This window comes from Molothrus aeneus, chromosome 8, assembly GCF_037042795.1.
Source record: "Molothrus aeneus isolate 106 chromosome 8, BPBGC_Maene_1.0, whole genome shotgun sequence".
NCBI classification, from domain to species: Eukaryota; Metazoa; Chordata; class Aves; order Passeriformes; family Icteridae; genus Molothrus; species Molothrus aeneus.
Window position 1 is genome coordinate 8,207,471 of NC_089653.1, and position 202,083 is coordinate 8,409,553.

At 47.4% G+C, this 202,083-nt stretch overlaps 6 protein-coding genes across 12 annotated transcripts; 2 read left to right on the plus strand and 4 right to left on the minus strand.

The window, feature by feature from the left end:
- Window positions 1–5,891: 5,891 nt before the first annotated feature.
- Window positions 5,892–16,888, plus strand: CUEDC2 (CUE domain containing 2). Of its 3 annotated transcripts, none has more exons than XM_066554664.1 (10): window positions 5,892–6,000; window positions 6,800–6,929; window positions 9,927–10,018; window positions 10,788–10,931; window positions 11,255–11,316; window positions 12,746–12,882; window positions 13,716–13,886; window positions 14,215–14,276; window positions 15,936–15,996; window positions 16,369–16,888. In XM_066554664.1, exons 3-10 carry the CDS (start codon window positions 9,945–9,947, stop codon window positions 16,513–16,515), a joined length of 858 nt encoding a protein of 285 aa, XP_066410761.1. In that variant the 5' UTR covers window positions 5,892–6,000; window positions 6,800–6,929; window positions 9,927–9,944; the 3' UTR covers window positions 16,516–16,888. The 3 variants fall into 3 exon arrangements, with proteins under 3 accessions (XP_066410761.1, XP_066410763.1, XP_066410762.1); XM_066554666.1 differs by having other exon boundaries at window positions 12,746–12,879; XM_066554665.1 differs by lacking the exon at window positions 5,892–6,000 and adding an exon at window positions 6,289–6,620.
- FBXL15 (F-box and leucine rich repeat protein 15) lies at window positions 15,220–22,117 on the minus strand. Of its 3 annotated transcripts, none has more exons than XM_066554661.1 (4): window positions 22,037–22,117; window positions 19,728–19,978; window positions 18,500–19,002; window positions 15,220–18,125 (listed from the first exon to the last, which is right to left on the minus strand). In XM_066554661.1, the coding sequence occupies exons 2-4, from the start codon at window positions 19,908–19,910 to the stop codon at window positions 17,936–17,938; spliced, it is 876 nt and encodes a 291-aa protein (XP_066410758.1). In that variant the 5' UTR covers window positions 19,911–19,978; window positions 22,037–22,117; the 3' UTR covers window positions 15,220–17,935. The 3 variants fall into 3 exon arrangements, with proteins under 3 accessions (XP_066410758.1, XP_066410757.1, XP_066410760.1); XM_066554660.1 differs by lacking the exon at window positions 22,037–22,117 and adding an exon at window positions 20,810–20,885; XM_066554663.1 differs by lacking the exon at window positions 22,037–22,117 and adding an exon at window positions 20,295–20,639.
- On the plus strand, window positions 21,714–65,351 carry PSD (pleckstrin and Sec7 domain containing). Of its 2 annotated transcripts, XM_066554652.1 has the most exons (18): window positions 21,714–21,747; window positions 23,005–23,126; window positions 32,288–33,179; window positions 33,259–33,361; window positions 33,978–34,446; window positions 39,053–39,496; window positions 46,018–46,212; window positions 46,726–46,806; window positions 47,902–48,014; window positions 48,832–48,890; window positions 49,440–49,529; window positions 59,005–59,048; window positions 60,257–60,435; window positions 61,193–61,263; window positions 61,820–61,977; window positions 62,301–62,445; window positions 63,060–63,203; window positions 63,458–65,351. In XM_066554652.1, the coding sequence occupies exons 3-18, from the start codon at window positions 32,412–32,414 to the stop codon at window positions 63,695–63,697; spliced, it is 3,303 nt and encodes a 1,100-aa protein (XP_066410749.1). In that variant the 5' UTR covers window positions 21,714–21,747; window positions 23,005–23,126; window positions 32,288–32,411; the 3' UTR covers window positions 63,698–65,351. The 2 variants fall into 2 exon arrangements, with proteins under 2 accessions (XP_066410749.1, XP_066410750.1); XM_066554653.1 differs by lacking the exons at window positions 21,714–21,747; window positions 23,005–23,126 and adding an exon at window positions 29,269–29,349.
- Window positions 65,352–65,523: 172 nt separating this feature from the next.
- On the minus strand, window positions 65,524–73,356 carry NFKB2 (nuclear factor kappa B subunit 2). The gene is made up of 23 exons (XM_066554654.1): window positions 73,235–73,356; window positions 72,182–72,226; window positions 71,768–71,846; window positions 71,255–71,295; window positions 71,057–71,155; window positions 70,661–70,812; window positions 69,954–70,060; window positions 69,649–69,807; window positions 69,457–69,561; window positions 69,228–69,313; window positions 68,964–69,102; window positions 68,766–68,885; window positions 68,485–68,670; window positions 68,191–68,332; window positions 67,939–68,053; window positions 67,530–67,737; window positions 67,271–67,440; window positions 67,014–67,116; window positions 66,671–66,900; window positions 66,408–66,477; window positions 66,119–66,291; window positions 65,926–66,037; window positions 65,524–65,829 (listed from the first exon to the last, which is right to left on the minus strand). The coding sequence occupies exons 1-23, from the start codon at window positions 73,277–73,279 to the stop codon at window positions 65,714–65,716; spliced, it is 2,802 nt and encodes a 933-aa protein (XP_066410751.1). The 5' UTR covers window positions 73,280–73,356; the 3' UTR covers window positions 65,524–65,713.
- Window positions 73,357–76,515: 3,159 nt separating this feature from the next.
- Window positions 76,516–85,513, minus strand: TMEM150A (transmembrane protein 150A). Its single transcript, XM_066554667.1, has 7 exons — window positions 85,362–85,513; window positions 83,520–83,567; window positions 81,348–81,419; window positions 81,155–81,222; window positions 80,907–81,034; window positions 79,868–80,045; window positions 76,516–78,092 (listed from the first exon to the last, which is right to left on the minus strand). The coding sequence occupies exons 1-7, from the start codon at window positions 85,439–85,441 to the stop codon at window positions 77,848–77,850; spliced, it is 819 nt and encodes a 272-aa protein (XP_066410764.1). The 5' UTR covers window positions 85,442–85,513; the 3' UTR covers window positions 76,516–77,847.
- A 3,529-nt stretch (window positions 85,514–89,042) lies between these two features.
- Window positions 89,043–187,530, minus strand: GBF1 (golgi brefeldin A resistant guanine nucleotide exchange factor 1). Of its 2 annotated transcripts, XM_066554650.1 has the most exons (41): window positions 187,420–187,530; window positions 181,881–181,986; window positions 180,518–180,584; window positions 131,865–131,996; window positions 126,712–126,830; window positions 125,986–126,094; window positions 125,564–125,624; window positions 123,793–123,847; window positions 120,900–120,935; window positions 117,051–117,186; window positions 115,567–115,796; window positions 114,887–115,055; window positions 114,499–114,710; window positions 113,764–113,862; window positions 113,175–113,369; window positions 112,670–112,856; window positions 112,049–112,186; window positions 111,421–111,509; window positions 108,287–108,489; window positions 107,750–107,873; window positions 107,328–107,453; window positions 106,654–106,736; window positions 104,176–104,412; window positions 103,170–103,263; window positions 100,425–100,601; window positions 99,889–99,953; window positions 99,664–99,787; window positions 99,013–99,084; window positions 98,048–98,142; window positions 97,450–97,603; window positions 97,007–97,229; window positions 95,585–95,748; window positions 95,026–95,272; window positions 94,443–94,642; window positions 93,362–93,512; window positions 92,883–93,013; window positions 92,431–92,532; window positions 91,754–91,867; window positions 91,341–91,518; window positions 91,004–91,141; window positions 89,043–90,686 (listed from the first exon to the last, which is right to left on the minus strand). In XM_066554650.1, exons 1-41 carry the CDS (start codon window positions 187,425–187,427, stop codon window positions 90,400–90,402), a joined length of 5,637 nt encoding a protein of 1,878 aa, XP_066410747.1. In that variant the 5' UTR covers window positions 187,428–187,530; the 3' UTR covers window positions 89,043–90,399. The 2 variants fall into 2 exon arrangements, with proteins under 2 accessions (XP_066410747.1, XP_066410748.1); XM_066554651.1 differs by lacking the exon at window positions 120,900–120,935 and having other exon boundaries at window positions 187,420–187,529.
- Window positions 187,531–202,083: the final 14,553 nt, after the last annotated feature.

Consider the following 202,083-nt stretch of genomic DNA (forward strand, 5'->3'; position numbering starts at 1 on the left):
AGAAACTGAATGCACTTCCAGAGAGTATTTTCCATATATCAGAAATAACAGCTATCAGAATTTTAAAAACCACAAATTATCGGGAGCTCTTGAGGGAGCTCCTGAAGGCAGCATCCTATTTATTATTATTATTGTTATTATTATTATTTTTACTACATGACCTACTCAAGTATAATTTTATGGTGTATAACTTAATCAGAATGCTCTGCAGGCAGGTACATTATCCCAGCTGAATATGTTTCCTATTTTCAGTTTGCCTGAGATGAAGTAGCTGGATATGTTAAAGAAAAGCTACATAACTGTATAAGAAGTGTGTAGCCTTTTCATATGTTTCTCAGTAGCAGACCTCCAAGTGCTTTAAGAAAAAAAGTCACAAGTTGCTTGCCTTACTCTGTCCATCTGTGAAGTGAGGATAATACCTAAAGACAGCGGAAGGTGGGGATCAAAGACCGTGTCCTGAGCTTTTTCCAGCACTGAAATAGTTAGATTTTTTCCCATTACATCTGAACAAAAGAAACACATCAGAATAAAAGAAATTAGAGATAGCAGTAAGACAGAGTGCTTAAATAGTTTTCTGATCCTCTCCTTATTTTAGTTCTGCTAACTGCAAAAGTCAGGCATTTATTATGTAAATTCAGAGACATGTTCAAATATAGCTAGTTACGTAGCATAATTTTCCAGTTCTTACAATTCCTCTAAATTAGGAAAAGCTTTCACACTTGAATTCTGGCTGAATTAGCTGCTACAAAAAATAGAAGACAAAAATTACTTTCACATATGAATGCAACAGAAGAACAGACCCTGTCAATACTTTTGTCGATAATATGCATGACAAAATAACAAGCCTCCAATAAATTAAATTTCAAACAGTTTGGCCTTAACCTGTTAAACTGTCCAATATCTACTTTGGCAGATGGCTGAGAAGTATTATGGGTGAGAAAGTTCTTCTTGGCAGCAGGGCCTGCATTCACTGGCAAAGTGCAAGAAATCACAGCAGTATTGATGCTGTAAATGTCAGTTTCTTCAGAATGACACAACATCCTTTGGTAGCAGACTGTTGATCAAGGCTAGAGATAAATACTGAGAAAGCCCTTTATCACACTTGCCAAGAAAAGAAGTGAGCATTGTGAGGGCTGTACACAATGACTAAGGCCCAGCCTACTATGGAGCCCTAACTGGCAGCACCTACAAGAAGCTGGGAAGAGCAGCCCATCATAGAGCACATGGTGTTCACGAGATCTGCACAGCACAGCATCTCCAAATACTTGGTGGCCTAAAAGCCCCTCCCAGCCATGAGACCATCTGACTCTGTCAGCTGGAAAGTTATTTGCTGTAATACCACCCACTTTAGAGTTACATCACCATCCTATAAAAGAGCACCAATAGCCTTTTGCAGATGAAAAGCCTCTTCAGTGCTCCTCAGTATCATCTTCTTACTGCTCCTTTAGAGTTGACCAAACTGGAGCAGCTCCAGACACCCCAGCCTGTTACAGACTACCTTTGCTCAGTGTATTATAATCTGAGACTGAAAAAAACCCTTTGTTCACAGATTATTTTATTATTTCACATCCTAAAAAATGCCCCTAAGTAACACACTTTCAACTGGGTAGTCAGTGAACACAAATTCCTGGTTCTGTTTTCTGGTTCTCATAAAAGACTCATACTGAGACTTTTGGAAATACATTTCATCGCTCTGTGCTCCAGCCTACTGTATATAAAACTGTACAAAGCGCAATGAGTTCCGTGACAGAAAGATGACAAATTATTCATTTACTTATTATTCACTTACTTCACTGTTTATTTTTAGGCAAATTGCTCATTTCGCTGTCACAAAAAAATATTCTTCATACCTGCAAGCTAACTAAGTCACAATACAGGAATTAAACAGATTCATTTGTCATACACAACCACAGAATTGTCTCTTATTTGACTACAAGACCTTTGTAACTATGACAAGATGTACACGAGAGGAGGCAAAGAGTGACAAAAAAACCAAGGAAATATTCACGTAGAACTCCATGTTACCAAGAAAGTGTAAAGACTAATAGGCTCTAATAAACCCAACTGTGACCTAGCGATGCCGATTACTCTACCTGTCAGACTCTGAAATGGCAACATGGGTTTTCCCAGGATCAACCGAAGGAAACAGCTCCTGGAGTGCCAAAGTAAGCGCGTTCGCAATGGACCGAAGGAGCAGCGCGCTCGGGAGCGCGGAAGCAGCGCTCGGGAGGAACGCCTGGCGTTCCGCGGCGCGGCCGGCAGAGGGCGCCAGGCCCCCCGCCCCGGAGAGCCGCGCTGCCCGAGCTCCGGGACGCCGCGGCTGGAAAACCGGGACATCCCGCGGCTGCAGCGGGAAATGCGGGAGCCGGGGGCGCCTTCAAAAGGGCGCTCGCAAGTTGTTTAAAGTTTTGTAGAGCTCTGAGTTTGAATACTCATTGCTACTTAAAAAAAAAAAAAAAGGGACTACTCAAAATACCCTTTCTCTAAATTGCAAAAATGGATGTCTGTAGAGGACTGAAGATAAACCACAATTAAAATGCAGTTTGGGATAGTATAAATAAAAGCACTGGACAAAACTTAAAGCTGTGTACTGATATTCTAGGCTTAGCAGCAGGAAAGGATTTTAAGCAGTCTGAAGGACACATGAATGTATGACAAGATTAACTGAAAGCAAAGGGAAATAAAGCCTAAATATCAGGAAACACATCCCAGTAAAGCGTGCCTTGCTTCAGATTAAGCCCCATCACCAGAGCCTTTCAAAGCTAGAGTATACAAAAACAGCATAATACCCATTGTAGGGAACCCTGTCTGCACTAAGCAGGGGGCAAAACCAGGTGGAAGAGGTACTGTTTTTTTCTCTAATTTCAAGTCAAATATAAAGAGAAGCACATGTAAAAGTAAAATTTCTCACATACAAGAATCATTCACCCACACATTATAATGTTACAGAACAAACACATTTTGGGTGGTATCCCCGACCATAGTGGGGAGCTGATCTTTAAGGTCCCTTCTAACCCAAACTATTCTATGATTTCAAGTACATTATACCACAAGGAGTTAATAAAAGGCTGGGGAAGGAGGAATTTTCCTCTGGCTTGATTCAACACACTCGGATTATTCATCACATTTGTGAAGGAATATGAATCCTATCAAATAATTAGATGGTGTGTTAACCTTTCTGGTTTGCAACAGCCTGTGACTGACAAGTAGAAGGGTTCTCCAAGAACAATTTCCTCTGCTGTTGTTTCTTTCTGCCTGGACTCTCAATGAAGGGTGTATTTTGTGTACTTGTGTAGGGAATCCCTGTGGAGGTTTTGTTGAGCTTTAGGTCAAACCTCTGGGAATTTAACTTAAAATTGGGGAGCTATTAAATGCCATATTTTTTCTGGTATCTATTACCAGTACTAGAAGACCAGTCCTCTTCCATTACTGTAATTTAAACAATCCCACTCTCTTACATCAGTTTGGTTTAGAATGAGGTGGGAAGGTGAAATATCAAATTGCAAAAAAGTACACTAAAAGAAGCCACTACCTCCTAGTACTCAATGTACACAACTAAGAAGTTTAAATAGTTATAGGAGAATCTCAGTGGTATTGTAACTTAGATTTTCTAAGACCTCTGCTTTAAAGTCCAGTGGGGTTTTCTCCTCCCATCATAGTCCCAGCTGATGGTCACCTTCAAAGCCTTGGTTGTAGAAAAAAAACAACAAACAGCGGTCTAGTCTGTTGGTGTTCTGAAATCTGTGATACGAAAATCATAGGATTTGTAAAATTTTTTAATTGTCCGAACTGACAATATCTGAGAACTCTCAAAATTTCTTGTGAGCCTCAAGGTTTCCAAGCAAGCCAAGGAAACTACAAAGCAGACTGGGGCTAAACAAATCTAACACAAATCCTTATATTCTGCTGATGAAAAGGATGCCATGAACTACCTGGAAAACACTGGTAGAACCTCTTAACATAACATAGGTTAGGAAGGTCTGTTCTAATTCAATTAAGAGTTGGTGAGGGAAGTTAGATCAAACAGGGTAACTGCAATTGTTTGTCATAGCTTTAAAAATTGTTCATTTCTAAGGGCTTCTCCTGGTTTAGGGTGAATTTGGGAGGAAACTTTTGAATGGGATCCCTCTAGAAAACAGATTCAAGCAGCCCCTCTTGGTCACCAGTACAGGAAAGATTTCCTTGGAGAAAAGTGGAACTGTTTATTTAACAAGCCAAGTACTTACAAACATTAAAAAATAATAATATTAAACAATGGAATTTCTCCTTGTTCTGAAGAGAGGCAAATTCAGAGTTCTTTTTGTGGGGTGTAGCTCGGCTCGCTCAGTCTCTTATCGGTCCCTCCTGCGTTGGAAAAGGCAGTCCTGGGCCCTGGTGGGCCACAGTCTGAGCTCCTGGTGCTTTTCTGGGTTTTCAGTCCAAGCAAGGCTGATCAGTTCCAAGAAAAAGAAAAGCCACTGTCCAGGGAGCTTCTCTGCCTCAGCTAGCTTAAAAAAATTTAACTAGAAGCAAAGGAGAGCTCTCTCCTGCTGTCTGTGCGGCAGACAACACAGTCCATGAGAAAGAATGCAGGGGAGAAAGTGCAGTTTCTGCAAACAAACTGCACGCTTCTTCTCCTCCCCTTCACTTTCAGAACCAGTTTTAAAGGCACAAAACTTATTTCTGGGCTAAACAGACAAATGGGGATAAAATTCAGCATCATAAAGTCACCCCAGGACTGGACTTTACATATGCTACTTAATTTTCTTCAAAAATTCTCCTTCCACTTCACTGATGAAGCCTGTTCCAGAAGCAGCTTCACTCTCAGCATGTTCTTCACACAACGGGTCACACAATTTGAAACCTAGAAATAGTAGGCTTGGTAGAAGATTTCAAACTGTTCACCAAACTAAGGCAAAAACACAGATAGAAGGAAAGATAATAGAGCGTAGTTGATTACTTCTGGTTAAAGTGTGGATAAATGCAGCTAAAAACAGTCAAAAGCAGAAGAAATTAAAAGCAGTGGATACTTTTACAATGAAGTATATTCATACAGTGTCAGTGGATGAATGTACGTACATTTCAAGAGAAATAAACAATGGAAACAGACTCTGCTCTTAGTAACACTGGAGTGAGTGAGATGTTCCCTACTCAGATGGCATTACTCTGGATTTTTTTTTTCTTAATAATTGCCAAAGGCAGAAACAGGCTCATTCGCTGGGTATTTAGAAACACATGACTGAGGAGCATGAGTCGGACAACAACTATGCCTTGCTGCTTTAGGGTTTTTCTGAAGAAGCACCTGGCATAACAGAGCTATTTCTCCAAAGGTGCTCCAGGGAGCACTGCCTTGTCAGACCAGGCAGAGCAGCGAGCAGCTCACCTGACTGGAGCAGGATGGGGACAGGAGCTGAGCGGGATGGGACAGGAGCGCGGCTCTTTCCCTGCTCGCTGGCTGCACTCGCCCGTCCCCCCATCCCGCTCTGCTCCTGTCCCCATCCCGCTCTGCCCTAGGCACACAGCAATCCTGCAGACTGGCAGAATGGATGATTATTCAGCAGCTCGTCGAGCTTGGGTGTGCTGCGTGAGTCTTTAGCCAGGAGACTGCACGGGGCGGCAGCTTGGGAAGCATCCCGCGACGGAGCTCTGGCTGACCGAATGGCTGGGCAGCCTGGCCCAGACACCCGAAAGCGTGTTACTCTCAGCAGGAAACGCGTTTCTGGCACTTGGCAGCGAGGAGAGCTCCGGGCACCCTTTCCCGGGGTGGCTCCGCCAAGCGCCCCCATCCCTCCCGCCGCGCCGCGCCTGCCCGGGCCGCTGCCCACAGCAAAGATGGCGGCGCGGGGAGCGGCAGCGCGCAGCCGCCCTGCCCGGCCCGGCCCGGCCCGGCCCCGCCCCGCCCTGCCGGGCCGCGCGCGCCTCAGCGGCTGGCGGCTGGCGTGGCCACGTGACGCGTTCAAGCGCGCCGCGCGGGCCCCGCGCGCAGGGAGGACGGCGCGGCGGGGGCGCGCGGGCGATCAGGTGACCGCTAACCCCCGGCGGCGGCGGCGCGCGCCCGTTACCGCCCCGCCCGCGGGGACACGGGATGTGGGACACGGGATATGGGATAGGGGACGCGGGATACGGGACTGGGGACCCGGGACACAGCGTCGGGGAGCCCGGGAGTGGGGCTCTCCGGGGTCCGCAGCACGGGGGGCGGGAGACGGGCCAGGGGGCCGGGCAGGGTAAGGCGCAGCCTCCGGGGTGCGGGGACCGACCCACGGTGCGGGCGGCGCGGCGGGGGGACCCGGCCCGTGCCCCGCGTGTTCTGGACACTCTGCGGCCTCGCTGTCAGCCCCCGGCAGGGAGTGTGGCCCGCCGGTGGCGGGCAGCAGCCCGAGCGCGCTGAAAGCCGCCCGGCCCGTGTCGCCGCTCCCGCCTGGGGCTCCGGCCGGGGCCACCAGCACAGCAGAACACCGGTGCTCGCTCTCCGGTGTGTCTCCTCGAAGCCTCGAGAGACAACTCCTGCTCGGCCGTGGCGATGAGGCCAGCAGTGCCTTTGCAGTATGTTGGTGATGTGCAGGGACCACTGCTGGCCTTGCTGCATGAACCGTGGATGTTGGAAAACATTGCAGCGTCGCAGTGAATTTGAAGGGTGACAGGTATACCGTTCTCACAGCCGTTATCCTTTCACAAAGTACATTTTATGCCAAAGAATAAAGCTGCACCCTCTGCGTTAGGGGAAATGGTCACAAGTGATATAAAGCATAAAGACACCAGTATACAGAATTATTCTCTTGTGCTCCTGCTTCAGCTAATTCAGCTTTCCTTTCCCATAAAGGGGTTCCCTCATTCATGGCTTGAGCCTGGCAGTCATAGGATGGACTGTCAACTCCTCTGCAGGCACTGAAGTGACTTCACAAACAGTGGCCGTGAGCCGAAGACCTCGCACAGGTGACACGTCTGTTCCGGTAAGGGCCCTGTCTCAACAGAATATCCAAGTGCAGCTTTCCAGTGTAGATCTAGAGGGGAGGGCAGAGCCTGGCCACTGGCATTATTATCTTCTATCACTGTAGTTTACTGGGACTAAGCTATGAACAAAAGTCTTATGTTAATTTTAGAGCATTAAGCAGTTAATTGTGTTAACACTCACAGTGACTTCAGTCTGCTTTCCCATAGCAGCCACACTGTGAAAGCACTTTCAGGGACTTCTTTAGCAAGAAAAACAAAAAATAGAAGCACTGAAATTGTTTGTAAACTGTCATTTAGCCTGCTTTCTTTTAAGCCAGCAAAGTTTGAGTTAAATAGTTCAGTGGAGTATAGCCACAGCTCATTTTCTGTCCTGCACGTGTGTTTTCAGAAGTTCGCTCTGGGCCTGTATGTCACAAGCTGCACTGAGGGGGCCTTATATCCCAGAGCAATGCACTTCCCCAAGCACAGACACACCAAGCAGCATAAGACATGCTCTGTGCTTTTTCAGAAAAAAAACTCAGAGCTCAGTGAACCATCCCTGTCCCATTATTCACTCACTGACACTTGAGCTAAATGAACCTTCTCAGATCAGATTTACATAAACTTGCTCTAACCTGTTCTGAGAAACATCCAAGGATACAACACCCACCTCCTTCCACTTGAAGATACCTCTAGTCATCGGTAGGCAAATTTATGATCCCATAAAAGTTGATATACAGTTCCTTAGTTCAGAAACATTCTGCTAAATTGCTTGAGTCTGTCTTGTTAGTAAAAAGTCCAAGGGTCTCAGTCATTCCCATTCCATCACATTGACCATTTGAGAATGATTACTGAAGTTGGAGTTGAAAGAGCCTTCCAAAACAATCTAGCTGTATGCAAACAGTTCTTGCCTTTTTTTTTTTTTTTTTTGAGGAAGACAGATTCATACCAACTTTTCTTCAATATACCATAAGTACCTATTTCATACACCACAAGAGCAATGGTACTTTTAGAGGGATATTATTTCTACATTTGTTTTACAAAAAGCCCCACCAAGCCACCAAAATAAATTTGACGTTAACATGTTGGGAAGGAGAATACAAGGGGATGGAGATTGTTGAGATTGCTAGGTTCTCAGGACTGAAATAGGGTAGGAAACTGGCCAAAGCATCTAATACAGAAAATGAATAATTTTCACATTCACCATTTGAGAACTGATTCCACTTTTCTCTGCCTGAGGTTATGTGATTCAAATAAGCACTGCTGGCATTTCAAACTAAGCCTGACTTAATGAGATGACATACAGTGCTCCACTGCTCACTCCTTGATAAAAAAACCCAGTGTTTAAAGACTGGGGTTTGTCAGAAAATGACAGGAATTTCCAGGAGCTGAAGCTCTCATGTTCTGACAGGGCAAAACTGTAAGGCTGTGAGCAGAGCAATAGGAGTATCATTTCATCATATGCTTTTAAAAATAGATTCTGTGCAACATGTTACACAGAACCCATATTGCAACAAGAAATGCAGAAGGAGTTTCACAAATTTATTTGAATCAGTGAGAACTAGTGAAGTGATCTTAAAACCCACATTGCAATTATGACTGGAAGTTTAGAAGTATGGTAACATCTTTTCAGGAAACCTGAGCTCTCAGGAGAGTGATTTCTCTTGCCTTTGGGTTGTAGATAATTTTGTGCATTGTAAATCACACACAAAACTGAGCACATAGGATAAGCTCTCCTAGTGAATCTCCCCCTTAACTATTGCAGGTCATCACTAGAAGAAGTGTAGCATTTGAAAGTTTAATGCAGAAGGAGTTTTGATGTCCCGAGTTATGTAATTCTAAATTTGGCTGAGTGTCACGGGGTGGTTTTGTTTATATGCTGCTAACTCTGGAAGACTCCTCTAGTTTGGAAATGCCAAACCTTTCTGATTCCCATGGGACACCAGAATTGTCTGTTTAGTAAGCTATATGACTGTTCTATGAGTTCTGTGTCAAACAGGCCTGGCCAGGTCCTAGTGTAGTTGAAATGAGAGAGCTGCACTGATGGGAGCATGATGACCCTTGGAACCTCTCTGGCCAATGACCACATCAGTTTCTCTAAATGCAAGGCTGGTTTCCTTCCTGGGAAGAACTTGGTGCTTATACCAAGAATTTGTCCACCCAGCAGCTCTGTAGACCCCAAGGGGAAGGAATGGTTAAGAAACAGCTTTTTTCCACCCTGTTCAGTCCAGGCTCAGTACTGATAGCCAAAGCAGGGCTGTGGGCAGCCCCCTTCTGCCACTGCTTCTGCAGGAGCTCTGTGATTCTTAGAACTCCCCTGAGTTTTGGGTTATCAAGTGCCCCTTGTTGCAGCTGCATCAGCTCTAGAATGGCTCATTTACTGAGCACAACAACGGGCTCCTGTTTGGGCAGGATTCCATTGGCAGTCCATGCCTGACCTGGAGACCTTTGATATTTTGGCTGGCAGACTACTTGTCTGTGCCCTGCTTGGTATTTCCCTGTAAAATATACTCTAGGATGTCCTTTCTTTAGGAGACATTACCCTTCCTCCCACTCATTCCTGAGTCAAGTCCAAGCATCACTGCCTATGCTCTTGGCTGGAAGGTCCACCCCTTTCTGCAGGGAGTGTACAAGCCTGCTCCCTGTTTCTTCCTCACTGGACAGCACAGTCTTCCAGCTCAGAAGGAGTCCCTGGTTCCTGCAGCTGGACACATCTGCATTTCCAGCTTTGCTTCCCAGAGGGGACTTGTTAAATGTACGGTACAGCTGCATACTGACAGCATCAAGACAGTCAGGAGAGGCCTAAGATATTGGGCTCCTTTTTCCAGTGGATCCTCATACTGCAGTTTTTTATGGCTATCTTTGCCTGCTGTTACCCAGAGAAGATAAGACTTTGGAGAAGTTTGTGAATTGTTCTCATGGGAAGAGCACAGTTGCCTATACCATACCTGCATTTTGATCTTGATATTTTTATTTTATTAAAATTACACAGAGTTTTTCCTTCTTTTTTTTTAAAGGAAAAGGCTTAGAGAGATATGGAGATTGAAAGAATCATTCAAGACACACTGACACGCTTCATCCAGTCCCACATCCCTGGAGCAGATCTCAGGTATGTTGAGATAGGCAGTTCCAGTATCGTTGCTCCTGCATTGTCACTCTGTGCATTATACTGAATTCTGTAGTTTTCCTGTATTTTGTGTTGCTCCCTCTTAAGCCAGATCCAGGATGTAGGTAATTTGCATAGGCTCTGATGGGAATGCTGGAATAACTATAGTTTAGCATTGCAATCTAGCAATGGCATTTCTTTGATGAGCAAGATGATTAATTTCCTGTCCAGTAATACCCATTAGGATATGGGATTTCCTTCATTCCACAGTGCTCCTAAATGGCTTTCTGAGCAGGATCATCTCTGTCAGGCCTCTCCCTGTATGCTGAGATACAGCCACCTTGAGGCTGGAACACAGCAGCAAGCGTGTTCCTGACACCAGCATGGAGAGCAGCAAGCAGAGAACACTGTATCCCACAGAAAGTGTAACTCACCTGAAATACCAGTCAATAGAGAACAGCCAAGGTCTTGAACACCTGGAATATTTTGGTTAGCTCAGCTGAAGCAACCACAGGAGCACAGCCTCTGGAACACACTGGGACTTTCATTCAGTGCTGCCCAGGCAGTAGGAACACATGCACTATTTATCTGTTAATGCTTCCCTCTCAACCGCTGACCACCTGCTACTTGGCCTTAGGGGTGGTATCTCCTCATACAGTCACATAGGTCCTGCTGCTCTATTAGAAAGACACAAGGTTAGGCAGAATGGGGATGGAGAGAAAGGAAAAAATGGGCCTGCTGACCTTGCTGTCTGTGTTCTCTTTGTCTCCAGTGGGATGGATGATGTTTTCTTCTCTTACATCACGGGTGTCCTGGAAGAGCTGGGCTCACCAGAATCCCCTGAAGAGACTTTTGACATGGACACCTTTGTGGAAATGATGGAGGCATATATCCCTGGTTTTGCAGAAATCCACAGGTATGCGATTGTTACTGGTTTGTATGTGTATGCCATGCATCAAGGGCCTAGCCCCAAGACCCCCAGTACTACAAATTCTTTTGTTATATCCAGTTGAAAATGTATTAGTACTAAACCTGAGCCATCATGATAAGTCACTCTTTGCCTGAATACACAGATGCTAATCCTAGTATAGTTTGCAAGTAGGTCCTTGGTAATCTGAAATACCAGTTGATTTTACTGGGCTTCCCATCAAGCTTTGTCTTTCTATAAAATGGTAGCCAAGTAGGAGAGGCTAGTGCTTTTATTCTTCATGCTTATTATACAGCTTCTGTCTCTTGCAGTGGGGATGTTTGTGAAATGATGTTCTCCCTCTCAGAAAGGCTTTGTGAAGCTCGCAACAAAGGTGAGTTACACAAACAATGTCAGCACAAGATCTGTAGTTTTAGCCTTAATATTTGGAGTTGAACAATGTCACAGAAAAAGTACAAACTTGTTTGCCACAGTTAGGAACTTATAAGGTGGCCCAAATTGATTGACAGGTTTGGGGGTTTTTTTTCCAACAGTCAGGTTTTTCACATTAACAAATGGGAGATGGTAGGTTGGAGTCATATGGAATACTGTCCAAGACATACTGAAGTGAAAAACACTTGATCAATTCTCCAAATACCTCTATTGAGATCAAAGCCAGAGTAATAAGAAAGAACTAACTAATTCAGGGCTGCTTGTTGAAATTCTGCTGTAAGTTAATTCTGAAAGAGGATTTCTGCCTGCCTCTGATAGCCATCTGCCTAAGTGGCACTACCACTGGGCAGCCTTTATCAGGTACATCATCAAATAGGGTATCCAGCTGAGTGCATGGATACAACATCTAACTTTGAGCATCCTCAAAGCTCACTTCCTGTTCATCCATGAACCCTGGCACAGATGCAAAATCAGTGATGTGCTCTGACCTGCACTCTGCAGGACTGCAGAAGACTACGCTGTGACAATGGCCCTTTCTAACCTCAGCATTCACAGGCCAGCTGGATTGCTGTATCAATTAACTCCATGGGTACTTTCCACTAAGGAACAGACAGGTTGCAGTGCCTGGATATCAAATCTTTCAGGACATAACCAGTCTGAGTTTTGCTGGTCTAGCAACATCACTGCTGCCTTGCCAGTAGGCTACACAATGTAGAATAGACAGTCCTGTCTTTTATCTTTCTTACTGCTTTCTTGAACTTGACAAAATCTTCTGCTCTGCTCCCCTGCATCCTACCCTTTGAGGATTCTGATGTAGCCAGAGTGTGGAAGGAAAGCACCATTCCAGTCTTAGGACAGAACAAAAGTGAAATGGTTCTTCCTACAGTGGGAAAAAGAGCCTGTAAAAAAAGAAATCCATCCAGAGTAACCTGATCACAGGATGTGCTGGCTTGCATGCAGCCTGAGGACTACCATAGTGTATTCCCAAGTTTAAAATCAAAACTACACCTTAGTTCAAAGAGCAAATACCAGGGAATTCTTAGAAATAGAAGTATCCACAACCAAAGCACTAGTGGACTGAGAATTGAAAAGTATAATTGAATTTGCAAGCAGCCCGTGCCCTTTACAGCCTGGAAATGCAGAACTCGGGCACTCCAGCATGTGCTAGCACTGGCTTCCTGCAGATCAGTGGGAGCAGAGCTGCAGCTATCCCTGCTAAGGGCAGGAGAAACAGTAGTGCTTCCAAGTATTGTCACTTAAGAAGAGATTTGCTTTGGCACACAATGCACTAGCAATCTAATGCCAACAGAAAGCACAGAGCTCTAGCCTTAGTGGGACTGTTCCTCAGGAGATATCACTGTGTCTTTAAGAAAAACTTGGCCAAAAGGCTGTGGAAAGCAGGAGTGAAGCGTCCTCTGAAGATCTCACCAAGGGCCAGGAGGCTGGAGCTGGAGCCTGCAACGGGGAAAGACTGTGCACTGTAACAGACGGAGCCGGGGCCCAGGTAGGAGTACCCCGCAGAGGAGCAGGAACACGGGACAGGCACACAGCACTAGGCTACCAGCACCACCTGAGGGCATTTTCCAGCTCTGGACAGCATAGGCTGTGACACAGCATCACTTCTGTCCATGATCTTCTCCATTGTATGGCCTGAGCAAGACTGTCAGAAAATTATGTGCTGACAGACTGTGAGCCAATGCTCTGGCTCATCCTTTTCAGTGGCTGGAAAGCGTAAGCAAGAGCAATGGCTGAGAGAGCCTGTCCCAGTGCCTTCAGAAATCCCACAGCAGCTACAGGTACTGCAGTACCTTCTACATCAACCCCAGCTTCCTCCCCCACACCCTGCTTGCTGTTTCTCCAGTACTGATCTATTCCTGCTCTGCAGTACAAGCATTCTGTGTCCACAGCGTTCTAGAAAATGCTGCTATGGTGATGCCTTCTGATGTAGCATCAGGTCAGTGTTTAGCAGGCCCTTTCCTTTCTAATCAAAGTACATATAACTTCACAAGGTGGGCAGGAGTCAGGCATTCGCACCACAGGGTCCAGGAAGCTCACTCACTCTTAAGCATGGCCACACAGATGAGTCAGGTTACAGGAGCCATGCTTTAAAGCAAGGTGAAATACAGAGGGAGGAGATCAAAGGAGAGAGAGAGGAGTTGGTCTTTCCAAAGATACAGTCCCCTGTTAGCTTCAGGAATCAGATTTAGTAATGGTGGTAAGGAGAGAGAGCTTTCAGCAAAAGGCAAGCTGAATTTCCTGACTATGAAAAAACAGAGGCCCTTTTCAGTAGCCCTCTCCTCACTGCATCCCCAACTTACCACTGTCTCTTTCTCCAACTAGGAAGGTGCTGACTTGAAGGATGGGGTGGAGCTGCTCCTGGAGATGTTCCCAGCCTGTACTGTGAACCAGGCAGAGAAGGCTCTCGCCATGACCTTGGGGAACTTGGAAGAGGCAGTGCAGTTAATTGTGGAGGAGAAGGTGGAAATAGGCCCAGCAGGTGCGAGTGTGAAGGTACTGTACTCTGACCAGGGTGGCAGTGGGCCAAGGAGCAGGGCAGAACTCAGGGACATACAGGTGCCACAGCTGTCTGCTACAAGCAGAAATTTTGACTGCAGAAACTTTATGCACAATAAGCCAGGAGGATCATGCAGAGCAACAGCTCCTTTCCCTCCCCTGGCTCTCCTAGTATAGGCTGTGCCCACCAAGGCAGGACCCCAGTGGAGCTGTGGCTGGCACCCCTTTCCCCCTGGAGTGCTCCACCAGCAGCTGGTTTCACTGAGCTAGCAGGTAAGCTGTATGCCCTGTTGTGCTATTCACACACCAACTTGTCTCCTCCCAGGAACTGGCACGGCCTCGCAGAGCACCCAACCACGAGGAGCTAAAACAGGTCATCCTACAGAAGTAAGTACCCAGCAGCAAAGAACCCCTTGTTTTGCTCCAAATCAATGAAGAGGTAGCAGTTTGGGGAACAGTGTGGTCTATAAAGAACTAGGGGTGGGTATTGGCTGAACACATCTAAGCACAAATACAATCATCAGCTGGGAAGAAGGAAAAAAAAATGAAAAAACCAACTAACCAAACACATACACACAAAAAACCCAAAAACCCAAACAAACAACCCACAAAACCTAAACAACAGAACAGGTTTGGTTTCTTTTAGAGCTCTGGCACAGAAACACATGACCTGTACCAGCTGGGTCACAGCACTGGCTGCGTGCAAGGTTTCAGCCTCCTATAGATGCAGTGTAAGTCACAGTGCTGTTAGCTGAGGTCCTGGTTAAAGGTTCAAGGCACAAACATCATGCTGCAGCTCAGGTAACAAACACATGGTGACCTGTAGAACTACAGTAACTCATTCATACCTCCATTCTTGGAGACAGTCCAAACAAGGTTAAAGATACCTTCAAGAGACTGCCTATACAACAGCACTGGGAAGATTGAATCTCAACTGCTGAAGGTGTGAATTCAATGCATTTAAAGAAACCTCTCTGAAGTCCTATGGACTTCTTGGGAATGAAAGTTTACCTATATTCATTTCTAAAAGCATTCAAACAGAATTCTCAATGGGAGAACCCACACTGTGGTTTCATCTCTCTGCTTTAAGATCACATCTTTCATGAGTATCCTCATGCAGGCATACAGCTTCCACACGTCTATCCAGCCACATCTTTTCCACTTTACATTCTCCCCAGGGACAAAATAAACAGTCGATAGGCTAGGAAAGATAAAGCAAGGCAGAACAGCATCCAGGCAGAAGTAGTAATCCTTGTCCTTGCCCATCTCCTGTGCAGGCTCATTTCAGAGGGACAGGCAAGGGAAAAAAAACCACCAGCTTCTTGTTATGTTTCTGAGAACTTCACTTTAATGACATTTTGGCAACATCCTGTACTTTAAACATCACTCAAGCACAGGTACAGAAAGCAGATGGCCATAGCTGAAGATACACAAGAGTAACTATACTAACTACTGAGGGAGAAGTCATGGTCACCTGTGCTAAACCAGCACCAAAATCTCAGAGTAGCAACTCAGCAGTACAGCAAGCAAATGCTTGGACCCTGATGTTTCAATTACATAGGAAATGAGGTGATGCTTTTATCAAGTTGCTTCCAGCACAGACCTGTTTCACAGTCAAGTAGTAGGAGGAGTGTGAAAGGAACACCATCATTCAGGGCAAAAGCAGACAGATTGGTCCTGTAATCTCACCTATGTCTCATTTGGCTGCCATCACTAGCACTGAGAAGGAACAAAGCTGCCCTGATGGCAGAACACAGCAGACCTCAGTACCTCTCTCAGTTCTGCAGTGGCTGTCAGCATTCTCAACCACCTGAGTTTTCAATACCCTTCACATACAGCTAAGGATGCCACTCCAGGAGAATCCCGCTAGATTCTCACCAGAAGGGTGACATACTTCCTGCCCATTTCACCCAGAGGGGAACACGTTTTCCTAGCTGCAGTCTAGGCAAGTAGGACACAAACCAGCCAGGGGAGAAGGGACATAGGCTGTGAGTAGCCCCCAGTAATGTATGTTAGAGTGTTCACTGAATGCTTCTTGTGTTTCAGATACATGATGGTGGATAGTGCAGACGATCAGAAAACACATCGGCCAGCTCCACCCAAAGAGGTAAGCAGGCCCAGCTCACCAGCAGTTTAAATGTCCCAAAGGTTAAAATAAAACCAGGCTGCAAGTCCAAAAAAACAACAGGGCAGGCCAAAGGCAGGTCTGTTCATAGAACCTGTCAGTCAAAGAGGGAAGATTAGCTCAGCTAAGGTGCTGCAGGAAATGCCAGTTCTTACCTTTTCTGACTACCATGGCTCTTGCTCCCTCCCATCAGATAGCACCCTTCCCAGTTTTGGCCAAGATTCCCAACACAGACAATGGTAAAGCAGCCCACCCAGTCACCTCCCATAGTGCAGCTCTGCTTTTGCTTGCCCCCTCCATTTCTCTAGCAGTGTGGCTGTCCATCCACTTGGTGTTGATATCTTTCCTCTCCAGGCTCCCAAGAAGTTGATCCGCTATATTGATAACCAGGTGGTGAGCACAAAAGGAGAGAGGTACAAAGACATCAAGAAGCCTGAGAGTGAGGAGATGAAGAGAACCTACATCAGCCTAAAACCAGCCAGGAAGTATAAATTCCACTGACAGCCAGGTCCTCCTGCTCTTCAACCTTCCACCTCACTGCCAGGCATGGCAGGATGGATGTGTGGTGCTAGGAATGAGGTCGACTTCACCTGCTACTAACTTGAACTAACCTGGAAACCAGGACACTGCTTTCAGTTTCCTCAACTAACCTGGCTGAGCAGACTTCTCTCCTTGTGTAGCTATCCCTCTGCCCCCCCGGGCACACTGCAGTGGCTCTCCAGGACCTGGGCATTCTCTGCTATTCCTTGCATGGGACATTTTTAGATCTGAGATGTGGCATGTGCTTTTGCAGCAACCTTTTTAACAAGTCTTTGTGCACTGTTGCTTTGAGTGCCAGTATTAATAAAGATGATGTGAGTTGGTGTGTAGTTCAGCCAGAGCGTGCACATGCTTTAAAACACTGCCTCCAAAGACAGGAGCAGGGTCATCCTCTCTTCCTCTAATTACTCTCTTCATCACGTTCTCAAGATGCAGCTGCTGTTTGATTAATTGCCTAGCGGATTAAAGGGCTTAGGCTCAACTCCAGCACTAGGCTCCCCCTGCCAACACAATCTGCAGCTCTCTCCATAAACTCCAGCTGATAGCAGAGTCAGTGCTCCTGCCATTTCTCACCACTGTTGAGAGCCAAAGCTCCAGCCACACAACTGGGAGCAAAATACAGTAGCAGGCCTGAGCACTACTAAAATATTAAGTCAGATGCTGGAAGAAACAAATGGCAATGACCAACTGCTTTCAGTGACAGCACAGCTAGGTTTGGCATTTTTCTGTCAATCAAACTGCCATTTGGAGCACAATTCCCACCTTGTTCCAGCCTAAACCAGCACACTAGGCCTGGGCAGACACACTGCCTGTACTGGGGCCATGCTAGTCCTTTGGTGCCAGGCTAGCCAGTGGCTGTGGGCTGGAGCTTAGGCTCACTGCCCTCCTCCCAGAGCCCAGAGGGGCCTGCCCTCTCCCAAGAGGAGGGTTGGTAGCTATTCTTTCTGCTCCAGCTGGTCTGCTTTGTTCCACAGCTCTGCTGGCATGCCCTGCACACCTACCCCAGGGGACAATCCCCCATCAAATACTCCCCTGCTTTCTGGACAGCCGCTGCTTAAAGATTTAAAATACAACAAATAATAAGTCCTATCTATCAGTTGGCCTGACCAAGCACCTGTTCAGCACCATGGTGTTCCTGCAAATCACTCGCTCTTTCCACGCCACTGCAGAGGGAGTTACTTTCTCCAGAGGCACCAATGAAGTCCACTTATGAGCACTCAGTGGCTGCTACACAGCCCCAGAGGAAAGAGTGAGCTCCACTTAGGCCAGCCTCACCAATGGGACTGACCTCTCCCTCTGCATGTCCCTACAGCAGCCAGTTCCGGCATCCTTCTGGGATCCCAGCATTGTGTCAGTCCCCCCCTCCCCAGCAGCAGCAGTTCTAGATCTGAAGGTTGATGAAAGGGGCGAAGCCAACCACATCCTGCAGCAGAACGAGAGCCCTCTGCAGTGGAGGCTCCACATCCAGCTCCACCCCACGGCTCCGGAGGATGCTCAAGCTGGACTCAGCCACGTTGTGGCAATGCTTGACCTTCAGCGAGCGCAACTTGGGACAGTACTCAGCCAGGACCCTGCCAAGAAAGACAACATAGGCAAGTTGCAAGTCAGGACTCCTAAGTGCACCACTCACACTCCTCTTTACTCCCAGCAGCCTAGCGCTCATGACTGTGCCACACATGCACCATACTTTGGGGACAGCACCATGGTGGTATGAGATAAAGTCAAGGGACATCCGGATCCCAGACCTATCCTCCATGATATGCTGGGAAATTTGCTGTCAATAGCACACAGTGCTTCCCCTGAAGGGCCTGCTAGTGGCTTCTCTCTCAGACTAAGCTCTCACTGCTTTCAGCATGAAGAAACATGACTTTACTCTCTGGTTCTCTCCCTCTCCCCATCCCAGACACCTGCCATCCCCACTCTGGCCCCCCATGTTGCATAGTACCTGATGGAGTCATTCTTGACTCGTAGACACCCCGTGAGGTCCAAGTGCTCCAGCTCTGGGCAGCACTTGGCAGTCTCCTCAACTGCCACGTCGCCCACATTGGCATTGACAGCCAGTGACAGAGACTTGAGCCTGCCACACTTCTGCACCAGGTAGCAGATGGCCTCGTCCTTCAGCTGGCGACAGGCCGTCAGGTCCACAGCCTCCAGGGCCTTGCAGTGGTCAGCCAAGCTGCGCAGAGACAGGCTGTCCACCCACTCACAGTGAGCCAGGGAGAGCTGGCGCAGCTGGGGGCAGCTCAGCGAGATGGCCACCAGCGCATGGCGGCTGAGCTGGGCGCAGCCCTTCAGCTGGATCTGGTGCAGGTGGTGGTTCTGCCCAATGACTGGGAGCAGCTCCCGGTCCGTCAGCCACTCGGAGCAGTTCTGGAGTGCCAGCTGCTGCAGAACTTCATTGTCCTTCAAAAGGTTAACAAAAGCGGCCCGAGGGATGGCAGGTCCGATCTGCGTGGGGAACCCAGGAAGAATGAGGCATCCCCCCAGGGTTTCAGATAAGCCTGGTCCCCACCAAATACTCTCTCCCCTCCTCTCTTCTTCTGTGACAATAGTGACCAAAGCCATCCCCTGTCCTCATCCCAAGGCAAACTCTACCATCAGACTGCTCACTTCATGCCAATGCTACTGCCACAAGCTAGACGATACCCTGGTTTCTCCATCCCACATTATCACTCCTGCATTTATATCCTCATGATGAGCTCCACACCTCCGCTCTCCAAATATCCCTTTGCTAGACCACTCTGTGTCCTCACAGAATAGCAGCTACTCCAGTCTGTCCCAGGCAGTGGCTCCCAGGAGTAGCACCAACTTTCCCTAAAGACCAAGCAGAGTTATCTCCCATCAGACCCAACCTACTGCACAACTTTCGTGAGGACATGCCACTCCAAAACTCCAAACTGCCAGCCAGTGCCCCATAATGGCCTGGGTGGAGTTTCCAAGCTTACTCCTCCCAGGGCCTCTTACTCAAGACACTGGCATTGCTGGGCCCTGAATCACTGCCTCTCCTTCCTAAGCCCATCTGTCCAGTTTGACACCTGAACTATTAACCCAAGCTTCTGAGCAGAAACTACCCTCCTTGCCTACCCTTTCTTTTCCCCACATAGATGCTCTCCTGTTAGTTCCAGAGCAGTAGGACATCTGTGTCCTCCCCCAGCCTCAGAGCCATCCAATACCTGGCTTGAGTCAAAGCAGCGCATGTTGGCCAGGTACAGCTGGATGAGAGACTGGAATGACTTGCTGACCCTCTGCAAGCTCAGGAGTTGTTGCAGTGGCAGATGACAGAGGATATGTGGAACCAAGATGTCTTCCCAGGGCAGGTCCAGGAGGCATCCCCTGGTCGGGGTCACGCTCATCATCAGACACCAGAGAGCCAGGCTACTGCAGGAGCCAGGCAAGATCAGCTCACACCTACTGCCGGGTGCCTCTAGAACAGCCAAAAAGAAAGACTCAGACTCGGCGACGATTCCCTCAATCAGCCCACAGGGAACAGCCCCTTGGCAAGCAACCAGCAGGGCACGTGCCTGCTGCCTGCATCACCACCTCCCCAGCCTGGGACGTTCACTGCTCAGGCATCCGAGTCTACCTGCCCATAGTGCCCTCCAGGAGAGCTTGGGTGGGGCTTTCCACCAGCTGCTGAAGAAGGCCCCGTCCCTCAGCGAAGCAGCAAGAAGCTGCTGCAGCGTTACCGCAGCAGTCGCACAGTAGCTGTGCCCAGCATTCGTGTCCGAGCATCGCTCTACCTGTCAGCCAGTCCCCGCATCCAGTGCCGGGCCACTCGGGCACCCTGCCAGGGGGAGAGACCGCTTGCTCCTTCCCGCGGGAGAAACAAGGCTCCGGGCTCTCCGCAGGGAGCCTCCCTCCGAGGAGCGGACGTTCACCGTCGCCGCGAAGATGAGGCCTCGGGCCGCGAAGGGAAGGAGCAGAGGGGTCCCGGCAGCCCAAAGCCCACCGAGCTGCGGCTGGAGGCCGCGGTTACACTCGGCCCCAGCACAGTCCGTACTTGGGGGGGGGTCCTCACCCGAGGCCATTCCCGTCCCGCCGTCCCAAGGGGCCTCGCTCGGCCCGAGCCGCCCCCGGGCAGCCCCGCCACCGCAGCGGGGCGGCAGCCGGGACCAGGAGACCGTCCCGCTGCCCGCCGCCGCAGCGCCCAGCCCAGCCCAGCCCAGCCCAGCCCAGCCTTGCTTTGCTTTGCTTTGCCTTGCTTTGCCTTGCCTTGTAATGCCTTGTAATGCCCTGCCCTGCCTTTCCCCGGTACCTGCCGCCCCGGCGGGGCTCTCCCGGCCGCTCCATCCGGCGCCGCACCCGCCCTGGACACCGGCGGCCGCCCGTGACGTCACGGCGGCGGGCGGAAGTGCGCGCGCCCCGCCACCCCACCTTCGGCCCCGCCCCTGGCCGCGCCCCGGCGGCGGAGCGCGCTACCGGGAGCGGAGTGAGGCAGCGGACCGCGGCGGGGAGTGCCGGGCGGCACAGTGGGCCACGGTAGCCACAGGTCCCACTGGTGTCGCAGCGACTCCTGCAGGCTGCTCCCAGCGGCGCGGCGCGCACACCGGCTCTGGTGGCCCAGCTCACGGGGCGCAGCCGCTCCCCCGCGCACAGCGCCTGTCCCAGTTCCTCAGTTATCCCAGATCGCTAGGCACACCAGATCCCCATGGACCCCGTTCCCCGGCGCACTCCGGTGGCTGCAGCCCCGCAGCTACCCCGGCTCCCCAGAGCACACCGCCTGTCCCAGTTCCTCGATTATCCCGTTTCCCCAGCACACGCGAGATCCCAGCGCACACCAGCCGCTTCAGTTCCCCACGGCCTCAATTCCCCGGCGCACACCGGTTGCTCAGCCCCGCAGCTGCCCAGGTTCCCGGGCGCACACCGGCTGCCGCCGTTCCCCACGGCCCCGGTTCCCCGGCGCACACCGACTGCCCCCATTCCCCACGGCTCCGGTTCCCCGGCGCACACCGGCTGCCCCCCTTCCCCACGGCTCCGGTTCCCGGCGCACACCGGCTGCCCCCATTCCCCACGGCTCCGGTTCCCGGCGCACACCGGCTGCCCCCATTCCCCACGGCTCCGGTTCCCGGCGCACACCGGCTGCCCCCATTCCCGCTCCCAGCGCACGCCCCAGCCCCGGCGAGCGGCCGCGCATGCGCAGCGCGGCGCCGCTGTCCGTTCAGCACTACGCGGAGCCGGGACCCGCTGCTGCCGGTGAGCGACGGCCCCGCCAGATCCCCCGGCCACCGGCCCGGCTCCGCGGCTCTTCCAGCGGGCTGTGCCGCCCTTTCCCGCCCGCAGCAGCGGACGGATCCCCGGGAAAGGCTAATCCCAGAAGCTCGCAGTTCTCATAACACTCCCGACCGGCAGCCACTGGGCCCCGCTCCTCCGCCGGTACCGGGCTGTCCCCGCCCCGGGGCTGCCCGCGGCCCGCCGCTCCCAGCCCGCATCCTCGCACACTGCCAACCGGCTCCTCGCGCTCCGGTCCCTGCCGGTGCCCCACCTGCCTCCGCAGCCCCGGGCACAGGGTGGGGTCCCCCCCTTTGCCCGCAGCCCCCGCGGAGAAGCGGCCTGGGCTCCTGCCCGCGCAGTTGCCATAACGACCCCGTAGGAACGGACGCAGCTCCTTCCTCCCCGCTGTCGGTTTGGAGCGGGCACCGGCGGGCACCCGGTCTGCGTTGGTGCGGCACTCGCACACCACATCTCCGTTATCCCAGATAACACCTCCGAGCCGGCACAGATCCTTGGACTCCATCTCTGTCTCGGGACTGAGACCTGCTGACTTGTGCAGCATCGAGCTGCTGATTACTGCGGGCATAGAAACTATAAATAAATCCACCTGGCAAAAGAGTAGGGCCCACAGACAGTAAACAAATCCCAAATCCCTGGTCCCAAGTTTCCTGGAAAGCAATGATCTGTCTGTGCACCCTGCTCTGCTCATTTCCTCGAAACATAGAAGCTGGTTTGTGGAAAGGTCTTCTTTCCTCTGGGGGAAACTACCCACCCTGTCTGCCCCAGGACACATAGCACCTGCTCCTCGAGGATTCCAGTGGCTCTGTGAGTTAGCACAGTGCCACATTTCTCATTTAAAGGACAAGTGATGCAGGGTTTTAAATTTTCTGTTGTAGTTAAGAATGCCCTTGGCCATGTCCTGGGACAGCTCTTTCTTTCCCTGTGGTGATAGCACTCTGTTCTTGGCTTCCCGCTGTGAAATGGAAAAGTGCCACCTGGCAGAGTCCAATGTATGGAATCACTGGGCCTATGGGCAGGAGTGGTAGAAGTTGGACATGAGGCTGGTTGGGGCCACTAAGGTTTATAAGTTCCCCAAGGGCCTGAGAGCTCTTGGCCTGTGAGGGGTTTGGCTGGTTTGTCGGCTACAGCTATTGAGATGTATATGTGAGGTACTAGGAATTATGGATACTTTCCAGCTGTGAAATGTTCATATTGGTCTGGGTTTTTTTTTGTCCACAGGCTGTTTGCAGATGCAGAAAGAGCATCAGAGACTGTTAGTGTATCGTAGAGGTGTGTGCTGAGACACAGCTTTACACCATCAGGATGTTCAGTGAACTCAGCAACCCAGGTCTACACCAATGGTAAGGATCCCAAACCAGTACTGGTTTTGTGCTCATGTCTATCGAGTTTTCCTGCATGCAGAACAGTGGTGAAATGGCTGTACAGCACTGCAGTACAGGGCTTGGGAGGTGTTATCCACTGTAGCTGTGCAGGGAAGGGACAGCTCTAAGCAGACAAGCTTGAAGAACCAGAGATTTGCTCTGTTCTGCTCAATCAAGATTTGCAGCAAGCTTCTGGCTTTCTGTTGGAATATATTCTGCCAAAGTTGGGTCTGCATTTCTCTTGAGAGGCGTCTGTAAGTCTCCTTTTTAAGCTTCAGTTGGATACCCATTTTTAGTTGATTCGTAATACCTCAAACAGGTCTGCCAGAATAGCTTTCTGAGTTGGACCTGGTGAATGTTGGGCTATGACACCTGCAGTTCTTGCAGGACAGCTGGAGGAGTGTATTGCACAGGTACCTTCAGCACGCAGGGGACGCTGTTCAGCCTTCTGGCATTCCTGTTATCCCAGTGGCCACCGATGTCCTGTGGGGGAAAGCAGGGCTACTGTGTCAGGCCACGAGCTGATCCATAGTATTGAACGACCAAGCTGAGCACCAGGGGGAGGAAGCAGATTAGCTCACAACAACTGCTGCTGCTACAGCTTTCGGGTATATTGCATGGAAACATACGGTGCTGACAGCTTGCAGAGCCAGGGCATGGTATCTTTAACCTCATGAACATCCCCTGAAGTGAACAGAGACTTCAGCCAGCTCGACTGCTTCAAGGTGGTGCTGATGCACAGCTATACTTCTGAAGAGTCTTGAGAAGCAGTTTGGTCATCACTTCACCCTTTAGGAAGTGGAGATGAGATTTAGGAAATTGGGCCCTGAAGGAGGTGAAGTTTTGTGGTTAGAAGAGCTAGCCTCAAGCCAGGAACACAAGGGATTTTTTCCCAGAGATGCTCCTGATTTTTTAGCTGTAAGGGGCAAGTCTCCTCCACTTACGCCTTTTGGCTTTTTGCTTGTATTGAAAATTCAGCTATTTCCATGTCAGATGTGTATTCAGATATTGGCTGGGTTTCTGTAAGCCTGCTGGGGTTTCCAGAAGCTAGTGCTGTCCAAGGGTACAACTTATTTTTAGGAGATCAATATGATGCCAAGCCAACATTATCCCAATGTTCTAGGATCTGTCACCCCGTGTGATGGCTTGGCACCTTGCTGGCTAAACATCTTTAGCCTTGCAAAGACTTTGGGGCCATTTTCTTTACAGTTTTCTACTAGTCTTAAGTGGGAGAAGAAACTTGTCAAGATCTTGTCAAGGACACCAGTAACTCTGCAGTATTCACTCCTCTTAGATGTGAGAGCTAGGTGAATGCAGTACCACAAAAATTCAGTAAAGCCCCTCAACACGGTTTGTTTTTTTGGACTCTCATCAGGTTCTTTCAAAGGATCTGGCTCCATCTTTTCTCTGGCTGCAGGATAAGTCTGACAGCCCCCATCACTCTCAGGGTTGGAGTGGACCACAGCTGGACTTCTTGGTTACATGGGAGAAGGTATTGAGCTCATAGGGTTAGCTCTGCTGTCAGTCAGTGCTGAGATTGCACAGTGTAACCAGACGCCATTTCTAAGTTGGTAAAACAAGAACACATGGTGACTTCTGTTCAACTCTTCCCTGTACATGCCACCTTCCTACTTCTTATTCAGAAAATAATTTGACTATACAGTCAGGACTAAAAAAAAAATAAATAAAAATAAGTAAGGCAAGACCAAGTTCTGCAAGTCAAGGTTGAAAGAGGATTATGCATAGGAAGCTCCCAGCTAAACAGAAATACAAGACTGTTTTGCAGCATCCCACTCATGAATCCCCTGCATTCAATTGCTCAGTGTGTCCTTTGAATTTGCCTCCACACATTTTCATGACAGCCATTTTGCTCAGTTTTCTGGCTATATTTGTAATTACTCCTCTATAGCTGACCTTCAAGGCCTTTTACACAATCCTGGATGTGACTGTGTTCTTCCTGTTCTGGGTCAGACTGTGTGCCTTGGGCTTACTGTCTCTTGTCTGCATAAAATACTCTGTATTCATTGCTCTCATTTCCCTTTACACCCTTCCACCTTTCCCCATGTGAATCTTGAGTCTGAAGGTATGGGGAAGGGATCACATCTCATTGCTGCATACATTAGCTGGAGAACAGTCTGAAGATCTGTGCTGCAGCACAAGCCTGTCCTGGGAGGCTACACCGGCGTTCGGGTGATTTGGGCTGTTTCAGACTAAATTTGTCTCTTTGGTGCAGTGACTCACCATGGTGAGGCAGGTCTGGTGAATGACCTGCTGGCACCCAGGAAGCTCTGTCTTCACTGGAGAGCTCACCCTGCCACTCAGAAATCCCTTGCTTTCCTTCAAGACCATCTTTGCCTGAGCATCTTTTTACCAAGAGATACTCCCACACAATTGTTCCCCTAACTGCTGTGTAGGGAGATTATTTATGGCTCAAGCTGTGCTGAGGCCCCACCTCCCACATCCCAGGACAGGTTTTATCATGCTGTCATTTCTGCCTTCATCTTGACAGAGCAATGCTGGTGCAGGAGGAAGCCTGCTCCCTGTGCGGGTGCTGCCTGGGGCTGGGACGGAGTCTGAGACGATTTTTGTAACAGCAGGTGTGCCTGGGGCATTACAGAAATATGTCGTTACAGCTCATTCTGAGGCCCAGCATACAGTGTTTGCTACAGCCTCTCTACAACTCCACTCTTCCAAGCCCCTGTTCCTCCTGCAAGAGGGAGCAGCACAAGACAGGGAGCTGGGACACTGGGTAGGGCACTGGCAGATGGGCAGGCAGCAGCCATCCCTCATGTAGAGTCTGCATGGGCTCTTCTCTCTGGTAAGACATTTTGCAGTCTGTATCCTCTTCTAGAATGTCTTTTGTCCTGAAAAATCCCACCACGGTCCCACATGAGTGTCCCATGCAGGGGAGCTGCCAAGAGGCACAGGACAGTACAGGTTTGCTCTCCCCTGTTCCAGGTCTGGGTGGGAGGGGCTTCAGGAAGGATCTCCAGCACTGTCTTTTTGCCCTGACAAAGCCACAGAACAGCATTTGTACAGGACTATCCAAGGGAGGGTGTTTTCACCATTTATCTTTAACCACAAGTCTAGTGCAATACAGATAAGTGCATCAACCCATTAAAGACTTGGCTTGTGCTGCAATGGCTTTTGTAATATATGACTAGGATGTGGTTGGGTGTTGGCACTGGAGGTAGAAGGCATTAATTAGAGGCATGTAGTTATGGTTAGGCCCTGAGGGAACACATGCAACTTAATTGGTTGCCCTGGAGCCCTCAAAGCGGAGGGGAGTTCAGCTTCCCTTGCTTTCACTGGGACTCATCACCTGTGTGGCTGGAGCTGCTATTTCCACAATGCTTCCAGTCAGTTGGGTTGAGAAGAGCCCATGTGCTGATGGAGTGACTGTCTCCCTTTGCAGGCCTACTCTGTGCCCTGAGGCTACAGTACAGCCCCAGTGATTTTGACAGCTATGAGGCAGAATATGCCCTTACACCCTTTGCAATGCCTTTAGCTCAAAGCACACCAGAGAGGAAATGGCTCTGACAGCTGCCCTAGGCTCAGAGAAGCAGCCCTGGGGTGCAGTGCAGCACCTTTCTAGAGACTGATCCAGGTGCCTTAGGGCAAGCTGAGCATGAGCATCTCCTGGAGCCAGCTGCGGGAAAGGGCTCCTGTCTAACCCCTCTTCACCCAAATTTCATCCAGATCTGTACAGTTGTTTGGACATTATGACATGTCAGGTTGATCTCTTCCAAGGTGGGAGTTCATCGTTGTGCTGCCCTGATGATATCCAGACCTTTCTGCCTTTGGGAGGGAAAACTCTATTGCAGACTTATGAAGATGACGAAGGACAGTGCTGGCAATATTTAGAAAACCCCTGGAAGCTCCCTTTTGCAGGACCTGGGAGCTGAAAGGGATGACATGGAGTTGAGTGGACTCTAATACAGGAAGGACATGGTACCTGCAGGCAAGGACTGGAGGTTCTGAAGTACCCAAGTGATAGTAAAGAGGGTTCCCAGTGCACTGCACTCCTAGCTCTCTAGCTAAGCCCACTGGATTGGAGCTGGGAGTGTGGGGAACATCTTGTCCCCTTCTGTCATCTGCCAGAGGGGTTTTCTGCTCCTCCTGTCCTGCATCAGCTGGGGAGGGATTCACAGCAGGAGGGATCAGGAGAGCCAGGGCTAAATCCTGAAAAATCCTGATCCAGGTGAGGCTTATGTCAGTGCTGGCCAGACCCATGTATGTGGACACATCTTTCATGAGTTTTAGGGCTGTGGGAAGGTGAGTGGGATATGGAGCAGGACACTGCAGGGAGAGCAAGAGCTACAGCATCGGCAGGGAAAACACATCCTCTGGCCAGAAATGTGTTTTCTGTGAATGATCTGGATCTCCAGTCAGGGTGTCAGGAAAAGACCTCTCTTCTGCAGCTCTCAGCAGGGCTGTCTGCAGGTGCTGGGAAGGCACAGACATGCTTTGTCCTGGTATGGACACACTGGGGAATCTCTGAGCTCTTCCACTTGGTTAAATTTGTCACTCTGGCTGTGGCTTAGAGAAAAGCCTTCCCCCTCCCTGCCCTTCTGCCATCAAGAAGCTGCTGAAGGAATCAGGTCGTTGATCCATCAGCAGTGAGGCCCCTAATTAGCCCAGCTTCTTGGAGTCTGCCAGAAAAGCTGGCTGTGTCTAAGGCAGCTGAGTCCCACAGTCCTCAGTGGGGGCGAGAGGCCCCTCACAGGCAGGAGCCTGGAGAGGGAAGGAGAAAATGGCAGCACTTTGATGCATTAAATATGAGGAAAGCCTACCCTGCCTGATGCTTTTTCTCCATGCCTGGGAGGGCAGAAGGAGACACACTTTCTGGGTGGCTGTGGGGGCAGGTGAGCTTGGAATTGGACTTGCTGCCAGCCTGGAAAGCAGCAAGGAGAGGCAGCTCTTCCCAAATTGTCTTGTAGATACGATGCACACATGAAGCCCCAGCTCCCCTGGGCTTCTTGTCTCACACACATTTAATAATGATTGCTGGGCTGGGTAATAAAGTGCTGTTTAATAGCAAATCGATCTGGCAACCTCTGAGGGCACAAAGTGCTGGCTGCCAGTCCAAGTGGCTGCCACAAGCAGACCCAGTGCACTGGCAGCACAGGGTCCTGAAAGCCCTGCCACAGCCCCCCTCACCTTGGTACCCAGCTGTGCCATATGACCTCTGCTCACACATGCCACTGGTGCCAGTGGAGTCCCTGTGCCAAGGCAGGAGACACAGGATAGGTGATTTTCGCCCCTTGTATCTAGAAGTGGTTTCCTGAGATTCGTGCTGCATTTACCATCCCTGGGGTGCCTAGTGACACTGTGATATCAAGTTTCTGGTGGCCTGAGACACCTTGGCACCCCTGGCTGTAGTGTGCTTCAGGTGATGACCTTTGGTGACATAAGTCCCTGCCACAGAACCTGTGCTCTGGGGCAAGGACTCGCTGATGTTGGTTGGTAGCCTGGACCATATAGCAGCTTTTGTCTTCTCATCCTTGTGGTTCTTAAGCCATGGTGGGGCACGGGGGAGCCTGTACCCTTTGGCATAGGGCACAAGGCACAGGCCGTGAATGCTCACGCATGCCACGTGCCAGTGGCAGGCTGTTCATATTGATGTGCACGCTGCTGAACGGAGAAATGGGCACCAGGACACGGGGACGTGAGTGGCGTGGCGTTGGAACAGGCACACCGGCATCCGGGGTCGCGCTGCCCGTGCATGAGACCCGGTTGGCACTGGCACGGGGGTGTGCACACCGGAACCTGAGCGTGTGGAGGATGCTACACGGGTGGGGGACCCGCCGGCCTGCCCCCACACGGGGACAGGCACCCCGGTGTGAATCCGGCCGCTCCTCGTGTGCGGTGCCACCGAGTGGGGCGGGGCCTGGCGCCCGGGGGGAGTTTCCCATTGGCTGCCGTGGCTGTCAGCGGGGCGGAGTGACAGCCCCGGGCCGGGATTAGCGCGGCAGGGAGCGGCGGGTTGCGGCCGGTGGCACCGTGCGGCACCGTATCGTACCGAACTGCACTGTACTGTCTCGTACTGTACCGCGGCGCGCCCGACGGGCCGGGCCGGGCCGAGCCGAGCCGAGCCGAGCCGAGCTGAGCCGAGCCGAGCCGAGCCGCGCCGAGCCGAGCCGTGCCGGCAGCAGCGCGGAGGAGCGGCGCGGAGGATGCGGTGGCGGCGGCGGCACTGCCGGTGAGACGTGGGGAGCGGGGCGGGGCGCGGCGGGGACCGGAGGCCGAAACGGGGCGTCTGGGGAGCGGGGAAAGTTGCAGCAGTTGTTGCAGAGACCGGGGCGTCTCTGCGCCCTCCCGGCGGCGGTGACCGGCGGGCGGCGGCGCGAGGCTGCGGTGGCATCCGAGGGGGGCCGAGACCCGCTCCGGCCCCCGTGTGCCGGTGCGGCGGGAAGGGCGCCAGGCCGATGCCCAGGCATGGGGAGATCGCGGCGGGCAGCTCCGCCAGCCCCCCTGGCCGGGGGTGCTCCCTCTTCATCCGGATGGATGTCACATCCACTCAGGGCTGATCCCGCCAAACGGGAGGTGCCGGGCGAGGGAAGCCGGGCAGGGGGGCCGGGGAGTGAAGAGCATGTTCAGCCTCAGCTCCAAGGTGGGGACACGTCTCCTGCCTGGACAACACAGCTGAAAGAGGTCACCTGTTTGCACCACAGCCTCAGGGCCTCCCGACATCCTGCTTCGGTCACCAGTTCATCCCCTCAAACTGCTCTGTGTCCCTCCGGAGGGCAGACTCATCTCCCAGGGGCCCCAGCCCCCTCAGGTAGCCCGGCAGCCACAGCCTGGTTTCCCCCATCCCCTGCCATGGGTTCCATGTCCAGCAGACAAATACGGCCCATCGTGTGAATTTAACCCCCAGCCCTAAGGCACCTCTTGCCTCTCTCCCATCGCTGTGCCGTTCTTCACCCAATCTCTTCTCATCCTCCCCCAGTTCCTACGCCTTGTCCCCGCACACCCGCGGCGTGGGCGTGTGCTTCCCCCACAGTGTAAGCAGTGCCTGCTGTCTGCTGCCTTCGCTCCGCATCGCCCCATTCCGCCAGGCAAGCGCTTGCATGGGGAGCAGCCGGCCCCTGTTGCACTGGGTACGGCTCAAAACAACGGCCAGGAAGCATCCCTGGACATTCCTTTGGCCCTTAAGAAGGGACAGCCAGGAGGAATAGGTTTCTTGTGAGATGTTTTCTTGAACCAATTTAATCCCCCAATGATGTGCAGCCCCTGGCTATCACATTGCAGCTCCGGAGTTTTTCTCTTTGAATGTGTGCCCAGGGTTGCCCAGGCAGACACCCTGTGAGATTTTCTTTGCAGAACTTCTCCTGCCTTTAGGCAGCAGGACCAGCAACGCTTTCTCCAGCCCACCAGTGCTTTACAGCTCAACCCATTCATCACAGTGATTTAAGGAGCATCCTTTTGATTCACAATTGAAATCAGCAACCAGGAAGCTGTAGCTCATTCATTCTATCATTGGTTTTTCATCTCAGTTGCATTTGTGCTTTTTACCTTTCATTATTAAAGAAAAGCTCACTTCACTGCAGGGTATAGCCATCCAGCTTTGGTGGGTCAAAGGCAGGCATGGCCTTTACTCTAAATTTGATAATTCTGTTTTGATAACCAGGAGGACATTCTGCTTATCCCTTTTATCCTAGAAATAACTCACATATTTTGAGATAGGTTGGTTTTTGTAGATTTGTTATGTTACAGAGAAAACAAACTATTCCTAGAGATAAGATTTTTCCTTGGCATATGTCTTAGTCTGCATTGAGATAAAAAGTAGCATTTCATTTGCAATATATAAACCCCACATCTTTATTATTTAGCAGTTAACTTCAGCAACCTTGAATGTGAACAACAACCATAACAACAACAACCATAACATGAGAAAAATATTGTAAAAATAGTACACAATAAATTAATCAGGAGAATAAAATTTTCAGTGAGTGAATTAGAGATTGCTGTTGCTCAGCAGGACAGATTGTTTCATCAGTGTGATAGTGCAGATAAATGGGTGCCTACCCCACAGGTGTGGTTTGGGTTATTTCATTAATAGTTTTGTCTGTGCATCTCTGGAGCCTAAACACTTGAAAATTCAGCCCTACATTCTTTAGGAATTTAATCCTGTCTGGTTTGATCTCAGAAACAGGGAGAAGAAAATCATGCTTTCCTGTTTGCAGCTGGCATATGGTTTCTCACTTTCAAATGATGAAAGTGAGGGACTCAGTATCTTGGCATCTGTCAGAAGGCACAAGCAGCCAAGGCAGAATCTTCTCTGCACATTAGGAATTCGAAGAAACTCAGGGAAGAATAAGTACAAGTTTTATCTCCACTGGGAGAAAAAAAAATGTCAGCAGTCCTGCCAGTGGGGTTGATGGGGGCTCTGGGTCCCGCCTTTCCCTGCAGCCACCCCCCTGCTGCTGTGGGGTGGCTGGTCTCATGTCTGGGTGTACGGTCTCTGGGCAGAGACAGGCAGGTGAGTGAGCTGTGTGCAGGGCAGGCTTGCTGTGTTCCCCCAGGCTGGGATTGTTTGTTACCACTGCTTTTTAAATTTACTGGTGTTGGCAGCTCTGTCTGCGCCATCAGTTGTGACTGTGACATGTGTTAGTGTGACACAGTTTAAACCCAGGCTGACCTCCAAAGACAGAGGCTCCTTGCCCTTGCTGCTCATATTAAACTCCTTGAGCAAGTATAAATGGAGGATGTCTCAGCGATGCAGTAGATACTTTTTCCCCCCTTACTTTAGTAGGCTGTAGGCTGTGAGTAGTAAATATATTCAGCCTAAAGCAGAATGAATGAAATCCATTTTATAGTGCATTCTGTCACAGTGTCTGGGGTACGGGACTGTGGGGAAAGTGCCTGAGCATCCTGGCACCCTGGGGAGAATGCAAACACTCTGGGTGCCCAGCGGCAAAGCAAAGGGCTGCCAGCATCCCTGCAGTGGTACTGGTGTGATACCCTTGATGAACCTTGCCTGCTTCTTGCAGCAGGAAGGGATTTACTGGGGGCTGTCTCACCTGGTGCATATCTTTCTTCTGCCATGAGGACAGGGCACCTTTGGCCTGTCCTCCCCATGGCCCCAGACTCTTTTCTGTTCTTTCCCTTCCCTAACCAGCCCCTTGCCCTTGTTTCAGAGCTGCCTGACGATGCATCGCCTCTTGTCTCAGACATCTCAGGGGTGCTGGGAACCTGCCTTGCTGTGCCTGTGCCACCCTGCTGGGCTCCGGACTTGACACCTCTGTGCCCTCTTCTGGCAGGATGGCCCAAGCAGGGGCACCTGTCCGCTTCCACCCCGAGGACAGCTGCACTGCCTCCCCCCCGCCCTTTGCCCACAGGGTGAACCGTAGGCCCTGGCTGGCGGGGGGAAGCCCCGAGGCTGGGCGGTGCAGCCCCCCGCCCTGCCTCAGCCCCAGCCTCAATGCCGGCCGCCTCCACCTGCTGCGCAAGGGCCTGGCGCCCGATGCCCGCCGCTGCCCGCTCGGCCTCTACAACAGCACCGGCTCCTTGGCCCGCAGGCCGGCTGAGGCGGCGCCCTTTGGCAGCGGGAGCTGCCCGGGCACGGGCCGACTGACTGCCCCCTGCACCCCACGGTGGGGCCGGCCCAGCCCGGCTGCCACCCCTCTGGGCAGCCGCAGTCCGCCAGCCCCAGAGGGACACAGCTCCGTGGTCACTTTCCGCTTCATTGAGAAGGCCAGTGTGCGGACACTGGGCTGCCCGACAACCCCCCATCTCCGCTGGGAGAATGGCCCCTACAGCCTCAGCCGCAGCCTGGAGCTCGGTGGGGACGTGGGATCCCTCCAGCCCCAGCCCCTGCCTCAGGAGCGGCTCCTGCAGACGCTGAAGCTGGAGGCCTCTGCGTCTGACCCGCTTCTGGCCGGGGGCAGGACTCCAGGGGGGCCACGTCCCTGTGGGAAGGAGTTCTGTGCCCTTGACACCAGCTGCCTCTGCCGATCCCTGACCAATGGGCTGCCAGAGGAGTTCCCCACCTTCGCCAGGAGTCCCCTGAAGCCAGAGCCCCGACATCAGGTAGGTACCGGGGTCTCCCACACTGGGCATGGCTCTGCCCTAGGGATGCATTGTCCACTCATTGCTCTCCTCTCTGCAGGGCAGCGCCGGACTGTATCCCCGGCAGAGCTCTGCCCATGCCCAGCGCATTGCCAAGGCCAAGTGGGAATTCTTCTATGGCTCCTCAGATACCCCAAAGACAGGTAAGAAGTTGCAGGTGAATGCCATTGGGTGGGCTCACCTCTCCTTTTAAGTCTGTATTGTTGGCAGGACAGTGCCCAACAAAGAGCTGAGATTTCCCCCAAGATTGGCCAGCCTATGTCCTCCTGGGGTCAGATGATGTGTGTACCAACCTCCTTGCAAAGTCCTCTGTGGCCATGCAAAAGAGGTGCCAAAGAGCCCCTGTCTCTGGCTGCCTCTGCAGAAGAGCTTTTGGGTTTAGATGGGGTCTCAGTGCTGGCTGGAGATGCACTAGCACTGACAGCCTGTCTCTGCCTCTCACACTCTTTCTCCTTCTGCCACCTCTTCACTGTTTCCCTGCGTCCCTCACCAATCTAGAGTCACTATTCCTGGAGGTGTTCAAGAAACAACTGGAACGGCACTTAGTGCTATGGTTTTGTTGACATGGTGGTGTTTGGTCAAAGGTTGGGTTTGATGATCTTGGAGGTCTTTTCCAAGCTTAATAATTCCACGACATGTGACCACACTCTCCGTGGGGTATGTGTGTGTGTGTGTGTGTGTGTGATGCTGCAGGAGCAGCTCCTCAGAGCTCCCCATTGCAGCTCCCCACAGCTCTGAATGCTTGGGCCTTCCTTGCAGGCTCCTCTGCCCCTGACTCCGCTCCCCTGGCTGAGCTCCCCCAGAAGTCTGTCTCCCCACTGCCAGCCAAGCCACCAGAGCTGGTACCTGAGCACAGCCTGAGCCATGTGGAGGTGGAGATAGAAGTGTCTCCTTTGAGCAGCCAGAAGCCTGGCTCCTGTGAAACTGGGATTATAAGGAGGACAGTGAAGTACTCTGAAACAGACCTGGACACTGTGCCACTGAGGTGCTATCGTGAAACCAACATCGATGATATCCTGGCTGAGAAGGAGGAGGTGGATTCAGCAATTGAGAGCCAGAAGGACAGTGAGAGCAACCCAAGTTTTGTGGGCACGCCAGGCAGGAGGAACAGCACACCAGAGGAGCCACCTGCTCCAGGTACCGGCTGCTCCAAGGACGGGCTGCAAGACAGGGACGTGGATGAGGACGATGAGGTCTTTGAGGTGATGAGGAAGGAAAACAGGGAAAGGTGAGGCTCTGTGTGCAAAGGCAAAAAGCTCCTGTCACCCTCGTTATTGTACCCTGCATGGCAAAACAAGCTCTGCTGAAGTGTCTGTGCCAAAATCCCAGTAGCAACATGCCGGCTGTGTGTGAGGGTGGGATGGGGTCCTGGATCACACCCCAGGGATTGGTGCTGCCCTCACTGCCCTGTGGAAGAGTAAGCCAGCACAGGGGATCCAGCTCTGGGTGCTGTGCCACGGGCCTCACTCACCCGGGGTGAGCCCTGCAGCTCAGGTTGCTCACCTGAGCCAAGGCTTCCTAGCGTGAGTCCTGCCAGGTCAATTACATCCTGCCATGGTGCTGCCAGGTGTTGGGTGACAGTGTCAGGACACCAGATGACAGGTCATATCCTAGAACTACTCTGGGCTGCCAGGTGCTGCTGGGCTGTCCTTCTCCCCACAGATGTGCTTCAGTAGCGGGAGTAGTTCCATTTGCTCAGCCTCATTAAGTGTTTGCCATTTTCAGAAAAGTGCAGGGGATATGTTGGGGTCAAAAAAGCATTTTGTTGCCTTCTGTGTCATTTTTTACATGTGTGGCAAAACACCCTGTGCTGGGAGGCTGATGGAGTGGGTGGCATGAAGATTATCATTCAGCTGCCTATCCATGGACAACAAGTGTGCTCCCAGCTGCTGTCTGCACCATGCCAGACATTGGCAATGAGCACATATGGGAGATGGCATTCTTTGACCACGAGAAGTGATGGGCATCATCAGGTCCAGAGCACTGTGTGACAGCCACCTGAAGGGGAAAGGCCCTGTGCAGGAATGTTCTGACATGTGCATTGTCAAATGAGTCAATTGAGTGAGGTGAGGAGGTTCAGCATCATCAGCAAATGCTCCATAGGAGTAGGGACAGGTCTCATCTGGGAAGCAGAAAACTAGCGTGATGCCTGGAATGCCACGTGGCAGCATGAGCTCACCTAGCTGTGCAGAAGGTAGGTGGGGAGCATTTAGGTGGAAGTAAAGGAAAAGGGAGGTTTTGATGTCAGCAGAAGTTAAAAATAATTAAATATATACATTAATAATACATTAATACAGAAATGCCCCTGCACTGGGAAGGAAAAGAATGAAAGTGCTGAGCTAACAAGGAGGGAAGGTGTGTATCTCAAGGGGAGCTGAACTCCTGTGAGTTTGTCCAGCCCTTGCATCTCTGTTGGAGGGGACAAATACATGCCAGCGACTCTGTCCTCAAAAATTTGGGTTCTAGAGAAAAGCTGAAAATAAGCCATTTGTAATGTGGGGGTTTTTTTCCAAATGGATGTTTGAGTGAGGTGTAAAGTTATTGCAAGTTCTTCAGTTTGCTGTAACAGTTTTTTTGCAGTGTTATTTTGTTTCCAAATATCTTTGAGGCCACTGTGAGTTTTATGAGCTGTAAGCCTAGATCAGTTTTTTTGTCCTCTGAGACACCCTACTGTAGCTCCCCAGCCAGTGCTGAAAGCTTGGATGTGTCCTTAAACAACCACTGTTTCTCCTAAAAGATTGTGCTGCCAGTATAGTTACCAATGTGTGTATGGGAGTGTCATGTTCATTTGGCACAGCTTCTTTGTAGACCAATTGTTTTTTCCCCTACAGTCCCCTGAATGTTCCCCTGCTAAGTGCAGACCCTGTAGACAGTGTCTTGAAAATCACAAGGCTCAAACTGGAAGCTTGTTCAGTCCCTGCAACACAGCCCTGGGTTTTTGCTTACACACTGTTTTGAGCTCTGCAGCTGCAGTCCTTATCCCTGTTTACCAGTCACCAGTATTGATGTTTTCTTCTTCAAGCTTTCTGCTTTGCCTGCTCACAGGAGGGGTGAAGTTGGGGGGATGAAGAAGCCACCCTGGCTTCCTGGACCTGGCACAATTCTGCTGCTGCAGGAGCTGCCGAACCCCACGCCTGTCCTGGTTGCTGGGAAGGACCAGCCTTACAAAACCACTGAAGTGCTTTTTGATGCTGATTTTCAGCTTTTAGACATGTACATCCCTTTGAAAATCTAGCTTGGTACTACCCTTTGGCTTGGTACTACCCTTTGGCTTGGTACTACTTTGTTGTGCTTCATGTTCTGGCCAAAGTTCAGAATCTTCTTTTGTGATTTAACCTCTCAAAGTAAGAGAGCATGCTAACAGCAAAAAAAAAAAAAAAAAAAAAAAAAATCTACTCCAAACAACATATGAAAAGTGAAAAGTGATAGAAGAAATGTTGTCTTCTTCCAGCAAATCTGCTTCCTGAATATATTCAGAGTTATGTCTACTGACTCTAATGACTAGCCTAAGCCTTTACTGTCTTTGTTCCTATTAGTCCAAGAGAGCTGAGACCTGTCAGTGAAAGCAGGCTCAATTCCCTTCCTCCCTGAGCATCAGCAGACATGCTGGCTAAGCTATAGGAAGAGCCTGCTTTGGCCCTCAGCATGGGTGCCTTGGGCTGATAAGAGAGAAGAGGCTTTGCTAGGGAATGCTCTCCTCCCCTGAGGGCTGATGGGAGGCAGTGATGCCTTTTCTCCCTGCAAGCCTTGCCTAGAAAAGCCCTTAGATATGCTGCTTGGGAAGCCTTTCCAGAGCCTCTGTGCTTGCTGCTTGTTGGCAAGAAAATAGCCACAGGGCAAGCCTGGTTGGGGATTAGAAAAATGGTTATGGTCTCAATTTCATCAAATGCTTAAGCATGTGCTTAACCTGCATCAAGCCTCTGATGTGTTGTCTGAGAGCCCAGAGTGGTCACAGAGGCACAGCTCGGGGTGATGCTCCTGGATGGAGCACCAGGCTCAGGCTGCAGAGGGGATGCTCAGGGTGATGCTGGCAGGGCCTGTCAATGAGCAGGGGAGGTGCCTGCAGCTCTTGTGGGTGAGCAGGGGACAGCATGATGGCGTGAGGTGGCAGGGGAATGTGGACAGTCAGGGGAGACTGCAGTGCCTGTGGTCAGTGCCTGTGCCTAAGCATGGGACAGAGCAAGGACACTGAGCCCGAAGAGCAGGCTACTGCCATGCTGGAGGAGTAGTGCAAAGGAGCCTGGGGGGACTGCAAGGAGCTGCTGTGGCTTGGTGGCAATATGCTTGATCACAAAAGTCAGCCCACCTACCTCTCCTGGAAACAAGATACTTTCCAATCTGCTGGTATTGTCCTCCCTGGCACAGTTTTCGCCCTGCTCATGCTGTTTAACAGCATTAGCTTGGTTTAGTCGCATGGGGCTGGGCAGGAAGGATGGAGAATGCACATTTGCATCTGTAAAGCACATCTGCAGATATTAAAGAGGTCTCTTCTGCCTTGTCCTCACCAAAAACCACTTCAGAAGTGGCTGCTCCTGGGGCTCCTACAGGAATTATAAGTGTCACATGGTGCTGCACAGCCAGGGAAACACTGGTGGATGGGTAAGATCAGGCTGCACCCTGCCTTTCTTACCTGAGTCTGGCTTCACTGCACTCCCCTTGAAGCCAGCTGGCACTCTGAGGGAGTCAAGCTGCCAGCTCTTGGTCTACTGAAGTAATTGGGGTGAGATTTTTGAGTGGCATGTGAAGGCTAATGAATGGAAATAATTTGGTGTGTGTGTTACAGCAACGCATCTTCTGATCCCTCTGTAGGAAGCTGTTTTTTCATAACAAATGTTATGACAGGCTGGAGCAGTTCCTCTCCTTTAATCAGACGAGAGAGTGGCATAAGAAGTGCTTTTCTGCTGCTTTAATAAAATGATAGCAGCTTATGAATAAAGTAGGCTTTTAGGGCTGTGTTTGTGCCTGTACTGCTGAAGCACTAATGTTCCCTGGGTTGGAAACATCCGTGTTGTCACGGGCTTAGGCAGGTGGGCAGGCTGTACTTCACCTCATTTACAGGGCAAAACACTCAGGGCTCCAGGGTTTAGAAACTTCTGTGTTAGGCTGGACCTAGATCAGCACTGGAGACAGGCTGGACCTTTCTGTGGGGCTGATCCCTGACAAGATGATGAGCTAGGACCAATCATGGCCTCCAGGGCATGGGTGACCTCAGATCCCCAACCCCAGAGATGGGTGTGAGGCTCCCTGTGTGCTGCTGGGGAAACCTGGAGCTCACTGGGACTCAACATCACCTTGTGGAAGCAGCCAGCAGACCTTGCAGGTGAGTGTTGGTCATGCTCTGAGCACAGTACTCGGTAACCACAGTGCAGTGTTCATGGAGGAAGGTGTCATGCTGTCCTGAGCAGCTTCAGGAGGAGCCTTCTTGGTAATAAAAGGTTCATGAAAGCTCATGAAAAATTCAGCCACTTCCAGATTTGGTTGGAAATGGAGCTGAACCACATCCTGCTTCTAGTACTTGAGCCCTTTATTGGATCTTAGCTCAAGTCAAGTGATTGGGAGCAGTAGCCATCTCATAAGCTTCTTATGAGGATGAGCCATGAAAGGAACAAAAGTCTGTGGTGCATTAAAGGAGAAGCATATGTCTGGAGGGAGGCCAGCCCAGTCCTGCTTCCCATGGTGTCTTGGGCAGGCAAGGAATTTGCTTGGTGGTCTACAGATGTCCAGAAGAGATTTCTACCCTTCTCAGTTTCCTTCTGAAGCAGTGTGTGGGCTTTTGTTTTGGGGTTTTGATCCCTTGCTCTTCAATGATCAGTTCTCACTTTCTTTCCCTCTAGGATCATGGACCGAGACACACAGGGTATGCTCAAGTCTCCGGTACCCTTCCTTCTAGGGCACAGCCTCTCCAAGGATGGCATGGACTCTTTCAGCAAACATTTTGAGACCATCATGGAGTCCCATCGAGCCAAGGGCACATCTTACACCAGCCTGGACTCCATTGACATCCTTTCTTCCCCAGCCCGTACCCATGGGACCTTTTTCACTTTTGACCTCCCAACCCTCACCCCAGAAATACAGGGAAAAATCCGAGACAGCGCCAAGGTGATCGAGGAGAGCTTTGCTCCTCTGGCTCACTTAGAGCCAGACTCTGGGACCAGTTCAGCCACAGATGCCCCCTGGACAGAGAGGGAGGAGGAACAGGGGAGACGAAGGAAGGGCACTCGGCACAGCCCTTGCCACTCAGAAGACAGCTTTGGCACTCCCTTGGCCTCCAACACGAGGTGAGTGACCAAAGTTGCTTGCTGTCCAGCTGGGCCATTAAGGCTTGATGTGGAATCTGATGCTGTGAGGTCTGGTTTGCAGCCAGAGCCTAACTCATGTTGCTGGGGAAGGGTCAGGACTGCATGTGCTAGAGTTTCTAGGCAGTGGCTGATCAGGCCAGTGATCACCATGGTATTGTGGTAGGTGTGTTGATGGGAGCACAACTCCTTTTTCCATCTTTACCAGCTTTGTAGGTACTGGAGGACTGTGAGATTTTCTTCAGCCAATCAAGCAGGGAATGCCAGAACTTCAATCCTGTGGGTTTAGGCCTGCATGTGCTGCTCTGTGGCTGTCCTCCTTGTGGCCCCACAAGCTTTGCTGCTCACTGTTGCAATAGTTGGGATTGGGATCCGGGTTGGAGACAGCCTGTGATTGGGATCCTTGCAGCCTGTGACTTCCCACCTCCCTCAGTGGCAGGAATGGCCAATCAGTGATGCCCTGCATTGCTGGGGAGATGTGGTGTCCCCCACAGCCAGTGGCCTTGGGTCATACAGCCTTGTTGCTTATGCCAAGGCTCTGGTGTACCTCAGCACATAATAGTTGAGACCATGCTTTTATCTTGACCTTGTATGTGGGAAGTATGTCTAAGTGCAGACCTACAAAGGCCTCCCCTGGGATGCCTGCACCTACTCCAGAAGGCTTAGTTGAAAGGGATGGAGCAGAGACTGAACCCCCTCCCTGCCCTGCCCACAGTGGGACACCCAACAGTGACATCTCCAGCACAGGTTCTGTGAGTAGTTTATCACCTGATTTGGGCAGGAGGTGAAAGTGTGCAGGTCCCTTGCTCTCACCGGGCAGAGGTGCAGTTAAAGCAGGTTGTCCCTGTGGCTATGACAGATCTCTGCAGAGCATGTGTGGAGGCAGAGCTCCCCAGGGCTAGGGAGCCCTTTGGACCCAGGGAAGCCAGCCAGGGATGGATGCAGTGCTGGCAGGATGGTGGGGCAGAAGCTTGGGCAGCCTGGGAGATTACAGGGACATTACTTCAGTAGCAACAGCCAGAGTTCTGCAGCTGCAGGTCCAAATTGCAGGACTTGGCCATCTGCTGGTGCAAGCAGGTGTCCAGAGGGTCACTTGGCTTGCCCAGTCCTGTACAGGTAGGCACTGTGGGCTGTGGGGCGTCAGCCCCGGCGGAATGTAAATGGGCAACCTGCATCTCTCCGGGGTTGCAAGACCCCTGAAATCCAGCTGCCCAGCTTCCCTGCAATCCCACTCTTCTGGAGCCAGCCTTGGCCTCGAGCACAGTCGTGCCAGTCCCTGAGGTTTGTCCGCGGAGGGAAGAGACGTGACTCACCCCCCGAGCGAGGCAGGTTCTGCTGGGAGCTCATCGGGGCTTGCCTGCGGTGGGACAGAGAAGGGTAGGCGGGCGAGGCAACATCAAAGGTGAGGCTGCAAACCGAGGTGAAAATGGCCAGACAGCGGGGCGAGGGCAGCACGCCGGGAGCCTCGCTAGAGGGAGAGCTCAGCCCTGGAGCCGCGGCGGTGTGGGAGGAGCGGGGAGCCCGCGGCGCTGGCAGCCGCCCCGGGCGGAGGATGCGCCGGGAGTCAGAGCCGCGTCCCTGCCGGAGCGCGGCTGCTGGCGTGTGCTGGAGCACGGGGCCCGCCGGCCAGCTCCGCTGCCTCTCTTTATAAGGCTCCTTTTGTTACTGCAGCGGTCGGGGAGCCGCTGCCCCTCCCGTCCCGGGGCCAGCGCAGGTCTCTCGGCTGACCTGAGCTCCAAGGTAGCACTGGGCAAACTGGTGAGGATCCCGTGAACGGCTGTGCCCAGTGGGGTGGATTCAGGGTGTGATGCAGGAGATTGAGGCTGCGAGCTGAGCAGAGCAAGGTGGACCTTGAGGAAAGGATGAAGATAGGGTAAGGGAGGTATGGGATGATAGCACAGTAGGGAAACAAGGCTGGAGTGCAGGATGAAGAGGTCTCCCCACAGGCATGGGCACAACAAGAAATAAAGGACAAGCCTGGGGGGAATTTTCCCCTATGCAAGCTATGTTAAGCCATGAAGAGCAGCAGAAGCCAGGACACAGAACAAATCAGCCCACCACGGCATAAAAGACAGTGGATCCCAGGGATGGCAGGTCTGCCTGCAGAGGCATGAGCAGCAGCACATACCTGTGGGATGCAGCCCTGTGTGTCAGGTATTAATTCCAGCTCTCAGATCTGACTCAGAGCCGCTAGGCTGGTCTTGGCCTGAGGGTCCAAGGCACCCAGGTTCTCCTGTGCTGACTCTATGGCATCTGTGTCTTTGAAGGAGAAGACCACCCTTCCTCCAGCAGGTGAGTAACTGGACATTTAAGGCTCTTGGCTCACACCAGAAATTGTTTGGTGGGATTTTAGTGTCAGTCCCTGTCCTCTACAGGAGCAGTTGTGTCCCTCACAAGAAGAGCTGGTGGGATGGGGTGATGGAAGACAAATAGACATCTCCAGAGAATGCTGGTGCTGCAGGGGAGGTTCTGGAAGTCTGCAAAGAAACAAGACTGAGGAGGGGCACAGCTGCCCAAAGTTCAGTCCTATCTGGTTCTGTCAGCAGTAACACTGGTGGATGCTGCTGTGGCTGGGTGATTGTTGGACTCCAGAGCTGCCAGAAAGCACAACCAGCCGTGCCTGTGGTTGGAGGCTGGTCTAGCTGACCTTCAAGTGTCCTCCCAGCCCTAACTTCAATTCTGTGAGGAATGAACTGGCCCAGATTTTTGCTGTCATAAATCAAAGTCGTTCCACTGAGACCGATGGAGGGAGCTGCATTTATTTAGCTCAGCCAAAGATCCGGTCTGGTACATTCTTAGCAGCAACATTAGGCAGGCTTGGTTTGCTTGGCAGAGGCAATCTAGCTATGCACATGGCTTCCCCTTCCAGAACTGAGGGGAGTGCTGCTTTGCCCCATGCACCTGTCCCTTGTGGATCTGCACCAGGCTCCTTACCATGGTTTATGATGAAACCAGCCTCATGTGGGGAGCAAGAGGTACTTGAATTGTGTTTAAAGGTCTGGAGTTTCCTGCAGCAGGTGTCTTGCCTGGAACTGTGTCAGGACAGTCCTGGACAGCCCAGGACCTCAGCTGAGCACGCCCCAGCTCCTGGGGAACAGGTTGTTGCTGTAGGAAGGGTCCCACCATGCAGACGTGTCTCTGCTGGCATCTGGGAGGTGGAGGTCAGCCCCTTGGGCCTTCTTGCAGCTCCACATCCTGGAGAGAAGATTTGCTCCTGGTTGCTGGAAAACCAAGTGAATATGGTGCCAAGTAAGCTTGGTGGATGGTGACAAGGTGGAGAGCATGTCAGGACTCCTGCAGTGACACACTGCATTGCAGCCAGGGAAAGTGCTGTGGTCTCTGCTTCTGGGCTCCAGGCAGCCGGCTAGAGGAGGAATATTGGGGTGACATGATGATCCAGCTACAGAAAATGAGTGTTTGGCCCTGAGAAGGAACATTTGGGCCCTGGAAAACCATCTGACCTGGGAGAAGCAATGTGCTTGGTATGGTGGCCCTGAGCAGGACCATGATTCTGCAGCAGCTTTCCAGGGCAGGGAGCACAAGTCCTTCTGCTGAGTTGGGGTGGGAAGTGGTCAGTGAAGAGCCTCTGTGTCAGGGTGAGCCCTGAGCCCTGTGCTGGATGACATGTCTTCCTTGCAGAGACCCCCAGATGTGCCTCACTGCAGCACTCTGGGCTCTAGGAAATGCCTCTGACAGGGGGACCTGTGCTCCCAATGACATGAGTGGTGCAGCAGGGAGAGGCATGAGCTAGCACTGTGTCTGCACAGGAGTGACTTATTTCATGTACACCAAGGATACTTGCACAGTATCAAGTTTGATCTTTATTCCTTAAGTGTGTATTTAATGTAAAAAATATTATCTCAGTGTTTCTTCAAGCCAAACTAAAATGTCACTTTACTAAACATACCAAAAAACCCTTACCCTGAGACCTGCAATTAGCTCATTGGTGAGAAAATTAGCATAACCTCAATTATCTCAGACATGGACACATCTCTTGCTCTGCTCTCCATTTGCTTGAGAATTGGGCTCTTGTTTTTCTGTCTTTAAGCTGCATGTTCTCCAAGCCAGTTGTGGCATTGAGTGGTGGCAGACAGGTACCACAAAGGGGGCATACTGAGCCTACAGAGGCTGACTGTCCATATTTAACTGCATGAGAGTGGCTTGAGTGCTAGAATAAAACCCATTTCACCGCATGGTTGAATAGAGCCTCATCCTGAGAGCAAGGTTATGCTTTGCTGTAAAACCAAATCAGTGCTGGAACTTGGTGAGGGAGGGAGCAGCAAATTTCACTGGTAGAGCTACTTTGAGACTCAAGGTTTGAGATCCCTGCATGCCCATTGCAAGAAGCAAGGCAGGAATTGTAGTCACAGGTTGGGACCCTGCAGGGATATACAGGTATTGAAGGACAAGAGAAGTTTTATAAGTGGCCCCACATCTGGATGCTCAGCACTAGGTAGGAAAGCTAAGGACAATAGAGTAGGAAGAGAGGTCATGGGGGGAGATTTGGAGCTCTAGGTTTTTCCCTGGATGCTCCAGGAACTGGCCATGTGAGGGAGGGCAACCTCTCATCTATCCTAGGCAGGATAGATGAGACCCAGAAGGATATCAGGAGTGTTAGGGATGGTGCAAAGATTTAAAGTATTTTGAGAGGGTGACTGAGCAGCAACTTGCTCTGGAGATGCAGCTGGACCACGGAGAGTGTTAGAGGGTCGCTTTGCATTTTGTACCTGGAAGAGCACCCTTGGAACTTCTGGGCAGCAAAGGGGACAGTGCCTGTGCCCTTGTGATAACAGATAAAGATTTTAGCAAAAAAATGCACCCACCATGGCTGGTGGGTGCCAGCTGCTGGGATGGACTAATGTCCTCTGCCTCTGGGAATCAAAGAGCATGTGACCTCTGTCCTTGGTTGAGGCCACAGTGACTGCTGCCACACAAGGATCTGAAATGGGGCCCAGGTGTGTGCCCAGCAGCACCCAGCCTGTTCTGCTGTCAGGCACCCCTCAGAGCAGCTTTGACCATGCCAAACAGTGAGGGCACAGTCAGGCACCAGGGCCCATGCCAGCAGCACCTTTGGATGTGGCTGTTTTGGGATGAGAAGGGCTTTTAGGCAGGTAGGAGATTTGCCCACAGGATGGGGTGTACTCATAATGCAGACAGGGATGCTGGAAGCTGCCTGCCCAGCTACCCAGAGCTGGTGGATTCAGACCTGGTGAGCTCAGGGTGATCTTGTGACCACTCTTGTGGCTGCTTCCACCAGGGTGCACTGGAGTGATGGATAGTCTCCCTGGGGAGGACTGGAGCCAAGTGGGCACAAATCTGCCTTGGCCACCCATCCAGGTCTTACCACAGTCACCCCCTGGCACCACTGAGTTCAGCTGTGGTACGAGCAAAGCACATCTCTCCAAGGACTTGCACCAGGGAAGTGTCTGACCCACAGGTTTGAGTGCAGAGCAGCTTCTCCTGCTGCATGCTGGCTGGGGGTGGCAGGAAGGTGGAGAGGATGGCCCCTGAGAGCCCCCCGAGGCATGAGGCAGCCTGCCAGTGTTGTGCAGGGCTCCCCTGGGACAGGCAGTGCTGAGCAGGAGGAGGCTGGTCCTTCTTGAAAAAAGCAGAGCCTCAAGAAGATTGGCCTGGGTAATAGGCTCAGGAGAGCAGGCCTCTTAAAACGCAATTAGAGACTTTTAAAAATAAATCAGACTGGAACATTGTAAGGGCTGCCAGAAAATTTGGGCGAGGTCAGAGTTGCTTAACATTTGTTGTTGATTAGATTCAACCAGCTTTTGGTCGGGATAACTTCTGCGCAGCTGAGTCAGATTGCTTTGGGTGCCAAGCCAAGAGTGTCTCCTAACATGGCCATTTAAGGCGTGGTGGGCTGAGAGCTGATGGGCAGCCTGGGGAAGACTGCACTTCACTGTGAGCTGGGAGGCCAGGGGGGTTTTCTTTTGTTCTCTGCCTCATCTCTGACATCTGTGTAATGCTTTGAAATCAGTGGGTAGGCAAAGGTGAATGAAGGAATTGGAGTTGTCTTGTCTTGGATAGAAACTGCACTTGAGAGCAGCACGAGGAGTTTGTCCAGATTAAAAAATGAGTACAGAGCTGTAGGACAGCATGTGATGTTGCGCATGTTTCTGCTCCAAGTCTCTGCTACAGCTGAGCTTGGCAGAGCCTAAGCCCACACATACAGTTTCACAAGTTCAAAGTGGGGGGCTTTGGAGTAGTGTCCTTTCCTTCCACATTTAGTATGAATGTTGGTTTGAGTGCCTTGGTCCAGTCAGTCACTGGTGCTGTCCCATCACTCCCCCCCTCCTCCCAAACCTGCATTCCTACACCTTCCCTATCTCCCTTAGCTGACCTCAGAGTGTCTCTGACCAGTGCAGTCATCCTGGCTCTCAGCAGTGAGTAGCTAGTCCCCAAAGCAGGGTGAGGAGCATGCATTTCCTGAGAAGCTGAACAAGGGGGGGATCTGTAGGCAGGCTGACGTGGAGTGTCCCTTCCCATTGCAGCGAGCGCCCCCAGAGCCAGCTGGTTTCAGACTCGGAGTCAGAGATGGACAGCGTGGAGCAGCTGGCCCTGGGCAGCACAGACACCCTTTCCAATGGACACAAGGCTGACCTGGAGGCTGCCAAACGCCTGGCCAAGAGGCTCTACAACTTGGATGGCTTTAAAAAAGCAGATGTGGCTCGCCACCTGGGGAAGAAGTACGTGTGGGTATTTGGAAGGAATGTTCCATTGTGCAAGGAGCTCACTTGCACCCACAGTGCACCTGCAGCTGCTGGCCTTGTGGGGCACCAGGCTGGCAAGGAACTGCTGGCAGGACCACAAAACCCACTCCTCATGACTGGTACATTTGCACCAGGTGTTCCCTCTAAAGGTCTTAATACCTAGGAGACATCCAGATTTTCGTGCCTTCCTACCATGACTGCATCTTGGATGCTTCAGTAAGGTGTTGGGGCATGGGGATGGCTAGCTGACCTCTCGGGGCCCTTCCCTCTGCAGCTTCTCCATTTTCTCTTACATGCCCAGTATTCCCAGAGAATTTGTGGGTGACTTCTCTGAGTTCCATGGGAGCATGGGGTGTCTCTGTCCCTAGCACACTTCTTGCAACCCTGGGGAGCTCCCAGCCTCCTGGAACCCACCCAACCCCTGTGTGCCTTTGGCAGTCCCCACAGCTTGGTCAATTCCATTCTCACCCTCCCCCTTTTCTATTTCAGCAACGAGTTCAGCAGGATGGTGGCAGGGGAATATCTGAAGTTCTTCGTGTTCACAGGGATGAGTCTGGATCAGGCTCTCAGGTCAGAGCTGAGTGTGTGTGTGTATATGTGTGCGTGTGGTGGCCACCAGAGTGGGGTGCCAAAAGACTGTGCCCTCTGCAGCTCTGCAAACACACAGAGATCTGCACAGGAGCAAGCAGACCCCTTGACTGCCACCTGGAGATCCTCTTACCTCTTAAATAGGAGAGGGTGATTTCCAAAATGGTCTCTCCGCCATGCAACCAAGAAAAAACTCCTGGTCTTAACTCAATGGTCAGTGCAGTTAAATGGCAGTTCAGTTCACCTAGAATTGACTTTCCAGGTCTTGAACTCAAATCCTTCTGTTGTTACACCTACCTCTAATAAAGCCTCTGATTGGCCTTATCATAAAGCAGAGCAGTAGGGCTCAGGAGCTCAGTCCCTGAGGAGGGACCGGGTGCCCGAAGCTCGCTCACTCATGCCAACGCCATGGGGCTGCCATCTAGCAAGCATGGTGATTATCAGCTCTATGGTGATTGCAAGCTCTCAGGATTTCAGCTTTGCTTGCTAGGTAGTGGTGCCCCGGGCTTGAGGCTGCAGCAGACGGAGAGAGAGGAGAAGGAGAAGGCGCAGGCTGTTCCACGGAGATGGCTTTGTTTGGGGAGGTCCGTGAAGGGTCTCTGCTCTTCTTCTTCCCCACTAATGGGGTACAGTATGCTTCTTTTATAGGGTTGGAAAGGATCCAAGCTTGACCAATGGTAAGGGGTTAACATGACATTGCCTTATAGGGTTACAGAGATAGGTTAAGGGTGGAGGACAGGGAAACAGGAATTTTCTTTTGCTATTTCAGCATTCCTATTGTTCATATTCTCCATGGTGCTTTTCCCAAACTTATGGGGTTAACTACATACCTCCTTTCCCAGTGTAGCTCCTGGTTGTAGGTCTCTGTGATGTGCCAGCAGGATATGGTGCTGTGGACTTGCAGGAGAGTCCCACAGTGGGTTTGGAGGGAGGGAAGGAAGGTTGTACAAAACAGGGCTTCATCCAGCATACGGGAAGGTCTCAAAACCAGAAAGCACAGCTCCATTCCTGCACAGGGTGAGTTGAAGAAACTGCAATGGGCTTCATGTGTGACCAACCCTGCTCCTGCTTTTTCAGGTCCTTTCTGAAAGAGCTTGCCTTGATGGGAGAGACACAAGAGCGAGAGCGAGTGCTGGCTCATTTTTCCCAGCGCTACTACGAGTGTAATCCCAATGCCATCTCTTCAGAAGGTAAGAAACTGCATGTCTGTGGGGAGTGTGTGTCTGTGTGTGCATGTGTGTGAGTTTCAGAGGAGCTTATGTGTTTGTCAGCTCAGTGAATCTGCTCAAACTGAAACTAGAGAGCAGGCAGAGAGCCTATACTGATGCCTTAGAAGACAGTCCCAGTATGTCATCTCCCTCAAATGACAGATGCTTCAGATTTTTTTTTTTAAGCCTGGTCTGGTTGGATGATGCATAATTAGGGCTCAACCCATTCTTAATTTTGACCTTGAGCGAATTAGCACAAGAGACACACTTAGCACACTCCTCACCAAATAGACCCCAGCTCTCAGACCCTCAGCTCAGGGAATATCTAAGTGAGGAACCTAGCCTAGCATTTCAGGAGCACAGACACCTGCTTTGTTCTATTTCATGTCTTTGCACCACTTCTGTGTGGGTTCACACAGAATGGGCCTGCTCTGGGCTGGCTCTGGCACTGGTGAGGTTTGGGCTGCCTGGCTGGCAGAGGCTGTGTGAGTCCTACCTTGCCATGCTAGGAGCTCTGCAGGATTAGCTACAGCATCACGGCCTGGCTATAGGCGCAGCAGGCTTGGAAGGGAATTTGTATGCTCAGGTTTGGAACCAGCAGCCTCTTACCTATTTACCTGCAGGCTGTCAGCTCTGCAGTGACTGCTGTGTCCCCTTGTGTCCAGGGTGGGAGGAGGGGGCTCAGCACTGTCTTGGAGGCTCAGAGACCCCATAGCTTTCCTAAGATGCTGAGGCACTGGAGCACCAGCTGCAGGGCTGGGCTCGGGGCTCTAATTTCTGTCCTGTGCTTGTGCTGCAGACGGAGCCCACACCCTCACGTGTGCCCTGATGCTGCTAAACACAGATCTGCATGGACACGTAAGTCACCACGGCCACTGTTCCAGTCTGTCCCCTGTCTGTCCTCACCACCCTGAAACTGTAGGTGCTCAGGGAAGGGTGAGAACAGTGCCACACGAGCAGGAAGCATGGCACCTGGGCCCATAAGAGCTTGTCACCCCTAATGTGTTTGGTGAGGAGAGGTGAGAAAGGCTAAATTAGAGGAGGGGCTAATGAAGGTGAGAGCGGGGCTTTGAAAGAGACTGGCTGAGCTGAAAGATGTAGTGGTGGAACAAGGACAGAAAAGAAAACTGAACAGGAAAAGAAGGTGGGAACAAGACTCCAAAATCAGCTGCCTTTGGGAGCAGGGAGCACACAATTTTGAAAGAGGAGGCTATTTAAAACTCCTGGAGTCTCTGCAAAGCCAGCAGCTTTCCTGTACCTGGAAGCAGCCTTGCAGAGACCGGGCTGGTCCCTCACCCCTCTGCAGAGATTGGTGTGTTTGTTCCGGGGCTGTGGGACCTGCTTCAGCCAGCAGTGACCTCTGTCCCAAAGGAAATCCTGATGTTTCTCTCCCCCTGACTCCCCCAGAACATTGGGAAGAGAATGTCCTGCTCCGACTTCATTGGCAACTTGGAGGGACTCAATGGAGGCACTGATTTCCCCAAGGAGCTGCTCAAGGTAAATTTGGTTGTTCTCCATGGCTGGCCAAGCAACAGGAGCAGAAGTGAGAGCTTTGGGCTGGATCACATGGAGGGCTACCTGAGATGCTATGAATGCAAGATGCATTTACATGCAAGAACAGTGATGATCCCTGAGTCTGCAGTTGTGCTTCTGCCTTGCTGAGGGGAACATGGGCTGCTCCATTCCCCCAGCAGCACACTGGAGCTTTGCCTGGGGTTCTGATTCCCTCATTGCTCTTGTTGTGCCTGTTTGCAGTCAAAGGAGCACACATGGGGAAGCTTACTAGGGCTGGTTTGCCCAGCTGCAGCCAGAGGCTTCCTGCCATCAGTCCTGTGGTACGCAGCCCTTTCTGACTCCCTGAAACACTGGAGCCCAAAACTTTGGCCAGGCCCTGGGACTGGAGCCACCTCTGGGGCAGAGGTGACACGGGCAAGGCATCGCAATGGGGAGAGTGGGCTGGAGGTTAAAAGCTCGGAGCTGGGAACTCACCACACTGGTGGGACTGGGGGACTCCTGCCTTCTCCCTGCCTGACCCAGTTCCTAGAGGGTGGGTTAGGGAGAGCAGCGTTCAGCAAGCACCTCTGGCCTTGCACTGCTGTGCTTCTGTGGCATTGCCTGCACGCAGGAGGATTTTCTGAGCTGCTGTCTCCCTGTCTCAGACCCTGGGAATAGGCTTAGCTCCCATGGGATCTGCCGGGCAGAAACTGCCGCTGTTGGTGAAGCGCTGCAGTTGGCAAATACTCATGATGTGGAAGATGGGTTCCCACAGGGTGCTGGAGCCACAACGGGGGGGAGGTGGTTGATGAAAAAAGGCAACAGAGGATGAAAAGCTGAGCTCCCTTTTCAGCCTTTGTGGGTCTATTCCTGGTTGTGTCGCTCACCCCATCATTAAGGGGTTACCAGCAGTTCTCAATAGGGCTGTCCTCCCTCTCAACCCACACTTCGCCAGTAAAAGGAGTTACTCAGGAAAAATTCTCCTCTAATTTTAAACCCAGCTCCAGAAAAGGCTTTAAGCACACAAAATGGATGGAAACCTATGAAATGTGAACCCTGGCCCTTCAGTGCTGCTACACCTTGGAGTATCTAAGCTCCACAGACTTCTTGGTGTGCCCCCTTTGCATCCCTCACTGCCCCATGGTTGGGTGCCCACACTTGAGGCATTGCCCTATTAAACTCAGCCCCTCAGAACACCAGCAGTTCAAACACATGAGATGAAGTTACCACATCAGCTCCCAGACAGAGGGAGATAGGCCAGCGAGGTAGTGCCATGAAGCTACAGGCTTTCCCTCACAGGCAGGGGCCAAGACCTTGGCTAGGTGTAAGGAGGTGGAGGAAGGCTGCAGCGCTGCAGCACAGCCCTGCACAGCTCAGCCCAGCAGCTGGGAGGCTGCTCTGCTAAAAATGGCCTGTTCCCTCTGCAGCTGCGGTGCTTCCCACCGCCGCGTTCCAGCCGCCTCTGTACAGGAGCCATGCTGGGGAGGGGGAGTGGAAGACACTGTGAGGAACTCAGGCAGGGCAGGCTGCAGCTCTTCTGAAGCACCTGAAGCGCCGCTCCACTTTGGAAACCCCCTGCCCATGCAAGGGGGAATAGGTTTCTGGGGCAGGTGAGATGGAGAAAGTGGCTTGAGCTGGGAGAAGAACTGGCAAGGGGATCTTGGGCAGCCTCAGCCAGCTCATCCAGAGAAGACACTCTTTCCCTTCTGCCCACTGCTTTTGGCTGCTTGATGCTTTGTGGTCCCTGCACAGGGAAACAAATGGGGAAAGGCTCTCCTGCTGCTGTGTCAGCCTGCATTGGCCCTGTTACCCCGAGCAGGATGCTTCCTCCTTGGCAGACCTGGCGGGCTGTGCCTGGGGACTGAGGCTCCTGTGCAAGCGTGCTGCACAGCTGGCTGGCTAATTTTAGCATTCCAGGAGCACATGCGTTTCCTAAGGGTAAGGGGAGGGGAAGGCAGGCTTCACAGGAGCTTCCCAAAGCTGTAGGGCAGGTCTTGGGCAGCTCCAGCACCACAGAAGAAAGGTCCTGGGGCTCTTCTGAGCCTGCCTGGGTAGATTGCACAGGCTGCTACCCCATGGACTTCAGAGCTGGAGGGCTGGAGGTGGCTCTCACCCAAAGCACTCACTACCAGGGAACTGGGGCAGCAGGGCAGGACCTAGGTGCCTGCAGGGGCACAAGGCCACCATCCCCTGTGCCTCTGAGGACAGCATCAGGAATAGACCCACAGGGAGCCAGAGCACTCCCCTCATCTCTGGCTGCAGGGAGTCCCAAGATAAACGCAGCATGATGCCTGAGAGCATGTGGCAGCTTGAGTCAGACAAGAACTTTATCTGCTACTAGATAATACATGTAAACAGTCCCATTTTTATGCAGAAGCAATGAAAACACTTGAAGAGCTTTCATAGCTGAGCATCACATCCCCCTCACTGCCAGTGCCTCACTATGCCCTGCACAGCACTGCTGCTGGAACTAAGGCAGTGCTGCCTTACCAGTAGTGCTGCTGGAAACCCTTTGTCTCTGAAAGCTCCCCTGGAGAACTATAGTCTGCAGGCAGGGCTGCCCAGCTCTCCAGCTGAGATGTCCCCCTGATCAGGCATGGAGCCATGCCAGGTATAAGAACCCCTGTAATGCTGTGCCCAAAGATGCCCACACCTGCAGGCTTGGGCCTGAACTCCTGTGGCCATATGACAGCAGCTGCCCATACAACAAGGAAGGAGGTGGAAGCAGGACATCCTGGAGCTGGTGATATTTTGTTTAGCTCTTGAGATGTTGCTTTTCTCTTGACGGTGCGATTCCAGCCCAGGCCCCCTGGGATTTCACTCACCATTGCTGATTGTCTGTTACATTTCAGATGTGGATTTGACCTTTATGTGATTGATCACTTTGTGAAGCCTTAGCTCGCCCCCATCATCTTTACTCTTTTAGCTTAATCTTGTTCTACACTGGCTGGCAGAAACAACAGTAGGGCCAAATTGGGCCCCATTTCTCACCAGCACTGCTTAGCAATTGCAGAAGTGAGCCAAATCTGTGCTGCCTGCCAGCCTAGGAGCCCAGAGCACGTCACAGATGTTAATGAATTAAGCCTGACAATGCAGTCGGGTCCTCGGGGGAGGAAGGTAGGATGGGCCCCCACCTTCCAGCTTGGAGGCACAACAGCAGGGCTCAGACGCTCAGAGTGCTGGGTAAGTGATTAGCAATGTGGGAAGAAAGCCCTAGCTCCCACCTCTCAGCTATAATCACAGGAACGCTTGCTCAGTCTAATCCCCTGGGCTATTTTTTTTTTTTTTTTTTTTGCCTGTTTCCCTTGGGAACAATGGGCTGCCCTGCCTCTGTCTCCCATGGCTCCCCCGGGCTTCAGGGGCAGCCCAGTACATCTAATGTGCCAGACATACATGCCCCTTCCCTCACAAGTTGTGTCAAATGATCACTATGCCAAACAGTTAGGACAGAGCGGAAAATTTCCCCTCTCCACTGGCTGCATCTCCTGCTCAGTCAAGCCTTACTAAATTACGTATCGATCCTTGTGCTTTCTGCAAGGATGGCCAGCTCTCTGCTTCTTCACAGGAGCAACTGCCTGAAGCATCTTTGTCCTGCCCATAACCAGCTGGGTGACTGTAGATACTGCTGTTTCCTGCCGACCTGGGAGGGACAGGCAAGAAGCTTAAGTGTGGGGTGGGCACTGTAGATGGAAAGTCTGAGCACATCTCCACTGGGCCCATCTCCTAAAGGTTTTGTAGGTCCCTGGTGTGGGCTGAGCTGCAGCAGCAGCTCTGAAGCCTGCCCAGCCGGAACCGAGTGGAGGTGCCACCTGGCCCCTGGAACCCCGGAGTTACCACCGCGGTCCCACCAGGAAGGCACAGCCACCTGCTCCCGCTCTCCGCGGAAAGGAGGCAGGGACGGCGAGGCGGTGCACCGGAGGCAGCCCGGGCAACTCGTGCGGCATCACCGTTAGGGATACAGTCCCCCGGGCGGGATGCCCACCGCCGGGCCGCCATTGGCTGCGGCGGGCGGGGCGGGGCGGCCCCGCCTCTGCCGGGAGCCGCCGCTGAGCCCGGCCCGGCCCGGCCCGGCCCCGCTTCAACAGGCGGCGGCGGCGGCGGCAGAGCGGCCGCGGCAGGCAGGGCAGGGCACGGCAGGGCAGGGCAGGGCCGCCGGGCTCCGCGCCGGGCACCCCGCCGCCCCCCCGCCGCCGCCGGCAGGATGATCGGCGTCAACAGCATCAACAGCAGCGCGGGGCGCATGCGGTCCCGCTCCATGTGCTCGGTGCGCTACGGGCGCAACTACCGCGGCGTGGAGACCTTCTGCTACGGCTGGCCCCAGCGCTCCCGCACCCTCAAGCCGGTGCTCTACACCGACCTGGTGGTCAGCCGCATCCAGAGCCGCCGTAAGAAGAAGCCGGTAAGCGGCGGGTCGGGGGAGCGGGAAGCGCCGCGGGGGGATGCTCAGCGCCCGGCGCCCCGGCGGCGATATGGGCGGGTGAACATGCCCGGACAGTCGCCGTCCCGCCCGCTGCAAGAGCCTCAGCCCTGGTACGGATGTAGCGAACAGCAGCCCCATCTCCGTCTCCTGCCTGCTTTCTGCGGAGCCGGGTCTCCACCATGCCCCCTCTGCCCGAGGGTCCCCGTCCCCAAGCCTGGATTTCTCCCCCCTGCCATCCCACCCCGATCACGGGAGTGGCGGGAGCGCGGCAAGACCTGGGTGACATTGCGCCGCTTACAGTGGTCTGGCAGCAGTGCCTGCTCGAAAACATCGCTGCGAGAGGAATCCAGGACAGAGCGGTACCGCTGGGACCTGCCCTACGGCTTAGCATAAGTGACAGGCTCTGCGGGCTCTCTGCCAAGGGCTGCTCTGCGCCGTGCCCTGGCCAGCCCAGCCAGGGCAGACTGGCACCCACCTGAGCGTCAGGGAGAGCCGCAAGGCAAGGCGGAGGGGTAACGCCGCAGCCCCGGCTCCCAGCCGAGCAGAGTTTGAGAGGAAGGAGTGGCTGGACAAAAAAGGGCTTTTTACTGCCAGGAGCTTGCTCGCTGGGAGCCGTCATCCGTTTGGAGGTGTTAGGCTGGTGCGCATCGGTCCTCGGTGGGAAGAAGCGAACAGGCTGTTTCTGGGCGGGTCGTGCCTCGGTCGGGTGCCTGCCTCGGGTGTAGTAGCGGGAGAAGAACGTTCACCAGCCCCCTCCTCGCAGGCAGGCTGGGGCAGAGCAGTCAGAGTTACCCCAGAGCTACTCGGGCTGCCCCGGTGGCCAAAAGCAGCCCGGCGGGGCCATCGGGGCCGTGCCAAGCCGCGGTGCTGTCATAGCGCAGTACGGTCTGGGGGCAGCATTAAGTTGTGACGCACTCGGATGGAAACATGCAGTTGGGAGACGCTCGGTCGCTGCTTCCCGCGCTGTGGGGCTGCTCTGGGAAGGAAGGGTCTGCTGTCCTGAGGGTGATAGTTGCCTGGGCAAGGAGTGGCTTAAATATTTTGAAAGAGGCTGATGCAGCTTACAATGTTACTGAGTCAAAAGTGTGGGGCCGGGATGGGTAGCTGTCATCTGCTGCCACCCATGACTGCAGCAGGGTGGAAGGTGATGCACAGGACATTTGTCCCCGTGACAGCCCCTTCTACGGGAAAAAAAGTCTGTCCCCAAGTCAGTCTGCTCTGTGTGCACACAGGAGCCCCTCTGCAGCAGAGAGGGGGCAGGGAGGAACGTGATGGTGTATGCAGTAGGGCTGGTATGTGCCAGGTGATGAGTTGTTCTTGAGCATGGGTTGTGCATGCTGTGGAGGGGTGGGGTGGGGTGGGGGGGACCTGTCAAGATGAATTAGAGACCCAGCATAGGTACAGTTCTGTCGGACATACAGCTCTGATCTGACCCTACTGTTTGGATCAGTGCAGCTGGGACATCTGCATGCCTGGGGGACCTCACAGAGCTTTGTGGCTGGGTGTAGCAAAGATATTTTGCTAAGATAAAGTTGGAGACAGCCAGCAATTGAGCTTTCATATTTAAATGCTCTCAGTCAGAGAGAGAGGTAGAATGGCTGCAGGAAGGGTGCTTGGTGGCTGTGAAGTCTGTCTTGAATGTCGTGAACCCCTGGCTGGTCACAGGGCTGACAAAGAGGAAGGGGAGTCTTGATACGCACCTTGCTGCATGAAGAGCTGAGCACTGTGTTTAGCAGAGGAACTAGCAGACTGGAAAGGGGATGTATCCATAGGAGTTATAATGCAAAAAGAAGCACCCCAGAAAGGGTTAAAACCCTCATCTGGATGCTGAAATTCCTGCCTCAACCTTCATTTGTTACTTGAGTGCTGGGCTAAGCCCTCAGTGCAGCCCCATGCCAAAGTTGTGTTCAGGCCAGCTTGTTGCTCAGCTCCACAGACCATTGCTGGATCTTGCCTCTGATCTGGTCTGATCTGAGCTGAGGAGCTGAAGGTGGATGTCTTCTCCCTACCCTGCTTACATAGGCTGTCCCCAGCATGGCTGGGCTAGAACATCAGAGCCACCTGCCTCTTGCCAGTGCAGCCCCTCAACTGTCCTTGAGACATTCGGTAGAGCAGGACACACAGACAGCCTCTCAGCCTGCTTTTGGGGGGGAAAGCACCAAAGAAAGATGTTGATTCAGTTAGAAATCCCACTGGGACAGTACATTCCTGGTCTAGGGCAGAGCTGGCTGATTGGCCTGGCATGCTGCAACAGTGAGCTCATAACCCAGCGATGGCAAAAAACCCCAAACCATGCTTGGGGTCATCATCTAAAGTGGCATGTGGCCAGTGCCCAGCTTTCTCTTGGGGAGTACTTGCAAGCTCAGAGATGCCAAAGAGTTGCTGTACTTTCAGCCCAAGGGAAATAAACCCATGGAGCAAAGAGAGTCTGGAGAGAGGGACCTGCTGAGTGATGAATCTGTGGTCTCTGCTGACGTGGTTGTGAGTTGGGCTTCAGGAACCTGTGTCACCTACGCTTCCCCAGCAGAAACAATCTATGCACCAGAGTTTTGTGGGCTGATGGGCAGTGGCTCTGCTGCAGGACCAGAGCAGCAGGGTGGGCTTTGTGGCTGGAATGCATCTCCTCAGCTAGGACTTGGGCTGAGTCCACCAGCTTTGTACCTGAGATTGGTTTTGGTTGGGGCTGGTGTTTAGCCAAGCAAAATTTTGGCAGGTTTTAAGTGTAGATGTAAAGCTTCATGATGTCTTCTCAATTGCACAGTTTTCCTGTTTGCCTCTCACTGTCCCCTTGCACGGGAGTGTTGAGCAGCCCCTGCTTCCCATCTCTGAGGTGGTACTTGGCAGCTCCTGCTGGTAATGTGCTTGGGGGGATGCTCTCGGGGCTTGTAGCAGGGCAGCTGGAGCCTTTTGAAGCCATAAGGCAGTTCAGCCTTTGAAGTGTTCAGCCAGAGTCCCAGGGCCCAGGTTTTTGTAACACAGTATTCTGCCAGGCTGTTATCCAGCACTGTGCCATCCCAAATTACTCCTCGAGCATCTTCTATTGGCTCATTCATTCATCAGCAGCAATCCCTCTGCAAGCCCTGCACGGGGCTGAGGTCTTCTCCAGCCCTCCAAAATCCCTGCTCAGCTGGCTCATATCTCCCTTCCTTGGGGCAGGGAGCTGACACTTCTATGTATCACTAATGAGCCAGATGGAAGCCAAGCCACGTGTGCCATTCTGCCTGCTCTTTCTGAGGTGCTTTTCTGCTGTTTCCAGTGCCCACTACTCTGTGCCATTTTTTTTAATCTCCTTTTCGTGCCTGTTGGTTCTCAGTATTTTTCAGCTGCATCCCTGGCAGTAAGATCCCTTCTGTTTCCCATAGTGACTCCTTATTATCTACGTTGCTCTGAGATCCTGCTTATCCCCTTGCTCTGCTCCCAGATTATGTTCTGCAGGGCTTTGGATTGCTTTTTTCCTCACAGATTCTTCTCTGAGTCTCTTTGCTCCACTGGCTGCCTTGCTGCCAGCCCACTGGTTGGTACCTCCTGCTCACAAGTTAGCATCCTGCCCCTCTGGCACTGGGACTGCATGAATGGGTCTGGGATCAAATCTTCTCTCAGGCTCTGGGGCCATTACCTCTTTATGGGTCTCCTGTCTTCCCAGGAGAGAACTGAACCCTACTTTCTGCCTGCTAGATTGAGACGATGCTTTCCTCCTCTGAGAAACAAGCTGGTGCTATGCCAGCATTTCCCAACGGGAAAGTGTGTAAGGAGCTGGGTTCCTGCTCCATCCTGGCTGCTGCACCTCCTGGGAGTGATGGATGTCCCTACCCCAGACACCACTGGGGCCTGTCTGTTGGCCAGCATTCCCGGGCCCCTGCATGCCTCCAGCTGCACTTTCTCAGCCACCAGCAAGATTTCTCAGCAGCAGTCTCCGGCCCAGTGATGGATGTTGACAGCTGCATGAACAGCCTGTGCGAAACTCGATTATTTTCCTTCAAGGATGATGCCTTCCAGCTTTTGCTTTGAAGGCCTCTGTGAGCTCTGTATTGAAACCCTCTCTGGAGCCTCCCTGACTGCAGAGCTGTGCTGAGCACTGCTGGCTTGCACCCAGCCCAAACTGGACAAACACTTGGGAGTGGGGCCCTGGAGTATCCTGCTGCAGGCAGGCTTAGCTTGTTCCTGTGCAGCAATACAGACAGCTGACCCTGCCTTGCTCAGATGGGTGTTGTTTGGGTCTCCGAAGAGGGAGAAGCGTTTGGAAGTGCTGGGGAGGGAGTAGAGGCAGGCCACAGCCACTCCAAGCTCCTGCCTTGACCAGCCAAGAGGACAAGGTCCTCTGAGGGCCTTGTGAAGGACAGCATGCTAAGGTCTCTGCCAGTGCAGGGCCAGCAGTGCTGAAGTCTCTCACAAAGTGTGCTCCTGTAGCAGCAGTGCATTGCCAGGGAGTGCTGGGTGCTTCCATGAGCTGGTCTCTGCCAGCCCAGGGTGGGTGGCTGACTGCAGTGTAGTTGTTGGCTGTGGTCTCTTGTGGCATGCAGCTTCTGGAGGCCCTGGAGCTTCTGGAGGCCCTGGAGCAGGCTGAGGTTCCACTGAGCGGGGTAAAGGCATGCACTAATGAAGTCTGTCCCAAAAGCTTGGCTCTACTTGGGCTCAGGCCTCCTAAAGGATGTCATTTTTACCAGGCTGGAACACCTTGGAATAAATAGGAAGAAACAGCTCTCCCAAGCACTTGGGAATGTTAGGTATGTCTCACTATTATGCTGCTAACACTGTGGTACTGTCACGGGTAGGTAGAGACAAAGGGTAGGAGAGGCCAAAATGCCAGGGCTTTCCCCAGCATTTCTTTGGGGTGGGGGGGTTTGCAGATCCTGTGGTGCCCAGGATGAGGTGTCTGTAACCTTAAATGAAGGTCAACTGGCTAGCCTAGCCGGGACAGATCTGCACTGGAACAAACTGACATGGGGTTACTTTAACCTCCAGAGTCCCTGAGCCAGTCTGGCGTGCCTCCTCTGTTCCCTGGAGCAGACCCCCAGCCTGGCACCCCTGTCCTGCTGACCCCCACTCTTCTCTCTGCAGGCTCTCTACGGCTCCATCAAGAATGAGAAGCTGCAGTGGGCCATGTAAGTACCTCTGCAGGGGATGCTGCTGCGTGGCACTGGGTGGGCAGGGAATCCACCTAACCCCAGAGGCTGCACACACCATGATGCTGCAAGGCAGCTGCCCCTGTGAGGATGAGGGAAGGAGAGGGAGCTTAGGATGGGCTGGGGTGCAGCCAAGGTACCCCTGGCTGCCCTCAGCACTGCCATGGGGCCCCTTCTCCAGCGTGCTGGGAGAAAGCCACCTGAGGTTGGCTTCTTGCAGCTTCGGCCTGGGTTTGTGCCTTGGTGCCAGAGTGGGAACAGACAGGCTCTGGAGGTGCTGTGGCTGTGCCAGGGCCCCACAGGGTGCCTGCACCCTCGCCCACAGCTGCCATCTCCAGCAGCAGGAGCGGCAGCGCCTGCGCTGCAGGGATTAATCAGCCCGGTGCTACCCAGTGCTGAGCGATGCACTCGACCGCTGCCATGGCGACGCCGGCAGATGCTGAGGGGTTTAATTAGCAGCGAGCGGCTGAGGGAGTGGGGAGGCAGCAGCTCTGGGCTCCCACATCTTCCTGCGGACGGGGGAGTGGCACCGGTGCAGCCATAGTGAGGGCCTGTGACCCGGGGGAGCGGGCTGCCTACACCCTGCCCACACCTGATCCTGCCCTTGGATGGCACTGCCCAAGGCCTTCCTGCTGGTCTCCCTGCACCCCTTTGCCTCTGGCTCTGGGCCCTCTAGTCTGGCTGCCACCCTTAAAACGTGGGGAACAGAGCCTGGGTCTCTCCTTGCGGGGGCAATCCATTCTATACCCTCCTTCCTACCAGCTGGAGACCTGTGAGCCTGTATGCCATGGGCTGGGGTGCTGTGGTAGTGCCAAGCCTTGGGGTATTGCTCCTGCATCACTCCTGGCTCATCAGCCTGGCTGGCCTCTGTTGCACTCTTGCCCAAAAAAAGGCTTCTCACTCGCTGGGGCAGGCAGGGGTCCCACCCTGAATCAGCAACAAAAGCCCAATGCCTTGTCTTTCAAGGGACCAGGCAGCACCTCAGCTATCTAGAGAGACAGGGGCACACGGGCATGGCTAGGTTTGGGATGCTCACCAGTGCTGATGGAAGACTGCTCATCCTGGCCTGCTGCTGCTGGCTTCCCTTTCAGAAGCCAGGCCTAAAAGTGGCACTGACCAGGGGGGAACTTGGTATTTGTTGTCCCCAGAAAGGTAACAAACTTTCCCCACCCAAATCTGATTGGCAGAGATGAAGAGGAGCTGAGAAAGTCCCTCTCAGAGCTGGCAGATCCCAACCCAAAGTCCATCAAGCGCATCAGCAGCTGCAGTAACCCCTTTCTGGACTTTTCCCAGGACGCCAGCATTGCCACTTACAAGCACGGGCTGTTAGTCCGCAAGATCCACGCTGATCCTGACTGCAAGAAAAGTAGGTGCCTGGAGAGCCCATGGGGGCCCTTGGGGCAAGAGGGTACCAGTGAACTCCAGAACTGAATGGGAAGCAGGGTGGGAGTCACTATGTCATGTCCATGTGTAGCTTTATGCCAGCCTCCAGCATCAGTGCCCTGTCTGTCTGGCTGTGCCAGGCATAATTCAGCCCTCAGGATGGGGAGCTGGAAAGCCTCTCCCTGCTCACAGCACAGGGAAAGGGGCAGGCAGGGTGGTGGGGTGGGGTCTCTGGGGGTTGCAACCCTGCCACAGGATTGTGTGGATGAAGGGAAGTGTCCTGTGGTGTGATAGACAAGGCACACAGCAGGCTGCAGCTGGTTGGGCATTGCCAGGCATGTTCACTGTATTCCCCATAAAATCCCTCATAAGCCCTGGCCATCTAATGCTGCCTAGAAGTGATTAGATGCAGCTGCCCTTCAAAGCCAGCATTACCTGGCAGGCAGCACTGCCTTGTCCCCTTGCCCGAGCACGGAGGCAGTGGTGGAGCTGAGCGCAAGCAGCGAGACGGGAGCACAGCGCTGGCCCCGGGAGGCAGCGGGGCCCCCCTGCCAGCAGCACCATCTGCCAGCCACGTGCTGCACGGGCTCAGGTGCGCAGAGACAGCCCTGGCGTGCTGCCCGTCCCGGGGGTGGGTGACGTGCGTCGTGGCAGGGCTGGCTGGAGGAGGGTGGGGGGTGGCTTTTCCCCCCTGCTCAATTCTGACACTGATGTCTGAGCTGCTCTCTCCTCCCTGGCAGCACCCCGAGGGAAGCGCGGCTGGAAGCCCTTCCACGCCATCCTGAAGGGAATGATTCTCTACCTGCAGAAGGTAGGCAGCATGCCACCCACACCAGGGACAGGGATTGTCCCCCGTCCAGAGAGACAGCAGTGAGAGAGGACCTGCAGCACACAGCATTGCAAAGCCTTGCCTAAGCAGACTCGGCACCCTCTATGCCTGAGCTGTTGCTTGGGGACCTGGTGGCACCCCCGTTTCCAGGGTGCTTGGGTACAGCTTGGGCAGTGAAAGGTGCTGCTAACTGAGAGCGCTGCATGCAGGGGGCTTGGCTGGGAGGAGAAGGGCACCAGGGTCTTTCCCCTGAGTGGAGGGTTGGGCTGCACATCCAGTTCCCTGCAAGCACACACGTGGGGAACTGGGGGCAGTGGGGAACAGCTCCCCGTGCTGTTGCCAAGCCAATGTGCCTGGGTTGTGTAGCTTCTCTCCAGGGGTGTAGCATGAGCTGGAAGCAGAATCTGCAGCTGCCTGGTGAATGGTGATCTCCAAGCCCTGCCACAGCCAGAACTAGTCTGCAGTTCCTGAAACCTCAGAGCTGACTCATGGTGGGGTGCATCCCTGAGCTGGCTCTGAAACACCCCATGATTTGCAGGAGGAGTATAAGCCAGGGAAGGCACTGGCAGAAGAGGAACTGAAGAATGCTATTAGCATCCACCATTCGCTTGCCACACGGGCATCTGACTACAGCAAGCGACCCAATGTCTTCTACCTCAGGACAGCTGACTGGAGGGTCTTCCTTTTCCAAGCACAGTGAGTCCTTCAGGATCCCTGGCTGGGCCCCACGCTGGGGCACAGGAGCTCCCCTGACTTGAGTCTAGGGTGGGATAGGGCTTAGGGCCACCTTGTTCTCTCCTGTCCTGGCCCTTTCTGGAAGGAGAGGGACCTGGTGTCAGTGCTGAGCTTTGCCCAGCTCCTCTTTTTCCTCCGCTGCTGAGCTCAGGTTGGCTGTGGGTAGAGTCCCAGGTGCCATGGCTGGCCAGGGCCAGGCCTGGGGGACTCAGACCTTGTCTGTGGAGCAGATCCCTCTGTCTTTGACGGAGATAGCCCATGTATATTTTGGCCTTTTTTCTCAGGAACCCCGAACAGATGCACTCTTGGATCACGCGCATCAATGTGGTGGCAGCCATGTTCTCTGCTCCCCCCTTCCCTGCAGCCATTGGCTCCCAGAAGAAGTTCAGCCGCCCGCTGCTTCCCAGCTCCTGCACCAGGCTGTCTCAGGTGGGCCACAGTCTGTCTGTCTCTGGGGGCAATGTTGAGCCTGGGACAGAGCCCCGGATCTGCCAGTGGCACATTCCCCTGTGGGGGGATCTGTGTGGCGCCGTGCACCCAGCTGCCTCCCCAGTGAGGTGAAGGGCCAAGGGGGAGACAGAGAAGAGGGGTACCGAGACTGGGGGCAGACAGTGAGGTCTTGTTCCTTGCAGTGGGGCTGGAGTCAGGTGATGGCCAGACCATGGAGGAGAAAGTGGTCCCACATCACGGCTTGCAAGGTCCTGCCAGGGACCTTGAAAGGCAACTGACTGGGGGGATTAGCTGGCACTCGTTCATACCAGGGCAGTTATTCATAGAGCAGAAAGGATTTAAAAAAAACACCAGCCTAGTTTCAGAGGGATTAAATTCTGCTTTAAGACTGCAGTCAGCCCCCCTATGAGGTGAGAGCAGATTGCCCCTAAGAGCCTGTGATTTTGCCTGTCATTAAAAAAAAAAATCCAGCCCAGCAGCAGCAGCTGAGATCCTGGCTGCTTCTAGAAGGGGAAAAGCCTGTTCTGTCCCTGGCCATCTCACACTACCAGGGGGACAGAGCAGGGCACTGACATGGTGCCACCCTTCCCCAGGAGGAGCAGGTGAAGAACCATGAGACCAAGTTCAAGACAATGTCAGCAGAGCTGCTGGAGCATCGTTCCTCACTGCCTGAGAAGAAGGTGAAAGGCAAGGAATATGAGGAGCTAAAGCAGAAGGAAGAGTACCTGGAATTTGAGGTAAGCTGGAAGATGTCCCTCTCTGCCCTCAGGCCCTCTGCCCCTACCTGTTTGGCCATCCTCAGTGATGGGACCAACCCATCCCATCAGCTGAATTACACTGCCATTGCCATGGTCTAGGACCATGAGTATTCCTCTGCCCCGGGATGCTGGCTGGGTTGGAGGGACCATGAGCATCCCTCCCTGCAGGGATGCTGGCCATAGGACAGTACCCAGCTTGCCAACCTCTGTCTCTGCTGCACTGTGCTCCTCAGAAATCCCGCTATGGCACCTATGCCATGCTGCTGCGGGCCAAGCTGAAGGCTGGCTCCGAGGACCTGGCAGCATTTGAGTCCACCCTCTTTGACACAGTGGGTGGGGAGGACGATGGCCTGAAAAAGTCCCGCTCCAGCCCCTCACTCAACGCAGAGCCCTCCAGCACGACCACCAAGGTGAAGCGCAACGTCTCAGAGCGCAGTGGCCGCCAGCCCCCTGGCCACCCCCACAAGTCCTAAGTGTGGGGTGTCAGCTGCCTGCACTGCAGCTCTGTTCCTGTTCCCCCGGCACGGGGGTGGAGGCCGTGTGCCTGCCGAGACCCTGCATGTGTCCGTCTGTCCGCTGCACGAGCTGGAGGGGGCGACAGCCCTTCTGCAGCCGCCAGCACCAGCCATGCAGGGCCATGGCCCCTCCACCGGAGACAGTGGCAGAGCAGGATGGTCCCCAGTCCTTGCCTGCAGGAGCTGCCTGGCCCCTTCAGACTTGTTCCTGCCCCTCCTTGTCCTGCACTTGGCTGCAGGACCTACTCTTGCTGCCCTGGGGAGAGGGAGCAACTGAAACCTACCCGCTGGGCTCAATTCTTCAATGGCTTAAAAAAAAAAAAGACAAACGCAGCAAAACAAAGCCAGCGGCTGCTTCTCCAGCTCCATTGTGCCATGGGGGTAGATGGGAGGGGGCAAGCCCTAGATTGTCCCCTCTCCTAGGGCTGGTGGCCAGGGAAGCCAGGGCAACAGTACCTGGTCACCTGGTCACCTCAGTCACCTCTGCACCCTCCCCGCTTTCTTACAACTTTTGAACAGTTTTTGTGATACAGTTTTGCACTTTTTAGTACCAGATCAAGCTGACCACAAGGAAGGTTTTTTTTTGGGGGGCTACTTTTGATGCTTTTTGGGAACTGTTTAAAAAAAACAAAACCACAAACCCAGCCATATCTTGTAGGCAGCGCACTCTGAGGGAAAGAGGTTTTTAAAAGGACTCAGGGGGCTATCCAGCTCCCCACGCCCTCGCCCTACAGCAAGCTGAGCGTGGGCTACTGTGTGTACTGCTGCTGCCTGCTCCCCAGCTCCACTTCAGCACCAGCAACCCTTTGGGGAGACAGCCCTGTGGCTGCCAGTTCCAAGGAGGCAGCCTTGAGATGGCAGCACCCATTGTTGCACGTGTGGCTGCATGGGAGGCTGATGCACGGGTGCTTCATGACCCCCATTTTCCACCACCCACTGCTGGCAGCTTGGACCGGCCCTGTTTGCAGAGGCTGGGTGTGAGCATTGTACCCAGGGCACAGTGGGCAGCAGTGTTTAGGTACTTGCTGTGGAGTGGTGACCCCTGGAGCCAGGGTTGATATGGGGGGTACACCTGCCCTATGGGTCCAGTACAGGCTGGAGCCAGCTTCTCTTCCCATCTCTTTTCCAATGCATGACTGGGGCCTCAGAGGCTACCAGCAAAGCCTGGTCTGTAGTGCTGCAGTTCTCATGCTGCAGCAGCACTGGTGCAGCCCTGTCCTCAGCAACAGGCCCCTTCTTTGCCAAGGTGAGGGGCAGGCTGGGGCAGCCCTCACCACTCCAGAGTGGGATGAAGGATGCTTGTCTAGAGCAAGGTGCAAGTGATGGAGCACAGCTGCAGGATTGTCCAAAAAGGGGTCCAGGCACACTGAAGGGCTGTGACCAGGGGCTGGCACACACGCAGTTCTCAGCCACCTGGGACCTGGCTGGTTTCAGCACTGACTTTGCGAATGTGTCAAAACTTTTTATTCTGCTCTTTTGAGTCTATTGCAAAAAAAAAAAAAAAAATTTAAAAAAAATCCACCCTTGCCCCAGGTGGCTTGGGGGGTGGTGGGGAAAAAAAACCTTTGTACAGCTTCTTCTCTCAGTTACTGAAGTAAAACTCGCTCTTCAATTCTTGGTTGCGCTGTTTTTCTTCCCCATGGCTGGGGACAGCCCCAGCACCAAGGGATGCTGAGGAGGGGCTGGCAGCTGTCTCCTCACTGCCAGACTTCAGACCCAGGTAGGGTTCAGGGGGGTTAGCACCCAGCTCACTGCTGGGGCTGGAGAGAGGGAGGGCAAAGAACTCCAATGGAACTTGTGTCCTTTTATTCAGAAGAAAAAAACATTAAATAAGAGCAGAGAGGGGCAGGAGCCAGCTGCATCCCATCCCCCTGAGTCCAGGCAGCCGGACCCCTAGTCGAGAAGGCACTTGTGTGGGTAAGGCAGAGGGCAGTGCAGCTCCCTGTGTGGTCATGGGGGCTGCTGGATGGTTCCTCAGTGCACCTGTGGCTGCTGGCTGGGGGGCAGCTCACCCCCCGGCTTCAGGGCTAGTGTGGGCGCCTGCTCCTCCTCCACCGACTCACTGCCGTAGGCACTGTCTTCCTTCAGCTCTGCAAAGCAATCCCCAGGTGCTCTTAGTGATGGGGCAACAGGAGGGGCAGCAGAGACTTCCCCTGTCCACCAGCCCCACCCCTCACTCTCTGTACCTGTGCTTTGCAGCTTCTCCAGTGCCTCGGTTTTGTGGAGCATCCTCACAGCATTGTGGAGCCCCATGGAGTCCAGGGCCTCCAGCAGTCCCCCCAGGCTGCCACCTGCCAGCTGCAGAGCAGAGAGAGAGCACTGAGTAGGGCTGATGGCCAGACAGGCAGGGGGACAGAGGCACCCCACCCAGGCACTGACCTCGTAGCTGCGCAGGAGGCTGGCACTGGGCGAGGGTGTGTCCTTGTAGGTCTCCACGAGGCTGCACAGCCCCAGGCGCTTGGCCAGCTCAATCCAGTCTGACCCACTGCAGTCCCGGTTCAGCAGCTGCTCCAGCCCCTGCAGTGCCTCACTGTCCAGTGACAGGACCTTCCCTGTGTGAAAGAGGTGCCCCCATTACAGGCTGCCCATCCTTGCTGCTGGGAGGGTGTTACCTTGCCTAGGTGTGGTGCTTCTGAGTCAGGGGGTGGGGCACAGAGGGGCTGCTCACCTGGCTGGGGGGCAGTGGGCAGTTCTGCCTTGGGCCCCTGCTGGGAGGCCTGCAGCAGGATCTCCCGCACCTGCAGACAGACATGGATGTCAATCTTCCAAAGCACTGCCCAGATCCCCCATTGCCCCCTCACACCTTGGATCTCTGCAGGACATGGAGGAGTACAGGCATCCTCACAGGAGCATCTCCTGGAACTCTGCTCCATCCATGCCGTGGCCTGCACAGAAACTTTCCCAGAGAGTTTGTCCCGCTGTGCCACACACCTTCTGGCTCCGAGTCAGGTCCAGGGACGTGTGGCAGCGGCGCTGCCTGTGCCCTGCCTGCCAGTGCCCCTGTGTGGAGAGCTTGGAGCTGGTGCTGTGCTCTGAAGCCAGGGCTGGCTCCCCCAGATCCATGGCCAACTCCTGCTCCTCAGGGTCAGTGTCTGCGTCGCTACTGGCCTCTGACGAGGATAGGCTCATGGGCTCATCATTCTCACACAGAACATCTGCCCCTGTCGGGAAAGGTTGGCATGAGCCAGGCCCACAGGTCTGACCTTGTGCCTGGCACCACCCAGTACAGGCAGCCAGAGCTATGGAGAGGGAAAGAGGAAGGGCAGTGCCTTACCAGCTTTAAGGAGCAGTTTGGTGAGGGTGGGAGAGCCCAGGCCAGCAGCCAAGTGCAGGGGGGTGTTCCCGGCAAAATCCCGGCTGTTGATGTCTGCTCCCAGCTAAGAAAGGTGTGAGACCATGAGGATGGGCTGCCTGGGCACTGCTCCTCCTACACCCCAAGGCCACAGGGGAGCCCCCACTTCTGCCAGGAGCCTGTAGGAGGCTGCACCCCAACCCTGTCCCACAGCCACCACTACACCAGCCACTCCATACCTTCTTCACCAGGTGGGTGGCCATGTTCAGGTTCTCCATCTCCACAGCCAGGTGCAGTGGGGTCCTCCCACTTTGCCTCTCCACTGCATTCACATCTGCTCCTGTCCTGACCAGCAGGTCCAGGCAAGCCAAACTCTTTTCCTTCACAGCCAAATGCACAGGCAGGAGGCCTGCAAGATGGGGATAGGCTCAGCAGCCTTCTGGCCAAGCCCATGATGGCACACCGGGGTTCTGCCCATCACCCCTGAGCCACACTCACCACGGAAACTGGGCAGGTGGAGCAGATAAGGGGTAGCTGAGCCCACGTGAGCCAGCAGTGTCCTCAGCACCTCTTCATTGCCAGTCTGGAGAGCCAGGTGCAGCAGGGAATTGCCATAGCGGTCCAGCAAGGTTGGGTCGGCGCGGGCTTGCAGCAGGAGCTGGACCACTTGGGGCTGCTTGGTGATGACTGCCAGATGCAGTGGCGTCTGCAGGACAGCAGCACATCCTCAGCAGCGCTCACAAGAGGAGCCAAGTCCTGCACCACCATTCTCTCCAGTAGCTGCAACTTGTTCAGATCTGCAGCCTCCCCTTAGCAGGAGCAGCTACAGGAGCCCCCAGGGTTGGAAAATAGGAGTGAGGAACTACTCCCAGGTAGAGGAGAACTGGCTGCTTTGAAAAACATGTACCTGTTGCAGGTTATTGGAGATGTTGATGATCTGCTGGCTGGGGATGCTAACAATGATGTCGATCAGCTGCTTGATCACAGATGTCTGTTCATGGATGATAGCGAGGTGCAAGGGCCTGTAGAGAGAGTGGGATGGCCCCTAGCTCAGCTCCATGCTTCTCCAGGTACTCCCTGCTGCCCTCAGAGCCCCCATAACAGCTCTGACAGACAACAAGACCACCATGCTCTCCCTTCAAACCCCTTGTGTGCTCACGTGTCTCCGTTCTCATCCTGTGACGCGGCCAGGTGCCTCTGGACTGCCAGCAGCATGCGGGGGTCGGCGGTGACCGAGTAGTCGAGCAGGGCATGGGCATTGCGACGGGCTAATGCCAGCATCCACAGCTGGCACAGCTGGGCTGGGGGGCAAAGCAGGATGTCACTCACCTCCAGGGCAGCAGCCCCATCCACCTGGTATGGAGAGCAGTAAACAACCCCAAAAGGTCCCCCATCCATGCCTCCCCTCCTGTGCAATGTGCCCCAGCCCTCCCTCAAGCTCAGCTCCTCCTACCGTGCTTCTGCAGCTCCTTGCAGTACGTGCTCTCTTCTGCAGGTGCCTGCCTGTCACTGTCAGGCCCCTCTGCCTCAGGGCCCTTCATCTGCACACCCCCCTGGTAGCTCCCCACTGAGTGGGTGCCGGGCGAGTAGATGCTGTTGTAGGTCAGCCCAGAGGAGTATGGGAAGCTGAGGTTCCCACCTGTGGGGCAAGGCAGAGGATGGGTGAGCAGAAGGGGCCCCCAGGCCAGACCTCAGCCATCTGAGAGAGGAGGAGGAAGAGGCATTGCCACTCACCTCCTCCAGAGCCAAAGCCCCCGGCCCCCCCACCGGCCCCCCCCATGTGCGAGCCACCGCCAAAGTGCTGAGGAAACTGAGGCAGGACTTTCTTGCGCTTCCTCTCCACTTCTTCCTTATCTGTGGGGAGAGAGGGGCAGTAGGGTGAGAGGCAGCCCCAGCAGCAGGGGACATGCAGCCTGCCTGGGTGGTGCTCACCTTCCACCACTGGGTAGTAGGTGAACTGCTTGGAGTCACTCACGTCGCCTCCCCGCTTCCGCTTCAGCTGCAGGAAGACGGTGACAGGACGGTCGATCTTGGGCTTGTGGTAGGGGGGTGTGCGGAAGACGATGGCATACTGTGGGCAGGACATGATGGACATGAGGTTCTGCTCATCCCTGAAACTGGGGACAGGGCTGCCTCACCCCACAAGGCAGTCATCTGCCTTGAAGCAGAGCAGGACACTCCCCACCTCCCCTGTACCTGCTTGTGCACATCTGTAGGAGAAAAGTCCCCGAAGGCCTGCCAGCCGTTCTCATCATCCTCGTAGAAACGCACCTCAATGTCATCTGGGGAGAGAAGTGGCACTGGCATCACCTGTCTCCTTGCCCCAAACAGGCTCCAAGGACAAAGACTCCTGACCACCCAGGAGCCCCGGATCTCTCCTGCTACAGCCCCTCCAGGTGGTTTCAAATTAAGAGAATGGCCTTACCTTTCTGAACTTTATCACACAGCAAGTAGACTTCGTCTCCTCCCCGCACGGAGCCTGCTGTCTTATCCATCCGTGAGATCTTCAGGTTGGAAGCTCCGGGGGACTCTGCACATCAAGAGGCATTGGGAGTCTTGTGCAGAAGTCCTTACCCCCTCCTGCCCCATCCCCTTCCTGGACTGGCCCCACACTCACTGCTGTCATGGATGGGATCTGAGATGACAGGCTGGAGAGCCAACGTGAAGTTGCCACTGCTGTCACGGAGGTAGGCGGTGAAGCGCAACCGCACAATGCTCAGGTCCATCACCTTCTTCAGCTCCTTGGCCTCCAGCTCGATCTCACGCAGCTCCACTTCTGCCAGGGCAGGGGGACAAACTGTCAGGCTATATGGGGGGACAGTGCTCCAGGTCCCCTTCCTACCCCCCAAGCCCCACGCTAAGCCCAGCCCCAGTTGTCAGCCCATGGTGCCAAGGCCCACTGAGTCCCCAGGCTGCCCTCACCTGTCAGCAGACGGCTCCTGTTACGCATCTTCTGCTGCTTCAGCTTTTCCTTCATGATCTCCATCATATTCTTCTTGGTGACATGGAGCACACCCAGGTTGCTGAACCTGGAGAAAAGGGAACCTGCTGGGATCTGGGAGCATCAGGAGCAGCAAGCCCAAAGGGGCACATACTCCTGCAGCTGGGAAGGTCCTGAGCACAGAGTGGTGCCACTCAGACAGCAGGGAATCAGCATGTGTACAGCCAAAGAGGAGCAACTGCAGAGGAGAGAAAAGGAGTCCCAGAGAGTCTGGGCTCCCACAGGTGACAAGTCCAGAGGGCTGTCAAAGACAAGGACCAGGAGGACTGACGGCCAGAGGGATGCAAATGGTATGAGCTGAGCCAGAGATGGATATGTAAGAGCAACTGCAGCAGTGGCAGAATAACCCTGTGACTCAGGCTGACTTCAAAAGTCATCTGCAAAGCTGGGGAGCTGCAACCTCAAGGACAGAAGCTCAAAATAAGCAGCATATGTCAAAACCGAGAGACAGGCAAAATGCTCAGGGGACAGAGTTGTAACAATGAACTACACATTGCCTGACCTCATCCAGCAAACCCAGCTCCAGAGTGCACTAACCCCTGTCTTCTCCCCATCTCAAAAGCTGCAGGCAGCACCCACAGCCACCTCACATAGCCAAGAGGCCGCCTTGGCTCCTCCTTGCACATACTGAGCAGTCATGTCCTTGGGTCCCACGATCGTGACACAGTTGCCGGCCTCGTTGCACTGCTTGCCCACCAGACTGTGGGCATGTACACGGGGAGGGTCACTGTGCGTCACCAGGTCTACCTCGATCCGGGCCATCCCTGTGTAGTTACAGATCTGCAGGGAAGAAGGAGATGGGGGTCAGGTACAATAAGCCAGGAGCCTGAAGGATTCTCTACAAATCCCTGTTATCCCTCCCCATGGCCACAGCCCTTCCTCTGTAGCTCTCCCATCTCTCCAGCACCAGGACACACACAAGAGCTTATTATAAATTTCCTGTCCTCCCTTCAAGACTCCCTCGTGATGCTCAAGCACTACTGGCTGAGGACACTGCTCCGTCCCCTCCCATGGCAGCGCTCACCTTGACAGTGGGATAGGTCTTGCGCCCCTTCTCGCTGGATGCTCCCGGCAGCCCCCCATGGGAAGGGCCCTCGCAGCCGTACCGAAATCGGAAACCCCGCTGTGGAGGCAGAGAGTGGGTTAGCCAAGGGTGGCCAAAGCCTGATGCCATGAGAGCATGAGACAGTTACACCTGTCTTTAGCTGGGTGACATCCTTACCTGCTTTGGCTGCTCAATAATGACAAGGTAGGGACCTTCCACTGGAGGAGAGAAAGGAAAGGTACCAATGAGAAATAAGGGATAGCCAAAGTGCATGTTCTCACTAAGGATGCTAGAGATACAGGGACAGCACTGAAGGTGATGTGACCCCTGTCTGTCCCATGGGGGTCCTCAGAGCCCCCAAACCCTGTGCTGTCAGAGCCCAGCTGAGAACAGCAGTCAGAGTAGCAGGAAGAGGAGGGAAGGGCCAGAGGATGCTCTGCCACTTGGGAAACAGAGACCCCCAGGAGGTCACAGCCCAACCTGGCAGTCCCTGGTAGACTGAGCAGTAGGGACAGATGGAAGAAGCCCCATCCTGGTGTCACGAGTCAGGGATTTCCAGCCAGCCCACAGTGGGGCCAGTAAGGACAAAGCCTGTGGTGCTTCTGGCAACTTAAAGGTGTGAGTCAACCTGCTGGGAAACTCCACTGCAGCTGGGGACCCCTGGAAGGGTGCAACCAGAGGGGCCCTTACCTGTCTCCATCAGCGGCTCCTTCTGCTCCATCATGTGGGAGCCAAAACTGAAGTCATCATAGTCAATCCCATCCAGGCACTAGGTGACGGGAGGGAAGGGGAGTGTGATGAGTGTGTTGGGCTGGAATCCCCCAGCTACCCTGGGCGGGCGATGGCAGTTTGGGACGGCACCCCGTTCGGGCAGGCACAGATACCTGTCCCTCCCCGGGAAGAGCGGAGGGCAGGTGCAGACCCCTCAGTGCCCACCCCTGGAGGCTGACACAGACCCTCCCGCCTCCCACCCCGGAAGCAGGCACGGACCCCCACCTCCCACCCCACCCGTGGGGTCGGGCACTGCCCCGTGCCCAGCTCCGGGGCCGGGACCAGGCAGGACACCCGCCCGGACCGCTCCGATCCGATCCGTGCCGCACTCACGGGCTGGAACTGCTCGTCCATGTCGGCGCGGGGCCGGCCGCCGGCCTGCGGGGAGAGGGGGGGGTTGAGCGGGGAGCGGGGCTGCAGGAAGGCACCGCCGCTCCGGAAAGTCCCTAGAAACCCCGCCGAGCCGGGAAATGACGGGACCGCGCGTCACCGCCCCGCCCCGCCCGCCGCGGCCGGGACACGGCCCGGGCCGGCCCGGGGCACGGCGCGGGGGCCGCGGGACGCGAGGGTCGGCCGGCACGGCCCGGAGCGCGGCTCTGCTCGGCCCGGCCGCTCCTGCGCCCGCCGGCGACCGCTCGGGGCAGCAGGACGGGCTGTCCCCTCCTCGCCTGGGAATTTCGGACTCGGAGCCCCGGGCGGGCTGGAAATCCCGGAGCACTCCCGCCCGCCTCCCCCGGGCGTTCTCGCTCGGGCGCTGCCTGGCAGCTCCGGGGCGCCAGATGTGCCGTGTTTTCCCCTCGGGACTACGGAGGGATTTGCCCCACGCCGTCCCCGGCCGCCTGTCCCGCTACGGGTGCCAGTAACGCCGCGCTGCCATGAGCCCTTCCCCAGCCAGACCTGCAGTGCAGCATGGCCGCAGAAACCCCTGGGTTCCCCAAGATCCCCACCCCACGTCATCCATCCTGCACAGGGATGTGTCTCCCACACCAGGATGTCGTCTCCAAGCCCCTATGGACTCAAACAGGAATCGCCCCGAAGTGCTGTCCCCGAGCCCACTGGCTCCCCCCTGGACAAGGGAGTCTCTCCAGTACTCTGCAGAGTCAGCAGCCCCTTGCCAGGCACCCAAAGCGGTGCTTTCCCTCTCCCCCGTTTCAACTTACACAGCAGCCCCTGCATCCTTACCCCGGAGGTGGCCAGAGAGAGGCATTCGCTATCCGTATTCCCATTGCCTCCTTCCCACTGGCTTCAGAGTGGAAGGGGCAGCCCCAGAGCTCCCTGTGGGAGCATCTCCTACCACCCCAGCACGCAGCACTGGATGCTTCCCACCGACCCCAGCAAGGCACTGCCAGCAGCAGAGGCCCACAACGCACACACCCTCCTACTCACCGAGGAGGAAGAGGTTGGTCTCAGCAACCCGTTCAGCCCCAGCATGGCCACAGGGACTGCCAGTACCACACACAGGAGTTCCGCTGGGGCCAAGGTCTGCCTGACCACACAAAACCACCGGCGACTTCTAGCAAAGGGGCAGGATCAGGGGAGAGCCTACGGGCACGCTCCGCATTTCTTCTCACTAACCAATGAAAAGAAAAAAAAAATCCCATATCTGACTCCACAATACCCTCATACTATGAATTTCTGAATCAGTCGTTGCTGCAGGTCTCACTCAGGGGATTTTGAGTGTGTGGGAGAAGAGGGGAAGGAAGGGGACTGTTCAATCCGTGCGTGACTCATATTCTTCAGAAGCTGAACAGAGCCTTTTCAAGGAGATTTTTCAGCCACTCAAGTCTTCCAAAGGGACTGTCCTGTGACCTCAAGCCTGAGGTTTTTCCCGGTTGGCCTGCCACCTAAGCACAGAGATGCATCCCAGGCAACTGTGCAGCCTGAGACGTGGGGTCTGTGGGACCTGCAAGTGCAAGGGAGGGTGCAAGGAGAAGGTAGAGATCCAGTACTGAAAAATGAGGTGGGGACCTTCCTCCTGTCATTCTGCAGGGGCTTCTAAAGGCCTAGGAACATGGACACAACCCCCTGGTGGTCTGTGGGAAGCAGCACAGACTGCCTGCTGTTCGGATCCCATTGATCACCCCACCTGGACAGCTTCAGCCTGCCACCACCAGTCACCCACCCCATCTGCTGGGCACCAATCTTCCAGAGAGGTGAACAAAGAGACAAACAATCTTCCTCAGTGGGCTGGGAACAGCCACCTACCCTACCCACTGAGCCTGGTGGGAGAGCCCAGGCCTGAAGCTGCTGGATAAGAGCAGACTGTGCCCTGGAATAGCACAACTCCCCTTCTCCAGTGGCATCAGCTCCATCTCCTCTTGAGGGGTTTTCACAGCTCACTCACTGCTGCCCAGGACACTTCCACTTGTTGCAGCAAACAGCATGACTAAAGAACATCACGAACTTCTACCTGTGTCTCCCCATCCCACACAGCTCTGGCTCTCTCTGGAGGTTGCCAGCCATATCCCTGCATCCTTGTGCAGTGTTTGCTGGAGGAAGCCCACCTTGCTTGCTGAGCAGAGATGGTGTCACCCCCTGCTTCCTTGTTCCTGGAAAAGCAACCTCAGGCAACCTCAGAGCTGCTCTCCAGGTGAAGTCCTGCCTCCTGTGCCAAGCAGCATGCCTTCCTGGCCTCCAGGACTGGGGTTTCCCCTAGGAGTGTAGCATACGCAGCTTTTATCCCCCACACATGCCAGAAAGGAATGCATCTCTCCTTTCTCCATCAGTAGCATTCCCTGCTCTGTCTTCCCAACACATCTGCCCCTGGATCATGGGCTTGAACTGCAGACCCCATTTACTTGGCTAATTCCTCCCCATCTTCACACACTCCTAGGGTTCAGGCAGGATTCTCTGGGCATTGCTGGGAATGGGGGAAAAGAGCAGCAATCCAGCTGCAAGGCAGTGCCCAGAGCAGCATCAGCTCCCTGCCCTGGAGTGCAGCACTGCCACAGCACCCTTGCCAGATGGCACAGCCTCCCTGTGCCAGCCAGAGTGCTTCAATTAAGGGCTAGCCTTTGGCAAACAGTGCGAGTTAAAGCCAATCTTCCATGCCTGCAGCTCCTTGAACATGACCTAGTAATGCAGGTGCTATTTTCTTTCATCCCATGACAGTCGGCTGACTTGCAGAGCTGATGCCCTGCAGGCAGGAGGGAAACACACGTCAGCCTATCTGAGGCAGGAGTGTTTAGTAGCCATGGGAAAGGGTGCTCCAGAAATGCAGGAGGCAGCGCAAGCACAGCCCTGGTCTGAACTGTGCTGGTGTACAGCTGACATGTTCCAGCCACTCAGCTGACTGCTCCCCTAACATACTCTTCCCTTTGCATTTTGATTTTCCTTGGGTCTGCTAACACCTGCAAACAACAGCCCTAAATACTTGGCCTTGCTTTCTGCAGAAATCCTGTGCTCTTCTCCATCCCTGGAGTCCCAGCAGCTACTGGCAAGAGGCTGCTGAGTCTCTCTCATATTGCATTCACAGTGACTTTGCTCTGAGATCCTTCCTGGAAACCAAGTCCTTGACCAGCAAGCATGGCAAAGAGAAATCCCCTCTTCCTGAAAGCTTTCTAAGCCTTCTTCTCCTGACAGCCTGCCTCTGACCACTGAAGCCATTTGTGTATCTCTTCATAAAATGCCTTTACTCCCATTGTGGCTATCAAGTTGGTTTTGGCAAACCCCAGCTACCCACTGATCTTCTGGTTTTCTCCTCTGAGGGCCTGTAAATCAGCTCCTCTGCTGCTATGAACGATTAACCCAGCTGTATGCCCTTAGAGAAGCCCTGCCCGTGTCAGCCCGGCGTTCGCTGTCTGTCACTCTCTCCAGTTTCCACTCTGCCCACAGTTTCACCACCGTGTTGGTGCTCACAGCTCCATTGGGGCTATGGCTTGCCGAGCCTGCGGGCACGAACCTGATTCCCCTCGGAGCGGGCAGCAGGCCAGCCCTGCTCCAGCGCAGGAGGGCTCAGGACATAAGAGGGAGAGCTGCAGGATGGGGAAGAACCCAATGGCAACATAGAAAATAGGGAACTTCCCACCGGCAGGGAAAAGGGTGTAACCGCCAGCGCTGGGACTGGCTGTCTCCTCTCCCCTCCAAGAGAACAAATGTCTCTCCAACCTGGATCTTCCCAACACCCCCACCCCAGCTGGCCGCATGGCCGGCCAGAGGCAACCCGGGACCGGCTGGAGCGAGAGAGAGCCCAGGACCCTTCCGCTGGGACGGGCAGCCCAAGCACAGGAATGTTAAGCCTCGGGACCGCTCAGCTCCCTTTCCCTGGGAGCCGTTCTCCCGCTGGCGCGAGTAGCCCTGCCCGCCGCTGCTCGGGCGCGGCCCCCCGGCAGCCCCAGGACCCGCACCCGCTTACCTTCATCCCCGCCGCAGGCCGGCCGCCGCGCCCCGGCCGCGGTACCGGGAAAGTCCCGACCCGGCTCCGCCTCCCGGGGCTTCCCGGACCCGGCTCCGCCCGGCGGAGACAGCGGGAGGGCGGGCCCGGGGACCCCCGAAGGGACGGGCAACTCCAGGCTGCTGCATCCCGGCGACATCGCCTATCCGTGGCACTCGGGTCAGGGAACCGAGCCCCGGGCTCTTGGCTGTCCCCCGAGGGGAGGGACAGGACCCTTCACCCCATTCCCAAGGCCAGCTTGCTACTCCAGCGGGGAAGGACCGTCTGCCTCACCCATGGATGATTTTCACTTTTATTATTGTAAATTCACTGTTGTCTTTATATATACTTTTTAAAAAATATATTAGATACAAAAGTCAGAAAGGCTCCTCTTTGAACTACATATACTGGTGGATTTACAGGCCGGTTTGGAAAAAGTGGGCAAATAGGAAAGCCCAACTTGATCAATGCGCGCAGCAGCAGCAGTAAATGCCCCTCTCCAGGGATAAGGGGACTATATATATATATATATATGTATGTGTATATATATATATATTTGTAGATCTATGCATACACACACATGCACGCACACACAGCACTCACACCCCTCGACACCTCAGCCCCCTGCCCAGGACATGCCAAGGAAGCTGCGGCTGAACGGGATGAGCTCCCGCCAGGCAGGCATTTGGGAGTCCCAGAAGAATGGGGCACACACTTCCTCTGGTCCTACAGAAGTGCTTCACCTTTACATGGCTGCACTCCCTGGGACAGCTTGGGCTGGCAGCAGCACAGAGCAGAAGTCCCCTGGCCAGCAGGCACAGTGCCTGCAGGACATCCCCTGTATGATGGTAAATTTGAAGACTCATTTCCCAAACTAGCTGGAAGCAGGGAAATGCTGTGACCAGGGAGGTGAAACCTGCCTCAGCAATTCTCAAAGCTGAAAAAATGCAGGAAAAGCCATTGACTGATGGCATAGAAGGCCCTGAGCAGTGAGAGCCCTGGCACGGGGCAGGGGGGTCAGCACAGTCCAGCTGGGGCTGCTGGTGCCATCCTGCAACAGAGTGAGACACCACCCCCACCTGGGAAGGCAGGAGGGAGAGACCCCCTGCTGCCATCCTCACTGGGGTTGCAAACAGACTGGCAGTGCAGTCACTTCCCAAGGGAAAAGGCACTCTGTGGTTTTGGCTCCTCTGACAGTCACAGTAGCCAGATGGAAGGCTTGCTTACCCCTATGGAGGTGGGAAGAACACAGATCTCGTCCCCTTCCAGCTCACCACGTCCCTTACAGGAGGAAGCTTCAGTATGATTGCCTTCAGCAGCCTGACTCAGACCAGGCTACCCCAGAGGCTCAGGGGCAGATTCTGGCTCTGCTGATACCAGGATGGCATCCCCACATCCCAGCAGTGACCCCAAACCCTGTGGGCAGGGAGGGGACAGCAGCTGCCAGAGGAGCACTGGACACAGCTCCTGCTGTGAGGGTGGAGGCCCACACGCACACACACACAAAAACACATAAACACACACACACACAAACACACAGCAGCGGGGTTTTCAGAAATATTCAAGGTGGGGAGTCACTGGCAGAGCCCAATTTGGGGTCTCCACTCTGGGCTGCCTCCTGTGGGGGTCAGGCCATAGCCAGGCCCTCCACGTGGCTGTGGATGTGGGCCGTACTGGACAGGCTGCTCTCGCCTTTGTAACTTTTGGGGGCCCGGCTGGCTTTCAGCAGGACCAGGAAGGTGTCTGTGGAGATGGCCCCAAACTCAAAGGTGAATGTGCCATAGAAAACCAGGACATCAATGATGAATATCCACTCACACAAGGCAGCCACGTGCTGTAGCACAAAGCTCTCCTGGATGAAGAACACGCCACCTGAGGGTATCCCAGTCAAGGATAGTACAGTGAACCCCATCTACCCCATGGAGAGCCATGTCCCACTGTTACTGCATACTGGGGTGGACGTGAGTACCCATCCTCTGCAGGATGGCTACACCACCACCACTCCTAACACTGAGAAACCCCCATATGCTTCTCCCAGCACCAGAAGGGCCCTGGCACAGGTGAAGCGGTGGCACACATGCCCAAACCAGCCTTGATAAATCACTGATGCCAGGCTGGGATTATCTGAAGAGGCCAGGGCAGGATGAGCTCAGGCTACAGGTCTCAGTGCAAGCCAGGTGCCCAGATGCTCAACTTCCCCACACTCCTTGTCTCTTCCTAAAGCCAGGCTGGTGTTCTCCATCCTCTCATAGGATGCAGTCAAAGATGATTAAAACTCAACCTTTGAAACATGGTTTGGACTGTTGCATCCCAGTCCTGCAGCACCTCCTGTCCTTCTGTGCTGCAGGCTGGCCCATCCCAGAGACGGGGCCTGCTCCCACTCCTCTAGATCCTACCACCACCAGAATTTTCTTATCCTTCTCTCGTCCCCACCAAAAATCTCCAGGGAAACCTACTGCAAGAGCTACTGCGGGTGAGGGGAGGAGGTACATTTCCCAGCCCTCAAGGCAAAGCCTCCAGCAGTACCATCTCTTCTGCAAGTGAGACCAAGATCTGGGAGAGCTGCAGAAGCAGGGACCTGACCTGTACAGTGCAGAGCCCTCTGCTCACTCCTCCCATCCCAGAAAAGATCCTAGCCCTCTCCCCACACTGTCCACACCACAGCTCACTGCTTGCCCACTGCCAGTCCCAGAGCTTAGAGAGCAGAATGGCCACAGCAGATGGGCCCCACTCCTGTCTTCCTTGTCCTTACATGCCCTTCCTGTCCCTCCCAGCTGGCATGGCCCTGCAGCAGTCCTGCCTCTCCCAGCTCCCAGCCTGCCTGCCTGCTGTGATGACAGAGCAGGACCCTCTGATATGTGACAGGCCTGCCAGCACTGCCAGGCTCCTCTTGTGCGGCTCATCTCAGCCAGACCCCAGCCAGCTTCTTTGGGATCCATAGACACTGCATGCTTTTTCCCCTTCCTGCCCAATAACCACTACCTTGTTTCCCAATTTATCCCCAACCTCAGTCCCAAATAAGCTCCTCACTCCCCAGCCACACACTTGGGACCATTCTTTGAGCTCCAGCCCACCTGATGCCATGACCTCCCTCCCTGGTAAAGTGTTTGCAGACCCCGTTACTTGCTCACCAAACCCTTCCTTGTCCCATGGGCAGGTTGGCTGGCAAGTGCCCAGAAGTTCTGGCTGGCAGAGGTGCTGCCATGCGCCCACCTGGCACCTTCACACAGTGCTTTTGTACTCAGCTTTGGTCAGAGAGGTAACCCAGATGGACTTTGCATTGCCAAGGGCTCAAAATACCTTTGTCCCATTAAAAAAGCCCAACAATTAACCGGACCTGAGTGGTGTGTGACTGGAGCCTGCAGCGGTGGCTGGGCTGCAGCAGCCAGGGCACGGCTGGTTTGGGGCATGCCAGCACCCCAAGAGACAACCACCAGCATCCCTTCCCCCCCTCAGCCCTGGTACTGCTGCTCCTCTAGCCTGCACCTGCAGGGAGCTGCACACCCTCAGTGCCCTGCCCAGCTCCTCTCCTGGCACTGTGTCTCATTGCCAGACCAAAGGATAGAGAATTTGGGGCATATACCCCACTGTGAGGACCACCTTTCACCAGCCAATTCCCAATGTTCTTCCCACACCTTTCAGGATACTGAAGACAAGGGTGAAGAAGGCCACGGTGGTGAGGATGCTACGCAAGTGGCCGGTCCAGTACTGCCCTCGGGTTTTAGCCATGCGGTAGGTGAGGATGGACTGCAGGAGCAGGAACAGCATGCTGGTGGGAAAGGCCACCCCCGCCCCAATGTAGTGTAGCACCTTGGCGTGATCCACCTGTGGGGAAGAAAACTCAGTGCCAACTCCCTGGGACACTGCCTATCACAGCATGACTCTGCTCCAGGAGTTGTATTCCTGCCCAGGAAGGGGTGCAGACAGTGCTGGGAGCAGGTCCAGGCAGCTCACCCTGTGCCTGACTCCTGGCTGAAGAGCAGACTTGGATCCACCATCTACTGCTGGGATCTCAAAGAGCTCTGTTTCTTTTATCTATGGGCCAGCAGCCCTGCTGTGCCCAGGGGCAGGGGCTGCCCTCTGCCCTGAGCAACATCAGGGACTGCCTGCACCCCTCCCGAGGGTCACAGCCCAGCGCCGCTCACCACGGCTGGGCCACAAGGGGGATCGGGGCCTGCAGAGCTCCTCCCGGGGCTGGTGTGGGCAGCAGCCTCCTGCCAAGGGGAGGGACTGGCTGCCGGGAGGCCGGGGCCTGGCAGAGCAGGCAGGGGCTGAGCACCGCCGTGCGCTGCCAAGCTGGGCCCGCTCCGCTCCCCGTGAGCACAGGCTCTGCTCCGACAGCTTCCTGGCATCACCCCCTGGGCAGGATCAGGAGCAGCCTGAACAGCATGTCCCTGCCCCTACACACATCCATGGAGAGGACAGACAGTGCAGAAGGGGCTCAGGTAAGGGTTTAATGAAACCCAGCAGCTTAATCTGCACTTGAACTATGAATACACAAAGAGGACACCCAGTACCCTGGGAAGCATGGCACTGACTCAGGGGAAGGGAAGGATTGCATGCATGGGACGCTGAAGCAAACCAACGACCCCAGACCCTACCCTGCTGAGCACAGCCATTGCCCCGCCCCAGCCAAGGCCCTCTCCTGCCCTGCTAGCCCAGGGGCTCCGAGAGGAGATTCCTTACCTGAAAGTTGCCCACCATGGTGAGGCCAGCAGCGCAGACCCAGCCAGTGGCCAGCCCCAGGGTGTTGAGGAGGGACGGCCCCAGGCGCTCCAGGAGGTGGGCATAGCGCAGCAGGCCCACCAGGATGACTGCAGGAGGAAAGCCCTGTCACACACCACTGTCTGCAGCCCCCTCATCCACTGCTGCCCCATGCCGGGGGGTGCAGGGCAGCCTCTCCGAGCCCTGCTTCCCCAGCAGCAGGCACTTACCCATGAAGGAGCCCAGGCTGCAGATGAGGCTGAAGAAGCAGCTCTCGGGAGGCAGGGTGCCACACTTGCTGTGGGGATAAACAAGACCCACAGAGCACTCAGACAGGGGGCACTGGGGTGTGTGCTTGGCTCACTTCTGGGTTGCCCTGGAGGGGTCTCAGAGCAGCTCTGCCCCCATGCTGAGGCTGCTCACCTGACGAGGGGGATGTGATCCAGCGTGCAGCAGGAGCTAGGGCCGTCCATGTCACAGGACTGGTTGTAACTCCTGCCAGCAGCAAAGGAACAGGGTTAGGAGAGCCCAGACGCTGCCCAGGACGCTCCTGTCTCCTGCCCTGCAAGGGCAGCCGAGTTGCTCCGCAGTGAGTTCAGCCTAAACCCAGGGATGTGCCAACAACCTCCAGGGAGTGACCCACTGCCCAACAGGCAGAATCGTGCCTGTGTTTCCACAGCCTGTTCCCTACCTGCTGGCTCTGCTGCTCACCCAGAGCCGCCTTCTGTGAGGGAGAGGCCGTGGCAGGGCAGAGGCTGTGCGGGCCGGGGTGTGGGCTCAGGGGGTTCTGGCAGCCCCACACCCAGACAGGAGCAGGAGCACCCACCTGCCAGACCCCACATATTCCCGGCATGGAAGCACCAGTGAAGCCGGGCACGCAGCCATTGACAGCTCCAGGTTTGCGGGGGATGGGTTGGAATGCTGAGCTGTGTGGGGAATGGCCTCCACAGCCACAGGCACCCCCCGGGGCAGTGCCACCGCACCTGGGAGGGTGGCAGGGAGGGAGCTGGGAGGCACTGCCTGAGGGACAGCATGACCAGAGCCAGCCCCAGGCTGCCCTGAAGCCAGGCACACCACAGTGCGCTGGGAGCACCTCCTGCACCTACAGAGCCCATGAGTCCAGCACCCCGAGCTCTTATCAGCCCTTCGTGTACCACAGCTGCTGCCTGCAACCCTAACCAAATTCCCACCATGGGGTTCATGTGCCCTCAGCCTCACAGCTCTCCCAGGAGCTGGCACACACTGGAGTGGGGTTTTGTGTGTCTCTTTGCTGCAGCATCACCCAGGCATTCAGCACCTCCACCTGGCATGGCCTAGTGGAACCCTGCTCACACCACAGGCAGTGAGTGCAAAGTTCTCGGCCCCAAAGGGCCTCTTCAGGCACCCCGAGTCCCACGTGGTAGGGGGACTGAGGGGGGACAGCACTGTGGGGGGAGCTGTGGGGGGACAGTGCTGCCCTGTCCCTCACCCACGCTGGCCATCTACCACCTCCAGCAATGCAGCAAGCACATGGTTAAAAAAGCCTTTTTGGAAAGGGCTGGGCTGAGCTCTGATGTTTTTTCAGTCTCCTCAGTTTACTGGTGGCTTTGTTTTCCAACCACTAAACCCAGGCGAGGCGTGGAGCCCCACGGCCTCCTCAAAGGCTGCTCTTGGGGCTGTGTTTGGTTTGGGAGGTTTTTTTTATTATTATTTTGTTTAAAGCAAGCAGCCCCAGGCCGGGAAGCATTATTCGTCATTAAGGGCTGGCTGTGCTGCAGAGACAACCCGACACACACATTCTTCCCAGGGCAGAATCAGCCATCAGGCAGGAAATGGCAGCAGGTTTTTTTTTTCACTTCTTCAAACACTCCAGCAACAATTAAACTAACATGGATCTTTCTGGGCAGATTTTTAAGGTGACGCTACAAGCCAAAAACCCTGCAGAAGGAGTTGCCAAGAGACCAAACAGTGTTTCTTTTCCCAGCCCTTGTCTCTTCCACGCCTCATCCCCCATCTGGGGGTGTTGCAGGCAGTTCTGTCCATGGGGTGTCTGGGTGCTGCAGGACCATCCCATCCCCCTGGCACTGCCAGATTTAGCCTCAAGCAAGCAAGTCACAACCTTTTCCATGGAGACACACAGCCCTCTGTAATTCCCTGACCACTTATTTTCATACTTTCTCCATGCTGTGTTTTTTGAAAGGCCTCCTTCTCCCCTGCCTGGTTTGCAGTGAGGCTGGACTGTTCAGCAGAGTAGCTGTTACCACACAGAGCCTGAGCAGGGGAGGGAGGGCAGCCCAGCCCTGACTGCAGCTCTACCCCAAGCTGTTCTGCTCCCAAAAGCCACTGGGCTGGGCAGGAGGTATGTGCCCTGTGGCATTTGCACCCCATCACCACCATGTCTGCTGGGGAAGAAGGCAGCTCTGTGCCCCTTTAATGCTCCCACCATCCCCAACCCCCCTTCAGCACAGTCATGGTGCAGGGAGTGCCTCATATACCCAGTTGTCTAGCACAGCTTGGCATACTTTAAGTGGGACAGGTATGGAGGGACTTGGTATTATGAGGTCTTTAATCAAGCCAGGATGTGCCAAAAAGCCCCTGCTTCCCTGCAGGCCTTACCAGTTGTGGACAGGGCAGATGTGGTTGTTGGACAGTGCCATGGCATATCTGGAGGAGAGACAACAACAGGGTTACCACAGCCACCCGCCTCCCTGCACCCCCTTTCCCTGCCAGCACCCAGAGCAGCCCCAGGGACAAGCTGCCAGAGCAGAGGACACAGGCCCTCAGTGCCTGCCAGGGCCAGCACTCATCCTGCGGCACCTCCCAGCTTTACAAAGCAAGAAAAAGAAAAACAAGTGCATAAGCACATGCTCCACAGAACTCCCACTGCTGGGACCAGGTTCCCCTGCCTTGTACCCGCAATCCCTGCTGAGAGCCACCTCCTGCTCCAGTTCAGTGCAGCTGCTTCCGTGGGCCTCTTCTCCATTGTTCTGCTGTGCTCCACGGGCTCTGGGGGACTGCTCTGTCACACAGCCTCCCTGGCATGCCCCTGCCATCAGGGCTCTTCACCGGCCTACAGCTGTGCCAGGTGATACCCAATGGTGCTGGCCCTGCCGTGCTTCCCCCAGCCCCTGGCTGGCAGCAATGAGCTAAAGGAAGTCTGGAAAAGTAGCCAGTGCACTGGGAGAGCATCGTGGGGAGAGCAGCTCCATCAAGCATGCCACTGTGAAGTCACCCTTGTGCCTTAGTCAGTGTAACAGGGGGTTCATGACATGCATCCTGCTCCACTCCAAGGGCTCTCAGCCCCATGGCCCCCACCCCAGCCATCCAGGAGTCCTCCTGCCCAGCAACCACAGCAGTGGGCAGCACCCTGTTGTTCAAATCACTGGCGGTTGTGAACAGCTCAGGTTAAAAATAGGACCCAACACCAGTATGAAAACTCCTCTCCTGCCCGAGCTGGCCGTGTAAGAGCTGAGCTGCAAAAGGATGACCCCAGAACAGAGGCAAAGAGCAGGACAGGTGGGGGAAACCAAGGAACAGCATTCCCAGCCACCAAGGAGCAGACCCCTCACCGAGCCATCTCCCAGCACAGGTCTCCAAAAGAGCCACTCCCAGGGTAGCTCAGGCTGTGAGGATCATGAGCAGCAACTCCCACCTGTGCTGCTTTGGTCTGGAGGGCCATCTGCCCCCCAGGGTCACTCACGGGAGACAGCCCATGCTTTGCAAGGTGTCCGAGGGAAAAACTTGCAGCATAAGTTCCTAGCACCAGGAACAATCGGCTTTGTTGTGAAGACCTGCATGCATGTGGGGTGCATTTGCTCCATCCCATACGCCAGGAAGTCCCACTACCTGTATTGAATCTCTTGATGCCTTTGAGAAAAGTCCTTCATCCACTGCTTACCTGTGTTAAGGCCTGAGAAATGGACTGCTGGAGTGGACTAGTACTGTTCACCCAAGTGACACAGCCTCTACTCCTAGCACAAGGCCCGTCCATCCGTCCGTCCATCCATCCATCCATCCATCCATCCATCCATCCATCCATCCATCCATCCATCCATCCATCCATCCATCCATCACATGGGATGGGTGCCCACACACGGACCGCAGCCCTGGCGCTGCAGTACCTGGGCTGGTGGCGTGGCTCCCAATGCCGTCCCCGGGCCACTTGAGCGCTCAGGCCGGGACGGGGGCGCGCGATTCCGCAGGGCGTCAGGGATTTAAGGATGGGGAGGCACTTGCCAGCGCTGCTGCAGGGACGCGGGGACCACGCAGGGCGGCTGTGGGAGCCCCTGAGTGTCCAGAAGTCTCCCCGCAATCTCCAGCCCGCTGCATCCCACCTCGCAGCATCCCACCCTAAAGCATCCTCCAGCCCCCGGCCCTCAGTCATCCCGCAGCATCCGGCCCGGGCCCCGGCCCCAACGCCCGTGTGTGGGGGGCTGGCGGCGACCCCGCGGCACTCACACGATCCACATGCCGGTGATGGTGAAGGCAGGCAGCGTGACGGGCAGGATCCCCCAGGCCGGCATCCTGGGGCCTGGCATGCCCCGCCGGGCTATGGGCGAGCGGGGCCGCCGGGCCGCCGCCGGGCCGCGCTCCCCATGGGTGACGGGGCCGGGGCCGGGGCCGGGCTGGCGGGCGGAGCGGGTCCGGCCGTGCGGAGCGGCGCCGGGACAGCCCAGGCCGGCCCCGCCCCGGGGCAGCGCGGGTCCCGCTCGGCGGCAGGGCCGAGCCCGCCCCGTCCGGCGGCAGCGGGGAGCGGGACGGGCCGGCGCGGCCCCGGCGCCACGTGGCGCCCGCGCTGCCGGCCGGGGGAGCAGGTCGGTGCTGGGGAGGGCAGCCGGGAGCAGCACGGCACGGAGCCGGGCTCCGCGGGGCGGGCGGCCCCACAGCGCGCTCGGCTGAGCCGCAGCGAGGGACAGGCTCCCCTAGAGAGCAGGGGAGGGCAGGCACAGCTCAGCGGCGAACGCTCCTCCCGGGAGCTGGGGACCCGAACAGCTTTGGCCAAGGCTGACTCGGGCATCGACAGCCGGCTGCAGGGCTGGGGGCCTCACCCCCCTCAGCTCCAGGTGATGCTGTCCCTCCCCGAACGCTTTAGTTCACTCTTCTTCCATGGGGCTCAGCATTCCGTCCTGAGGACAAGGCTCTGTTTGTATGCCAGGAGTGACTGTCCTTGTGCCCTCACTAAATGGCTGCAGCCGCACTGCCAGCCAGTGCCTGCACACACTCCCGACCCGGTTACCCTGACCTCTCCAGACACTTTCTACAACTAGGGATTAAGTTTAGCAGCCAACCCTGCTGCCCGGAGAAATTTCCATTTTTCTCACACAGAAAACGTGAGGAAAGGAAGCACAACTTCCCCTGGCAGAGGAGCAGGGCTGTGGTAAGGCCACGGGCGTTCCATTTCCCTACTGGGAACTCAGCAAGAACTTGCCCTCTTGGCCCCTGGCTGCTTGTGGGGATATGCTTTCAAGTCCCAACACATCCTCCATCGCCAAGCGGTGTGCACACCCCTTGAGAACGGAGCATTTGGTGCTCATACTTCTGCAGAGAGGAGCTGACCGAGGACAGCTCTGACCCTGGCCGGTGTGGGAGAGGAGCGCTGGCTGCCCACCACCTCTCCCGGGCCAGGGTGCTGGTTACACAACCGCGGGAGCAGTACTGCACACTGGGACTTGTAGTCTTGGGGGATCTCATCGTCCCCTGCATTGACTCGTGCCCCAAGCAGCTTCCTCACGGGCCCAGGGTCTCTCCTCGCTGTTCAGCCCATCAGTTCGGGATAAGAGCTGCACTCCAGAGCTTTGCTCCCGAGCCGGCTGTGTTCCCAAAGCTGCCCCGTGCATTCCTGTCCGCCCGCCGGGAGCAGGCCTGGCCCTCCCTCTCCCGGCAGCCTCCACACCTCACGGACAGTGGGAACCGTGCCCGCTGTGCGGGGCTGCCGCCTCCGGCAGCCTTGGCAGCGCTCGGATCGCTCCGGGGCCACAGGCGAGAAGTACAAGCCCCGCCGGGCTGCCTTCTGCACAGCTGGGCCGAAAATGCCAGGCACAGTGGCTTCAGAACACATCACCCTCTGTAACAGGCATAAATTTTTCCAGAGGAGTTCAACAGCTGGCATTTATAGGGCTGAGAATAACTTCTAAAAAAGCCAGTTCACAGTTGATATGTCCTGGAAATCTTTCTTACAGACCTTTTGAGTATGCTCAGACCCAGTTTTTAAATTGAAATTAAAAGCAGCAGTGCTTCTGTTTCACAAGTTTCAGTGCCAAATGTATGTTTTATAGTCAGGGCTTATCATTCCATAGGACTTCTCACACAAGTAAACTTCATACCAATGAGGAAAACACCAGCTCCACAGTAAAGTGTTCTACAATCACATGCTAAATCCCAGTACATATTTCTATTCTGTTTTAGCAGTAGAAGTCATTGATGCAAATGGGAACAGAAGAGGCAGGTAAAACCAACACACAGTGATGTCTGTTCAGCCTCCTCTGGAAAATACTTAGTCAGACCCTGAGTAAAAATGAGAAAGAAGTCCAAGACTAGAAAAAAGTATATGCTAGGACAAATCCAAAGGGTACTGTTGTAAACACCACTCCTCACCAGCAGCCATTAGTAGTATGACTGACTTTTATGCAATTTAACTTACAAATAGAGTTCAAGAGATGTACTGATTAACATATCAGGCAGCACATGCTCCCTGACAGTTGATTCTGATTTCCTTTCACTTCAGTACTTTCCCTGATTTTTTTTTTCTCTGTAACATTAAACTTCACTCTTGCAAAATCCAAACAACATCCAAAAAGTTCTTTTTCTGGTTTTCCAGTCCATTCTTATTTACAGCCTAGTGAAAACTGTTTAAAGTGCAATTCTGTCTTTCCAGTCCACATTCCTTCCATTCTAGTCCCACTTCCTGCAGTTCTCTCAGGTGGCATTTGCTTTGCACCATAATTGTCTGAGTTGAGACGTAATGCTCTCAGTAGAAGCTGGGTTTGCAAACTCAGCATGTGGTAAAACACAGCATGTGCCCAAAACAACTATCGGAAGGCAACTGGCAAAATGGAGCTTTGCTATCAGCTGACACCACCCCAAAAAGTCAGAGGACCACCTGGGCCTGGGGATCAAAAGCGGCAGTCCTGACATCAAGGCACTTGACAAAGAGTTAATAATCTAAAGCTTTCAACAAGCAGAAAAACAGAGCTGCAAATAGAAGTGAAGGCTCAGAAAGACACGGCAGAGATACAGAAGCACTCCATGAGCAGCACAAGGACTCAAATGCATTAATGAAAACATCTGAGGGCTGGAAAGACATAATCTAGAGGCAGTGGAGGGTGAGGAAGAGAGCTGCAGCAGCAAAAATATTCCAGGAATGGTACAAATGGGGTTAGGGAACCAGGATTTATTACCAGGACTTTTCTAGTATGCACATTACTCTTCCATTATGCAATATTCAGACCTTTTTTCATGCAATTTAAACAAACTCCTAAGTTTTTACCCACTTACCAAGTCTGTAAGAGTCTCTTGGAATAGAGAAGGCACTGGTGCTTCACACAGCTCTGAGGACACTGTGGCACTGCGTGGATCTTGCCATGAAACAAAGTAGAAAATACCAGGAAGGAAGTGTAGTTGTTCAAATCCATGGCAAGCACTAGCCCTGGAAGAGGCCAGCATCTCTCAAACCCTCTCCAACTATGAGTCTTGTCCATGGAAACAAGGATTTCTTCTTCATCAGAGAATCACCAGTGTCAGCTGAGCTGTCACCAAGGTCTATGTTCTGGCACCATGACCAGATGAGTAGAGCACCTGCTCTTCAGTCCTCATCTCTGCTCCCAGTCCTGGTGGTACATGAGCATACACCAATGTAATACCAGAAATGTTACAGCCCATGTGAAACTATTGCCACCTGAAAGAGCCAATCTCACTATTACAGCTCTGCTTTGTCCATGATGGGAACCATTCCTGATTAGACCCTTGATGGCTAACCTCCATTGCAGCCCCCCACCCCAAGCTGACAAGTCCCCCTGTGCTCCCTGCAGACAGAGCACTGGTGTATGAAGCCAGGGCCCAACACCTTCACAAGCAAACTCCCCTTTTCCCAAGGCTCCGAGCCAAAGTTGGATGACAGAAAAGGAGTGCAACACCAGAACAGTCACTTACAGGATGTATTTATTACACTGTAAAAAGTCCATTGGATTTTAGCCATTTACTCGGTATGTACACTGGTTGTATTCCCACACCAACTGCAGGTTCCTCTCCTTACAGGATACACTGAGTTGGAGTCCCATCCATGCCCCTCCCAGTCACCAGGGGAATTTCCAAGATTGAAATTACTGAGAATTTAGCCAACTAGTTGAGGGAGGAGGAGGAGGATGAGCAATGCAGCACTTGCCAGGCAGCCAGCTCTGCTCTGGACATGAGCGGGGAAAGAGCGGGATATGTCCTTGCGGCAAGATGGAAGCACAAGAATCACTGCCAGGGCCTCAGCTGCAGGGGCCTTCTGGGGGTAGAAGGACATGGGATCCCAACAAGAAGATGCAGAAGGATGCGTTCTCTTCAGAGCTTTCAAGAGAAACCACTGCAGACCTGCTGAGCATCTGTCAGCAGGTGCCACAGATCTCCACATCTGTAGGTGAAGGGGATGTTCTTCTTTCTCCTAAGGAAGGGGCTGGTCACCCAGAGACCAATGTGTAGCGAGTGGCACAAAACACATGATTGCCCCACAAGTGCTGTGTGAGACACAGCCATTGTGCTCTGCTCTCAGCATTTCCTTCTCATCTATACAGCTAGGCAGAGCCTTCTGGATTTGTCTTCAACCAGAAAGCCTGATTACATTTACAGGAGCAGGGATGAAAGCCCCTATCAGACTCGCCTGCTACTTAATCTCTATTTGGCTTGGGGATTGCTGTCATCCGTGTTGCAGGAAGGAAAGCATGTACCAGCAGGCAAGAAGTCCTACGCAGCAATCTGAGAGCTGCACTGTAAGCAATCCACATTTCTAATAAAATACTCTACCTGCTGAACCCAGGCGTGCTTAGATCCCAAACAAAGCAGTACAACCAGAAGAGTCAGCAGGAAAGCTAGGGAATGGCTGGGGAATTGCCCAGGGACTGGACTGAATAATCTTGAGAGGCAGTCCTGTACTGCAGCCCCTCTCTGGTGTGACATCAACAAGTTTTCCCTCTTTACCAGATGAACTGGTGGCAGCTTGGTCTCCCAGGCTGCTGGGCACAGGCATTGCCTGGCCCCTGAGATTGCACAGGCAGGAAGGAGACTGGGCAGTGGAATTGGGCACTTCTCCATGGAGACAGGGATTTTTGGGCAGATTTTTAGGTGATGCCACAAGAAGGGAGCAGGATGGGACATGCTCCAGAGGACTGTGGAAACAGCCCTTCTGCTCAGGTTAGCATCATCTTTTAAAACAGACATGCCCACTACCAGACAACATTTGGCCAGCATCCTCCACCCACAGAGCCTCCTCAGCAGACAGTTCTCCAACATCCTCCAACTAATTGACTTCAGAGCTTGTCATAGGGTCAGTGGGCCGTGGAGTAGCTAAGAGGGGAACAGGAGAGGTGGCTTCAATTAGGGCTGGGTTGAGAATGATTGGAAGAGTCATAGGTGGCACCCCAACCTGCAGAGGAGAGGCAAGAGGCTGCAGGATGAGCGGTGGCTGTGCTGTCGTAGGAGGTATGTCTGTAACGGGGCTTGACTTCGTTGAAGCTGATGCTGGGAAGGAAGGAGAGGCAGAGGTGCTGATGGTGGGTGAGGCAGGTGCAGTGGCTCTCTCAGACTCTGGAAGAAGGAACAGACAAAATAGATCCTTACACAGCTCCTGACAAAGCCACCTATTAGCTCAAAACTAAGCAGGGCTAAAAATCAACTCGGGGGCCTTTTCAGACTTGCCCCTTCATAAAAGGCCCTGAAGAGCAGGGGTCAATCATAGGCATTCTGCCCACCCCAACAGCCTCAGCAACAACTTATCCAGACGGAAGGACAACATTTCACAACACTATAGGCCTGGTCACCAGACATCATGCTAAAGCAAGGAAAAGCAGATCTATGTCACCATGCTGGGAAAGTTATTCCAGAAAAAAGAAAACAGGACTCACCACTGACACCCAGTTCACATGGCTTCTCCAAAGGAGCCACATGGGTGGATGGTCTCACATCCCCTACAGGAGAAGGGGGCACTGCAGACACTATTGTTTTCTGATGCTGCTGCTCCACTGGTATGTTGGGGACAGGGTCTAGGAAGACAAAACATGCAGTGAGACCACACACCAGTTTACTCACTCCTTTCACCATCCCTCAATTTGCCCTTGTGCCAAGTTCCCACAGCCTCCTACAACTCATTTCATCAGCATCCAGGCACTCTGGCAGCTGGGTACTGGACAAGGTGCAAGTAGTGCTCCAAAACCTGTGTTAAGGTTTCCCAGCCTCTGGTACCTTGGATGACTGTCTGTTTGAAGAGCTCATCCCGCAGCCGAGGTAAGAAACAGTCAATGCGCTCCCAGGTGATCTCCCAGAGATCTGAGTATCCTGTCCGTGAGTCGGCACTGTGGAATATTCCAGCCGTATCCATTACGAGCAGCATATTCTTCAGAGACTCTGGAATGGCCTCCAGCTATAATCAGAGACAGGACAAAGAATGGACAGGTAGCAATGAACCAAAGCTCAAAACAGCCAATGGGCTGCCTTGGAAACTGTGGCCAGGGCAAGAAACCATGGAACAAAATGGTTTGGAAAGGAATAAAAAGTTTAAAAAACCCCAAAACCCACACCAAATTGAAACACTTTCCAAGTTTAGAAGGTTAAAATGTGATAAATGGTTGTCCAAAGGACTGCATCCAGAACCTTACCAGTAAGTCACTGGAGCCAGCATGCATGTATTTGTCCATAAAATCCAGGATTGTGAGCCACAGGGCAGCAAAGGTGGTCAGTGAGAGCAGTGGGGAGAGATGCTGTAGGAATACCTGGGAAAAAACACAACTACTGTCAACAAGCAGTATAGGGGCTGCCGCTCACTGACAAGCCAGTCTCACAAATCTGGATTCCCCCTCCTTGTGGCAGGCTGGGAACATGCACAGGACTGCCCTGAGGATGCCATAGGCCTCCACTCTTCTGAGCTGTGTATGTGAAGGAGTGGATCTTGTCTCCTTTGTGGAAGGCCACTGCAGTCTGCATCACCCTGTCTTCTAGCCCTTCCAGACCTCTGCCTCAGGTCACAACTATGTGATGTGCATAGTTTGTGATGTGCATCATTTCACCTCAAGAACAGACTGTCTTCAACTAATGTTGAGTGAAATCCTTCTCTCTATCATAAAGTCACAAACCTCTTCCTGACAACTTTTCCAAGGACTAGAATCATGGAGACAGTTCTGGAAAGAAGGCATGTCCCAGCAGCTGAAGCTGGTGGAGAAGCCCAGCACTGAATAGTAAAACTAGCAACCCTGAGAAGTGAACACAGCAAACAGTTTTGTTTTCTTGAGGAACACAGTTTCCCCTAAGCTTCCCTAGGCAGCAGAGGTGTGCTCACCTTAGAGAGTAGTGTTGAGGCTCTCATCCTAGTTTCTTCCATCCCACCAACATCAGCTGGGCTGATGTTCTCAAGTAGCTTGGTTAGCAGAGGAAACAGCACCTGTTGGATCCAACACATGTATATTTCAGAGCTGAAAAATGATCGATGAAATTTTAACAGACAGCTTTACAGAAAGGCACTGGCTCTAGACTGGTGGCTTCTAGGCAGAGGACATGACGGTGGCAATGAGATGTGTGTGAACGGATTCACTTCAATACTCCAAAAGGCCCCGTCAGAAGCCTAAGCAGAGAGGAACTTTTCACAGGACCAGAACAGGAAGCATCTTGTCTGTTGCAGTGAACAAGCTTCTCAAGAAGACAGTGCTGAAGTAGGACAATTCTCCTGCACAGAGCTTTACTCCTCATGACAACGCTGCCCTGCTCACATGCCCATGCCAGGCAGGTGGTTACCTTGTTGAAGCAGGACTCCCATTCCAGAGCATCCAGGGCCTGCAGGTCATGTACCAGGAGGGCCCGCTGCAAGTAAGTGAGTGCTTGCATTCGGATCTGGCGTCGGGCATCACAGCACAGCCAGGCAATACCTGCAAGAGAGGGATTCAGGGCAAAGCCCACAGGGAGAGTGTCACATCCCTACTTCCTCAGTCTAGAGTAAAACGTCTAGTGAAGATCAAAAACTCTCTGTGGAATAAAAAGGATCATACTTGTTCCAGGCCACAGACTGACAATCTACTACCAGATGCAGAAACATGCTGGCAGCTAAATCATCCTAAAGATGTTTCTCCAAATCTGATCCAAGTTCTTTTTCAATTAAAACAGACCCTAAAAACAACCTATGCCTGCTTTCTGCAGTTAGTTCTTGGCTCCTCAACTTTCCTGCCATTACTTTGGAAGAGTGTCTGCTCACTCTCATCACCAGGGGATGGCTTTACCCTGTAGCAAAGGACACCAGCAGTTGGACCACAGTGTTCGGGAATCCGCTGTGATTTTCCTGGCTGCTGTCTCCAGGTGTCGCTGCTCCTCTGCCCAGGAGCTATAGATGCCAGCAGCTCGTGTGTGCAACGTGTGCATGAGGTCCAGGAGCTGCAAGTACACAGCACAGTAAGAAACACACAGGACTTTAAATTTTCAAGCAACTCTGATCTCTGCTGTTCTCCAAACAAGGCTAAAAGGCTCAAGCTACTAGAGCATGCTTTATGTATATACACAACCACACACAGTTTTAGAGATGGTGTCAGGCCCTGCTGTCTGTGTCCTCTCTACATGGTCAAGTGCCAGGTATCTTCAACAAGATTTATGTCAGTTCAGCAGCCACATCAATCCCATCTTTGAGGAACACCATTCAGTCCTGTCTAAAGGAAGAATGGGCTCTTTCCTGGCACAGAGCATTGACTTTCCCAGGCAGAGGGATAAACCCATTGATTCACCTGTGCAGTCTACAAGAACTCTGCAACTTTTTTCCTTAAAAAAAGGTATGTGAAGCACATGCAAAGTTCCCTTGCCTGTATGGGCATATGACAGCACTTTAGTCAGTTTACTACTGAACTGAGACCCAACATCCTGGCAGTCAGCAGGCCTATGCCTTCACACCTTTGAAGTACCAGCTGGGGAGAAATGACTCCCTTAGCCCAGTCCTCTGTGCTTGAAATTCCAGAGCCTCAGCCCCTTTCTTCAAGCTCAGATGCCCTGTCAGACTCCTTGCTAATCCTACAGGAACCTCATGTCTCCAAATGACCTTAATCCATCTTACCTACTACAGTGACTCACAGCTTCAGACCTCCTCCTTGCTTTTCAGAGGACCTCTCTCTCCACTGCTAGTCTGCTTTTGCCAGTACAAATTGCAGCCTTCCTCTTTCACTGAAGAACCACATATTGCCCCCATAGACACTCTCTGCCATCCAGTGCCCAGTTATCCAGGATGCAGCCTTCCCTTTCCCCACAAAGAATTCCAGTGATTACCTAGCCAGGCCCTAAGAATGGGAAAGGAGAGGAGGAAATCCTTGCTATACTTACGTCCTGACTAACCTGTAAAGACACAGTGTGGTAGCTGGCAGGGATGCTCTCGTCCTCGTCCTCATCACTGTGTGTGTGCGCCTGGTGCTGGCTCAAGACCCGGGATCGCCGTGTGGAGCTGTCTTTGGGCTTTTTTTTTAACCGACTGGATTTACTGTCATACCTGTGGCTCTTCCCCCTCTTTTCCTGGGACTTGTAGCCTAGAGCATAAAAGGCAACAACATTCCGTATACAACAGTCCACTACAAAATGTTCTGCTTTTCAACACACAGGGCAGCCACCTTTTGATATCCCCAGCAAAGGGTCCTGTCCTCTGAGATGACCACTACCTGCTTGAAGTGCCCCATAGGAACAACTTCCTGCAAGAGCTGATACTGCTGTCTCCACATCAACTCCAGACCTCCCCTCCATCCCAGGGAGGGGGATAAGAATAAAGTCCCTGCTGCTAGGAGACAGCACACTTTTCTCCTGGTAGACCATTTTCTTTGGGTTGGGGACTCATTTCATGACAGTATACTTCACACTGCTTGCCAACTGGCCACCCCAAGCTGAATCCTGGTTGACAAGTGAAGGGCCATCTTACCCCCATTCAGGCTGGCCTCCACGAAGATACGTATTGTTTTGACACAGAGTTCAAAGTTCTCAGGTGTAACATGGGCAGCATCTCGCACGATGAAGGACAGGGACTCCACACATTTCATGAGAGACTTTGTGTCATGTGGGCCCAAATCCAGCCCCACCGTCAAGCTGTACTGGTTGACGAGAGGTGATGGACCCAGCCTGCTGAGCCCAGCAGTGGATCTGGAGTTGTCGATGTCATCTTTCCCCACCTACAGGTCACAGCAAGCAGGTAAGCAGGAGAGGGTAGCATAACGAGAAGCATCTCATGCTCACACTGAAAGGGCCTTTCTTCAGAAAGGCCCCCAGGTAATGTTTCTGTATGGTCCATTCCCCTTTCTTCCTCATTTGCCTCAAAGCTTTCTCTTTTCCATCTGTGTCTCTCCCTATCCTGCCTTTACATTATAAGCTCATCTTAACTCTCTTTTCTACAGTCTTATTCTTTCTCTCACTACCACACCCTCTGCTCACAACCACGGTAGAAGTAGTCCTCTTTGGTCACCAGAAGCCCACTGGCTACTCACCACTAGCCAGCCACTGTTCATGACGTCCACATCCGTGACGGAGCGATGCATCTTGCCTGGCTTCCCGTGGTCTGTGTACACCTCGGAGTCAGAGGTGTAGCCACGGTCCAGGCTCGTGTCACTTGGGTGATAGGAGGAGGACACCTCGCTGTCTGATTGAGCACCTTTAAGACAAAAGACATGGGGTTTAGATCAAAGCCAAATCAAGAACTTGCAAGAGTAGCTGTGGATAAGGGAGTAGCAATCCAGATCAGCATCGACCAGAAACCACAAGTGGTTATTAGTATGTTCTACACCCGTCAGATCTACCTGCCCTGACATTTAGGATAACCTTAAATTTCACACGTCTCAAGAGAGAAGTCCTTGCAAGGGACAAATTTAAGTTACTGATATGTTATTTAGAAGTAAAAACTTGTTCTCTCCATTGCTCAACACCATCTAGAAACTCATCAGCAGATAGACAGACTTTCTGTGAACAGAGGGCACCAAACATTTTCAGGAGGTAGAGAATTAATGTTTTGACTTGTGCCAAGTCAAGCAGTTTGCTCTATCAAAGACAGAAGCGGTAAAAAAAAGAAAAAAAAAAAGGAAAAAATAAAGGAGAGAGAAGAGGAGACAGCTCTGCATTAATCCAGGGAGCAAAGTCCATAAGTATTTTTAAAAATCATACTTCTCCCATCTGTCTAGCACAAAGCATCAGGACCTATTAAAGAAGTTCTAGAAAAGCAAAGAGAAAAAAAAAAAAAATAAAAAAAACTTCTAGAAAATTCCTTTATTGCTCTTTGCTTTAGAAGTCTGAAGACATCACCTTTAAATATCCTGACAGCTGGCTAAAGCAAAACGGAACAATTTGCTGAAAAGACCTCCTTTCTAACACAGTCAAGAGAACTGAGAAATACTGCATTGGTCTTGTGGGAATGGTTCTGGCGACTATTAATGCAAATGGATCTGGAAATACAATTTTAAAGAGCAACTCGTTTTATGAGAACCTTAAAAAATGGACAGAAAAGAGTCGGTCCCACAAAAGAAGCAAATATGACAGGAACAGCAGCTGGGTTTACATTACATGCCCAGATAAGAGATTACGGTACCCAAGGCACCAAACCACAACCAGCAGAAAATGCTCCTTAGGTAGAGCAAAGACCTCCTACAGCTGCCAGAACTGATATCAGTTTTCCTCCCACCACCCCCCAGGGACTAGCACCTGGATTGCTGCTCACTGAGTAGGAGGAGATGGCAGAATAGGGACAGGAACAGACCATGAGGAGTGAACAGCAGGTGCTGGTCTTTAATCTTGCTAATGTAGTTTAATATCAGCTTTGTTTTCTTGCAGTCCCCTTTGCTAATTGAAAAGCTTGAGGAAGCAGCTGCTTATCTGGCAGGCAGGCATCAGATTTCCTAGCAAAAGCTGGCCTGTCTTACCTGTGTCATTATCTGCCCTTGCTGTAACCTGCAGGGCTGCGGGTGGCTTCACCCCCGACCCGATGCACTCCAGGAGGGTGAAGAGCGTGTACCAGTCATCCCCAGAGTGAATGTTGGCAGCATTGGTCTTCAGGAGTTCATGGAGGCCATAGGCAACCTCATGGCTAACTCTGGACAGCACATTTGGCTTCATCATTAGTAAGATACGTAATGAGAGGAGAACCTGGCCACAGAAGGAGACAAGAATAACAGACCCTATTACTTACACTCCATTCTCTAACAATGTACTCCTTCATCTATTAGAGCTAGTTACAATTGCTGTTTGTTGTTACCTGCACCACGAACAGGTTAAATATGGGTCCATCCAACAGCAACTGGTTTCCTGTGTCACAGGGTACAAAACCCCACAAAACCCCAGTAACTGCCTTTCAAAAATCCCTTACCTGTGCACTGATCTCATCTCGACGGAGCAGTCGAATGGCCAGCCTCAGCAGCCCCACCACTGCCCTCTCCACCAAGAAGCAGAACTCCATTGCATGGATACAGAGGTGATAAAGGTGGTCTCGGACAGTTTGCCAGACACAGGTCACACGGTCCCTAGCCACAACAAGGAGGAGGGAAAGGGTAGAATGAAAGGACATGAGACAAGCAGGATCCAGCAACCCCTCCCACAACTCCAGACAATCCACCATTTCTTAACTTCAACAAAAATTCCAGGTGAGAGGTACAAGAACAGACACATTGAAACAACAAAATGATCAAACTTCTTACTCATTACTTGCAAAGCAATCAGGTGGGAGAATTCTCCCTCTGGAGTTTAGTTTATATTCTCCAAATTTCAGGATATCAAGCACTAATTCATGAGCTAATAGCCTTTCTATTTGCACATGCTACAGTGGAATTGTTAAGTCCTGAAATTACAGCCACATGCTGCTTCAGCTGGTGAATCACATACATAAGGAATTCATTCCCTGGACCCAGGCAGCAGCTGCAGTAAAGCAGGGACATTACAGTGAATGTGCATTTATTTCAAGGTCATACCTATTCTCTAGAACAATCCGCAGAAGCATCTCCAAGCAGAAGGCTGCATCTTCTTCATCATATGTCTCCTCATCAGGAGTCACAGAGATCAGAGCCTGGAATAGCCATGGTATTTTTATGAATCACAAGCTCCCAAAAATGGGGAACCAACAGAATGCTTTGAGTCTGGCCAAAACTGTACTCCACTGCCTAGTGAGGTCACGCATAGTCAAAGGCAATGGATAAAGGTCAAGTTAAATTGATCGGAAAAATTAATTTTTTTTCTGATGCAAAATGCAATATGAACTTGAAAGATGTTAAACTCTGACAAAGTGTCTCAGATGAAGAGGAACTGATATCCAGCAGTTTCTTGCTAATAAATATGTGAAGTACAGAAAAAGCAGTACCTGAGAATGACTACAAATACTGGAGTTATGTTCTCAAGCCATCGGCTTGTATATGAAGGGAGAATTCCTGACAATCAGAGTAGGAGCACAGTGTTCCCCCAGAACTGAGATGACACTCCCCCAGGGAGATTGATCTTCTGTAGCCCAAAGGCTAATGTGTCCAGCCTTATTATATCTCCCACAGCAGGCAGGTACCATACTACTTAGGGACACACTGTCAAATATTTCTGTAGAGCTCTTGCCTCTAGAGTGGCCTTTTCGAATTCTCTCATTAGGTACACAGCACATTTGAAAATCTTTAAGCTTTGGCACAGAACTACAAATACTTGCCAAGAGTTCTCAAGGCTCTTAGAATGCATTCCACAATTTAATGTTTTCTTCTACTGCCAGAGCAATTTGTGTCTGCCAGGACAGAAGCAACTTTTAACAGGTGAACTAAAAGCTAGGTTCACATCCCAAATAGTTCCAAGACCTCCTCTGAGGACAGAGGAGTTAAGTGAGTACACAGCACATATCCACTATTATGCATAGCACATTTGTTCCACTGCCACCCAGTCCCTTGCCCAATATCTCTCTCACCTTCATGAGCTCCTGGAGGGATTCAAGTTGGAGAAATTTGCTTTCTGTGATCAACTTCTCAGGATCACATTGCTGCAAAATACAGAAAAGACAACTGTGCATCTGGGGGTTGTGGAAGGCATACAAACAGATCTTCCAGAAACACATCATGTTCACAGGAAAGACACAGATTGTTGTTATTATCTGGAGGAAAACTCCTTCCAACTAGTTTGCTCTTTAACATCAGTTACTTTTAACAGACCTCATCTGTGCTAGACAGATTTTATCAGATGACTCCTCTGGCCACACAGTGGTCAAACCCCAGGTTCAGATTTTGTCGGCACCATATACCTTTACACTGTCTTGGAAAAGATTAGTTGTTTGAGAATTCATTAACTTCTCTTTAAATATAGGACTGTGATGCCCAGGGTTAGATCCCAGCCTGAGGAATCATTCCTGTTTTGATGTGTTAGTACCTTTGTGCACAGCAGCACAAAAGACCATTTAGCTGTCAATCCAGATATGCTCTTTTGTAGATTCTTTCAGTTTTTAAGTCTCCTGTTACCTGCAATACTGCCAAGCAGCATACATATTTATACTTCTGTTGCCTGTTACCCACATAGTACTGTCACCAAGAAAAAAAACCAGATTCTTCTACAGCCTATAGGTTACCTTTATGCATTCCAAAGCTGCTCGCTTTGCCTCCTGTGTTTCCGTAGATGGCCCTCTCATACCAGATTGCTCTGTCCCACTGAGGGTGAGCCAGCTAACAAAACTCAGTACTGTTGATTCACCACTGCAATTCAGAAGACACCAGCATCAGTAAGTAAACAAGAAATCATATTATTTTCCAACCTTGGTACAAAAAAGACTGCCTGGGACATCTATGCCACTCACCGGTTGGATGGTGTCTCCTCACGCTGAAGATAGATTTTGCCATTAGGATCCACAAAGTCTTCAACCTGGAACATAGACCAGGACATGCATATGACCTCCCCAACCCCATTATATTTCTCTTAGTGATGAAACACAATACCAAACAGCCCATACAAGTGCAGTCAAACCCAGCTCTTCACCACACTATCCTGTCAGTAAAGTGCCACTCGCATCTGGTAACACCAATGCAGGGCTCTAGCACTTCATGCCTATATGCATGTCCCTCTTCTGCACAACATTCAAAATCTGTTCAAGTAAAATAAATGCTGGCATTCCTCAAATCTAACAAGAAATAAAATGAGAAAAAAAGAAACAAGCTACAAAAGAAGCTGCACACAACTTGAACACTAAACCCTTCACAGGCTTCCAAGTTCTGTACATTACCAAAAGCTAGGCCTTTGCAAGAGAGCTCTCTTACTTTTGGAACTGGCTCTATGAAAAGCCAGCTTCCCACTCTCCTAGCTCTTCAGTTATCCAGCCAGCCAGCTAATTATTACCTCCACCATGGCCTTGGGCAGCAGCTCTGCTCGGAAAAGCTGTAGCATGGCCTCCATGATGTTCTTCCAGCCCTCTCGCAGAATGTCACCATGGCGATGGGCCAAGTGAAACACTGTCTTTGCTGCAATATGGGCCTTGGGATTACTTCCAAAAACAGTGGGCAGGTTCTCAATAGACTGCAGGAAAGAAGAGGCGGTGGCAATCAGTCAGAAAGAGATGTTTTCTTTTCAACAGAAATTAGGGCAGATGCTTCAGAACTGGTTATGGGAAAGATAACAATTCTCTGTATGATGCTTGGATAACTCCTCAGCTCACATTCGCTTTGCACATAAACAAGGACAAGGTAGCTTACCAGATACAATATAAATCACCGAACAACCTAGTTATAAACTCCCCAAGAATGACAACTCAGAACATTTTGAAAGTGCTTGCTGAAAACCCACTAATTCATCCTGCTACAGGAACTCAGCTCGAGATCAAAGTCTTCTACAAAAAGTACCACATCTCCTCTGGAAGCAGCAATTACTCTGCTGTGCTGTTAGAGAAGAAAACTGTGGCCAAAACCATTACTGACTTGCAAAATTACTCCTACCACTACCTAACAGCAAGATTCAAAGTAATTCAATCCTAACGGGGAGTCTCTGCCAATGATTGCTGTATCTCAAATCCCCATAACTTGTTCAATGCACACACAGCTTTTCAAAATACAGAAAGCCTGCTAAGTCATTGAAACCAACCATACACTGCCAGAGCAAAGAATAAACCAGCTACCATGTCAGCTAATACCAAACAGTGTAACATGCTCCATGATTCTGCAGTTACTTAAAATCATTGCAATCTTCCTTTTGAGAAAAGATGGGCTTTACCATTCTCTTGTTTACGTGGACAAAATCCATACTTATCTCCTCACCAAGAATGGAAGAGAAGACAAGGGACTGAAGGAGTCAGTGTATCCTATCTCAGATTTGAAGTTCAGAAAAACTCTCTTGCTTCAGCCAAACTGATGGAAAAACTGGTATCAAAATGTGTCTTTGATTTAGAAGCAAACTCCATTAGATGTGCCAATCTGAAATCTGGCAGAAATGTAACAACCAATTTGGGTTTTTTCCATCGTTGCTATGGGGAAACTACATGAATACATGCATCTCTGCGGTGTCAGGGTGCAAACAGCAATATGCCTGATTTTGCTCTCTGGCAAGAAACCACATCACTGAAAACCACACACACAGGTTTTGCTACTATTTACATACTGAGTCAGTATGAGTCTTAATTATGGATCAGGAAGTGGGGCACTCATTCTTCCTAATCACTTAAAGACCTTCCATGTTCCTTTCCATTTCCTTTCTTTCAATCAAAGTGGCCATGCATAGCAACCGCAGTGCATGGAGAGGATGCCTGCTTTGACTCTTCAGTCCTCTGAAGATGGCTCTTCCTTCTCTCCTTCCTCCAGACTCTTAAATATTTGTTCAGTTATCCTACTGTCTCCAAGCCTTACAGGAATTTAGGACAGCAGAAAGTAGTCTATGTAATTAGAATCTGGCCAAAGATAAGAACTCAGCCTTCTTCAAATCCAGAAGTTCCTGATTCTATGTCATCATCAAAAGACATGCTTACTTGATTAACTCAGACCTCAGACTGCTCAAGATTCCAGTCTCTCAACTAGATGGGATACAGCTGGCAATAGCTGGTGCATCTGAGGGCTTGGCCTAGTCTAGTTGCTTCTGCTGTGTAAATCTGTTTCATGGCAGACATTCTTCTGCTTGGGTTACCTATTGGTAGTCTCAAGGTCTGGTGTGCCTGAGGATGATCAAATACTGCATCTTTACTATTGTGAGCTGTGCAGAAAGAGGGAATCTAAAGCAAACCCTCTGCTTGGGATTTCTTTGTCTTTTAAAAAATTCACCTGTCTTGGCCTTTTTACTCCAATGTTTTCAGTCTTGAATTATCTCGTTTCCTTTTCCTATATGTGTGGCAATTCTGTTCTGCTCACTGTGGGTCTTGCACTGATTCTTGAGAGCAATACTGTGAGATCCTTTGGGAGTTCTGACCCTTTACAGGAATTGCTGTCAACTACTCCTTAGCAGACAGCATGGTCTGCCCCACACTGTCTATTAAACACTGGGGAAAAACAGGTGGATATTGTAACACACAAATAAATGAGAGCAATAAAGCTTACACTAACCACAGCACCTTGAATTTATTCTCATGGTACACCCCAAAGGAAGAGTCTTCAGGGCTTGCCAAATGTGGGGTTAACAGCTGATCTGATTACCACAGTTCACACCCCAACTAACAATTGAAAGCATTTGTCTTCTAACTCCTTTATGCTTATGCTGTGCATCTACATAGCTCCTACACTTTGGAAGTACATCTCACAAAACAGTCCCCCCCGGCACTGCATAAACCCTGTCATTGAAAAGTCAATATCTGAAATGTATGAACTTGCCTGGGATCACAGGTAGACCTAAGTCTCTTCAGGTCAAATAGGTGAATAAAACATCAAGGCATTCTGCTCTGCACAAACTGATACTTGTGAGTAAAAGAAAATTTGCATATTTGAACCTGGCCTATGGAAGTCCCACTTCACTACACATTTCCCATTACTTCCTCCAGAAAACTCTGGGCAGGGGCTGATAGATACCTACAGATACAATAATTAAAATAAGCAAATATTGCTGCTTAACAGAGGAAGAGAGCTCCAGTGCAGTAGTAGTCATGCTTTTTTCTCCTCTTTGCCAACTTACCTCACTGCTGAGAGCTGTAAACTTGCAGAGAGAAATTATGAGATTGTCAAACACATCACTAAGGCCATAATGAGCAGAAATCATTGCACATTTCCTGGGGAAAAAAGAAAACAGAAAATAATGTACTAAGTCAGCACAGACAAGTCTGTCTACAGGACAGCAAATCTGAGACCCTCTCTGTTGACATTTTAGACCTTCCTCTCCACCCATTCATAATGAATGCTTATGTATAGAAGTCCACTATTATTGCTTAAATAAGCTCAATCCTTTTCCATAGATACTGATACTTGTCTATGCTGATGCAAGAATCAATTTAAAGTGAGTCTAAACAGACAGCCCACTTGCACCTGAGCATTATATCCAACCTCCTGTCCTAACATAAGAGAGTTGCTGAGATTGGTGGTTGTGTTGAAGTCCAGTTTCCAAGATATCATGGCTACAGCAGTGTATTGACAAAGCATTACAACTATGCTTAAAGCATCCTTTGGTCTGATCTAAGCATGACCAACGATCATTCCAATATAGTTGCTCACAGATCACAAGTTTTTGAGTACTGGTCATCTTGGAAGGAAAAAAGAATTCCCACATCCCATTCAGCCACAGCTATGGGATCATACAGTAGAAAGGTTTTGTTCCTACACGGAGATTTTGTCAGCATCACTGTGCCAGTTGAGTGACTTCTCCCCCTCACTTCTAAACAGCCTAGCTGTGTCAGTAGGTCCTTTAAATGTAACCAGGTTGGAGTTTAAAAAGATGTACCCCTGGGCACTTTAATTTATTATAACACAGCAGTCAAGCTAAACACTGACTGGCAAGTCAGAGAGGCCAAAATGTGATGAACTGACACAAATGACAGAACACTAGACGATCACAGGTCATAAAAAAGTGCTTTTCAATTGCTAGAAAAAGCAACATTTGATTTTCACTGTGATGTCTCTCCAGCAGATAAACAGGAGCCAATGGTCCCACTTTTACTCTTTTGGGTCTTTATGAAGGTAAGAGTCACCTGAAACCAGAGATAGCCTTCTGGATTATTGTTTCCTCTAAGCTCTTGTCAAAAACATAAGAAAGTGCTGCAATGGTGGGCCCCCATGTCATGGTGAACAGGTCATGGTCATAGCTTCCAGGAGGCACGTGGAGAAATATTCCCTCGTCAGTGGCACCACGATGCAGCAGGACATTCCAGATATAGTTTTCCTTCACCAGACCCGTTTGCTCTTCTGGCATCACTATCTCATCATTCCTACAAGGGAGGAAAGCAGAAAGATTGAATTTTTCATTCTGAGCCAAACCTAACATTTACACAGTGTCTTTCATTACGTAGTCCCAGGGCTAAGCAATACCTATTCTGGAATGATTTTGCCAGCTCCTGAAATACTCTGTTTTCCTAGGCCTCCCTGCTTTGCCTGCCCTTCCTAGATATCCTGAATATAAAGTCTAGTGGGTCTCAGAATCACACAGCAGCAACTGTGCAAGGTCAGTATTGAAGAAGCAGGTACCTACTGCTACAAGTGCAAAACACACCACATACTGCCATTAAATGATGGGAAATTCAGGACAGCACAGTGGCAAAGCTTCAACCTCCATCCAACTCTCACTCTGTTAGAGTGCTCTCTTTGTATCATTATTCCCAGTTAAAATGAAATAGTTACATTGCTGCAGTCACCAGTAGACAAGAGTATCTTTGCATAAGAATAATGGAAATATTCATATTTTGCCAAAATGAAATATTAGAAAGGAAAGTAGTATAAAATTAAAAATTAAACAAGAAATCAAAAGTAAGATGGGGGATTTATAACCAGGATACCACAGCTCCTTACTCTAACTAGGATGAAGCTATACAGTAATAAAACAAATATGATTAATGCCAAATACTGTTTGCAATCCTAGACTAAAAAACCTAAAGCAGAAATACATATTCTCTAGACTTGGTTATCAATGCACAAGAGAAAATCCACTGCAAATGACCAACTAAGTGAACAAGAGTCTCAAAGCCACTAAGAATAGCAGATTACAGCCAATCTGAAGAGTTCTTTCTGCAACAACCAAAAAATAACATACTTCAATTGCCAAAGAGGCAATTTTCATGTGCTAACAACAACTATAAAACTGCTCCTGATTTATGCATGAGAAATAAGCTCTTCTCAGCTTCAGGTGCTGGCATATTTTGACAAGAGCTGTTATTACTGAGATAATATAGGGAAGTAAGTTTGCAGTAAACAGTGCATTATTTCTAAAATTTCATATATGATTGAAATTACCAGAAACAAGTGAATGAGTTTACTTGGAAAGTTTCAGGAAATGAAAATGTGGTCAAAACTGAAATGGTAAGACCCTAAAGAGATCGCACACTACTTCATACAGATGGCAGTGTTATTTTTTTCCCCTAATAATACAAATAAATATTCCTCAGTCTCAACTATGACACTGAGGCCATCTGAGATGGAGCAATACTAAAATGATACATCAATTATTCCAATCATAGAACATACTGGAAAAGCTGAAATATATGGTGAAGGGGGTATAAAGGGAAACAGACTGGGATAGAGGCACTGGGTAACAAACGTGTATATGCTCAGTGTACTATTCAAAACATTAAGAACATCCTCAGGAGAGAGAGGCCAATCAAAATTAGAGCTCTGTTTGAAAGGTAGAGCTATGTCTTGAAGAATTTCCAGATATTCAGTAGAGGCATCACCCCACCTTCCTGGAGAAGGCTCAAAAGGGAGGGTCAGCCCAGGCACACTGCCCTGCTTCCAGCACCAGCTACTGCCTGCTCCTGCAGATGGAAATCAGCTGAGACTCAATCACATCCTGTCTCCTCAAAGATGTAATCCTCTCAGCTTCAAATTAGCTGGGCCTGGATTTATCAGTTTACTGATTTTTGAGCTATTATTAAAGCTTCCCAGCCAAAGCCAGCTTGTGTACTAAAGGGCCTCAGCCACCAGGAACTCTCTTCAAATACTGCTCTGTGTGCCAAGAGCTTCAGGGGTAGCAGAAGAGGCTGGTGCAGAGAGCAGCCTCATATGAAGACCTCAAAAGCAGAATATGTTAAACAGAGACATGGACACATTGTGTCAGGGCACAAGTGCTGCCCTGGGGATGAGATTATCTCTTGAACCACATAAAAAAGTTCTAAAAACCTCTAAAGGTCTGATCTAGAGAACAGAGCTTTCTTATATAAAGCATTTCACATGTGCTGGTCTTGCTCAGCCATTATTTCCCATATTCATAGAAGTAACATATTTTTTAAATTTATTTTAAGATCTGGATTAAACTACCATGGCAAAAATCCAAGATACAAATCCATGTGTAATTGCTGTGACAAGCTTGTTTACCACAACCCCACAAAGAGCTGGAATTTGGTCTGAGCCAAACAGGCACATGACTGGTGAGTCTCTCTCCATACTCTCCAGGTATCTCACTGCCCCAACAACTCTGCTTTGCTCTCTGAATACATGGAGATGGGCAGGTTGAGTCTTACTTGATGGCATGATACATGTCTTCCAGGATGTCCTGTTCAAAGTCTTTGCCTCCATTCACACCTTTCAGGTTCTTCCGAAACTCCTGAAAAAAGTTACACCAGTATTAATTCCTGGTATCTTCAACTTTAACTGTTTGGCTAGGATCAGTACTCCACTTGTTTTTCACTGGGCCAGGAGATTTTCCTGCATTCTTCAACATGCAGACTCAAAATTCAAAGGTCAATTGCTATTCTTAGTGGGAGTAGTGTGCAGCATCTCCTGTCTATGCTCACAAGGAAAGAACAGAGACACAACACGTGCTTAGCTGAGGCTGGGCATCAGAATGGCAGGCCTGTACCACTGCACTGGCGCTCACATGACTTGAGCTCCGTAGAAGCCCACAGCAGTAGAACAATATTCTCTATGTTGCTACGTCTGAGGATACAGATTGCTCACAGAAACACAAGCCTCTTGAAGAATTTGCTAAGTTTTCTGGGAAGCTCCTATTTCTTCAGGCTCTCTCTTGCCTACAGCTGCTCTCTTATATTTTACTCAGCTGTAGCGCTGCACTCCAGCTTACTGTGTACATGAGTGAAGGAGGCCAAAGAAAAGAGACAATGCCACTGAGATAAAAAGAGGTACTACACTGTTTTCAAAACCAGAGAAGACAGATGCCTGCACTGGCAACACCCACCTCCAGAGTCATTGGGACATTCTGCTTGCGGACATTGTGGTTGTGCTGATCAGTGTTCAGCATAATAACTGCATAGGCCAGGGCAAAGCAGGCATCACTGTTAGCAAACGGAGACCCGTTTGATTTCTGAAAGGTAAATATATGCACAAATGAATCCTACAGGAACAGTGATAGCAGTGACTAAAACAGCCATTTTCCTAACCACAGTACTGAATCATCTCTGGGACAAACAAAAATCCCAGGTTCTGGCTCCAGCTTCTAAAAAGCAGCCCAGGAATCTATTTACCCCTGCCAGCTCCTACGAAACAACAGCTGCTGCTTGCAGAGCAGTTATATAGGCCATTTGATCTGACATGTCCACCATGGCAAGCAGATGGACAAGAAAGCTCAAAACTGTGTTCCTTCTGCCACCAAGTACACACCCTCCAATGTTCTGTGAAGGCTTCTAACAGTCTCTGAATTACAGGTGCCTCTCCTGGTAATCTAAAGGCCTCTAGATAAAGTCGTAAAGCTTCATCCAGCCTTAAACCTTGGAAGCTGAAAGTCCTGCAAAAACAATGAAATGCAATGAGAAGCTGAAAAAGGATAGGAAAGGTAAGATAAACTTAATAACTACAATCTTGTTTGCTTAGACAGTAGAGAGGAGGGTGAGGAGAGAAGAAAAGAAATATACCATGAACAGCCAAAAACAATAAAGGAGAGTCAACAATCTTACAAGTGATTATGCAATTGTCTCTCCAGTCTTCACAGAAACTGGCCCAGCTGAAAGGCACTTGAATATCATACATATTTAAGGTGTTAACATATGCAAGAGACACACAGAATTAAGGGATGGCAGTACAGAGAGAAGCAAGTGATAGAAGTCCAATGCCTCCAGGAACTACTATTCTACTGCTTTTTTTATTATTAAACTGTTAACTTTCACTTTCCTGACTGAAGAGATTCAGAAGCACACTCACCCCACAAAGCTTTCCAGCAAGTCTATGTTCTTACGGTCACTCACAAATTCCCCAATCATCTTCTTGTCCAGGCGAGGATTTTCCCGTAACCACCTGGCCACTTCATTGTTGTCAATGGGGGTGGCAAGAAGGTTTTTCTCCTGCAGAAACTGTATCCCTTTCTTTGGTTTTTGGTTAAACTGCTCTGTGCCGGTTATCAGGAGCTGCAGGAGACATTCTGATAATTACAGCTTGAAGTGCATTTCTTATTTTAGATCGTTCTTGGCATTTGAACCAAAAACAAAACAGAAGAAAAATCAGCCTTAGCATGATCAAGTTTACTGTACTGTGTAATCCAGGAAAAAGGCTAAAGAAGGACAGAAAACCTGCATTCATCACAAGGTTTTACCATCAAATAGTACTGGACAGAGTAAGCATGAGCTGCCATCTCCGAAAAGCTTTAACGTCTAACCAAGCAATAAGCTCTGCTGCTTCAAATGCCTCACCTGCTCTCATTTGTAAACACAGCAGATAAACCCCAGACACGTGGCAAGATCAGCCCTACCCAGTTACAACAGCAGCACTGCTCTATTGTCCTCTCCTGTCCCTTTGGCTCCAGGTTCTCATAACTACCTCACCACTAGGAGTCAGGCAGCAAGAATCCTCAGCACTTATTCAACATGTGGCAGAGATGGTCCCAGGAACATCTGGTATTCCAACCTGACAAGGTTATTTGTGGGTGGGAAGAGCAGATACATATTTGGTTCTGAAAGGAAGTCACCTAATCTGCCCTCCTAGGAAACTAGATTGTACCATAGTCACAATGTAATAAAACAACTAAGAAAGGGTTAACTGAATGTTCTTGGTGCTGTTCAGAAAAACCAAAAGCACAAACAATGGTATGAACTTTACTAAGGAACCAGAATAAATGTCAGTTCCCTGTTAGCTCCTATCATGATCAGACTGCTAGCAATGACCTAGTGAACTAAATTCGTGACCATCATGATTACTACCTCCCCTGGGTTTCTCAGTACCTCAGAAGCCACCAGCCCTCTGGTCTCTGCTTCCCCTGCCTGTGTGAGCATCCTCAAAAATGCAATGAAACACAGACTCTGAAATAGCATGGAATGCACAAAGACCCAGTGAGGCCATAATGAAAGAATAACCATGCACTGCCCTGGTCTAACAGGCCTGAAGGGACTGTATAACACTGGCAGCATTTCTATTCAGCTGTAAATCCTGAAACCCAAGACCAGGGTTATTCTATGGACTGGTTGAGTCCAGAGACTTCTTAAAACCACTTGAAAGGAGAACAGACTGCTGGCAATTTGCAGTGCATTTACAATCATGTCACTCTTGTGTTTCTGAGCTTCTGGTCATCACCTTTGGAAACATCAAAGAAAGCTTTCTGTTTGATGCACAATTTAATTTCTGCTTTTATTTAGCTTTTTTCTTCCAACTGTGGTAATGTTTAGTACTTCAGAGGTTAAAGGAGGTAGAACATGCTGGTGCAAGGTCAGCATCAATATCACTAAAGCTGAGTGTTTGGTGTGCCCTGTGTATGTGCTTAGGATGAAACCACTAGGAGATTTACAGTCAGAGAACAATTTTCCCTAGGCAAACTTGGAGATTTATGAACATCTTCCTGCCCCCTACTCTTGATTTCTTCTAAACTTGTTTTCCAGCAGAGCAAAGCCAGAGTATTACCAAAGGTTTTCAGTTAGAACAGAGGAAGCACTATGCAAGCTCCCTTCTCAACAATGGACTTTCACAGAGTCCATCAAGCGAAGTTGCTATGAAAGCAAGATTTAAGGCAAAATTCAGTGCTTCCTTTGAATACTGCGCTGATAATCACTTCCCTCCACTGTCCCTGTGGCTGGGGAAACCAGTTACCATTACCCCACTGCAGCATTGTGCTGCAAGTAAAGAAAAATATTTCCAAGTACTGCAGTAAACTTGCTAGAGAGAAACCAATGCTTTAAATTACACTCAGATCCAGATACTGCCAGAGTGGATCACAAAGCACAGATTAGTATGACAGCAGAAGAAAGGGATGTATTGTATTTTCTTCTATTTCTGATTAAGTTAAACAAATATGACCACCAATCCCTTATAAAAATCTAAAATAAAACCACCTATGCTGGAGAGAGAAGCCAGAAGCCTTTTAGTCAGATACAAATAAAAAAACCTCTCTCTTTTACCACCAGTGAATACTTCAAAGACATTAATTTCTTTTCTACTATATCATCTCCTTACCCACAACTAGTACGGCCACTCAGGTTTCATCCAGAACATGCATTATTTTCATACTGAAATTTAGTAAACTCTCACACCTGAAATGAACCTACTTCATGCATAAGTTGTGCAAAGAGAACAAAATATTCAAGAACATATATGAATAAAAAAAAACCTCAAGAAATGCACCACAAAAAAACCTGAACAGTCCCATGTAACCCCTGGGGACTTAAGATATATTCATCCAGTGTCTCTGGAGGTGAAAGAGCAGGCCAGTACCAGGTATTTGACACAGGACAGCAGATAAATACAAAGCCATTAGCATGGAGTACCTTTATCAACACTAGGCCTAGACTGGACCCACTAAGGGAATGGAAAAGTTGTATAAAGTTTAGACTATAACTTGGATTAATGAGTTTCAAGGAAACAGACTATGAAAACAAAGAATGACTTTACCACAATCAAAACAATCTTTTTGGTCATCCTTCTGACAAAGCAAACATAGGAATTACCAAATCAGAACAGCAGACCAGTTAATTTTTACTACAGGCCTCTTGGCACGCTCCCAATTTACATCTTTGATAAGAGTAGTGAAGCTGCCCTTTTTGATCAAAGTACCTGATTATCTCCATATAATAAAAACTATATCCAGAGGCTTTCCCACCCAGAAATCAGACGGACCTAGCTTACAAACTGTGCCACAAAATTTCCCAACAACTCCTGCAACCTTCAGCACAACTAAACCAGAACAGGTAATAATCATTGCTGTCTCTACAGTGTGCTGGATTTTCAGTGGCTGACTCTTTAATTCTGATCAGCAGAACTCAACATTTCTGAGGTATGACCAGTCACGCAAAGTTCACGTGGGATGGGAAATCAGAACACTCAAAGATCCACCTGTAGTCTATTTCAAACCATACCTTCTTTTTGTTCTTAATCTGCATAAGTTCCTGAGGACTTGGAAGGATACAAGAAAATCGAGTAGGTTTCCTGGGGATACTCTTCTCAGCTAGAATGACAAAGCATCAATACAGTCAAATCTATCCCCAGAGTAGCACCCAGGCATGAGAGTGTCCCATAATAACTTTCAGTCAGGGAGCCTTTGCTGCAATATGCTGTCCTGCAAATGGCAGTCACACTTCAATTTAATTACTACATTCTTCCCACCCACATTTTCTTCAGCATAATTGCATAGTAGCTTCTTGCCCCAGACAATTTCACACAGCCACGAGATTTAATTTTCTAGCTATTTTGGCTAACTACATTCCTGAATCCCTGGAGAGCCCCTATCTTCCTTCAAAACTCTGAGCACTGCTATGAATTCACACCCTTTTGACCCAAAGTGACCCATCAGATCTAACGCCTCCCAGAAGACATGCAACACCTAGCTGGCATAAACAGCACACATATAATAAACATACATTCACCATATACCTCCTTCCAAGTCTGAGCACAATAGCTACAATGGTCCACACTAGAGCAGGACCTGTCAGCAAATGTCAGGACCATTCTAGGATACAGACCCCCAGGGTACTGCCAAGGCTTTACCTGCTTCACTTCCTCCTTCCAGCTCCATGCAGCTCTCCTTCATCTGGTCAGCCATAAGGCACCCACTGGTGGGAGGACATGCCCCAGCTGCCTCTGAGACTGCACTGGAAGATTTTCCCTCACTGAATACCCTCTCATCTGTAGAAGTTAAAACAAACAAATAAGCAAGCAAACAAACAAAACCCACAAAAAAATCCCGAACCAAACATCCACACAGAAACAAACCCATAAGCCAAGGAAAAAAGCTATCAACAGAGAAATAATGAGCTGATCACTCTGAACTGAACATGTGCTTATTCAAAGGAAGGAACCTTCTAGTAACCATGACTTTGCAGTATCCTCAGTATTTTGTGTACATGAATTCCAATCCATGCCCTCATTCTGGTGTGATTGCCAGTCTTGACATGGCCTTTATATAAAGTTTTGTGAAAGACAAATTTTAATATCTGCAAATTTTACAAATAGCAAGGTTATTAACATTGGTGTGTAGTTATAAAATGTGTGACAGGAAGACTGAAAACATGCATTTAAGGAGTTTACTATGTCAGCAACCAAAATGAGATCTCCAAGTTTAGCACAAGACTAAGCTTAATATTAAAATATCAAAGAAAGGGTTCTTACTGTTACTTGTTTCTTTGGTGCTGTTGATGGTTTCTGGGCTGGGTTTGACAACTTCCTTCTCTTGTTGATGTATGTTACTCAGCACTTTGGCCTGGCAATGTGCCTCAGTGCTATCTATCACTGTCAGCAATGCTTCCAGAGACAGCAGATGGACAGTATACAGCTGTCCAGAAACTGGAAAGGCATTCTGGGAAATAACATGTAAGTATTAGTCAACTTTCACGTCTCTCTCACCATAACAGGGCAAGTAAGTTTTCCCCCACAACTTGGGGAAGGTAAAAAACTAGAACAGAACACTCTAAGCTGTCTAGCTTGTATTTAATAGCTTATTTGCTCCGATATTATTAAAGCATCATGACTACTCTTTTTCTCTTTTGATCCCCAATGTTCAGTGCCCTTCCTCATCTCTCCAGCGCACTCCCCCTGGACCCTTTGAGCGCTCCCACTGTTCAGTTGTGCCCTGAGTCACCGGCTGCCCCTCCCTGCCCCTGCCCGGGTTCAGCACCTTGGAGAGCAGCTTGGTGAGCTCCTCGAACAGGTTGGCACAGTAGTAGTCGCAGTCATAGTTAATGTACAGCTCAGTCACAAAGCTGGGAATCCTCCAGAGCTGAACAATGGCGTCCAAAGCCATCTCCTTCATTTCATAGGGCATCTTTGGGTTTTCCACAGCGATTATTTCCATCAGCTTCTTGATATACATCTGGCAGAAACACAGGGCAGCTCAGTTTAAGGAAAGAAAAAAAAGCAGGACAGTGAATAGCTTTGAGGACTGCAGAGGGAGATTTAAGCTTCACCTTCCCCCATAACATTCCATCTTTAATGATGGCTCATTCTGAAGGAGGCTGTAAAAAGGTTTCAAGTTCTACTGGATCTACAGTTCTAAAAAACCAGTCTGAAGGCAGGCAGCACAGTACACCAGTCTCCAAGAGATTTGATTTTCCAACAGAAAAAGGCCTACACAGCCTACCCATAACACTGAGTCATTTATACAAACATAATTTGACACTTAGACTCTATTTTACTGTTCAGATGTATGCATTTAACTGAAGGCCAGCAAACTATTATGAGGCACCCAGTGATATCAAAAAACTCACCTCCAGCTGGAATTTCAGATGCTCTCTCATGCTCTCAAAGAGAAGAAAGCACACCCTGAGGGAGGCTGCATACAGATTGAGCCGTTCAACACTCAGTAGCTGAACAAGAATTACAAAGGCAAGTCATTATGTGCTATAGGTAGCAGTACTAGGGCAGTGCAGGCATCACTTTCAACCAGCAAAGCTTCACACATTGCCCCCATATCAATGACATTTTAAAAAACAATCCCTTGTTCAACCTCCTGGTCCCCCTTTTTCTAGTGAGGATGAATATACTTAATTCTCATCTGTGTGTGGTAACATTTTACCTACTACAACTTGGCTCTTTTGTCAAGTCCAGAGACTCTTAGTGGTGAAGGAACTTGGGAGAAGACCTGCCTCTGAGATTAATAGCTTGGTATCCCCCAAAAGTTCTGCCTACTACTAAGCTGATAACTTGCATCCATAATTGCCACAAAACTAGTTATGTCAAAACACAGTGTTATCCCACAGTAACAGTTCATTCAAATCACACTCATCCTTCTTGGCCCTGGTCTGCAGAAAAAGAAAACAGCACGACAACCTCTCTGGCTTTGCAACCATGTGGTGCAATTCAGAACTCTCATTGCAGTGCAGGAGAGAGCTTGTTTGCAGACCTGCCAAAGCTCATCACACTAAATTTCAATACACTCTCTGATGGACATTCCTATCTGACTCCCCAGTGCCATGTTCCATGCGAGCACAAGCCAGACTCACTTGAAACAGGTGCCGGCACAGCTCCTCCTTCACAAGCCCCAGCAGGGACTGGCAGTTTGCGATGGGTGCAGACTCCAGGGCCACGGTCAGCAGCTGCAGCCCCATGTGGATCATCACCTCGGAGTTGTGGCGGTCATGGGGGTTGGTGAGTGAGATGAGGAAGCGGAACAGTTCTCTGATACATGGCAACCCATATGGGACCAGAGCTGCTCCTGAAGAAAAAGGAGAGATTAGCAATCTAAATTTGCTTTTTGCGGTGCCTAGCAAGTGTTAAAAATTTAATTGTTACAGACCCACTAAGGAACAGGAGCTTATCAGCCTCTTAGCAGGAAGTGAAATAGAACAGTGGAAATGAAGCAGGGCTTCAGCAGCACTGCCCGCCTCTCACCTTCTTTTTGGGAAGACTGAGTAAAACGCACTCCCCGGGGATTTACATAGTCCATGTCGTGAACTGAGGCAGAGTCAGAATGTTCTGCTACAGATGTGCACTCCTCTAGGACCTCAGGGATAGACTCGACAGAAGCTGACTGGACCTTCTCCTCCCTCAGACTTTCGTTCTTCATTGAAATGCCATTTGAGAACGAAAGAAGCAAAAGAAGAGTTAAGCACTAGACAAGTGAAAAAAAGGTCTCATTTATTTGCAGGTAATCTGTAACTATTAAAACAACACAGGCCACTAATGGAAGAGTTCCATAAAAACAAAATTTAAGAGAAAAGAGAGCCTCTACCTAAGCTGCAATCCTCTTTATCCTTCCACTTACATCAAGTTCTTATCTGCTTTATATAACTCTGGGTTGTGAGACTAAGGACTTTACCTCAAAAATACTCCCATAACCTATCAGTTCTTACTCCCTCTGAGGTAAAAAATTTTGCTCATTTTTTTAAAATGCTACACAACTTCAGCACACTACTTTTGTTTAAGCCTTCCTAGCATTTTTACCATTCAAAATCTCTGCAGCTCTGAAAGGTCCTCTGTGGCTCTATGATCCTTTCAATAGCATTACTGTTGTGGGGAGAAGTGATCATGCTGGTAGTTGGAACTTTTCTTTGCAAATTATATTCATGTACCTGGAGTTCAGGCTGATTTTGATTTTCAGTGACTTTGGCCTCATTTGAAGGTGTTCCTGCATTAAGTCCCAAAGAAGCAACTTGGTCCAAATCTGTCAGGTCTTCCTTGGATGTTGTCTGTGAGGACAACTCTAATCCACTGTCTGTAACAGGGCTGACCGCTGATGAAACGTTTTCTGAGCTCCCAGAAGAGCTGGGAGAAGGCCCATCTATGAAAGCAACTCCGCTTGCTGATGAGAAACAGAAGCAAAATGATTCGTATTGCTCTGTCCCTCAACACAAATTCATACATTAAACATAGCAACAACAAATTCTCTCATTGCTACTTCATAAATTCAACAAATACAATACTACAAATAATCTCAGCAGCACACTAATGTGAGAACATAGATAAACTAAGACATCTCTTGCTAGGTATTAATGAATTAGATAGATGAACATTGGAGATACTAGCAGTTCTCCAAATTTAACACAATAGTTCAGGTCTAACTGACTCAGCAAATTAGCTAACATATACTTAGATAAAGGGTGCAGAGCATTTACATAAGAAGGAATCTGAAAAGTCTAAAAGGTATACTTTACTCTTTAATACAATGATGCAATCACTTTAAATACTTGCATCAAGAATCAATCATTCCTTCAGAGCAAGAATTTTGACTTGATTCTAAAGCAGGACCGATATCTTTAATTCTTTCTAAACAAATGAAGTTGCATTACAATTCAAATGGATCTGAAATACGAGCAGTGAAGAATTTCTACCAAATTCTGTCTCTAAATATGAGACAGTGCTCCAAGAATCTAAGTATTCCTTATGGAATCACAGAATCAATTAGGTTAGAAAAGACCTCTGAGATCATCGAGTCCAACCTATGACCCACCACCACCACCATGTCAGCTAAACCATGGCACATGTTTAGTGCCACATCCAGTCTTTCCATAAACTTCTCCAGGTGACTGCATCACCTCCCTGGGCAATCCATTTCAATGTTTAATCACCCCTTCTATGAAGAAATTCTTCCTTATGTCCAAGCTAAGCCTCCCCTGGAGCAGCTTAGGACGATGCCCCCTTGTGCTGTCACTAGTTGCCCTTGGCTCTCCTCTTGTCAGTGTTCCTGTTCTCAGTCTCTTCTATCTGCTGCATCCTTCAACTCCTCTGCACCACATGGCTGTCCTTAATCTCAGCCACTTCTCCAGGTGTCCATTTTGTTTTGTCCAAACTACCCCTATGAGGCATGCTGAAGGCACAGAAATGCTGTTAAGCTACATGCAGGGCCATGCCTTTCTCATCAATATATATTCCATTTCCTGAAAACTCTTTCTCCTGGACCTGAAAAGCTATGATATGTTTTATTGCTACAGTAACTGAGAACTATTATGAAAAGAATTAATGCAAAATAATATATTAGGAGAAATTAAATAAAGATAGATTCAAAAAAGCTCTAGCATGGATGCTGTCTGGTCTCTTGAAAAAGATTTCAACTTACCTGTAGTATTAGTAGCATTGCCTGCTGATGGCTCTGTCCCAGGAGAGACCTTAGTTACGTGTCGAGTAGGTCTAGGTGATCTCTTCTGCTTTTTCCATTTTGATGATTCACTCATTCCTCCAGCTCTCATTTTCAACTGAAAACCAATAATCATTAATATCAGTGCTGCAAAACCACATAGCATAATGGATTACACAAGCCAACTCACAAAGGCTACCTCAAAAACTTCAAAGTCTGGCAGTACCACTTAAATATATTACATAAATTAATCAGCCCCTCAAAATCATGTAAACTACCCCTTGACTCCCCACACATTAGCCAACACTCCACACCTAAATCAAGGGACAATTAACTCAGTGACTCTGCTATAATATATACTTAACAGTTCAATTATCACAACACCCCCTATTCCCTATCAATACCTCCCAACTTTAAATTAGGAAAAAGAATTCTCTTAGACCTACACATTTCACACATCTCTGCTTTTACCAAAGCTCCTAGACTTCCAAAGGGTATCAATTAAAGTATCTAAGTAAGCATTAGTCAAGTTTGACATGAAGCTAAAATGTCACCATCTATATATCAAGCTGGAAATGCAGCATAAGCATGCTGCAGCTCTGTCACTGACCTCTTGCCTCAATTCACTCTTCATCTTCGTAGCAATGCCATGCTCACATTCCTCCGTGCTCACTATTAACAAGTATTTCTAACACTTCACTTGCTACTGGTGCATGCTACACTGCAAATACTACCTTAGCAATTTAGAAAAAAACCTTTCTCCTTTCATCTGCCTTCTGTCATTACTTCTCTTCTAAACCTAACCTTAACTCTTGATATCTTTGTTGACCAAGATTCTTCTTCTAGTTTGTACACAGAACTTTGATTGGGAAAAGAAGAACAAAACCAGGAGCAGGGCAGACTGTGCAGCACTTGCTGCACAGCACTGCTATTTCAGGCATGCAGAAATGCTCTAGAACTCCAGAAAAACAGTATGATATTTACTCACATGGCAAATGGCCCTGGCCAGCATGAAAACCAGTTCCTTATGACATAAGTTTCCTCCAAGTGCAGGATTGCATGTACTCTTGCATTTAGTAGCTGCAGGCAGCTTTTCTGATGCTGCCACCTCCTCAGTCTGAGTGCAAATTAAGCACTGAACAGGTATCTTGCATGTTGTGGAAACCATTCAGCAAGTTTCAGTACCAGGCCCTATTCAGTATTCCTCTTTGTAAATTTATGACAGTTATTTTATTCTGGGCTAAAATATTCCTTTTTTCTTATATCTCTAGCATCAGATTTAGCTTATGTAGAAGACAGCTATAATCTTTAGTCTCTTCCTTTTTCTGCAACTTAACTCCGTCCAGCTACTACTACTCTTAAGAGCCAATAGATCTTCTAGGTTCCACTACTGTTCTTCCTTCTCTTTCCATTTTCCAGGTAGAATTCTAACTCCCTGTATATGGCCTCAGCCTGTATTTCTTCCCATTTAAACAAAGCTTGTCAAAATGTTATATCCCACTGCAGTAAACCATTTGTGTAACTTTTCTTCATCCCACAAGTTTTATTTGTTTGATGACTAATCCCTAGGTTTTAGCTATGCTACAGTTTCCTTGAGTGTGCTGATTAATAGGTTCAGAATTACTTTGCTCCTTGTTATTTCTTTCAAAGATTGCAGCAAGAATCTTCTAAATCACAGCTTCTGGCAAATACTTATATGACAAGCACACAGCTAAAACCAAATTTTGCAGATGTCAAAATGTTTTACAATGCTTATGGATCACAAACCTTTCATATCAAAATTATCAGCTTTCTCACCTTTCCTATTTATTCCTGCTTCATAGGGCTATATAAAATATGTCTCATTTTTTATTCTTGCCAATTTCTAAAATCTGAGCCTTAAATACCACCACCTGCAATTATTAAAGGCTTAAGCTACAAATTAGACCATATAGTTTTATCTACCAGCTATTATAGAAACAGCTGTATTTTTTTTCTCATTTTTCAGTAACTTATACAGTAACATCTGAAGACTAGTGGTTCATTGTACCAAACTACTTTCATTAGGAAGGAAATCTGGAAGCATTATGTGTTAAACCAAAAAAAGTCTGTTTCACACAATTTCAAAACAGACATTGCTTCTAGCTACTAAAGCCAGTTATCATTATTTGCCAGGTTAAAAGTTACTTGCAGCAGGATGCAAAATTGAATCAGCAAAACGGAGCTGAGATTACTGATACAGGCTAAGCATGTACCACTCCTGAGAAACACCTAACATTTGAAACATTCTATCAGACAATGCAACTTCACAACTTAATTACTGTTTCTAATCTCCCCTTTCATACAACACCAAATACCACCTCAATTCAACACTAGCCCTTTCAAAAAGCATTTTTCCTCAGACACAAAATCTACCCTCTGTGATTGTCCTGTGTTCCGTTTTAACTTCCAAGGTTGCATCTCGAGGGCCGTAAGATACAGGCCCATCTGTAATCATTCAATGAACCTGTGCCATCTTTTAGAGACTGAGTCACAACAGCTTCACATGGATGGGAAACAGTGTAGTCAGGCAAGCAAGAAGACTTACTTATCTTTAAAGATTCCAAAACATTTAATCAGACTATAAATCATTTAGACCAGAAGCTAAGTTTATTTGACCTTTTTAGGTGTTTTTTTTTTGTTATGGTGTTTTTTGGTATTTTGGTTGGTGTGGTTTTTTGTGGGTTTCATTTTTTGTGGTTTTTGTTTTTTGGTTTTTTTGTTTGTTTGTTTGTTTGTTTGGTTTTTTGGGTTTTTTTTTGCAGGGAATAGAGGGATGGGTGGGGTGAGATGAGATTACCCAGCAGATCTTTTTCATCTCATACCATCCAATCTTCACATTCTACAAAAACAGGCATCCTTTTATTAGAATTACCTAGAAGGACTACATAGGACTATTTCCAATATAATTATGCCCTCCCTCCTTTATATTTTGCTATCTCCTTTTGCTTCAATGCAGAAAATTATTGCACAGCTTTAAAAATTTGCAGAAGCGAACAGAAAAGCTTAATAAAAACATTTCACCAGTGTCAGGAGGCTAAATGCTGTTTTAACAAACAAACACTGACTTTGGGAATTCTAAAACAATACATGTATCAAAGGACAGCAAAGTAACATCATTCCTTCTGGATTTTCTTTGAATTAAAAGGTAACAATCTCACATCTCTTTGCTTTTAATGTTAAATGTAAAAACACTTGTACAGTTTGCCTTTAACTAAAGGAACTATTTCTAAATTTTGTTTTTACCTTCAATTCCAAGACATTTCCCAGTTTCTCTAGAAAGCTTCATGGTATGTTAACACACTGATATTTTAAACCTAACATTGCCTTTTTGATTAAATGTAGCAGTTGAATCGCATTTAATAGACCATCAACATATCCTGAATTTTACAAATTATCTAAAAACTCTCATTCCCTCTTCCATGCTCAGTGATATTAGAGTAACATTAGTTTTCTAATTATCAACATCCTTGAGACTACATTAAGCTTGTTTTTTTTTTGACAGTAAAAACCATTTGGTGTTGGTATTTAAAAAATATTCTTTAGAAATGAGAGAGGGAGCTCAGAGGTACTGTTTGTTCATCTTGGAATTCTGTACAGATTCAATTACATTTTTCTGTGTTACCTTTGAATAAAGAAATGTCCTTAAAATTACAGAAGAAAAAAAATACAAGACTCCAAATGGTTCCTTTGATAGATGAGGTTTTAGAAATAAAACCCTAGCTAAGTTTTAGGAAGGTGAAGAAAAATGTAAGACTACAAGATTCTTTTTAAAGGGTCCATGAGATCTCATTTTTCTACAAGCCACCTTACCTGTACTCGTTTGTTTTTCCATAAGATACTGTAAGCCTCAAGAGAAAAGGGCAGGGGCCAATGATTAGTAATTAAAGTGATTACACTAAAACATGAGCTCATTCTAATGCAGCATGGAACTGGTCAGCACACCAAGTAGCGTTCAAGACACAGAAGCATGCAGAGAGAACGCAGTCCACGGTCCGAGTCCTGGAGACACCAAGGCAATCCAGTCATCTCATTTTCGTACCTGCCTGTACTGCAACAACTAATGAAGGTTATTTGGTGAATGCATTTATGCATCTTAGGCAACTATGAACAAAAGCCACCCCAAAAATCTGTGAAGATTGAGATTTATGTTCCTCCTCACTCCCACAGCAGAACCCAATGTTTACCTAGAATGCTTTCTACTGCAAAGGGAAACATTTCTTAGTCTTTTTTTTTCTGTGTAACTCTGCATAAATCTGCAAGTCTTGAGCCTTTCAAACTATCCCATTCATATAACTATTTTTGTCTTAGACACAGGACAAGACTGGCATTTCTAAATGTTCTGTTCAGCTCTGTCTGGACTAAGTAACATTAATAGAAGACAAAAATTAAAGCTACATTAAGTTTATGAACCAACATGGAAAACTGAGAACTGTTCTAAGTTAGTTTTTCAGGGCTACTATGCTTGATCCAAACCAAATCATCTGCATGCCTACAGTATTTCTTAGAAGTATTTTCTAGGGGAATTAGCAGGGACTAACACATTTTGTAAATCAGTTTGGCCCCACTGATCCCCCATTAGCATATACTGTGCTGGACACATATTTTCAGTAGAAACATGAACAAAAGATGTTGAAAATACACAGCAATCTCCTTCAAAAAAACTTCAGAAAGCATTGAACTCTGTGGCCCTGTACCAAGTAACAAAGCTCAGAGATTCACCTGGACTAAAAAAATGTTAAGGCATGCTGGGTCAAAAGACTCCTCAGGTATATGGAGGAGCTATGTCTATAATTAAGATCAACAGGCAAGACACACAACACTTCAGAGACAAATCTACACTTTTTAAGTTTCCTTTTTTCAAGTTTTCACAGTGAAGTCTTACCCAGGCCCTCCCACTCCCTTCCTCCAGAGGATGCTGTGATGGTGTCTGAGGTGGCACTCACCAAGACAGTGAATGCTGCAGTAAAACAAGGGTCTCTGCCTCCCAAGCCTGCCCCATCTGCAGCCACAACACTGCAAAGCAACCACGGCATGCACTGTCTCCAAAAGCCATGCTGTGTCAAATGAGTGGAGGGAGATTTGCTGCACACAACATAACTATTCTCTGGGGTGGTGTTTACAAGAGAAGGAAGAGGGGAGTAATGTAAGAGGAGAGAAGGGAGAGAGCAACCTTCAGGTTCTTAAAGATCAATACCCTCTCTAACTGGTTCAGGGCTTTGGGCTGTTCCCCACTACTTAGCTCCAGTTTGTTGAGGAGACCTGAAGAAATCTGTGAAAGATAGGCAAATGCATGGTTTAAACAAAGCAAAATAAACCCAAAGAGAAGAATAACCTGGCAGAGAGCAAGGCTGCAGGGCACACTCCTGGCATGCACAGCAAAGAGACAGTACAGGGTAACTGCACAGAGCAGACACAAGACAGAGCATCTCTTAACCGAGATGAGAGCAGCCATCACTTGGGAAGGGCAGCCTTCCTCAATTCAGTCACCCTCCCTTCACACCTGTACACAGACCAACAAAGCCTGGCTCCTGCAGGACATGAGCTTGATCTCTTTTAGCTTTCTGTGCACCAGCCTACCATCATCACAAACCCTGTGACTTCTCCACAGCAAGGGAAACAAGCACTCATTGGTTTACCATACAAGAAGTAAAGCCCTAAGCCTTATTAGGTTTCAGACTCCTACAACCAAGCATTCAGTCTCTCAAAACAGTTCTATAATGGCTCTGAAATGTATGCTTACCCTATGCTGTCCCTTTTCTCAACCTCCCAAAATGCAAACAGAGTGGAAGCTATAAACTGTATATTCAGTGTTAAGTTGAAAGGTGGTTATTTCTTCTCTAGCACTTTTGCCCATCCTGTTGCTCTCAACAGCAGAATCAGACAAACTTTATTGACATTCTTCATATGGAATATAAAGAATATAGAAGTATATATGGAGTTCTTCAATAGGTCCTCTCCTCAATAAGAAATTACTACATTAATAATCATATAAGGTCACATAATGTTATTTGAAATACAGATTCCAGCTACTAAAAACCTCACTGTATTTATCAAGATGATAGTGTTAAACAAATCCAGAACTTCTACCCTCAGAAAACTGTACATTTAGGAAAAGGGAGATAAAGAAAAATCTACTTTGATTTAGCTGCTAATAGAGATGGCACTGATCATGTGAACTAAGGCGCTCACCACAGAATGCTGTCCCTTCTATAAGTCACCAAAGCCTTTTCTACAAAAGCCAATTTCATGCTTTCATGCTGTTTCACCAGCCTCAAAAAGTTTCCCTCCCATACAGGAGGAACTGGACAAAAATATATCCCAAGAGCTCAGTATTGGACCTGTAGTGAATGAAGAATGGTTAAAAGAAGCTGGAGAGAGAGCAGAAGACAGCAGATAACCAGACAATGACACCATGAGGTCCCAGAACTTGCTGGGGTTTTCTAGCCCACAGCATTGATGGCTGTTCCCAGAATCCAGACTGTCTCACTTAGGCAGCAGTATCATTAAAAAGACTTGTCACTGGACTAACTGGACTTAATCCCATAGAATTAATGAACCTATGTCCATTTATGCAGTTAAACATGCTCTTTCAGTGAACTGGGACTTGTGGAAACGAAGAAATACAAGTGTGAAAGCAAACAAAATAGAAATGAGCGCAAGCCAAAGACAGGAGCAGAACAGTCAACACAGTGCTGGGTCTTACCTTCTTCATGTTCGTTCCCATGTAGCTTTTAGGCTCTTCTTTAAACTGAGGCAACCTGAAATACAAAGAGCAAGCCAAAATACATAAGCTTATATGGATTAACAAGAAGGGGAAAGAAACAGGCTGGTCTTTCCAGTTATGCTGCAGATACTAACTCCCACAGGTTTACCACAGGTATACGAGCCTCTTTGTGAAGAAACCCTTATGAGGTTTTCTTCACAAAGAGAGAGACTCTACTAATTTCTTTTCCTGCCAAAATCTGCCAAGGGAAAGAACTCACACAAGTATAGATGAGAGGTGCTTTGCACACTATTACTGCTAATGGCTGTTTTTCTATATTGATTTTCCTGCCATGTAAAGACCATTTATTTTCCTTCAGTGTATGTTTTCAGCAGTGGACTATTTACATTTGTTCAAAACAGGTTTCTGTGATGCTGCTAGAAACCACTGCTGAATCAGTGTCATCCACACCAGGACTCTTGCAGTGTACATGTTATTTATTACTAGTCATGGCAATTCTTCTCTTTGAATTTGTAGAAACCCCAGCAGTTATCCTCAGCATCATATAAACACAACTGTGGAGGGCAGCAGATGTACATTAAGCTGAATCTTTGGAGATAAGCAGTTCTCATCTCAGAATGAGGTAGGCTGCTCTCACCTGTGCTACCAAACGACAGCACGTACAGCTCTACAATTCCACACACCCTGCTCTCTCTTCTTTACTGTTTCTTTACTACAGTTCTGTCTTTACTTGATGAGGATGTAAAAGTCTTAAGAGCACAGCCTTGGCTGTTTCATTTTCGGGAAAGCAAGATGGCCAAATCACCCTTGCAGTTGCTGCCTCTGCTTTGCAACTCTATCCCAATGTCCACAGGCACAGATGGTGATGGTGTCTCTGAGCCTTATCAAGAAGGACAGAGGAGACGATTACAGAGTAAGTAATGAAAAAGCACCGAGTAAAATTGCATTTGGAGAAAAAGTAATGTGGTTTCTGCTCTTTGAAGAGACTGATTCTGCCTTTGCCCAACATTCATCTAGTGCACGATGCAGGACCCACAGAGGAGAAGAAAACTGAGATCTCATTGGAACTGTGTGACAATGGGAAAAAAAATATGATGCAACTGTGTTTCATAAGCTGTCAGTTTCACCAAAATATTTTTCTACTAAAAGTATATATGTACCTGTAAAAATTTCCTTTTTACAATACCCAGAGAAAGTCTACGATTACTTCACTATTTGGAGAAACAGTTTTGAAGTTAATGAACTTACTTGAGTTTTAAAGAAGTCATCTTAATTACCTGAAGGGTGCTGAAAAGGGAAGAACATTTGTCCAAGACACATGATTTCAAGTGTTTTAAATGTTCTTTGATGTGTGAGGTCAAAGCTCTCAGCTAAAAATCAGTGTGTGGGTATTCAACACCATTTTTGTTCTCTCTGCTAAAGAGAGCTATATTTTTTTAGAGCACCTTTTTTCCAGTGAAGTTTGCATTCTCTGTCCTGAAACTGGTTCTCTATCCTAAAGCTCTTCATTACTTGGCTGTCCATCTCTCCTCAAAGGACACCTTAAACCAGGCAACCATCCCTACCTCTGTCTCCCTGCAGTCTGACAGGGTTGGCCCTAGAGAAAAGTGCCAAATCCTTCATCCCCTTCCACCTCTAAATAATGACCATTTTGGATGATTTTTCTGAGGGCCCTTAAGTGGAAGTGTGGAATCTTTCTGTCCTTAGAGGGCCATCTCGGCAATGCTGAGGCAAACACAAGCAGGTTTACCTTGTGAAGAGCAGCTGCACCATGTCGACCAGAGTGTGCTCTGCAGATTTTCTCAATAACTCTGCGAAGACAAAAACAAATAACACAGGTGTCATTACTCAGTGTGATATTATCAAGAGGCTTCTTCAAGCAGACTCCCCTCCGAGTCTTGTTTACAGAGATTACGGCAAATTTATTAAAACCAGCTCCAACCCGGCGTTACTGCAAACGGTCGCGGCATCACACGGTGGCGCTACACAGCTGGGGAACACAGCAGCCCAAACTCGTACAGCGAACACCCAACAAATCTTCCATGAAGTTGTAGAAAGACACAATAATATAAAGCTCAGCAGCTTTCCATGGATGCATGCTCTACAACAGAACTAGTTAATGCTGAGGAAACCTGATCAGTTTCTTGATGGCAGAAGGATGAGCAAACCTACCACTGAGCCTCATTTCGAAGCATATGCGGAAGCAGGACTGCATGATCTCACACACTGACTCATTGGTGAGGTGGGCTCCCACTGGGGTGAGCAGCAACGTCCTCAACACCTGCGAAGAACAGCACCCACATGTACCACTCTGCAATGATACTTGCATGCATTCCCAAGAGGAGGCTGGTTTCCTCAAGAAAGACTGTCATGCGCAGAAAACCTAAGGAGGCTTCTCCTGGAGTAATTTCAAACTGAACACTGTGCTCAAGAAGCCAATTATGAGACAAGAATGATCTGACCCACTTCTAAAAGGGGTCTGATACACTGCATGCTACCCAATATTTAAATTCAGGAGCTAGTTATCTGCTCAGAAGTACACAGACCAAAAACGTATACAGTCCATAGTTTTGACTCTACAAAAAACTTTTCTCAAAAATAAGTCTGAGAGCTCCATATTCTTAATTAACTCCCCCAACACAGACCATGCAGAAGGTAGGATTACCAACACTACCACATTATCAAGCCCATAATTTTAAAATAATTTATTTTAGGCTTTTAACTATTTTCATTTGGAAAGCTTTTACTACAGGTATTAGCCATTTGTTTAAAAATAAAGTCTGTCACTAAGCTCCTGCAGAGTCAAAACATTGCTTCCTCCTCTTCATCTCTATGTAACAGGATATGTTCCACAACAGGCAGCAACCATTATGGTAATTACCATTTCTCTCATCTTACCTGTAGGATTTTCATCAAGACAACCTCATCGCTTGCATGATCTGTGCCTACAAATCGAGCATGGGTGACAGCATCTGCCATGTTCTCCATCCCCTCTGCTGTGCCCTCATGGCTGGGATCTGAGTAACAGAGTAAGAGATGTGTCACAGAACAGCCATCTACAGTCTACCACCTCTGTGGGGAGACATCTACATAGAGATATTGTGTATTCAGCTTTCTCAATTTATGTGACTTGCACTGAGCTGACCTGACAAGAACATAACTCACCTCCCATTAATAGAAAGGCTTTATAACTAGGAGCTTTCAGAAAGATGTATCAAGAATCTACTTACATTTGCAAAAAAAAAATATAACTTAACAAAGAAAATAATTACGATTCTGTTGTTACCGGTTCTCTATGTTTTAGAAGTTAACTTCTAAGACTGTGTCCTGTTCCCTACAATACAGCACAATCAGCTATTAAATGCATTCAGGTTCTCCTTGGGAATAAAGAAAAAATAGCTCTTAAATATAGGGGACCTAAAATTTACTCTCATGAGAAGAAAATGCCAAACAGGTTCCACTAAATTGAGAAGGGAAAATTGTCTCTTGTTCTACATCCCTCTCAAGGAACGAGAGCTGGGAAGGAACAGACCAGCAGCTTTCCCCAGAGAAAACAGCAGACAGACACAATCACAGTTTAGATATCAGAATTGCAGGCCTCCCACTCCAATCATTCATCAAGGCTCCTTCTCTCCATTTCAGTCTTTTGCAGCTACAAACAATGGTGCAGTTGAGAGAATGTTTAGGATGAGATTGTTGCCAGTAACTGTATCTCATGCTACATTACAGTGGCTTCAGAAAAGCTGCCTCTGGCTTTGATTTCATTCTCACTTAGACAATACGGCACTGGGCAAGAATCTTGATACCCTTCTACCTAAACAGTCATTAGGAAAGAAAGGAGACAACCTAAACATTGCTTAATACCTCATTAATTGGCAATGGGGCCTCCTGAAGTCCAGCAACAATGATGCTGACAGAGGAACCAAGCAAGACCTTTTAAGCTTTGCAGAGAAGCTTTGCAGATTCCCTCTTTGACTCCAGTAACATTCACATCTAGGAAGGACTATAAGCCCTTGGTGTCAAAGAAACCTGCCCTTATTGTGGTCCAGAGACAGCAGCCCTCTACCATACTCCTATCCTGAGTGGCTGCAGGGTAAGAAATTTCTCATAGTTGCATAAAAGTGAAATGGCACCAGTGTACTTTAGAATCACATAAATCAGCATAGGAGCAGCACTTTGCCATTGCCATCTCTTACACACACCTTTAAAGAACAGAGCTGGTTTACTTTTGACATTGTTCACACACACAGAGAAATCTTGCACAGTTTAGAGTGAGTTCCTCTCCTAGTTTGCCAAACAAACTTCACTGAGCTTTTAAGAAGGCTGTTCTAAAACCAATCGGTCACTTTTCACTCAGTTTAGCAGCAGCACACAACAGGATACAAAACTACAAAACTGGAAGCATTAGGTAAGAGGTCTGGCTGTCAAAAGCAGTCCTCTGCACACCTTCAATAATGGCTTATAATCCAGCGAGAAGCTACTACTCTTCTACCAGAGGCAATAAAATCAGTCATAGGTTGGTGAGTCATGCACTCTTATTCATGGAGGTAATAGCATAGATCACCAAAGGTGATGTAGGCTCATTCTGAATTGTCTTAATTAAATTAGGCAAAGACCAGTGGTGTTACAATGCCAGCACCTACATGAGCATTACTGTTAACCAACCTCAACAACCACAGTGGAAAGCAGCCCAGTGGCAATCAAGACGAAAAAGCAACTTGCTGCAGAAAAGTCTCCCACAGGCAGCACACAGAGATTTCACTTCATTGTCACCTTTTCCAGGAGATGTGAGTTACTCTGGTCTTAGAGATCTATTTAATCATAGTTATGGATAAACAGTCTGTGTGAAAAGAAAATGCAAGCAAGTTGTGCACATGCTTCTTTAACAGATCTGTGAGTACTGCTTCGCTGTTCTAGCCCCTACCTTCAACACCTCTCTCCCAGCACACATCACGCCTGACTACTTCAGTTCTGGCTCCCTGGAACAGCACTACAAATTCAGGTCAATTTATAAAGCCTCTTGAGTTCAATTAAAAGCACAGATACTTCTACTTTGCAGAAACAATATACAGACAAAAATCTTTGTTCCCTTGTGAGAAAACAGTACAGAAAGATGTATCGATGCCTGCTCAGAATCACTAACAAGAAGTTTGAGCGAGCAACAATAACAGTTTGAAAATTGCCATCTACAATGCAAAGATCTAGACACCCCATCTAGATACACACAATTCATACCAGGTGCAGTCTTACAACAGGTGGGCAAAGGAACAAAGAGAAATCAGAAAATCCAGGCTCTGAACCAGAGGGAATTCAGGAAAGCCAGAAGCCTGCTCAGTAACACCTTTAATAGAACTAAAATAAATCACCAAGGAGACAGAAAAGGTGGAGGGGAGAACAAGCCTTAAACTACTTAAACAGCAAGTCCTCTCGCTGGAAGCTGAGCAACAGCTACTTCCTTACAGATATATAGTTTCCAGGAACATCAGGGAAAACTAACTTTAGAAATGGAGTCAAAAGCTGCTGTGGACAATAAAAAGAGCACATACTTTTTCTGAGAGAAATAGAGAAAAACCTAATTCTGAAATTTAGCCACTAGTCTTCCTATAGCTAAGGTTTAAGCTCATCCAGCAGGCTGACAGCTCACTAGCTACTGCAAAACTGCTGAGCAAGGAAATAACTAATCTGAGGGATACAAATCAATAGGAGTTTAGTATTACCACACAGTTTTCTAGTACTTTAAAAGTTATTGTGTAATTTATCAACTAAAACTCTTGTAGAAGAAGTACTTAGAGCAGAAGATAATCACTGTAATGCTAACTATTCCTGCTAAAATACACACATGGTGAATATCGAGTAATTTTATCTAACTAAGCTGTGATTGCACACTATATCATTAGTGAATTTGTAATTCAAACTACCAGAGATCAGAAGTCTTAAACTCTACTCAGGAATTATTCTTTTCTAACTGGTTTTAAAACATACCCCTGAGAAATACTGGCCTAAAAAGGAGACAGATAACCACCTGACATGTGAAAGAATAAAAAACCAATAAGACTGCACAAGGATTAGCAATGAAATACTTTGAAAATGGGAAAAGAAAGCCATTTAAACAAAGATATTTATCAGAGGATTTTGGCCCTTTCACTGCACCCTGGTTTTCAACCCAGTGTGAACAGCAAAAACCAGCCACTCAGAGAACAGACATTGCTACTGTCACTTTTTAAAGAAGTGCTGGCTTCACCTGTCATTATGCAGCCTCAAAACACACTATAATATCTGCCACACTGCAATTTGCCTACCATGGTTATGCCAGCTTTCTTCTCTCTTGCTCTGTATAGTTTGAGACAGATTTGTACATTAAGAACAGTTTTAAGCATTTCCTATGTTTAGGCAAGCAGTCTTTAGACTACTTTTAGTCTCATATTACAAAAAGAAATTATAATACCAAAAAGCTTTTATTTAACAATACAACCTAGCCAGATGTTCAGCCAGCACCACTAATCCCAGCCTAACTGGTATCTGGAGCAGCACAAAGGACAAGGCTGCTCTGAATGTCACCTGAAGCAACAACGAAGGTCTTGGATTACAGGTTCTGCCCCAGAAAAAAAGCCAGGCAGAGAGTCTTCCACTGCCTACTACCAAGACACACAATCACCAACAGGTACAAGGATGCACTCTTGTTGGAGTGACCCAATTAATATTCTAAACAACAGGTAGCTAGAGAAAGGCTATAAATTCTAAACTCCATTTTTTCCTGTTTCTGCCTCAAATCAAGCATTTGTAGCCAGCTGCCTGTGCAGACATTGCCTGGACATGTGATATAGGTCATAAAAGCCCAGAAGAAGAATCCATCCCTAACTGTAATGCTGAAAGTCATATATTTTGCATTATTGCTTAATTCTTCAGGGGGACAGGTTTTACAGGCTTATTTTTAAAAATTTCTTTATTGTCCTAGAAACTTCTGTCATTATTGCATCATTCTAGTTATATTATTGTACTTAATTATATCAAACACTACTCACTAACTGAAGTCTTCAGGCACTAGATTTTCATCCAACACCTCAATCTTTTTTCCTGCAAGTCTCTATTTTTGCTCATTTTAGTATTGTGTCTTTCCTGCAAAAGTGATTTGCATGGACATAAAGCCCCTTTCTTTCCCTAACTACCTTCAGCCTATCTCTAAAGAACTAAATATTTAAAACAACCAAAAATTCAAAGCGTTCCCTTACAATGTAAAGGAGAAAAAGAACTGAGAGATCTGAACTCAGGGGGAAGAAAGATTAATAAAATTATTTTCCTTAAGTGAGACTATATATAAACAAACACGGATAACAGGTTTTGCAATTCACAGAGGTATGATCACAAAGTACTAACAGAACTTACAGAGAAAAATCGAGTACCACTAACAACAGGGTGACACATTGATGGCAGACAGAAAGTCAGCTAATGAGTTACAAGCCAGCTGAGCCACGGGAACTGACCACATGCACATTATTAGTCCTTCACAGATACAAAGAAAAATGTGCAAATTTGAAAGTTTGATCAGCAGCAATACAATCTCTGCCATGACAATTGTGGAAAGTGAAGAGTACTGGCACACCACTGGACAAGGTCTGGGACCGGGCAAAAAATCATCCTCACTCTAGAGCAGAAATATTAGTCCACAAAACTAAATAAATCCTACGTGTTTCTACATGTTACAATATTGTAATCTAAACTGGTATTCTTCCCTCCCTAGCCCTTTTGCTTGGAGGGCATTAAAAAGCAGCTGGTGACCAGCATAGTCCTGCAGCAGGCCCTAAGCACACACAGCAGTCAGGGCAGAGCAGAGGCTTTGGCTCTGTCTCCAGACACAGCTGTAGGACCATGAAAGATCAGCCAGTAAGATATTAAGAAACTGCAGATGCTGATTTCCCCAGTGTTAATGACAATTTTCTTATTTCCCTAATCTCCATATTAAGACTGCAAGCATGTATCCTGGCCAAAGACACAGCTCACAGAGATGCATTTGGCTGGCATTTTGGTAAATCCCCCCAAGTCACATAACATACCTATTAGTGCATATGAGAGGAACTTATTCACAGAGGTGAGTGCCAACCCAGTTATGGGGCCTGTAGTGTCTTCAGAACGGATTACTTCCAGAAAAGGCCGAAGAAAGACATTCGGTTCAATTTCAGATAGCTCTGTAAAATAAAAATAATTTTAAAAAGACAATTAGACTTGATTTATTAGGATTCATTTTCTCTTTAAGAATATACATTTTTCATCTCCGAGGGAAAAAAGCCTGCTCTAGGTTAGTTTCAGAAGGCTGGTGGGAAGGTCACACGCACAAAACACACACATAGGTATATGTGTATATTTTAAATGCAATGCTTTGTAAAGTTCACTTTCTTGCAATCTTCAAAACAGCTTTCTGGAGCCTTCTAAAATCTGATTGTAGGAACACTCTGTAAACGCCACAGAGGCCACTGCTGCCTAAATTTATGCTTTAACTCATTGGCAGATGTAGCTTCATTTTCCTATTACTCTTGGAACTGTGTGAAGCCTTGAACTCTATAGACTCTGTCCCACCTTCTGCCACCCCTGTAACATCCTACTACAGATAAAACTCCACACTAATCACATGCAAAGTACAAATGTACAACCAGGTTCATTGGACCTCTTGCAGCTCCTTGCCTGAATACAAACTGCATTTCTACAATACTAAATGTTTGCTTGGCAAAGACAGGAAAACCTCACAAGATACCCTAACTTAAAAACTCTTCTGTCTTGCTCTCAAAATAACTGTATAAGCCTCTCAACCAAACAATTAAAAAGGGCACTCCTCTACTTGCTTTTTGGCCAGCAAGGACCCACTCTAAAGTTGCAGTACAAGAAGGCACTGAGCTATTGAGCTGGAGAAAAAACAACTAACAAGCTTCCTGAACTTTCCAAGATGATCAAGAGACGCTTTGGGAATGGAAAAGAAATACAGAAGAGAATAACCAGAACTAGGAAAATTGACCAAGAAAAACAAACAAAAAACCAAAACAAAACAAAAACCAAGCCCAACCAAATAAAGCAGAAGGAATCAAGATAAGAGGAGCCCTGAGGGGGATTTAGGAGAAAAAGCATTAAAAACAGGTGAAGGCAACCACAGGACAGCTAGTACATAGGCACAGAGGAATGCATTAGAAGTAACTGGAATAATTTGAGACTGGAAATATTTAAGTACAACACTTGGCTCAACTTGCTGAAACATACTTTTTATTCCTAATAAAAGTTAACAAGTCTAATGGCTAATAGTGTCACAGGATCAGTGGCATTTATACCCTTAATAAAATAATCAAATATTGAACTTATCTGAAATATGAGCTTCTTTGAGGCAGGGAGAAAAAAAGACTGCAATTCCTGAATCCTTCAACAAGCTGCTGCTTTTCTCTCTACCAATTTTCTAGCAAGAGACATTTCTCAGTGTTTTAACTAGAAAACACAGGATGGTTCTCTACTTAAGTAACCAGTTTCAGCTCTGGGGGAAAAAAACAACCAAACAAAAAACCCATCTGAAAACCCACCAAACCTGCAAGCATGACTTCAGCCAAGGGTATTACAAGAGGAAACACTGAATAACTATCCACAAAGAGAACAAAATTTCACAAGGGACTCCTTAAAGCAGCCTTCCTTTGAAATCTACTCAAAGCCAGAAAAAAATTATATTAAAACATTACTTAGAATTAAATGAAGAGCCTGGTCTACTTTGGGAACCAGCTGGAAAGCACTTCCTATTCTTTTCACACAGGTCCTTTCAACAAAATTTCAGAGAAGCAAGTGAAGAACAGCATCAGCACAACACTCAGTAATGCTCAGCTAGCTTAAAGCAGCGCATGGAAATGGAGAAGATGGGAAAGAGTATCTTAAGTAATGTATCAAAAAGCCAACTCTTCAGGCTGGCAATTTTAATGAGGACACAATTCCTCTGAGACCACAGTGCTTTCCTTCATTCTTCCCATGGATTATTTGCACTTAGACACACATGTCTATAATGATATTTAATCAACTAATTCATGTTTAAGCACCTAACTCCCATTTCAGCACTCCCATCCAGCCATTCTGGCACTTCAGCAAACAAACTGCATCAGACCTCTGGTGTCCCTTTTCTCCTGAAGTGCAGGAGCAGGTCCCTCTCGGACGAGTTTTCTTATTGTTAGCACACTGTTGGCACATTCCTGATCTAAAACGCTCACATAAGCTGCTTTCTCTGGCAATTCAACTCTTCACTCCTGAATGACTCTTATCAGGATCGGCTATGTGTTCCGAATCAGAGTAAATGAACAAGAAAAAATTGTTTATGACAAGTTATTTCAACATCATTTGTCCCGAGGACAGGCAACTGCAACCCAAGCCACATGACCTGGGCTCCTCTTATGCAGCAGCTGTTGGCCTTTGATGCCCAGCCTTCAGAAAGGCTGTCTGAGCTGTATCCCACGCACCTCTCCAGCGAGGCGAGCCCAGACAACAGCAATGCTTTGAGCATGCAGCACTATGCTCCCTGCTTGCAAACTGAGCTGCACAATGAACAGACATTCTCTTTTCTTAAGGTGAGAGAAAGACCAAGGTAACGCTGTAACAGAAGAGAAATCCAGCTTTCTGGACTCTTGCCTTGGGGCTCAATCAGTTCATGCCACAGAAAATTGAAGTCTCAGCAAGTGCTTCCTGGGTCATCCTCAAAACCACTTTCTGCAAACACTGCCATTCTGGCCTACGTGACATGCTCTTTATTCTCAGTTCGCTCAACAAACACCAAAAACATTTTGTCCTTTCACTCAAAGGATGAGAAGCCCCTGCAATCTGGATCAGCAAGTCAGACTGAATATGTCCCAAGAAAAAAGGACAAAATGGTACTTGCCTTTTAAAACCATCCTAAAGTACGGTGTGGTCACACTTTCTGGATTTTCATAAACATTTTAACTGCTGAAATAAGTATTGGCTTAATTTCAGCTAGGTCAAAATGCAGGATTGCTGGGAAATGAGAAGTTATTTTGAGTTAGTCCTGTGATTATCAGCTGTTTAATTTAGAAGTTAACAAATCTAGCAAACAGGATTATAGTAACTTGTTCCTCTAAAAATCTTCAGAGCTTGAATTTGCTTTACACAGAGTCCCTAGGTAACAGGCACAGAACAGTATATGCATACTGGTTGTAGGTGCCCCAGCAAAACTGCAACTACAGCAGCTCTACAGGTGATAAACAGAGGAGGAACATGTTTTTCACCACTCCAAAAACAAATTCTCCAGACTGACTGGAACACATGCCACTCTGCACCTGAGCTAAAAGACACACCCTGACTTCTAGCTAGCAAATTTACTCCAACTCTGACATTTAACCCCAGACAATAACAGCCAATTAATGCTGGATGACAAGTACAAAAAAGCTACGTTATAAATGAACCACACTCATTTGTTCCTGAGTGTATGTTCTGCTCCACACAGCCCTGGTACAGGCAGTGTTTCAAGTGAAAAGAATCCTCTACCATCTCTCCCCTACAATGGGGTCTTAGTTGCTCTCATTTTGTTTTTCTTGCAATATCTAGACCAGCCCTTGCAACACAGGGCAGTTGGTAGCACATTTGTAGATATTTTCTGATCTGAAAGGAGAACAGATTGCCACCTATACAGTCTGTATAGTGCAGCTAGTGTTATGAGAGAAAGCTCTAGTTTTCCTTCCTGAAAATAATGCCAATGTCCACTAAACTTCATAAACAAGTGGTCATCAAAAGCCACCGAATATTCTCTCCAGGTTCCCCACAGTATCATTGTCTTATCCTAATCTAAGCTCTTAATAGATAAAGAAAACAGGATTCTGCCAGCTAAGGAGAAGCTGAGGAGCCAGAAGCTTACATCCTAGTTTCTAAAACACATAAATACCGTGGGGATTGTGCAACACAGTATACATACCGTAGGGATGTGTGGAAGCAAGCTTTGTGCATCTCTGAAACCAATACTTCATTATAATAAATGGTAACAAAAGCTTTGCAAACAATAAACATAAACACAGTCTGAAAATCAAGGATATTCCAGCCAATGAAGGAGAAGTATGAATTAACTACAATCCTTTTCTACGGATGTCTGTAAAATATACTCTTCAAAGCTAATGCCCTGTGAATTAAAGTGGTCATTCAGGGGCCCCAACCCACCAAACCAAGAGAGAAACAGTGCCATTCACAGCCACACATGAATGCAAAGCTGGAATTACAAATGCAGTTTGACAAGGGGAACCCAGAGATGTCAAGCCTGTTCTGTTTGCCTAATTTCATTACAATGGCACAAATGCTTTCATTTGTCACACTCCAGCTTCGTGTGTTTATCTCCCTTTCATTAAACATGACTTTAACAAATGATTGTTCCACAGTGCCAAGATCTCAAGCACCCCTCAGAACTGAGATTTTTATTTTGGGGAAGCATGACATAATGCACACTGAGCATTTGACTCTTCACATCCTTTAGTTAGGGCAACATAAACTCAACTAAAACACTGTCTTCTATGGAATTACTTATTATATTTCCCTACCAGTGAAGCAGAAGCACTGACAATACCACCAGTGTGTGCCATTAGTTATAAGGAGTTTCATCTGATGCTGTGCTTCAAATTCAGCTGCTCTGACTGACCATTAAAATTTCCTGGGCATTTTTTCATAAGCAGGAACTTGCTAAAGTATCTTCAGCCAAAACTTCACTGTAAACTCCAGCTGTGTCTCCACTGTTCCCGAAGTACTTTTCACCCAGCAGTAGTACTCTGTTCTAGAGTGGTATTACAAGCACAAGCTACTCACTTCAATCACAAGGAAAGCAAATGCCATCAGCAGAAGTATGGAACTACACAGGAGGCAAAGTTCCACGGTTTCTATTTGGATGGACTTAAAAGTACAGACATGAGTACTTGCTCCACCTTGAATTTCTAACACCAGTCATGAAGACTGCTGAGTGTCTAGATATGACGTCATTTCAAAAGCTGAAGCTGTTTAATTCTGTTTTTATTTCTTAGCACTGAGGAGATAGCAGAGACAAATATCTTGACAAACTTTTTTCTGAGCTATGGTTGACACATACTGGTCAGAGGTTGCAATCAAAAGACTGCTTCAAAATAAGAACAGCTCTTAAAGTGAGCTGAGGGGTAATTTAGCACAGTAAGGTTGAAGGTCATCAGGAGCAGACCTTGCTTCAAATCCTAGACTATTTCCTCCCATCCCATGACCTGAACAACTCTAAGAAGACATGACTAATTCTGATGAAAGGCAAAAAATCAAGTAACTATATAGTAAAAGCCTCCCATCTCCAAACTGCTCTCTCATGAGTGTATCTTTTGCCAGTGTGAAGAGTAATAAGGGTAATTTCAATGCTAATCCATCCTTGTTTTCATGAAACCCTTTCTCCTACTTCATAGTAGAGGATAAGCATTAGAGCACCACTTGATTTTGCCAGCCCATTTCACAGTAAGATTATTTACATATGTTAGAAATAAGCAAATTCAGAACTGCTTGAATACTTTTTTATCTCCCTTACAGGAAGGCTGATTGAGGGAAAGGAGATAGGGTAATACAGCTGATCTAAGCCTCTGTTAGGTTTTGGAATATACCACTAGTTTTGTGGCTTTTACAAACAGACAAAAGCTCTAAACTGTTAATGATAATTGTAATGGCACTTAATTCTACTCCAGAAAACTGAACTCCCCAATGACACTACAAAAACTGACTTGAGATTTTACCCATTCTTGAAGCATTTTTCTCCCATGGGTGGAAGTTACTTAGCCTGAAGCTCAGTAAGCTAAACTGCTTAAAAGTTTCACAGGTAACTGAAACTTAACATCCACTTAAAAACTCCAGCAAAACAAAACCATCCCATTAAAAAAAGGCAAATAAAATGAAGGCAAGCTTCACTTTTTGTCTGTTCAGAACCAGATGAAACTGTTTCAAAAGATTCTTGCAGAAAATCACCATACCTATGACAACAGCCAGTTTTTGTGACAGACCTGCACCAGGTCTGAAGTTCAGAACCCACACGCACTCCTCCAAGCCAATGACACTACACTCAACTCAAATGAAATTACTAAACTAAAATAAACCAAATCAAAAAGCAGCCATCCCATGACAAATTCATCTGCCCTTGACCAAATGCTGATAGTTATTGATCTTGCTGCAGTTGTGAATTAGAGCCAGGTTTCCCAAGGTTCCCTCCTAATACGGGGAAGAGAGCGTGGCCAGTCTAACAAGACAGACCAGGCTAAATGAAACCTGTGGGGAATTGCCCACTGCCAAGTCCAAAGGATGGACTTAGCTGCTCATCTTACTGACAGTACAAGTTTGATGTATGTCAAGTTTAAGCACTCTTTCTCCTCTCTAAAAGAAATTGGTACATGTTGAATAAAGAGCAATTAGATTGTGACACTCTACAGAACTCAATTCAGTCACTGGACTTGCTTCACTATGATATTTTACACATCTTGCACAGTACCAGGCCCAAGCTAAGTAGGCAATTTAAAAGCCCAGGAGAAATTAAAACTCCTTCCCTGGTATTTTAAAGCACAGTAATTCTCCACAGCTTTGTGTGTCTACCACACTATGAATAGAGCTCTCATTGCAAATTCACCGTGTTGTGAAAAGGAAAACTTCACTATTTCTAGGAGGCTGGAGAAAAAGATTACAGTTTTATCATCAATTAGCTGTCTGGATGTTACTCCATTCTGTTTACCCTTTCCTCAAGGGAGGCCAATGAGTGCCAAGGGGAAAAATTAAAAGGAAATTGAAGAACAACAAATCCCAAACAAGCCAAGACATTTCTTGTGTTGCCAGAGAATCAAAAATGCATCAGTGAGACAGACAAAATCCAAGAATAAAATGAAGAAAAGCCTGATGACCCAAGAGGAAAGAATCTTTTAATGACAAAAATCTCTCTCAAAGGTTCAATGTACCTTGCTGTTATGATTTACACAAATTCTTCTATTCAACCTGAACTAATCTAGGAGACATTGTGCTTTGCCATATTAACCAAAAACTCCCAGGTGCTCCTGGCAAAATACAATCGCCCAGAGCTCAGGAGCCCACACACCAGGTGACCACAGAACAAAATGGGAGACTTGAGGAAAGCAGAATGCAAAACATCACAGGGATATTAGTTTTCAACCTAGAGGAGTGGAACAGAAGCAAAAGGAAGAAGAGTCCAGCCTGCTGGCAGTCAACACAACCATTACCTTAAGACATACAAACAGTAAAAATAAAAACATTAAGCAACCTTCCCCCGCCACCCCAGCAATAATTGAAGCAATCAGTAATCCTTGCACACATGCATGTGCCAAAATTTTGATGCTACATGCATTAAACAGCACCTTGATTCCTATAATAATGACAACAAGTGAGCATCATGTTCTTCCAAATGGACTAGGGAAAGAAATTAATTTCTGCATACTGCAATGTGCTAGAGCAAACTACTGATACAAGGTTCTGATGATACATGAAAAGAAACAAAATCCTGAGTTTTAACACTTTTGACTTTTTTGGTTAGTTTTTGCATCTGAAGAGATCTGTGAATGGTATTCAACTTCAGTGATCACAAAGTAGGATGTATCTTAAGACAGGCATCATGGAAACAATATTATATCAATCCCCAACTCCATTAAATACATTTTTTTTCATGCTCTGGAATAATTTATCTGCTGTAAAACAATAAAATGTCTGTGAAGAATCAAAATGGCCTAAAATCCACGTAAAGAAATAGAATACAGGTTACAGTCTCTAAGAAAGTGTCAAACTGATCTATTTTAGTCTATTGCTAACATTTTTGAACTAGTACATGCCCATGACAGAAGAAACCACTTCTGAGTGGCTCAGAAGTTCAGCTGAGTGATCCTGATAAAGGCCATCAGTGACTCCATGTTGCCCAGCAGGACTGATGTAAAAGCGACAGCGCAAACTTTAACTCCTTCAGACAAACAGGGCTGCTGGCTCAAGCCAGCCCCCAGCTCCTCACTCCCTCTCTTGTCCCCGAGGGCACAACACAGCCTGGCTCTCCAACTGGAATACACAACACACACTGAACAGGTCACCACACACAACCCTGCTTTAACCACTCAACCCTTGCATTTCTGCTGCCATGACCTCTGGGATGGAACCATTATACTCCAACAGCACTTATTCCCAAAACTCAGTAAAAAAGCCAAAGACAGAAGAATTTCCTTTTGATTTTCAATCCTAGACCTACAGAATTTGCTCTGACAGGATGTAAGCACATACATAAATAAACTGACCATCAAGGGGCAGCAAGGCCCTTGATCACAGACAGGCAAATCAGTCTCCTCAGCCTCTCCCACTCATCTCCCCTTCATGCCCTTGGGCAAGTCACTTCATCTCTGCTTCAACTCCTCATATGAAAAGGGAACATATTTGGCCTTAAGTGCTGTGCCATAGGATTACCTGGAAATATTATCAAAAAACCCAGCAATACCAGTCCAATAAAAGCTTCTCACCCTATCCTTCCAAAATCAAAAGTTAATTAAGACTCTTAGTTAAAACAGTTATTTTTCAAGTTAATATTTAAGTTAGGGAAATATGATATGCACTGTATAACACAAGTTGAAGTCAAAATTATATTTACAGTTTATCACACAGAAGAACAGCAGCTGAGCTTATAAAATATCAAGGAGATTCACAATGCAAACTGGAGAAAAAACTCTGCAGCACTTAGCCACTCACTTTTGGGTGTCAGTGTTAAAGAACTTGATTTTAAAAAAAGCTACCTCATTTTCAGAAGAGCTAAGCAATGAGGGGAAGAAAATATATATCTTTTTCAAAAGAGTAGCAGTTAAACTGCTAGTAAATTCTCACGGCCTTGTCAGAATGAAATCACTTGACACACAACAGCATTTTCAGCTTTGAGAGCACTGCTCAAAAGCAAAAAGTGACTCTAGGTAACAGTAGGAGTTTAAGGGCCCTTCCAAAAACTTGGGATGAAATCCCAAAGCCCTGGGAGAGCAAGGCGAGCACCTGTTTTCCTGAACAGTCGATTTTTTTATGCTGCATACTTTACACAGAAGCTGCATTATTCTGGAGAAGCTGCATTCCAGCCAAAAGTGCACAGTTAATGTTTTTTGCAGCCCCCAGCTTCCAGTGATGGATGACCATTTTATAATGAAATACTTTATGCTCAATCAACTTACAAATAACGGATGTTTTATCACACTGAATTAAAAAGAATGTTTTTAACAAAAAAAAAAAAAGGAAAAAAAAGAAACAAAAAAGAAAGCAAGCAGCAGGAGTGGATCAGTGATAAGCAGAGGGAAAAGTTATTCCTCTTAAGAGTGGGTAAAAATATCCAGATAATGGTTCACTTTAACTTTTTAATGGCTCTCCAATAACATGTGGAAATGATGCACAAGGTAGTATTTGCCCTGAAAACACCTACACATAAGCTCTGTTCCAGACTATTGAGACATCAGACTTTTTGGCTTCTACAAAAATTATTTGATTGCATAACATCTCAATTAGGTTTCCAAAAACCTAAGGCTAATAAATAAGCACTGTTTGAAGATAAACCTTTTAAAATACTCTAATCTCTCATGCTCACTCAGCATCACCAAACTCATTTCTAGTGGGAACACAGGGCTTTCCCCTCCTGCACTCCCACTGTCAATGCTCAGCAATAACCAGAGAAGTAAATGCCCTGTACTCAAAAGGCTACTGCAATTTCTAAATCAAGTTTTAGAATCAAACATTCAAACTCAACTGATAATCATGAGTCAGTGTCATACTGTTACACCACAAATGTTACTGTTTTTACACACTACAAGTCAAGAAACCCCAGACCTGCAGGGCCATATGTGAATCAACACAAGTTCTTTAAAATGCCAGCAGCAGAAGCATTCCTTGTCCCTTTTCTCCCAAATAGCATATGAAAAAGTCTCTAAGCTAGTCCAAACATGCCAAATCACATGAGAATGGAAAGACAACCTTATACTTTTAAGAAAAAAGAATCTCTTCTAATAGGAATAAATTAATGCAAGAGTGCAGAATAATAATGGGGGACACCAATTAGGTATTGGAAAGATTTTTTCTAAAGAAGGGTGCTCAAACACCAGAACAGTTTGCTCAGAGAAGGTGTAGAAGCTCTATCCCTGGAAACAGTGAGAATTCAGCAGGCTTTAACCCCACACACAATCTCACAAGCTGGTCCTGCATTCAGCAGGGTATCAGAGCAGATGAATTCCAGAGGTCTCTTCCTATTTAAACTATTTAAATTCTGACTTGTGCTTACCAGGAACAAAAAGTCCCCTCTGTAATTGTACATGTAGGCTCCCTAATATCCACTGAGTGAAGAGAGTTTCCCTCCCCAGATCTTCTATTGGTTAGCAGCAGCAATCAATAAATACCAAGCAGAAGCTCACTCCAGAACTATGTCTAGAAAACATTCTTGATTTTCTAAACCAGTTTTTCAAGCAGAAGCTGCAAACTCAGGCCTGTAACTGAACTGGAAAAAGCAAACCAAAACAAAACACAAACAGAAAACCACCAAAACCACCAAACCAAACCCTCCATAGTTTACCAAATTTGGAAACTTTAAGAAAACTAGCAGAAATAGAGCATGTTCTTCCTGTGGTCTCTTAAAAAAAACATTACATCTGCTGCAGATATTAATGTTAACAAAAAACCAGCACCTTGGCCCAGAGTCATGACATCAGATCTAAAACAAGTATCATTGCAACCACCTGAAGCTCCACTAAACTCAGACTTAATTTATGGCATTTTCACATAACTATTTGAAGAAATGCAAATATTAATCAGTCAGAGATTTTAATCACAAAATCAATTCTCCTCCCTTTCCCATTCCTCAGCTGAAGGCTGGCACTCAATGAACCAGACCAAAGGGAGAATAGTTCCAGCACCTGCTTCAGCTTTTAAGTTTCCAATTTAAACTGCTGTGATCTGGCAGCAGGCAGTCTGGAGATGTCATTTTGCTGCTCTGTGAACGACTGAATCTCAGCACAAAAAGAATCCAAATAGAGAAATGAGTGAAGAGAGCAGCAGCAGGCAAAGGAAGCCACAACATAACTTAATCTGGCCAGGGAGAAGGAGCAGCTGAACACAACGCGCTGCAAATACCGCGTCCTCTATGAGCCAGCACCGTGTTCCCGTCTGCCTCCTGACGGGCACTGCGGGCACTGCTGAGCACGCAGCATCTCCACACTTGTGACAACAGTCCTTCAAACAATGGGGGAAAATATGACTCAGCACTGATGTTGATTTGGGATCACGTTATTACTAGACATTACAGACTATGGTTGTTTACCACAGTAACACTTTAAAATTTACTGTAAATTTAAATTTACCGTGGTTGTTTACCATAGTAACATTTTTAAATTTCTAGATTTAAAATCTAGAAATATATATATTCCTGCTGAAAGAAAGTTTCCCTTCTTTTACAGAGGGACACACATAGATAACTCGAAATATAATTCCAAATATGCTTTTCTAGTGCACAGAAAGAATGTCAAACACATTTCTTCCTCACTATAACAGGCTTCAGGAAGTGGTAACAATATACCTGCAACCAGATTCCTTCCACAAAGAGGAAATGCTCTCACTCTTAGCATATCTGCTTGAAAAAAAAAAAAAAAGAAAAAAGACAAAAATAAAGAAAAAGAAAAAAAAAAAGGCACTCCCTTTAGTCCTGGTCAACACAGCATCTGTACCACTTCCTTTAAAAATCCAATTTAAGCCTATGAGTTAGAATAGCAAAACTCCTAAAATGAATGCAGTTTACTGGGGTCAGAACCTTTACAACAGCATGGCAGCACTCACACTAGGTAAGCAGCACCTTAAGACTGATGGCAACAATGTAATTTCAGTTTAGTTTTGTCATAGCATAGGACAAAAACTGAGGGGTGCAATAATACAGTTGTTTCAATTGTTTTAAAGAAACTAAAAAAACCCAAAATCGAATCTCCTATACACATTCCATGAACACCCAGTTTTAATTTTATTCCCTTCCCCAATAGAAGCACTGAGAACTAATTCTTTTTCCAGCTTTCAAGGCTTCCTTGATCACAGAAACTGCTCCCTATAATCTCCCAAAAGCTGGAGAAGCAGAAAGAAGAGTGGAGAAAGGGTTAACCCACAGCTGGGAGAAAGTTTCCCCGGAAAATTAGAACACATGCTGTGGCTGTGACTAAATTTCACACTGGTTCTGTTGAGTACAAACATCCACAACTGTGTGCATTTGAGAGAGTAGGAGAAAATGAAATGCTCCTTATATATCAGCTTCACCTGCTAGGTTCCTTCAAATGGATAATGACATACTCAAGGGACCAGTAGAATCCCTCAGACTCACTTCACATTTCAAGCAGAGAAGAGGCACTGGGGGAAATGGAAGGAAATAGTCCTTCCCTTTCCTGCTCCCACATATTTTGGAACATACTGGAGAGCCAAAGCTATAATCTGACAGAGATAATTCTGCTGTTTAAGACTAGATGTTTCAGCATGGAAATCACCTGAGTTGACACTTAAGACATCTGTGCCATCCAAGTGCATAAAAAGAGGAACTGTTCAGAGCAAACAGGGAAGAGTATGTGCACTTTAAAGATCATCTGATTATGTTTTAAACAAACAGGCAGCACTTGTCTGATCAGACAAATACAAAGTGGAGATTAAGAATTACTAAAACAACCAGCTTAGAACCACAGAGAGGTTTGGATTAGAAGAGCTCCCTGCAGGTCACCTACTACAACCAGCATTCAACGACTGCTCTGGAGCTCTAACGGGTTGCTTCAAGGCCTTGTTCAGTCAAACTGTAAAAATCTCCATGGATGGAGATTCCAATCTCTCTTCCCATGTCCCAGTAATTAACTCTGTCTTAACATTTTCCTCCCAAGTACAACTGGAATAATCCATATTCATGGCAATGGATCTCTGGCCCATGTAAGTGGCTCTGCCTTTTTTGTTATCCTCCTTTAGGTAGAAGAAGACCACTATTAGGTCCCACTCACCAAAGACTGTTTTATTACAGAATGGCAGTAAATGAAAAAAAGAAATTAAAAAAAATGAAATGAAAATGGAAAAAAAAAGTATCTTCACTGAGTTGAGAGATCTCAAGAGGGGTTATCAATACAAAAAGGCACAGAGCTAGCACTTAAACCTATTATCCCTAGATAATTAATAAATAGCAATAGATTAAATATAGAAAAACACTTCTTTCTCCTCAAAACATTTTTTCACCAAACTACACAAGGAGAAGCAGAAAGCTGGCAGACAAAATATCTAGAGAGGGAAGGAGACATGATTACTCCAAGATACTCAACACTCTGCCGGGTAGGGACAGAAAACTTCTGCTCTGCCCTTTTCTATCAGGCATTCATATTTAAAAAGGTGGAAAGTAGGGAAGACTTGGATGAACTATACTTGTCTTTATCTGGTTTACTGCCTTTATTTCCTAAATGCCTGCAAAGATCTGTTCAAAGATATAAAGACTGTTTTGTAGCCATACCTCCTTGACAGGAACTAGCAAATGCAGCAAATTTACTGTAGATTACAGTAAATCACTCACTATCCATTTCACTGCATAAACTAACTTAAAAGCTTAGAAGACTCTCAAAGCGAGGTATTCATCACTTGCTCTCACCATGACTTTGTAAAAAATGTCCCATCTGACTATTTAAACAAAACAAAAATTTGTATTTTTAGATTTCTTTTTAATTCTAAATACTTTTATTCAAAACACTACACATCATTCAGTAACTGAATTTAGAGGCATTTATTTGCTTTAGAAAGTCATTGGTGAGGAGCATTTACAAAATATCAGACCCTTTACACTTTACTTGTTACTATACAAATTAATGTATGACTGCATTCTGACAGGATTCAGCTGAGTTACACCTGCTGTAACTGTACTAACAGTCACTAAGCCATGCTGTTACTCCTTGAATAGTCAATGCTCTTTTTCACACACAAAAAACCCCAATTCTTCTTCCTTGCTGTATTCTAAATAACTCTTGCAGCCACTGAACAAACATCAGTATATACAAATGTGAACTATTTCAATAGTAAGTAGTGAGGATAAAGTAAAGTACTTTTCACAGACAAACAAAAATAACTGCAGCCTATTTAAATTGGAAATTTCTGAGTTAGGCAACTAACTCAAAAATAATCTGACTAGTGTATGAACAACCAGCAGGTAAACTAACAGAAAAACCTCCCTGCCTCCCCATTAGGCTTTTTAGAAGCAAGAACTATATCTTGTTCTGCTCTACATTAAAATTTTAATTTCTAGTAAGTCCTAGCAGTTTCTTAGCTTTCTAGTATGTTTTCAGAGTAACAATCAACTCAGCAACCCAGAAGACATGGGACTTATAGGAGGATCCACACATCCTCTGACAGCCCGGAATTTCACCATCTTTAAAACAAATCTGCTCTGTCCTTTTACAGCCACTGTTGAACTGTAGCAGTGCTAGGGAGGGGTCTTGAGATGTGGGTACCTCATAGTCACAGAGGAAAAAAAATCAATATTACTATCACTCAGTAAAATCCAAAATCTAGATAAAATAACATTTTTTGATAAATCATTAACAGGACAACAACTATTTTGACAATTTTATCATTTTGTATCAGACAATGTTATTTCAGAACCAATGACAACCTATAACTAAAACCCCCAAATGTAAAAGATCAAAACATACATTTCAGCAAGATTCATATTTAGCATACTTTGAATTTCCTTAGCTACAACCAGATTTATTCCATCAGAAATTGTATATGGTCTCTGAAGAGTTAGTGCATGACCTTGCATCCCTTATGAGAAGTCACAGCTGTATTCCCACATTGACTGATAAAGACAACTGAACAGGCAAGCAGAGTCCCGTCCCCTCTTTGAAATAGGCCAGACATTTAAACTCATCTCACTAAAAAATTATTTGCTACTATCATAATTAAACATTTCTGGCTTTCTATTACATGGTTCAAAACAAAACGAATCACACTTAAAACATCAGACAAGCTCATACTCGGATCCCAACTAACAAAAGGTAAGAAAAAAACTATGAGGTGCCCTATGTCCTCTTTTAAAGGCTAACAACCTAGCAACACAGATCTCAGTCTGGTCTGAATCAGGTTACATCTCAATGAAAATTCAAATTCAAAACCAGAAGTCTTCCAAATAGAGCAGAAATTACAAGTACAGATTAAAAAAAAAAAAAAAAGGTAAGAGTATGTAAGAGTTGTGGAAACAGCACAGCTGGTTTAAAAAGGTTCAGTTAATAAAGCTCAGGAGGAGGAAGAAGCAAAAAAAATCTTAGAAAAACTACAGTTAACATGAGCAATGTATCAGACTTGTACTTGGAACAACAGGCTGGCTCACACTTGGTCAATAGTATCTATCCTCTTGCACAGAACAACTCATCTCTTCAACACTAGTGTGATCCTAAATAGGATCTTCCAAATCTCTGCCTAGGTAAGCATTTCAGCTTGAAATGCAACATTCTGTTCTTACTAATATTGAGGAAGTTGGTAGGACAAACTGCAAGTCCTCCCTCCACAGAGATAATTCCTCTTCAGTTCAAGTAGCCTTCAAACATAAAACTTCGTTTCTTTTTCTGAAAATTTAGGTGAAAAATAAAATATACTAATAAATAATTTCTGAATTTGTGACAGGTACAGCTCAGCAAGCTCTGCCCCTCACAATTGTCCCTACCTCTCCTGCCTGTAGCTCTGGTTTAAAAAAATCTGCCCTTCAGCACCACATTCTGGAAAGGATAATCTGGCCACAACCAAGTTTACTCCCCAACCTGTTCAGAGCTACCGGTTCAGTCATACTGAATCTGTGTTTTAATCCTTTCTCCATGACTGAGCTAGTGAAAGCATCTCAAAAGAAGCAATCTCAAGAAAAGCTCCCTATTTTGTGGCTTTAACTAAAAAGATTTGAAGTGCAAAGAGCAAATGATAGGCATAAAGAGCTTAAAATCTTTGCATACAGATTTTAATCTTTCCTTGCCAGCTCTTACATGGCTAATTCAGCTCACACAAAGGTTTCTTAGACGATAAGCAAAGAAACTTGTGCTGCTCACAGTGCAGTGTTTTGTAGCCTGTCAGCTTTAATAGTCACTGTTTGGACTGAACTTAAATAATTTCCTAAACTCTCACAATCTTCTACCTCCAGCATCTAGAAATGGATCAACTTTACCTTTGATCTCTCTTCCCTACCATGTCAGACCGGGTATGTCACCAGGGCTGAGGTCAGGAAGTCATCCCTTCAGAGCTATATACACAGACATGACTTACCCAGACCACTGTTTTCTGCTCAGTTGCTTTAAACAATCCTTTCTTAATCAAAACCAGTAAATAGCCCATCAAAAACAATTCCACAGAGACCTCTATCATGCCCATAAGGAAAAAAGACCAGCTATTTTTCCAAACTGTTGCAAGAGAAGCCTCTGTTATTTTGAAATAGCAGGTTAATGCTCATTAGCTTAGTACTAATTAACTGTCTTCCTATTCTATACCTTGAATGTTTGCAGAGGGAATGTTAACTGGAGCCCTGCATTGAGAGGACCAGGCAGACAATGAAGACAATCTGCTGTCTCCTCAGAGGACAGCAAGGAAACTGAGCGGTTTCTGCTGCTGAGTGCAGCATATAAATGTATTCGTGTTTCCCCCATTCTACCAATTCTATTTTTTAAGCCTCATTCCAGCTGCGGTTACCTCTTGGCACATGCTGTGTCCAGCCAGAAAAATCATTACTACTAATCCAAAAAAGGTAAACTCCACTGAACCGTGTGATAAGTATCCCTTGCACTCCTGTTTCTTCCTAGGCTGTCCTGCAATTGTGTCCCAATCTGCCAGCATTAACACAGATACACAGAGGTATTTATTTGATGCCTATTCCACCACGCTGTATTCACACTAAATCCTCCATGTGTATTTAATAAATCACACTAGTTAGGTGGGCAGGATTAGTTCCAAGTCACCTAATGACTATATCATGAGCTGCAGTATTAAAGGGATTAATATTAATCTTAGCCATTTCAATTCACTGCGAGAGGCCAGTGCCCGCTCCAACAGAAGCCGCAGCAGGCAGCACAAGAAATTCTAAACAAGAGCATGAAGATTAATGAGGGCTTCCTCATTCTGCCTGTGAGTCTTCTCTACCAGGATACAGGGCAGCGAATCCCCAGCAAAGACAGGCTCATAAATAAACACACAACACCACAAATACTTCGAGCAGCTGAGCCCAGCACAGAGTTGTTTTCACTTGCTATCTGCTTCTCCTGTAACCCACACCTCCAAGCACACTCAGGAATTTGAAAGGCTTGCACAGCAGCCAATTTGTTTTCTTTCACTTAAAAGCACACACCTCATTACTCATAATAAATTACTCGTTTTAAAAGAGCTTGTGGAACTAACGACTAAAATGAGCTGTGTTAAGAGAGGTTGTGAGCAGAAGGGGAATTTGAAAGGATAACTCACTGCACCGAGGTTAAAAAGGATGTCAGACTCCAACAGATTTGACTGCTTTATTCTTGGCAAGAATAATCATTACAAGCAGAAAGAGTTGTTAAAAATGGAGAGAAAGCCCTTCTCTAAAGCATTCATGTTAAACTAAAGCATAAAAATGGACTGATACAAACTGATTTTCTGACAAAGTGCTGCACTCCATAGCACCAGCAAAAACCCCATGTAAGGGTCCTGGCCTTGACTTCACTGATATTAAAGAATATAAACCCCAATCCTTGGCATAAAATTCCAGAAGTTCAGTTTTAGTCTACTGCAGATTTAGATGCAGTTAAGTGTTGAAAAAGGATCAGCCTTTTACAGCTCACAGTTAATTCAGAGCACCACAGAACAAGTAAGAGTCAGTGAAACAGCTGCAGTCTGGAGACTAGTTGGTAAAAACATCAGATGAAAAAGGGGAGTTGAGTCAGCAGTATTTTCTGCCTTCACTGAAAAACTCTAGATCCTCAAAAAAAAAAGACAGATCAGTTTAAACTGGAGCACAGGCCTGTCACAAGCTATTAACAGCTCAGCAGGTCCTCCAGGCACAACAGCAGCCTCAAACTCAGTGCAGATACAGTGCAGAACTGAATACAGTACAACCACTCAGAAGCACGTGGCTCTCAAGCCATGGAACTGAAAAGGATCACTATATTAAACATGACAAAGAAAAAGCCTTGAATTTGTGTTACACTAAGGCATAAGTGATGCGAGGAACTGATGCCAGTTTATATCCAAATTTAAAAACTAAACACAAGCAAACAGACAGAGTGGAGTTGCATCACATGCGGCTGAGCAGACGAGAAGGGCTCCATTAAGTGCACTGTCCAACCCTTCCAGAGGCAGAATGGACCAGAGATGGAGTTAACATTCTCTGTATTTGTAAACAATCTGCTGCTTTTTCATGTGAGAAATATATGGCAGCAAGGAAGTGCTCAGTTCACACTCTTAGACCTGTTTTTCTTGTTTGGTGTGGGGAGTTGTTTGTTTTTAAGAAAAGGACAAAGGAAATTCAAGACTTAACAAGATGCAATGTTCACAGGTTTAATACTCCATTAGCCCTCAGCAGTCAAAGAGATGAAGTCCCAAAGCATGTTTTAAAAGGTAAAGGAATGCTACAGGCCATGCAGCTAAAACCATTTCAGATGGTCAAGGAAGGGTTTTGTGTGGTGGGCCAGCTGTTTTGGAATGGATGAAACATTTTACATTCCAAATGCACATTCAGTTATAGGCAGACCGCTGAATGTATTTTTTTTTACAAGTAACCAGACAGACAATACAGCCACATAAATGTTTAGATGTTTTCAGCTCTAAACATTTAGCTGACTTAAAAACTGACATATATTAAGTTTGATACTTAAAATTCCACATTTGATACTTAACATTCCACATGAGCTCTAAATCTCACAATTCAAAAGTATTATTAAAAACCGCAAAAGAAAAAAGCCTGAAGATTTTAAGCTATTTACAAACACCATCATGGTTTGTCCAACAACAAAGTAATATCTGCCAAACTTTTAACATTCCAAGAGGCTAGAGCCCTTGACATGTTTTCATCTATGGACACCCTTTATACTGAATGTGCAACTTCGAGTACCAGCCAAAAGAAACAAAGTAGCAAAGCTTATAGTCTTGTGACCAAGTGGGAGTCATTAGTCATCTTTTAAAATTCACTCCAGTCCAATCTGAAATAGGTACTCAAAACCTGTAGTAGCTAGCTCACTTACAAATTTTATTTCTGATTCTCTTAACCAAGGTAGTCTTCATCAAATTTACTTTTAGCAGCCAGGTTTCAGCAGATGTCAGCCATCCAGCCGGCAGCTTGCTGTTTGATCTGCGAAAGTTCAAACTGGTAACTTAGCTGACACAATGTTGTGAGAAAAAAAATCTACTCTTTTTCTACCTCACAAGTTTCATTTCCAGAAGTGTTTGGTCTATCATAAACAAAAAACAACTGAATATTATTAAGCATGAAACACCTTTTCAGTTTATTTGTTTTCTGAGTTTCTGGGGTTTGGGGTAGGGGTACCTTTTAAACACAGAAAGGCAGACATGGAAAATACAGCTTTCTATACCCAAGCTCCACTTACTGCTGTTGAGAACATGATTTGTAACTTCTGCAATACTTTACAAAACAAATAAAATAAACTCTGCTTACAGCTTCAGAGAGGGGATAGATAGAAGGGTATTTTTAGTGCTTTGGCAGGGACAAAGACAGTCCCAGTACCAGACATTCTTGTAGTGCTAACAGGCTGCAAAACCCTCACAACGAAAGATGCTATTCAGACCTGTGGACACTGTATAAATATAAGCGTTGGTGAGAACTATTTCTGTGCACGATAGCAAATTTTTCCTCCCCATGAAGTCCTCTATAGATGAAGCCATTCTGCCTGCTGCTGTGTCCACAGTCCATTCTGCACACAAGGTCAGGCCCATCCAGTGGAGCTGCATCAGTCTCCTGGAATGCTGAAGTCCACATATTTGCCATTCAACATGAAAACTGCTTTTCAAGTTCAATCAGCTATAAATGTTGCTTTGTTTTAATTTTCCACTGAACTTCCTGGAACCCATTATCAGACTGTCAGGGATGTATATTTAGCAATGGCAACACGGCCTCTTTGCCGCTGCCCCACTGCTCATGTCACCTCCAATAAACAGAAAAACAATCCACCAGCAAATGACATTTTTTGCAGACTATTTATCGCCAGCATGAGGTAGTGGGTGAAAGTGGAAGTGCATGGGGAAGCCTTTAGCCATTTAATAATAAAAAAAAGTTTAAAAAAATAATCAAGGGATCCCTAAGTAGAGACAAAATGGAACATTAATTTATCATTTACACATTAAGTCTCATCTACTGCCCCAAGCTAGTACTTACATGGCTTAGTCTAAGTGAAAAATGTTTGCAAAGAAAACCTTACTCAGTGGAAATATTTGCCTCCAACACCTCTAATAGTTTAAGTTTCAGAGCACTTTTAAATAGTCATGTACTAAATGATTGCATTTGTATACATGACTATTTTTATGCAGTATGGCTCAAGTACTACAGCTTGAAAAAAATAAAATCATAGAATAATTCAGGTTGGAAGAGACCTGAAAGATCGTCTAGTTCCAACCCTTTTGCCATGGGTAGGAACCCTGTTAACTAGACCAGGTTGCTCAAAGCCCCATCCAACCTGACCTTGAACACTTCCAGGGACTGGGCATCTGCAAGTTCTCTGGGCAACTTATACCAGTGCCTTACCATCCTAAGAGTGAAGAATTTCTTCCTTTTATCTAATCTAAACCTTTCCTCTTCTGGTTAGATGCCATTCCCCCTTGTCCTACAGCTACACGCCTTTGTCAAAAGTCCCTCTGCAGCTCTCTTGCAGCCCCTTTAGGTAGTGGAAGGAGCTGTCTCCCCAGAGTCTTCTCTTGTCCAGGCTGAACAACTCCAGCTCTCCCAGCCTGTCTTCACAGGACAGCTGTGCTCAGGTGCTCCAGCCCTCTGACCATCTTCATGGCCTCCCCTTTAAATTGCTCCAACAGGTCCATGTGCTTCTTATGCTGGGGATTGCAGAGCTGCATGCAGGACTCCAGGTGGGGTCTCACAGAGTAGTGGGGCAGAATCCCCTCACTCAACCTGATGGCCACACTGCCTTTGGTATATAGCCCAGGACAGGCCTTCTGGGCTGCAGGTGCACATTCTCCAGGTCATGTCGAGGTTCCCATCAACCAATACCCCAAGACCTTCTCCTCAGGGCTGCTCTCTATCCACTCTCCTCCCAGCCTGTATTTGTGTTTGGATTGCCCCAATCCAGGTGCAGGACCTTGAACTTGGCTTTGTTGAACTTCATGAGCCTCACACCAGCCCACACATGAAGGCCTGTCAAGGTCCCTTTGGATGGCATCCCTTCCTTTCAGTGTGTTGACCATATCACAGAGTTTGGTGTCGTCAATAAACACCCACGCTGCCAAAAAAATGTTAAACAGCACTGGTCCCAGTACCAATCCCTGAGGGCTTTGTCAGTGACCACTGAGTCACTTGTCACCAGTCTCCACCTGGACAGCGAGCTGTTGATCACAACTCTTTAAGTGCAGCCATCCAGCCAATTCTTTATCCACTGAGTGGTCCATCCAGCAAATCCATGTTTTCCCAGATGAGAGACAAGGATGTCGTGTGGGACAGTGTCAAACACTTTGCACAAATACAGGCAGATGACATCAGTTGCTCTTTCCTTATCCTTAACACTGTAAACCCTTCGTAGAAGGACGCTAAATTTGTCAAGCATGATTTGCTCTTAGTACAGCCATACTGTAACCAATCACATCCTTTTTTTCCGTGAACCTTAGTTTAGGTTCCAGGAGGATCTGCTCCATGATCTTGCTGGGCACAGAGGTAGGACTGACTGGCTTGTAGCCCTCTGGGTCTTCTTTTTTAACTTTTTAAAAATAGAGGTTCAAGACCATCTAAGGAAGATGGTTTGCCTCACTGTTGGGACACGGCCTTAGAGATAAGGGTTCTCACTCCTGTTTTGCAAAATAAATTTAACATCATCAACTTCTCTCAAAAAAAATGAAGACATCAGCAACTAAGAAAGAAACATAGATAAAAACCTCAAGCAGCTAATGGGCTAGAGTACACTTTTAGCATCCTTTATGATAGATGGTAATTTACATGAGTAAATAAGAAAAATAACAGCAATTCAAAGAACTTAATATGGAAAAGAAGTATTCTTCAAGAACTCAAAATCACCCAGATAAAGTATTGAAAACTCTTGATACAACTAACATCTGCATACAACTAACTCTACAGTGTGAACCATTATCTGAGCCTTCCATTCTTCTACTTATGGCAATTTTTGCATGACACTTGAAAGCAAATACTGCTTTAAGCCTGTAGAGATGCATAATGACAAGCTCTGAGATTTTACCTGTCTGTAGATCTAACCATCAGGTTCTGCACTGAAAACATATATAGGGCATACACATGCTAGTCATTTCTAACTTCTGCTCTATCTGAACAACTAAAGATTTAGATAACCAAAAACTGAAAGGCACCAAATAGAAAATTTCACTATTTTTCAAAAATTTGGAGTACTTTGAATACCATGTTAGTCAGAAATGTATCAAAAATCTCTCTAAAATTTGGTACATCAACACCAGAATTACAATTGTTGCATGCTGAAACATGCCAATTTTTAAAGTGATTTATTAGAAGACTATTCACCAGTACTATGAGCATAGATAAATCAAATACACAGAGCAAGGAAGTGCCACCTGTCCACTGTAAGCACAGGGAGCCTCTTCTCCTTTCTCTCCTATTCAGTTGGTCCATCAGACTTCTCAAGCATCCTCACTCAAACTAATGGGCATCCTTCAAAATGCACACATGAAATTAAAACTATATGAAATATAGTATGAAAAAGGGCAAGAAAGAGTTGTAACAAAAAAAAGAGAGAAATGTAAAAGGAAAACAGCTCTCCAGCCACCCCAAATCCATCAGTTGCCAGCTGTAAGACAGTGACCATCAAAACCTGTCTTTTGTCAGCCACAAAACCTTTGTAACATAAAAGGCCAGCCAAAGTCTGCAGAGCAGGTACACTAAATTCCTTCTCCTAAGGACAACTTTAAACAGGAATTGTGGCTGCACAATTACTAAACAATTGACAAAGCAGCCATATACAACAGCTTAAAGCAAAATTTGCATAACATTTTAAGACAACATACTAAGCTTCCTGCCACAAACAGCAATAGGTAGAAATCAACTAACAAAACACGTTTTTTTAAAGCTAACGGTTTTCTTATATTTACTCCCTGTTCTTCAGAGATTAGAGTATTTCCCCATTATTTTCCATCAGATCTAATCACAGACAAATCAACAGAATTAAAAATTTTATTGTTTGAGGTCATTAAAAAAAACAACTTATTAGACAAGAAAAAAAAATCCTAAACTTGTGAATTGCATAAAGGTAGACTAAGAGGCAAAAGTCTACTTATAACTGGACAAAGAAAGTTGCAGTCCTCTAGGGATTGTGACAAATATCTCCCTGAAAGCAAGTTCTTGTGACACCTAGATGTTAGCTCTGCTATACTTGCTTTACATAATTCATCTAAGAAGAATAAGTAGTGACTGACTTCTGTTAAGAAAGGAGGGTGAGTATTAGGAATAAAACTCCCCAAGACTCAAACTGAGGTCTCTGAGCCTGGCAATTTCATTAACAGATAAAGAATGGCTCAGTGCTTAAAAGAATTTTTTATGAGCAGGTATCAGACACTGGAGAGGTATACACAGCACCAATGGCCATCTATCTTCTCTTCAGAGAACTGAGCATGGCAGACTGTTTTCCACCTCTGAAAAACTACCAAAGAATGACTGCAATAATTGTGTGTCTGCAAATACTTTAAAGACAGAAAAATTAGATAAAACAGTCATTAAACACTGAAGTATTAATAAAAGAAACTCCATAGCCTTAGACAAGAAGACCTAACAACCTAATTTTAAGCAAATACTCGGCTGCTCTCAGAACAAGGGTAATATAATGTAAGCTTCTCAGAACTTAAATTTATGACTTTACACAGCACCTGATATGCCCAGGCCTGATTTTTAACTGGGTTCTTTGAATGTTGTAACAAATTAAGTACTGAGAACATCCATCAAAAACATATACAACATGGTAAAGGATGACCCTTATAAATATTCAGACTCAGTGCAGCCAGATTAGTAAATGGAAATTTTACATGAACTCTGAGTGGAATTTCTTTCCACCTTTCAGATAATTTATAGCTTAATGTCAGCTAAACATAGTAACTAATCCCATTTGTCCACTGAAAGTAAATTCTTGGCTGCTCTTCCAATGTCATTGCAGACATTGCTGTCAATCCCCAAACTGTGGCCTGACCAATCAAAGTGTCAGCACTTACCTGCTGCTCAACACTTCAGACACATGGGCTGTCATATCAGTCAGTGACTGATCAGGCGCAGAAATCAGATAGAGCTTTCCCTTGACAAGCAGATATGATCAGAGCCCGAGTTCCACATCAGCCTCCCAAGCCTAACCAACACAAGTCTGGGTCAGTAGGAGGCAGCTTTACTGTTCATGACAGAGCTGCCATCATCTCTGCAAATCCTTGGGGAGAACAGGCCAGGGAGAACAGCAATAGGTGCAGAAAACAAGCCCCTCCTCCACTTCTGTGTGTCAGTGATTAAGCTTAAAAAAGCCAAACAACCAGTCCAAGGAGCAGAAGTCCTCTCTAGACTCACAGAAGCAGCAAAAAAACCCCAAGAAACAATGACCACCTTGAGCCTGAATTCCCACTACCAAGTCTAAACCCAGCAGTGAAGAAAGGAGGCATTCTTGAAATAAGACTGGTCTCTCTCCAAACACGCTTTGATTAATTGTGCAATATATCATTTGAAAAGTGATAGCAGAAACAAAATGGTATAATTAATCTTACAAAGGCTACTGAGAAGCTGAGAAAGAATTTTAGTTTATACCAGTGCTTCTGGATGTTCAGATGTTAGGCCTGAAATTTAAATCCTGCACGTGCATCTTTTTTTCAGCCACTTCTTTCCCTGACCATGGCTGCATATGAATCAATGAATGAAAAGTATTTTAGAATTTATATTTAGAATTTTAGACGATTCCAGCTTTCTGTCTTTGTGAGGTAGGACTCCATACAAGTCATCTGGCACATTCATCTATCAGGAAGAAGACACAGTCATCTCACTAAGACGCCGTTCCCTCAGTGAATGCACAGCCCCAAGGCAGCAGAGAGCAAATGTTGGTGAGGTGTGACACTGTGCTTATTTGTAGCTCACACCAATCACTTCAACACAAGCAACCCAGCCCCAGTAAAACAGGTCCAGCCGTTCCACTATTAAGTTTATCAGTAATGTCAAAGTGCCACAAAACTTTTCTTCCCATCACAAGTGCAAAAAGCCTATGCCAGGATGACCTTAGATTGTTTTTAGCTCATGAGTCAAGTTTGCCCAGTGCTGTCATCTTCTAATACAGAGTATGAGCCAGACAGCAGGAAATTACTGCAGAAGCCACAGCTGTTGCAGAGTCCAGTCTTCATCTTCCAGCCATGAGAACTGCTCTATTTCCTTCTTTGATCAACATGCCCAATGACTAAAAACAAATGATGCCCCAAACCTGCTACTAGTAAAGAAATTTCCACCATTCGCATCTCTACTTTGCTCAAAGGCTAAGAAGGTCTGTGAAAGAACTTTTACTTCTCCACCATCTGCTTAGGAGCTCAAGTACTTAGAGACTTGCTTCTCTAGCACTGTGCATTCACAGTGCTACACCAACAAACCATGTTCAAAAGGCTCAGAAAGACTCGGAACAGTCCAACAGAATATCATACAAAATAATAACTGTCCCTTATAACAGAAATACTTCAGAATAGACATGACTGACTGCAAAGCCACACTGCCACAAAGACTTGACATCTTTAAGAATAATAATATTATTAAAGGCTCACTAGACAATATTCCAAAACAAAAAAGTTACTAAATTCCTCTGCCCAGAACTCTCTTCCAGTTTCTTCCTAAAGACAAAGAAAATTACAGTCTCAGAGAAAGAGGGGAGTGCAGAAGCACAGGTGTCTCTATTTCATTTTCATTTCCTATTTTTAGTTCTCTATTTGGCTAAGTTAAAACACAAAATGAAAATGAAAAGTAAAAACTGTCAGTAAGGAAATCTCTCATTTCAATGTACTTCAACAAGCCACATAGAAAAAGCCAGTTTTGCAGTTTGACACTACATTAGCTCTAAAAGAAACACAGATATAAGTCTTCAAGGTGTGTACAACAGAGTTCCTAAGAAACCCTGGAAAATTAATTCTGTGCTTCAATACCCCTACCTGTAAAGTAGCAGCAATGTTTCCTCTCTCTGCTCTGTGTCACTTTAAACTAAAACATTTATGCATGCTCAGTGCTTCAAAACCACTGGCATAACCATACGTGGAGCTTCTGAAAGCCATCAAAGTATGGATAACATTATTAACATGATTATGCTAAAGCAGTAGCTCACACTTTGAGTAAAGTACAACTACTTACAGATTCCTATTTTCATTGAAATCACTATTGAATACAGTTCTGCATTTATTACAAAGCTGAAACTGTTGCTTTTCAAATTCCCAATGTATTATAACCAAAACTTTGAGAATGAATCGACTCCACTATATTGGAGCTGACTGTAACTCCATAATTTGAATAGCCTAAGGGAGAACTTTTGCCCAACAGATGAACTCCTTTTCTGTATGGTTCCTTTCTTCAAATGCATAAATGGAGGAATAACTGTTTTGATAAGGAAAACAACTGCCTCACAGTTTAAGTAACTACTTTAAAAAGCTAGGGAAAAAAAATCCCCTGCCCACTCCATGTGCACTATTTTTATCCAAGTATACTTCACAGTAACAGGAAATAGGGACTGTCAAAATTCTTCCTAATTATTCTGCTCCCATTAGCCTATAAAAATCTACAGCTGAACCACGGTATGAGTGATAATTACTCCTGCAAATCAAAGCAATACTACTTCATGATTCAGAAGCAGAATTGCTTGGATGCATGCTGAAGAAGTAGAATATCTGTTTCCCAGCTCCAGTTAAATCCCTCTAGCATCCAAGAGGAGGAGGCATTCAGTCCTCTCTGCAAACACAAAGGACATCAGAGGAAAGAATTAATGTACAATTTGATGACCCACCAGTACCTACTCAATCACCTCTTTTCTAAGCCAGAGGAAGGGATACAACCTAATGAATAAGAATGAGACATTCATTAGGGTTTTGTTTACACATTACTATTCAATACTAACTTTCAAAATGAACTATGATAAACAGAAGAAAGATAATCTATACATGGTATTATGCAGAAAAGCTGCTGTGCTTTAAAATCACCTTCTCCCTTAAAACAAATTAACATTTAAAGTACGGATAAATTTTTAGTGGGGAGTAAAGTGATTGCTTACAGAAGGAGCTCAGGGTGGGGGGAATTACTTGCACACAATAGAACAATAGTGCAAAGATAACAGAAAACTGGGTATTTTCATGCATAAATAAACATATTATTGTAGTACCCTCTGCATGACTTGCATTTGAACATCTAATTTAACAATAATCTTTAGAAACTCTAGGAAGAGTGGAAAAAACAACACCTGTAGAATTCTAATTTGAGGGCAAAAGTACATACTCATCTTTACTTTTACACATTGTCCTTCATCTCACACTTTTCCTTTCATTACTTAGTCTGCCTACCAATACATGTCCAGTGCTACAAAACACCTTACTGACACTCAGGACTAGAATGAAAACTGATTTCTATTGCCTACAGGCTATACACAGGCAAACCACTGATTCTGTCTAGAAAGAAAAAAAAAAAAAATTAAATTAGGAAGGTACCCTTAATCAGTACCAGGACTGCTGGCCTCAGTCTCTCTTCTCTCTCCTCCACTTCATAATGCCTATTATCTAACTGAAAAGGAAAACTTTGATCCTAATGGTTTCCGACACCTGACGAGAATAAAGCAACACAAAGGGACCTGGTGATGTGTTATTTAACGCATGACTGTTTTAATAGAGCTGTCTAATTTTTAGAGGCACAGGGCCCATATCCAATGCCCCTCACAGCAACCCATCAGCTATTTGCCACATTCCATTCACCACATCACATGATGGAGTTATTGGCAGTTCCTGAAGGTTAGTTTAAACAACTTTTGTATACTATGATAATTTCCTGGGTTAGAAAAGGTTAATGAGAGGCAGAGCTAAGAGCAGAACAATTTTCTGTATTTCAACATGGTGAAATTTTTACTGTTCAGAAAAATCTGAGCTATGTACAAATTACAACCAATTACACAGTATTACTGTATTTTTCAACCTTGTATCTCTCAATATGTTACACATTGGTGTCCTTAGCCTTATATTCTCAAATGTGAAATTTAAGACACACACTGACAAGGTGATTTTTCCAGCTTCCATTTCTTTAAATATGAATTTACCTAAATATCCTGTTGGTGGGTATTTCCAAGTCCTTCAAAACAGCATGAAATTTCTGCATAGAAGTTGGTTGCTCAGGTAGAGGAACTGTTACATCCTGTAACAGGTTACCTCCAGGTATCCATCCACAGCTCACTCTGTAGAAGTTTCAGGTCACTAAAGACAACTTCTTTTTTAAAGCCTTTATGTCTATGTTAGTTAGATTTCCTATTACCAAGTATGAAAAAGTAATCTTCCATTAAAATCCAACTCAGCTCAAGACAAAACCCCTACATCTCCATTTTTAATCAACTCCAGTGTAAAGAAGCTTACTGATAAATTCTTAGAAATCCATTCTATACTTGTGACCCCAGACATTCACAGAGAACATAGTGAATCGCTTGTCACTGAGGAAAGCAATTAAATCCTAACCTTTGTTTTTTAAATTTAGCCTTAAGGAAGACATGGCAGTTAGTATTGTCCTGACGAATCTGGCATGCTACAATTATTTGAGGTTGAAGAGGAAGGAAGCACTACTAGATCAGACAGTTTTTTTACTTGCAATGGGAAGGTAGTAAATTAAGTACTCTTCTGACACAAACTGGTCCCATATTTCAGTCTTTAGACTGGATTTTTCTGTGAAGAAAAAGTCCCTCACATCACTTCTCCCTCCTCAAAGTATTTCTTATACAAGCTTCAAAAATTTAAATGCTAAATTGCAAACAGGAAACTGTCCCTGTTCTGTAAAAGAACAGGCAGCCAGTAGAGTACTTCTGCTTACCACCAAGTCTAACTCCATCATATCATTATAAAAACCAAAATCTATCACCAAGTAATCTCCCTGATAAATTCCATGCCTGCTATTTAGAATACGGACTACTCAGATATCACCAACCACTCTAAACACAAGGAATGAAACTAAAAACTGTGAGAAAAGACCCTCAGCATGAACAAAGAATGGTGAAGCCAGATTTGGTTATTGTAGAAATTATTAGGCTCCATGAATGCTAGAATTTGTTTGCTATAACTAAGAGCAGATGAAATACAAGTGCCATCCAGAACAGGGGACACACAGTACAGCAAAGAATCACATCTCCTTTCTGATGGAGGGAAGTAGGCAGCCAAGGTTAGAATGTGTTACAGAAGAACCAAGTTCCTGTTTCACCACTGCTCCGCCCACCACAATCAGAATTACTACCACTCTGATTTATACTATCACCAAAGGTAGTACCTATCATTTCAAAGCCCCACACAGTAGTCCAACTGCCAAGCAATTGCCATTCAGCCTCCTGCAAACCCTACAGGTCGGAGTTAATCCAGCTCTCCAGCGGCTGCAGTTCAGAAGCTGGTTTTGTATCCTACACAATGCTTCTGTCAACACTCCAGAGACCCCAAACCTGATTAATTACATTTGCCTGGGACCCTCCATCCACCCAGCATATTGTTGAAAGCTGTTGAAGCAGAGCAACAGTTGCAACCTTCTTCACACCAGGCATAAGCCAAACTTGTCATTCCCTGTTTAAAGTGCCATTAACTGGCCAGATTTACAGCTCCTAACCAGCAGCTCAGAAGCACAGCATTGTAATGACTTCTACTAATCACTACTATTTGCCTCAAGTCTCCTGGAAACTTGGGAATCATTTGCTCCTTCCAGTCTGGGTTACACAGATAAAAACATTTCATCCCAAAAGACTACCTCTTTGCTTCCAGACACAAGTACTTCAAAGCCCACAGACATATCCGAATTGTACACTTGTCTCTGATCCAGGAAATGTGAGCTACAGCAAAATTATGCTATCATTTCAATAGTTTGATTTATGTACAGAAATCAAATGCTCATTTATTAAAAAGCCTAAACTAAAAAAATCCAAACAGAACAAAACAAACAAACCCACCAACAGCCCCCCCAAAACAAACCAAAAAACCACCACAATAAATCCCAAACTTTTAAAATTTAAACCTTCGGTGTTATCTGATTGGCTGAAAGAAAATTTACTACTGTCCTTTCTACAGCTGGTTATTTATGAGTCCATGAATCCTGAAACAACATCCTTTAAAAAACAGTTTACACCACCTTTTTCTTTACAGACATCTATTACTAACAATTGAAGGGATTCATTAATGTGATTCAACATTCAAAAAAGAAGAGAAATGACACGATGTTCTTTAAATGCCTTCAATAGATGAAAGACATTGCCAAACAGGTAGGAGACACTATCAGGAGAAAGGTAGCAACTCACATCAGGCAGCCTCTGAATTTTACTTAAACACCAAGGAAACCTTCCCATCCCTTTCAGAAAGCAATGGGTGGGGAGTGTCATCCCAAACATTTTTCAAGAAAGGCAACAGGAAAAAATTGTTCAAAAGAGGTCTATTTTCTATCTCATTGAAATAAATTGCATCCTCCTTTCTAATACATTAACAGATTAATCTTTTATGCTTCCAGACAGTTCATTATCCATGTAGAAATCATCTTCTCTCCCATGGCTTGTTTCAAGTCACATCTGGCCTATATTATCAGCATAATCAAGACTCTGCAGGCCAGGTTATCTATACAAAAGGCAATTACTTCTTGTTTTGTTTTAATTTTATTCATGCCCTTTTAGTTAGCTTTTACCTTAATGCCTGCCAAATGGACTTCCCCACCATTTTTCTGAGGCTCCAGAAAGTTGGGTGTACTGCATTTACATTGATCATTGAAAAGAAAAAAGGAAAAGTCTCTGAGATACCAAAGTATCTTAATGCAATCACCAAGGACGACAAGCTTTATGCACTTTACTTCCCTTCCCTCTCATTCTGACTGATTAACTGTGACCTTATGTTTAAAATTGTTACCCGGGTCAAACCCTTCTGAAGGCCTGGCTCGCCTATAAAGCACCAAGGTTAATCTTCAACAGATTCCGTTACAGACCCTTCAGCTATTCTAGCAATGTTGTTTGAACATGCTTCCTCCACAGCCCAGGTCTTTTTCCAAGGTGGTGTTAGCTGTCTTGTTATTTTGAGAAAGCAGACTATGTCCTTTTCTTCAGCCCCCATACACAACCCTTCTCATCCTGGACAGTGTGGAACGCCATGCAGGCCTTGCCCACTCTAAGAACAAGGGATATAAACACAGCCCTACAGTCACTAAGCACAGGGACAAGCAGGCTTGCTTGGCCTGGTGTCCATCTTCAGTCAACCTTGCCTCCTGCATCTTTCCACTTAGCAGCCAAAAGCCATCTGCACAGGAGAGGTGATAACACATTATTTAAGTAGTTGCCAAAATGCTTCTTCCTTAGCCAGCCTTTAAGCATTCTCACTTGGCTAGCAGACAGCATAATAAAATACTTTTGACCATCATCCTTCTACTTCAGAACACCAAGCTCAAGGATGAAATAGTATTCTAGCGTTGAGGTCAGTCAGCATCAAGACCTTTTTTCTAAACAGTAGCAACAGGCACAGCCTCAGAGGTCAATCCCTAGGGCTCCAAAACAACTGTTTGCCACTCTCATCATGACACTGAGAACTTTGCAAGAAGCAACCAGGTAAGTCTGCATCTACTAGACAATTTAAATTTAACCCAGTGCAGAAACTCTAGACTAGCTGCAGAAGATATCCAGAGAAAAAATTTTACTGTAGCTTAAAAAATAAAGACATTAATATTAAAGCAAGTTGACTGTGGTCTGTGCTAAAATATTTTATGTTTTTCTTTATTCCTCCCCAGAACCAGATCCCAGCCTAACTAATTCTGCTGTCTCAGGCATGTTAAATCCAGTAAACATGCCAAGTCATGAAAACATCTCTGTAAACTCTCCTCCCTGTCCTAGACTTTTGCATCTATACACAAAAAGCACAAAGGAAAATCATCCTTGAAGTAATCTAGACTGTGTCACTAGCTGTGATGGAGAGGAACTGTGAGATACAGATTGTGGAGACAGTGCGTATCTGCACTGTGTGCGGGTGGATATTGTATCGGCAAATTTCAGCATGAGCGAAGCCAACAAAACCGCTTTGTGCATAACGCTACACAAAATGTGCTATGGGAGCTGAACGACTGCTGGGCATCCAGCAACAGATACATACATGTACAGAAATCCAGTGACAGTGGTTAGGGTCACAGCTCTTAGTCCCCACTAGCACAGATGTGCTGACAGATGTAAAATGCACAGGTAAAACTGAGGAGAAGATAGATTCACTCTGGAGAATCCTGCTGTGATGAAACAAGCACTAAAATTCTGCCCAGTCTAGACTTTGCAGCTGTCTGTTCCATCTTCCTCCAAAATCATCAACTGCTACTACACACTTAAACAAAGCAAACATACGGCCACATGCCAGCCACCTCAGTCTGAAATTCAACACATGATAAAAAAGTACAACTCCTGACTATTGTCCCAGTGTTGAGAGATTTTTTTTAATGGGTAATTTAAACACAAGAACTCCACCCTGTCAGCTTAAAAATTTGCTTATTGGAATGATTTCCAATATTGTATGAAACACCACACTATGATCTAACATATCTCATCTGTCAACTGCTTTAGTCTACAGAACCTGGGTAAGAAAAGGAACTTCCCACTCCTAAACCTCTTCTTTTCACCCATACTGAAGAAAGGTAAGGGTGGGGACTTCAGAGCTACTGATGAAACTCCATGACTAGCTCTCCAAGAAGCAAACTACTGTCAGTCATCCTTGTACAAAGGGAATACAATACCTAGTCCTCATTCACATCCCAAAGATCAACAGCCCATCACATAGCGTTTTCAAAGCTGAGTTGCATGTAAAATCAATAAATAGCTTCAAGAGGATTTCACACTGGGGACTCAGTTACTTCATTGACTGGATCAGAACAAAGGCTCAAAAATGTTGCTGTTTCACCAGAAAGGACTAGTGCTAGATGAGCATGACCAGAGACACAGCTCCTCAGCCCTGAGCCCCATGCCTAGGAGCACCCAGGACAAGATGCAGGACACTGCCCGGCAGCTCAGGGGACACCTGTGAAGCCTGCCCACTACGTGACACAAAGAGATGAAATTTCCACCATGAATTCCCTGTGCAGTGCCAAGGGTTAATATTCAGATGGCAGATTCAGTTTTAAGAGATGCATCTCTGAATTGAATTTAGGTTCAGAAGGCTTGTACTGAGCTTTATGTGCTTCTGAATTCTGGGGTAACTCTTGCTCACCAAACACTGGTATTTGTATGAATAAAAATGAAGGGATTTAACAAATCTTGTTCCTGCACACAGTTGTCAAAAAAATCTGACCTTTAGAACAGGAAAAAGAGGGGGGATTTAAAGGTTTAAAGAGGAGGCAGTGGCTGCCTGATGTATAACAAACCTTTGAAAAATTATGAACCAGTGAAAATCCCCTACAGGTCCCAACAAAATGTGTCAAATTTGCATTCCTGCAAGTCTTCCATACACACCACTCTTTGCCTGTGTGTACACAGGCAAATAAATCCCTAGGAATAATACAACTGGGACCTGAATCTGATCTCGGATATATTATTGCTCCAGAGCTCCATTCCAACCTTCACAAATGGCTTTTTTTGTTCCAGATAACTAAATCAAAGCAGTCCTGATAAGCTTTCAAAGCAGGGAATGTGAGGAATGGTTTAATGAATGTTACAACTCAACCTATTACAGACTACAGAGCATTACAGAAGACAGGGGAGAAAAAAAGCACATATGACACTCATGTCTGGAAGTCTCATAAATTCAAATCCAGAAGCACCTGCCTTTGTAAGTCCCTTTATATAAAGCCCAACAAAAACTCAATGCTGACTGTCCAAAGGAACATAAAGAATGGGAAGTGAGAAGAACTGTGTCAGACAAATGCAGAGGACTCCTTATTGTAAAGTTACATTAGTTATAAGTTTGAAACAGAAAACTCTTACACAGGAACAGACAGCTAAAAAAAAATGCCTGAACAGAAAGTAAAAGCACAAGAGAAAAAGGGAACAGGAGTCATGGAAGACAAAGCTAAAAAAATTTTGGAAAATTTTGTTTTTGCAAAGCAGCTTCTGTGGCATTTACACGGGCCCTAATGCTGTTTGCTCCCTACAAGAACCTCTGGCAATTTCTTCACATATCAAACTTCAACTATGCATGCATAGGGTACACATGAAAGGTCTGTATGCTGGTCCCAAGTTCTGCCTTGTTTTCACTGTTTTTTCTATTTCTAAGCATTAAATGATTCTTTTGAACCAAAAATAAGGTTGCAGTATAAGTATTTTACAACAGTCTGTTGTAGCTAATAAGGTTCTGTGCAGCTAAAGGTCGTGGGCTCAGACTGGAAGACTAAGTTAAGCTAACACTTCAGGTGATTTTCATGAAGTGAAATTTCAGCTCAGAACACACCAGACACTAAGGTTATCACATGAAAGAAATTATCAACTCCCTTCCCACAAACTTGCTGCCTAAAAGGTATTCTTGAGGACATCAAGAACAAAGTAACTACACTCCTATTTAGCTTCTATTTTCCTTCATTTTCCTTTTTACTCCTTTCTCCATGTAATGATGTGCATTCTTGTCCCAGAAGTAGTAGATGCAAGAGTAAAACAGTTTAAAGGTTTCAAATGAAAAAACTATCTTCTTCATACTGTTAAATAGCTGAGATTATGAGAACAGGTTAGCAATTCAGCATTTACTATCACAAAAAAGTCTTAAATACCATATGCTTTAGTATTACCTAGACAGTTGCAAATTAACTGTAGAATGTAGAAGAGTTACCCTTACAGGGATTAAATGCTTCCTGTTTACATGACAACACCTAACAACACAGATAGATCACAGTTAAAAGTAATTTTACAGCCACCCTGCAGACATGCAGGACACATCCAGAGCAGAGCCATTCTCATGGAACAATGGTCCCAGAAGAAACCCCTGCAGAAAAAGCTCCAACAGAAGAGTTTTAATTATTCTACTCACTTTCCTCAAAATAGCAGGTCCAAAACTTTCTCTCATGTACCTCCCAATACTACTCCATAGTTCTTGCACATAACACTTTACAATTTCAAAGCCCTTTACAAATAATTACCTCGTGCTTTGGTTCTTCTAGATTTCTTTCAAATTTAAGTAACTGCAGTTCTTTTTAATACCACAGTCTGATTCTTTTAAAACATTCAATGCACTGTAGACTATTTCAGCTTCTTGCCTTCAGTTCAGGAAAGAATTCTGCTATTTTAAAACAAGATGCAAATGTCAGGGGAAGGAACAACACATGATATATTCTGAACATAAGTTATGTTTGATTTAATTTCTGCTGCTAGATACCTGATTAAAAGGTCTTTTGTTGTCATACATATTGACAGCTGAGGCAGTAAAACAAACAACAGTGTACTGGTACCCAATGATCACAGAACACAGGTGTCTTTTGATATGAAATTTCACCTGAAATATTAAGTTTAGCCCTTTCAGTTTTATTCCAGGGTGAGACTGGCAAAGGAAAAATAAAATGGAAAAAAGAACTAGATTTAAAGGGCATTGAAGAACAGCACTGAAGAGAAACAGAGAAACAGTTCTACAGAGTAGACTTCAAATTTCAATTGCTGGAAGCTGGAACACCGGGAATAAGAGGCATGCAGGCAGATAATAGTGTAGCAATAAATTAAACACTGATTATTTGTTTTTTCATAATGAACTGTTTCTGCTGCTGAAGTTTACAGTGCAAAAAGCCTAGGAAAGCCAGGGATGCTATGTAACACAGCTAGTAAATTGTAACAAGTCTTGAGTGGCACTGTGAATGAGAAATGGCAAGGTTTTATCCCTGCCTGTATCATGACATGCAGTATTTGGACCAGGTGCAATCAGAAGAAATAACAAATTAATCCTGGAGGCTTACAAATATTTTTGAAGAACACTGTACACTGACAAAATAGTTAACTTAAGCAGGTTTTACTCAAAAAATATAGAATCCCATCTGTTATCCTACTGCTTGTAATTACAGAAAGCTTTTGGACAACCTCTAGTCTGAATCAGTTGCATCCTTCAGCAAAATAACCATTTCTTCCTAAAAGCCAAAGAAAATTCAACACCAGTTAAGGTCTTCAGACTTCTGAGCATAGGAATTGAAGCTTATTATATAGAAATTTGTGAGCCAGTTTTCGGAACAGACTTACTGTTCAGTGAAAATGTTAGTATTCATGTAATACTTTTTACAACTACAGTTATTTACCCCCAATGCCCTTGGACACAAATTCCCTGCCTCCACATTTGAGCGGTATGCTGTGCACCTGTTGGCTGCACACCCCACCCCAGACACAGCCACATCACAGGGCACCAGACTGAGCTCACTACGGTGGGAAGCAGCATGTAACCTCTCAGAAAAGGCAACAGAATCAGCAACTAACTACAGACAACTACTGCACACAAAATTGTCAGGGTTCCTATCTTCAATATGTTCTTGAGCAAGCTGATGAAAAAAACAGCCCACTAAGCTAGGAAAATGCTGCAAATGGTACCAACTCTAATCTGCAGTCATCTCCAACTTCCCTTGATAAACTGCAAAAAAATCTGTAATTTACTGTTACATTTGATACTGCCTGCATCTCTTACAATTCTAATTGTCATTGCTCATGTTTATGCCTTTCTGTGCAAAATACAGTCTATACTGATATGCCTGCAGACTTCTGTAGGCCACCCTCTAACACAGTTGGTTCTATTTTCTCCCCAAACAGTATGATTTGTGTTGAGACTCTAACATCACAATACTTCAGGAAGTTTCATGGCTTTGCCAATCAGCTTTTGCTGGAGAAACGCCTTGTGATTGGCTTTTTCTATCCCTGCTCATTACCTATGTGTCAACTGCCAATAAAGACAGGTATTTTAGAATACTGACTCTCAGCCCATTTTCAAGGAAGAGATTGGTGGGGTTTTTTTTGGTTGCTTCCTTGCTTACCATGTGGCCTAGAAACAATTTTGCATCCAAGCAGAAGTCAGGTTTCTTCAATATAATCATGTCCTGAAAGCCTGGGTGTTACTTTTCACATTTTGTGTCCTTGCCTCTTTTCAAAGGGAATTTAAACTAGAAGAAAGTGGGTGGTGCTACTATTTAAACACCATAGAAAATATTGGTATCAGTTCTCTACACATGTTCCTACCAATTTTACCATTTCTGATAGCACTTCCACCATAAGAACGTACGACAGCAGAACACAGCAAGTATGTCAGAGCCTGCTGTTACCTTAGTTACACTGAAAGAAATAGGTATGTCTCAGAAATAAAGGAAATTGTTACTAGACAACAGACAGACAGCACTTCCTTTCCCAGAACAATCTGTCTCCTGTCCTGACAACCCATTCCTGCTATATTTACCCGACCAAATTTCACCAGTGATATATTTCCAGATGCACTTGAGCCATATGTGCCTGTCAGTCAGACCAAGCACAGAGGAATCTGAGCTCCTAGAAATCACTAGATGTTAATCCATGCTTCCTCTCTTGCTTGCCTGTAGAGTTAAAGGAGACAAAATGTGTAAAGCATTATTCCCAGTTTATTTTGGAAGCAGGGACAAGAGCTACTTCATTTGATACTGCTATTTACTTCAACTGCTGTCTTTATAGCTTGCAGAGACACCTGAACAGTTAAAAAAAATTTATATGTGAAACATGAAGTTAAATATAACTGGCTGTTTCAACCAATCAATACTGGGTGTACAGCAAGAAACTGTAAGATTCTCTTAAAAATTCTTGATGCTTAACAAGGAGCTTACTGTCCTAATCTGCCATGGGAGAGCCAATTCCTCACCCTGTGCCATCTTTGCTGGAGAAAAGCAACACACATCAGTTCTAGATTGTGGATAGTTCAATTTAAGAATGCTGACCAGGTAAAATTAGTTGAGTTTTGGAGCAATAAGAACAAGGTCTAATGAATGATCTGAGCTAAGTCACTTCACTATATTCACTATATTAGCACTTATATTCTTCCTATATTCTACCATACACTTCTGATCCCATGCTATCTTCTTCCAACCCAGATAGTTTCTCTTCTTTGCATAATTTTATAAAACACTAACACCCAAATTCTGATCCTTATCTTTACTCTTGCTGGATTTCTCCCTGAGATCCTCTGAGCAAAAAGGACCAAATATACTCTCTTCCCATCTCCACATTGCTTAAATATGATCTTCACAGCTCCTACATCAATACTACTTTCATTCCAAAGTGCATTTTTTGAGGTTACAGCCATGGGAGAAAAACAAACCAACCCATCCCATCTCATCCCAAAAAGCTAACCAACAAAAAAACCACCTCAAAAAAACTTTAAAAAAACCCATCCCAAACCCACAAACCAAACTCCACAACAAAATCAAGGGAGAAAGAAATCCAAACCCACAAACCAAACTCCACAACAAAATCAAGGGAGAAAGAAATCCACTAAAAAATCCACTTTAAAAATTGCCACAAAACAACGAAGTCACCTCTCAGAATCTCATTAGCAAGAAGAAATTGGTGGCCACTCAGTGGAACCAAGGTATTTCTCAGTTCTAGGTACCATGACTCCTCCAGAGAGGGCAATGGGAGGCTAAAACACTGATGCAAGAGAAATAAGTGAACAAAGGAGCTGAAAGGGTTTAAAATGGTAAATATCCTTCCTTTGGCTCCCTCCACCCCTGATCTAGAAAGCACAGACAGGCAGTTTCAACTTTTTCACCCTGTATTTAATAGGCTTAACAAGCTTTTTAAAAAAAAAAAGCACAAGTTGAAATTAATTGTGGCTATCAAAACTCACTGCCAGGCCAATTTTATTACTCAAAGTGGAATTAAAAACCCCTATAGCCTTCTTTTAATAGCAGATTTACATACAAGACCTCTTCAACTACTGCATGCAGGCAGTTTCTTCAGAACAAAAGCACTTTTGATCCAATCTTCTCAAACAAACAAACAAATACACCTAAGTTTGTACCCAAAAGTATACTGTTTAAGGACAAGAACATCCTTTAGAACAGTCTAGATCATTTTGATTACAGCATTAAGTCTTTAAGTTTTAAAATGCTTTTGCTAGAGATTGTTCCTACTTCCTTAAATTGCATACAGTTTGCATGTTTTCAGGTACCCTTTCCTCTTCAAATCTGCAGCACTGGAACACTTTTCAAACATCTGACTAACACATCATACAAGAGGAGTGGAGACAAGCACAAGGAAGAAAAGGAGCACCTTATAGGTGGAATTGAAAGATGTTAAAAAAGATACTGGCCAGGGCTGAGTACAATCAAGCAAAATGTGGGCAAGATATGAACTGTACTACATGTAAGAGTTTATTAGCAGCCTCATACAGCTGCTCAAATTCAGGCATCTAATACAAGGATGTGAACAGCTGGTACCATCAGCTGCTGTTGCTGCAGAGTGAAAGAGAGTGTGTGACCTTCCGCTGCAGCACATGGGCCTCGTGCATGTGAACAAGGACCGGTACAGGCTGTGAAACTCTAGAGCATTAAGAAACTACAAGAAGGAAAAACTACAATTTAAAGGCAGCTGAACAAGAATGAACTGCCCTTTTAGATTTTTAATGTATTGTTAATAGAAGTGAAGGGAGAAACTGTGTGCAAAATTCAACCTGATGTGGTCTGTGACACATGCTTAAATAGTCAATGGTCAGTTACCAAACAACCATTTTGACAAGCATTTCAGGATGCCTATGGTGGTCTTCCTCCTCCTCATTGATGAATGATACATTTCTTCAGTAGTTTATTTTCTCTGAAATTTCTTTATTTTTTCCAACTCTTGTACTACTATTCAGCTGCACTAAAGAGTCTTATTGCTTTTTACAATGTCTGAATATTTTTATTTCTCCCTCTCCTATGTTTCTAACCTGCATTTTCTTTCACAACACGCTGAATACAACAGTGGCTTGAACTGACAAGTTTTAACTTCACAACTGTACCATGCAAAAAGCACAGACATATTAACTTCAGAAAGTCCAACAGACGAGGATTCTACATCTATCTATGTCCTTCAACTAAAGAAGAAATATCTACCAATTAGGAGTTCAAAGCAAGAGTAGGTTGCTTTAACACTTGCAGTAACATTTCCAAGTCACACAGATACAGTACATCACACAATACCAGTGTAGATCTATCCATTTTCTACAATCACCACTTGATGTGGTGATTGTAGAAAATGAATAAATATAAATGTTCCTTCTCAAGACACGTTTTTTTAATCTCCTATAATTTTGTGATAACATGTACTGATTCACCGTCCCTAAAACATTTACATATATTTAATTGCTCATTCTTTTAATAAAACAACAGATTTTCATTCACTCACAAAGTTCTTCCCCAGAAAGTATCTGTTGATACCAACAAAAGCTCACCCATGACACTTCCATCCCTCATCTCAGAATCCATCACAGCACAAAACCTCAGACCCTATCTTCAAGCCACTGTATTGCAGACTTTATCCGTATAATTTTGTCTTTTTTTGTAGCTTTAAAAAGTGATGAAAAGCAAGTTAAATCCTGCCATCTAAAAGACAATCAGAATTTCCCTAGGACTGTATGCATCAGTTTTATGTCTTTCCTGGACATATCTGCTGTCTTGTATCATTTTCTAAAGACAAATTACAAAAGCAAGATGGCAGATCACAGAATATTCTGAGTTGAAAGGGATCTACAAGAAGCATCAAGTCCAGCTCTTGAGTGAATGGCCCTGTGGACCCACAACCTTGGTGTCAGCACCGTGCTCTGACCAACTGAGCTAATATCATCTTGACTGTCCATCCAACATTTTTTAAGAACTTACCATGACAAGGTCCATAACATATTGGAAGATTAATATTTTTTCTGATTGCAAAGAAAACTTCCAAACCAAGCACAAACAAAAAAACCCTTCAGCAATAGTCTATTCTGCAACACTCAGCTAAAAAGCTAGATAGTTATCTTAAATAGAAAAAGCTCCTGCAAGTTTACTTCAAATGGGCAAGCCACCAAGTACACATCCCTCACTATCAACATTCCTTAACCAATCAATCTGCTATTTTAATAACAGTGTTCTCCATTAGTCTGCTACTTTTACACTTACCTTTTAATCCCTGCCATTCTATTTCTTTTCATCCTGACCTTTTAATTCCACACTAATCATTGAGAGAAGTAGCACTTTTTCACAGATTCCCTGCACTACTCCTGAAGAAAAGGACACTTTGCCCAATTGTATCTGCTTTCAAACCTCTCCCTCCTCACCAAACTCACATCTTGGTATAAACCATATTAGGGACCAGCCAACAACAGCCTTTTTGAAGGACAAATTGAGGTAATGATTAAGAAAAACCCTCAAGTGTTTAACAACTTTGTATACTTAATGATTCCTCTCTGTTGCTACCCTCTTAAGCTACAGACTCTTTGAGATGAGGAATACTTCAGTATGCTTCTTGGGTATGCATAATCAACACTTCTTGGCAGTCCTATTACATATTATGCAACTATATAAATATGCACCTGCACTTTCTGACACAACTTCCTGGAAGTTAATCACTTTTGGGACAATATTTTTAACAGGTTAGATGGCAATTATTGAGTGAGGAAAGAAGACAGGTAAAAGAAGGAAGGAAGAAGAGCTATATACTTAGTAAACTACTAGTAGAATTAAGCAATTTCATGTATACTTCTACTTCCAGAGGGTTTTTACTATAATGCAAATGGGCACGATTCCTTTTCACTACTCTTGACCACCAAACAAAAACATCACCATCAAAAAAAACTCAATATAAAACCTCAATGGCTGACTTAAGAGGAACCTTAGCTTTTATGCAGCATCTGGTACTGCCTGTCCACCAAATCAAACTGCAATTTATTGCCCCCTAATGTACATCCATTAAGCCATTTCCTTCATGGCTCCACTTCACACAGAAGCAGTAACTGAAGGAAATAATGGAGTGCCCAACAAGTGGGGAAGTAATTGCTCAACAAGCGTGGAACAAGAGAGAGTCAGTTGCACACCATGCACATGTGGCAGCTCTTCAGAGCCCAGCCCTGCAGTGGTAACAGAAGGCTGGTGTTACAGAACAAACCCACTGTGGGAACTCTTCCAAGCAACAGCCAGGAGTGCTTGTCCATCTAAATCCTTGGGTTCTTTAAGGATTAGGGGTCAGGAAACAATTCCTCCTAACAGCACCACCTCCTGTCTGTACCTGCCAGTCATTAGCCATGCATAGAAGGAAGACTTCAGCTCCAAGTTCTAGTGTTAATCTGTACTCAGAGAACTGTATTGAAAGGATGCTTAAGTGGTATCACAGAAGTTGTGGGGCTGAACTGCAAAAGGGACTTCAGGAGACATGCAGAAATACCCAGTGTAAAGACCACCTTACTGGCTTGGTTAGGTTTTTTTGCTCTAAATACTCTGAGATTCACTCCACTTCTTTCAATTTCATTCATTAAATTTCTTACTACTCAGAAACACAAAACAGAAGATTATCACAACAACTAAAACGTTATCAAATTAAAGATTCTAGACACAGTTTCTCCCTTTCTGTGTGTCAGTATTAGTTACAAAAATATCGCAATTACAAGTTTCTCCTCAGGAGTTTTAATTTCATTTAGTAACTTGTGTTGAAGGGCTCAATGCACAATTCAACAGAATCAATTAGAGCTCAGAGTGATACCATCCATACCTGACTCCTCACTCATTCTGCATAAATGCTGTCCTGCACACAACAGAAAAGCCATGAAAAAGGTCATGGTGCTTGTCTTGGTGGATCTTAAATCATTCTTCATCAAGGACATTCTTCCTCCTTCTTTCATACAGAAAGTAAACAAAATCTTAAGTGAAATTCTTGTGTTCATTTTGGGCTGGAGAAGCTCCCATCCCAGTTGTAGTGCAGCTACCAGTCTTAGAGCACATCACTGCTTAGAGCACATCACTCTGGGAAAATCACTTAGAAAATAAAGCACAAGGTTAGCAAGCACCTGGGAAAAGTCTGATTTATTATTTCTTCAAGAAAACACAAAGAAAATCTATGCCAAAATACAGATATCTATGCTAAAAATATCCCTGAGGAAGATTGAACGACTTCAGCCATAAGACAGTGATTTGATTAATTTGTGGCTAAAATGAGATTAAAAAGATTAATCTCACTCAGAGTATTTGGAACTACCTGCAGCTTCAAAACAAAAATACTGCACTGAAATACATTCTCTGTGCAGTTGGGAGGATGTCTGAATTCATTTAGACTAGAAACTTGCTTTTAAAATGACAATTTTTACTGTATTGTCTGAACACAGTTAGCAAAAATCAAGTCTGGATTCAACCTGCAAGCAAAGCATCAAATTTAAGTTGGCACCTTAATATTCTTATTTCCTATAATAAGAAAATATGAAGAGAAATAAATTACCACTTTTGTACACAGTGTCAGGTCATCCAATAATTAGAGCGAGGCCAAGTTAAAGCTATAGAAGAAGCCTTATTCCATGAGCTTCCTAACCTTCCTTATACCCTCTCCATTCTTCTTTAAAAATTCATAGAGAATGCCACAAAGCTAAATGTTAGCCTGAATTGCTTGGTATTCAAAAATACCAAATTAACACATATGAATACCTGTTATTAAGAAAAAAATCCTTTTATTTTTTTGAGTTATCACAAGAACAGACACAATCTATAAGATCAGTGAATGTTCTAGATCTTTGATAGGAAGCTGACATGCAACAGGAAAAAAAAAGTTTGGTTTTTTGGTTTTTTTTTTAATGGCTGATCTAGATAACATTTCTATCTTTCAATGCAAGCAATGGGAGAAATATCACAGTATGCAGTTCATCATAGTTGTTATTTGCCAGTAAATTCAGGCACTTCCAGTAGAAACTCAAGATCTAAATAATAAATAAAATATGGTATTGCTGTTACCTGCAAAGCAATAAGCATCACAGCACTTTACATATCACACATTCATATAGTCTAATTCCTACACTTCTTGATAAAAAAACCACAAACACTACTTTTTTCTAATTTCTTAACTTGAATGAACATCTCATATTCTAACCATTAGCACTTCAATAGCATTGAGAAGAGGCCACATATTTATATTTACTACCAATTTACCACTTTTTAAAACTAGATCTTTCAGAAAAAGTTCAGACATTAATCCAAAATCAGGATAAAATTCCTGTATTGTTTTATACAACTGTTAGGTTTTCCATAAAGACTGAGTTTCCAGAGCTCAGACATGAGAAAATGAGTGTGCAATCAAGTCTACATACCAGAAAACTGATGGCTACAGTAACAACTATATTAAGTCAGACACTGGGCAAAGGTTCTCCTACAGTTACAGTCATTTGACCTTTAGCCAGCTCTTAATGCCCCAGCCAACCCTCTAAAGATGGAGATTTGCAGCAGCTTCTTGTCTGAAATAAGCCATGAAAAGATTCTTCTGAACCCACTGTACAAGCATTCATTTAAAATGTCATGAATGTGCATGAAATCAGAGTGCTTCTAACAGCTTACTTTGCAGCTTCTGTTTAAATGCACTAACTCTGAACCACCAGAGGATAAAAGGACTCAAACCTTGCAGTCTGGCACTCATGGATCTAGAATATACACAAGCACCTCTTCACAGGTGTGTTTACCTAGTTTAAACCTTATTTAAATAGACTCTTGATGCACACACTTTCCACAAACAGCTGCTTCTCCCATGCAGTCATGGCTTGCACAAGGCAGTTGCAGTCAGTCATTCCTGTCCCAAAGCCATCCCACACACCAGCAGGCAGCACCTCAGGCACGGAACTCCTGGGTACTGACTCAGCTCCCTGGTCAGAGCAAAGCACAAACTCAGTAATGAGGAGAATGACTACAGAAGTATCTGCTCTTACCTCTACATCATACCAGAATGGTCTGAAGACTTCAACAGCCAGAGAAGCATTTAAAGAAACCCAATCCTCATGAAATCATGGAAAAGCAGGCTTATAATTAATTCATATTTCCAATTATTTGCAGTTATAAAACCTAAGTTGGAACCATTCATGAAAGAAACAGTCTCAGTTATCACTGGATGTTAAAAAGAAGCTTCCTTTTGGTGACCTAAATCCATAACAAAACTGACAAAATGAACAAATGTTTCAACATCCAGACATATTTTTCAGGGTACTCAGCCCACTTTAAAGAGCAGTCAAGTGGAAGCTGTGGTGACAGTGGCCCTTGATCCAATCTTGTATCAATACAGGTTTCCATCAGTTTTAAAATAACCTTTGAAAATGTAGCTATATTTCAATTTTGCATGCATGGACAAAGCTTGATAGTCATTGCTTCCATATGGTCATAACTCAGGACACTGACTTCTGCTTTTTCTAAGCACTAGAAATATGACACACACCATCAAATTTAAGCTTATTGTGGTCATCTTAGCATTGCAAGCATTCAATTATTAAATTTATCTTGGATTAACTTATGCATCACCCAAGACAACAGAACCTCTATTTCCTTTCTGTTTTTCAGGCAACTACTATCAATAGTCAAAAACATGAAAATGTAGTCCATGAAAATGTAAAAATGGCATCCAATAAACCAACTGCCAGTGGATCAGATGTGAATGCGCTGCTTATTTTCAAATTATTAAACTCTTTTTATAAATCTACAAAAAATTCCCACATAAATTAAGTTTATCAGAATTTTAAAGAGAAACTTGAAAATATTCAGGTTCAAGGCCTTTAGCTAGGTATGCTGAACTGTAGAAGTGAAGTTTCTCTTACCATAATCATGGGACTGTTTGTGCAACACAGCTTCTCTACATGCTTCCTCCAAGAGCACAGGTAGAGGTTACAACAGGATGGGATACCACACTTAGCTGCAGGCAGCTTTCCAGCATGTAATTTAGTTACTCTTGAGAAGCAATACTTTGAAACAGGAATCTTTAGCTGCTGGGGGCATACAGCGCATCTTTATACCCTTGACCAGGGTATTTCAGCATCACAGTCATGACAGAGTTAATACCCACTAGCTCAGAGGAGAACAAAAGGTACTCCACTGCAACATGCCTAACATTTACATTGCCTCTCTTTGCTCATTAAACAGGTTTTGGTTAAATAATGAACAAACTGTATTACAGACTCCGATGAGAATTCCAAAATTATAAATCAACTGGTAAAGCCCAGAGGAGAATGAAGGGAGTGGGAGGGAAGGAAGGATAATATTGACTAATATAAAGGGCGCAGCTTGACAGTGGATATTCCTGCCACACCTGATCAAACATGCTCCATGGGGGAGGGGAAGGGAGGGAGAGAGCAAGAGGGGAGATGGGACAAGGCAGCCTGAAATTTGCATCCGGAACAGATTAAAATGGGTTCTTGGGGGATTGAGAAAATACATAATATATATTACTATAAATGCAAAATTGTACTAAAAGCTAACTCAAATGTCAAAGATTACAGCTTGAATAAATTTAAATATAAAAGCAATGTGTTTCCATGAGCTAATGAAAGAGACATGAAAGGAAGGTCTAGGGGAAAAAAAAAAATCACCAAAAACCCCCTGTGCTGGGGACTGGACTTTTGATTGCCTGGCAGATGATGCAGGATACTCTGCATCATTCAAAGTATTGCTTGGGAACAAGTCCATGTCTAAAATGGAAAAAAGATGGAGCACAGCAATGATGTCCTATCTCAAGACACTAGTCAGTAAATACCAGTCACTGCAGCTGAAATCACCTGTAAAAAGAATCCCATGTAGTCCAACCAACATGCTGTCATCCCCATATACAAGCAATTATTATCTCAGCAGGAACAACACTTACCTGATGACTAATACAAAGGGAGTCTCCGAATCTCTCAGTACATTAAACTTTGCTTTCTCTAACATAAGCAGATAGTGAACTTGGATTTTTTCCCCAACAAGTCAACAGTACATTGTACCTAGCTGCTCTAGATAAATGGCCAGTCCCTGACATTTACTTACACTGCATTTATTTGAGCATCCTGACAGTCCCTGCTCTTGTTGATGAGAAGAGGTATTTGCAATAATGGCAAAGAACTTCAGAAAGCTTATTAAAAAAAAAACTTCATCTCATAGAAGGAAGAAATGTAAAATTTCTTCCCAATACACTTTTGGTGACTGCACATATATCTTACAGAAAGTGAGTGAGCTTACAAAAAACCCCCATAAATCCAGACTGCCATGTAGTCCAGGTACAAGCATAACATCCAGAACAAAGACACTATCCAGAAATGCAAGCTGTTCAGGAGTTCCCTAAGATGTCACGATCTAACAGAAAAATCCTGCTCACAACCACAGAAAGTTAACCTGGCAGAGAAAAGCAAAGCATTACACTTACAGGCAGACATGTAAGAGGAAGGAATAAAGGCTTAGAACTGGCACGTGTCCTCAACACCTCTTGTCACCATCACCTGGAAGCAGCACTACAGTGCTTCCAGAGAACACACTTTTTATGGCATTCCAGACTCAGTACTGATGCAAGAACCAGCATGCTTCACAGCTACAAATGCAAAAGGTTCATCTCAAACTAAGGTTGAGTGCAGTTCTGAGCAGTCACTGTAATAAAGGGAGCAGAAATGAAATTTACTTTCAAATACTACAATCAGTAAGAAAAATCCTGGGAAGAACATGCAGAATGCCATATGGCATTTAAGATTAGCTTCACCTCCAGACTCTCAACATATACTTGGGTTACACTTAAACAATCACTCCTGAAACTACAAAACCAGAAAATGTTGGGGGAAGGGGAGAACGATGGGTTGTGAGAAAAACAATGCTCAGAATACACACCACAGCCTTGTGTACTACTTCTCTAATCAATACAGATTTCCAGTGCAGGTGATCACAATTTTTTTCAGTGCAGGTGATCACAAAGTCTTTCACTTGAAATCCAAGAGACAGAAACAGAGGTCTGTGGTTTACTTATTACGTGATGAAAGCTAACAAACCAAAGAATGTGAGGAAAAAACAAAAAGAAACCACTTTCTAAGCAGATTTTTCCATCACTCACAGATCAGAAGGCATAAATAAACCACAAAAAAGCTATGCATGATAATACATCACATTTCATATACTACTACAAGCTTCAGTATATCAAAGAAACGTGCATCTTTATAAAAATGTGTGTGCATACACACACACACACACAAAAAAATTATATATATCCCTACAGACAGTGGCAGCAGTGGTATTTCTGTGCTAGTTTACATTGATATTATTTGCCCAAAAGTATGTGCATGTTTCCTCTTTTCTTGTTCTTCAATAAATGACTTCTGGATAGTAAATAAGACAAATAAATACACCTGTACATTTACTTACCTATACCCTAGCAGGTGCACATACCTGATAATTTCTGCAGAAGCTTACCTGTTATATTATTCAGCACTTCTTTTAGGTGGCTAAAGCTATGCAGCAGGGGATCCCTTTCTTCATCCTATAGGTTATACATAGGAAGCAAGTAATTAAGGAGGCAAACATATTCCTGAAGACAAATCTTAATAATGGGTCTGTTTAAGACCTCACCATCACATTCACAGAAGTGCTGTGGTTTGAGTTTATCACTGTCAGCATGTTTACACCATCAAATCCAAAAGCAGCATTTTTATTTTCCTGCCAGTGCTCCCCAATATCACACAGCTGAAATGTCAAAGCATAGGTCCAACACTGAGCATTCTGCTTTGGTTTTATTGTCCTTACAAGTATTTCTAATCAGCCTTCCGCTATTCAATAAATTTCACTGCAAATCTAACTCATATCATATTGAAATGGCTCATCTGGATTTGCTATAATGTTAATCTATGCAGATTGTAATGGGAGCAGAAATACAATGACATTTTATGCCATTAAAATAAGTTGAAGAAAGAATCACAGTGCAATATTTATATGAATTAGCTGCATCCTTTAGCCTTAGTCTATCTTTATGACATTAAACTAAGGAGGAGCAGCAGTTTCTCCAAGCTGAGTGCAGCCGCACCCACACCTTGAGGAGAGGCCGTGAGCTCTGATGAAGAAATGCTTGTTAGAAAGAAAAAGGGCCCTGCCCTTTGACAAACTGAAACCACTTCTGCTGGATGACAGCCATCTCCACTCATGTGACATTCCGAAGTGCACCACATCCACACATTAACATTGTGGCAGCCAAAAACCCACCAAAGCATGATTACACTTGGAAACACTTTGTTTAGGATTTTTACCAAAGCAGGTTTGAAACTATGGATAGGTTTTAGCCAGGAATATAAACAGCAGCAACAAAACAGAGCTGAAAACAGATACAATGCCATATGAAAAATTTTAAAATACTCTATATATAATTACTTCCCCAATTTTTATTTCATGTCTTTTTTGATGAAGACTGTCTTCCCCAAGAAGGTACAAAAGATACATAAAAACACTGTGTTAAATAAAATAACACCATATATGGAAATTCCCTGACACCCCCGGTGATAAAAGTCTAAATGAGACTATTCCCACATAGAATACAATGTGGGGTTTTTATATTTACATAAGATAGGATAAGAAGGTAGAAGACAAGTAGCTTTGTAGCTTTTGCAATCACTGTCACAAGATGCCCAAAACAATGTAAACAATGCAGAAAGTTATTCCAACTTTACTTACAAAAGTACTTTAACAAATGCTACAAAAAACTGAGGTACTTTTCCAACGCCAGCTGGTTTCTGTGATAGGTGTTTCTACCTGCTGCTACAGATGGCAACAATTCAAGGTAACTTACCAGATGTGTGTGAGTGCTCCATCGGGCATTACGCTTTATGGCTCCCACCACTGCATTGATTTCACCTTGTACAATGTAAATATTCTTATCCACCATCCTGACAATTCTGAAAATAAAGGTAATTCAAATTAATCTCTAGCCTCTTAGAGTAATTGTCTTCCTCAGATTAAACAAAGTTGACTCCAACCAAGAGAAGGCCTGCAGTGATGCAAGAAACTCTTTCAAATTTGTTTTGTGCATGCACAAAATACAAGTTAGTACATGTAACAAATACAAGTTCTTCACCAAAAGAAAACACTTTTCCATAGCATGTTTTCAAAATCATGAGAGCAGAGAGTTAGTTCTAACAGCATCTTTGTAATGCAAGAGATCACTCTGCCAAGGCGCATTCCTAATTTTTTTTCCAGTCTATGTGAGTTGACAGAAAGATAAAGTGTTGGGGTACCAGGACAGACATCCATGGCAATGCCATAACACATGCATCTCCAGCACTTATGCAAATTCCTGCAGCCCTACATGGAACACAAAGCTAACCTTGTACTCTCTTAAATAAGCATCAGTGGGATGAATAAGCTGGCCAGAGCAAACCTATTTGGGACTTAAAACATTGACGAAATAAAGTAATTTGTAACAGATGTTGATTTCACACTTGCTTCACAAAACAAAGCTTTCAAGAAAGCAGAAAAGTAAAAAAGATGTGAGTAAAACCCCACAAAGAAATGAGCAAAACTGGAGACAAAACTGGATGGAACACAGGGAGAAAAATGAGAAAGCTAAAGGCAGGCACCTACTCTCCTGTAGTCTGAGGTCAAATAGGGAAAATACTTAAACTGATGCATCCAGAAAGAGGCAGAAGGGGGGGAAAGAAATTAAAAGCAAGAAGATTTCTGACAGTCTGAGAAAAAGAAGAGTGAACTTCTATGGGACTGCTCTCTTTATAGTAGCTGTAGCTCAGTACAGTCAAGCATCAAGACGCAAGAATGAAGGGGAATGAACAGACACAAATGTTTATAAATAAAAACAGGACTTATAAAGAGGCCAAAGAGTCAGATGATACCATGTCTGTAAATGAGAAGGATTTAGTGATATGGTAGCCAAATAATGAGACTTTTTCAGGAAAAAGAATGAAAGGAAAATGAGGACTCCAGCTTGAAATCACAACAGGTCATCCACAGGGAAGCAAAAGATTGGAAAGAGGTGAAAGACTGATCATAACACTTCAAACCTGACAGGCTCATTTAAAGGACTCAGCTGGGAAGGGGAGGCAGGGCTAATAAAGCACAGAGAATATGAGAAGGACTTTTGCCCATGTAACAAAAGCAAAGCTGGAAAGAAATGGTTTTGGTGGATTACACGGGACCTCAGAAAGATCACCACAGAAATTTCAGAATATTCATCCTGGATCTGTCAGGCTTCATGTTAATTAGCATGTCTGAATTATCAACAATGCTTCAAATACACAAACATCCGCTGAATGAAAGAGACTAATCTGCTTCAGGACTCCATAAATAATGGAAAGAAAGCAAAGTTTTATAAAAAGGTATCTCATCAAGGGACAGCATCAGATTTGTTGCTTCATTTTTTTCAGGTGTTTGCAATAGAATGCTCTTATAGCAAAACTGTTTATTTCATTAAATGAATTATACATAATGGCACTCCCAGGTGTAAGACAATAATTTAAGGGCAAAGACAAAAGTATTTTGTAAGAACAGTCATGACGGACAAATAGCGTTTCCAAGTAATTTGCTTGTGCCCTGAAGAACAAAGGCTTATATCCTTACTCCACAATATATAACAGAACCACCAATACACTTCCTACTCATGTGGCTAATGCTTGAGAGATGTTCCCATCCTCAACAGTAAATTATTCCATACATTATTCAGATGATTGCATTGAAATACCATTGATCACAATGTTTCTATTTCACTTTATTGTCGTTGTTTTAGTACAAGGCATGAATGGGAGATTTCTCCTTCATGTAGAATTCCTTGCTTCTTTATTTTTTCTTTCAGTAATTCCATTATTTTCTGTATTTCTACATCAGCAGTTTCAGGGCTCAAATTCTAGTCCAGGGAAGTATTTCTGAGGAAATACTCTATCCACTGTTATTTGTCAAACCTAAGTTTTTCTGTTCACTGTTTCAAAACAGTATTGAACATGTAAAGCGTGTAGCAACATTCCAGGCATTTAGCAAACTGACATGGAAACATTATTGCAGAAATCATGTAAATATCAGACAGACATACTACAAACCTTGCACATTTATAGATACTCAATAGTTCTGACAGTATTTAAAGTGAAGACAAAGCTTAAATGCTGTTCTACATACTACTGAATCTGCTTGTAAGACTTCTATTTCTTCTCCTCTGTTTTTAACATAAAATAATTAAATAAAAAGTTGGTTAAAACTCTGTCTCTCCTGAATGTAGAAGACTTAAAATTCCCAGCTAACTGTAAGTGGCAAAATATGAAGAAAATAGACAAAAACCTCCAACACACACCTTTTCCTTTTCACCTGTTCCTAGCAAAAACTCTGTGTTACTTGGCAGGACACTCCCGACATATGAAAACCCTGCAAAACTCAGGGCAGTATTTCATTGCTAACTGAGAAGACTCAATGAAAATGCACTCCTTTCCTCACTGCAGATTCTATTAAATATAACTTTATTCAAAACTACAAAAATTCACTTTATGCACACCAACAAACTCATTTCACCAGTGAAACTGAAACAACCTATCATGCTGCAGATGCAAATTCCCACTCAGGCTCTGAACATCAAACATTGAGCTCACTTCCCCACCAACACTGGGTGGAGATGGAGGGAAATACTGCTTTATATTTAAGCTTGTAGCTAATCAAGCAGTAGCATTCCAAAGTAAACCAAAAAGCCAATGGAGCTTTGCAACTTCATGTTGGAGAAGAAAACAGAAAAGAACTACAAAGTGAGGAGGAAAGACAGACAACTATTTTCAGAGAGATGCACCTTGTAAGATAAGCCCACCAAAAGAATCACCTATCCATGTAAAAACTGAAATTTGGAATTTTATTTCAAGTGATGGATACAGCTTCACTAAACTCCAAACTTCCCAAAGGCTACCCCTTTTAAATTATTAGATAATTTCTGTATGTATTCCTTCAACTGTAGCATCACCACAAGGAACAACTGATCACACTTTAGAGCTCAGTATAGATGTCCTGAATCAAAAGAAGTTTTAAGATTTAAATGAATGCTGTGAAGCAGCAGAGAAAAAAACTTACACAATTTACCAGACCAGCACTGAATGATCAGCTGGGTTTACAGAAGCATGGTGGGAGTCAAGCAAAACCACCAGACATTTGTTCAACTTAGAGAAGAAAAAATGTTAACATGAATTCAGGCTTAATGTTATAAAGCTATGGTCTGAAAAATGGGGTATTGTAAAAGAGTTGAACAGGTTAACAGAACTAATACTGAAGATCGTCAACGAATTTGAAACAACCTCCCTAGCAAAGGTATGTTTCAATACCTCCTGATCTCAAACCAAGAATAAATGCCTTTCTTGCAAGCAATCAAGCACAAAAATATAGCGGATTCAATACAGAAACAAATGGGTTCAGTTCTGTGGTGTTAAGTTAGGGAAAAGGAAAAAAAACAAAGAAAGGTACCTACTAAATTTCAAATGCTTTTTAGCTCCTTAGTCCTTCAGCTAGTTAAACTGAAAGGTTATATAAACTCCTGTTTCTTAGTCAAGACAGATTCATACATCTGCTTAAGACTGCAGATTAGTCCTCAGATATGCTCCTGCACAGAAATTCAACAGACAGCACAGTGAAAATGAGAGCTTCAAACCAAGACAACAAGGTGCCCAGTCCACTACAAGAAGGGGGCTGCTACCTTTCACAGCCTCACTGACAACAGCACTGAGAACACTAAGTGGGAAAAGGTCGATGCCTAATCATGTCATGAAAGAACAAAAGCTCATATTCATAACATTGTCAAAACCTTCAACAGTGCTCTATGGATAATAATTATCACTATTCTGAGACTTCTGAAATAGCATCACATGTAGAATCTTCATATAAAAACATTGACAAGATTTACACCTGCTAATGTTATTTCACACATGCACTGAACATTCCATTTCTCAACCTCGGAATGTCTTACCCCTACACATCCCAATAGATAGGAAGCCAAATTATTCCTAATATTACCACTCCCTCTTCTGCAGCAAAATGTCTGCAATTCTTCTGCAAACAAGCAAGAGTTAGCATCAGAAGCAACAAGGTCTGACAGACTTTCATCAAGTCATTTCTTCCTATCATTAACTTTAGCCTTCAGCCATGCACCTGATTTAAACCCAGTGGCACTACTCCAATAAACAGCAGTAGTGAAAAACAATATAACCACAACATAGAAAGGTAGTATTTCAAAGTAAGCTTCTGTTGACCCAAATTTTTACTGTTTATGACAATGCAGGAATAATCCAGATAGCTTCTGACCTAGATTTGCCCACCAGAGTCCTGATACAATACACTGCTACTAAAACAGAACACGCAACCTTGAATCACAAACAACTCCTGGCAATCTCACAGCCAGCTAGGCTTCCCAGAAGCCCAAGTGGCAATCAGAAAGCTCCTTTTCTTCCTCCTAAACTTCACATGGAAGGTATATGAACATCTACACAGAAATTTAACTTGCTTGGGTTTTTCGAGTAGTAACTGTTCTGCAAAAAGCATCAGAAGCAGCAAAAGTTCAAAGAAGTCAGGATGTTTCTCCAAAGGCTAGCTCCTAATGCCTGGACAAAAGTGAGATAAAGCAAAAATTTGTAAGTATGGAAAGGAACTGTGCAGTCCTGGGCATTTAAGAATGCCCTTTAAAAGATAAGCAGCAGCAGCATGGTAGCAGTGGCACATCAGAAAGGAAGACAGGGACAAGCTTCCCTATAAGCCTCCACATTCAGCTGCAACAGTGAGATTGGGCCTGGGAATCAAGTAGAGAAAGGCGAGTCGCATTTACCTGTCAAAACTGCATAGTAAAAATGAAACCTAAGGTTATTATGGTGAGGGAGATTTTCTTTTTTCCAATTATTTCATACTGTTGAAACTATGAAACATGCCACCAGATGAACTCATAAGACAGACGCTAAGCGGGCTCTGAGCTTTCCCCCGCCACAGCCATGAGCTGGCCATACGCCAGGAAGAGCCTGCCGACACCAATCGCAGGCAGCAAGCCCCCGTGGGCACGGGGAGCGGATGGTGTGCAGGTGCAGCGCCCATCCCGCAGCTCGCTCCGGCCCCGGCCCCGCTGTTCCCCGCAGCCCGCGGCGGCCGTTGCCAGGCGGGCCCGCGCGCCCCCGCCCCGTGGGCACCGCCACGCGTGTCAGCCCCGGCCGGCCGGAGGGGCGGCCGCCGCCCCGACCCGCGCCCGGCCCCCGGGGCTGCCGCGGTCCCGTCCCCGCCCCCCGCCGGTCCCGCAAGGTTCCCCCGCCGCCGCTTCCCTCCCGCCCGCCCCCACGTCGCGACAGTATCGCGACAGGCGGTCGCTGCCCGGCACTGACCCCCGCATCCAAAATGGCGGCGCCTGCTCCCCGCGACGGCGGCCGCTTCACATAACCGGGCGGGCGGCACCGCGGGCGGGAGGGCTCGGCCCGCCCCCTGTCCGCCCCTCCCTGCCGGCGGCGGCGGAGGCGAGGCCGCGGAGCGCGGGGTCCGCGGGGCACGGGCACGGACACGGACACCGGCCCCGCTCCCTCGCACTGACGTGGAAACCGGCGCACCGTGACCCGCTGCCTGGTTACTGCGCAGACGGACAGCCCGGACAGCCAACCCGCGCATGATGCGCCGCGCAGCTCCCCGCGACGCCCAATGGGAACACGGCTTGCGACCGGAGGAGGCGGGCCCTACGGTGACAGCGGTGGGCAGCCAATGAGAGGCGAGAGGGTAGAACCAGCATACCCGCTGGCCAATCGCGACGCGGTGCGGCGCCGCAGCCGCGCCTGAGCGGGCGCAGGCCGGGAGGCTGGGCGGAAGCCGGCGGGAGCGCTGCCCTCGCAAAGCATTGTGGGCCAGGCCGCCCGCGGCGTGTGGGAGCCGGGGCGGCCCCGAGCGGAGGGCGTGAGGGTGTGAGGGAGTGGGTGACGGCGCCGGGGCTGCACAGCCCGCGGAGGGCAGCAGCGCCCTTCCGCCGTGCTTCGCCAGTATTCTCAGCTTGTTCCACAGCCTCTTGCAGCTGGTACCCAGGCACGGCAGCGCCCAGAGGAGCGCACGCCGCCTGTCCTTTCTCCACAGTCCTGCTCCCCAGAACTCCCCTCAGACCTGGGCACAGCTGATCGCTTGCTCAGCTTGGGCTACAAGCCACGGGCTGCAGCCTTAGTTCATCCAGCACAGTGATCTTGGCAGACAGAAACCACCAGGAAGTTTAACTGCTCTGTGAGGCTGCTTTATTGGCCTGCTCTTTGCAGCAAGAACAATCACAGCCTTGTGGCTATCCGGCACTTGGCAAAAAGGGTTCTTGGTGCTGCTCCCTCCCTCTCAGGTGCCTTCTATGTCTATGCTCCAGTAGCAATGCTGTGTGCCTTAAAGGCAGTAATTTGCAGGAGTGACTACTTGTTTAAGCCTCTGCCCTTTGAACTCGGGACAGAGCACAGAAGGTTCTTGCAGCTGTGTTACAGTTTTACAGCTCTAGGATCTTCAGTCAGGTCAGCCTGGGCATCGGTTGAGGCAGATGTTAGAACTGTCAAAGCAACAGCTACCCCAAAATCCTACACTCTTTAGGGAAAACACAAATCACTGGGGCCAAGAGAAAGGTGAAAGGGTCAAAAAGTATTCATTCACTTTTAATCACAATTTCATCTACCACAGTGTGACTGAGGAAAGTTCTCAGACAAAGGCTCAAGGGAACATCCAACAGCACTGGTGACCAGCCAAATAATAAATCTGAGGCTGACTTCAATGCTGCCCTAAAAAATGGCCAGGTATCATCACATACCAGTGGCTGTCAGACTATTGCCTGATCGAGATTCAACGTGCCTTACATTGAAACTGCTGTTACCTCCCAGCTCTGACACTGCCAGGGGACCTTCTTCAGCCTGGCTTTACCGGGCAGCATGTAGGAAGTCTTTGGATTTGGAAGTTTAAGCTGTAATTGCATTAAGCAGCCACATTACCTAGAGGTGAAGCAAGAAAGAGCATGCCCCAATGGTCTAGCCATAGGCACAGAAGCTAGGATGTATTCCTCCAGCCTCTGCTGCAGCCATGCAGTTTATCTCGAGTTTCTCAGCTGGGAAACAGTCAAATACTCACCGAGCCCAGATTTCATATGCAACGAGTGAAGGTTTGCAGAACAAGCAAATTAGTTGCTAATGCTTTCTCCTTCCCTTTTGCCCCACTCCAGCAGATGCTAACTAACAGCCTGGTGGTATTTGCCAGACATTTTGAAATCCACAGGAGTTCATCTGCCACTCCATCCATCTGCTCCCTGCTCTGGAAAGGGGATTTCAGGTGCTGGCTTAGCCACTGTACACCTTGCAGCTCAGTCCAGCTTTGTCATGCCTGCCAAGAAAGGGTCTGGACCCCATTCTATGCCTTCTTGCCCCTTCCAATGTCCACTGTGTAGCTCAGGCTCCCACCCAGTCACATCTGGTGAATTGGACCCTGCTAAGGTGTTATTTATGGAAGCCTGTCACGGAGCCTGAAACCAAGCCAGGCAGGAGCCTTCTGCTTCACCCAAATGCATCTTAGTGCATTAATAAAGAGCAAACATTGCAATGTGCTTTGCATTTTTACTTACAATCCAGCACTGCATTGTCTGGAGAGAAAAACAATGTGGTATGGCCCCACAGTGCCTGGGGAGGAGAGCTCCCTCTCACACACTACAGCACTGCGTTAGTCAGCCCTCAGACAGCCCAGCACCACCCTGGCTGCACGACAAATCCTGCTGATGGGACAGTGTGGCACCAACATCTCCAGCCTGGCAGCAGTGAGGAAACCTGGCTTCCCTGGACTGCATGATCCAGCAGTGTTTGAAGTGAGTGGTGCACAGCTGTGGGCACGTGTGGGCAAATGGGAGCACTCTACACCAAAAGATCCAGGTGTAGGACCAGGACATAGGATAATCCCTTGTCCCTGTATTTCCAAGATGATGCACTAGTTCCTACACACAATATCATGGTACAATGAAACCAAAGATCAGACAAGCAGTCTGTGCACATCCCCCTGCTATCTGGAAAGCTTAGCTTTATCTTCACTGCAAAAATGCAACTTTTCAGCAGCTTCTGTCTTGAGTATTCCTCCTTAGCCCACAAGGAACATATGGAAGGGATGTAAACTCACCAAACTCACTGACAATCATCCCCTCAGGCCTTTCCCAGCTACCTGGTCAGCTCACCTGCTTTCATGAGACACCTGAGCAGCCAGCCCATTGCAAAGAGCACAGTCTCCATATCACACCAACTGCTTGCCTTTGGTGAGACTGTCAGAAATCCATGCTGCCAACCACCTGCATCTCTGCAATCTGCACCAGCCTTGTATAGTCCTTAACTCTTGCTCAGGCACCATCAGTTCATGGTTATCTTCAGAGCCCAGATATCAGACCCATGGGCACTTGTAACACAGAAATTTTCCAGCAGGTTAGGTAGTCTGAGATCTTCCCCTCCTCTTGGAGGCTTTTGCTGTTTCTCAGAGGCTTAGTAAGGTCTCTAGAAAAGAAAGCAGAAAGATGGAGTTTCTCAGAAGGTACAAGCAGTTGTCATGGCTAGAAACTATGTGCAGCCACTCTTCCTAGAGCTAAGCATCCCCAAACCACTACTGATCATGTGCAGAACACAGTGTTTCTAAGCAGCTTCTCCTTTCCAGAGCAAGCTCAGGTAGAGATTAGCCCAAAGCCAGCTGAAGGATCTCCAAAGGAAAACTGATGTGTGGCATCTGACACAATCTGGAATCCAAGTCAGGACCTACAACTGAAACAGCAGAGCTGCTGTTGCAGAAACAATTAAAAGGATTAAAACACTTCTCTGGACACTACACAAACTATTAAAAACTGTACAAACTATACCAAGTGCAGTATTGAACCTGCAGAGCAGATTCCTAAATCGAAAATACCTTCCCAGCTGTTCCACTTAGCCTGTGTCTCCAGAACACTCCTGCACTTCCCAGTGACATCAAGCTCCCCCAGTGAACTTCCCAGTGTGATGTTTTCGTTGTCTCTTCTTGGCGAAGGCAACCCATGCCTTTTTGGCAGGAGCAAGCTGGGCTCAGTTAGTCATATCTTTGTCACTTCTTGGCTAGACTACAGCTATGTGATACACCTGGGCATGAAGCCCACAGTGATTGTCAAATGCCAACTAGAAGAGCATGCTGCAGTGGCAGCCCTGGCTGCCACGAGTGCATCAAACCTACCTCTGCTCTCTAGGCCAACTTCTGGCATGAAAGCCAAGCCAAATTCAAGCTTGAGTCCTGATCTTTGAGGCATTTGCCATCCATGACATGGACCCAGCATGGCTAAAAGATCACTTAAGACATAGAGATGGAAACCATAATCATCAACAACTCCACCACTCTCCAAGAGCAGTAAGCCCATCCAGCATGAGAACCATGTTTGTCTGTGGCAGAGACAGATCTTGTCTGAGAACAAACTCTTCCCAGGTGGTGAAAAAGGAAGGGTGTCTAAGATGCTGAGTAATTCCCTTCTTTATCATATCCCATCTCTCTGCCAAGACATGAGTCAGGGTCACTCTTGGTTTAGTTTGCTTTTACATTTTTTTTCTTTTCTATTTTATTTTATTTAAAATAGTAACATCAGTCTCCTGAACCCATGTGAAGCTCTTGCTCTCTTCCCCAGAAATCAAGTCTCCTGCTGGCAGGACAAGATGCACTACAGCTAAGAGGTCTTGGCACTAACCAACAAGATCTACATTTCAACGACAAGCACTAGAGCCTCCCTCCCAAAGACACCCTTCAGGGGTCAGTCCAGCAGTTGAATTGAGGATGCCTTGATGACAAACTCCTTCTGCAGGTCCCTGGATGGTCTAGTACAACAGTCTTGGCCCTGTGCTCCGCAGGGAACCAACTTGGGACGTGGTGCCCAAGAGAAATAGCTAAAAATACATTTGTTTCATTATTACTTGTAAGTCTAAGCACAAACTGTGTTTGCTGCAGGCTACTGTAGGTGAAAGGTTTGGAGAGAGAGGGAGGCAGCTGAAAATAAGGTCCCTTCGTTGCTGCAGACCTTATGCTCAGTTTTCCACTTGCGTGTGGCATGTTGTGATAGAGACAGAGTGCCCTGTGGAAAGTGCTAGTGCTGTTACACTGTGTCTGCTTCTCCTAATGGAGACAAACCTATGCCGAGGTGGATTAAAATCTGAGCTAGAAACAGACGCGGTCCAGCTTTCTGTCATTTTTGGCAGGCAAAAGAGTAGTAAGGCAAACACAAGCCCCAGATTACTACCACTAAAAAACCACAGTAATTTCTCACAAGTATGTCAATGTTGTGATTCCTTTTAAACTCTCTGTATTTGTACTGAATTAACGTGTCAGTGAATGTTTTTGAGCAATAATCCATAATGCCTGGGTCTGCTTAACCTCTTTTTACATCCTGTGTTGCTCCGTGTGCATTTGTCTTTCCATGCGTCTCTTTACGTCTTGTTATGCATTTATTAGGCTCCTTAAATTTGGCTGGTAAATCATTCAGGGTTAAAATTCACTACTATTCTCACAATATTATTTCCTAATCTTTAAAATATGTCAGTGGAAGAGCTTGACGGTGACCTTTGACATCATAAATTGGAGAGAAGGTTGACATGAGAATGACCTCAAGAAAATCAGACCGTAGAATCACACATCGCACTCCAGAAGAGCCTGACAGGGACAAACTTCTCCCCTGGGCTCCCAGAGCAGGACAGAGAGGCTAAGCCCGGCTTCTACAAACTTCTCCCTGTAAGCATTGGGAGAGAGGGGACCTGTTTAGTTGGAGTAAAATGTGTTCAAGGCTTGCTGTAGCAAGTACAAGGATTTGGGGACATTTCAGGGAGCGATCGCACCCTGCAGTACACTTCTGCAGTGGGATTTTGCCGTGAACTTCAGTAGAAGCCAGGCTGGAATCTAAACTACGAGCAGCATTTAGGCTCCAAAAGACGCATCAGTGGCTGGAGCGTGGTGTTTGTCACACACCCGGTAACCTCCGTGTCCCGGTAGGAGCGGCACAGTATTGACAGAGAAGCGCTTCCCGGTACCGCCTAGAGCCGCAACAGTGCGTGCGGTAACTAGCCTGGGATTAAGCATGCCCTGCAACTGCTGCTCCATCGTGCAGCGGAACGGTTCCAACTGCTTCCAGCTGACTACGGACTTGGTTCCCCCAAAAAACCTCTGTCTGGCTGAGAGCTCGAACTGCAAAACCCGAACTGGCTCGCCGTGGCAGTACTGAGAGGAGCGGATGCTCAGCACGGGCTCCAGGGTGCGGGATGGCCAAGCACTGAACAAGGCAGGCAGTTTGCGCGGTGACAAGGGCAGTGTATCGGTGTGCACGCACCGGGGCTGGCTTTGCGCGGTGACAATAGCAGTGTGTCAGTGTGCACGCTGAGCAGTGTGTCAGGAGCACCGTGCCCACGCACCGGGGCTGCTGGAGCGCGGAGCTCCGCGCCCGGGACGTGCCTCTGCGCCCTGCGCGGCGCGCGGGACGGGGCGGGGCCAGCGCGGGACGGCGCGGCCTGCCGCCCTCCTCGGCCAATCGGAGAGCAGGGGTGCCGCCGTATGTAAATGAGCCGCGATACGATTGGGCGGCGCGGGCGGGGGGCGGCGCTGGGGCGGACGGCGCTGGACGGGGCGGGCGGCGGCGGGCGCGCAGCTGGAATGGGGCGGGCGGGAGCGGGGCGCCGGGTGCAGCTGGCGGGGGGCGCCGGCCGCCCGCCATAAAGTGAATGGCCAGGGTGAATGGGAGGCAGTCGGCCGGCGCCCTCCGCCTCCGCCCTCCCCGTGAGCCGCGGGCCGGCAGCGACGCGCAGAGTGGCTGGGGAGCCGGGGGGAATACTTTCTGACAGCAGCAGAGCAGTCCGGGGCGCGGGGCGGCGGTCAGCTTCGCTCCTCTCGCAGGATTAAGTCCGCTCAGCCGAACCCGCATCTGGAGCCACTGTAAGTGCCTTTCCGTCCCCGGCCTTCCGGGCGACCTTCTCCACTTCTTTCTCTCTGAGCCCCTTCATCCTAGCCCGGCCGGCCGTAACCTTTCCGATGCTGGCACAGGGTAAGAGCATCCCCGACGGGGTGGCTAGGCGTGCTGTGCTCGGCAGCACGGGGTCAGCCCCAGTTCAGCGCGAGATCGGCTTTCCGTCGCCTCCCGTGGGTCAAGGGGCGGCAACCAGGTGAGAGCGGGCTGATAGAGCCCTGCCCTACCATCCAGAAGGGGTCCCGGAGCTGTGCGCGGCCGAACTGTCCCCTATCGCTGCCGGGAGCGCTGCCCGCCTGGCAGCGGGGCGCGGTGCTTCCCCTGCTCTGCCCTTGTAGGGCCCGGCAACCCCCTAATCGCCGCCGTCGGGGTGCCGCAGCACCGACCGTCCCCTCGGGGACGACGCGGGCCCCTCTCCGACAAGCGCTGCTGTAGTCTCTCGCCGTTGCTAAACTTAGTCATTTTCCACTGGGACGAGCGGGGCAGGGGGCTGTTTAAATTAGCCGGGATTCGCTGTAAATAACGGCGTTGCGGGCTGCGACTCAGCTGTCTGCAGGGTCCGGGGCAGAAAGGCGCAGGGAGCAGAGGCGGGGAGATGTCGCCGGGGAAAAGGAAGGCAGCCCGACGGCTTTTGGACAGCTGGATAAATGATATTTATGTAAGGGCTGGCTCCTGTTTACAGCAGAGTCGACCTCCCTGCAGCGCCGGGGAGAAGCGAGCCGGCCCCGGCGGACGGAGCGAATCCGCCCCGGGACGCCGCTGGCTGCGGCGCGCCGGCGGACGGGATTCCAGGGACCCGACCGGGAATAATAGACCTGGTCGGGCTGCGGGGAGGGAGTGCCGACCCCGCGGCAACTGTGCCGGGAGCATCGAGCCTCCCTGCCGGAGCGCGGCTGGCCGGCGCTGGGACGCTGCGGGCAGAACCGGCTGTCGGGCCTCCGGGCGCTTGCACGGGCTCTCCCGCTTCCCCGGCGCCGGGGGCACGGTGCAGAGCGGCGTCCCTCCGTCCCGTTGAGTGCCCGGGAAGGCCGGCCAACTGTAGCGGGCCCCTGGCGGAGCCCGGTACTGCCCGCTGCCCCGTCTATTCCGCGCTCAACGAGTGCGGCTCCGGGGGAAGAGCCAGCCCGCCAGTGCGGCACCCCCTTGTCCTTTCCCCCGACCTCCTCCTCGGAGCGGGAGTAAAGAACGGGTGCGTCCCGGCTGGCCGCGGCTCCGGCGGGGGAGGGCGACCGAGGCGGGGGCCGATGCTGGCGCTTCGCCGCAGCTGCTGGAGCGGGCTCAGGGAGGGGGGCGGCGGGCCCGGTGCCGCCGAGCAGGGCACACCTGTCGGCCGTTCACCCGGCGCCCCCGCGGCTGGACAGCTGAGGGGACGAGCGGGGAGGGGACTGGATTCCACCCCCGGCAGAGCCAGGACCCTGCAGAGGCGCTGACGGGGGTTGCCGCAGCCCCCACCCCTCTCCCCTCCCCGTCCCGCTGGGGTTAGGCAGCTCGGGGCAGCAGTCTCTTGGCCGGAGCTCCCGGGGCTCCGCACCCCTTCCCCGCCCGGCCCGCCGGGTTACCGGGTGTAGAGCTCAGCTCCGCACGGGAGCCGCAGAGGAACGCTGCTTCAGGACGCCGGTGCCCCGCAGAGCCTGGAGGTGAGCCCTCGGCCGCCGCACCCCTCTGATGCTTCGAGCTGGCAGTGCAGAAATCAAAACTTATCCCTCATGTCCTTCCCGTTCTTTCACCTGGGAGGGAAGCAGACTTCCAGCTCATGGGAGCATGACCCGTCCACTTTCTAAGTGGAGCCCAGTGCCGAAAGCAAAGAGAGAAATTTGGCGTCCCCCAGACAAACTTGTGGGTCTTCCACACGTGGCTCGTGGCCTGGATGCTAGGGATGAAACGGCTCTCTCCCATCTGCAATTTTGGGAGATGCTAGAAGCAACTGCTAAGGAAGGTGTCTTTCAGAGACAGAGACTCAGAACAGAGACTCACCTCTGTTCCTGTCCCATCTTCCAAAGGACGACCTTTTCAGTGAGGGGATCAGTGTCTCCCTGGCTCCCTGCACCACATCCAAGCCCCTCAGCCTGCCGATGAGCTGAAGTGGATAGGTGTTTGTGCAGGCTTTTGTGAGGGACAAAAGGCTGCCTTCTGGCTCTGGAGGGAATGTCCAATCATGGTAGCTGCTTTCAGTTTTCACAAATGTCTGCTGAAGAGCAGAGTTTGATTTTAATTTTTTTTAATTATTATTTTTCATTAGCAAATTGTCACACCATGCGCAGTACTCCTCATAAGGAACCTCACAGAGAGATGTCTTTCCATGCCAGCCTGGAGAGGGGTCTGGGCAAGGGCGGTGGTTTTCCTGCTGTTATTGTAGTTCCTGGATTTGCCTGACCTGCAGCCCAGATTCTGCCCATGTAAGCTCACCTATATTCCTGTCCAAGGCACTGGTTTAAAAACCAATATTAATCTTTGTCAGAGAAACTGTTGCAAGCCTCAATTAATATCTATTATGTTTCTATAAGGGCTTAATTCAGACAATTATTAGATCGGCAAATTGTGACTGGATTGCAAAAGTATTGGTTAATGTTCCCTATGGAGAGCTGGCAAAAAAACCCCTTGTATCTTCTCTCTGTCAGATGCTACCCAAAACCTTGAGATTGAGAGGTGAGGCTGACTTTGGAGACTGCCAAAAAGAAAAAGCCAGAAACCTGATCTAGGAGACCGCTCCAAAAGGAAGATGAGATGAGCAGGGGACATGAGGTCTGTCTCGTGACCTGGCACATGTGCCCTGGCCTTGGGGACAGGGGAGGTACCTGGGTCTGGGAACAAAGTCCCAGATGGGGAGAACTGCTGGTTTCAAGCTGTGTGCTTTGCATCAGGAAGGCAATGGGATGAGACTGTGGTGCCATGGAGGGAGGAGGGTCAGAAATAGGAGGCTGTGGTGTCTCTGAGCAGGCTCAGCTATTTATCTGGCTGTTTAAAAATGGGAGATTGCTATTTACTTAGGGCCTGATGGCAGAGGGGGCAAAGCTCCCCCTCTTGCTGTGGGCCACTGGGGCTGGTGGGTTTTAGGCTGTGCCAAGGCTGGGCATTTGCTATTGGCTGGGGAACAGTCTCTACCAGCTGGTATTAAAGTTCGTGCTGAGGCTGTTGGAAAAGCCCTCTATTGTCAACACCCGGCTGAAATAGGCTGGGGTTTCGGACGGCTGGAGAAGGAATATTTCTGAGGCCGGTCCGCCACACTTCCCTTCCTCTTCTTTGTGTGCTGCTCCCCCTCACCAGCACCCCTGCCCTCCTCCCGCCTCACCTCTGAATATTAATGCCTCTGGCAGATTGGATAATAATGTGACTGGGAATTGAATGAAGCTGGTTATTAGCTCTGGGCTTCCTTGGGGCATTTAAGGGAGTCCACAGGCTGATCCTGGAAGCTTGGCAGCACAAGGGACCGGGCCAGACTCAGTAAAGAGGGGGGGGTAACTTCTGTGGGAAAGGATTTGCTTGAATCCTCATCTCCCTCTGACCCCAGAAGAGGACAGGTGTGGCAGCCTAGCCAGAGCAATTCCTGTGGGATGGTTAGCAATAGATCTGTTGAGTTTCAGCAAAAAAAAATTAAATATTAGAAATTTTTTTTCAGGGAAGACCTAGGAGATCTAGCTGGGCAGAAGATAAGAAACATTTCTGTTACTAGGCTTTAAAAAGAGGTGGGGAGTGAGCAAGGGATGTCCCTCTCTTCTCTTCCCGTCAGTGTCAGAGTATTACCAAGCAGATTCAGGAAGAGAGCCAATCCTCTACCCCTAAACAGGAAATTTACCACTGATTTGCAGGGTGTAAGTTCATCTTTGGAACACTCATTTCTGAAGAGCTGAACCTTATGATCTCTCTCCTCAGGAGACTCCTAGCTTTTCTATATGTAGGTCTCTGGATGCTTTAGCATGAAGGGAAATATCCCTGTTGAGCAGAGGAGAGCTCTGGCAGAATTTCCTGATCTGAGTCAGAAATACAGCCTCTGTCCCTTGACCCTCAATCTGATGCTCTTTGCTATCTCCTAAACCACAGCTCCACCAGAAAATAAACATTTACAGCCTTTTGAATAGTGCAAAAGAGAAGGGAAACCTGAGCTGGATTTGCAGAAACTGATATTAATTTTGTTCCTCTGATTTTTCAACTATTCAAAATCTTCTGAGATGCATTAATGGGGCTGCAGTTACCAGGCATCTTAGCACATCCCCAGCTTGGAGGAGCTGGGTCCTGTGTGCCCTAAATTAACCCCTAAAAATCACCATCAGAGATCACAGATCACTGTGATCGAGACACCTGTTTGTAAACCCCTATCAAACAAGTTCGCAATTCCAAATCTGAGAGCCTAAGAAATACTTCTGTTGGGAGCATATAGCACATATGTCACTCTGAATCACACAGCGCTGATCCTATAGGTGATTCTTTTCAAATACCTACATTAAATTGCTACTTGGGAAGCTTCAATGGTGTGGTACAGGCTGGAATGCTCAGCACCTGCCGAGCTCTCTGCAAAAACTGAAAAAGTACAAAGATGGAATGAAACAAATGACTAGAAGTTAGCAGTTACTTCCACCTCTCTCTTTCCATTCCGTCCCCTCAACCTTATTTAAAACAGAAGCAGCCTTCCCACCCCCCCCATTGCCTTTTCTCTCCTTTGCAATGCTGCCATTTATATGAATCTAATTTTCTTTTTTAAAAGCTGATTATAAATGACCATTGTGAAACATGAGGATTTAACAGTAAATCAAGTTGACCTGTCTGTGTGTGGACGTTTTTATTTACTCCTTTTTTTGAAAAGCAAATAAACATAGAATCCCTCCCACATAAAGCAGCTCCCCACTTAGATTTGAACACAGTTTAAAAGAAATCTCTTTTGTTTTAGCCATTTTTATTTCCTGTTTGTTTCTGAGCTTAGACTTGACAATGAAAACCACATGAAATTCCCTATTTGTTCCATCAGTTTTATTTTTGGTGCCACAATATCCCAACTTCCAGTTCTGTGAGTTAGGTTTGGGGGTTTTTTTTGTTTGCATTTATTTCAAGGCTGTTGTTTTAAAAAATAAATGCATGGAGGTTTTCTTCCAAAATAAAATAAATAGGACTTTTTAGAGGACTGGATGTACTAGGATAATTTTTAAAAAAAAAAAGATTGTTAAGGTAAATTAATTGAGCTATAAAGGTCAGCCTCTGTATGAATCCATACCTAAGCAGAAAAAAATACCAAAGTGATGAAAAATATGGACTTTCTTATCCCATTTAAAAGGGTTTCACAGCTTACTTTGCGTTGGGTGGGTTTTAATAGCCTGAACTTAGATATGCCCGAGTCGCAGACCAGGGTGGGAGGCTGGAAAGCTATTCCCTGGCCCTGGAGCTGCAGCAGAGGCTGCTCTCAGGGTGACAGGGTCTGGGCAGGCATGGGCATTTTTGGCTGTACAGTCCCGTCCCCGGAGCAGGCTCATCCGCGGACGGGACGTGGTGTGACCGGCAGCAGCGTTGTGAGATGGCTCACATCCTTCTGCCCCATCCCTTTTCTCTCCGAGTCGCTTTGATGGGATCGCCCGAGGGCCAGACTGGCTGAGTAATTAGGGCTCTGCAGCTTCCTCTCCTACCCACCCAAACTGCCTACCTCCCAGGGCTCCGCATGGGATGCGGCCTCGAGCAGATGGAAAAACTGAGGATTTGGCGGGGGAAAGGGGGGGTGGGGGGTGGGGGGGTGGAAGGAGGAGTAGGGGTGGAGGGAAAAAAAAAAAAAAGCAGACTTCGTGTACAGTCCTTAGGCAGCACACTCCCACATTTCAGGATTCCCAAAGTGAAACCTCTTGGTTTTGCTTTAGCAGCAACTATTGTGCCCTGGATTTAGGGACGTGAGACATTTTGCCACGGCCTCGAGTGGGGCCTCTGGGCGAGAGGCTCGAGGAGGAGGGCTGCCAGCCCTCCCTGTTTACGCGCCCGCCCTTCCTCCTCCTCGGCCCCGAGACGCGCGGCGTTCGCGGCCGGTGCACGGCAGGGTAAGCCGGGTGGTCCGCGGGCCCGATCCCGCCGGCACAGGCCTCGTGCGAGGCACTGCGGGATCGGCCCCGGCAGTGTTTGCTAATTGTCTCCCTCGGCCCCTTCAAACAGCGTCTGGGTAAACAGGCTGACCTTCAGGGCATGTTGCAAGGTCCATAAAGATGGAGTGTGGAGAGGGAGCAAGCTCCAGCATCCCTCCCGGAGCCACCCTTCTCCTGCCCCAGCCCTACCAGCTGCAGTATCGCAAGGAAGAGGGGAGGGGTACTCTGAGCTGAGATCATCCACTTGTTCTATTCACGGCAGTCTTCATTCTACAAGGATCTTCTTGCCAGAGAGCTTTAAACAAAATTTAAATACAAATTACTTGGGGGTAAAAAAAAGAAAAATCATCAGGAAACTTTACAGCCAAGCACAGCAGACGTTGACTCCCTCCAGCACTGCCGGTTTGCCCTGAGACAACACATCCCTCAGAGCAAGCCAGCAGTTTCTGGGCTCTTGTTTCCTTAACCAATATAGCTGCTCATTGGCCATGGTGGTTGGTGGGGCCATCACAGAATTTCTGGCAGTTACCCCTTTTCCCTTTGCCACTCTGCAACCTGCTGAGCTCTGACAGGTCGTTTTAAAACAACGATCTAGTACCACCCCTCCCCCCAAAAAAGCTTATTTCTAGCTGCTGGTTTTGCTGAGTTCTGTCATAGAACAAATGTTTATGATCAAGTTGAAGTTCTCCAGAAAGGATTTCCAGAAGTGGTGATGGATGGCAGACACTGGCAGCCCTACAGTGCATGGAGGTCAGACAGCCATTGTGGTGTGACACGCTGGTGGCAGGGCATCCATCCCAACCTTCAACCCCCTGCATTACCCACTTGATGATGAACTTTCTTGAGCGTGTTTACTAATTGTGAGAATCATTTACATCTTTGATAACATCTGATTTAGCCACTGCCCTTCATCTGCATACAAATCTCCTAACAGCAGCTGGAGCCACAGAGCTATCTGGGCCTCCCTAAAATGAGCCAACTTTACAGCCACAGAGATACAGAAATGACCCAGCCCCGCTTCTGCAAGCACAGCCCCCGTAGGAATCAGGCCAGTTTCCCTTGACTGCCAGAATAATTAGTAAATTTATACAATTGCCCAACTAAATACAGCAACACATACCAATCTGCTGATGCCAGGCCCTGGTGGCCTTTGCTGCTGCATGAGCAGCGTGTGTTCAGCTGAGCTGCAGACAGGCTGCCTGCCCCTCTTGTTCCTGCCCAGGATCCTGGCTTGCAACTGTCTCCTCTTGCTCCTGGCTCCACAAGAGCAGATCCTGATCCCTTGTTCACTGTGCCTGTGCAGCTATTTCTCTCCTGCAGATGCAGGCGGATCCCTCAGTAGTGGCACGAGTTGCTTTGCAGCCAGCTTGACAGGGCTGCAGGAGTGGGCAAGGACAGGTGGGGATGAACAGAGTGAGTATGTTCCAGCCAGGCCAGTGCTGGCACTCCACTTTAGCAGATCCTTTATATCAGTTGCAAGATTTTCCCAGGCAGAATTTCTTACTGAAATCAGCCTTTTTTTCTCCCTTCCCCAAAACAAAGGGATTAATTTCCCTAAAGGACTTTTCTTCTCCTATAACTGCAGACCTTGCTCTCACTCCTAGCACTCCTGCATGGTGGATCCACACCATGCCAGCAACTTTTTGCAAGTGAAAATTGTTTGGGCAAAACTGAGTTTTTGCTGATTTATTTTGTTCCAGATGCGTAACAAACAAAGTAATCCATAACAAAGCGTAGCCTTATTAATATAAGTGCACAGTCTGTCAGAATGAAAATCCCAGTCCTGGTCGATAGATCCAAGGTGCCAAACACCCCACTGAGGCATAGCGTCCAAGGGACACTGGAAACAGGGCTGGACACAGTGAGACCTGAAGCACAATGCTCACAAGAATGCAAGAACTATGAATGTTTAGTTTAGAGGGAAAAAAAACCAACATTGCAGAAAGTCTGGCAGGGCTTTTCTTTTGTGCTAAGATTAGCAATTTGTTTCCAAATTTTGTGTGCCATTTCAGAAACCA

Coding starts and splice junctions, on each gene's coding strand:
- PSD (XM_066554652.1), top strand. CDS start 32,412: ATGGCCCAAGCAGGGGCACCTGTCCGCTTCCACCCCGAGGACAGCTGC. Junction 34,447..39,052: donor AGGAAGGAAAACAGGGAAAG/GTGAGGCTCTGT, acceptor CTTTCCCTCTAG/GATCATGGACCGAGACACAC. Junction 59,049..60,256: donor GAGAAGCTGCAGTGGGCCAT/GTAAGTACCTCT, acceptor TCTGATTGGCAG/AGATGAAGAGGAGCTGAGAA.
- FBXL15 (XM_066554661.1), bottom strand. CDS start 19,910: ATGATGAGCGTGACCCCGACCAGGGGATGCCTCCTGGACCTGCCCTGG. Junction 19,003..19,727: donor GCTGCTTTGACTCAAGCCAG/GTATTGGATGGC, acceptor TTCCCCACGCAG/ATCGGACCTGCCATCCCTCG. Junction 18,126..18,499: donor GTCAAGAATGACTCCATCAG/GTACTATGCAAC, acceptor CTTTCTTGGCAG/GGTCCTGGCTGAGTACTGTC.
- TMEM150A (XM_066554667.1), bottom strand. CDS start 85,441: ATGCCAGGCCCCAGGATGCCGGCCTGGGGGATCCTGCCCGTCACGCTG. Junction 81,420..83,519: donor ATCTGCCCTGTCCACAACTG/GTAAGGCCTGCA, acceptor TGCTGCTGGCAG/GAGTTACAACCAGTCCTGTG. Junction 81,223..81,347: donor GATCACATCCCCCTCGTCAG/GTGAGCAGCCTC, acceptor TTATCCCCACAG/CAAGTGTGGCACCCTGCCTC.
- NFKB2 (XM_066554654.1), bottom strand. CDS start 73,279: ATGCTGGGGCTGAACGGGTTGCTGAGACCAACCTCTTCCTCCTCG. Junction 71,156..71,254: donor TTATTGAGCAGCCAAAGCAG/GTAAGGATGTCA, acceptor CTGCCTCCACAG/CGGGGTTTCCGATTTCGGTA. Junction 69,314..69,456: donor GTGTGATAAAGTTCAGAAAG/GTAAGGCCATTC, acceptor TTCTCTCCCCAG/ATGACATTGAGGTGCGTTTC.
- GBF1 (XM_066554650.1), bottom strand. Junction 112,187..112,669: donor CACCAAAGAAACAAGTAACA/GTAAGAACCCTT, acceptor TAACTTCTACAG/ATGAGAGGGTATTCAGTGAG. Junction 99,954..100,424: donor TGCCCAAGGCCATGGTGGAG/GTAATAATTAGC, acceptor TCTATGTTCCAG/GTTGAAGACTTTGTGGATCC.
- CUEDC2 (XM_066554664.1), top strand. CDS start 9,945: ATGGAGATTGAAAGAATCATTCAAGACACACTGACACGCTTCATCCAG. Junction 14,277..15,935: donor AAACAGGTCATCCTACAGAA/GTAAGTACCCAG, acceptor CTTGTGTTTCAG/ATACATGATGGTGGATAGTG. Junction 15,997..16,368: donor GGCCAGCTCCACCCAAAGAG/GTAAGCAGGCCC, acceptor TTTCCTCTCCAG/GCTCCCAAGAAGTTGATCCG.